At 35.8% G+C, this 288,358-nt stretch overlaps 10 protein-coding genes across 18 annotated transcripts; 5 read left to right on the top strand and 5 right to left on the bottom strand.

Annotated features, from left to right (window-relative positions):
- The first annotated feature begins 28,697 nt into the window (after positions 1-28,697).
- On the top strand, positions 28,698-55,403 carry LOC129275116 (vacuolar protein sorting-associated protein 41 homolog). Its single transcript, XM_064108172.1, has 25 exons — positions 28,698-28,766; positions 31,893-32,162; positions 33,214-33,297; positions 34,147-34,221; positions 34,641-34,706; positions 35,445-35,513; positions 36,078-36,197; positions 37,680-37,829; positions 38,215-38,281; positions 39,024-39,121; positions 40,433-40,565; positions 42,078-42,193; positions 42,714-42,832; positions 43,945-44,119; positions 44,863-45,038; positions 46,296-46,434; positions 47,232-47,282; positions 47,951-48,143; positions 49,288-49,428; positions 49,721-49,782; positions 50,442-50,516; positions 51,318-51,417; positions 52,544-52,588; positions 54,096-54,169; positions 54,840-55,403. Exons 1-25 carry the CDS (start codon positions 28,731-28,733, stop codon positions 54,906-54,908), a joined length of 2,703 nt encoding a protein of 900 aa, XP_063964242.1. The 5' UTR covers positions 28,698-28,730; the 3' UTR covers positions 54,909-55,403.
- Positions 55,404-63,330: 7,927 nt separating this feature from the next.
- LOC129275118 (kelch repeat and BTB domain-containing protein 8-like) lies at positions 63,331-71,834 on the top strand. Of its 2 annotated transcripts, XM_064108173.1 has the most exons (3): positions 63,331-63,491; positions 67,538-69,232; positions 69,943-71,834. In XM_064108173.1, exons 2-3 carry the CDS (start codon positions 67,541-67,543, stop codon positions 69,976-69,978), a joined length of 1,728 nt encoding a protein of 575 aa, XP_063964243.1. In that variant the 5' UTR covers positions 63,331-63,491; positions 67,538-67,540; the 3' UTR covers positions 69,979-71,834. The 2 variants fall into 2 exon arrangements, with proteins under 2 accessions (XP_063964243.1, XP_054767876.2); XM_054911901.2 differs by lacking the exon at positions 69,943-71,834 and having other exon boundaries at positions 63,402-63,491; positions 67,538-69,349.
- A 1,431-nt stretch (positions 71,835-73,265) lies between these two features.
- On the bottom strand, positions 73,266-90,531 carry LOC129274173 (vitamin K-dependent gamma-carboxylase-like). Of its 2 annotated transcripts, XR_010295492.1 has the most exons (17): positions 90,451-90,531; positions 87,667-87,994; positions 87,048-87,203; positions 85,497-85,662; positions 84,368-84,446; positions 83,909-84,015; positions 82,895-83,058; positions 82,096-82,277; positions 81,807-81,932; positions 81,061-81,192; positions 80,250-80,401; positions 79,428-79,597; positions 78,603-78,733; positions 77,461-77,650; positions 76,967-77,102; positions 75,734-76,043; positions 74,963-75,107 (listed from the first exon to the last, which is right to left on the bottom strand). XR_010295492.1 is itself a non-coding variant. In XM_064108675.1 (16 exons), exons 2-16 carry the CDS (start codon positions 87,920-87,922, stop codon positions 75,920-75,922), a joined length of 2,271 nt encoding a protein of 756 aa, XP_063964745.1. In that variant the 5' UTR covers positions 87,923-87,994; positions 90,451-90,531; the 3' UTR covers positions 73,266-75,919. The 2 variants fall into 2 exon arrangements, 1 of the variants encoding a protein (XP_063964745.1); XM_064108675.1 differs by having other exon boundaries at positions 73,266-76,043.
- An 8,973-nt stretch (positions 90,532-99,504) lies between these two features.
- LOC129275119 (SWI/SNF-related matrix-associated actin-dependent regulator of chromatin subfamily A-like protein 1) lies at positions 99,505-132,056 on the top strand. The gene is made up of 15 exons (XM_064108204.1): positions 99,505-99,676; positions 104,472-105,065; positions 105,974-106,102; positions 106,840-106,890; positions 107,394-107,577; positions 109,091-109,241; positions 113,624-113,785; positions 115,895-115,960; positions 116,179-116,319; positions 117,712-117,843; positions 121,273-121,421; positions 122,921-123,020; positions 125,126-125,409; positions 126,652-126,739; positions 127,292-132,056. Exons 2-15 carry the CDS (start codon positions 104,498-104,500, stop codon positions 127,523-127,525), a joined length of 2,439 nt encoding a protein of 812 aa, XP_063964274.1. The 5' UTR covers positions 99,505-99,676; positions 104,472-104,497; the 3' UTR covers positions 127,526-132,056.
- On the bottom strand, positions 132,057-143,953 carry LOC129275126 (cytoplasmic 60S subunit biogenesis factor ZNF622-like). Of its 4 annotated transcripts, none has more exons than XM_064108205.1 (6): positions 143,737-143,953; positions 139,754-140,473; positions 139,120-139,282; positions 138,113-138,258; positions 137,493-137,633; positions 132,057-133,258 (listed from the first exon to the last, which is right to left on the bottom strand). In XM_064108205.1, the coding sequence occupies exons 1-6, from the start codon at positions 143,738-143,740 to the stop codon at positions 133,131-133,133; spliced, it is 1,302 nt and encodes a 433-aa protein (XP_063964275.1). In that variant the 5' UTR covers positions 143,741-143,953; the 3' UTR covers positions 132,057-133,130. The 4 variants fall into 4 exon arrangements, with proteins under 4 accessions (XP_063964275.1, XP_063964276.1, XP_063964277.1 ...); XM_064108206.1 differs by lacking the exon at positions 143,737-143,953 and adding an exon at positions 143,151-143,671; XM_064108207.1 differs by lacking the exon at positions 143,737-143,953 and adding an exon at positions 143,248-143,485.
- Positions 143,954-144,074: 121 nt separating this feature from the next.
- On the top strand, positions 144,075-154,438 carry LOC129274625 (large ribosomal subunit protein eL43-like). Its single transcript, XM_054911404.2, has 4 exons — positions 144,075-144,165; positions 151,985-152,113; positions 153,074-153,156; positions 154,070-154,438. Exons 1-4 carry the CDS (start codon positions 144,106-144,108, stop codon positions 154,131-154,133), a joined length of 336 nt encoding a protein of 111 aa, XP_054767379.2. The 5' UTR covers positions 144,075-144,105; the 3' UTR covers positions 154,134-154,438.
- A 6,287-nt stretch (positions 154,439-160,725) lies between these two features.
- LOC129275121 (reticulophagy regulator 3-like) lies at positions 160,726-191,229 on the bottom strand. The gene is made up of 8 exons (XM_064108209.1): positions 191,141-191,229; positions 181,606-181,712; positions 179,958-179,985; positions 177,443-177,569; positions 176,210-176,294; positions 172,003-172,137; positions 164,399-164,623; positions 160,726-163,153 (listed from the first exon to the last, which is right to left on the bottom strand). Exons 1-8 carry the CDS (start codon positions 191,212-191,214, stop codon positions 162,489-162,491), a joined length of 1,446 nt encoding a protein of 481 aa, XP_063964279.1. The 5' UTR covers positions 191,215-191,229; the 3' UTR covers positions 160,726-162,488.
- Positions 191,230-201,859: 10,630 nt separating this feature from the next.
- Positions 201,860-220,902, bottom strand: LOC129275122 (inositol hexakisphosphate kinase 3-like). Its single transcript, XM_064108134.1, has 6 exons — positions 220,826-220,902; positions 211,262-212,019; positions 210,013-210,259; positions 209,093-209,280; positions 205,641-205,816; positions 201,860-204,837 (listed from the first exon to the last, which is right to left on the bottom strand). Exons 2-6 carry the CDS (start codon positions 211,434-211,436, stop codon positions 203,947-203,949), a joined length of 1,677 nt encoding a protein of 558 aa, XP_063964204.1. The 5' UTR covers positions 211,437-212,019; positions 220,826-220,902; the 3' UTR covers positions 201,860-203,946.
- An 8,797-nt stretch (positions 220,903-229,699) lies between these two features.
- On the top strand, positions 229,700-261,270 carry LOC129275123 (protein AF-10-like). 4 transcript variants are annotated; one of them, XM_054911906.2, is made up of 15 exons: positions 229,700-229,969; positions 238,208-238,287; positions 239,620-239,674; positions 242,275-242,384; positions 242,802-242,905; positions 243,647-243,740; positions 244,414-245,557; positions 246,065-246,170; positions 246,699-246,790; positions 247,680-247,978; positions 248,673-249,123; positions 249,994-250,156; positions 251,054-251,222; positions 252,105-252,308; positions 258,896-261,270. In XM_054911906.2, exons 1-15 carry the CDS (start codon positions 229,861-229,863, stop codon positions 258,956-258,958), a joined length of 3,243 nt encoding a protein of 1,080 aa, XP_054767881.2. In that variant the 5' UTR covers positions 229,700-229,860; the 3' UTR covers positions 258,959-261,270. The 4 variants fall into 4 exon arrangements, with proteins under 4 accessions (XP_054767881.2, XP_054767882.2, XP_054767883.2 ...); XM_054911907.2 differs by having other exon boundaries at positions 244,417-245,557; XM_054911908.2 differs by lacking the exon at positions 252,105-252,308.
- An 8,750-nt stretch (positions 261,271-270,020) lies between these two features.
- Positions 270,021-285,602, bottom strand: LOC129275125 (dnaJ homolog subfamily C member 1-like). The gene is made up of 10 exons (XM_064108258.1): positions 285,588-285,602; positions 283,181-283,282; positions 282,167-282,213; positions 281,201-281,372; positions 279,674-280,123; positions 278,856-278,978; positions 276,637-276,703; positions 275,725-275,994; positions 273,989-274,131; positions 270,021-271,370 (listed from the first exon to the last, which is right to left on the bottom strand). Exons 1-10 carry the CDS (start codon positions 285,600-285,602, stop codon positions 271,290-271,292), a joined length of 1,470 nt encoding a protein of 489 aa, XP_063964328.1. The 3' UTR covers positions 270,021-271,289.
- Between the last annotated feature and the right edge of the window lie 2,756 nt (positions 285,603-288,358).

A 288,358-nucleotide genomic window follows, 5' to 3' on the forward strand; every position in this document is an offset into this window, starting at 1 on the left:
CTTTATTAACCATATGGCCAATTTTCATGAACTAGGTCAATATACTTTCTAAGTTATGCTGTCATTTCAAAAACTTAAAAATTCGGTTAAGATATGGTGTTGACGCCACCGCCATCGGAAAAGCGGCGCCTATAGTCTCACTCTGCTATGCAGGTGAGACAAAAACCATGAAATGATTGATGGAAAAACATCTATAATGCAAGTTCCTGTCATCATGGATATGGAACCCTTCAGTATAATTTACCTCAGGGTAGAAATGACAACATTTAAAAGCTAGATTGGATATGGTATCAAGCATCAACACTATCATCTATTATTATATTATTAATATTATTACATTGTTGTATAAAGGGCAGTTAAACAATGTCACCGGGCTTAACCGGCGATATAGACGATTATTAGCCCTGCTCTCACCTCCGCGCATGAGCGAACTTTTCGCACGGTGTGCCCGCAATACCCCCAAATATACCGCCCGATGATGACCCAGAGTCGGTGTCAGGTCAGTTGAGAGTTCTGTGTCCTAATTAAAAGTCTAAGTCAAGTACGTGTGAGCAGCAAGTACCAAGCTGTTGGGCACATTTTACTACCAAGATCTTGGATACTTTGGAGAGGCACTAATCAGGTGAGTGTCTGTCCCCCTCTCCCTAATCATACTTTAATATCATCATTATTATCATTTTTATTATCATTATTATTGTTATTATTATTATCATCATCATCATCATCATTATCATCATCATCATCATCATCATCATTATCATCATTACTATTATCATTAATATTATGATTATTATTATTATTATTATTATTATTAATATTATCATTAATATCATTATTATTATTATCACTATTATTATTATTATCATTATTATTATTACTATTATATTTATTATCGTTATCATTGTTGCTATTATTATTATTATTATTATATGATAGGCACCTACACTATGAACCACCAGGTCTAGGATTCCAATCCAACAAGAAAGAATATTGCTATTGTGTGCTTCGTTTTTTTTTTCACTTTCGCGGACAGCGTCGCCAGCTTGGTCCCAGGTGAAATTCACCAAACTGAACAAAAAATCCCTAGATTCTAAAAAAAATTGTGAACTCTGACGTTAAAAGTGCAGTAGTGGCTTAATATCATTTGGAAAGACATTGGTAGATGGGGAGGTGATGGTCGTGGAGACATTCAAATATAATGCTAGAGTGTGCTGTTACCATGGTAACTGACCTGTCTGATATCCTTTAGTCCCTGGTCCTGAGGAAAGGGCTGTACTGCTTTGGGTCCGGAGAGCACTACTGTTGGCCGCTGCGCTCTGCATGGCCAGGAGAAGTTGATCAGTAGCACTCTGTGGCTTGGCTCCTACGCTTCCTGCAAGCTAGACAAAAGAAAAGAAAACATTATCATAATAAAAGATCTCTATGTACTTTTTTTGGTTTGTAGTATTTGCAGAATTCTTAAAAGTACATTTGTATCACTTTGGGGTGCTGTTTGACCCTGACCCTAACACTAACCCTGTTTAACAGCCAGAGTCAGGTTTAGATTTTGCTTGTTGTTTTCTCTCCCCTCAACTCCCACGTTCATTTCATTTATAATCCCCAAAACATGGGGTGGTTCCACGATCAATTCATGTGATTGACTGAATCTATGCTTAAAATAAATGAGGCATGTTGTACATTGGATTCAACTGCCAGAAACATGCAAAACACCCACCTGGAACCAACGCATTCCAGGCAGAATGCAATCACATTACAAAGCTGCTACCAGAACAGGAAACATTGAATGCCTGACCTAGCAATGCAAGCATACATGTGATTCATGCACCACCCATCACAATATGCAGATGCTCCTGACAGATGAAGAGATCTATCCCAGCCCATGCAGGCACCAAAGACTTGAAGATTGGACCAAGCACTCAAATCAAATCTACAGTGAACTGGTTGTGTTAGCCGCGTAATTCAGTCACTGTACTTGAATAAACAATTGATGTCTTCAAATGAATACCAATGAAAGTAATTGAAAACTTTCTATTGTTCTATTCTTGTAATGCTGATAGAAATATAAACATTGTTATGAATGTATTTTCTGCTACTTTTGAATAAAATAAATTTGTTTTTTTATATCATTAAAGAAAGTTTACAACACATTGACCATTCATACATATTTCAGCATTAAATTCATTCTTTTAGTCAAAAGTTCTAAATTCTTATCTGAACAAACATAGTTGTACACGACTATACTATAATCATCAGCAAAAAGTGTAAACATACAGAAAGATGATCATTACATACAGGAGAACAATAAAGTCCCCAAGATAGAACCTTGAGAGACACCATATGTGTATTTAATGAATGAGAATTTATGGATGTACATAGTATTTTCTGTCAGAAAGAAGCCCGGCAAGTTGCAAGCCTCCTACTCCATTAGAAAATGGAAATAGCCAACAATTCATTATGCCATGAGGATTGGTGTTGAAGGTTTTAAAAAGATCAATGAAAACAAATATTTACATCAACATATTGTATTATATCATATAAATAAAGAAGAACATGTCAAAAAATATTTTTTTGCCATTACAAAGTGCATGTTCATTAAAATTAATTTAGAAAAATAGAGCACAATTTTATATAAAAAAAACAGCCAAGAATTTTAGAAGAAAGAAAAATCAAATTAGGATGGAAATAATTGATGTTATCTGTGTCAACTTCCAAAATGAAGGATTACAGCAATTTTCATATCAGATGGAAAAAGCTTAAGTTTAGTGGCAAATAAATAATATGAGTTATAATGGATGAGAAAAAAAATCAACTTTTCAACGTAACAATGGGAGATATAATCCAATTAGTCTGATGAAACAAAAAATGCTGCTTTAAGTTTAAAGGTTTTCCAATATACAAATGAGATGAGATTGTGATTTGAATTATTGATTTTCCAAGGTCATTTAAAGGTTGACTGATATTGAGGCCCTCGCTGAGGCATTCTGTGTTACTTCAATCAATTTTCACCCCTCAAAATCATTAAATATATCTTGATTTCCTTGATTCTGACAGTGTTTTCCTGATGTGGATCTTCATAGTATTGATTTGGAAGATGAATTAAATCAATATATAAATGTTTCCTCTCCTTTATTTATGTTTGCAGCAAATAAATTCCAATGATGATTTTTTTCAGAAGATTATCAACTGCATTTTTACAACATGAATTAGCATATTTGCATAAATGACAATATTTGAGTGTGCTTGGATATAACATAATCAAACTATTATTTGAAACAGAAAGAAAATGTTTCAAAAGATAATTAAGTATGCATGTGTTAATCAAGAATGTTTATCATTATGTTTTATTCTAATTGACATTAAAATAATCCTAAACTAAATCCTGGTAACTTGGTCTGAGTCCTGCCCATGACCCTCTAAAGATTTCTTTCTACACTTAAAGAGAAATTCCAGTATTTGCAGTAAACACTGATTTCATGAGAAAGTCTGTAAAACAAGGCTTAATTGTCAGTATATCATCGAGGATCTAGATCTGGTACAGTTACATAAACTGAACTTTGTGAAATCTTGAAATCTACGCTGAAAAATGTTCACACTGAAGATCACCAACACAGATAGGCACACGTGGGACAGTGTATTATTATTGCTAAAATAAAGACCCGACGGAAGTGACCGAATCCGCGCTTATTTTGCTTATTTCTCAGCAATCACACAATTTCTTCCAGAATCCTTTGGCACATATTTTTTATTCATACAAACAGACACTTAGGTGGTCATTATATTAGATTCTGTAAAAAGTCATTTTTAGATCGTTACCAAAACTGGAATTTATCTTTAAATGTACTATAGAATTCATGTCAATGCAAGGATAGGGTGACTGGGGCCAAGACGCAACTGTCCCCACCCCCCCCCTCCTTCAATTTTGATGTAGCCAAAAGAGAGAGAGAAATATTAAAGGAAATCAGAGAGAATAAAAGGGAAGAAAGATAAGTATAGAAAACTTGGTAGTGCAACTCTAAAAAATAAAACCCCCATTATTCTATCTACAAAAAAGTAATGTCCCCTATAGGTTACCTTGCTTCACCCCAATCAAAATATCATGGCCATGCCAATCCCAACACAGTATGGGTATAATATACCCAGTACTTAGTCAAACAATAATGTGGAAGCCATGTAGAGGTGTCTGTTGATGAGTTAAACATGACATGTTATGATGCATATAAAGGGCAGTGAACTAGGGGAGTTCATTACATGCAACCTCTCATGCATGCATTCATGTATGTAAATTGAACTCTTAACAGGTGTACAGTAATCAACACTGTAGTACAGTCATCTGATACATGTGATAACAAATATAATGGAACACTTTAAAAAAAAAGATATAAAAGTGTATTGGGTGTAACAAATGAGTGATGTTTGTTGACTTAAAAACTCAATTCTTACTATTCTCCCACAATATCCTACATTTTCAAATTACTGAGATTTTTGCTTTCGGGAACTCTCTTTTGGTTAGGAAAAAGGTGAATTCAAACTAGATTATTCAAAAGTATTATCTCAAATTATAATGCAATATTCTAAGTAATTGTTACATTGACCATTAAAAATAGAAATGGAAAACAAACGTTCTCATGAGTTGCTGGTAGACTGTGGAATATGAAGATATATATAAGGCTTTAAATATTAAGGAATAATACACATTTTAACATCATATCAAAGACTGCAAAATAGCATATAACTGTTAAATAATGATTGAAAAAAATAACAACTTTATCAATTCAAAAAATTATGGTTTTATCATTTTTTTTAATTATGTGTTTTGCTGGTTTTACAATCACACCATAATCACAATATTTACATATCATTGGTAGCAATTAATGAAAAAAAATCAAGGTAATAAGAGCAGCGTAGTAATAACAGGCATAAAAAAGGAGGAAAATCATGATTAGTGACATGAAAGATTAGAATGAATGCTCTGCTCTTTCATCTACAGACATGCACATTAAATAATGCAATAGCTTCCTCAAACAATCGGAATTCATTTGTAGACGACAGGGCCCCACCGTACCATATTTAACATGTCTCCAGACAGAACTTTGATCGACTCGTGGTAGAATTGGAAAGGCCTTCCTGAAATAAGAGGGCGAGGGAGAGAGAGAGGTAAGCTCTAGAAATATCTGATCAGAAGAGAATGACCAGTGATAGACTTTTTTTTTTTTTTATCTTCTTTTCTGTTATGGATTCTAATTTTGTGGCTTTGTGTACATGCATTCAAATCAAACATGCTGTGTCATACTACTACTACTACTACTACAACTACTACTACTATATAAAACAGAAGGAATTATGACTTTGTTAAGAAAAAAGTCCACTTTAATTTTTCATCTGAAAATGTTTGAAATTTGACAAAGTTCAATCATTGTACTACTTCTCTACCTGTGCGTTTATTGACTCCATTCTGGGGTAGAATGGTTTTGAAACAAGTTTTAGGGTATCATTTTTGCAGTTGATATTAAAATGGAAATATGCTTTTTTATGGGGTTCACAAATCCTTTTTGAATCATACAAATTTGTGTAGTCTTAAACCTGTTTGAGCTGGAAAACATATTTGCCGGGCAGATTTATCCCAAATCTGTTTTGAAAACATGTTTCAAATCAGGGTAGGAAAGACCTTTCATTTTAGGAGCTATTCTTTTTCTTCACATTTGGGGCAAGTACTGAACTTTGATCACCCACAGATGTTTCTGGTTTTGGAAAAAAATGTGAAGGCTACAGTATTTCAGCCACAATAGCAAAAAAAAAGTCATGGGCCTTACATAACCCAGCATCCTTGGGTAAAATGGTGAAATACAACTGCGCAGTAACAGGACCGGTTTTCCAACAGTACGATGAGTGGATAAACGTAACTCATTTTAAAATATGTTTGGGAAGACGTTTTGAAAATTGTTTCTAACAGGGAAAAACCCAGCTTATAATGCATGGTTGAATGACTTCATTCAACATTTTGGAAAAGAAAGTGTGTCTTCAAGTATAATACTGTATTTTTACATGTGAAGGGCTGTGAATTTTTTCCTGAAAAGAGTTGAATTTATGATGCAAGTTGGATGAGCCAATCATGGAATCGACCCATTCCTATTTGAATAAATCATAAAATAATAATTTATAGTGCCGGAATGAATTTAAAAGAAATACCTAGAAGGGATGTTACTGAAGGATGGGCATGTAATTCCTTTCTGGCTGTTTCCTGCAAAGCAATATTTAATACATTGTACCAATATAAATACTGTATTTTATGCATGTGTATCATGTTAATGTATTTTTAATGCTTAGGTTAAATAAATTGAATTGAATTCCCTGTTTTAAGTTGATCAAACGTTGTGGGCCAGTGGATTAGTCTTCTGACTTTGAAACAGAGGGTCATGGGTTCGAGTCCCAGCTATGGCGTAATTTCCTTCAGCAAGAAATTTATCCACATTGTGCTGCACTCAACCCAGGTGACGTGAATGGGTACCCCGTAGGAAGAAATTCCTTGAATGCTTGAGCGCCTAGACAGGCCAGCTAAAGCAGGGGTAATAGTAATAGCAAGGCCCGCTGGGAAAACAGTTTTCAGAACTGAAGTGGCTTCCCTGGGTAAATATACCTATATTATTATCATTATTATTATTATTATTAAAAAGAAGGGAATGAAACACTAATAAGTTGTAACCTGAATGAATGTGGAGCATTGATCAAGAATGAATCCAAGGGAACATCGGGGGCCTGAAACGTAAAGCTAAGCAATCATCCTACAAATGTTTTTTATGATTGATTCCATTGACTACAATGTACAATTAATTGTGAAAGCCTACGATTGATCGCTAACCTTTGTGTCATAGGACTTTAGCCTTATACAATACATGTATTTTAAGGGCATGCAAGGCCACACTCTTACAGGGCACATTTCTCAGAGCAAATGTGGAAAAATAAAAAGGGCATTAAAAATATCTGTGGTCAATGAGGGGTTCTGAGGCCAATCAATAGAATATCCATGACCATGGCTGGCAGCACCATGACAATGGTAGTCTTGGATTAATCTAAATTCTGGAACATGATTACATCATCTGCATTCATCCAAACCATTGTATCGGTCTTTTTGGAGAAAAAAAAATGATTTTGAGATTTTCGCAGAAAATGTAAGTACATGTACATGAGTAAGTCCTTCTCTATGTACATACAGGCAAGGCAGCAATTAATTTTAGTTTCCGAGAAAAGTGGGGATCTTGAAGGCAATGCCAGAAAGCTTTTTGAAAAAAATGCACAAATCCCATTAGAAACATGTACTGTAGCAATGTAAATGGCAGCTACATGCACTTAATATGCAAATGCGCTGTCAGCCAAACAGTCACATCTGCATGCAATGACTTTGCACATGTATGAGTGATATTATGTTTTGGTTGATTGCATGCACTGAAATTGCGGTCAGGGTTGTTGTATTCCCTATGGTGTTTTTTGTACAGGGAAAATATAAAACCACTTGGTTTTGCATAGAAATAAAGATTAAAAAGTAAAATGGGGCCTAAGCTTTCGATCCTAGCAGAATCTTTGTCGGAGGCAAATAAAGATATCAGTGTCAATACTTGCCGTGGTCTTTCCTGCCATGTATTTTTCTAGCAATAAAAATCTTGTAAGGCTTCAGACAAAAAGTGCAAGTTACAGTAAACTTTGAAGTCGATTTTCTCTGAAATGGGTTATGCACTGTTGTAAGTTGATACAATGGTTTGGATGACCGTCAAAGACATATTCATTGTTTTTACCAAAGAAAGAGGGATACAAAAATATTTTATACCATTTATTCATGTCTAACATTCACATCAAATATGTGGTTGTTTTTTTAATCTTTAAAAAAAAATGTGTTCTCCTCCCTTTAATGCTCTGCTGAGTCAAACATGTAGGCCAAAATAAAAATATAGCACTACTTAACAAAACTATTAGTGTATTTTATTCTTTATACTCTATTCCAAGCATTACAGAACATTTGAGAATAACTTTCTAACTTTCATAGAAAAATATGTTAAATTCGTTTTAAATGTGAAACTTTTAAGAAAACAGTTTACATACTTGTATTACCCAAAATATACAGTATAGCACACGTGAAATGGTATTGCGAATAAACACAATCTTTATCTAATTAATACATGTGAAGATATGAATTCTACAAATTCAAAATGAAATAATTGGAATGAATATAAGCAAAATAAAATTTAATAAGTGTAAAGAGCTCATTAATATTAATATAGATTCTTTCAAAATTTAACAGCAAAAAATACAATATCCACATTGGTTCATCTCAATATTTTAATTTGTACAGATAAAAAAAAATGATTTTCAAAAGTAAATTTAATCTTTATCTTTAAAAACACAATTAAATTATAGAAACCTGGGCCAATAAATAAATCACAAATCTTATTCTCCTTTACTTCCAGTATCCTTTTCCTATTCTCAAAACCTTCCACAAAGCAGTTGTTCACATGAGAACAAGTATGTCATCTTCTACTCAAGAAATGTAATGAATTCTGAAAAGGAGTAATCTTTGTTTACCACGAGAAAAATAAAGTGTGGAGGGATATCCTCATTTTGTAACAGTCAGGTGACGTGTGTCAATCAGCTATTCTGTCATCACAGGAGAAGAGCAAGCATATATGATATGAAATGAAATGCACATTGCTAAGTAGCCAATTATAAGTAGGCAGATATGCCGACCTACTTACCACGTTTCATCTAGCGAGAAACCATCACTTCCTCTCGTTCTGGGCAACAAACAAATGCCGCAAACGGGATACGCAAACGGTCACCAAATGAGGAAAGCATAGCAGAATAGCATTCAGTATATATCCTCTCTTTAATTCGTCTCAGCGATACTTTGAGAAAAGATTGTCTTTGCTACGTTAACAACATGGTTCCTCTATCTATATTGATCCCTTCAACCAACGGATATTCAAAGTGACCTCCTTTTATCCAACCAGACATGAATACATTAAAAAAGGCAGATATTCTCTAAATCTTTCAAACAAGCAGACACTTTTAACATCGATGGACAAATCTTCTGACCTGAAGGGAAAAAAAAGCATACAAATGTATGCTGATGGCCAGTTTGCTTAGCAATTCAAATGGCGTTATAATTTGATGGAAATTTTCCAGCAAACTGAGCAAATTGAATTCAGACTTTGTCTTTGCCTATATCGAATGCCCCCCTCTCTCCCATCACAGGGCCTCTTTGCATCACGTTAGGCTGCATTTGCATGGGTTGCCCCGGATTTGATTTACAGCATTGCTTTGCTTCTCCCTCGGTGTATACTGGAGTTTGTGTGTGAGAGAGAGATAGAGAAAAAGGGTGGGTGAGCATATAGTGCAAGAGTGTGTGTTTGTGGGAGACTGTCCCGCCAAAGCATCAGAGCATGTAACCAGGAAGCAGGATGCCTGTGTGTGTGTGTGTGTGTGTGTGTATTGTAGAATGTATAAGTGTGTGATGGGGTGCACTTGACATTAAGGTCTCACCTGTACCGCTGTGATAAGCTGAGTCGACACTGCAGAGGGAGTGGTGCCAATTCTTGCAATACCCGGCTCGCTTTTGACCTTTATCTGTGCAAAGCTAGGATTGGTGGCCGTTACATCCATAATTAATGAGCAGTCATTGCTTCAGGAGCTGGTAGCCAACTAGGATAAGCAAGACGGACATGGGAAGGGGGTCAAAAAAGGGAAGAATATATCAACATCTATTGGAAATAAAAAATGCTGACAAAAGGTGATTCCTAGGTCTCCTAAATCTTTTCTACAAGACAATGTGATTAAGATAGACAAACAAAAGCCTGGTTGGATTATAGACACATAGGCATCGAGAGAAATCCAGATGTTCGAAAGAAACAGAGAGATAGATAAAATATGCATTTTATTTCCAATGTAATGGGATCATTTTTTTTTCACACAAGTTCTTGGGAGACATTTTCATGATCTAATCAAATATTTACAATCCTTTTCTCCTATTTGCATATTCTATATAAATCTTTCTCCTCTGCACATCATAATGATTAACAAAACCAATTAGGAATTACAAATTCTTTACATACGCCTTTTCAATCACTGTGTATTCTCTTGCAGTGTTTCACGTTATATGGAATTATAGATGTATTAAGGTGTGCATGTATGCATGCTTTATATATCAAAAGAAAAGTATGAAATTATCATGTCAAAAGAACTTTGTTAAATGATGTGAGATGTGAGAGGTTTACAGAGAAAGCAGGAAAAAAGTATTGTAGAGAATCAATTAATACACTACAAAATTGCAAAAAAAATCCTTTCTATTACTGGTGATAATGATAAGTGACCAAAGTGAGAGGGGGCTTTGGAAAAAGAGTAAAGAGGAGGGAGAGAGAGGACAGAGTAAAAGGAAAGGAGAGGGAGAGATAAGAAGATAGAAAAAAAGGTAATAAGAGAGATGGAGATAAACCAAGGAAAAAAGAAATGTAGAGATATAAAATCTATGATAATCAACATACATGTAAGTTATCAATGTACAAAATGACAGAATTTCCTTTCAGTTATAATGTGTCTAATTGGTGAAAGGTGAATCATGTGATGAATTTGCCAATAAAAAACAGATGCACATGTAGATAAAGAGGGAGGGGGACAGAGAGAGGGTGATGGTTGGGAAAGAGAGTGAGAGAGAGGTAATTGAAAAGAAGGATGGAAAGAGAGAGAGAGAGAGAGCAGGGAGAAGGGTAAGGTAGAGATATAAAATCTAGGATAATCAACTCAGATATCAATGCACTACGAAATGGCGAAACTTTCTCATGTGTGCAATAGGAAAAAAGTCAATGAGAGAAAGAGATTTATGGAAAAAGGGGGAAAGTGGAGGGAGGAGAGGGGAAGAGAGGGGAGAGAAGACAGAGGGGGAGAAAGAACTAGAGAGAAAGCAGAGAGGAGACTCAGGAGAGAAAGGTAGAGATATAACATATATGATAATCAACAGGAGAGATCAATGCACTAAAAAATGGCAAAACTTCCTTATGTGTGCAACTGGAAAGAAAGTGAATGAGACTGAGAGGGAGGGATATGAAAAAAGGGGGAAGAGGAGGGAGGAGAGGGGAGGAGAAAGAGAAGCGAAGATAGGGGGAGAGGAGAGAGAGATGGAAAAAGAACTAGAGAGAAAGCAGGGAGGAGAGAAAGGGGGCGATATAAAATTTATGATAATCAGCAGTAGATATGAAAGTATTACCACAGAAAGACATCCACATTGACCAAACAAAAAATTATATGTTTGCATTATCAATTTCTCTTATGATAATAATCACTGAACATGAATTGTATGATAAATTAACAACTAATATTACTACTATTAATGATAACATATTAACAACTATTTTTGTTGATTTCAGAGGAAGGGAACATACAAGTTACATAAGAATTCTGAAGACGTTATTGTGTCCAAGAAATTGTCTAAACATGCTACATATTCTTTTAATAGTCATAACATGTTATATGATTGTACCATATGATATGAATAACCCCCCAAATAATTTTTTTAAATAAATTTATGCCTTCATACCATGGTCATAACTTGTCATTACCAAAAAACAAGGCATTTAGCGAGTCATTAAAACCACTGTTTATTAAAGTACAAAATATTATTATCTACATTAAAATGAGAGATTTAGAAAAAAAGAAAATCTGCATGAGATTTCAAAGAAAACTGAATGTGAAGTGTACTATGTGTATGTAACGATTGTATCTCTCAAGCACGGCACGAATCTTGGCGAGTTTGCTCAGGGTTCGACATAGATCAATAGCACCCCATCGCAACAACGCTGGAAGATTGAGACCCTTCTACAATTACAACCCAGGCACTATCTACAGAATGCAAACTCTGCAATTAAAATCTCACATTACCGGACTGTGCTGCCGTATTGTTCCTCGCTGCTACATCACAAAGATTGAGAGAAGAGAGTGAAAAACACTTTCGTTGTACCAATATCTCTTACAAAAGGCCAAAGGACTTTTTCGTTCTCAGTCTTCAATTTGGGCACATTTTCACATATCTAGCTCATGTAAAAATACATCTACTAGCATCCCATAATATCTACTAGAGTTTGAAATTCTAAACACAGAAATGTACAATTTCTATGTAATTTACATAGAAAATAATGATGGAACTGAAATTTCAGAATTTACCCATCAATAAAAAAAGAAGATCTTTTTAGGGGGGGGGGGTCAATACTCCCACCTATTGCCTCCCTTGTAAATATGATTTCAGAGTCACACTTTTTAGGTATAACATTAACATCCTTCTTCGTCTGTACTGAATATAAATTCCAAAGGAATATGATATTTTTGTGTTAGACAAGAGTTTAAATAAAAACTGAGTTTGTGCTGATAAATGAAACCTGTCCTGTTAGAGATTTGTGCTTGAATTCGCTATCAAAGTTAAACCAAAACTTTAGACCAGAGCTTCATCAAACCCAGTGGCTGTTTCATAAAGCTGTTTGTAGGTTACGAGCGACTTTATGGAAGACTGGTGATCCTTTCTTGAGGTATATTATGTGCATCAAATTTTAATTGGTGTGGATTTTGTTCCTGAGAAAGGATCACCAGTCATTCGTAAAGTCCCTCGTAACTTACGAAGAGTTTTATGAAACACCCACCTGAGTTCAGAATACATGCCTATGAGACAACCAGAATTGATCTTTTATGACACATGTATACATGCCAAAGAACGAAACCCACCCAAGTCCTTTCATAGTACAAGTGCTCACTCAGAGAGATCTATTTATTCTGGTGCCTTTCCATTACTTAGGGTAAGAGGTTACATCTATCACTCGGTGGCCATGAAGAAAAGCCTGCAACTGTCCTGTGCAATGTACAAAGCAAACAATGCAAATGTATATTTCAAATGTACCTCAGAACGTAAGAGCTTCATGTAGTTTTCCTTGTAAAGTCATGGAATAAAAAGGGATATTTTATCAAAAATCTGATCACACTAATGAGTTGTAATTAATTTCTTTAATTTGTTTTTCTATGTTGTAGAAGTAACAGCCACATAAATGCTTTTTAGTTTTTCATTTAAAGGGCAAATTTGCAATTAACTGCTAGTTGTTATAATCCCGATTGATTAATATATAGGGTAGGAAATAAGAGGAGAGCTCTATCTTTTCTTTCCACATTGGGGCAATTGTGGAAGTTTGGGGGCTGTTTCTTTCATTTTAAGGGCTGATATTTAGGGGTAACAAGCAATTATGGAGTAAAAGCAAAATATCATTAATTATTCTGCTATGTTAGAATATTGATGTTCAATAATCTTGAATATTTTTGTGACAGAGCTTGGGGCTACTCTAGGAATAGTAGTCGCCCCAAAGCATGTATTTTGGGGGAGCTCTAGGGGCTATTTGGGCTGTCATGAGGGCAAAATTGCCTGTCACCCTTGTGTATTTCCTATGGTGGATGAATAATTTATTTTCTTGCATGTTGAACTTGGTTCAGTGTAAAAATGGCTAACAATTCAGCTATTGAACTTGGATCAGTGTAAAAATGGCTAAAAATGGCAACTGGGTTAAGAAAGTAAAGGAAAAATTACAGAAGTAAAAATTGATAACATAAAATTGGCAGAGGTAAAAATGGAAGAGGTAAAACCAACCCCCTTATTCTAATAATCCCAGGGTAAATCTTACGTGACTATTAATAGTCTGTGAGTACTTACATGTTATTACATTCTTGATTTTCTAATAACCGTGCCTTGTAGCAGTCACAGAATGTTTCACAATGTCTTTCCCAAAAAATAATGAATTGAACTGAATAAAATCTAATAGCGACCCTCTTCTTTGATTATGACTAGAAACCATTTTTTTGCAATTATAAAAAGAGAAGATGTAATCAAACGTTGTGAACAAATCTGTTCAATTTTGTCACCAAGAAAATGTGAAACAAAATCAGTAGGTGAATGGAGGATTAGATTTACTACCGGTATGCATAAATGCTCTTCTCAGAGTAGTCGGCTAAGCTCAGTCTTAACTCCACGTTATAACTTAGACGAAACCTTCATTCAAAATTCCCTCGACAAAGGGGAGCCAGATAAGGAGAGGTAATGAAATGAATCTAGAAATGGCAAGATTAATACTTAATCAAGTGTTAAGTACTCAATCAGGCATTAAAGAATATGGAGGGTTTATCAAGGGAATGCTTGATGAACAATAGCAGCGTGAACTATATATTTATGAGTGGAAGCATTAGCACATTAAAACTTGTTACATTAGAAGTACATTCTGCCCATGCTGCATCAATTCCCAGGGGTATAAGCTAAGATACAATGCATAAGATTGCATTCAAGATCCTTCTCCTGATAGATCAGCTGGAGGGGTATTTGGTGAGATTATGCGCAAGTCAAAAGCCATATCCTTTCTGGTGGAATTAACAGGATACCTGGAGGATTGTGAGAGACAGATAGACAGACAGAGAAAAAGAGGATAGAGAGAGAGAAAGGAGGGAGAGTGAGAGAGAAAGACAGAGAGACAGACAGTAGACAAAGAGAGAGGGAGAGTAAGAACTAAGGAGGGACAGACAGAGAAAGACAGAATATATTTTCTTCAGACATGACAAGCCCCACATTCAGACACACAATAAAAATTAGGTGTAAGAAAGTAAAGACAGTATAGCCATAGAGGAAGAATATATAACAAAATGCCAAATGAAATAGAGTAAAAACATCTTTTATAGCCATCTAAAAATTGATAACAAACAGCTTTTGCAACTTCACCTTTTTCTTTGAAGAGGTACTCAAGGTAAAACTAAACTTATTTCTACAAATTTCATATTACTAAAGCAAAGATTTGCTGAAGATGTCATCAAAAGTGACAAAATATAATAATTTATCTAACAATAAAATTTTGATTATTTTGCTAAAATAGTTGTATGCATGTTGTTAAAAATATGTAATGAGTGAGTTGATATCACATCCCACATAATATTACTTATTTCATTTTTGCTTTTAAGGTAAATAAAAGTTTCTCCATTGTTACAAATTAAGTTGTGGCAATCATCTCCCAACTCATCTAATCCATACAAGTCCTATGAAAATCATTACTATTTGAATGCTTACTAAAATACACTTTTTAGGAGGTATGCATTTTATTGTCACTGACTTTATATCTTTGTCATGAAGTTGAACAGATATTGAAGTCAATTTGTCTTTCCTTTTTTTCTGACACACCCAGTACAGCTAAATACAGGGCAAAGCTACATGTACAGGTGTGCGCACTCTCATCAAGCATGCTCATCAAGTGGCCATTGACTGTGTAATGAATTTGACCAGGATTTAGCACAGATATCTTTTGGTAATCCGCTGGTCCATGTCTGGTGCTTCCCAGATCCGTGCTAAATCACAGCGGACTGATTTTCAAAATTACATGACATAGCACGGACTAGCGATTTTACTGAAAGGGGCAAGAGAGAGAAAGAGGGAATAAGTGTAAGTGTAAGTGAGGGTGTGTGTGTGTGTGTGTGTGAAAGAGAGAGAGGGAGAGAGAGGGGGATAAGTGTGTGTGGGTGTGTGCGCGTGTGTGATAGAGAGACAAAGAGAGAGAGGGGATAAGTGTGTGTGGGTGAGGGCGCGTGTGTGTGATGGAGAGAGAGAGAGAGAGAGAGAGGAATAAGTGTGTGTGGGTGAGGGTGTGTGCGCGTGTGTGTGATAGAGAGACAGAGACAGAAAGAGGGGGGGGGGTTGCGGGTAAGTGAGAGGGAGGGTGTTAGTAGGAAGTATGCAAGCATTTTGTGTGCGTCCACTAGTTGAATGCAACCCACGCATGATATTTGCAGACCGAGGGTACCTCACCTTTTCATCCCGTTGCATACTAATGGCCTAGAGCCTCGAGGCAAGAAATGATTGCATCCATCAGGTTCAAGATGGCAAGGAACATTCCACTACTTGTTTCTTGCTTTGTCTTTAGGAAACCTTTGTAATCAGTGACACGACATTTGCTCCGGTAACACGGCACTTGCTCCAGTGACAATTGCTCGGGGTTTTATTTCGTCCAAGATGTATGATTAGAATTGCAATGGGGTTTTATGTTAGGTTTAGTGTTAGGTTCAGGGTAGGGTATATTGCTTAAACTAGGGTTGAAGTTAGTCATTCGAATAGTGCGGCTGGAACAATTGTTGCTTGAGTACCTTGTAATCACTCTATACTTGTATTTCCATTTATTTCTAATGGAATTTTGAAGCCTTTCTCTGGATTTGGTATTAATACCCCAGAGGTGAATGTCACTTTTTTAATTCATTACTAAATTCCATGAATGTGTGTGCCCTGAAGTTGTCAAGATGTGTAAGATATAAAATAGAAATGTGTTTTATCAGATGACTTTCCTGATTTTACTTCAAAAGTTTATTCATTCTGATAGGGTAATTGGTCTGCCCTGTACGAAGTGTTGCAATAGATTTAATTCAAACTCAAACTGGGATTGATCCAAAGTTGTGCAGTTAAATCAAGAAATTTGAATTTTTGATCATTCATACGTTTAGCGTGATATAAATCTATCGCAACTCTTCGTAACATGGGTCCAAGATTGCATTTGGCAAATTAATGAAAAGGGTTATATATGCAAATCTAGCTGTTATCAAATGTGTGATTTAATCAAATGAATTCCGCACTTCTATTACTTAATTAGTATTTTCTATATCGTCTCCGAAATAGTGCTGATATTCATGAGCCATTATAAACACGAATGACATTTATGTAGGTCCCCACTGAGTCTGGACAATTTTGCCAACTGCTCTCATGTAAACTAGACAAATGTATTGAAGTATTTAACAATGGATATTTTTCATATTCAATAATTCAATTGCAAAGCCTCTTACCGCAAACAAGTGAGGCATAAATGATTGATATGGATATGATGCAAAATATTGGGATAAAAAACATCAGATTTCTCATTGTATTGCTGTCAATACTTACTTCAATGTGTCATGCATTTGCTCTATACATGCAATATTTAATCACAATCATGTGCATTAAGCTAAAGAGAAACCATCGCTCAATTAAGCCGTGACAAAGCGACATGCAAACCAGCAATGTTGGTGCGAGATTTGTGAAATATTTTGCCTGTAAGTGTAATTGGTTACAGCCCGGACCAGTCGAGTAACAATGCAGACCGCCTTTCACAATAAAAGCTGTGCACACAAACAAAGAATGCAATTTCACAACCATGGTCACTCTACAAGGCTTCTTAAATCTCTTTCTCTCCCAAATCTCCATCTTTCTCTCTCTCTCTCCTCCCTCTCTCTTTGAATCTATAAAATTGTCATTTCATATCAATTTTTTTATATTTTTCTTTCTCCATTTTGCAATGAGTAAATAATTTGACAATTCTATTTTCTCTTTTACTTTCTCTAACTTGTCTCTAATGTAATTGAAATTACGTAAACTGCATTACTATTTACTTCATTCCTTTTCATCTGGCATTGATCTTTTTATTTTCCTTCCTCTCTCATTCTCTCTCCGTCCCCTTCTCTTTCTCTCACTCTCTATCCCTCTTTCATCCCCTCTCTCTCTATCTTTCCTATCAGCAGATGAATAAATTGAGGAAAATGAAAATACATGAAATGAGTTAATTTATCTCCACTTCTCTCTCCTTCCTTCCTCATCCTTCATGGTTTTTAATATAACCTCTATTCTTATTCCTCCATCATTTTCTATTGCCAATCAAAGCCAAGATGAATGATTGAACACGATTGAGAAAGAGGCTCGGGATGGGGGGATGCGGGTAAATTATTGATAGCTGCGTTGATGCGCACACACAGTTCTCTCTGACAGCACATCCTCGGTATGTACACACACACACGCACACACATCCCTCCTGCCCCGAAATTGACAGTTGCGGCCACTGCATTAGGGAAATTGGTTACCCGCGGCGATGCGTTCAAAATTGCTCTGATGAAATTTCATGAATAATGAATATTTGAATATATGTTTGTTGCTAGGTGTCCCTTCGACAATTGTTGATTTTGCAGAGTTCACTGTCTGATTGTGGGGCGATATGGGGAAAATATAATTCAATTTTGATAAACTGAAAAGAAGTAAAGCCACTGTTATAGCAAAACAAAGTTGTAAAATATTCAAAAACATTAAGTATGTTATTTACATGTACGAGACATTGAAAAAAAATCACTTGATTATTCACAAGAACAGATAATCTTCTAGATTTTAGTGACTGATACTTTGTTCTAAAAAAATATTACAAATAACTATAACTTATTCTATATTTTAAACTTCTTAAACATATCTAATGGTAGCAAATAATTCCATAGTTATATGTACTACCAAAATTTGCACTCAGTGAATATCCAAATAAAAAAGAGAAAATACCCCAGGGTTTGCAGAATACATGTACTTGCCTTGTAATTGGGAAGAGTCGTTATGTTTTGTGCCTTGATACAGTACACTCTAAATTTCAAGGATGTAAAAAATAAATCCAGATTGACTGCAAATTACGACCAACCAAAAATTTTATTCAATTTTTAATCCTAAGGATTAACTTCTCAATCTCATTCAATAGATTTAAATCTTTAATCTTTAAATCTGAATCCACAAGATTTAAATCTGAATCTAAATCTAATATTTGACTGGTCACAATACACAGCTGATCTGGATTCATTTTAAATCTTACTATGGGTGCTTGTGAATGATGGGTAAAAGCACCATTCTGAATTTCTGCCTCAATTCTCATTAGACACAGCTAGGAAGCTGAAAGATTTAGGACAAGTGGCCCCTACGTGACCTTATTGAGGTGGTTCAACGTTAATTAGAATATGAAGGGCTCCCTCTAAATGAGGGGCGGACGGTGTTTACATTGTTCTGCCTCATATACAATGCCTACACAGGGGGTTGAGGGACGTGAGTGGAGAGAACCGGAAGGCTCTGGAGTCCCTTAAGGTTTGTACATTTAGCTCATCACCCCCACCAACAGGCATCATCATCCAGCTTTGGATGGCAGAACATCCTCACTTTATGGATAAGTCATCCACAGGGGCAGGAGAATGGTTTTTTAAGGGGGGGGGAGTTGACCATATTGAAAATCACAATCAGATGGTCAATTTTATGTTTTTGTACACATTTATTGAAACAAGTGAAGGGCTGAAAGCATCCCACTCCCCTCTGCTTCTGAGGCCTCCGGAGTCCAAACCAAGATGTAGTGACCTATAAGTATGTGTGGCCAAGGAATCAATCTACCCAGCATGTGATTCATCACATTTTAAATAACTTGCATTGTATTTATTGACTAGTTTATTATCTACTCAAGATGTGTAGTTATTTAGCTTAATTGGTAATCTTAACTTGAATATCCTTCTTCATTATTAAAGGTTAAGAAATAAAGTAGTTGCAGCAAACAATAATTTCATAAGAAAGTGTTTTAAATCAAGGTTAGGTGTCACCAAATTATCACATCTAGATCTGGTACATTTATGCAAACTTATCTTTGTGAAATCAAGAAATCTTAGCTAAAAACTAATAATTCTGATGATCACTAACACAGAAAAACATATGCGTGGCAGTGTATTAATATTACTTGGAAAAATACCCAACAGTTTATGGAATTCCATGCTTATTTTGCTCATTTCTCAGCAATTAGGCATTTTCTTCCAGAGTCATTTGGCACATATTTTTATTAATACATACACTTGGGTGGTAATATCATTGGATTCTATTTGAAATCATTTGAAGGCCATTACCAAAACTGGTATTCATCTTTAAACATAAAACATACCATACCCAATGAACAAGAGACAGTAATGGGGGGGGGGTGGAATTTCAAAGTTGTGCAGTTAGCCTGCATGAATGGCAAAAGCCTTTTATGGCACAGAAGCATTTCAAGTACCTATTACCTCACCTGGGTTGAGAGCAGCACAATGTGGATCAATTTCTTGCCATTTGAATGAAATAAATCTGCATTTGGCTGTTTACACACTACACACACTTTTTACATGTATGTGGCTTACAGATCATTCTTAAAATGATTCATTACAATTTTGTTTTAAACAGCAACTGACTACTAATTTAGCATCTACTCAAGATGTGTAGTTATTAAGCTTTTGGTAATTTCCACTTGAACTTCCTTCTTCACTGTTACACATACCTCAACCAAAGAGCCCTAAAATATTGAATATGTACAACAGCTGTACGTGGAGAGACACCCCTGGTATAGTAGTTCAAAAGTGTAGTCTTGTGTACACTAATAATACCTTATGGTATTTTCTCCTGTTACTGCTTATGAAATTACTGATTTTTTAACCAAAAGCTTTTGGCTAATGATTTTTTTATTACAAGGTCACAAATGTTTGGATTAGTGTAGTTTAATTTAAGTCATGTTGTTTTACAGTTTGATCGAACATTAAGCATGTCAAAAGCTTTGGAAAAGGGTAAATATTTCTAATCCTGAAATTTTCAGCCCATATTCCATCATTTCTTGCCTGGAAAGTGGTTCAGTTTTGTTTTTAATGCAAAAAATAATGCACAGATATATATACATGTAAAAACCTCTGAATCATCTAAACTAATACATCTTTCAAGTCATAACATTTTGAGGACAAGCTAAAAAATATTATCACAATAAAATTGTTGAATATAAGATCACATTTTCCTAGTTAAATCTAAAATTTTAAGTGAAAAAAATTAGTCATAAACAAACATGTAACCTTGTGAGTGGTTCATTCTTCAAAAAAGAAACCCAGTTTATGTCATGGAGAATGAGATGGGTAAAAGTCCCTCCGTTCATTTCCACATTCTTTTTTTATAGATAAAATAATTGCAACTCACCCTACATGCTTTGTTCAATTTATCTTTAATATTTGTTATGAATTATCATTGAACTGTCTGTATTGTTACTTTGATTATATTTTTAAAAAAAAATTTGAACAGAAATTAATATAAATCTAAATCTAAATGATCTCTAATTTAGTACTATGCCAAACTTAAGCTTAAAACAAAGAACTGCCAAGAAATTGTAACAAATTACTATTAAAAAAATTATGGAAAATAAAAACATTCTTAAATTTCCTAATCGTATATCTGTTCATGAACAGAAATGGGATAAAAATTAAAAAGGCAATTTTCCTTTGAACAAAATAGAAATAATCATATAATAGGAACAGTTCCCAGGTATGTACATGCTATTGATAGCACGCAATTACAATTATACCTGAAAGAATGTATGAAAAGGTAGCCGAGACACAGTACAGTACATCTTGCATAATGTAAATGCCATGCGGAAATGTCAGTGGCAGAAGCTAAGGCTAAATAACATGGGATATCAGGTGACATTTGTGGCTTTGGGCCGGAGATAGATTGGATGGGCGCAAGACAAGATCCCGGGAGAACGGGTTGAGAGAGCAAACCAGAGAAAAATTTGCATTTGATCACGAAGCCTTGTATCTACACTATCCCACGAAGATATCGACCCCTGAAAGTAACTACATGAATTTGAATTTGACTCGCAGCCACACTCAACAATCACCAATACACAATTATTTAAAACCGTGAAACTGGATGACATAAAAGCTTTTCATTGCAATAAAGGTACTTGCAACTAGCAAGACAAATTATAGTAATTCTGTATCAATTTATGATCCTTGCACAAATTTTAGACAAGATTTCTCACCCCATTTTTCCCTCCCGTCTGTTGTAGTGCCTTTAAAAGCATAAGGGTATGCAAATAAGGTTTAAACATAAAATAAGATAAAAAAGGAAATATACCCTGAACTCAACTTGCATCTCTTCTTTTTCAAGTTTGGTTTGATTAAAAACAGAAAAATGTGAGAAAAACATTAAAGGTTAAATGAAAACCTTCAAAAATAACAAATTCATGTATGGTTTCCAAAATCACATGCAAGCAGTTCCTCTCTATTATATGTTCATATATGTCATTCTTTCAATAAATTGCAAATTTGCATTGGCTCACACTGATTGAATATTTTCTTTCATAGATCTATGACATAGAGTGTCTAAATCTGAAATACACCAGGCAAAAAAACATTGTGGATTTTCTGGGAAATTTGCAAGTTATGGTATGACATACATGTAGGGGGTGCTGCTCACATGTATGTGATGTCAAGAGTCGAGAAAAAATATCTGATAATTAACAAAATCAATAAATTCATTATAAATCGATATACATGTACAATGCACGTGTATGTTTTTGTATTTTCCCATCTGAGTACTAAGAGAATTTATCATTATCATTTATCATTATTATCATAATTAGAATGATTAGTATCATTGTCATCATTATAATTTCTACTGAACTATTATCAGTATTATCAAAATCATCATCATTATTATTAGTGATAACATTCATTATTTTTTTTATCTCATTATGAAAATTAATCAGATCAACAAAAGATGAAGGATAAAGCCGAAAAATGGCTTGAAGAATTTTGCCTTGTATTTTTGGAAAACTTTAAATGATTAATGCACTTTTGCGATGTTTTGCCATCTTGACTCTGCATAAACTCCAATTATTATGCAATTTGGGGGGTAATGCTGATGTATGTATGCACAAGTTAGAGCAAATAGTGTATGTAGATGAGGGTTCCCCATGTTATGATAAGTTAGTCTGAATGAGGTCTACTATTGGTGGCAGCAGTGGGATGAACAAAGATCTATCATTTTAGGAATCCCTAACATTAAAAGCCGAGGCAACAAAATAAATTTTATTTTCAGGGGGATACTTTTCACAACATACTGCTTAAATCTGCTACATTGGTCATTTGATAAGATTCAACATTGAAGTGAATGGGGATTTTAGAGGGCTCTTTTTAAATTCCTAAGGCTCTTTTTATATTTGGGGGGGGGGGGGCAGAATTGCCCCAGCCCCCATGCAATCTTACCCTGGTCAGGCCTCAGAAAGGCATGGCAATTTTTGAAAAATCGAATTTGAACTATACTTTCAGTAATCAAAATGGAAGCAGTAAGTACTCGACATGTGCACCAAATGCAATTGCCTTCATCCTCTTTGGTTAATCCAAGCCCTGTTACAATGTAAAACTAATCAGAAAAGTATCCTCTTCAAAATTGTACCTTATATCAAATGCACCCACCAACACTTCATATTACCAAGGGAGAAAAATGGCCTGAACAATCTACTAAACAGTGCCATATATTTTTTTATAACTACAATTCTCTTGCAATTTTGGGGGAGATGTAGTATTAAGGCAATACACAGTGGATGAGTGGTCCCCAGGTATGTTAGTCTGAACGAGGTTTAGTAACGGTGGCAGCAGTGGGATACACATGACCAAAGCAAGATCTATCATCTTAGAAATAATAAAATAATAATAATATGTCCATTTATATAGCGCAGTTACTATGTGCATATACTCAACTGCGCTTTGATACTTGGTATCATATTATTACCCCGGCTGTAGCTAAGCCGCCATATTAATAAGCGCTAAAGCGTTCAAGGAAAAATCCTACCGGGTACCCATTTACCTCACCTGGGTTGAGTGCAGCACAATGTGGATAAATTTCTTGCCGAAGGAAATTACGCCATGGCTTGGATTCGAACCCACGACCCTCTGTTTCAAAGTCCGAAGACTAATCAACTGAGAAATCCCTCGCAGTAAGGCTGAGGCAACAAAATAATTTTTATTTTCAGGGGAAACTATTCAGAACATAGTGCTTAAATCTGCTGCATTGGTCATTGGATAAGCTTTAACAATGCAGTGGATGGGGGATTTTAGAGGGCTCTTTTTTTATTTTAAAAGCTGTTTTTGGCATGGGGGGGGGAGCGAAATCGCCCCAGCCCCCATGTAATTTTTTGCCTAGTAAGGCCTCAGGCATGGCAATGTTTTGAAAAATCACCTTAGATCTATACTGTTACTGTCAGTAATCTAGGGGAATTAAGCAAAGGGCAGCGAGGCAGTTGAGATCAGCATGGCAATCACCTAACCTATCTTGGGTTAATCCAATGCTGCAAGCACTGTTTGTATGTTAACATGTAAAATTAAACAGAAAAGTATTTCAAATTTATACCTAAATCAAATGCAACCACCAACATGTCATATTACATATTACTTTTATTACAAGATTATATTGTTCACAAATGAAGTATAAAGCTGATAAAACAGGCTTAAAGAATCTACTGTCCTGTATAAATTTTTAAGGCACCTTTAATGCTAGATGCACTTCTGCCAATTTTTCAACTCAGCATTACTTACAATTCTCATGCAATATGGGGGTGATGCACATATAGTCAACTAGCAATATACCAGAGATGGGAGTTCCCCATGTATGTTAGTCTGAATGAGGTGGGTGGGATACTCATGACCAAAGATCATTTTAGAAATCCCTCACAGTAAGGCAGCCGGCAACAAAATATTTTTCATCTTAAGGGGGCTACTTCTCACAACATACTGCTTAAATCTGTAATTGGATTAAGCTTCAACATTGCAGTGAATAGGAATTTTCTGGGGGGGGGGTTCTTCAAATTCTTGGGCTCTTTTAGCATTTTGTGGGGAGGGGGAGCAAAATCACCCCACGCTTGTGTAATTGTTTCTGTGGTAGGGCCTCAGGAGGGCATGGCAATTTTTTATAAATTGCCTTAGGATCTAGATTGTTACTGCCTGTAAACTAGGGGAAGCTAACAGCAGCGAGGTAGTTGAGGTCACCTAACATATCTTGGGTTAATGCAAGCCCTGTTTTTAAGTTAGGTTGTAAAATTAAACAGAAAGGTATCTTAAATTTCTACCTTACATGTAAATAAAATGCAACCACACACATCACATTACAAAGGACTTATATTTACAAGATTAGATTGTTCACAAAATGAAGCATGAAGCTGAAAAAACAGCTAAATAGAATCTACTGTCCTGTATTTTAGGGCACCTTTAAAGCTTGCACTTCTGCCAATGTTTTAACTCGGCATTAACTATGATTCTCATGCAATGGGGGGAGGGGTGATGCATGTAGTTTACTAGCATACACAGGAGAAGGGAGTTTCCCAAGTACAAATGTTCGTCTGAATGAGGTCTGCTAATAATGGTGGCAGCGGTGGGATACTTATGACCAAAGATCATTTTACATGTAGAAATCCCTAACAGCATGCCGAGGCAACAAAATAATTTTTATTTTCAGGGGGCAACTTTTCACAAGATACTGCTTAAATCTGCTACATTGGTCATTTGATAAGATTCAACACTGAAGTGAATGGGGAGTTTAGAGGGCTCTTTTTTAACAACCAGATCGCTCTGTTTAGAATTTCAGGGCAAAACTTCCCCGTGCCCCTGTGTTAATTTTTTCCCTGTCAGGCCTCTGGAAGGCATGGCAATTTTTGAAAAATCAACTTTGAACTACATGTATACTGACAGTAATCTAAGGGAAACCGAGGGCAGCAAGGTACTTGAGACGAGCACCAGCAAAGGCAACTGCTTTCATCCTCTTGGGTTACTAGTAATGCAAGTCCATTTTTTAAGTTAGCATGTAAAACTCATAGGAAAAGTATCTTCATTAAAATAAATTGCCTGCAACTACCAACAAGTATCAAGGCCTTTACAAGATCAAGGCACAAGGAAACAAATGGGTAATGTTACACTCTAAAATCACAAAAGATGAAGAGTGAAAAAGGGCCAAAGAGTGTCAGTGATTGCCATTCTTATCAAAACTGCTGTCACTCCTCAACACTCTAAAAGGGGGATGTACCCCCTTTCCATTTCCATCCTTTCATTTTTTTAATAGTCTAAGTGCCTTGAGAATTTTAAGACTTATAAATGCCCAGTTGAAAATTTTTATGATTTTGTTATCTAAGTTACACGTCACGTACAATAAATCAATTAATTTCTGATTAAATTTTACAGTTTGCTTGTTGAAGACATTTATTCAAGCCATCTTGATCTGAGGGCTGTTTTACCCAATAATGCTGCAATGCCAATAATACTTATTTATTTTCATAAATATCATTTTCTATTTTGTAAGGAATAGCCATAAACAAGGGAGATGAAGTGTCATTCTCAGAAAAATACCAATATTCATTGTCCCAACCATCCTTTGCATATAGTAGCATCACACTATTGCAGTAATGGATGGCTGGCCATCCAACACATTGGTGGGCTGCATGATTGAAAGTGCATGTAGACAAAGCGGTTTTCATCCGTAACAGTAACACGAGTCACACGACTAAAATCTACATACGTAGTAAAATCATTTAATTTGTATTCAAAATTTGGATATACTATTCTATTCCAGTTTAGATTTTCATTTGAACAAATAATAATGTGGATGCCATTATATACTTCCTGTTTCTCCCTGGGGATTCCCCCTTCTTTAAATACATCCCTAGATCTTTTAGCAACCTTCATTTGCAAATTATAAACATATTAAGTGGACTTGAAAGTTTAATGTCTTTTCTTTCAACACCTAATGGGTATAGCCACTTACAGAAACCTTATTTCTTTTGATAGTCCGTACGTAGCTGACGTTAGTTCATTTTGTGTTTTCAACTATTTTGTTGCATCAAATTAATCAACATAATTGCATGTTGTATGGCTCATTATCATCATATTGGGGATTGCTAATAAATATAAATTTCATGAGTTCAAATAAAGTTAAAATAAAAATAAATGATTCATGTGGGTAGATTACAATATTTCAATCATTTAAAAATGTTACATATACAGGAGTAAATATAAATTTAAACCTTCATTTGAATGAATTATTTTTTCATACAATTATAGTCATCAATATTTCACCCACTATCATGATTATCATATATTCATTCATTATTACAGTACCATCATCTTCATCATCATCATCATCATTTCTATTATTATTATTATTATTATTTCTATTATTATTATTATTATTATCATTAGCATAGTAATATCATTATCATAATTATTATCATCATCATCATCATCACTACTACTACTACTACTACTACTACTACTACTACTACTACTACTACTACTACTACTACTACTACTACTACTACTACTACTACTTCTACTAGTACTAATACTATTCTCATCATCATCATTAACTTTCATATTATCATTCATTGCAATTTGGTCTTCCATTATTATTATCATTTCAATGATCACCATTTGGCATTTCCATCATAATTCACTATCATCAGCATTTATATCGCAATAAACATTTATTTGAAGCCTTTCAAATAACAGTAAACATTTATGAAAACAATCTTACATACAATGACTGACAAGTGGGAAAATCTGTCTAAACAACGAAGAATGATTACATTTTGCATCAAGTCAGTGGTAACAACAATACGGCTTTAATTCTCAATTCCACCTCCAGGACTGTTGACCATTGATAAAAAAAATTGACAATTCTAACCAAAAAAAAAAAAGAAAAAAAAAACCAAAATAATTGTAATTTCTCTTAGTTAACACAGTTTCACTGTACACTGTACTATTATTAATTAAGCAAATAATAGTTCGGCCTAACCTGATGAAAATATATACATGTATTTAGTCCCTATTCTAGTAATAAGCGGTGCAAATTAAGTCAAGGTTATGATATTGGATAGATGCTTTGAACTCCATTCCATAAAATACATCATTTACACTGCATGAAATCTTGGGCAGTCCAGATAAAAGTCTTTCAGGAGTGAACAAAGGATTCCTCATCACTCACACACCACACAACAGAGCATCCCGGCTAGCTCACTGCAGCTTAGCCCGGCCGGTGAGGCTGCAGACAAGTAAAGCCACCCATATATGTGTTGACGCAAGGCCAAGACACAAAGCACACACAGTAGCAGCACAAACGATTGTGTCTACTGCTCGACAGCAGCAGCTGGCAAATCAACTTTACTGTCACCTTCCTGGGGTCATAAATGACTGATTGTAATCTGATCTGATAATGGTATGATGATTTATATCAAAATACCATCAACATCTCTTACTAACATAAAGTAAAAATATTATTAGCTCCAGGAATATAAATTATGATAATACTACTACAGAGAGAGAACATATATTAATTACAAAATTACATATACAATCAAATAATTTTTCTGATATATGATTAATTGACTCACCACTTGCTGGCTCAACAGATAAACACCACAGATAAAAGTATAATCTTATTACATGATCATTTCAAATATATAAAGTCTCATATTGCGTGACCTCAGATCAGTATAATGCTGGACCCTGGCTGGTAAAAATTACTCGGGACCCCTCGATTAATATTATGCTGCTCTCACACGCACAGTCACACAATCCTGATTTTCATAAAATAAAATCACAATAAATACACGTGCATCAGAAGATAAATTATGCTAATAAATCAAACATTTCATATTTCTGATTTGGAATACAATAATTTCTTATGATAGTGCACGGAATAAAGATGGGGAAAATATAAAAGGTATTTATCTTACCAAATTTCAAGCCTTTTGAAGGTGATAAAATGGTTGTACGGTGTTGTATTACAGCAATCGTAAGCCCAAAGCTTCATTCTGTATGTAAATATATCGAGCCGGAACTCGCAGGATGAAAATAGTCATCCACGTATCAAAAAGTTCGTACAAAAAAATGTGAAAAACATCACAAGCTTACTTATAAAAACTAGAACTAAGTGGTCACCAATGAATTTGTAATATTCTTAATGCATCTTGAAGATTTGATTGATTTAAAAGCCTTCCCCAAAACTAGAAAATTCGCGGAAGAGTAATTAATAATTTATGAATATTCATTAGTTCGTGATGGATGGAGGAGGTGTGACGAAGATGGAGACACAGGTAATGTTATTGTCATGTTTATTATGGTTCCTGTTCGAAAATTTGCAATTAAATTGCAAGTAAATAAAACCTGAATGAAAAATTGCCCAGTTGTGTAGGATAAAATTGTGTAAAATGTGCTTCTTGAAGTGTTGGTGGTTTGTTGCTTCTTGTTATTGAATGTGTGGTCCCGTATGCTTATTTTTGTGTACCGGTACTCAAGTCGAGCAATGAAATGAATTGAAACTTAAAGTCTGAAATTTAGAACCGAGACTCGGATTGTTTCTTCTTCTTCTTCCAGTCTGGTTCAGTCGCCACTGTCGTATTATCGTACCTTCTGCTTGTTAAGTGCTGAGTGTACGGTTTATACGGGATGTCTCAAAGACTCAATCCTTAAAGGACAAGTCCACCCCAACACAAAGTTGATTTGAATAAAATGAGAAAAATCCAACAAGCATAGCCATAACACTGAAAATTTCTTCAAAATCGGATGTAAAATAAGAAAGTTACAATATTTTAAAGTTTCGCTTAATTTCACAAAACAGTTATATTCAGGGTGACCAGATTTCTCAAAATGAAATACGGGACAGTTGAAAAATAAAGATCAACAAAGAAGGCTACACACTACACAGTGTTAGACTTGTGAAAAAAATATAAAGAATTGTAAGGGAGGGTGAACGAAAGAATGAAGGAGAGAAAGAAAAGAGATGAATTGAGAAGAAAGAAAGAAAATATGAAGGGTAAAATTAAGGAGAAAAAAAAATTAGAATAAAAGAATAAAAGAGAGAAAAAAGGTTTCCGTCATTCTTTGAAATGGATATCGGAAAGAAAGAAAAAGAAAGGAAAAAAAGATGAATAAATGTGTGAAAGACAAAATGAAAGAGAGAAAGGAAAAAAGAAAGTAATAAAAAAGGAGGAGGAAAGAAAGAATGAATGAAGGAAAGAAAAATGTTTCCTTCATTCTTTGACAGAAATAAACAAAGAAAGAAGAAAACAGGGAGGAAAGAAGGAAGGAAGGGAAAGAAAGAATAAGGGAAAAGAATTAGAAGGAAAAAAAATAAAGAATGAAAGAAATGAGGAGAGAGGAAGGGAAGAATGAAGGGAGGAGCGGAATGAAAAAAAGAGAAAATAATGGAAGGAGAGAAAGAGCGAAAAGAAAAGGGAGACTGAGCACGGGAGAAGGAAGAAAGAGAGAAAAGTTTAAGGAAAGAAAGAATGAAGGAAATAAAAAGGAAATTTAATAAGTAAGAGAAAGAAGGAGAGAAAGAAAAATGAACAGAGAGAGAGATAGAAAGGTTCAGGAAAGAAAGATAGGAAATGAAGATAGATGGAACAAAAAAGGGCTAGCAGGAAGGATAGAAGGATGAAGAACATGAAGAAAGAACGATAGAAAAGAAAGAGGAAAAAAGTTCGAACGTCAAGCAAAAAAAATCCTATCTAACAAAAATCATAATGATATTTGGTGTTATTTTAAATATATTTTTAAAATCTTAAAAAAACTAAAATGTTTTAGAAATGAATAAAATTTCAAAGTGAAACATTGTCAAACTTAAAATCTGCTCCGATCCATGACTGGCTATGGTAGCCTGGCCACACACAGGCAGTTAGTAGGCCAGTTCGTTTGCAGTGTATTTAATTGGGTTAGCAAGAAAATCACCGCGGAACTTGCAAAAGTTTACAGTAAACGATTTTATTGTTGTCTCTGCTTCGTCATCTGTTGGTTGTTTGATGAAAATTCGTCACTTTTAAATGTATTAACTACCCTTTGTTAAATATTCTGTAATACGGGACAAATAGGCGTCCTGGGGAGGGTTTGTCGGGACTCCGGGACAAAGGAGCAAAATACGGGACGATCCCGGGAAATACGGGACGTCTGGTCACCCTGGTTATATTTACATCCTTGTCGGTATGCAAATGAGGAGACTGATGACGTCACTCACTATTCATTTTGTATTTTATTATGTGAAATAAGAAATATTCAAATTTTCTCCCTGTTTTGTGAAACAATGATTAATAAATTCCTCCCTGAACATTTGCAATTAGCATTGTTTAATACTATATATGGTTCAATCAAGTTGGTCCTTATTGTCAAATCTGTAAAAATGAAATATTGTATAATTCAAACAATAAAAAACAAAAGAAATAGTGAGTGAGGGACATCATCGACTGTCTCATTTGTATGTCACTGAGTAGTGCATATCACTGTTTTGTGAAAATAAGCGAAACTTTAGAATGTCTTAACTTTCTTATTTTACATCCGATTTTGATGAAATTTTCAGCATAATGCTTGTTTGATTTTTCTCTATTTATTCAAATCGACATTTTACTGGAGTGGACTTGACCTTTAACAGACAGAAATCCTCATAACAACAACAACTTAATCATAATAAGATCAGTAAGATAAGCTGCCACAATAACGTAATCATATCACTTCGGCAAAAAGTTTTAGTTTAAGTTCTCATATAACAATTAACAACCACTCAACTGAGTATTTTCACCACAGCTTGAAATGAATATTTTCCTAAAGAAAAAAAAAACCCTGATTTTATCCTTTCTATTTGCTTTTCATTTTCTTTCATTTATTTTTTCATATTTTAAAAAATTTTGTTTAATCTATTATTTCTTTTTCTTGTCTTTCCTTTGACATATTCTTTTTTTCTTTCTTTTGTATTCATTTCATTTGATATCATTTATTTTCTTTTAATTAATTTTTTTTATAATTTCTTTTCTATTTTCATTTAGGCTATTTCTTTTGTTTTCTCTTTCTTTTTTTTCTTTCTGTTTTATTTTCCTTTTCCTGAACTTCTGTTAGTTTTGTTAGGGAATTAGTCATGAATAAGTTTTCATCCATGTCTTGATGTCATTTAATTCCATCTGTCATGGCTGCCTCTACTTTGAAACATTTTCTTGGACATTATAATATAAAGACCATGCACCATTTTGTTACTGTGTGTCATTGATGGGTCACGTGAAATATTGTGTTTCAAAATAAATATGGACCTCGTTGGTCTGGTCTATTTATAAGCTCAAATCCACAATTAAAGTTCATGTTGTCATGTTGTTAACATCATTTCATCAATGTGCTGTAAAACTGGAAGTTTTTCACTGTACTTTATTGACCAATCTGTTTTTATCTTCCATTTCCAGGAGCACCTTGGCTCTATGTCCATGCCAGGAGAAGCAGGCACAAATAATAAGAAACCAGAGAAAAGGATAGGGGAAGAGGAAAATGATGATGCAGAAGAAGATGATGATGAAGAAGATGATGAAGAGGACGATGAGGACGACGACGACGATGATGATGATGATAATGATGAGGAAGTAGATGAGCCTAAGCTGAAGTATGAGAGAATAAGCAATACTTTGGAGGATATTCTCAACACAGATGCAGCCAGCTATCTCGCTGTTCACATCAAGGTCAATACATTATGTTGCATTTAGTCTTTAGAATACAAAATTGTTGAATGTATATCATACCTCTTTTGTAGTTACATTTTCTTGGACATTATATAAAGACCATGCACCATTTTATTACTTTGTGTCATTGATGGACATGAAACATTGTGTTTCAAAATAAATATGGACCTCAAGAAAAGTTAAGTGTATAAGATCTCTGCTTAGATTAGATAATCAATCTTCAACTGTGCCAAGATTGTAATATTCATTTTACATTCATTTTTTATAGCAACAAGATTGCCATTGGTACATTAGATGGAGTGGTTTTGAACACAAGATGATGATGAGAATGCTCACAAAGCTATCAAATTGGTTTCTGAAACAGGAAAACCATGCAAGAAAGATGTGAATGGGGTGTAATGATGATGATAACATTGATGAATATTGATAAGATTTATATGACATATGTAGTTTGTCCCTTTGTACTAAATATGAAAAAGAAAGAAAAGAAAAAGAGATATTTAAGTGAGTTCTCTTTATCAATTTAGAGCATATTTGAATTATTCTATTGTTTCAATGCCTTTAATTGAGTTTGGGAGGATAGATTCCATAAGGCCCAGGCCGCATACACGAATGAACATTCATGGGTTTTTTGTTTTTGTTGAGATGAGATGAATGATGAACAAATCCTTGTTATGTTTCTTGCTATTAGTACTCATAGGCCCGTATTCTGAACTTGAGTTTAAATCAAACTTTGTTTAAAGTTGTGGTTTAACTATGGAGAGCCAGTTGAAGCACAAATCCCTTACAGTACACATTCAATTTATTAACTCATTTGACACCCAAATTGTTCATAATTGCCTGGGAATGGTAACTGAAATATTTTTTCTTTGTGATGAAAGCAAAATGAAACAAAATAGTAAACATAAGAAATATACAAAATAAACAGAATTTTTTAATTTTTGTCTCCACATAATTATAGCACAGAGTTAGACAGTGGTCTAAGTCAAACCTGACTTCAGAATACGGGCCATAGAGTGTAACATATTTTGTTTATCTTTATATTCCACAGTTTCTTGCCATTGGTACCCATTGGGGAGTGTTACATGTTTTGGATCATCAAGGTAATAACATCAGTGGGAAAGAATTCACTAAGGTGAGACTAAAGATGGACTTTATACATTTTTATTTTATAGTCTTCAAAATTCCTCGGGCTTATTAACATAAAAAATTGTAATTGGTAGATTCCTTAGCCACATTTACCGACTAAAAAGGCCTTTCCAATAGATTTATGTTGGAAATTAGAACATAGTATATTCCATATGCTTGTTGAATGATGTATATTGGTGTTTGTTCATATCTTTATTTGTTTTGTTATCAATAAAAATTCAAAAGAGAAATAAATTTTGAATAAAAAGTGTAGAATAAAAGTACAAAATTATAGAACTTCATAAAATTCTTGATCTTTGATGATATAAGTATAGAACAAAAAAAGGTGTACAAATCATAATCAATGAAATCGAAAGCAAGATCACCATTCAATGCTCTATAGAGTCATGCAAATCGCCTAAGCCTGCTTCAGCAAAAGTGCATGTATTGGATAATGGCAACCTTGCTCATGGAAGGCAACACCAACGTACGGGGACAACAAAAATATTAAAGAAATACACACCAATCCTAATTCCATAGGTTATTTAATTGGGTCTGAATTTGAATGTCAACATTGTGAGAAAGCGAGAATTAAAAAGAAAGCAAGCATTTAATTCTCAGTTCAAATTTATTCTTATGGATTATGCTGGTGGCATTTCTTGCATCAGAGCACATACATGTAATGGGGGAAAATAATATTGGAATCAATTCCGTCAGACTCTGGCCTAAAAGCTGACATAGATGGATCCAAATGTTGCTTGAGATATATTTTCAAAATTGTGTAATGTAGTTAACTTTTGAAATTTATTCATGTATAATTTCATTAATTATGTTTTGGTTGAATCAATCCTTGTAGCACACAACAACGGTAAACCAGGTTAGTATGGACATGAACGGAGATTACTTGGCTAGCTGCTCCGATGATGGAAGGGTGAGTTATTGTTTTATTTCATTAAATCTGTGGAGCGGTAAAGAGCAGACTGAAGACATTTCTATTTTCTTCCTCATTCAGTTAATTCCTTATAATATGATTTACTTTCAAAATTATGTATTTTCTAAGCTCCTTATCTAAATATATGATTAGATTCTGATGTATTGATTTTATATATTGTTTATTCAATGATAAGATATAACATTGTCACCATACTCATTTACTTGATAGATTAATTTGAAATTGAATTATCGTAGTTTGTAGGTGAGATGATAATATACAATGTATATCTGTTGAATTTAGGTTTAAGTGATGCATTGTACTTTCATTTTGTTATAGTAAAGCACATAGAATATTAAAGTAATGCACTATATAAATGTAACTTTTGTTTACTGTTTTTTCCCTTTTTTCCTGTATAGGTTGCTATCATTGGATTGTATGAAGGAGAGCACAATCAAGTCCAGTCCTTTGACAGGCCAGTCAAGGTGACCTTCAAATCCTTTTTATATCAATTCTTATATCCAATGTAGGAAATCTTGAGGGCGATTTCCCCCTCATAGTGCCCATTTTGGGGCAACCATCTTCTCAATAGTCGTCGTCCCCCCCCCCCCCCCCCCCCCCGATCTGCCACAAACAATATTCAAGAATTTTAGGAAATGAATATTCTACATGTAGCAGAATAATGATATTTGCATTACTGCAGAATAAAGAAATTACCCCTAAAATTTAGCAATCACCCCAATGTGAAGAAAAAAGTAGCTCCTAACAATATGAATTATTTCCAACCATGCTTGTGTAGATATCATATTACCTTGACATCATTTAATAGAATAATAGTTACATTTATATAGAGCTTATTACACTTTGTTACTAAGAGCTTTACATTGTAATTATCATTACCCCGGTCATCGGATCATGGCATGCCTGCACACAGTGTGAGCACTTTTCCCACTCCCTGGGGAGCATTCCAACAAGAGTTCCAAGACTCAGTTGCTGGGCATAAAAGATAGGCTTTTGCTTCCTACAGGGTACCCATTTAACACCCAGGTGGATTATGGCAAAATTGTGGATTGACGCCTTGTCAAAGGACGCTAGGCCATCTAGGGAGATACGACCCTCTGATTGCAAGGCAAGAGCCCAAACTGCTACACCATGACCCTACCATATCTGATCCTCTGAACTTGGTAATAATGATACTTCATATGTTCTCTTTCATGCTGCAGGCCGTGGCTCTCGATCCCAAGTTTTCCCGTCCCGGAAGTGGAAAGCAGTTTATTACAGGAAGTGATCGGGTATGTACGCCAGGTTAAAAAAAAATTCTCAGGGGCTGGAGTGATTTTGCCCCCGAAATGCTCAAAGGAGCCTTGGAAAATAAATATGAGCACTGGAAAATTCCCATTCACTGCAATGTTAAAGCCTATCCAATGTTGCAGAGTCAGCCAGTAGGTTTGGATAAGTACATGTAGCCCCCCAAAGTAAAAAAAATTAATAAATAAAAATTTGTCCCTACTTACAGGATGTTGCATAATGTGTGTTTAAAATAATTCAAAAACAATGCATTAAAGATGATAATGTGACATATGGTGTGCATTAGGCTTATGATTGGGTTTTTTTGGACCAGAATCCTGTGAGGACTAGGATTTAGGTAAGGATAATTTGTGTATTTTCAGTAGTATTATTTGTCACAGAAATAAATCTCATGAAACTGTAATATGCACTGAGGCATCCCTTAGATATGTGACCATTTACCCCAAAGATTTCCAGCTGTTCGCAAAGTCGCTCGTAACTTGCAAACAGCTTTATGAAACACCCACCTGTTTGTTGTTTTATATTATTTTTTACATCTTTATCTTTAGCTTGTTCTCCATGAGAAAGGGTTCTTAGGTCGTAGTAAGTCCACCATTCTACATCATGGTGAAGGACCAATCAGGAGCATCAAGTGGAGAGGGTCATTAGTAGCATGGGCAAATGATCTGGTAAGTCATTAGTAATAATAATTATACTTGCTTATATAGCACCTAACACTTACTTTATCAGAAGTATCTAAGCGCTCTACAGTAATGCAGCATAATTAGCCTGGTTTAAGCAGAGAAGCTGTCACGTGCTCTGCATTTCAAGGAATAAATTCCTACCAGGTACCCTTCACCTCACCTGGGTTGAGTGCAGCACAATGTGGTAAATTTCTTGCTGAAGGGAAACACGCCAGGGCTTGGAATCGAACCCACGCCCCTCAGATTGAAAGACAAGAGTCATAACCACTAGACCATGTAAGGCAATGACCTTCATGTAGTAAGAATGCCTCTATAAAGTATGCAGCAGATTCAACAATTTGACTCTTAAAGATTTGAAAAACTCCACTTTTTTTGGTAGGGTGGACACCTCCCCTACCCTCACTCCGTTCAGACCAACCTGGTCGCATTGCTCCCTCACATCTATAATGTCACAATTTTTTTGGGCTCTCCACTTACATCCACGTGTATGACAATATTCCAATTAATCATCCAGCAATGTGATTACTTGTTATTGGGTTTGAATTTGATTTATTTCTGTTCCCTTTTTAAAATCCATTTCCCTCTATTAAAGCGTGACTGAATTCTGCACCTGTTCTGGTGATAAAAAATTTTAAAGGATAGGTAAATCCAGTTATATCCATGTTCTTTCTATGAATTAACAAGACACCTGCGTTGATTTATTTTTGTTGCCTAATCATAATTTTCCTTTCTTATAAACATTGCTTCAGATGATATACAGTAGTGCATGAGATATCATGTCTAGTCTGTTCAGCCCTCTCAAAGATCTAAAAGTGCAAAATATTCTCTGCGTGATACTTGATAGTATGCTGAAGTGTTTAAAAAGATATGGACAATTCCATAAAATATGTGCGTCCGACCCCCTATATGTGGGACCTTCGTTAAATTTTCCGTCTCTGATTTCTTGTTCTTTTGACAGTCTGCAATGCTCTCAAATGACCATGACTTGTTCAATATATGAAGTGAAGTAAAACTTGAGAAAAATGGGGGTCGGACATCCAAATAGGTTGATTATTTTATGGAATATTCATATGCATTTGTTATTTGTCAAGAAGTATCACAAGTTATTTGATTGCTGCTATACAATTTAATTTTAACAAAGTTTTGTTTAGGATACTTTTTAAAAGACTGTGCCGCGTCTTTCAGCAGGAATCTTGCTATGAAGATGCTATGCATCTTTTCATTGCAGCTTTCCCCATTGTTTTGTCTAGGGTGACTTTGATGATTTGTAATGAAAAGCTGTTTGCAGGATTCCTGCGGAAAGGTGCGACTCTGTCTTTTGAAAGGTACCCTAATGTGCTTCATATGATGAAAATAGTGGACTTTTAGGGTGTGCTACCAAAAAACCAGCAAGTCACCGGTTTATAGATTTGCATAGACTGTATGAATTACATAGAATTTGACTATATATCATTTTATTTATTGCAGGGGGTTAAGGTATATGACATGCAATCCAAGCGGCGGATCACCTTCATCAAGAGGGATCACCCAGAGGCTATGAGACCAGAGATATATCGATGTAATCTTTGTTGGAAGGATGATAATACTCTCCTCATTGGATGGGCTAATACAATTAAGGTTTGAATCTCTCTTTTCTTGGGCCATAACCTCCCCCCCCCCCTCTCTTTCTCTTGCCCTCTCTCCCTTTCTCCAGGCCTCTCTATCTGTGTCCAACTTTTTCTTTCTTTCTTTCACACAACCTTTCCTCTTCTCTTTTATCTCCTATTTTGCTACCCCCCCCCCCTTATATCTTCCTTGCTATCCTGAATGGAAGGATAGGCATTATAGTTGTTTATAAGAGAGTCGAATATGTGTTTTATATATACATATATATATATATATATATGTATGTTTAAAAGAGTTAAAATATAAATAGATAGAAAATGTTGTATGTTTTTTTTTATATATGTAGGTGAAATAGATTGAATGAATTTTGATCTGATTATTATTATTTTTTTTTTAGATTTGCTCTGTTAAGGAGAGGATAACACCAGAGAACAAAGATTTACCAAGCAAATATGTTGAGATAAGTAAGTTTAATTCCATCATCAAGCATCAAATGAAGTGTCTTGTATACAATGTGTACATTACCAAACAATCTTTTCATGTTTATTTTTATATCATCTTGTCCTGAGGAAATTATATGTATGACATCAGCGATTTTATGATAATATCAATAATGATTAAAATAGTGGAAGTAAGTTTGTATAGATGTAAAGATATGTTTAGTCAATTCCACCTCTACAAGTTTGATTGCATGATTAGTGGGAAGAGGGAAGCATAACATTGAAAATTTTGTCAAATTTGGATGTCAAATGAGAGTTTGATAAGATTTTACAGTTTTGATTAATTTTACAAATTTGCAAAACATGGATGTATGGTCGATGGTGTCACAGACTCACCATTATGATACCAAGTTCAATAGAATCATCCCACCGCTGCCACCAAAATGTTTCATAAAGCCCTATTCATGAAGTGACTCATGGTATTTGTTGATAACAAGGATAAATTCAATATCACTATTCACAGTATAGGTATTGATCATCCACCAATCATGGGATAAGTAGCAACTATATTGTTTCTCCAGTGGATAGCTCTTGGAAAATGTTATTCTCTTGATGCTAGATTCAAGGATCAGGGTCTGAACTCAATCCATTGACAATAATGAAATGATAATTAGCCATAATGATAATTAAATAATAATTATAATGATATTACTCTATGTGATGGTTATAGTGATAATGATAAAGATTTTTTAATTTTATTGTATAGCATCAATGTTTTCTACTGATTTTACTGTTTGTGGAGTGGCTCCGCTTAGTGATGATCTGGTGGTTCTTGCTTTTGTGACCAGTGGGCCAAAAAATGATGTAAGTATCCCATCTGCCATTCCTATGGCCCTTGTTTTGAAGTCTAGTTATTTTAAAATCTTAGGCCTTGGTGTAATCCTGCAAAATTATGGGAAACCAAGTGTCAAAATTTTCAGACTCTTTGTTATTAAATTTATTTTTAGCTTATTATTAGACTTTCAGGGTTTTGTTTATATTCATTGTTTATTTATTTTAAAAACAACAATACACATGATGGCCAATAACTGAAATGTATGGGTTTACAATAGGTTCATAAATAAAAATATAAAATACAGATTGACAATAATGTAGTAGTAAAATGGTATTTATTAAAACACACAACTTTAAGCTTGAAGGCTGAAGGCTGAATACAGGAAGTTTACATTGATAAAAATTCAAATTGGTTACATACATGTATTTACATTTGGAGAGTCGAACAATTATTATTTTAAAAAATACCATTCAATAATATATTAAGAGTTCAGTAAGACCTTAAGACAAGTAGAACTTAAAATTAAGCGTTAAGAGAGTAGTATCAAGAAAGAGAGCAGGGAAGAAGGAAAAAAGAGAAAGGAAGAAGGGAACGAGATAGAGAGAATAAGAGATGATGAACCATGAGATGGGGAGGTGGGAACGAGATGGTTTGAATGAGTTGACAGGATGAAGAAATGGGAAGAAATATGCAGAGTGTGAGTAGGTAAGATACAGGAATGCTTCACAAAGACAGGATACAGTAGACTTAGTAGATCAGGGAGAAGTAAGGGAAATAAACAAGAGAGAACAAGGAAAAGATTGAGGGAGGAAAAGCAAAAATAATGAAAACATAATTAATTGCATTCAATGTACATGTGATATGTTTGTTTTACAGTCAAATGCGCAACATTAATCATAAAAACAGTACATGTGATAGAGTCGGTAGGATTGTAAAAAAAAATATACGATTAATTCTCTTTACTGAAAAAGGGCGCTTTTGCAATTTCAGCTTTTGCAACTATTTAACTATTTAGAAAATTGAAATTAGGTGAAGATGTGAATAAAATAGGACAGTTATTTATCTTTTCATCAGTTGTGTTTTGATTTTGTTGTTGCATGTATGATAGATAATGTGGTGATTGATTGTGTTGCATAATATTTACTATTATGATAACCTCGCTATTCGACGGTGACTGCCACAAAATTCTTGATTTACATTGGCTATTGGCCTTTGTAACTATCAAATGGTACATGTAGCTACGATTGGATGGCAAAGTTACTATTATAGTAACTTTTATGCAACATGACCATGGTCCTGAAGTTAGAAAAGTAAAAAAGCATTGATTTTTTTCATGGCAGGGTGAAGATAGTGGTGCTCGACGACCTCAGTTGAAGATCATAACACCACTGCCTGATGACTATCAGTTGGTGACTAGCGATGCATTATCAATGAGAGGCTTCCAATCATACAGACCAAATGACTATCATCTTGGTAAGAAGTGAAAAATAATTATATCATATTGGAAGGCTCAGCATGGGATAGCAGAAATATTTCCAGGAATCGCAGATGAGTGGAAAATTAGCCCTAATGAGTGGAATATTTCTGGTATTCCATGAAATAAAGCCATCCAATATAATTTCATAATATCAGAAATTTGATTAATCAAGTCGTATCACTTATCACATTATGGCATCATCACGTCATTAGGATCAATTTTGTCGTTGACATGTGACTTCATTGAGTGTCATTGTGATGTATGCTGCGCATCAAATTTGCTTTCATTGTTGTACGCGTTGTATGTTTCATGCATTCGCGCGTGCACACCAGACTGTTGAATACAGTCTCATATTCAATGGCGAATTTTGTTCAGGAGCCTATGGGATATTCGTCGGGTTTCGGTACTTTGGGGGATACGCTCTGATACTGCACAGGCATTTGATGCAGACCAAAACACATGTTTTTAATGTATCGCTAGAACACTCTATATAGATGTAGATGATAATATGTTGTATTGGATGGCTCATAATGGTATAGCAGAAATATTCCACAAGTCAGGACCAATGTTGCAATGATGGATTGGTGCATTATTAGTAATTCTGGTACGTGTCTTTCATTATGAGCTATCCAATATAATTGTTATTTTTATTGATTATTTATTAGGTTGGGCAATACAGCACGATATTGCAAAGAGAGTTTTGTTTTTATGGGGAATACTTCAGATTTCAGAGCATAGTGCCAGAAGCCGCGATATCGAAGGATAATCATGAAGATCAGAATATGAATTTTTAACCCATTTGAGATGGAATGATTATGCTATAACACATGTTTTCTATAGTATCCAGCCTACATGTATGTGAGCTCAGTCTCTCTTGTGTTAATGCATGGTTATATTGCCTTATTTAGATAATTACTGATCTTATTTGTTGTTTATTTGTGTGTAGATTGTGCTTTTTGGGAAGGAGTAATTTTGCCTTCTGAAGAATATTCTGATATGAAAAGAGAAGTTTATGTAAAAATTGTACTAAATATGAGATCAGATTATTGTCTCTTGTATAAAAACACAATAAATTTATAGTAAGCAAGTTGATTGCATTATTTTTTGGTTTCAATTCAGCATTTATTTCCATTTCATTAAAGAACAAGTTGATAACAAAATCATGTACAGACGAAGAGACAATAGCAATTAAACATCATTAAAACATCAATAAATACAGACGAATGTGATAATGAAAGTATTGATGGCACATCATTGTAACAATATAAAAACAAGTTGGAAGGTAAATGATTTGGAAATGTGAATCAATGTACTAAAATGCCAGAAGAAGGCTTGTTAAAATGCACATACCCAAAGTAAAAAGATTATTAAAATAACTTAATTTTACAATTGATAAGAATATCAATTGTCTCATGAAATCATTGTTTGCTTCGATTACATTAGTTCAGAATTATTTGTTTTTATTATGTTTGAACAAAACTATCGATCTAATTTTTGAAATCTTTCAGAATATGAATCAGATGAAGGGGTGTTTTACATCGTCAGTCCGAAGGATGTAGTGGTTGCTAGGCAACGAGACATGGATGATCACATCAAGTGGCTCATAGACCAAGAGAAATACGAGGCATGATTATTATTATTTTTTTTATTATTGTTATTTCTGTCATTGTTAATATCTTTATTAATATTATCATCATTATTATAATTACTATTATCATTATTGTTATCTGCCTGAAAGCTATAATGTGGGGGAATTGACAATTGGATGTAAAGGAATTATTGTTTTAGTTGTTATGATAACTATAACAATGATAACAATGATTGTTATTAGTTAGAATTTGTTTGTTATTATTATTATTATTAGTAGTAGTGGTAGTAGTAGTATTAGTATTAATATTATATTGTGAAACTCCGCCTATTATGAAATTAATAATTTCAGTTTCATGGTTGGTAAACTTAAAAGAGTCCCAGTGCAATGTCAATAGCAATTACATGTAGGCTTCTTCTATTAAAGAGAATAGCATGAAATATAGACGTTCGTATTTTTGACATTTATTTCAATAGTCTATCATGACAGAGGTAAATAGTCTTTTAGAGGAGGAGCTTGTCATGAAGAAAATCTTGTATTTTTTCCCGCTATTCAGGAGGCTTTATCTGAAGCTCGTATCCATCACAAGGATCTGGTTAAGATTCGACCTCTAGACGTTGGCCACACCTATCTTAATCATCTTATCAGCACTGGAGAGTTTGATAAAGCTGCTAGGTTAGTTAAAATCAAACAATTTTCAGTAGAATTTTAACATTTGATCACTGTTTGCATATTCTGAAAAATTGATTGAATTTTCTACATGGAGATTTGGAGTTCCTGCAAAAATTGTCCTTTTTTTAAAGGATTTCACTGGCCTGATTTAGCCCATCAAAATTATAAAAAACATAACAAATCAACCATTGTATTGGTACATTCAACCATCTCAATGTTCCTTGCAGTAGCAAATTACTGTAAGTGATTGGGATGGTAGACAAATGTCATAGATTTATAAATAAATCCCATGAATAGACATTCCTTTTCCTGTGTAGTAACTTTTTATTGCCTCCAGGGTCCGATAACACAAAGGTTAGCGATTGATCGTACGCTGATTTTCACGATTGATTGTACATTGTAGTCAATGCAATCAATAGTAGAAAAATGTTCTACGATCATTGCTAAGCTTTGTGTTACGGCCTCTGATGTTATTTGTAAGATGCAATAAAACCTGAATTTTGTATACATACATTAATATTGCTAAATTTCTGTCAGAGAAGGAACTCCCCCCCCCCCCCGACCACCCCTCCCCCCCACCCTCTACTGACCCCCAGGAGTTTCTGTCTTTTTCCGAGCAATAACAATACTCTGCCCCACATGTGCTTATCTGTGTTGGTGATCTTCAGTGTGATTGCTTTTCAGCTTATGCAAATTTACCAGATCTACATTGTAGGTCTACAATGGATAGCCTTACAATTTTCTTCATGGGGGCAAGACGCATGCAAATTTTTGAAGAACCTCGAAAGCAAGGGTGCCTTTGCATTGTCTTAAGTGAAGTGATTTCGTGCACACCTTTCATGAATTTTGTGAAAATTTTCACTAAAAATGTAAGACTTCAAAATTTGTGTGTGTTAAATGCCCTCCCCCAATGCTGGTATGTTACAATTAACATGATTTTTAAAACTTTCTCATGAAATTTTGTTTGTTGCAAATTCATTTGTTTGGCATCATGATTCTTATTAAGTTTTAAATAATAATCAAATTAAATGTTCTAGTTCAAGGTATTTCAGAATACAGAATACTGCAGATACTTTACTTCCAATTGAACAGGATCTTTATTTGTTTCTTTACAGCCTCTGTCCTTTGATTCTTGGTAAGAGCAAGGATCTATGGGAGGAGGAAGTCTTTAAGTTTGCCAAGCTCCATAAACTCAAAGTCATTAGTCAGTACATTCCAAAGGGAGACATGAGACTCTCTAAAGCAATTTATGAGATGATACTAAATGAATACCTACAGACTGATCTTCAGGTAAGTCTACTCCAATCGCAATGGGTTGAATGCATAACAATCGATTTAAAAGTAAACTAACCGTCAGTCAATCCGGTGGATTCACAATACGGTGCGCCATCTATCGGTTGGCAGCGAACAGGCCAATTTCTAACTTTTGAAACCATATGATAAGCGGAGGAAGAATTCACCGAAAACGGTATAAATTTCCCAAAGAAATCTGCAGCAAATTTCTTTCCCCACCTCCTAGATCCTGGTAAACAGCATAATTTTATGCAAACTGGCCAGGCCATGTCAGTCAGCGCAGCATCGCATGCATTATGCACTAGCATGCTCAGCAGATGTAGACTATTTTCCCATGAGGCATCGCAAAATTTGGTCTGTTCGCTGCAACCGATAGGTGGTGCACTGTATTGTAAATCCACCAAATAACTATTGCTTGTCAGGATTTTTCAAAGATTAATGAATTCTTTAATGTAGTTATACCCACTCTTAGATAGAATCTATAAAGGGGATGTCTTTCTTAACACTGTTTCACATTATGATTTGTAGGAAACTAATTATTTTAGGTTTTTTCCTGAACATATGCATTTTTTTTTGGGGGGGGGTTCATTTTTAATATTTATGAAATAGGACAGTTTCAATTAGGTTGAATTCAGTAATGATTTATTGATTGATTGTTTTGACTTTTTCTTCCGTTAATGGTCAATTTCTATTACTTATGTTAATAAAAATCATACTCCTTTCAACCCTTAATATCTTAGGGTTTCAATAAATTGATCAAGGAATGGCCTCATGACTTGTATGACCTGATGACCGTGGTGTCGGCTGTTATGGAACGTCTGACCATTGACCCAAGGAATCCTGTCTTGATGCAGACTCTGGGGGAGCTCTACATTTATGATCAACGTTACGACAAAGCTCTTGCCATTTACCTCGAGTAAGTGTAGTATCTTTGGATTTTCATTAGGAGGCTCTTGTTGAGATATCATTTGCACAGCAAGGACGGACAATAGATGGTGCAGGAAATAGATGTGGCAAATAGATGTTGTTTGAAGAAGATTTTGTGGAAAATAAATGTGGCATAGATGTTATGGAGATTAGATGCTTTGGGAAATACATGTAGATGTGGGAAGTAAATGTTGTAAGGAAAAGTATGTTGTTGGGAAAAGATGTATGGGGAAAAGGATGTTGTGGGAAATATATGTTAAGGGACATAGATGTTGTAGAAAAACATGTTGTGGGAAATATATGTTGTGAGAAATAGTTGTTGTTGGAAATATATGTTGTTGGAAGAAGATGTTTTGAGAAACAGATGTGAGGAAAAGGATGTTGTGGGAAATAGATGTTGTGGAAAATGTTGTGGCAAATAAATTTTGTGACTAATAGATTTTGAGGTGAATGGATGTTGAGGCAAATAGGTAATGCGGCAAAAAGATGTGGCAAATAGATGTTGAGGGATATAAATCTTATCGAATATAGATAATCTTGGAAATAGATGTTGTGGCATGAAATTCCTGCCCAACGTGGGACGGTCGAAGGTCGTGGGTGATGTTTCATGATACTTAGTCTTGCACGCTATTAGAAGATTCTCAATCTTTATTTTGATTCCCATCTGCTAGAATCAAAATGCTATAAAAGTAGATTATTCTAATTTTTAACAAGGCTATGAAAACAAAACTTTTTTTTCAGTTTGATTAGCTAGGGTTATGTGAGATACACTCCCATAAAACATGAAGAATTTGAGGTATCTGATATTTATCATAAACAAGGGTCACCTGTTAAAGTGCATAAAGTAGTGCATAACTTACCAGCCACTTTATGAAATGGCGCCCTTGGAAGTGTTTCATATTAGATTATAAGTTACAAATGACTTACAAATGCACTACTGGTGATCCTTTCTTGTGGTAAATGAAGTATCCCAATGTAGCTGACTTAGCACATAAGAATGTCTTCCAGTCTTGCAGGAAGGCAGTGGTAACTTTGTGAATAGTTTCTGAAATGCAACTCAAGTTTATAAATGATGTAAGATATACATGTATGTGCTTAGATTTGAACTGAGGTGTCAAATGCTCCACCATATGCATGCTGTGCGATTAAAATTACAATTTCAGTGTAAAATTTGATGGAAGGTACTCTGAGTATTGTCACGAATCATTTCAACTTCTCTTTTTCTTCATTCTTTCTATGACCCTAGATTGGGGCATGCAGATGTGTTTAAGCTGATTCACAAGCGCAATCTCTTCGACTCAATCCAGGATAAGATTGTTCTTTTGATGAAATTTGACACTACTCAAGCCATTGAGATGCTCATCACAAACTCTGACAAAGTAGCTGTAAGTCATTGTTGAACATTCACAATGAGGAACTTTAGGTTTCTTTCCCCATCTAGGATAGAAAGATAGATGATAGATTAATGTTTTTTTTAATAGAAATCAAAGCATCATTGCAGCTACGGCCAAATTGTGTATTTACACGGCAATAATGAAACAAAACTTGTTCCAACCATAACATGGATAATTGATTAATAAATGTATAGATATAATTTGGTATTGAAATTGACTGTCATTGTGGGATATTGGAATTAAATAGTTTAAAAAAAGGAATCAAGTGTCAAGAAAATGAGTTATGGGTATGCTGTTGTAGCATATTCAGTTACGTCTTAATAAAACAAATATTCAAAAGTTTAACGAAAACTGTAGACGGATTGGTGAAAGATATTTTTAAATGACAAAAACATGAAAAGTTAAGCAAAAGTGTACAGTATTAACATGTGCAGGTCCATCCCACAGACCTGAAACTTGATGCATGCATGTGTATAATTATGAGGTGATGAAAATGTGGGCATCTTTATTTAAGAAACCCTTGCAGTTCTTCTTTATACTGAATGCTAGCAATTACAAATGGAAATATTTACCATTCCCAAAGCAGTATGTGATGTGGCTCCTGAATGAAATTCATGAATTATACTCCTCATGGGGGGGGGGGGGCATACATGTAATTGGTTAGGGTTAACTTGAGCTAATCATAATAGCTCCTATATCTCTTACTTTGAATTAGTGAAAAAGGGAATTTCTATCTTTTTGTTTTGTTTTTTCCTTCTTTCTACTCTTTTCTCCCTTTTTCCGCTTAGGTTAAGAAAGTGGTATCGCAATTACATGACCATCGCCAGCTATTGTACCAGGTAAATTAATTTTTGTTTGAAAGCTTAGTCCATTTTCAAAGAAATTTTGGTCATTGAATAATTAAGAAATTGTTACTGATAATGAACATGAGGGTTGTGATGAAGAAAAAATATAAAAGTGGAATGAGTGGTGCTTTGAAAGAGACATGGGTGGATGATAAAGGTGTGGATGAAGATGATGATGATTCATGTTGATGGTGGTAATAATGATGATAGTTATGATGGTAATGATGATGATGATAATGCAGCTGGAGCTGATGATGATAATGATGGGGATGAAGATGGTGGTGGTAGTGGTAGTGATGATGATGTTAGTAATAATAATGATGATAATTATGGTGGTGGTGATGAATATGGTGATGATTATGATAGTGATGGTGATAATAATGATAATGCTGCTGCTGTTGTCGCTGATGGTAATGATGGTGATGGTGATGATGGTGATGAAAATGATTATTAAAATGATGATGGTGATGATGATGAAAATGATGATTAAAATGATAATGATGGTGATGATGATGATGGTGATGATGACATATTATGACAATGGTAATGATGGCAGTGGGGATGATATAGCAAAAGAAAATAATCGATATTTAATTAGGCAGTGTTAATCATAAAGATATGTTACACTTATAATGCTGTTTAACATGCTTTCTTCCTGCCAGTATCTTGACGCATTATTCCAGAAAGATCCAAATCAAGGCAAAGATTTCCATGCCATGCAGGTTGAGCTTTACGCTGAGTTTGACAGACCACGCCTTCTTCCTTTCCTCAAGACCAGTAACTTCTATCCATTGCAACAGGCCTTAGAACAATGTGAACAGAGGAACTTCATCAAGGAGATGGTCTTTCTTCTTGGTGAGTTCAAACCTTGCTGATTGCATTTCAATCAACAGATCATCAAAATTCAGACCTTTTTGATTGCTTTCCAATAAAGAGTTTGTCCAATCATACTTTGTTGATTGCATTTCAGTCAGTACCTCATCAAGTCAAACCATGTTGATTACATTTGATCAACAGTTCTTCGATTCAAATTATGTTGATTGCATTTCATTCAACAGATCATCAAAATTGAAACCCTTTTTTATTGCATTTCTATCAGTACTTCATCAATTCAAACCTTGTTGATTGTATTTCAATCGGCACTTCATTAATTCAATTCTTGTTGATTTAGTTTCAGTCAGTACTTCATCAATTCAAACCATGTTGATTGCATTTCAATTATTACGGATCATAAAATTCAAACCTTTTTTATCACATTTCAATCAAAATTTTATCAATCCAAACATTATTGATTGTATTTCAATCAACAGTCTTCAATTCAAGCCTTGTTTTTTGCATTTCTGTCAGTACTTTATCAAGTCAAACCTTGTTTATTGCATTTCAATATTAAAGTACTTCATTAATTTAATACTTTATGATTGCATTTCAATCAAAATTTCATCAATTCAAACCTTGTTAATTGCATTTCAGAGAACAGTATTTGTATTTTGATAAACCACAACAATAAAGCCTGTAAATAGACCAAACTTTCAAATCTATCTGCTACGGTAAACTGTTGCGAAGAAATATTGTACCTCACTATAATTGTATGCTGTTAAGATTTTACTAGATGTTTGTCAAAGTAGTCACTTCAATATGATCTTGTTTATATTCCCGGAACTGGAGCCGGTGTACAAGTCTGCTCTGTATGTTCTGAGGACCTGTATTTTTTTTTGGGGGGGGGGGCAATTTTACGTTAAAACTTAAAAAAAAAATATTTCAGGTGTCACACTTTTTACGATTCATTTTCATGATTACAACAAAAATGTGTTTGATATTTTTTTAAACTACTATTTTTCATAGGCAGACCCAAGCGGCTGTCCCCGGTAACGCCTGTAAATGTACTTATACAACCTCCCACAATCCTTAGGGTCTTACCTGTATTTGTTAATTGTAAGGTCTTGTAGACCCAAGTTTTGTTTGTTGTAAAAGTCTTAATTTTTTGTTTCTTTGTTTTAAGGTCGGATGGGTAACACCAAGCAAGCCCTGAGATTAATCACGGAGGAATTGAAAGATGTTGAGCAAGCGATCATCTTTGCCAAGGAACATGATGATGTAGAGCTATGGGGTGATCTTATTGATTACTCTATGGACAAACCACGTAAGACCTTATTGATTACTCTACGAACGAACCACTTAAGACCTGACTAATTACTTTATGGACAAACCTTATAAGGCCTCATTTGTATTCTCTTTTCAATTTGTAATTGATTATAAGCTATATCAGTTTAATTTTTTTATTATTAGTAGTAGTTATTATTAAAGGCTTAAATGAGGCCTTTCATTTTCAATGGTGTGCCTCACATGTCATATTAATAGCCATACTATTAACCTTCCTGGTTTGTTTAATACTTTTTATAGTTTTTTTTTTTTTTGGTTTTTGTAATTTTTAGCTTTCATCACCGGACTACTGAACAATATTGGTACTCATGTTGATCCTATTATTCTAATTAAGGTAAGTTTCATGCATTCCATTGTTGTAATTTCTCTTCAGTCATTTATAGGTAGCTTTCATCGCTAATTCCAATGGGTGGTTTTCTGATAGTCTTATTTTTAACCTTGGTCAACTTAGACCACACGTTTAAGGTGTGTCAGTTTTCAATTCATTCACCACTTAAAATTATTCTTGTTCTGCTGCAAAAAGTTGTCAAAAAGTTAATTGAGACATAAAATGGGAAGATGGAGAAACAGACTAAAATATTTTGGAAATTTAATGAATTAATTAGTACATTATAAATGCCATGACTATGGAAGATTATGAAATATTATGAAGCCCAGCCTTCCATTGCAGTGTGGTTTAAAATTCTAGTTTAGACTAGGATCAAACATAGGTTTTAATTATCAGAAAACCACCCATTGTGTCTCCATTTCTTATTTTTAATACTAATTTTCATTTCTTTTTATGCTATTATCTTACTTTAATGGAAAAACAAACATGCTTGGAACATACTGTAAACAGTTTTTTTAAGTCCTATGTGAGTTTACAAATAGCTCTATAATATCACCCCCTGGATATTCACTTGTCATACATGTATAAAGAGCTTCTATTAAACCTCTTTTATCCATCTTCTGAGATTTCACCTCATAACATCCCTTTCTTCTTTTTTATTGCAGAGAATTAAAGAAGGAATGGAGATTCCAGGGCTTAGAGATTCACTTGTAAAGATTCTACACGACTACAACTTGCAGGTAAAATCAACTGACACTGAAAGCTGAGACAGTGTAGTTGCAGCAAACAATTGTTTTATGAGAGTCTTTACAATCAAGGTTAATTGTCACCATATCATCATATATCTACATGTAGATCTGGTACATGAAGGTAAACCGAACTGTGTGAAATCACAATAGCATAATAACTGAAAAACAGTCCCACTGAAAATCACCAACACAGATAAGCATATGTGGGACAGTATGTTATTATTGCTTGGAAAAAAACCTTTGAGGAGAATGCCATACTTATTTTATTGAATTTCACTGCAAGTACACATTTTCTTCGAGAATCTTTGGCATGTATTTGTTTACACATACAAACCCTAGGGTGGTAATTTTATTGGATTTTGAGAATTTTACTACAACTGGCATTTATTTCTATAGACGTTAGCTAATGATGTAATATTATTGTTGTTGATGTTATTGTTATCGTCATTATTGTTACCATTACTGTGTCAACCCAATAAAGAGGGTGAACAGGGGAAAAAGTGGTAGAAGGTAATGGAAAAAAGAAGGAAGAGTGGAAAGAAATACAGAAGGAGAAGGAGGAGGAAAAGGAAGAAAGTTGGAAGGGAAGAAGGAGGGGGAGCAGGAAACAGAGGAGAGGGAGGATGAAGGAGAAAGAGAGGGGGAGGAAAAGAAGAAGAGGAAGAGAAGAAAAGGGGGAAGGAGGAGGAAAGGAAGATGAATAACAGCAAGCAGCAGGCGAAAGAAGGAGAAGGAAAAAAATGAAGAAGAAAAGGAAGAACTTCGAATATTTTTTCATCTATTTATATTTAGATCATGTTGAGAGAAGGATGTAAGAAGATTCTGGTATCAGATTGTTTCTCACTGATGCAGCGGCTTAACAAAATTCAGAAGAGGGGAGTCAGAATAGGTGGTAAGTTTACCTCTTTGTTTTCACCACTGCAGTCATTCCGGTAGGTATGTTTTGTTCAGATTTTTTTCACAACCATTTCTTACCGCTGTGCACCGGGGGGGGGGGGGGGGCTCACTTCTATTGAAGAATGGACAGCATCCGCAAGAATCAACCTGAAAAAAAGCACCCTAAAAGAGGATTCAAAGGCAGGCCCTGAGGACACCCGAAATTCAGATTTTGTCCTGATTTCCTTGATTTGCACACCTATAAAACAGAGATTTCTTCAATCATTTGGATAAACCCTAAACCAGGACGTTCCCTTTTTCACACAAGCACTTTGCTCTGTGGTTTTGAGATTTCGTATCAGGTTTGAGATGCAGGGTTAGGGATTCCATTACATATTTGAACTTTTTATCAGGCTTTTTATCAAGATAACATAAATGATTTTCCCTTCATGGGTCTTGTAGCGATAGGTATGCAGCTGGTGCACATTACATACACCTTTTTGCGATTTAGGGGGCTTTTTTTCTATTTTTGTTTTTGACACTACAAATTGCTTTCAAATCTACCCCCCTCTATCTCAAGTGCACCCTTTTACCTCTTAATGGGGATGGATTGTTGAAATCATGCTGGCGTTCCGTCTGAAGTAGGTAGTCTGAAGTGTCTTAGCAATCTTCAACATGCAAGTCACATCACTGTCACTTGTGCCTGCTTTAGTGACAGTGTCCATCAAATAATGGTGACACAAAATTCATGAAAAACAACACTGATGAATGGGTACAAGAAAAGAAAGACACCACGATATGCCAATCTCACTTGCGTAATTTATTGATATGAGGATTGAAATTGATAACATAAGAATAAAATGCAGCATTTTAACAACACAAGAATTTAAAAGCAGTGATTTTATTAGTGTCATTTGTTTTGACGGATCCCCTGAATGGAGGAAAATGTTATCAAAATGTGATTATATCAAGCGTATTCCGAAACCAGTACCGGAACGCAGGCTTTGACTCAAGTTTGATTATATGAATAAGTAAATGAATAAGCAAAATTAATGAATAAGTAAATAATGTAATTAGGTTGTCTGATTGAAAAAGGACTAACTTGATATTATTAAACCCTCAATCTTTTTGTTTTGATGTAGATGCACAAACATGTGATTGCTGTCATCAACCACTACAAAACACAGGCAAGTCCTAATGTGTGTGTGTGTGTATATGCAATTCATTTTTTTGTTCAGATGTCTCAATCAGATATGATTATATATGTCTGGGACCAACCTTTCATGTCATCATACTTATCAACCATTCTGAATTTGGAGGAAAGAATATGGATTTTTTACCATTCTGAAATCTTGTTTGGATATGATTTGTGACGTTTGTATGATACAAGTATGTGAATCTGAATTGCACATTAGCTCAGTTAAGGCTACAGCCAATCCATTGGAGAGCAAACTGACCATAACTTTATGTTGTCTTTCATTGACCATGTGTTATGAATAACCAGCCTTAAAATATACCCTTTGAGATAATCATTAATGATGCATAGACTGAGCTAGCATATACATGTAAATTCATTTGTGTATTGAAACTAAAATGTGTTGAGAGGAAAGCACTTGATTTGCTACTTGGTATATCATAGTCATTGTAGTATGAATGCATTTATTAGTGAGTTTGTGCGTTATCATTCAAGTGGGCCTATACAGTGCGTCCCAGAAAAAACGAAACCGAGATTTAGCGATGATTTATCATAACTTAATCACAAATACAATAGACAAATGACCTACCAATGTAAAGCTTAGAATCTCCTCTTTCATCTGATATTATATTACTTAGATTATTCCCCATTCACGCATGAGTGAGCAAAAACTATTTGAAGTAAGGAAACCAAAAACTCATTTGGCGGGGGGTATCTGAATTTCAGAAAGAAAATCACATGCCTACAAAGTTCAATATCTGCTCTTTTATTTGATACCTTACTCACAAAAAATGGTCAAGAAGTAAAAAAGTTATGTTACCTCGAAACAAAGCTTGTATTTCCATAATTTCATAAAATAAACTTGTTTTCACCGGTTTCCCACAGAAGCTATCGCATGGTTAACAAAAGACTTAATGCATGGCTGATGGTCAACAAACGGAGTGTCGAGTGAGTTTGAACGCTAGCCTGTAAAACCTCTTCATTTTATGAAATTATTGAAATTCAAGCCTTATTTCAAATAACCAGAACTTTGTTATTTCTTGACCATTTTCTGTAATTGATGTATCAAATTAAAGAGCAGATATTGAACTTTTTAAAAATGTGGTTTTCTTTTTGAAACCCAGATACAGCCCGCCAAATGACTTTTTGGTATCCCCTCTTCAAATTGTTTTTGCTCACTCATGCGTGAATGGGAAATAATCTAAGTAATTTCAGATGAAAGAGGAGATTCTAAGCTTTACAATGGTAGGTCATTTGTCTATTGTATTTGTGATTAAGTTATGATAAATCATCGATAAATCTCGGTTTCGTTTTTTGTGGGACGCACTGTATAACAAGACTACACAGATGTGAATGTTGCATTATGGGTAGAATTCCTGGCCTGATTTGAGTATTTGAGGGCATGTGGTGGTGATACACTCTATACAAAGCTGCTGGTTCGAATTTGCTTGAAGTAGAGGCTCAGAAGGTGACAAGATTCTTTTTTCTTTTATTTTCAGAGCCTCCTCCAGTAGCAGTTGTGTTTTACTGTCATCACACATTCCATGAAGAATGCATTCTTTCTCAAAATATGGTAAGTTCATCCAATAGGACTTTTTTTTTTAGTTAAGAGCAACATTTTTCCATATAAGATTTTGCAGTTAGCTTTAATACACGGATGGTGTATTTACTTTTGTATTATACTGCTGATCAGAACATTTGCAACAAAAAAAAAATCAATATTCTGAAGCACTCATGCAGAAGGGGGCTTGGAGGAACAGACCCCCTCCCCTTCCCCCCCCCCCCCTTAAAAAAATAATAAAATAAAATCTTGACCATGGAAAAAAGGAGAAAAAGAAGGTAAAGGAAATTAAAAAAGTGAAATATGACACCATTTTCTGGATTTTATGTCAACATCTATCTCAAAATTAGGTTTCTAGATTTAAAGTCAAAAGTTTGGCTCCCTCGTAGCATTTTTGAAATTTTGCCCAATACTCTATGTCTGGCCCCCCTCAAATCGGGGACTCATCACACCACTGTTCTGTGGCCCGTAACCCAAAGCTTAGCAATGATCGTAGAACATTTTTCTATGATTGATTCCATTGGCTACAATGTACAATCAATCGTAGAAATCAAGCGTACGATTAATCGCTAACCTTTGTGTTACAAGACCCTGAAGTGCTCAGGAAACTTACTAGTATGCCATGAATGTAAGTGGATCCATGATTTTGATTTTGATTTTTGTTCTTCCTTTTTACATCCAGACGCATTGCCTGATTTGTCATTCTCAACGGCGTGGGCCAGGAAGCATAGCATCAGGGTTTATGAGATGATCAGCAGCATTGATATATGGAAACCAACGTATATAGACTGACATAGTAACTCAAGATATGAATGCTAGCTACCATCCCATGACAAAAGGATTCAACTTTGAATTATTATTTTTTTCAAAATTGATTTTTTTTCCCCCTTGATTTTGGGATATTGCCTGTATGCCGTACATTTCGCTATAAGGAGTTGGAGTCACAAGCCCGCAAATCCTGAAATATGGACATTTCAAAAGTCAGTAGCTCTGTGTATTTCCACATATTAAAGACATTGACACATTTTCCTCATTTACTAAGAAACTTCACAGAGATGCTTCTTTATGTCATGGGATGGCAGAATTAATAATTAAGTTCAAGCATGGAGAAGACTGCCTCTTCTGAATATATAGCACTACTATAATACCCACAAACACATCCTGTTCGGTATGTTATGCCTTGGATCATTGGTGCGTGTATTTGCTTTTTATTTACACGCAAGTGCCACTCCAGAGTGGGACTCTACAGCCAATATCGTCTCTCGAGACGCACGATGCCGACGACATGTGAATGCGGTGGAAACTTTAACAATATTTATTGGACCTGGGTCCCTTTGCATAAAAGTTACTTACTTTTCCATCCAACAGTAACTTCCCTGAAATTCTTGATTATGATTGGCTGTTGAGCTTTGTTGCCATGGTAGTTATCGATGGATGGCAAAGTTACCATGATACTAATTTTTATGTCACAGGCTCCTGCTGATGGGCATTTCTTGAGCCGTTGGTAAGTTACGAGCAACTTACAAATGACTGGGGATCCTTTCTTGTGTTATATTACACGTACCAGATTTTCATTGGTGTTGATTGAATTCCAAACAAAGGATCACCAGTAGTTCGTAAAGTCCTACAAACATTTTACAAATCACCCACCTGCTTAGTAGGAGAGCAGTGTTGCAAAGCCTAATCACAGTGGAACACAGCTCTGTAATTAGTGTTTCAACATGTTCAAGCAAATGGTCCCACTAAATGGCACAAATGAATGTGCACTTCAGGGGGGTGTTTCATGAAAGGACTTGTCGGACGTTTTATCCGACAAGTCCCATTTTATCCGACAGTTACCATAGGAACAGAGCCTCTCAGCCAATCAGAATCAAGGAAAGATGTCAGATCTGACAACTTGTCGGACGAAAATATTGATGAAACGCTCCCCTGGTGTCGATTTTCAAAAAGAAAGGTCTGAAGTCATGCTCACAATGTCTTGATATTATCACCATCCACAATTTGTAGGCAGGCAACGGCAAAAAGTCCTGTATCTGTGCCATATATTAAAAGCATTCTAGAATAACAAAGTGGAGCATCATAAATTTTCCAATTTTGCATTTCAGCAATTTTGATACCAGATTTGTATATTTTATTTCATAATATATATATATATATATAAATAAATGAATTTATATATGACCATGGGGTGCATTACATCATCCGACAAGTAAAAGGGCAATTTGACACAACAAATGGCTAAAAAACAATGTTATCATGAAGTGTAAAAAGCAAAAAATATCAATTTATTTGATATTGATAGGTCATATTGCCTTCCTTTTCACTTGTAGAATGACAATAATATCAAAACATCGTGACATTGAACCTTTGATGAATAGCTGATATTGAGCCCATGACATATCCCCCCTCATGATATTGTAAACAATTAGACCCGTATTCCTAAGTCTGGTTTAACTTAGACCATGGTCTAACTCTGTACTAAAATTATGGGAAACCAGAGAAGTCAAAATTCTGTTTAAATTGTAGGTTTCTTATAATTCTTTAATGATGAAAACAACTATCTTTCCCAACTGTTTATCTCAGACTGAAATAGTTTAACTTTCGGTAATGCGTTCATGATTCCGACATGTAAGTAAATAAAAAATGAAATTGCATTACTAGCATTTCATATTTTGCATCAACTGCTATTTTTCTTATATTTTTTATGTGAAGCTCTGTGTATGTACAGATATATGATTAAATACTGATAATGAAAAGTTATTATGTAGTTATTATTATGGTGTACAAAGAATGACTGTAATAAAGCAAGTTATTGTGCAAAGCAGATGCGGTTTGATTTGTGTGTTTATGTATGTGCACTTATCAATGGTCCGGTCTCACAAAACTCGCTCTCTCCCACTCAAAATTTTCTTGCTCTCTCTTTCCTTCTTCAATATTCCTTTCCCATTTCTGTCACTCGTACTCTCTTTAACCCTATTAGTGTATTTGATTCTTGTCAGCCAGGGCTAGAGGGGAGGGGCGTAATTTAATAATCAGTGCATAGCTCGATTTCACTTTATGAATAGATTATGCCAATTTAGTCACGAAATCATACTTTTTGCTCTTATTCACTAAAAAACAGCTCCTTCGTTATAGCATTCCTAACAATTGTACTTGGAAAAAAAAACCTGGTATCGAAATTGATTTCTTTTGTATTTTATGTTTTCTATTTATTTTTCCTTTTTCAAGTAGAATTGTTGATGAAATGTTGGTCATGTTTTATTTTTCTGAATCCAAATAAATGTGACCTTTCAACAACAAATCTTTGAATTCAACATATCAAACAAAGGACAATGCTGGACAAGTAATACTGTATATTTTGACAGTTTTTTTTATAATTTCTTCACAATTTGATAAATACTCGCTTACAAGCATTTTCTATATATTTAAGAAGTCTCATACACAGATATGCCATTACAGAATTAAGCTGCATTTGAGCAGTAAATTTTGCTCCAAATGAAATTACCCCAAAAATCGAGCTCAAGCGTACTCTCACACAAGTAACTGAAACATGTTTCCTATTGTGAGACCACTCTACCCGTCTCTATAAGAAGCATTCAATATATGTATAGGGGAGTGTTTCACAAAGAGTTGAGAGTGACTTTAAGTCAATCTAGAGCCCCTACATCACATGCATCTGCATCACGTGGTTGCATGCAATCCCTGAGCAACATCTGCGGCCCGTTTTTGAAGGACTTGCAACTGTTGTAACTTTGCCATAATGGTAACTACCATGGTAACAGGGCTCAGCAGCCAATCATAATCAAGATTACCATGGTATTTGCCATAATGGCAAAGTTTCAACAGTTGCAAGTCCTTTATGAAACAGGCCCCTGACCAATACCACATTCATGTATGTAAAAAAAATTTAGCATTATTTTTAGTCAGAATTTGCATCTTTGTGAAACACTACCCCTGATTCACTGATAGACCTTGATATCCACCCTGAATAGACGAGTCATCATAATGATAAAGAAATCAGGCAATACCAAAAATCAGGGATACAACTTCTTGAGATGACCCTTTCCCTATATGAAAAGGTGTTTTATATGGCCAAAAATATTTTGAAAAAGTTTGAATTTGGACTTGCATGTAAGTCTCGAAAGTTATATGACTTGAATAATTGTGAATTTCCACAGCTCAATTTTTTTTTAATCCTAAAACCTTAATTCAGTTAAAGTTTCTGGAATCTTCAAATATAGCAAGCCTGAAGTAGGCTACCAAATGCGTGCTAATGGTCAGAAATCAAAGAATTCAAGACCTCTTAAATTGCCTACCTGTATGTACCTCCTAAATATGCAAAATTAGTATGAAATTTTGGCTCCAGAATAGGGCAAATCAAAATTGTTACATTCAAATTTTGTATACATTTCGATTGATTTCAAAGAAATTCCTGGACTTAATCATCTCCCATAAACTACCTGGGAAAGTCAAGATTTCCTCAAATTTTGAAAAATTATTTTACAGTATATGATAAACACTGGTATTTGTAAATGCACATACACAAGAGACCATATGGCCTCCCTTTAATAGTACATGCAATGGGCATCAGAATCTAAGAGCTGTTTAGTAAAAATGTTCCTTCATGAGATAAAATATGTAGGCCGACTATGACTCTATCTAGAGTCATTCTGGAGGAACACTAATGATAAAAGTCAAACTGGGATATTAATCAGATTTTCAACAATAAAGAAGATTATATGCGCAGAGTGGCTGTGATACAAGTCCAGAAACGCTTCTCCAGGTGAACACGTCACTCTCTTGGATGATGTCTAATGGCAAGCTGGAATGAAGACTACTGCCGATAGTTGATGTCCACGCAAGCCTACAAATTCCTTCAGTTTACAGAGCAGGTGATTCAGAGCACTTGGAAGTTGTCCTGTCAGACTCCTCCATCATCAATCAGTCAAATGTCTTTTTCAAGGTTGATGAAAGGTAACATGATCAAGGTCAGGTGATGAAGATCATGTGATGTTGTTTCAACAGTTAATATTATGCCCATAGTAGACTAAGCAGACTAGGCTCCGGCATCCCGGGTTCAGCTCCCTTCTTGAATCCTGCATGCAGATTGAGTCAAATTTTGACAGTTAAAGACAATCTTTTTGTTAACTAGTCTTTCATTTCTTAAAGGACAAGTCCACCCCAACAAAAAGTTGATTTGAATAAAAAGATAAAAATCCAACAAGCAAAACACTGAAAATTTCATCAAAATCGGATGTAAAATAAGAAAGTTATGACATTTTAAAGTTTTGCTTAATTTCACAAAACAGTTATATGCACATCCTGGCTGGTATGCAAATGAGGAGACTGATGTTGTCATCCACTCACTATTTCTTTTGTATTTTATTATTTGAAATATGAAATATTCTCATTTTCTCCTAATTGTCGAGTGATACAACGATTGATTCCTCCCTGAACATGTGGAATTAGCATTGTTTAATACAATATGGTTCAGTCAAGTTGGTCTTTATTGTCAAATCTATAAAAAATGAAATATTGTATAATTCAAACAATAAAAAACAAAAGAAATAGTGAGTGAGTGACATCATCGACTCTCTCATTTGGATGTAACTGGCTCGTTCATATAACTATTTTGTTAAAAATAAGCGAAACTTTAAAATGTCATAACTTTCTTATTTTACATCCGATTTTGATGAAATTTTCAGCACTATGCTAGTTTAATTTTTCTCTATTTATTCAAGTCAGCATTTTCCTGGGGTGGACTTGACCTTTAACTGGTGAGTTTGATAAGTCTATTAAATAGACAACTTATTTGACTTGACAAGCTGATACAGTCAGTAGACTAGACTCTGCACAGATCTACACTTGGTGCTAAAAAAAGATAGGGAACCCCCCCACAAAATGCAATCCTTATTAAAGTTCATGCCGAGTGTTGAATGGAGACAACACTAAAATGTTCTGCGAGCCCAGAGAAACAATTTTATTGAATATAATATTTTATCACCCGACTTCATACAATTGAATAAACATGGCATAAAAAGTTTAAATATGTTCATTTTCTGGCGGGGTTCACTAAATTTTTGGCACCACTGTAACTATGTAGATCCAAGTCCAAATAATCACTTAATTCATTATTTCAGACTAACGTTATCGAGCCTAGTGGACCTACATGTATGTAAAGTTAAACTGATAAGAAAGGAATGCATGTGTTTCAGTATGACTGTGTTAGGCTAGTCAGAGCTAGCATTTTCAAATTCAAATTTCAACAAAGTCGAACACATTTGTAGTGGATTGTGGTCCTGGTCCCAAGAGGCAAGAGATTTGGCTTCAATACAAATTGAGCTGTGACCATGGTGACTGTGTCTCAGATGTGAACCTGCAATTGGCCTAGTATTGCCTATTATTGGATGCCATTTTTCTTCTAATTCTATGGCCAAGTCTAACAGCAGGGGCCGCGGAACGGTTTTCAAAGTGGGGGAGCTGAGCCAAAAGTTGGGGGGCTGACCATGCAAAAAATCACAATCATATGGTAATTTTTATGTTTTTGTACACGGTTTTGGAAAAAAGTGCCCAGCCCCCTCGCTTCTGCGGCCCCTGAACAGTACACTCATGACAGTGACTTATCTTAGATTTATGAATGAAAATTAAATTTAAAAAATATCTAACGTTAGATCCAAGTTACTCTTGCCTGGAGTCTTGCATCTTGCACATTGACTTTTGTGCATGGACATGTCATGCCCGGATGTCATGCATGTTGGAATTTTGATTCGATGTTGATGAATGCAAATGGTGGGTCATGTTTTCAAGTCTCAAGATGACCAGGGGCGGTATTCTGAGGTCTTTTCATCTTTAAAATATTTTATTTTATCTCTTAAAATGAAATTGGTTTTCTGAGATGACATTTTACAATGTATCTCTCAGATAAAATTAAAATTTTATCTTGCGTATCTATGATGATCAATACGCAACAGAGCAGTGGCTGCATAGACATACCCATCGCGTATCTGGCCATTGCAACGCGGGTGATGTGCTTGCGCCCAAGTTACTTTGAAGAAAAAATAAAATAAACTTAAAGAGGGTAGGGGCCATTTTATCTCTGCGACGTTGTGGCGTGCGCCTGTAATCCAGGCTATGTGGGGGAAGTTACAAATTTCAATTTTGAAATCTCTCGATAACTTTTCAAAATATCAGTAAAAAAAAATTCCAGAGGTTCGAGCCCTGGTCACGTCTTTCGGATGGTGACGTTAAAGGTCGGTCCCAGACGTAAATAATCATATCTGATTGATACACGTCTGACAAAACTCAAATACACACACACACGTTGATTTTGTCAATATTTCTAGGTGAATTAACTCCAAATGTTGGCATGAAAATCAAGAAAAATTATATATTCATTGAGAACAACACCTTAAATCTAAGGTGTTGTTCTCAATGAATATTATTCCTGTACAATCAGGAAGCATTTCATAAGACTTTTCTTGACTAATATTGTCTTTGAAACGATGCGATATAGACTTCGAAAAAAAGATGAGAATATTGCCATTTTTGTTTAAAAAAAATCTCTGTAAAGACAAGCAAGTGTATTGAAGTCAATAAATTGACGCAATCTCACTAATTCGCCACACCTCCTAGCGGAATGGATTTCCATTATTGATCGAGTGATGAGAGAGCTATAAAAGCACCCCGGGGGGGGGGGGGGGGGGGCACTCAGTATATAATGCATAGTGGGTATGTGCCGCGGAGGGGACTCCCATTTTTACACTCAAATTTCCGTTCCAAGGCATAGCATTTTTGTCTTATTGAGAAAAAGACCAAAGAAAGCCGCTCCAAGGCATAGCATTTCCTTCTTATCGAGAAAAAAGAAGAAAGAAATCAGCTCCAAAGCTTCGCATATTTTTCGTTATGCCGTTCCGGTCGCATTGATCTGCTACAATTTTGGTGAAAAGCGGCCGTAGAGCGCTTTTCGACCATCGTCTAAGCGCGAGCGCACCCGGCGGAGGCCGCGCTAGCTGCGTCATGCACGATTGCCCGTTCCATAGGGATGCATACGCACTCACAGAGATACGGAGATCCGTTCCGAGGACCCCCGTTTTCACAAACATTTGTAGTTCCGAAGCCCGTTCCGAGGACCCTCCTTTTTACAATAAGCCCGCTCCAAGGCCCCCGTTTTTTGCCTCGCCCGCGGCACACCCCTACCACGTTTTTGGTCAAGTGCCCCCCCCCCCCCGGGAAAAGCACGTTTCTAATTGGATATTGATTAAAAAATAGGTGTCTTACAGAGATAAAATGAAGATAAAATGGGCATTATCGTGGTTTATGTCACCAGTCCATTCACTGCCGTGACTGCCGTTTATTTCGTCAGCGGTGGCGACATCTTTCCACTCCCATTGACTTTGTACACAACGAGCGCACACACACCGACACACACGAGAAGAGAGGTGACAAATTTCACGACAAGGCCATAAAATGGTTCTCAGAATACCAATTCGGAGAGATTTTAAGGGTATTTTATCTCACTGATTTTAACGAAGATAAAATATTTTATTCGAGATAAAATGGATTTGACTTGACGTCTTGAGTCAGAATGAGAATCAGAAATACCACCCCAGGCCCAGAGCAGCCTAAGACAGAGAAGAATCAATGTCCGTGAAAATCATGTTTCATTTCGAAATATCGAAGGTTTGGCCTTTGCCCCCACCCCTTTTGCCTTTGGCAAGTTTGGGCCTTGGGCCCCGTGGTACCCGCGAGACTTCCCCGTTCAACGTGTCTACGAACTTGAGCTCCGCCGACGAAGACGGCCGGATAAGCTCTTCGGCTACGGTACCGCCGGTACCGGGCCATGTGGTCATTGGTGGTTACACACTTCTCCACTGCTCTGCAAAACACCTCTTAAGTCTTAACTCACCTAAATATAAAATAAAAGGAATAAATCCGAACTGGAATGTAAGCTTTCCCACATTCACGACATCCATGATCCTTTTCTTTGTTTCTGGTCTAAGTTTGGCCATGTTTTGCAGGATTAAACCTCGCTATCGATCGAATCTTGCTAATTTCAATGAAAAGGCAATGGCATAAATATGACAGGCTTGATTGAATTGAAGATAGCGACTGGATTGTGTGTGATATGCGTAAGCGCCATCGACCATAGCTTTTAATGGTTGGTAATTTCAGCCAGCGTCGGACTTTTAATACAGAGATAGAAACAAGTCCAAAACCAAGCAGGCAACTTGTTAATATTCTGTAAAAGTAACTGAAGATCTATACTAAATTTAGAATCTGTGTCTGTTGAGTGTGATCCTCTTGACTCGACTCGATTACTGGATTTGGAAGAAGCGTAAGTATCTTACCAATACGAACAAAATAGTGGGATTGGATAGATTGGGTTGAAAATGAAATGGAACTTGTTTGCAACACCATGCTGCACACAGACAATCACAATCGGCCCCTATTAATCTACTGTGCCGGTGCCGGTATGCAGTGCATACCGGCACCGGCACTGTACTCTGTAGATTGCACAAAAGCCAAAAGGGTCTTTGCAAGAACCGTCTTTCGTGTCGCCCATTTATTATGATGCGCCATGCAAAATGCATTTTACATAAATTACCTGCAAATATATAATTTTATTCATCCGTTATTTGAATTTTGAAAACAAAATCTTTGAGTTTGACATGTTTGTTTATATTAAATATAAAATGATGTGATATATCATTGATTGATTTGATTTATTCACCAACGATAACAACATATTTACAGATGTTTACATATTACATTATTATGTCATGCATATAAATATTACAGAAATGAAACATACATGTATATGTTAAGAGCTGATAAAAGGGACCAGAAAATAGCACAAGTGCTAGTCGAGCCTGGCCCCTACACATATTATTAGTAATAATATAGGCGAATATTGAACTTTAGTTTAAAGTATGTTTTTTTTTTAAACACAACAAAAACAACAACTACAAAAAAAACAAAATAAAATTATGAGTGTAAAATTGTATGTTATATACAGAGCAATATGATAAGTTATTGATTTAATAAATGATTTTGTAATGAATTCCTGAAATCGTTTCTGGATACTTTCAGTTTGATTGCTAATGGTACATTATTCCAGTAATCACTTCCTAAGAAAGATAGAGAGAATTGTCCTTGAGTAGTCCGTAATTTTGGTAAATGTACTTGTCAACCTTCTTTTTGTCTTGTTGGGTATCTACTGTATGCTCTATTACATCGCAATAATCTACTAAAGAGTGAGGTAAATTATTATTACCCAGGTCACACATGAAGGTACATATAGATAAATTGTGCATTTCAAATACATTTAGGATCTTTAAATTCTGAAATAATACACGTGTATGAGCTCGCCGCTCACTGAATGAAATTGTATACAAATTTATTTAAATGCTAGCTAACAAATTTTATTTGTGAGGCCCTAACTTATACATTTCACAAATATCCCGCATACAGCGCATCATAAAAGATGGGCAACACGAAAGAAGGGGCCGTTTGCACGAAAGGGTCTTTCGTGTTGCCCATCTTTTATGATGCGCTGTATGCGGGATATTTCTGAAATGTATGATAAACAGATAAAATTTGTTAGCTAGCATTCAAATCAATTGTATACAAATTACAATTTCATGATATATCACATTTTATAAACAAAGATTTTGTTTACTTTAACGGATGAATAAAATATGTGTGCAGGTAAATCATTTAAAATGCGTTTCACATGGCGCATCATAATAAATTGGCGTCACGAAAGACGGTTCTTGCAAAGACCCTTTCGTGCAATCGGCCCCATACCTTTGTATATCAGTGATGTTTTCTTTGACAGCAATCAATACACCGCTGTGTGTCTGTCCTTGGAAATGGTACAGGCCACTGAGCACACCGTCTGGTGTATTGTCGTATTGGGATACTCTAGTTATTGAATTACAAAAAATTCAGAAGTACCTTTTCTTCAATTTTGATTATTTCATGTAGAGTCTATGACGGACATTTTCCTATACTTTGGATGATTGTACATTTATAAAGTCAATTGTCTCTATAGCTCTATGTACCCCCTTTTGGTTTGTCTGGATACTTAAGTGCACTGTGAAAATGGAGCGTTGTGGCCCAGTGGATTTTATAGGCTTCTGACTTTGAAACAGAGTGTCGTGGGTTCGAATCCCAGCCATGGCCTAATTTCCTTCAGCAAGAAATTTGTCCACATTGTGCTGCACTCAACCCAGGTGAGGTGAATGGGTACCCGGCAGGATGAATTCCTTGAAAAGCAGCTCGAGTTAAAGCTGGGGTGATAATGATAATAAACTATGCGCCTCGGAGTAGATTATTTTTAGATAGATGGCGCTTTATAAATGCCTATTATTATTATTAAAATGACGAACCCACTGGGCAATTTGTTACCGATTACCAATTTTACCGGTTATTACCGGTAATATCACCCGGAAATTTGAGTAACACCAAATATTACCGTTATTACCATGCTATTACCGAAATTATAATTCCTGTTGATACCTGTTACTGTTATCACCCTGATGAAACCGACATTTACCGAGTTACAACACGGTGACGATGGGTAATAAGGGTAATGTTGAATGACTTTGATTGGTTATAACATTGCAAACTTTAGTAATAACAGTAATCTTACAGCAATCCCAGCGAAATTGTCAAAGTCCAAAAAATTACTGTTATCACCCTGATGAAACCAACATTTTACCCAGTTACAAACAGGTTGATAAGGGGTAATGGGTAATGTTGAAGCGCTTCCATTCCCAGACAGCAAAGTATCTGGATCACATACGGTTCTTATCTGGGATATCTGGGTCCCATATGGGCCCCATGGAACCCAGATGAAAACATATACTTGAACCCACATGGTGCCCAGATAGGACTCAGATGGAAACGAGACCTCCAACCCATGCGGAACCCATTAATATTGGGTAAATGGAGTAATATCAGATGGTAATATCAGGAAAATGCTGGGAATATTAGTTACTCATGAATATTCATTCCTACAATAAATGGCCAAAATTTTAGCTAATATAGCTGTAATAATTAATGTGTTTATGTTTATGCAATTATTCCACCCAGAAAATTTTCAGAAAAATGTGTAGTTTATATATCATATTAGTCATAATCATGACATTAATTTTAGAAAAATGTTTTAGGGTTGAATAATTGTTAACCATAATTTGTCAAGTGTTGTAAACTCGCTCAATATATATAGAAGTAAATGACAGGGTTTGGTGGATAGGTGTAGGATAGGATTAGGATTAGGATGTAGGATTTTAGGATAGGATAAGATGATATGGCTTAGAGTATGGAGTTGTAAAAATGTGCTTCAATGACCCTAATGACACTAATTGTTTTTTTAATGAGCCAACATTAATTGGGTAATATTGGGTAAACAGAGTAATATGAGGTGGTGATATCATTAAAATGCTGGAAATATCGGTTACATCATACTGGGTAAATGGAGTAATATCGGGTCCGGGTAATAACGGGGAAAGATTGGTCTACTATTTCCCCGTTACTACCCACTGGTGTTACCGTGGTAATAACTACGTTATTACCTGTTACAACCCGGGTAATATCGGGTAAAATGCCCAGTGGGAATATCTGATGATTATTTTTTTATTTGTAATTCATGCTCATTTCAATTTGTAGGCCTACTGACTGCAAGACTTGAATGTTTTTCATTAAATCCATAAAATCTACATCAACAACACTAAAATACGCGCTGCTTTTGAAACCAACTTTGTAACACCTGGGTATGCAGGTCTGAAATTACTCAACATTTTGTAATGAAAGTACGTGTCAGACCAAAAATTGTTCAAAAACAGTTTCATGTACAAATCCAATTTAAATCTGTGTCCAGCAAAAATTAATAAGGGGCAAGGGCCCATCTATACTTATTTTTACATTCATTGATTAAACTAAATTTCATGAAAATTGCTTATGATCGGAAAAGAGAACTTGCCATAGGAAATGAAATGAAAAATAAAATACAAAGGAGAAAATTTTTATTCCATTTTTTTTTAAAAGTACAATTGATCAGAATCAGAGTCTCTGAGCCTGCTTAGTCTTTGGGCTATTTCGGTGAATAGAGTAAACTTTTGTTTTAATGCATAAATTAGCTTTATCAATTAGTTAAAGGGTTTTAGAGAATTTATCTTGATTTAAACTGAAGTATCTTCATCTTCCTCATCTTGTCTAACTTGATTTTATTATGGTATGGGTGACACATGTGTGACTTTTGCTTCTACTGCTAATTCAAAGGACAAAATTATGTTCAAACCTCCTCCCCCCCAAGCCTTGTTACTCAAAACAGTCACTTTAAGGTTAACCAAATCAATTCGTTGTTATTTTCTGCAGGTGATGACTAGATACTCTGACTGTAATCATGGCTCTGTTGTACTGGACCAACTTCAGTCCCTTCGGTTGGAAGGTCTCCTGACGGATGTCTCCTTGAAGGTGAATGCCGACACGTTCCCTTGCCATCGGAGTGTGCTAGCAGCATGCAGTCCTTATTTCAAAGCCATGTTTACAGGAGGCATGTCAGAAAGCCGTCAGGAGACTGTGGCTCTTCAGGATGTTGAGCCATTATCTCTGAGGCTGCTCTTAGACTTCCTCTACACCGGAAACATCATCCTGGATGACCAGAATGTACAGGATGTCTTTGTCACTGCTAATCTGCTTCAGGTGGTACCACTCATCCACTTCTGTGCCGAGTATTTGGAGAAATCTCTCAGCATCGCGAATTGTATAGGAATGTACTGCCTTGCCACCGCGTACTCCTGCGTGAGTCTGTTGGAAACCTCATGGGAGTACATCAATTACAACTTTATCCTGGTGAGTAAGCAGGAAGAGTTTCTGAATGCACCCAGCAATGTTGTTCTTAGTATCGCAAGTAGTCGTATGCTGAATGTCAGATCTGAGGGGGATGTCTTTGAAGCTATGTTCCAATGGTATAAGAAAGACCCAACCAGCAAGGTCTGTACAGCTCAGCAAATCCTTAAACATGTCAATGTGAAGTTTCTTAGTAGGATGCAAGTTGCAAGAGCGAGAACAGAAGGTCTTTTGCCTTTGGAACCTACTACAAGTGAAACTAATCCCAGTGCAATTAGTGATTCACAGGTTTCGGCTTCCCAGTCGTCTTCATCAGAACCTGGTGCAAGGTTAGGTATGAGCGCACAAGAGCTTATCTTAATGGCCGGCAGACATGGGCGCCAAAATACAATATTCTGCGTACATTTACCCAGCCGGCAATGCTACTTTCTCGATTTGCCCCCAATCTGCAGAACATTTGGAGCCTTGGTGACAGTAGTTGACAATGAAGTCTATGCAATCACTAATGACTATCAGGACAAAAGCATGTTCCACTACAACCACATACGTAAAAAGTGGATGGCGGTTGCCCAGCGTTTGCAAGGGCGGACCGACTTCCAACTCCAAGTAGTGAATGGTAATATCTACATTCTAGGAGGCCTTAACGATTGGGAAATCCTGAACAGTGTGGAGCGATATGATCCTTCTGTTGATGAATGGCAGTTTATGACCCCTATGCCTCGTGATGTCATAGATTTTACCAGTGCGGTTTACCGTGATAGCATCTATATCTTCTCCGGGAGCAGGACTATGAGCTATAATACCGTCACCGATCTCTGGACTGCAACCCTTCCCGCGATGACAACCCCTCGGCTTCGATCTGCCTGCGTGACACATGGCAAGGAGATATGGGTTATAGGTGGTTCCTCTGCCCAATCTAGCACCGAAGTCCCCTGTATACAGGTCGAGAAGTACCTCCCTGATGAAGGCAGGTGGGAAAGTGGTGGCTATCTTCCAAGTCTTATGAAGTTCTGTCTGGCCACGGTGTATCAGAAGGAACTGTACCTGTGCGCCGTTTGGTGTGGCGTCCACGAGATGGGGGTCAATGTACCAGTCCAACTCCATCCTCAGTTTGATCTCTACCTCTATAACAAACATGCAACTACATTCAATGATGTTGGTATTGATATTCCTCTACAGGATGTTCTATCTTGTAGCACAGCAAGGTTATTCACTGAAAACATTACACCTGTTGTTCAAAGATGAATATGCACATATTTATTATGTAGATGATTACATCATTGTATTCAGGTAGATATTACTTCTTGGTTTTTGTATTTTGATATGTAATGTGAAATCATGATGATAAGGAAACAAACCTTAGCTTAGTAGTTCATGCAGTCAAGCATGTACTTTCTCCGTATCTTTATCTGGATTCTGTGAATCCCACCAGGATAATGATATCCTGAGCTCTTCTATGTAATATTTCTATTCATGAGAACCTGGTTGCCATTGTGGCAAAAGTGGGAAAAACGTGTGTAGATGTAAGTTAATGGAAGGCATCATTATTCATTACCAAGACATCATTATCAAAAGTGATCATGTCTGCTGTTGCACTATACAGGTTATTGCATTGTTTTGTCACAATATGGCACACCACCCCCTTGCACAACATGTCATAATATGCACAAAGCAGTACGATACATGACAATACAATATTGCCTTCTCATCTTCACAATAGACCAGGGGGGTGTTTCACAAAGATTTAAGTATGACTTTAGTCGCACTTAAATGCTGACGCGTACAAGACATGCAACGCGCAATCTTATTGATCAATACGCAGTAGTTCGCGTCCTCTTTGTATGATCTGACCAATGCGGTCATGCCTTTTATACCGCACGCAAATAGACATTTAAGTGTGACTCTAAGTCATACTTAAATCTTTGTGAAACACCCCCCTGGTGGGTGTTTCATATTATTGTTCGTAAGTTACACTTACAAGCGACTTTACGAGCAACGTGTGATCTTTTGAAATTTTTGAAATCTATTGAAAATTTACGAAAGGATCACCTGTCGTTTGTAAAGTCACTAACTTACGAACCGCTTTATGAAACATCAACCTCTTTGATTTGATTTTAATCAAGGTTTCTTTGTCCTTGGAACTTAGTAACCAGTTATTAATCCACCCCGACACTATTAAATGTATGTTATATAAGGCATACCTCTGGCAAGGTCCAGGTTGTCTGAAATATCTTGTACGCTATAATTGGTTAACATTGGTTTGACTTTTAAAAAATCTGAGCTAGAAGGTCACACTTGTCACCTGTGTGTGTGATATGTTACAAAAATGAAGCCCAGAAAAAATTGCGTTCGAAAATAATTATTTAGTGCTTCAAAAATTGAAATATAAAGTGACCGAAAACACCATCTTAATTTCATCCCATACACTTATGTGTACTATTTTGGCGTCTATAAGACGCCTATTTACAAAATCGGGGTTTTCCTTGTAGTTTTAGCTTTTCATTCTCAATAATGGTTGTTTTCAGGGTTTATTAGTTCCAATACATGCACTTGTACACATGTTTCATCTTGGTTTGAGAATTTTTTAAATCAGCTGCTCACAAAGTTAAACAATACCTTTAATTGCTAACCATTGTTTTACAGGGCCCACGATACTGTTGCAGAAAAGTTCCTCAATTACCATCCAATGCTAATTATGGTTTCCTTGATTCGGATAAGTTGTTCAGTGTCGTTTACCATGGTACCATTGGATGGTGTCGGTGAAGATACCATAACTTTTAAATATTCACTAGAGCTACATGTACAATAACATATATTTATAGATAAGTGTTTGGTACTGTAAAATCATAAGATATCCTTAAAAACGGACATTCTGAAGCTTTTCGACATGCACTCATTGGAGTAAAATCGCATGAATGACTAGAACGCTAGAGCGAAACAATATATGATAAAACCTAGAGACATTTACATGTATCATATACAGACCGCTATTTTTTTTTTTTGCTGATATTTTGAAAGTTATCGAGAGATTTCGAAATTGAAATGACAGCTTCAGAATCATTGTGTAATTAGCAGTCTTGCGATAGTCTAGAATTGAAAACTTATTTGACCTTTTTCCCAGATCTTAATACCTTGAAATGTAGCATATTATTATTTAGAAACTGAATCAGTCAGGTAGACTCGATTAAAGAAAGTAAGATTAATTAGAAAATTTGGTGGTTTTTAACCAAAATCAGAATAGAGACCTGTTGGCAACTGTTTATATCGCAATCTGTTGAATGTTACTTCCATCAGCTTTTCATTACTACTAGGGAAGTTTTATGTTAAAATGCAGTTCTTTTTGTACAGGAAGCGTAAATGTATCGGTAAACTAAACATAACCTGTGCATATTTTTATTAGGGTCTCTTTCATATGATCAACCAAAATCTGTTAAAGAATATTTCATTTATGATAATCAGTTACATTCATTTTTGTTTATTTATTTGGAGTTATCAGGGCGCTATGTGACTTCAAATTTTGAGCTCTATGTCCAATGTCACATATGGATATAATTGATAATGAATGTTAGATATTTTGAAGACTAGATGTATCCTCTAAATTGTGAAATATCACTACCATCATTCTCCTCGAAGTTATGGTTGATTAAAAATGCAGTCTATTTTGCCACTCATACTTGACATTGAGAATAAGTTTTTCGAGATATTTCCCCCAAAATGCCATTTCTTATAAATTTGATTGCTTATTGATATGATTTTATTTGTAAATTGTATGTGGAAGTAATTTTGATAGCTATATTAAAATCATGACACTTTTTGAAATTGATGATACATTTGTGATTGTAGATTTCTTAATTTATCGTTTTGAAGGCAGTGTGAGTTGAATGTGTTGGAGGGGAGAATGAGACAAACAAGAAAGAGAGCAAGAGAGATAGAGAAAAGGAAAGCAAGAGAATTAGTATGCCGCAGAGCCCCTTGTTGGTGCATACACATATCTGCGTCAACTATATTCTTTGTTTGCAATAGATGGACAAATATTCATAAATAGTTAAAATGATGAAATAATAATTTTGCTGCTTTCCATGTAAATGGCATTACAATTTTGCCCCCCCCCCCCTCAACAAAGTACCCAAATCGTGTGCAAAATGAAAAGGTGCATGGACTAATCTTGACAGGCCACTGTTTGGGGGTAAGAAATTCATAATCTTGATGAAAATTTTGATGAGAACTTGGGCACACCTTCTCTTTAAGAATATAAATATACAATTTCAGTTTTTACGTTTGCAGACATTGGGATTCCCTTCATATACTGTGCACAGTAAAAAAAAAGTGAAATATTTTCACAAGAGTTATAGGCACAACAGGAGTAATATGCAAATGAGAGTCGATGTCACACTATTTCTTTCCCATCTTTAATGGTATATTGCCAACTTGTCCACTCACCACATGGTCTACCTTCATTTAGTCTTTTGCCATTCTGTCCAACATTTTTTTCTAACAACCATTTGGTCCAATCATCACTTTGTCTAATCACCCGTTCGTCTAGGACCATTTCGTCTCATAACCAGTTGGTCTAATATCCATTTTATTTTCATTCATTTTGCCCAATTAACAATCCAATTAGACCAAATGGTATATGGACTAAATGGCTATTAGACCAACTGGTTATTGGATGAAATGGTGAGTGGATGAAATGGCAATTAGACCATGTGATTAGTGGACGAACTGATGGTAGACCAAATGATAGTAGACGAGTTGGTAATTGGACAAATTAGACCAATTGAAAATAAACATCTTTCATATTAAATGAAATGTATATTGATTATTATTTTTGTTTGTATTTTTTTATATTGAATCACAATATGTTGCAACAATGGCAATTCTAAAATGTTCATAGAGGAATCAAACCTTGTCTAAAATCATAACGAGAACAAAATTTTGATATTTCATGTGACAAAATAGAGTTGGAGACATCATTAGTTCCCTTATTTACATATCAACCATGTTTTGTAATATTAAGCAAATATTAAATGTCATTTCTTTCTTTACATCAGATTTTCATGAAATTTTCACATTTTATTTTGGGCCTTTGCTATTCTTCTCTCTCTAAGTTTACTTTTTGTTGGAGAGGGGGGGGCGCGCGACATGGCCTTTAAAGATTAATAGATAAAAAATTAACACTTTTCAATGGAAAAAAATGTTTAAAAAAAATTGACAGTCCACACATAGGGTAAGTAAGAGACCTTACAAGAGTAACTGGCTTTAAAGAACATGTTAACAAACTCTACGATTGAAGGTTTATTTTAATCACCATCCAAATAGGAAACAAAAAAATATTCACCTGACACAGTATCTTAACGAAATATTACACCTGATTTGTTCCACAGGGTTTCAACATATTTTTACAATCCACACGAAGATGCTGTCGCACACAATGAACATGAAGATAACATACATGGCAAGGCAAAGCACTTTGGTACATTTCACTGACTGACCAACAAAAATCTTTCAAGGTAGTACAAAGAATTATACATCAATGAGAAAAATATAAGTACTTTGACCTGAATACATCAAGGTGTTTTTTAATCTGTGATCTGAAACATGGTTTCCGCAGGTTTCATGCATTACATGGACACTTAAGTACAGATATAGGAAAAGGGCCTAAATGATTAATAAACGCTTTTATCACAATGTGCTTAATCACAACTGTTACTATCGCTACAGCAATGAAGAGCCAACTGTTAACGTAATTAGTCAACATAAACAGTAGATTGTTTAAACAGTGGGCTTGTTAAGTGTTTACGTGTGCTGTGTTAAAAGCCCACATTATACCTGGGCTGTAGCTCAACTTCCGCTACATTATATGAAATTAATGCGTTGAATCTGCATAAACCATGGTTTAGAACACAATTCACAACCCCCTTTGCTAATTTGAGCTTAAAGCTTCAGGTCCAATAGCAACTGACAAGAAAATCTACTCCAAAACTAACAATACAAATAATTAATCGGACAATGTATGATGTCATACAACGATAACCACAACAACTTGGTCAGCTCTTGGCAGTATAGTGTCATTGCAAGATAAAGATCACTTTAAATAACACAAATTTTCACATCCATGGAGAAAATATATGAAATTTAAGGCTGCCTCGATAAAAAACCCTAAAGCCCCTTTTACAATTGGTGGTGCGACTGCTTACAACTGTTGCGATTGCGTGCAACATATACTGTGACCAAATGATCGCAAACGATCGTAAGAGCGATTGTGAAAGCCCCTTTACTTGACCAAATTTTCATAACACAATAAAATGCATCTACATGTAATAAATAACATGATACAAGAATAATGGCAGATTAGATCTTAAGTCTCATTAATTTTGACAAATGTTCTCATAACATACATCAATGATCATTCAAACAAATAATTATTTGGCCATTAATCTACAAACAATTTGGGGCCAATCTACCTATAGGCCTACTCTGGAAGTCAAATTACTGGCAGACATTCACCCAATATTCTATATCTTTCTTAGAGTTTTAATTAGAGTATGTTTATACTAAAAATATAATAAAAATGTAAATTATTTTCTTTACATTAGAATAATTATATTAGTCTGGTTATTTAAAATGCCCTTAAGACATAAATTGTACATCTCTAAGTGCTTACAGATTGATCATTACCCCGGTTCTCGGACTCCTACATATGCACATCCGTCACTCCCGAAGGAGTATTCCAGCCAGTGGCTAATGAGGATAGATAATCAAATGGCCAAAAAATCAAATTCTTTTAATTATTCAGCCTTTAAAATTTCATTGAGTATATCAGGATTAATTTCTTCATATTTGCAATATAAAGCACACATAGCTATTGCTCAGTACCCGATGTACACTTATCGGTGCTTAGCACACAATCAACAAGAATACTGCTATTACTTGAAGCACATTAATTGCAACTACTTCTCCTATATGCAAGAATCTGTTGATTCTGTTGCAGGTGGTGTTACTGACACCAGCAGCAGCACCAAACCAAATATAACACTACACTACCATTGTGGTTGGGAGCATCGTGGTGTAGCGGTTATGACGGTCATCTTTCAACCTGAGGGATGTTGGTTCGATTCCAAGCCATGGCGTGTTTTCCTTCAGCAAGAAATTTACCCACATTGTGCTGCACCCAACCCAGGTGAGGTGAATGGTCGGAATTTATTCCTTGAAATGAAGTGTGCGCAACAGATGCTCTGCTAAAGCCAGGGTAATTATGCTGCATTACTTAGAGCACTTCTGATAAAGTAAGTGCTAAGTGCTATATAAGCAAGTATAATTACTATTATTATTATTATTATTATTATTGAGATACTAGGCAGAGGCATAAAAATAATAGTCAAATGTAAAGTGTACAAAAATGAACAATAAATTCTTAAACAGATACGAATGGATCACTCTATTCACTATTCATGGCCATTGATATAATGGTTCCATTTCTAATAACAATAATATTATGGTCCATATACATAGCGCAGTTACTATAATTGCATATACTCTACTGCGCTTGATACTTGGTAGCATATTATTACCCCGGCTGTAGCTGAGCCACCATAGAGGCGTTAAAGCATTCAAGGAATAAATCCTAGCGGGTCCTAGAAGGAGAGGGGGGTGGTGTGGGAGCCAGTGGCATGTGTGTCATTACTATTAAAATCCAATGGAACTCAGACATCAAAGTCAGACATCAATTAAAAAAAATATATATAAATAAAAAAGAAGGGGAAAATGTAGGCTCAAACACTGAAATGGAATTAGTATGTCCATGGAAAAGGTTTTTTGTTAAAAGGGAATTTTGGGGTTCCGTTATTTTTCTGTAAGCAAGCACATCTTTAACTCGGGTACTATCTGCTCATTAATTTGAGTTTATTGTCAAAGTTCAACATGGGTTTTATGATTTTCCTGTCCTGTTCTGTCTGAGGTGTGATGATCATTCAGAACAACAGACTCCCCTCCAAGAATAATGTGATTCAGAGCTTGCATGGTCTTCACAATCCTGTCATAGCAAGAGAAAATAGTCATAATTTGTTAAGTCATTTATTATTTGACTCTTTGTTTCTTTGTTTAATTTATTCATCACTCGGCTCACCCATCTTTTCAATCTTCTATTCAAACATTCAGCTACATGTATCCTTAAGTTATTCATTCCATCCCTCCATCTATCCATTCATCCATCCATTCTTTCATCTATACATTCTTCCATTCATCAATTCCTTCATTCATTCATCCAATCATTTACACATCTATCCCACCATCAGTTCATCCATCCATCCATCTATTTATTCATTCATCCATCCATCAATCCATTAATTCATCCATTTATTTACTTATTCATCTATCCATTCTTTCATTCATTCACCCATCCATCCTACCATCAGTTCATCCATCCATCTATTCATCTATCTATTCATTCATTCATCTATCCATCAATCCTTGCATCCATTCATAATTCATTCATGTATCCAACCATCCATTCATCCATCTATCAATCTATCCATTCATTCAGTCAGTCAGTCAGTCATCCATTCATCTATTCATTCACTCTTCTATCCAACCATCCATCCATCCATTTTGGATGGTGGTGCATAGCAGGCCTTAAGAAATAGGAAGGAAGCATTGTTTCAAGTTCAGGGTTCACTCAAGCATGAGATATGCACACTCTACAATCTTAGTGAAACTTCCAAGCAGTCTGCAAAAAAAATTGCATCAAAAGAACTCTTGTATCTTGTTTTCTATCTAATTTTACAACATGACCTTTTGACAGTATGAAGAGAAAGAATTACTCTTGGATGGGCCATTTTGAATTTTTTGCTATTAGAAAACTAAATTACTGTTTTGGCTATTTACAGAGAAACTTCCCTGGCAACTCGTTGGTTTTAGGGTGGCTGGTCACACTAAATATTTAAAACTCTGACTCACGTCCTGTGAAATATCAGTTTCTTTTTATCCAGGAACATCTGGGCCTTCTCTGGGATGGTTCTACTTGCTTGCTCATTCTTTTCAATCTTGGCACTGACTTTCTCCAAGATACGCACTTTGACGGCATCTGACAATCCTAGAAAAGAAACAGAGAGAGATGTTGTCTTAAGGATAATCAATAATGGCCATAAGAATGATAATGATAGGTGGGATCTGTAGGGCGCCAAATCCACTCTGCAGAAAGCCCAAGGCGCAATGAAAGAATGAAAAGAGAGAGATAATGAAATATACATGTGCACTGATAAATTATGAACTTGAGAAATGACTGACATTTAAGAGTAGCAAGCATCGAATAGACGTGTGTTAAGGTAACATTTAAATGTGTCAAATTTGAAACATACACATTGCATTGTTTATCTTTAAAAATTTCCTTTAATTTGACCTCATATCTGGGTAGATTACTCTTTTGAACAGAAGAGATAAGTTCATCCTACCTTCAAATATTTTAGGATCGATGTTTGTGTTTTCCAATGTCTCGGTGTCCTCTATTTCAATCTCATGCTTATTAAAGAAGTCTGCTGCTTGGCGTACGATTGCTTGCTCAGTGGTATTGACAAAGACATACATGTAGCAGGATGGGGTGTCCGACACTGTGTGCACGTTATGAAAGTCTCCTGCTGGCAACTTAAGTAAGAGATCAATATAATAAGATGAATTTAAGGAAACATACGCATCATTAATAATAGTAATATTCCACATTTCTCTAGGGTTCCATGACATTTGCTCCGGCGACAATTGCTCTGATGGAAAATTGGCTGTTAAGGCAAACATAAATCTTAAAACCTCCAAAACAAAATAAACCCTTATCTTCATCTTTACATTATTCTGAACCAAATACTCTATTACCATCCTAACTCTAACCCTATGCCATCTGAGATATTGAGCGAGGAGCAAATGTTGTGTCACCTTATCTAAAGCTTAATACATTAAAACTATGTCTCTATAATAAAGCCGTTTTATTGATATTATATTACCCCAGTCATCAGATCTTGGCTTACCCACACATTAATGTATGCACTTTCTCTACTCCTTGGAGAGCATTCCAACAAGAATTCTTACACTCAATTGCTAGGTACATGTATACTAAACAGGCTTTAGCATCCTACCGGGTACCTATTCAACACCTTGAAGGAGAGTGGCAAAGTGTGAATTAACGCCTTGCCAAAAGACGCTAGACCAGGTGGGGTTAGACCTCACAACCTTCTGATTAAAAAGCAAGAGTCAAAACCACTACACCCAGATGCTTCATTATTTGAAATTAAAAATTGTTGAGAACATTACATTTACACAAGTGATATCACTTTATCTGGAAAGATTTTCAAGGCAAGGCAAAATTTTTAGTTAACATTTGAGTCTCCTTCCATTTGAAGTCTAACTGAGAAGTAACAACAGGCTTGATTTCCTATACGCTAAAAACCAATGTACATACATGTAGATTATTTTATCATAAGTACATTGCCATGTCAATTTTCTGTTATATTTTTTCATATAAAAGCCAGTGGAGGAAAAGTTTTTTTTCAAGTATCATAGACTAATAAATGAAATTAAATTGAATGTACATGATTGGAAACCTCACCTGTATCCGATCTCCAATGTGAAGAGTGATATTTCGTTTTCTTTCTACCAACTCCACCATGACTGAACCACTAAGAACCTGGATGGTTGTATTCCCAAGATCTTCACTTATGAAATTCTCAAGGTATAAACCTGATTTATGAAAACAAACAAAATATCTTGAATAGCAATAATATGTTGACCTCTAGTAATAGGATATTCACTAGCACTACACTACACTAACACCAAAGCAATACAGTGTACAACACACAAAAGCACTACTGTTGCAATCATTGTCAAATATCTTCTTACCAGGAAAATCTGCTACAAAAGTAATATCTAGATATACTTGACCACATAGAAACACTATATGTACAGTATGTGCACATGAGCACACACCAATACACTACACTACACACACACACTCAAGAACTACACTCAACACCAAAGCACTACACTATACTACATACCCAAGCCCTACACTCCTCTACAATCCAAAGCGCAACAATACAATACACTACACACACAAGCACCACATTCCTCTCCAACCACAAACTAGTACACTACACAACCAACACTAAACTATACTACACACCCAAGCACTACACTCCTCTACAAACCTACATGTAAGTACTACAATAAACTACACACACAAACACTACAATAAACTACAAACCCAAACACTATCATAAGCTACAGACATAAGCACTACACAACCAACACTACAAATGCAAACACTACAATACACTACACACCCAAGTAATACACTATAACTTCAAACCCAGCCACAACATAACACCACAAACACAAGCACTAGTATTGCCATCACTTTCGAAGGTCTTCTTACCAGGAAAATCCGCTACAAAAGTGATATCGAGCTCATCATCCAGCTGATCTTCAATCTCTGTGAGTTTAATCCTCCAATCAGAGAGCTCCGTTAAGAGGGGCATTATCCAGGGCGTGGCACTGAAGGGGGACCAATCCGCCCTCACCAGATCCATGTTAGGGTTGAACACCCTATTCAAGGAACAAGAAAAAATTGGATGCTAGAGCATTTGCATGCCTCACCACTGTTGGAAAACACTCCATCCATTGGAACGGATGCAAATATTGGTTCCGTGTATAGGAGGATCACAACATCTACACATTAACAGCAATACACTATTTGTCAAAAAGGAGGGTGTTCACCTGGTGTATTCATTGCACCTGCCAGTCCTCGGCAAAAATCTTCAGAAGGTCAAGTCAATCTTCAAGTTCAATTGCCATGATAACAAATATTTGTTATGACTGTGGGCATTAACGGAATGACAAGACAGGATAAAATCACTCCACATTTTACTTTGTGGCACTGCAATAATAAATCATATATTAAAGGCAGTTATATCATATACAGTAACTGTTTAAAAAAATATTGCCAAATTTTGAAAATCAATAACTTCATTACTTTTTATCAGATTTTGATGAAATTTCCAGCGTTTTGCTTGGTGAATTTACTTTATTTTCATACAATAATGTCAGCTTGGAGTATCCCTTCATTATAAGGAAGTGATGTGATTAGTGTTTAATAAATAATCTATCTTAGCCTGAAATCATAGTCATCTGTCTCCTAAATCTATTTATATTTTCCAACTGTTGCTTAAATACATTATCTTATTTCTCAATTGCTTACCGTTGCTGGAACCGCCCATTCATTGATTTCCATACATCCATGTAGAGCTGAGGTTCAGAGAGACCCATATCTTTGAGATGATGAGCGATGCATGTGGCATACTGCTTAGTCATATCACTGTGACCTGCCCAACGATTGCTCTCTGTCCAATACTATAACAAGTAAGATTAAAGGATACTGCTTGTTCAAATGACTCTGATCCGCCCAATGTTTACGCCCAACATAACTCTCTGACCAGTACTGTAACAAGACAGATTTAAAAGACACAGCTTGTTCAAATGGTTTTGATCCGCCCAATGTTTACGGCCTACATTACTATATGACCAGTACTACTACTATGACGACAATAAAGGATACTACGTAGTCATATCACTACGATCCGCCCCACATTTACTCTCAGTCCAGAACTATAGCAAGGTTACAGGATACTAAGTAGTATGGAACTACTCTCTTATATTGCATAGTCATATCACTGTGATCTGTCTGATTGTATCCAGTACTATACCAAACAAGATTAAAGGAAACTGCTTAGTCATATCACTGTGACCTGCCCAACGATTACTTTCTGTCCAGTACGATAGCAAGATTAAAAGGATAGTGCTTAGTGACATTACTGTGACCCACCCAACGATTACTCTCTGACCAGGACTTTAACAATTAAGATTAAAGGATACTGTGACCAGCCCAACGATTACTTTCTATCCAGTACTATAACAAGATTTTAAAAATTCTGCTTAGTCATATCACTGTGACGGGCCAAACATTACTCTTTGTCGAGTACTATAATAACAAGAAACACCGTTAAACTTACATCTGGTGATAAATAGCCTTCGTTACCAGTCTTTCCATCGATATATTTGAGTTTAACATGTTGAGTATGCCAGGAATGAACCATCATATCCCAAGAATAGCCATAGAGACCATTGGTCCAGTTGTTATATCCCTATATAACCAGTGATAAAATGGAAAAGAAAAGTCCAGTTCTTATAACCCTGTACATGCATGCATGAAATGATAAGATGTCCACTTTATAATACCGCTGTGCGTTTGTCAGATGTCTGAAACCGGTAATCATTTAATTTCATATCCTCCAAATCATAATTGTTTTAGGACAAAAAACATTCATAATCTAGAAATGAATTGCAATAGAGACGTTCACTTTTGAAGGGATTTATAAAAACTATAAATACATGAAGCCTTTTATATACATATTACATTTGATGCTTTGTTCGCTCATTAAATTTTGGAGAATACTCAGGTATCCGTAAAAGCATAAATATTCATACATTTATGATATAAGGCTAAAACATCATTTGTATTGAAATTGTATACAAAATCATGTTTTTGAACAAAACATGTACAAAATTATGCGTATCTTCGGAACTGCATTACAAATTTGGTCTTAAAAGATGTGGGAGACTTGGAGAAAAAGCTCACAAAACATCGCCAGAGCTTTTCACACTGTGAAAATATTGCATGAAACATCAAGTTAGGGTTAAGACAGGTTACTTGGTAAATAACTTTGATTTGTGAGGATAATGTTTCTGTTCTTATTACCTTTGTAATGAAATGTGAGTAAGGCATGAACAGTTGGACGCATACATAGATGATTATTCCTATCACTGTTGATTGATGTTTCCAGCTCATTTTACTGTTCCTCTTGACATTGCAAGGATCGTTTTTCTGTGTAACAAAGCAAAAACAGGTTGATTAGTGGCACATGCATTAACATACCGGTAATCTAGTCATGAAATGGAATCGTGACATGCACTTTGGATTTACTAGAACTAAAGATAGGCTTGAATAATCACAAGTCTAACCAAACTTCAACTATATAAATAAATACCTTTTTATTTTCTTTCTTTGGAGGAGGATAGATGCAATTTTCACTCGGCTGGATGGTAGCAGAGAAGCTGACCGATGGGATATTGTTTTTCACGTAGATAGGGAGTATACTACAGAATGATCTCGGCCAAGATGGAGAGAAGAATACAGTCGTTGATGCTAGCATGGCATAGGGGAACATACCTGCAAAAATAACAACATCAAAACAAGTATGTGATAATCATAAATCAAAATTGCCAAAAGCAGATGAAAAGGAAACATTTTTCAAACTCCAATAAGTAGGAAATGTATGTATTTTTTTGTTTTTTTGAAATTTCAATAATTTATTGAAACATATTTATTCAGGAAAACACTGTCTACATCAAGGTCCTGTACTTCTCTATCATTTAACATAGAGTTCTGAGGCAGTGTTTGGAGTCAAGAGAAATACATGACAAATACTTGTTCAGGGTACTCTGAGACCCTCTGCGCAGGAATCTATGATAGAAAGATGATTGTTCTTTTAGGATCTATTTTGAAAATCTGTGTCCACCTTTGAATGAAAGTGGCCCCCATGTGATGAATACCAACCTATGATTCTGTATAATGTATTTCAAAGCTCTCTGACTTTCTAGAAATTCCCTTGTGGTTATGAACACTGGCTATCAATTTGACTTTGGCCAAAGATAATTTTTTTTTTTTTTAAATACTATAAGAGGTCCCTATAGAGCAGTTTACTGAAAAGGCTAACTTTTTAACATAAAATGACCCCCCCCCACCAAAAAAAAGGGGATCAAAGGTCACATGTGATAAATACTGACCTATGCTGAAGATCTGTGAGTTCATAATGTGAAAGGAGGAGCAGAAGAAAGTAGCGAAGAGACGAGTAGCATCAAAGAAAAGAAGGAAGCCTGCTGATAGATCCAAGATGAAGCCACCAAGATGAACGATGAGGTAATCAATCTCTTCATCTGTTAGCATCAACCTGAGAAAAATATTCAAGATTAGCAAAGATGGAAATAATCACCATGAGCTATTAAAATCTTTGTTACACCAGGGGATCAACCTCGACAGGTCTTTGGCCTTTGCCATTTTTCCACATCCACAGCATTTTTTTTTTCTTTTGAATATTGTGGATCTTCTTCTTCTTCTTCTTTGGGTATACTGCCCAACGCCCCACAATGGGAGCCAACCGGGCAGGAAGTGCGCAGATGTTAATGGCACAGAGAGAGAAGATGCTTGTTTAGTCTTTGCTTAGCTTTGTGTAGATTTGAAGTATGTTTCGCTTGAAGGTTTCTGTGTTCTTGATTTCAATGGTTGGGGTGTGAGAAAGTTCCAGTCTGGGATGGTTCTTGGAATGAACGAATACTTGTAACAGTTTTTGTTGGTGGAGATGGGAATGAAGCTTATGGATGAAGATTTCCGAAGGGGCCTTTTGACCGGGCTCGAGACTTTTCGCACTGGATCGTTGAAGCCCAGTGGATTAGTCTCCACACTTGGAAACAGAGGGTTATGGGTCCAAATCCCAGTAACGGAGTGATGTTCTTCAGCTAGATATTGATCCACATTGTGCTGCACTTAACACAGGTGATGTAAATGGGTACCTGGTAGGAATTTATTGAAAAGCTAGTGCGCTGTGAAAGGCTTGCCAGGCTAAAACCAGCGTAATAATAGCCCTTGGAAGCGTCTATAGAGATATTAAATGGTTCCTGATATGCACCATACAAGAAGTGAATATTATTATTTTATATTCTTGAACATACTGCACATATTGTTGTGAATAAAGTGAAATTTGAACATGAAAAATCATGAAAATCAAAGCAATAAATTCTTACCTGAACGGTTCAAATATCCAATGCTTTGACAAATACTCCATTGAATAGCCTCCTATCCAGTCCGCATCCAATTTCTTTAGACCAGCGTAGAAATATACCACAAAGATCTATGGTCAAATACATCATAAACAAATTTGAAAAATAAAAAATAAGATTAAACAGTGTAAAGGAAAGTAATGAGAAATGAATAATATAAGCACGCTGTTCCATTAAATGTTAGGTCTTTCACAAGCAATATTAAAACACTTTCCCACATATGCATTTCTGTGTTAGTGATCTGCAGAGTTATCGGTTTTCAGCTAAAATGTGATGATTTCACAAAGTTAAAGTTTACGTCACCGGTAATGTACCAGATCTACATCTATAGTAATATGGTGACAATTAAAGCTTTATTTTAAAGTGTTTTTCTTGTGAAATAACTTTTTCTGCTACACTCTATGGTTTTTAAAGTGAGTTTACCTGAAAGCGAATGATAGCAACATTCCAGAGAGGTACATTGGCATTTCTTATTTTTGGATTCAGCAAGGCATCAACAGACCTGTGAGGGAAAACAGAGGTAGAAAAATATATCCCTGGTGGGTGTTTTATAAAGCTGTTCATAAGTTAAAGAAACTTTACAAGCGACTAGTGATCCTTTCTTGTGATAAATGATATACACCAAATCTTCATTCAGTTGACGTTGATTTAGCACCTCAGAAAGGATCACCAATCGTTCGTAAAGTTGTAACGTACGGACAGCTTTATGAAACATTCATCAGGTGCATCATTTTATCAAACCATTTGGATATGAGAGAATTAATTGCAACCAGTAATTAGAATTGAATTCATTTAACAAATATAAACAATCGATATACAACCCTTACAAATGTAGAAACAACGTCAGAATGATTATGAATAAAAGGGTAATCATCTTAAGTCAGAAAAGGAAATAATCATCAGTGCTCTCATTAATATAAAACGAAAGATAACAGTATCTATATTCTTTTTTTTATGCCAATTTTTGTGACTGTTGTATCTGTCCTCATTCCTTCCACCTCCCTCCCCAAGCCAAAAGACAAGCTATGTCAATGTACATAGTGTCCTTCATGACCTTTGCACTTGACACCTCAAGCAATCAGATTACCCTCACTCTTATACTTGGAGCATATTTTAGTTATCACAAGAACATATGGGAACGTCTGGAAGAACAGAAAAATATGGTGGATGAAGGCATATAAACTGGTATGTGAACATTGCTTGACATTTATTAAATGGGGGCGATATAACCCACTATGTGTTGGCTCAGTTGGTAGAGTTTCCATCTCACAACCAGGAGGTCAGGAGTTCAAGTCCTGGCCGTGTCGGACCAAGAGATGTTAAAAGGCGGGAGTTGTTGCTACCCTGTTTGGCGTTACACAACAATCTAAGGGATAGAGCAACATCGACCTGGCGTTGCACAGTGGCTGCCGGCCCAAGATCAATTGGACAAAATCAATTTTCAGAGTATTTCTATTTTGGATATCTATTTCGAACAATAAAATATGGATTTCCACATTATATTTTTTAAAGCTGGCTATTACTGAATATCTAAATATGCAATATATCTCACCAGAACCGATTTGCATCCATGAAGATGAGCTGAAAACTGATCAGGCCATACAAATATGAATGATTATTCCATGTTGTCTTGTCTAAGAAGAAGATATACCAGTATGGGATACAGAAGAGGAGACAGCTCAGCCGATAAAAGGCTCCAAGAAATATACCAAATGCACCTGTAATAATTAGAAATAACGCAATATACCAATTGATCTTATTTATCCAGAAAATAAAAAAGTATACCATAATACACCAAATGATTAATTTAGAAAATAAAAAGTAAATCATAACATACTGAATGATCCTATTTATTTAGAAAATGACATAGGCCCGTATTCTGAAGTCGGGTTTAACATAAACTCGGGTTTAAACTTGTGGTTTAAGTATGGTTAGCCAATTGTTACATAAATCACTAACAGTAGAGATATCATATTTCAGCTCATTTGACTCTCAAATTATTCATAATTGTCTAGGAAGTATAAATAGATGATTGTCTTCACCATTGAAGAATTAGAAAAAGCACAGTAAATATAAGAAACATACAACTTAATAAAAATTTTGACACTTTTGGCTTCCCATAATTTCAGCACAGAGTTAGACCATGGTCTAAGTTAAACCTGACTTACTTCAGAATACGGGCCATGTTACTCTATATCATATGGAAATTGATCAATATAACACATTTGGACAGTCCAAATGTCAAGAACCTTAATAGCAATGCAATTTTTAAACTAATGTGAGTAGAGTCAAATAGACTTGGTAAACAATGAACAATTACAACAAATCGATGAACCCATTAGAAACTGAGCCTGCCAACATGCAGACCGGAGTCTATGGAAACAAGGGTTATATAACAAAATCATTCAGTATCCTACTGGTTAATCTACAAAGCTAACCAGGCTGTGGACTTGAGGATGATTTAATCAAAGAATGAGGATCCCATTTTTCACATCTCAGTTATAAAAACAATATTATACATATTTTGGGCATTGTGAAAGGGCTCACATTCTGTACACTTCAAACAGTTCAACGCCCGTCTAACATGTCCATGAGCAAAGCAAAGGGAGTGTAAGACTGTTCCAGAGATATCTTGTATGGGACGTTCTCACTACTTTCCTAGCTTCAATATCTCCCCTAACCACCAGCCCCCCCCCCCCCTAAAAAAGGTATAACACTTAAAAATTCAAGGATCATCAACAAACAGGTTTGTGATAAAAAATAAATGATTACTTACTTTTAAAAAAAAACACAGTTCAAAGTGCCCCAATCAAAATGGAGGGGTTTTTAGGGAAAAAAATACATGGGGGCTTGGGGCAATTTAGCCCCTAAAATGCTCAAAAGGGCCTTGGAAACTGAAAAAAAGGAGCCCTAGAAATCCCCATTCATCGCAATGTTATTTCTTATCCAATGTTGCACATTTAGGCAGTAACTTGTGAAAACTAGCCCCTGAAAATAAAAAATAAAAAAAATTTGCCTGGTTTTTTTTTTAAATAATTAAAACAGAACTTTTATTACTGTAAAGATGAAAGAATCAGGAAGAGACTACCCCCTGTATACCTACCTATATACATTGTCAAATATACCACGTACATCCAATCAACAGGTAGCGGTTTAAGTGCATTGAAAAGCGGAAAGCGGCATTCGTTGGGATCTCCCCATCGATAGTCTGCGTACGCCATACCTCGTTCTTGTGGTATGTCTAACATCATAACCAGGCCTGGTGGAAGAAAAGAAGAGTGTTAACAATTCAATTCAATTCATTTATTTTTTTCTTTCAATCTTTTCACAATGATAGTTCAATTTACAACATAATGACATTTATAATTGATTTGCACGATACAATAACAACACAAAATTAAAAGAGGAGACCTACTAAAAAGCAGAGATTGTCGGGTGGAGGCTCCCTATTGGTACATTTTATAGATTATGAAAAACATATATTAGATAAATGAATAAAAATGAATAGACAATATAAAGAAATAAAATTTAATAAAGAAATGAATAAAAAATTAAAAAAAATGAATGACCCAGTGTACACTGTATGTAAACAAATCAATAAAATGATGAAATACATCATGAAAGAGAAATTAATACATATGATACATACATTACACTCTGTATTACATTGCATAGGGAAATGCAACGAGATTTTTATAAGATGGTAAAAAAAAAAATCTTACCAAATAATATTCTCCATATTGCAATAGATGCTGGATCCTGAGGAGAATTCATGAGCTTTACGATGGAACTCCATGAACTAATATCTGAGATATCAAATCCAAAAAGGCTCCTCATTGTAGTGTTACACCCCTTCTGGGATAATGTAGAAACAGGTTGTCTGGGTGCTGGGGCATCCCCAGAAGCTGAGGGGGTCCTGCCAGTGTCTGGCATATCTGCTGTTCCTTTCGCTGACTTAGGTCTCCTTTTAGTTGGCATGCTGAGATGAGTGATGGTGAGATGATGAGATGAGTAATGCTGAGATCTTTTTGGAGTCCAATCAGGGTAGATCTATTAAAGAAAAAAGTTTCACATTATTAAATAAGAGCTAAAATAATCTCATGGTGATATAATAAGAGGAGTTCCAATCTTTCTGTGCGAATTGTTCTTAGCACAGAGGTATAGAAAAAGTGAACTTACGAAATTGAGTAGAACTAACTTTCTTTTAGACACTCTCCATTTTTTTCAAATATTGGCAAAACATCTGCAAATTTTATTTCGACAAGCATCAAGAAATTGCTATTTTGGAAGCAGAGGGCTTCAAACAAGATACCAACCAATTTTTTGGCATATTCGCTGATCTGATACAATTATCTTACTTTTGTCTGCCTGAACTCTTTTCTATTTTCTAATGAAAATATGATATATTTGCTGATTATGATGTAAAATCTACTCAATAATTAGAATGTCATCTCATAAGGTAATTTTTTTTTAGCTCGCTTCGCTCGCTGGCAACTTTTTACAAATTTTTAAAAGCTATACACCTGTGATTTGATTAAAATAGCAGCCATCTGTAAGGTTTAAAATGGCTTAATTAATATCCAGAGATCCCGAGCCCCACCCATATAGCACTAACAGATGGAAGGGTTTGGCCCATGGCCCCAATATGTTCTACAACCAAGAACAAAAAAAAGAAAGGAGGAAATTAAGAAAGAAAAGGAGAGAAAAATTGTAAGGTGTAAGATGTTATTTTCTGAATATCACTGTCAAAATCTACTGAAAGTTAGATTCTCATGAAAAGGTTTTTTTTCTGGCTCGCTTCACTCACTCGGGATTATTGTGGGGTTGAAAATAATAGTTTATAATGTTCAACTGAAGATTAGACTAACACAAGCTCAATCACAAATATTCACAACTGAATGATACGCGCCGTATAAGCTAAAACAACAACAACACATCAAACAGAAGCAAATGGAGAGGAGAAGATGGAACTTATACTATAAAGACACAGGAACAAAACTGAACTGAATTCGATGAAGTCTGGAAGTGCACCCATTTTTTAGAGGGCTGCTTTGCCTCAGTAAAACTCAAAATCATATTACAGAATTAACATATATTCAAATTACATAAAATCAATTAATCAAAATAAAGAGAATGGAGGAGCCAACTAAAAGTGGAAAATTCTATTCATAAAATAACCAATAAGAGATAGAGGATGGAGATGAATAAGATGTTGGGATGATTACATAATAAGAATGTTGAACAAAGGAAGCAGATGTAGGAATGTAATGAACACATCTGAATAGGGAAGGAATGACAAGAGAAGCAGGTTGAAAGTCAAATGGAAATGGATGACAACAGAAGCATCTAGAAATAAATGTAAACCAAGCAGAACTAAATATCAAAATAGCTTGAACTGTAAATAATAAGGCCTAAAGGAAACCAAATGTCAAAATAACAGTCCTACATTATATAAAGCAACCTTTTGCCCCCTCTTACCCGTTGCCCCCTGCATAGTCATAGACTGACTCTACATCGATTTCAATTTAATACCTGACATAACTAAGTTTTGATTAAAAAAATTTAACAGATATGAGTCGACAGAACACCTCGAACTGTTGAACACAGGCCAAAAAAGCCTACCGATTTCACCATGTCGTTAACAACTATCTCTTGAGAAATAAGGATGGACGTGTAGTACTAACTGCTAACAGTTAACTGTTCAGCATGACAATGGTTGTCACGAAAGTTGGCCCCAATTCATCACTAAATTTGAAAAAAAAACGAATTAACTTCAAAGTTCAAGTAACATATTCGTAGACTACTACTAGTACGACCACTAGACTCTACCCATAATCCATATATCATTTTAATTTTTATATGTCGTCTTTCCGTCGATGCCCACAATCAAAGACAAAGTCAAAGACTAATAAAAGTGTTGATTATTATGGCAAAGTAATGATTAGTAGAAGAGAAATTTATGTTTAAGTATAAGCTCAGGCCTAGGCTAGGCCGTCCAAATGCACGTTAGTGCACACTCAATTATTCAACAATGTATCTCAATCGAGTGATGGGGCCCGCCACCCAAGGGTTCATTACATGCCGCCGCGCACAGAAAATTCAAGCCATAGTCATAGAACTAGAAGTAGAATTAGAAAAGAAGTCGTGTGTTGTGGACCCAAGAAGTGAGATCCCAGCACGCGCGACCCACTAGTTAGAAATCCACTGCCAAACGCGGTTCGTGGTGCGAGGTTAGTATACTAATACTAACCTCGCAATACGTGTGAGTGGGGGCCCGCCTCCTTCAAATTTAAATTCATACCGTATGGAATTACGATTCCCCGGATCCGCCAACACAAATGTCTATGTATGGGGCACATTAGAATCCGCCCGCGGGGATAACGTTAATAAAAAGAATAGAAATCCAATCAAACATTAAAAAAAAGTCACCAAATGTTGTCTTTTTAACTACACGCGATATCTTATGGACACTGATAAAAATAAGAATAGGCAAACACTTTAATTACCTCCTTTATTTTGCGAAGTTAGATAGATCAACTGCCTCTAACTAGACTATGTCTATGGACGGTGTAGGCCCCTAGACGAATATTAATTGATAGAAATAAAAGAAAGAAAGGTCAATTCACGATCACCGTATCCATGTATCACAGTAAATCGCACCTATAATTATGAAGCATTTTAATATGCACTTTTCAGACTGCATCAGTGGCGTAGCTACGGGGGGCACGTGCCCCCCCCCCCCCCTGAGATTTGGTGTGCCCCCCCAGGTGCCCCCCCCCTGAAAAAAATGGCAGAGCAAAAAAAAAAGGGAGAAAGAAGAAAAGAAAAAAGGAAAAGAAGAAGAAAGACAGAAGAAAAAAAAGAAGAGGAAAATAAGAGGAAAATAAGAGGAGGAAGACGAGTGAATGAAATAATGTGAGGGGAATTGACTTGGAAAAAAAAAATCCTTCATGTTACGTAAATTTTGCTTGCGCTTCGCGCCAGAATTGCCTGTTCGATGAGATTCATATCTTGCTCAATAGGCTGATATGGAGCAAGTTTTGAAGTCAATATACAAAACATATTTTAGCTCGGACAACGAGCTTTCATTATTTTTTTTCATTTACAAATTTCAGTGCTCTGTAAAATGTCCGTTTTATGGTCTACATATCAGCATTTTAAGTTCACGCTGCGTGGTCACATTGTTTGATTTGCCAATTATTGTCTACGTGTCCCGGCTACGTGTATTCCATAATGTTCCATTAAACAAATGTATTCAGAATACCCAGATTCTAGGTCTAAATCTAAAACATGCGCGATAGCCTGCATGTTCTTTATTTAAAATGTACTTAAATTATCCAGTTTCACATCAAAATATCAATAATTGTCTGCTCACGCTTCACGATCGCATTATTAATGATACCCAATTAACTATATCCTATTTATGATTTACAAAATATGAATAGATCGAGTGTCCCGCTTTTAGGTCTAAAATCTCAATTTTCTTCCTCTCGCGCTTCGCGCTCGCATCAATTGTTTAGTTACATACCTATCCCATTTATTAATACAAAAAGTGCTTAGAATGACCATTTTTTTTTAGGTCGGAATGTCAAAAAAATTTGCTCGCACTTCGCGCTCGCATTATTGAAATATTAACAGGTCCCTTTTCGATAATGCTGGAACGGTTAATAAATATTTCTGCTAACGCTTGGCGTTCGCAGTAACCACTCCTATATAGTTACATACGAATCTTTTTCAGGATCACACATAACATTGCCCAGAATATCAAATTTTCAGGACAAAATACATGAAAGTTTTAAAAAAATCGCTCGCGCTTCGCGTTTGCACTTTTTATAGGGCTTATGAGATTTGTTCATGTTTATGTTGTTTTATAAGAATAAAACTGCAGTAACTGATCGGGGAAAATATAGGTGAAGATAATTTCGGGCCCCGTCCTCTAGCTATTGGCGAAAGTCGGATCCGCCCTTGTGACACACACACCGGAAACAATGGTGGCCCCCCCCCCCTGAAAAAGCAAGGACCCCCCAGTGCCCCCCCCCCCCAGGAAAAAAATCCTAGCTACGCCACTGCATGCAGACGTACACGGCTGATCCATAATTTTTCTAAAGGGGTTGGTTTTTTTTTTAATAGACTAGCGAAAAAGCCGGACATGCACTCTTAAACGCAAAGCAAAAGGTAATCAATCCCAAATGAAGGTTGTTTTTTTTCCTTTCTCTCTTTCTTTTTGGCAAATTTTTCGTGGATATATATAGGCCCCCGGGCCACACGTACGATCTGCACCTGATGAATTGATTCCCTATATGTCAAACATTTCTGTTAAAGGGGTACCCCATCATGCAGGCTGAAAATAGTATGATTTTGAACAGATAAAGAAAAATCAGACAAATGTACCATTGAAAATTTCATCAAAATCGGGAAAGGAATAACAATAAGAATTGCATTATTTCGGTGAAACAGTTATATGCATGTCTTTGTGAATATCCCATATCCAATTAATAACCTAACCGATGATGTCATATCCCAACGTCTTCTTTTGTATTTTAAGCTATATGAAATTATGAACATTCAAAGTTTGTCCACTAAGAAATAAATAAATATAATAATGATGATGATGATGATGATGATGATAATAATAATAACCAGCATTTAGTACGCTCTCCATATAAAACTATTTCACAGCCCGTTGAATATCATTATATACACAATTACAATACAAACGCATATACAAAATTAAAAGGAAAAGAAAAGAAAAGAAAAGGGGGGGGGGGAATTTTAATTGAGGATTGATTTAATGCATTTTAATAATTGCTTTAACTCAAGGGAGACATATATAGTATGAAATAATGAAAAAAAATAGGATTTCATGTAATAACATAAGAAAAAGTAAATCATCAGCCCTCCTAATGACTATGATCGTAACGATGCGCATAACTGCTTTCCCATAATATCGCTCAGCTTTAAAAATCAATAACTTTTATTATCGGATTCGGATGAAATTTTTCAGCATTTTGCTTCAGCCTGGAGATACCCCTTTAAGTACGAAAAATGTGGATAGCACCTTCTTATTGTATGGGATGAAATTTAACTTATAATTTGATTTGTTTAATTAAAAAAAAGTATATTTTGAGAAAATAATTTATATCTTGAAATGATATTATCCCGTATATAATATCGAGACAAAATATAGGTCACCAAAGAGGTCCAAGTATAGAAACTGTGCATCATGTAAGGTTGCTGAGTTTAGTTTTTCTTTTCTTTTCTTTAAAAAAAAAATTGTGTGAATTTTCCATATGGTAATGAGAGTCTTGGGGCGAGAAAGTATAAAGATTGCCTCCGTGTTTGTCATTTTAAATGTGATCCAAATACGCTGAGCGGCGACCCTTTGGCAGGGGGCACAGTGCCACTCCAACTTTTCAGCGTTAAAAATAAGGTGCCCCTTTTTACCCAAGAAAATGCATGCCCGGCCTATACAAAATGTGTTCAGTGCATGCCCCTTCACCTTAATTAGAAGGACTCGTTTTATATGTTGATGAGTGTCTCTTATTGCCTAATTCTAGCGCCCATTCTCGTATTAATTTCCCTTCTTATTTACGCTCTTTTGATGCTCAGTCACTTGCCCGATTTCCTTATTAATTTTTAGCATGCTCTATAGCTTCCCTTTTATAAGTGCATCTTTTAATCGTATAATCCCTTTAAAAATGTGATTATTGCCCCCTTTAGCTCTTTTCCATCCTCTTATGCAGTAAGCCCGTTTTTTCACCTCTGATCATCTGATATAATATGCCATATTTACTTTTGATAAATGCCCCTTTTATTCATGTTCAAAATTTTCCGTCTGTAATTGATGTATGGTAATTAGCGTCCTTTCCTTTCTACAGCTATATGAACTTTATGTAGGGGTGCAGTGCACCGGCCCCCAAAAAATCCCACAGGATTTTTTTTTTTCAAAATGAAATGCTCCTAAGTTGTAAAGTATATCACCTCAGTTTTTTTTTTTTTTTGCATTTTGTTCACTGAAGTTCTTCTTAAGCTAGGTGTTATGTCTTTCATATTGCGAAACGCTTTCTTATTTCTTTTTCATGCATTCTTTTTTTTTGGGGGGGGGGTGAAGCCTGAAGGGCAGTAAACAGAAGACATTATTGGGTGAATTCTATTCAACGAACTTTTTGTGACTTTAAAGTGCTTTTGTACATGAAAGCCTTACAGCGCCCCCGTATTTTGTATGTAATGTCCTTAATGTGAACATGTTTGTATATTTTTTTAATGATTGAAAATCGCGTCTACTTTCATGGGCGGATCCAGGTGCCCCCCCCCCCTATCGGCGGAGCAAAAAAATGAAAAAGGGGGAAAGAAAGAAAAAAAGAAGGGGAAAGAAGGGCTCATATGGTGAGCGTGCTTTTACTCATGTCTCTGCTGTCCTCTGGAATGCTTTACCTAATTCAATGAGATATCATGTGATTTATGCAGGTTCAGGAGATCCCTTAAAACATATCTATTCAATGCATAAAATACCAACTTTGAACTAATGGTCCAATATATTACTTTATTCTTACCTTACACTATTTCTTCTTTAAGCGCATAGGGACATGCTATGCTATGTGTGATGCGCTATACAAGAATTGAGCATTATTATTATTATTAAAGAAAGGAGGAAAAATAAGAGGAGGGAGACGAATGAATAAAATAATCAGGGGAAGACTTGGAAAATGAAAAAATAAAAAAATATTTCATGTCACTATATTAAACTTGCGCTTCGCGCTCGCATAGCCTGTTCGATGAGATACATATCTTGCCACTAGCGTACCTACGGGGGGGCAGGGGGGGCACTCTGCCCCCCCTGACGAGATTTTGAAGACCTTTTTTTTTTTTTTTTTTTTTTTTTTTTTTTTTGCTTGTCAAATTTTTTCTGGTACGAAAATCTTTATTTTGTATTGATGACCCCTTTTTTTTTTTTTTTTTTTTTCTTTTTCTTGTCAAATTTTTGGGCGGCCAATTTTGCCCCCCCCCTGTGAAAAATCCTAGGTACGCCACTGTATCTTGCTCAATAGGCTGATATATAGCTTAAAATATCAAGTTTTGAATTCAATGTACAAAACATATTTCAGCTCTGACATCATCGAGCTTTCATTTTTTTTTTTTTTTTTTTTTGTTACAAAAGGATTTTTTAAGTGCTCTGTAAAATGTCCGTTTTATGTTGTTAATATCATTTGCAGCTTTCTGCGATGTGCGCTCGCATTATTTTGATTTGCCAAGTAGGCCTACATATTGTCTTTGTTTATTCCATAAGATTCTTTACATATTAATTATATAACAAACTTTTTAAAATCCCCCTTTTCTGACAGTTTATCAAAAATTTCGTTTCGCGATTTGCGCTTGCATTAGTATTTACAAAATATCAACTCATGAATCCTATTCATATTTACAAAAGTGCTTATATCCGGTTTTCAGGCCTCACTGTCAACAAATTTCACTCACTCACTAAATTAATCCCATGATGGTGATATAACAAGAGGAGTTCCAATTTTTCTGTGTGAATTTTTCTTAGCACAGAGGTATAGAAGCCATTAGGCTTATTACATTAATAAATATGATAATAAAATTTTCATGAATTCCTAAATAACTAAATTGTTCCTTTTTCAGAAAAATATCGACAAGTTTCATATCGCGCTCGCACTAATTAAATAGGGCTTATGAGATTATTACACTTTTATGTTGTTTTATAAGAATAAAGCTAAGAAATGACTGTTATGACATGGGCGTTTTGCCCCCCCCCTCCAATTTTTCACGACCAAGAAAAAAAAGAGAAAAGGAAAGGGATAATGGTGAAATATAGGCCTATTATTTTCCAAGTGTTATGTAAAAATCTATCACAAACTGATTTTTCTAATTAGAATGTCGAATTTTTTGCTCGCTTGCTTCACTCTCTCGCAAGTTCTTAATTTTAAGCGATACACCGTATCGAGCCCCCTCAATTTTTTTTGGCTCATTACGCCACTGGGACAACCGGCCCCTTCAAAGAAACAAACAAAAATCAACTTTGAGCGGCCGATAGGGGAAAATATGGCCGGTGAAACAAACTTTTCGCCCCCCCCCCCTATTGGCGGAAGCTGGATCCGCCCCTGTACTTTTGTTACTTTTTCTTTTCCTCAAAACTCATGTTAATGAAAATGGTACACATGTTTTTGTATTTTGTCCGTTTTTCAATGAACAGAATATTGGTTGATGCCATGAGGTTCAATAATTTCTATTCGATTCAACTGATTCGTCATTTACCTGTGGATTGCCATTTTTTAAAGGACAAGTTCACCCCAACAAAAAGCTGATTTGAATAGAAAGAGAAAATTCAAACAAGCACAACACTGAAAATTTCATCAAAATCGGATGTAAAATAAGAAAGTTATGATATTTTAAAGTTTCACTTAATTTCACAAAACAGTTATATGCACATCCTGTTCGGTATGCAAATGAGGGGACTGATGACATATCACCCACTCATTATTTCTTTTGTATTTTATTATATGAAATATGAAATAGTTTGATTTTCTCATCATTGTCATGTGAAACGAAGTTTCATTCCTCCCTGGACACGTGGATCTCCATTATTTTAACATTTTGTGGTTCAGGCAAGGAGGTCCTAATTGTCAAATTCGTAAAAATTGAAATATTGTATAATTCAAACAATAAATAACAAAAGAAATAGTGAGTGGGTGACATCATCGACTCTCTCAGTATATCACTGAGTTGAGCACAGAACTGTTTTGTGAAAAATAAGCGAAACTTTAAAATTTCATAATTTTCTTATTTTACATCCGATTTTGATGAAGTTTTCAGTGTTATTCATGTTTGATGTTTCTCTATTTATTTAAATCTACTGTTTTCTGGGGTGGACTTGACCTTTAAAGCCGCCACAGACATCTGCCCGAATTATCTGCAACGTACCCACAGATGAAAGATGTATGTATACAGAGCTGATTATACGTTCATTGTAATTTTAAGCTGAGTATATAGTATTATAATAGGCTTATAGGCTATCACGTGGAGCGTTGTGGCCCAGTGGATTAGTCTTCGGACTTTGAAACAGAGGGTCGTGGGTTCGAATCCCAGCCATGGCGTAATTTCCTTCAGCAAGAAACTGATCCACAGTGTGCTGCACTCAACCCAGGTGAGGTAAATGGGTACCGGTAGGAAGTTATTCCTTAAAAAGCTGTGTGCGCTATGAACGCCTAGCTTAGCCGATTAATATAGGAGCGCCTTGAGCACCTAACAAGGTGGATATGTGCGCAATATAAATACCCTATATTATTATTATTATATACTGTTAAAGATAATTTAAACAACGTTTACTATGTGAATCGCACAATAGTTGTTTAAACTGCATTTTTATAAGTTAAAAAAAACATGCTTAAATTATTGATTATTAAATATTTGAATTTAAACTTTGTTGTTTAAGATTTTAAACACTTGGTATAAATGTATAGTTTAGCATAACTAATTTATTGGTTGGATTGCTTAACTAAGCTAGTCGTACAGACTGTTTCACCCTAATTAGGCTCATCAGCGACTCTGAAGTTTAGCATAACTTAATTTCCAGGGGTACTATACGACATACGCAGCATCCCTTGGAAATCAAGTTGTTATGCTGCATGTAGACGTCGTTTGACCAAAAATCACTTTCATTTTGGAACAATAAATAACCTGGGTTTTTCCGGGGGGATGACCCAAAACACCTTCATTTTGCTTTTTTTCCCCAAAGCAGCACCCTCTTCAAAAATGGTTCAGACCCCGCCGCATCACAGTCATACATGGGCGAATCCAGGGACCCCAAGAACCCCCCCCCCCCCATTGGCGGCGCAAAAAAGAGAAAAAAACAAAGGGGGAAGAAAGCTAGGTGGGAAAAATAAAAAGAAGGAAAACTTGAGGAAAAAAGATGGAGGGGAAAATAAAAGGAAGAAGGCGAGTGAATTAAGTAATGTGAGTGCAGATTTTAGAATTGAAAAAAAAAATCGCTCTCGCTTCGCGCTTGCATTGCCTGTTTGATGATATAGCCTACATATATCTTGCTCAATCGACTGAAATAGTGCTTAAAATATCCAGTTTTTAAAGGACAAGTCGATCCAACCCAACAAAAAGTTGATTTGAATAAAAAGAGAAAAATCCAACAAGCAAAACACTGAAAACTTCATCAAAATCGGAGTGAAAAAAAAAGAAAAAGTTATGACATTTCAAAGTTTTGCTTAATTTCGATCACAAAACAGTTATAAGCACATCCTGGTCGGTATGCAAATGAGGAGACTGATGACGTCATCCACTCACCTATTTCTTATTTTACTACATGAAATATGAAATATTCTAATTTTCTCCTCATTGTCAAGTGAAACATAACGATTGATTCATCCATGAACATGAAATAGCATTGCTTAAACTATATGATTCAGTCAAGTTGGTCCCTATTGTCAAATCTGTAAAAAATGAAATATTGTATTCAAACAATGAAAAACAAAAGAAATAGTGAGTGACGGACATTATTATAGACCGTCTCATTTGCATGTCACTGAGTTGTGCATATCACTGTTTTGTGAAAAATAAGTGAAACTTTAAAATGTCATAGCCTTCTTATTTTACATCCGATTTTGATGAAATTTTCTGCGTTATGCTAGTTTGATTTTTCTCTATTTTTTCAAATCAACATTTTTCTGGGGTGGACTTGACCTTTAAGTCAATATACAAAACGAATTTCAGCTAGGACATCGATCGAGCTTTCATTATGATTTTGTTTGCTTTACAAATTGATTTTTTTTAAAGTGCTCTCATGTAAAATGTATCGTTTTATAATTGGTCTGAATATCACAATTTTTCAGCTCGCGCTGCGTGCTCGCATTATTTGATTTTTGAAGTAGACCTATACCAACAGGTATATATTCTCTTCGTGTATAAAGATCCCTTTCTATATATATATATTTATATATTTATATATACATTTATATAGTTTTCAGGCCTTATACACTGTATCAACAAATTTCGCGCTCTCATTAGGCCTGTTATGAGATATGATCCTTTTTTATGAATTCTTAATCCTGTTCCCTTGGCCAGATGTCCCGTTCCTTTGTCAAAGCTACGCAGCCTGTTCTTTATATAATTCGTGCTTAAATAACCCAGTTTCAAAGCAAAATATTAAAAGATTTCTCCCCCCCCCATCATTCTCGTTCCCATTATTATTGTAGAAAGATTCACATCCTTTTCAAATACTAGTAATAGACAGTCATGTTTTTAGGTCTAAATCCAAATTAGGGGGTTATTTTGCACACAGAGAAAAAACTCGTTTAGGGGGTGTTGGAAATAATTTCACGCATGTGTACGTGTACAGCAATACATTTGACTGCCCCCGGACATTTGTGCTAATTAATTGCTAGTCGATGTGTGAAGATTCACTTTTTAAAAATCAGTTTCAATTGGGGTCTGTGCCTGCAGACTATAGAATCACCAGCGCAATGCTTGTTTGAAGTATATGTAACCAAAAATTTGATTGGCTTACGGAAGAGTACACACAGAAGAAGTTAACAGTACACGGGATGTGATTGGATTACCACGCACGGTCATTTACGTCGACTGCTAGCTAAGGTTTGGCAGAATTCCAGTTTGCAGTTCAAACGGCTCTGGTCGGTCCCTGATGACAGTTTAAATGAAGCAATCAACAGATTGATATCATCTTGAAGACAAGAGACGAATTTACGGGTAAGTAGTATAGCTAAGTAAATGAGATCGTTCAATTCAGAGATAATAAATACGAACCTGCAGGCAGCTGATGCGCCGCCTGGCCCCGGATGAGTTTGTGGGCTGACAGCGAGAATGACACCCTGGAGTATACGGGTGAGCTTGGGGCGCTTCCAACGTCCACCGCGCTCCCATTGCCATTGGACACGGGTATCGGCGTTATCTGAGTCTGAGCTGAGGCGAGCTGTCCTATTTGAGGTCAGAGGAGCTAACTAAAGTTTAGGAGGTGGTGCATTGAAATTCGGTCTGTCTCAGAAACATAGATTTATTAGTTCTTAATTTTACTGTTTTTTTTTTCTAGCTTGAGAAAACTGTTGTGAATTGATTTGAATTGTGCATTAATTGGGGTTATTTGTGGTGCATTGGCTTGCCAAAATTTTGTGATTGTTTGTGGGCATGTGATGTGGCATCAGACAGTAGACTAACAAGTTTTAGAGCCTTGGCTTGAGGCGCAGCGTGGCCTTGAGGCTTGAGGACTCCGTGATGATATTTAAAAATATTTTTACATATGATATACTTTTACATGATCACGAAGCCTTGAAACCCTCGGATACCCTCCCCATCATGCCCATACTTGCCTAAGGCTAAGCGGGACATATCGACATGTAAACACGGATGGATTTCCCTAGGAAGTCCATAATTAAAGCTAGAAATCACGTAAATTTGTTGGATTTTATTTATCTTTGTATACACCTTCATACGCCTAATGCGTATGAAGGTACGAAAAAACTGTTAGTACACTCGACAAAAAAAGTTCTTGGACACTTATAAAAGTTAAAATATTCCATATAGATATGATTAAAGGCAAATTATTGTCAGTTAACATGACCAGACAATATTCCTCTTCCAGTATGACATGACATTTTCATGTGAACAGTCATGCATGGGTGGTTAAATGCTTTAAACAATACAATAGCAATGTCAGTAAAAGAAAATTGCAAGAAATGGCTAATGATCATGGCCATCCTGTAGGCATACATTCAACAATTTCAACAGGTGGTTATCATTTGAATTGAATGCTTAGGGATGCATCATAAGATGCAAAATGAGATGGATCATTTGGACACTCACTTTCAAGATGAAGCTTTCCAACCAAGAGTGTGCAAGAGCAATAGAAATGTTGCAGTCTGGGCAGTCATTTAGACAAGTGGCTCGATATTTCCAAGTTTCACCAACAACAATTTCAAATTTGAACCAGCGGTATTTGGCTACTGAAGTTAGAGACCGCCCTAGGAGTGGTCGACCTAGGGCCACCAACCCTGCAGAAGATAGGATAAGGATAATTTTCTTTTGCTTATGCCAAGATACTGAAATTTGACCCTTTTTTTTATCGACTAACTTTGACTTAAAATTCCAGTGGAATAGTGATGCATCCAAGGTGGATAACTTTCTCTTCACTTTTAGAGTGGTATTTGACTTTAAGTTTTCTTTTATCGTTTAATGGATATTCATGCCACACAAACTTTCACAACTGAAAGAATGACTGATCGTTTTCTTGCAATTTTCTTTTACTGACATTGCTATTGTTTAATGCCTGTAACCAGGCATTAAAGCTTGAGAAAACTTGAGAAAACTGTTGTGAATTGATTTGAATTGTGCATTAATTGGGGTTATTTGTGGTGCATTGGCTTGCCAAAATTTTGTGATTGTTTGTGGGCATGTGATGTGGCATCAGACAGTAGACTAACAAGTTTTAGAGCCTTGGCTTGAGGCGCAGCGTGGCCTTGAGGCTTGAGGACTCCGTGATGATATTTAAAAATATTTTTACATATGATATACTTTTACATGATCACGAAGCCTTGAAACCCTCGGATACCCTCCCCATCATGCCCATACTTGCCTAAGGCTAAGCGGGACATATCGACATGTAAACACGGATGGATTTCCCTAGGAAGTCCATAATTAAAGCTAGAAATCACGTAAATTTGTTGGATTTTATTTATCTTTGTATACACCTTCATACGCCTAATGCGTATGAAGGTACGAAAAAACTGTTAGTACACTCGACAAAAAAAGTTCTTGAACACTTATAAAAGTTAAAATATTCCATATAGATATGATTAAAGGCAAATTATTGTCAGTTAACATGACCAGACAATATTCCTCTTCCAGTATGACATGACATTTTCATGTGAACAGTCATGCATGGGTGGTTAAATGCTTTAAACAATACAATAGCAATGTCAGTAAAAGAAAATTGCAAGAAATGGCTAATGATCATGGCCATCCTGTAGGCATACATTCAACAATTTCAACAGGTGGTTATCATTTGAATTGAATGCTTAGGGATGCATCATAAGATGCAAAATGAGATGGATCATTTGGACACTCACTTTCAAGATGAAGCTTTCCAACCAAGAGTGTGCAAGAGCAATAGAAATGTTGCAGTCTGGGCAGTCATTTAGACAAGTGGCTCGATATTTCCAAGTTTCACCAACAACAATTTCAAATTTGAACCAGCGGTATTTGGCTACTGAAGTTAGAGACCGCCCTAGGAGTGGTCGACCTAGGGCCACCAACCCTGCAGAAGATAGGATAAGGATAATTTTCTTTTGCTTATGCCAAGATACTGAAATTTGACCCTTTTTTTTATCGACTAACTTTGACTTAAAATTCCAGTGGAATAGTGATGCATCCAAGGTGGATAACTTTCTCTTCACTTTTAGAGTGGTATTTGACTTTAAGTTTTCTTTTATCGTTTAATGGATATTCATGCCACACAAACTTTCACAACTGAAAGAATGACTGATCGTTTTCTTGCAATTTTCTTTTACTGACATTGCTATTGTTTAATGCCTGTAACCAGCCATGTACTGACTGATCCATTTCTTGCAATTTTCTTTTACTGACATTGCTATTGTTTAAAGCATTTAATCACCCATGCATGACTGTTCACATGAAAATGTCATGTCATACTGGAAGAGGAATATTGTCTGGTCATGTTGACATACAATAATTTGCCTTTAATCAAATATCTATATAATATTTTAACTTTTATAAGTGTCCAAGAACTTTTTTTGCCGAGTGTATAAATATAAAAAATGAGAGGTATCTTACCAGACCAATCACATGTAAATCCCTTGATCTAAACACAACAAATATAATAGGCTTGACCCTTGAACCGCTTCGTTATGACGTAGCTTTGATAAGCGATGTTACAAAATGCCGTTTTGAAGAACAATTTATAGATAAAAAGTATTGTTTAACAATTAATAAAATTGATAACAATTATTTCTAATCGTTTCAAATTTTATTAATTGTTAAATAATAATTTCATCTATAAATTGTTCTTCAAAATGGCATTTTGGTTTAGAGGAAATATGAAGTTGTGCGTGCAGCTGCAGAAAGTTAACATAAAGCATGCAAGTGCAAATGTAGTAGGTTAAGACTAGAGATCAATGGAGTGAGAGTGACATCAATTTTCCCTCTTTGCATGTCAGCGTTTTTGATACCATATTTTGGTAGAGCATGACGAAATACTCCCACAACCCAAATTAAAGTGGGAATTGGTCCATAGGGGTCTTAGATTTGACCTCATGAATACATGATTGGCCCCATTGAAATCAATGTATTATTGGCCTTGTTCTAAATTTTAGGAACCAGGGGCCGTATTCTGAACATTGTCTTTTCTCAGAGATATAACATAATCGGTATTCTGGTGGATGTCATAACTTATGTCATAAAAATTGTCATAAATTTTGTCTCTTCTCTTTAGTGTGCATCAAAAATATGCGGCTCTTAAATGCGCATAATCCAAATATATATATAGAAGAAATGACCAAACTTATGACAAGGTCTAGCAGTCATAAATTTTGTCATATCTTTTAGTACCAAATATCATGATACCCTGCCGACTAAATGTCAAGCATACAATGGGATTATTTAGATTAGATTGTGGTATTAGTTTCATTCATCATCCATGACTATTTTCAAAAGTTTTTATTCATGCTACAATTAGCAAGACCCTACATGTTAATTCCTCCTTTTTTTTCTCTTCCCTTTTTTCTATCTCTTTTAAAAATCCTTCGCAGCTCCCTGTCTTTCTTTGTAATTAAGCTCATTGATATATGTGCAGTTAAGCGATGCCAGCTCCTGTATTGAGGATACGTCTCATGTGCCACCGGGCCTTCCTATTGGTTAGAAGGGCTCCCACTGGGAACTAATGGTGATTTTGATTTGTTTGCCTCCGAACAGATGGGTGGGAACTTAGAGAGATATGACAAGGAAAATACAATGTTCAGAATACCGATATGTGACAGTCATAGCGGTGTCACATCTCGGAGAGAAATGATGAAATTTATGACAGAAGTTATAACGGTGTTCCAGAATACCACCCCAGGCCAATATTTGATTTCAATGGGGCTAGTTATGCATGCATGAAATCATGTAAGCCAAGCCCCCATGCCAAATTTTAGTAGTGGGTGCTTTTCATCTAGACAGGAATAATCGTCATTTCTGGGGATTTATTCAACAATTTCTGACATTTTACTATCATGTGAGTGGAGCCAACGTAGTTCAGCGGTTTTGGTCTACTTTTCATCATGCCTGGCAAGGTTTTAAATTTTTCAAAAATTATTTTCTATAAATTATTCTTGAATTTCCATCCATGGTATGGCTGTGAAAAATATTTAAAAAAAAGGAAAAAATATTGTTTCCTTTCTGGAATTGTTATTTTTTAATCAAAATTTAAATTGCAATAAGATTGTGTCAATGTGTCGTGATATGTATTCAAGCCTGTATGTATTGTTTCCTTTAGTTCCATTGCGATTCTGGAGAAACAAAATGGCAGCAACTGGAGGACTGACAGAAGAACAGAAACGAAGGATAGAAGAAAACAAAAGGAAAGCATTGGAAAAAAGGGCCCAAAGAGCAAATCAGCAAGCATCATCTATCCCAGCAACTCTAACAACCTCTAGCAACAAGTTGTGGAGGCCGTCATGTCTAACCTCAAAGCCAATTAATGGAGATACATCTGATATGACTTCAAAACAAAGAAGCTATGAACAGTCTGCAACAAGTGTAACAACAAACAATAGTTGCATCCAATCCAATGCTATGAGTATCCCACAGAGCCCACAACCTAATCAGCATGAACAACCTCTAAAACCATACCAGGTGCAACAACCAGTGGCTGCCACAGGCACCACCCAAAAGACTATCACTCAGTTTTATGGCAACACTAACAGCAGTGGAGTAAAAAGCACCAGTAGTAGCAAAACAGTTAATGTCTCTAAACCAGCACATCAAGGTCAAAGTAAGGTCAATTTGTGGAGCAACGGTGATAGAGGTGGTGGTCGTGGTAGCGGTGGTATGCCAAGCTGGTCATCAAACAATGTGTTGAAGCCATCAGGTGAGTAATTCGATCAATCAGTATCATACATTAGGTGAGCTTGCTTCTCAAAAGATTCTATGATTAGATATCAATATCCACAATTCATTGAGAATATACTATTAAAGCAAAGAACTCAAAATTTTATACTTGTGACCAGCCAACCCAAAACCTACAATAAGTTGCCCAAAATGAATTTTGAGATTTTTGTCTCGCCTGTATATAAACAGAGCGAGACTATAGGCGCCGCTTTTCCGATGGCTGCAGGCCTGCAGCGGTGAATTATTATTCAATAGTTGTTTTCGAAGTCCGCACAGCTCCTATATCAATTCGCGTAATGCAGGCGAGACAGCCAGAGGCGTTACACTTGTTATTGAGTTTGAACAAGCACATCCTAAGCTTTAAAATGATATATGATTTGTCAAACTTGATCGACAATAACTCACTCAAATACTTATTGAATGCTGAGAAAACAAAGTGAGAGCTTCAGAAAATAAGGAGAAAACAACATTTTTTTAGAAGTTTGTATTCACTCAAGCAAGAGATGTGCACACTGTGCAATTTCAATGAAACTTCCTAGCAGTCTGCAAAAACTTGGGTCAAAGAAACCGTTGTTTCTTGTTTTCTATTCAACTTTACAACTCAAATTTTTTACAGTATAATGATGAAGACATACTTCTTCAGACAAGCTAAGTTTTGGATTTTGGCTTTTTGAAGAATGATGTACTATTTTTGCTATTAACAGAACCTTCCATGGCAACTTATTGGTGGTTGGTCACATTTGTTCACACTTTCAAGCTTATTTTCCATACATGTATTCACCCAAATGAATTTTTTAAAAACTATTTTCTTGAATCTTTGAATACATTCCTCACAACACGTCCAGCACATTATATTGATATTAAACAAACCATCTTTTTTGTACACAGGTTCTTTCACAGGTGGTTCAAGTCTTACAGGACATTGTGTCTTGTTGTCAAGATCTCGCTTTGTAGCAGACATAGGATACCATTCTAAGTTGATTGAAATCTTCAAAGCTATACCAAGTAAAAGTTATGGTGAGTTTGGTGATTGTGTGGCAAGATGGAGCAGAATAAATTTCAGTGTTTTCTTCATAATCACCACCATCATTGTCATCATGATCGTGATCATCATCATCATTATCATCATCAATCTTCATCATCATCATCATCACCATCATTATCATCATTATCATCATCATCATTAACACTGTTATCACCCTCATCATCATCACCATCACCATAATCATCATCATCATCATTAACACCATCATCATCCTCACCATCATTATCACCATCATCGTCATCATCACCTTCATTACCCTCATCACCATGATCATCATCACCATGATCATCAGCAGTATCACCATCATCACCATCGCCATCATCATCATGATCATGATCATCATCATCTTCACCATCATCATCATCATCATCATCATATCATCATTATCATCATCACCATCATCACCATCATCATCATCATCACCATCATCATTAATCATCATTGTCTTGATATCTACACAAAATATTGCTTAAATCGATCTAAATAAATTACTGTGCAAGGTCTCACCTTTTTAATGTTAATCACCTTAAATGTTTGAAAAAATAATGGGGGGGGGGAGGGGGTTTTTAGGTCCCCTCAGTCTTTCTTGGTTTAATACATTTTCTACATTGACTTGTCCCAATGTATATGTTGAATGTAAACTCCATTATTTAGATTATCACACTGACTTTTCAAAATCTTGCAACATTTTATTTTTCTTCATTCACAGACGTTACTACAAAAAAGTGGTCATTTTCACTTACCCACTACGATGAATTCAGTAAGTAAATGATTTTAAATGATATGGCACATGGGAAATTACTTTTGAAAACCGGAACAGGTTTTAGGCATCACAGAGCACATCTTAATGAGGTCACAAAGCGATTTAGAACTCTGAAAAAGTTGTGGTAGAATAATTTGTCCAACTGTTTCCCCCCGAATAATTCATGACATCATAGTGAAGACATAATGATGTCACAAGTTTGCTTCTTCAACTGTGGACAATATTTTGAAATCTGAAGTGTGAATGCTTGTTTATTAGCATAAGTGGGGCAATTTGTTTCATATCGGAACATGCCTCAGGCTAGTAATATCTAAGGCGAATGAAGCTCTACAATAAATATTCGAAACATTGTATAATTTCTGATGCTTTTTTTACCGTAAAAATGTGACTGTACATCATAGTTTGATGCTCTACATGTACATCTATATCTTCCAATAATATTTTTTCAACTACTTTTTTTAAATTATTATTATTTGTCTCTTCTTATTCTGCACCTATAGTGAAGGCAGTGCAGGTATTAAAGAATGAGGTAGAGATGAAACCACTCCCAAATTCAGTGTGTTTAGCATTCCGTAGCCAGCGCAGTGGAAAACATACAACGCTTGAGGTTCCTGAGGCCGACCTGAGTGGGGTAGATACAAAGCTTGCACAAGGTCTCATGCCATTCCAGAGGAAAGGTGTTGAGTAAGTGAATGGGACATTCTGGTGGGTTGTTTGGAAGGGGGGGGGGGGTCAAAGAGGGAGGGGAGGGATAAAAGTGGTGCTAAAACCTGGTGATTGGGTGGGGTTGGAGAATTGGGCGAGAAGGAGGGAGGGATGGATGTTGAGTAAGTGAACTGGAAACTCCTGGTGCGTGAGATAGGAGGATTCAGAAAGAAAGGGGAGAAAAGGGGATTTGTTTGTGGATCAGAAGCTCCTTGAGAGTGGGTGGGGGGGGGGGGTCAGAAAGAAAAGGGAGGGGAGAAAGTGTGTGAATCAGAAACTTCGGGTGGGTGGGAGGGGTAGTTGGGGTTAGAAAGAGAGGTAAAGGTGGATGTGTATGTGGATCGGATACTCCTGGTGAGTGGGTGTGTTTGGATTAAATATATTAATTTTTTGTATGTCTTAGATAAATGACAAGAAGATCCTGATTTTGTAATAAATGCTGAGAAAAAGAGCCACAGATGCATTTTTATGTTAAAAAGTGCAATTCTTGACATAAAATAGGCCTACAAATAAAGTTTGGTAAATGGACTCTGATCTGTTCAGGTTCCTGTGTATGAATTCAAAAGTTTACAAATGTTACCTTCCAACCAAAACCACCAATAAGTTCTTAGAAAGTGTTTTCTGGAAATAACCAAATAACCAAAATAGTAATTTTGTCTTCAAAGAGTAAAAATAAAAAAGGAGCCTATCTGAAAGAGTAATTCTTGTTCTTACTGTCAAAATTTTAAGTTGCAAAGTTAAGTAAACAAGGAGATACAAGAGTGTCTTGACTTTGACACCATTTTTTTTTTGGACGATGTTGCAGGGACTCAGTTTTATAATTATGAGGGGAGCAATAAAAAGCTCTCCTAAAATGTTTAAGGGGAGCATTAGGGGAGCACTACAAAAAGCTCTTCTTTGACATACAAGGGAAGCTCTCTTGTCCAATTTCAAAATGGATGGAGGAACGCACATATAAGTTACAACCTACAACCAAAGGAGACAAACAATCAGATACAGATCTATGCAACATTTATCCCATTGAACTCTTTATTCTTGCAAGTGTGTTATTGCTTACAATGTAATTGTGTGTTATTTACAAAACCTTGACAAAGAATGAGGTTTCCAAGTACGTTGACTCTAATTAATGGCTTGATCATTGACCGACACTCTTGTTAAGCAATTGCTGAGGCGAGTGATAAATGGCTCTACCAAAAATGGATTAAGGAGAGCGGTAGTGAGTGATCACTCTCACTCCCCTTAAAACTGAGTCCCTGATGTTGGTTTTTGGGGTATTCTATGAATCTCACTGAATTCGTTCATTCAATCAATACACATACTTTTTTGTTGGTTATTGTTGCTCAATTTTGACAGATAACATATCATTTAAAAACTTCAGATATGTTTTTTCAAGATCAATCAAAATGTCAAACTTCATTTTTGGCGACATATTGTTAGTTTTAGGGTGGCAGTTCCCAAGTGATTTATTCTTGGTTATCTTTGCTTGTTATAGTTTTACGATTCACCGAGGAGGGAGAGCCCTGATAGCCGATGACATGGGATTAGGGAAAACCATTCAAGCCATCTGTGTAGCATGTTACTATAGATCAGAATGGCCAATTTTAGTCGTTAGCCCTTCGTCAATGCGCTTCTCATGGGCAGAGGTAAGCCATTATATAACCTTGCTTTGTAAGCAAATTTGTTTCTGGATGATATTGCTTTGTCAAGCTGAAGTTGAAATCATAATTCATATTGTGTAAATATCCACCTTGCTACATGTAGGTGCACACTCTTTTATGAGGTATTCCTTCCTGCTGGTACCCGTTTACCTCTGATGTATGGTGCTAATACCAAGTATTCAAATAAGAAACATTCTTGATACTTTATGTAAGTAATCCCTTTGGAAGCTCATCCAGGAAGTTATACTGGGATGCTAAGCATCATACAATGTGTACAGTGTGGGTGCATCGTGGTCAAGTGGTTACGACTCGTCTTTCAAGCAGAGGGACGTGGGTTCAAATCCCAGTCATGGCATGTTTTCCTTCAGCAAAAAATTTGCCCATATTGTGCTGCACCCAATCCAGGTGAGGTGAATAGGTACCCGGCAGGATCAATTCCATGAATGCACTGAGCGCTGAAAGGCAGCTTGAGCTAAAGCTGGGGTAATAATGATAACAATGCGCCTCGGAATAGTCTTTACGTTATTTCTAGATAGATAGCGCAATATAAGTGCTGATTATTATTATACATTGTCACCCGTATCAGACATCTGAGCTGGTCATTTACAAAACCGTATTTCCCTGTATTTTATTATTATCAGGAAGGGATAGGTATATTGTTTGTATTTTCCTCGGTCTCAATGCGCGTATTGACTTTGCATGCAGAGACGACGCATAATATACCTTTGTATTTTCCCTGGTCTCACATCCGGGCCTTTGAGGATGCGAATGAAGTGATACGCTCGATACGCTTCATAATGTTCCGAGCACCAACGATCTACGTCATAATAAAGACAACGCTGGATCTGGGCGCTTGCAAGTACGTCATAATGGTAAAGTGCAGAGCCTAGACACTTATATTATCATGACACAACAGAACTCTATTCTTAAAAGATATCACTGTTATCATGATTTTTGCTCTAGATATCTGATTTGGATGATAATAAAAATATTGACTGCCCTTCTTTCGGGGAACATCAAATATATTGCCCTTAAGGACGTTCCACAGTTATGTTTGTGCGCATCATGATCTGCGCATATTTTACACTCTGCGCGCTGACGTCACAATGGATGAACTGGTGATTTAATCAGCTGTAGGTAATGTGAGCTGATTTTCTCCTTATCTGCACTAACTGCAGATCTGATGTGTTATTTTATGAAGCTGATAAACTGGAATTCCATGGACCATTTATTTTATTCCTCTACAATTTCAAAATAGTTTCTCCGTAGTGCTGCAAAGTATGATGAATATGACCCCGAGTTTGAATAAATGGAAAAGTGGTTCGGAATTTTTCCTCACTTAGATACTGCTTTTGGCGCGTTTTTGGGTGTTTTAAGAATCAAATTTGCTCTAATAAGAGTGCTGATAGTTTGAAAACAAGCACATGAACCCATATTTTTTAATATTTGCACCTCTTAGGTATACCTTCCTCTACAACTTTGCAAAGTTGGGTGAAAATGACATGGGTTTTGAATAAAGTGCAGCATTTCTTTTACTTCTCAAGTTTGTTATTGAAATTTGAAATTTTTGAGGTTGAGTATCTTTCCCGCAATTTCTAAGAACTTGAGTGTTGTTAGACTTAAATGAGCAAACAATTGACAGCAATTTAGATAGATTATCCATCTTACGGATACAATTATTAATCATATTGCAAAAGTTGATGGAATTTTCATGGATTTTGACTGAGTAATAGGGCTTTAAACTCATTGTTGTAATCTCGTGAGGTCTAAAAATGTAAAATTCTTTTGTATGCGCAATAAAGAACATCATCAATTTTGGGTTAACTTTGAAGCTCTATAGCAAAAAATCAAGCACATGGACCCATGTTAATCTTTGCATATTTGGAATATTCAGGTGCTAAAGTATCTATGTGCAAAGTATGATGAAAATGACATGGATTTTAAATGTTTTGGAGCAAGACTACGGAACCATTCGCATTTTAGACGGTATTAACAGACTTTCGCTTGTTTTCGGCGCATTTTGGGCAGTTTCAAGTCAACTCGCAATAATTTGGACACTGATAATTTGAAAACGAGTACATGGACACCACAGTTTAAATATCTTAAATTCTTCAGAATATATTCCTCTACAAATCTAGAGAGTATGATGAAAATGACATGGATTTTGAATGTTTGGGAGCAGGACTAAGGAACCATTCGTATTTTAGTAATTTTGGACGGTATTAGACTTATTGCCCGTTTTAGGAATATTATAGATTGTTTCAAGCCAACTCGCAACACTTTGGACACTGATAGTTTAAAAACGAGCACATGGACCCCACATTTTTAATATGTTAACGTCTTTGGAATATAATCCTCTAAAAATGTAGAGAGTATGATGAAAATGACATGGATTTTAAATGTTTGGGAGCAGAACTACGGAACCATTCATGTTTTAGACGGTACTAACAGACTTTTGCTTGTCTTCGGCGCATTTTGGGCTGTTTCAAGCAAACTCGCAATAATTTGGACACTGATAATTTGAAAACGAGCACATGGACACCACAGTTTAAATATCTTAAATTCTTCAGAATATATTCCTCTAAAAATCTAGAGAGTATGATGAAAATGACATGGATTTTGAGTGTTTGGGAGCAGGACTAAGGAACCATTCGTATTTTAGACATTTTGGACGGTATTATACTTTTGCCCGTTTTAGGCGTATTATAGATTGTTTCAAGCCAAATTGCAACACTTTGGACACTGATAGTTTAAAAACGAGCACATGGACCCCACATTTTTAATATGTTAACGTCTTCGGAATTTTATCCTCTAAAAATGTAGAGAGTATGATGAAAATGACATGGATTTTAAATGTTTGGGAGCAGAACTACGAAACCATTCGTATTTTAAACGGTATTAACAGACTTTTGCTTGTTTTCGGCGCATTTTGGGCTGTTCTAAGCCAACTCGCAACATTTTGGACACTGATTGTACAAAAACGAGTACATGGACCCCATATATTTAATATTTAAACGTCATCAGAATATATTTCTCTGCAAATCTAGAGAGTATGATGAAAATGACATGGATTTTGAATATTTGGGAGCGAAATATGAAACCATTTGCATTTTAGACGGTATTATACTTTTTGCTTGTTTTCGGCGTACTTTAGGTGGATTTAAATATTTTCAGGCTAACTCGCAACACTTTGGACACTGATAGTTTAAAAATGAGCACATAGACCCCATATTTTTAACATTTTAATGCCTTCAGAATATATTCCTCTACAAATCTAGAGAGTATGATGAAAATGACATGGATTTTGAATGTTTGGGAGTGAAATATGGAATCATTTGCATTTTAGAGGGTATAAGAGAATTTTGCATGTTTTCGGTGCTTTATAGGCGATTTTCAAGCCAACTTGCTACATTTGGGACACCAATAGTTTAAAAGCGAGCACATGGACCCCATATTTTTAATAATTTAATGTCTTTATAATATATTCTTCTACAAATCTGGAGAGTATGATGAAAAGGACATGGATTTTGAATGTTTGGGGGCAAAACTACGGAACCATGTGCATTTTAGAAGACATTATTAGAATTTTGCACGTTTTGGGCGCATTTTGGGCGATTTTCATGCCAACTCGCATCACTTTGGACACTCATAGTTAAAAAACGAGCACATGGACCCCATATTTTTAACTTCCCTACACCTTCGATGTGCTTTCCTCTACAATTTAGCCGAATTTGACGAAAATGACATGGATTTTGAAAAAAGTGCAGCTTACAAAATACTTTTTTAATTTTTGAGTAGATTCACGCCTTTGAAGATTTGTTTTTTCAGAGTTTTTGCACCATTCTTGCCAAATGAGGGCGCTGCTGACTCCAAATAGATATATTTTTATCAATTAAAAGACTTTCTCTTACTTTGATATACACCTTGTTATATATCTTGAAAATTTGATAATGTTTGATGCGGTATCCACTGAGTAAAGATGATTTAAACTCATTTGGTGAATTCGTGAGGTCTAAGAGAGGCATAATTCTCTTGATTGCGCAAGATTGCATATCATTCAAATACGGAGACTTTGAAGACCCGTAGAAAAAAAATAAGCACATGAACCAATATTATTTTTTGCATTTTCATAATGCATGGATACCAAAGTAACTCTCTGCAAAATTTGGTGAAAATGACATGGACTTCATTTTAACTGTGGAACGTCCTTAAAAGACCCATATTGCCCTCGTCTAAAGACTCGGGCCAATATGATTCTTTTGCTGGCAATATATTTGATGTTCCCCTCAAGACCAGTCAATATTATATAATAATATGTAAATTTCATGACATCTGTGATTTATTCCTTATGTATTTTATACTAACAGGCATTCTTAAAATGGATACCATCGATTGAGGAGTATGAGGTCAACGTTGTGACCTCTGGAAGAGAAAGTGTTTCCTGTGGTCAAATTAATATCATCAGCTATGACCTGATGGCCAGGAAAACCAAAGCATTGCAGGCTGTAGGTTTCAAGGTCATCATAATGGTATGTACTGTCAATAGCCCAATCTCGCATTTTCAATAATTTAGATGAAGGTACCTTGGCCATGGTCTAAGGCACCCGGGGGGTGTTTCACAAAGATTTAAGTATGACTTAAATCGCACTTAAATACTGACGCGTATCTTAAATGCAATGCGCAATCTAATTGATCAATCCGCAGTAGTGCGCGTCCTCTTTGCATGATCTGACCAATGCGGTCATGGCTTTTATACCGCGCGCAACTAGGCATTAAGTGCAAGTCTAAGTCATACTTAAATCTTTTTGAAACACCCTCCTGATTAGACACACCAAAGTCTGGGGTTCGATCCCCGGCCACAGCACATTTGCTCTTGAGCTAATCATTTAATCAACGGTGCTCTTATCCTATATTCAAATAAATGGAAATGCTATATCAAAGCATTCTTGGTATCTGTGTGTGTACTCTTTAAAAAAAAATGAACAAAATAATTGATGCTTCTACAGGAAGTATAACAGAAAACTATATGTTAACTGACTCACTTTCTTCTGAAAGTGTTACTCATTATTTTTCTAGCTAAACCTCTGATGCACAGTCACTTAAAGGGGAATCCAGCCTTGGCCATAAAATGTTGTGTTGGGAAGGAGAAAAATAAATTAAACAGAATGGTGAAAGTTTGAAAGAAATCGGACAAGCAATAAGATAGTTACAGCTGCTTTAAAATTGAGATCACTATTAGTATGTAGATTTCAAATTGGCAACTGGGTAAGTAAATTATGACAAGCGGCAAGGACAACTTTCCCATAGGCCATGTACTTTATTATCAGGGATTTGTGGTTTTCTCTTAAGTACCCATTCCCCTGGGGCAGTAATCTAAATATAACCCAGGTAGTATATTGTTTTATGTCCTCATGAAAGAAAAATATAATTTGAAATAAAACTTTTTGAAAAAATGACATTTTAGCCATAATATGTATTGGAGTACATGGAAGAGTAGTCCTTGCCTTACATCACTATGACATCCCATATGCGGCCAATTTGAAGTCTCCATGGGTATAGTGATTACCAATATTTACAACTTTTAAAAACTCATAACTTTCTTGTTGTTTGCCCAATATTGTTCAAACTTTCACCTATCAACTTGTCTGATTTTTCTTTTCCTTATAAAAACAAGTTTTTATTTGGGTTGGATTCCCCTTTAATGTTTTTTTTTTATTTACAACATCTCTCCACACTAAAAGTCCACTCCTCAAAATTCAGAGGAATAGTTGTGATGCACGGATTGTTTTGGTCAAGGACTCAAGGTTGACCAACAGCTGTAGGGTCTTGACCGGCTATCATAAAAGAGTTCCACTTCTGAATTCTAGTCAGATTTGGCTTTTAGTGTTGATAGAATAAAGCTTACATTTATCTTTGAGCAGAGTTTATTTTCTCCAGCATGAGACTCTTTCAGTATGGTCACCAACAACTGTAGGGTCTTGACCGGCTATCATAAAAGGGTTCCACTTCTGAATTCTAGTCATATTTGGCTTTTAGTGTTGATAGAATAAAGTTTACATATATCTTTGAGCAGAGTTTATTTTTTCCAGCATGAGGCTCTTTCAGTATGGTCACCACTAGACTCACTCCCACAAGTTTGTGATTTGTATCATTTAGTTATTTCTCTTCAAATGAACTGTATAATTCATCTTGTCTTGTGCCTTCATCAAATGCTGGTTGAAAGTAAAAGAGCTAAATAAACTTAAAATCATTGGGGACTACTTTTTACAATTGATTGCCTCAATCTTCAACTTTGAATAAGTTACAGTATTTTATTTTTATTTTCAAGGGCCATTTTAAGCATTTTGAGGATGAAATCACCCCAAGACCCTCGTGTATTTTTTCCCTGAAATTACCCGATCACTACATAATAGTACTGTGACCATTTCTTTCCATTGCTAGGGATGCTGATGCTCATATACAGTGTATTACAGAGACATGCTGCCATAGCAAATCTGCTTCATGAAAAAAAAAACTCTTCAGAGTTAAGATGTTCAAGGTTTTGATGCTCGCTTTACCTATTGTTAAATTGTAGGTATCGCCGGAGGGACATAATCCATTAACACTTTTTGTCTGTTCTTTGTTGTTGTTTTTTCCAGGATGAGTCTCATTTTCTCAAGAGTTACAAGACGGCCAGAACCAAGGCAGCTCTGCCACTATTAAAGGTATCTATTGAATAATTACTTAACCAATCGTAGAGTGATTTTAAAATTTGAATAGTAATAATTATAATATTCTGCTTTAAAAGAAGTCATTCAAAATGTTAAAGTGAGGAATGTACTATATTCGTGATCTGGCAACGGCAGAGGTTTCGACACAAACATCCATCTTTTTTCAAAAAGATGCGACACTGGCTGTGATATTTGTTCTCTCGTTGGTTTAGGCAGCGTCAAGAGTGATCCTTCTCTCCGGTACACCAGCCCTCTCCAGACCGTCTGAACTCTTCCAGCAGGTCAGTGTGGTCAATCCACGGCTCTTCCCATCATTCCATGACTTTGCTCTAAGATACTGCGATGCCAAACAGGTACGATGGGCTCAAAAACAACAAATCATTTCACTTTATTTCATTTTTTTCAAATTCTCATTAAAAATATATAGCATACAATTCAAATTAGAATAAGAACACAATGTATACAAATTAAGATGCAAAACTGGGGTTCCATGACATTTGCTCTGGCGACTACTGAGGAGACTACTAGGGCATGAAACAGGCCCAAAATGAACAACAACAACAACTCTGGCGACAATTGCTCTGAAGCAAATTCCACACATTAATGTAATGGCAAACTTCAAACCTGGATTCAACACTATACCCTATCCTGAACCTAACCCTAAACCTGACATAAAACCATATTGCAGCCCTAACCCTAAATCTAAGACGAAGTAAAGCCTGGAGCAATTGTCGTGTCACCAAAAAGGGAAGTACATAACAAGAGAAAATGAGAATATGGGAAGCCAGTATAGGCCAATCATGGCTGGGCTCCCTAACCCATAAAATAATCGTAACAATTATAGAAGAGAGTAAGTCACTATAGACCTCTACAAATGAGGATGGGTAATACATGTAAGTCAATTTTCCTTATATTTTTTTAGGGTTTATAACAGCAACAGCTAAATACAGGGCTGTGAGTGATCACAAATGAAAAGAACTGGAAAAAGCTGAAGAGTGCTGAAAAAGCTGAAATTGAAAGAGCTCCTATACTTTTGTCCGGAGCGATGCTGAAGTACGCTGAAAATCTTAAATCAACTCTCTTACATGTTTGTCCCAGGGGACCCACTGTCGTTTTAAGGTGTACATTAAGCTATTCCATGAAGATTTCATAAAGAATCTGCTTTTGAAGCTATTACAACTCACTTTTTTTTTTCACACATATTTTTTTTAGTATAAAATGACTGCATCTGTATTTGTTTGCGTGCTCAAATACATATTTGTTGTTTGTAAATATCTAATGGAAAACAAATTTCTGCATTACGTTTAAAGGCCATTCAAACGACCATTCATAAACATTTTACTATTTTGACAACCGTTTGAGAACAAAATTGTACTTATTGTAGTTCCACATATATACTTTCGTGTAAGTAGACCAAGTGTGACTTCCGCATTTCAAAGTGAAGAAGTAGGGGAATATTCCTCATTTTCTTGATAGTTTCCAACTAAATCAAAATTATTTCAAGTAAATATGTAAAATAGATGGGCATTTCATGGATGTAAAGATGTAAAGATGTAAAATCTACAATGTCAAAAATTTTTGGGGAAGGGTGTTTTTTTTTTAACCCGCCCAGTTAACCCTATCCTCCCATTTATTTATAGAACTATAAAACCTTTTTAAAAATAAACATAATGACTCTGGCCTTATACAGGTGCCGATAAATTTAATTCAATATCTCTAGTTACTGTTTTTATTTGAATTTGTAGACTCACTTTGGCTGGGATTATTCTGGCTCCTCAAACCTGACTGAATTACATCTTCTCCTAGAAGAGAAAGTGATGATAAGAAGACTTAAGAAGGATGTCCTTAGCCAGTTACCATCCAAGATTAGACAAGTGGTGAGTGCTACATATGTGCTCCAATTCAGTAGCCCGAATTAGTGCTGGTCGATGTGTGATTTCAATTTTAGTCGATTATCGCCAGCAAAATATTGCCAATAAAACCTTACATGTATATCGTCAAGTCTGAAAATTCATTAGATACGTTCATTATGAGCTTCAAATTCTGTAAGAGCAGGGAGAGGGGAAATGAAAGTAGAGCTTTCATTGGTGCTTGTCCATGGAAAGTGGGCATGTGGGTACTGAGTTACTATGTCTGAGTTGGTTTACATATCAGCATTTGTGGTCAATAAATGGTGATTAACTTTTCACAATAAATATTTTTTTTTTCATATTGCATTGGCGCGATATGTCAACATAATCATATAACCATTATCATATATTCAGTGTTTTTTAGATATCGCATAATTTTGATAATATCGAAAAACCGCCCAGCACTTGCCTGAATTCACAAACATGGTTTAGAGTTTGTGGTTTGAAATCATCATGCTGTGTGCATATTTCATCCTTAATTTATGCTGAATTCAGCATGTAAATTCAGAAAGTATGCAAGAATGAATTTATGCTTTCGGTGCAGGATGCTAAATTGACATTTACTACTGATGAGGGAACTAATGCTGTAATCTTTAAAAAAAATCTGTCAATTTAACCTGTGTGGAAAGGAAAATAATATAGAATGGGTTAAGGATAGTACAGGGTTAAGAAAACGTAGTGTAAAAAGCCTCCAGCTTTGTGAAGATTGATAGCCAATTTCCTTTGAAGTTTAATAGGTTAAGTGCAGCACAGTGTGCTTGCTAAAAGAAAACATACCATGGCTAGGATTCCAACCAAGGACCCTCTTGTTGAAAGACGAGAGTCGGAACCATGATACACCCATCATTGGAAAATTGAAAATATTGATAATAATTATAATAATAGTACCATGAAAATAAAATTCCCCAAAATAATAAGAAAACATAATAAAGTAATAAAAGTAATAACCACTACATCAGGCAATCTGATATGGTAACAATACCCCCCCCCCCAAATAAATAATCCACTTATTGCAAAAATAATGCAAATAATATCTGAGTAATAATGCCACATATAAAATGTAGAAATAACAATGCCACTCTATTAAGAAAATAATAATGCCACTATTGCAAAAATAATGCAAATAATATCTGAGTAATAATGCCACATATAAAATGTGGAAATAACAATGCCACTATAAAAAAATAATAACACCACTATTGCAAAAATAACGCAAATAATATCTGAGTAATAATGCCACATAAAATGTGGAAATAACAATGCCACTACAACAAAATAATAATACCAACTATAAACAATATCTGGAATAACAAAATCATCTGCTATTCTCAATACTTGTAATAATAAAGTAATAAGAGCAATGTTCAGAAAAAAAGCCACAATTTTTTTTTTTAATAAATTTTGATGGACAATGGAAACACAATAAATAAATAATAGACAATATTTATAATAAATGCAATAATAATAACACACTGGAAATAACAATTCAAAGAAATAAAATAATATGGGACTGTAATAAGTCACATAATAATGCCCAAAAATAACAGCAACAATAGAAATAATTATAGTAACAATAATAGCAATAACAACAATAAAAGGAAAACCCAAATGATAAAAGTTTCATCCAACTAGGTTAAAGGTAATGCACAGTGTCAATCGTAGAGACCTGATACAGTGATATGTGATCACCAGTAACTGAAATAAGCATTAAAAAAATGCATGCACTTTATAGAAAATGTGCTAATTACCATAGTATTTGTTCTCAATATTTGCTATTTGCTGTATTATGATAACATAATAAGCCTGCAAATATTAACATATATCCATTGTGTGAAAGATGGACTAAACATGCAATATATTGATATCTGTCTTGGGGGAAAAAAGACTGACTACCACAAATGGAGTTTTGGTATAGTTCTCATAGCATTTGTGCAAATTGACAAGATTGCAGGCTAAAATAAATTTTAGCCGGAAAAAACATGTATCGGGTCTCCGCTGTGTGAGATGGAATATACATTATATCCATCATTTAAAAAAAAAACACTATATGAATTTGGGGTACTGCCCTCAAGTAAATGCTTATCTTATCTTAAATATACATAATTGCATATTGTTGACAAGCTTATTGTAGGCTATTAAACATTATAAGCCTAGAAATATTAAGGTCTACATTGTGTGAGGGATGGACTCAATATACATTATATCCATCATGTAATCACTCCATATGGATAACCATGGAGACGTCACTCTTCATAACATATATATTATGTTATCTTATATATGCATAATAACAATTGCATAGTGTTGACAAGATTGTAGGCTACCAAAACAAGCCTGAATATATTAACATAACCATTACACGAGAGATGGACTAAACATTCATTATATCCATCATATAAAAGGGCTTTTAACATCAAGGATGGATTCACAGATAACCATCAAGCCCAGATTTAAAATCCTTTATTATCATAGAGGATTACTATATACTCTGATCACTGTGTGATCCAAATGACACTGTGCATTACCTTATCTCGATTAGGAATGGTCAGTCAGAATTATATATGAGGGTTGCTTTTAAGATTTAGGTATATATACAAACTCTGCCATTATGTCTCATGAAATGCCTGCTCTGCACCCGGGATGGTAATGGTGTTGGAGTCAATATTCACAAACTCACACCTTTGCATTTTGGGCTTAGCTGCGCATTGCCTGAACCCCAGAGGGCCACTTCCATTGACGAGTGGATACCATGCGTGACCCCCAAAACATGTAAAAAGATCTCATTTTCAAGATAGAACATGTTACCTACGTAACGTAATAAGGGTTTGAGGTCCAATTTGTGAGGGTACATAAAAACACTAAAACATCTTTTTGCCCCAACACTACACGTTTAGGGTCCGACTTGAGCGAGGTGTGTGGGGTGGTACTAAACCCAGTAAAAGTAATGAGATAAAGCTGACGTCCGTGATCAAGTACGTGACATTACAATTAAGATATCGTACTTGTTTCAGGGGTCAATTCAGGGAATACTTGTCAAGGGTACCATCTTGTTTCCAATACTTGTTAAGGGTAGGGTTTCAGACACCAAAACTTGATAAGGGGTGAATTTTCAGAACATAATTGGATCCTAGCTTGGCAAGACCGATGGCAAATCAGTGTACTACTCTCCTTTGAATGTGTTTCAGGTGATAATGGATCCTAGCTTTGTGAAGACTGGTAGCCACTATACTACTATACTTTGGATGTGTTTTATGTTACCATAGATCCTCGGTTTGTTAAGACTGGTAGCCAAACACTATACTTCTATCATTTGAATATATTTAAGGTTATAATGGATCCTTGCTTTGTTAAGACTGGTAGCCAATTACTATGCTACTATCCTTTGATTTTATTTAGGTGATAATGGATCCTAGCTTTGTGAAGACTGGTAGCACATCACTAAAGTGTGCAGCTAAGGATATGGAAAAGAAGAGTAAATCAGATCAACATGGGACTTTACTCAAGTTTTTCAGTGAGACCGGTCTTGCTAAGATCCCTGCATTGAAGTAAGATATGCACACATTTATGCCCCTTTTACCACTACTACTACTTATATTCCTCCTCCTTCTCCTACTCCTACTACTACTCCTACTACTACTCCTCCTACTCCTACTACTACTCCTCCTACTCCTGCTCCTGCTGCTACTACTACTCCTACTACTACTACTCCTCCTACTCCTACTACTCCTACTACTACTACTACTACTCCTACTACTACTACTGCTACATGTACTCCTACTCCTCCTTCTCCTACTACTACTCCTCCTACTCCTACTACTACTCCTCCTACTTCTCCTACTACTACTGCTACTCCTCCTACTCTTCCTTCTCCTACTACTACTACTACTCCTCCTCCTACTACTACTACTACTACTCCTACTCCTACTACTACTTCTACTACTACTCCTGCTCCTACTCCTGCTACTACTCCTACTACTACTCCTACTACTACTCCTCCTCCTACTACTCCTCCTCCTACTACTACTCCTACTCCTACTACTACTTCTCTTCCTACTCCTCCTACTCCTACTACTACTCTTACTACTACTCCTCCTACTCATCCTCCTACTACTACTCCTCCTACTCCTCCTCCTACTACTACTCCTCTTCCTCCTCCTACTCCTACTCCTACTCCTACTACTACTCCTCTTCCTCCTCCTACTCCTACTCCTACTCCTACTCCTACTACTACTCCTCCTACTCCTCCTCCTACTACTACTCCTCTTCCTCCTCCTACTCCTAACCTTCTCATACTCCTATCCCAACTCATATTCCTCCTCCTACTCCAACCTGCTACCTGGATAATTTATAAAGCGCTTTTTGCCTGAGGATACAAAGTGTTGCTATTATAACAAAAAACAATGATATAACAAGAAAATCAAATAGTTAAATATGTTCCATATTTTCAAAATTAAATAAAATGCACTTTATTTTGTCATAATACAGCTCATCCAAAAAAAAAGCGAAATCAAGAATAATTCATGCATTATCATAACGTAATAAAAAACGAAATACAAAAATTATCTATCATTGCAAAGTTTAGAGTCTTTTTCATCAGGTAATATTTGATACATGCTTCATACATGACAGAGTGAAAATATTTTGAAGAAAGGATGGTTTGGTGGATTGTATCTGAATTTCAAAGAGAAAACAGGTCCCCAAATTTCCATATCTGCTCTTTGCTATAATACCTTGATCAAAGAAGATTAAAGGAATAATAAAGTTGTGCCTTGTTGAAATGATGTCCAATATATAGTTTCAATTTAAGTTTAATCAGTAGATGAATGTATGATTTGATAAGATAATTAAAGTTTTTTGAAAAACTTAGAATTAAGTGTTCCATTCTTCCAATAACGGAGACATAAATTTTGAATGTAGGCAGTGGGGAATCTATCTAGTTTACCAATATCATGATGATGTATATTTCATGGACACATTATTCATCACAGTTCCAATGTCATATTAACATATCTGTAATGGTAAAATGCTATTGTTTTTTTTGCAGGGAGTATGTGATTGACCTAGCAGAAAGCGGTCATAAATTTCTTGTCTTTGCTCACCATCAGAAAGTCATGGAGGCACTGGCCGAAGCACTCATAAAAAAGGTACTCTTCACTCATCTCATTTTGTGTCTATACAGGAATGTTGGCATGATCTTATGTTAAAGGGATGGTCCGGGCTGAAAGTATGTATAGCTTAATAAATAGAGTAGAATTCACTGAGCAAAATACCGAAAATTTCATCAAAATCGGATAACAAATAACAAAGTTATTGAATTTTAAAGTTTAGCAATATTTTGTGAAAACAGTCGTCATGAATATTCATTAGGTGGGCTGATGATGTCACATCTCCACTTGTTCTTTTGTATTTTATTATATGAAATTAGGTTTATTTAAATTTTTTCCTCCAAGAACTAGAACAATTGGATTGACAACTGATTTAGTGCATTAGATATTTATTGCTGCAACTTATTTCATTATAAGGAAGACATATTATTCACACAAGTATGAAATAATGAAAAAATTATGATTTTATGTAATAACATAAGAAAACGGAAAGTGGAGATGTGACATCATCAGCCCACCTAATGAATATTCATGACGACTGTTTTCACAAAATATTGCTAAACTTTAAACTTCAATAACTTTATTATTTGTTATCCGATTTTGATGAAATTTTCGGCATTTTGCTCAGTGAATTCTACTCTATGTATTAAGATATAAATATTTTCAGCCCGGATCATCCCTTTAATGCTTTGAAGTGTTAAATTCAAGCCTTATTTTCTTCTTGCAATTGATTATAAACAAATCAGAGAGTGAATTATGCTAAACAGCCTCACATCTCTGATTCCATATAATGTCAAATAATAACAAGGACATTCACCTCCAGCTTTAGAACCATTGATGTTTATTGTAAGAGACAGTCTACATCAGGGGGGTGTTTCACAAAAATTTAAGTATGACTTAAGTCTCACTTAAATGCCGACAGGTACATGATATGCAACGCATGCTCTTATTGATAGATACGCAGTGGTGCGCGTCCTCATGACACGATCTGACCAATGCGGTCAAGCCTTTTATACCGTACGCAACTAGGTATTTAATTGCGACTCTAAGTCATACTTAAATCTTTGTGAAACACCCCCCAGATTACATTGTGCTGAACAAGGATGGCTCACACAATGGGAGGACAAATTTTGTTGTATGAAAAGTCATTGAATGTGTATTCTCCAAATTTAGAGTGCTAATATTAATGAATTATTGAATATTATGATTTACATTTACCAGAATATAAAAGAGCAACTCCTTTTCTTTTATTGATATTTTACATACTGAAAAAACATAAAACATATAAGAAAACATTTACATGAAAGATTACATTTACATCAGTGAAACTAATGCATTGCTAAAGAAATTAATTTGAAGGATGAGAGGTACATATTTTTTCCCCAAAAGTTTTGGTAAAATGACCGAAGTGAATTAAAACTGACCAGTCAGTGAGGAATAGCGGCCTTTTCAGCCTTCAATCATTAGTATGGCCAATAAAATGTTTATTCAAACTGATCATGTCCATTGACACAAAAACCTCACTCAGCTGAGACATCAGTGAAAATTTCATCTTAGCCCTACTTCGGTGACATTTGTCTTGGGGACAATTGCTCCGATGAAAAATCTGCACGTTAAGCCAAACCTAAACCCTAACTTCCAAAACTAAGTAAACCCTAATCCTTATCTTTATTCTGAACCAAACACCCTATTACAATTCTAACTCTAACCTTATGCCCTCTGAGATATTAAGACTGGTCAGGAGCAAATGTCGCAGGAGCATATGTCGTGTCACCAAACTTGGGGGGGGGGATGGATTTGTACCTGATATCTTTAAATTGGTTTTGTCATGAATGATGTAAGAGGTGCAAGTAAGGTATCAATAAAAACCTGAAATGTTACTCTTTCATATTCTGGTAAATTTAAAATATAATATTCATAATCTCTGAATACTAGCTCTCCAAAATTGGATTATCTTTTTTTGTACGCATTAGTGTTATTAAATCAAGATAACTATAGATAATCTATTGTAGAAAGTTGAAAATACTCTTTTTTCCATACAAAATCCCTTTTTTGTCACTCAAAAAAATAAAAATTTTGAAAGCACTGGTATTGCGCTAAATGTAATATATCTTTAATGTTTTATTTTATTCAATATGACACAGAAAATCAAGATCATCCGTATAGATGGAAGCACATCGTCGTACATGCGCAACGAGCTGGTTGAGAAATTCCAGACCAATGACTCCTATCAAGTCGCAGTGTTGTCCATCACAGCATGTAATGCAGGGATCACCCTGACCTCGGCATCTACGGTACTCTTTGCAGAATTGTTCTGGAATCCCGGAATCCTGGTCCAGGCCGAGGATCGCGTCCACCGAATCGGTCAGCAAGATTCGGTGACCGTTCGTTATCTCATTGCAAAGAACACTGCAGATGACTATATCTGGTAAGTATCTTGCAAATTCTCCTTCATGCAAAAAAGATTCTAGTATTCTTGAAGTCCAGTATAATGTAGACCATTGTTTAACTCTGTGCTAAGATTATGGGAAGCTGAAAAATTTTGATTTTTGTATTACATGAGTGTTTAACATGTTTATTAGTTAGTTTCATCATTCTTTAATAATAGAGGAAACTAATTTAATTGTTATTCCCAGACATTTAAAAATGATTTTGGTGTAAAATGAGCCTGCCATGTGAAATACTTGTGTAACATCTGGCTTTCCATAGTCAAACCACAACTTAAAGGGGAATCCAACCCAAATAAAAACTTGTTTTTATAAGAAAGAGAAAAATCAGACAAGTTTGAACAATATTGGACAAACAACAAGACATTTATGAATTTTTAAAAGTTGTAAATATTGGTAATCTCTATACCTATGGAGACTTCAATTTGGCCGCATATGGGATGTAAGGCAAGGACTACCCTTCCATGTACTCCAATACATATTATGAGGACATAAAACAATATACTACCTGGGTTATATTTAGATTACTGCCCCAGGGGAATGGCTTCTTAGGAGAAAACCACAAATCCCTGATAATAAAGTACATGGCCTATGGGAAAGTTGTCCTTGCTCCTTGTCATACTTTACTTACCCAGTTGCCAATTTGAAATCAACGTACTATTAGTGATCTCAATTTTAAAGCAGCTACAACTTTCTTATTGCTTGTCCGATTTCTTTCAAACTTTCACCATTCTGTTTAGTTTATTTTCTCCTTCCCAACACAACATTTTATGGCCAAGGCTGGACTCCCCTTTAAGACCAGAGAGTTTAAGTGAAACCTGAGTTCCAGGCTTTTATGTTTGATCCCCAAATATTCTACAGATCTCATTCTTTATGTTCTAGCTATTATTAGTACCTCTCTGTTCATCATCTGCTGTGCAGTTAACTAGTTGACTTCAAACTGGCACAGGATATATTCTTGCTGGCATATATAGTGGATCATGCAAATTTCTTATTAGTTTACAATTTCATGTAATAGACTAGGGGCCCGTAACACAAAGCTTAGCAATGATTGTAGAATATTTTTTACGATGATTCCATTTACTCCAATGGACAATCAATCGTGAAAATCAAGCGTACAATTAATTGCTAACCTTTGTGTTACCGGACCCTGGTAATTCTAATACTCAATGTTATTAGTTGACATACACAGAAAACTTTTGTCTTATATTTGTTTCCTACAGGCCTCTCATTCAGAAGAAACTCTCTATCCTTGGCAAAGCTGGTCTCTCAAAAGATGATTTTGGTGATGCGGACATGACTGAATTGAAGGTAGGTATATGAGGACTCTTACTGAAGTTATATTATGCAGGGCCCAGTGCATGGGAGAACAGTTTACAAGAACTGCTTCCCTGGGTAAATAAGACATGATGACGATAATGATGATGGTTGTCATCGTTGTCCTAGAATTTTTAAAATTTTGATTTTGTGATGTCACATACAAGCAGCTCCTCCTTATTTCGTGCGATGTAATTTTCTCAAAAAGTTGGAAGTGATTTCATTTGCGCATGGATGTATCATCAGACTCATTTTTTCACTCCATTCAATTAAGAAAAATATTGGTATTCATCATAGTTTGGGAATTTATGTTACATGGTACTAGTATATGAGGAAGCTGCTCGCATATGACGTTGCAAGTCTGAAACATTCAAAAACTTATAATTCTCTGTTTCGTTGATGGGTTTTCATGAAACCTTTACCAATATATTTCTCAGATTTTTCTGCTTTTATTAAAACCATCTTATTGTCAGTATGAGCTTTCCCTGAACTGAAATTCTCACAATTTCTAATCAAGTTATGTTGATCATGTCGTTCTGCTCTCAGGATCCGAAGCAGCGGAGTATCCTGTCATTCTTTGAGCAATCTTTCTTCGAGGATGACCCTCTCTCCCAGGAAGATCTTGATCTTCTGGAAGCAGCTGAGGCTACCAACAAACCAGACACATCTAGTCAAGATGTCAGTGGTCTACAAAAGACAGATACAGGGTTGTTCAGCTCATTTTACTTTGAGAAATCATCTGTGGACGGTCCTAAGATCAAGAAACCAAGAATGAACTAATCAATAGGGTAGAAAGTAAAGGTGAGATAGAATGTACTGAACACTGATGGATTAGAAAGGAAAGGCATGATAGTGTGTACTGAACACTGATGGGTTAGAAAGTAAAGGTGAGATAGTATGTACTGAACACTGATGGGTTAGAAAGTAAAGTTGAGATAGTGTGTACTGAACACTGATGGGTTAGAAAGTAAAGGTGAGATAGTATGTACTGAATACTGATTTGTTAGAAAGTAAAGGCAAGATAGTATGTATTGAACACTGATGGGTTAGAAAGTAAAGGCGAGATAGTATGTACTGAACACTGATGGATTAGAAAGTAAAGGCGAGATAGTATGTACTGAACAATGATGGGTTTGGAAGTAAAGGTGAAATAGAATGTACTGAACACTGATGGGTTAGAAAGTGAAGGCAAGATAGTATGTACTGAACAATGGATTAAAAAGTAAAGGTGAGATAGTATGTACTGAACACTGATGGGTTGGAAAGTAAAGGTGAGATAGAATGTACTGAACAATGATGGATTAGAAAGTAAAGGGAGATAGAATGTACTGAACACTGATGGATTAGAAAGTAAAGGGAAAAAGAATGTACTGAACACTGATGGATTAGAAAGTAAAGGGAAATAGAATGTACTGAACACTGATGGATTAGAAAGAAAAGGTGAGATAGAGTGTACTTAACACTGATGGGTTAGAAAGTAAAGGTGAGATAGTATGTACTGATCACTGATGGGTTAGAAAGTAAAGGTAAAATAGTATGTACTGAACACTGATAGATTTGGAAGTAAAGGTGAGATATAATGTACTGAACACTGTTTGAAGCAGATAGGTTAGGAAGTAAAGGTGAAATAGAATGTACTGAACACTGTTTGAGGCAGTTAGGTTAGGAAATGAAGGTGAGATAGAATGTATTAAACATTTTTTGAAGTAGTTAGGTTTAAATGTGAGATTAAATAAACTGAAGACTGTTTGAAGCAGTTAGGTTAGGAAGTGAAGGAGAGAAGAGGAGAAAAAAAGAACTGTATTTAGCAACTGTAATGATTCTAGTAGCTGTAAAGGTTAAAAACTCATGAAATTCTCTTTTTTTTTCAAGTAAGAAGGTACTTGGCTCAAGGAAATAATGGGAAGAGTTATAAAGACAGAAAGCGCACTCACTGAGTTTTCAAGACAAATAACAGTCAACTAGAATCGACACAATTTGAATGACACGTAACTAATTCAAACAGATTGTTTTGATTCCAAGAGATTTGACTTTAACTGGCATTTTCACCTTTGTAATGAAATATTTGTTATAAATGTAGATATGTAAAAAAAATTATTTTTGTTACAAATAAGTTGCTCAGAATTTGTTATCGCGTCCGGTTGGCAATCGCGTCACCCGACCATTCAAGAAAAGGGCCCCTTAAAGGTTGAGTTTAATTTACCCGATGTTTTGTTAAAATCAAAGCCAAATACACGAAAGGTGGGTAAACTGGATTCGGTGTTTCGTGAATTAAGGTGGCCCTTTTTTCAAATGGTTGGGTTACTTGATTGCCCGACCAGGGGCCCGTTGCAGAAAGAGTTGCAATTGATCGCAACTCTAAAAATCATGCGCAACTTGATTTTCAACCAACCAACAGCGCGCATTTGGCACTTGCGGTTGATTTTTTGACTTGCGTTTAAACGCAACTCTTCCTGCAACGGACCCCAGACGTGATGACACAAGCCATATTATTTTGCATTAACTTTGCAATGAAAGATATTTTTGCAGAGACTCAATTGGCAGGTGCTGTTTGATGAGGCTGTTTGTACATGTAAGTTATGCACAACTTAACGCACAATTGCTGACTCTCTTTCATAACACTTTGTGTTTGATGTGGCTTGGTAAAGAAATGATGTTGCCAAGTATTTATTTTCAAGTTTCTCTGATCAACGAATTTGTGATTGAAGTTGATATGTTCTACAAAATTGCTTGAAACGATGGTAACTCCCGTAGAAACTCGGAAGGATAGAATGATAGAAATCATACATTTGCGATGGAAGTTAAAGCTATACATGAGAAACTTGGATCTTGACAAAATTTTGTTTTGTCCATAACAAATTTAATTCAAAATGAAAAAATAAATCATGACGCATAAATAAGCTATGAATGAAAACTTGGCATTTTGTTTAATAGAAACATATTACGCATAATTAGGCAGATTACAAAGAAAAAAATTAGTCTTTATCAAGGTAGGTAGATTTCAGATGAAGTCTCTTTATTGCCAAGATGTTTTTCATAATAATTGCCAAGTTGTAGTAATAGAGGCTTAGAGGAAAGCATGATTATGTACAGTTGGTATTGACTATTCAGAACGTTATTTGGAATGAATTAAGCTACTGCATGCTAAAAGCAGAATAGCTGTTTTATGTTATTCTAAGTATTGTACTCTAAGCATTGTATTGTATTGCTATCAACAGAGGCTGTTACAACTGGTAATGTTGCAGCGATGCCTAATGTCACGACAACACGGTATTTACATCTGGGGTCAACATTTGACATCACAATCCAAAAGATGTGACTGGTCCTGTTCGTGCTCTGATAGCAGGGGTGGGAGGAGGGGGGCAAGAGGTGCTTGCCCTTCAGAAATTCCCAGCAGGAACAATGCCCTTTTTCAAAATGGAAAGTGCCCTATTTTTAAAAATGATATGTTTTTTGCCCTTTCTCAATATAAAATACCTTTTTTAAGTAAAACATAATCCATTTTAGTTTAGAAAATCATTCTTGTGCTTCGCGCTTGCATCAATTATTGTTAAGGTACTCATTCTGTTCTTTGTTACAAAAATGCTTAGAATTTCCAGTTTTCAGGTTGATTTATCACAAATTTGAAGCTCACGCTTCGCGCTTGCATCAATTATTGTTTAGTAAGGTACTCATGTTCTTGGTTACAAAAAGTGCTTAGAATGTCAAATTTTCAGGTTGGAATATCAAAATTTTCAGCTCACACTCGCAATATTCGATTGGTAAGATATGTATCCTATTAATCAGTCACTATATATAATGCAGTCCTTACCAGCATCCTTTTCTGGTCAGTATATTATAAATTTCAGCTCACGCTTCGTGCTTGCATCAATTCATTTAGTTAGATACACATCTTTTTCATGATAAAAACTTCTCAGAATGTTTAATTTTCAGGTCTTATTAGTACATGAAATGTCCAAAATTTTGAGCTTGCGATTTGCGCATGCAACATCTTGCAAGATGCCCTTTTTAACAGTAATTTGTGTGATAATTGATCAAAAAGCGAGTTTCACAACTTCAGATTTGAAATTTTTTCCAAACCGCTCGCTCGCGGAAAATAAAGCTCAAATATATATTTTATCAATCAGAAATCATTTCAAAAAGGCCTTGCTCAACTTAATTACTACAAAACACAACACAGATGATAATCTCATGGTGAAAATATCCGTTTTGCATCAAAATGCCCATTTTGACATAAAAGTGCCCTGTTTTGGCTTCCCCCAAACGAAAATACGTTCCGCCGCCCCTGTCAGTTAGTGTTACCATTTCTGTGTGGCCGGTACGGACAGATCCAGAGGTCGAGCAAAATGACATGCAATATCTTAATGAGGTTGCTCTTTCTACCACCTCTCTCTTTATCTACCTCTCTGCTTCTTTCTCTCTCTGTCTTTTCCTCTCTTATTCTACTTCATTTCCTTGTCTTGTCTCATGTTACCTTCTGAAAAAAATTATCTCTTTTATTAGCCAGTTTCTTTTGTTTCTCCATGATCTGTCAGCTGTTCAGTATTTGGTTGTAATGATCTCAGGACAAGCCAATATCTTGCTGTAGCAGCTGATTCAAGTGTGCTGTAAATTTATATTTTGAGGTCAGATGATGACAACTTTAACCCTAATATGCAGGGGGGTGGGAGAAGTACACCTATCTTAGATATTTCATGCAGTATCTCTGCAATGTGCCAAGAAATTGTTGCGATGCTGCAAAACTTTTTTGGGGGTCACACCTTGTCTATCTTTTAAGAGATAATTTTTGTGACGTAAGAGTTGTGGTTTTGCAGTTAATACATGAATGTATGTACAGAAATTTGTGTATGATGTCATAGGTGAATTGCATGGCAATTTTCACTTGGTCGATATTGTGAAGATTTCAAAGGGAGATGAACTCTTCTCAGGCCTGGACGCGGACCCAGCCAAATTAGACATAATACCATTTCGGGGGCCATATATTGGTTTTGAACGATACCCAGCCTGGCTGGATCCGTGCCTGCTTCCCCCACCCCCTTCTGATATAGCCTAACGTGAAAGGGTTCAAGCCGTGCTTGATTAGGGTTAAAGTGCCTTTTTGCAATGTTAGTGTCATTCTTTCCAGTATTATGTTTTGTGTTTGTCAGGTAGTTCAAATTGTGATTTGTTACTTTGGTCGAGTGTCTAGTTTCGTTTAAGAATTTATTTAATTGGTGTATGTGTGATCTGATATGTAAATTTTGTACAAATTATTTTCTACACAGATTATGCACGCATCGAGCTACTGAAATAAAATATTTATGAATACAAATTTGGTTCGATTAGTTGCATTTATTATTATATATTTTATACACACCATAGATATCCAGAAATACTTTTGAGTAAAATATTACCTGTGGGCTGTACTCTGAAAATCAAATTAAACTTGAATCCATTGGAAATTGGCATTCACTTTGTGCATACATTAAGACGGTCAAACTTATTATTTTTTTTCACTTAAACTGCTCATTTCATTATGGGTAATGCTCTGTATGATTTTTCAATTTCTTACTAATGGAATGACATCTGAGAAATATTTTTTAATACAACTGAAGCCCTCTTCTCTATCAATTATACCCATGATATACCACATACTACGATTCTATTCCATGTATCATTGTCTCAAGGTTCTGACTTGCTATCAATTTATCATATCATCCCTGTGATAGCATGCATAACCCCTTGAGGGTGGGGCCACAATGAGTAGGTGTTGCTACGCGTACATTAGGTGTAGCCTACTGGCTGGTAGTCGTAGATACATGTATGGTTGACCAGCAGCAATGCATTGAAATTAAAAAGTGATCGCTCAACCTAGAAAATAGTTAAACACTAGTTGGGTCCTACAATAGATATCGGTAACCCTTGGGTCTAGAGTTAATGTAAGACAGATCTTTGCGACAATTAACAATGAGGTATAAAACAACTATAGTCTGCTCTGTATTCCGATGCTCCCTCTGTGCTTTTCATTCCAGCCGTTCTACCATTCCTTCGGTGATAAAAGGGTCGGTAAGAAAAGTAACTTGGGAATGATAATTTCCTGTCATCCTCATGAGCAGTCAATATTTGTATCGGGCAATTTTTTTTTTTTTTTCAGGGGCTACTTTTACCAACTTACTGTTTAGATCACCACCATTGGATAAGCTTTAACATTGCAATGAATGGAGATTTCCAGGGCTCTTGAGTATTGAGGGAAGCTAAATCTCCCCCCCCCCCCGCCCCTTTTTTTTCCCACCTCATTTGTATACTTTATTGCTCTCTCATTCTGTCATATCACTCAATGCATGCACACACATCTCATCAAAGCTAGATGAGCAAGTCATATTGTAATTGATGAAGTACCGTAGGCTTATATTGGGTTCTGACATCGGAAATGTGTCTGGAATTTGTTGGCCTTGACTTGGAGCGAGAGATTCTGCCTGCTGCGGAACTTCTGTACATAACGAAGATCACGAATCATCTTCTCTGATGCTTCTCCTACAGGAAAAAAACAAACAGAGCAAATGATTTATATTTCAATTATCCTTTTTTGCTTTCTATATTTGAGGAATCAGGAAAATTGGTAGAAATTTACAACAAGTGGAATGCCTCTGGCCGTCTCACCTGCATCACGCGATTCAATATAGCAGCAGTGCTGATTTTGAAAACTACTATAACTCGCACAAGATGTTCAGTGATACTTGGTTACTCTTATTTCCACGTTTTATGAACTAGACCAATACACTTATAGAGATATGATGGCAATTCAACAAATACCCCCAACGTGGCCAAAGTTCTATGACCTTACATGACCTTTGACCTTGATCATGTGACCTGAAACTCGCACAGGATGTTCAGTGATACTTGATTACTATTATGTCCAAGTTTTATGAACTAGACCAACACACTTTCAAATTTATGGCTGTAATTCAACAAATCCCCCAATTTGGCCAAAGTTCATTGACCCTAAATGACCTTTGACCTTGATCATGTGACCTGAAACTTGCACAGGATGTTCAGTAATACTTGATTACTATTATGTCCAAGTTTCATGAATCAGATCCATAAACTTTCAAAGTTATGATGGTAATTCAACAGATACCCCCAATTCGGCCAAAGTTCATTGACCCTAAATGACCTTTGACCTTGGTCATGTGATGTGAAACTCATGCAGGATGTTCAGTGATACTTGATTAACCTTATGTATAAGTTTCATGAACTAGGTCCATATATTTTCTAAGTTATGATGACATTTCAAAAACTTAACCTTAGGTTAAGATTTTGATGTTGATTCCCCCAACATGGTCTAAGTTCATTGACCCTAAATGACCTTTGACCTTGGTCATGTGACATGAAACTCAGGCAGGATGTTCAGTAATACTTGATTAACCTTATGGCCAATTTTCATGAACTAGGTCCATATACTTTCTAAGTTATGCTGTCATTTCAAAAACTTAACCTCAGGTTAAGATTTGGTGTTGACGCCGCCGCCGCCGTCGCCGCCGCCGTCGCCGTCGGAAAAGCGGCGCCTATAGTCTCACTCTGCTATGCAGGTGAGACAAAAACCATACAAATCAAAATCTGTTACAAAAAGTAGATTTAGTGCTGTAGCCGAACCGCCGAACCGAACGGTAGTTCGCCGAACATGGCACTTCCGAACCGAACAGAACCGAACACTAAGACTTGGTTCGGAAGTTCGGCAAAAAAAAAAAAAAAAACGGCTTTCAGCTAATAAATTTATAAGTTTACACCCTTTCTAATCATTATATTTGCGCATTCTCTATTTAATCTTCTTTGCAATTGTATGTTGGAAGTATGCGCTTATTTTGCGGTTACTAGATTTTGTTTTCATTTTCATGTTGACATTGTGGTTTTTACGGCCCTGATTAAGAAAGGAGATCCGATGAATGATGTTGCGCTATAATAATTTTACTGGCTTTTATCATCTCTCGCTCTGTGGCCGAATCGCCGAAGCATGGTAAAGAAAACCAAAACTGTAGGAGTGTTCATTGGTTAAATCTAATTATCTAAAATATTGTTGTTTTTAGGTGGCGAACAAGATTCTTGTTTGAAAATCTTCAAATTATTTTGAATGAACGAGCTCAATAAACTGAAAGTGAAAGATGAAGTACCATTAATATTACGAATTACGATACGATGTGATTAAGATCGTAACTCGTGTATTGTTGCGGCGGAGAATAAAGATCTGATTGAGGTGATTGACATTATTATTGAGGTGTCGGCTCGCTACTGTCTAGTTTTCATGATTTTAGAGAGAAGTAAAGAGTTTTGAAAACGAGAGATCCAGTGAAAGTGGGAAATAAAGTGAGTGACTGTTAGAGATGAAAAGGAGAGACGCAAAACAAATAATATAGAAATTAGATGAGGTGAAGTTATCTTTTTTATTATTAACAATCAGATGAAAATAAAACTCAAACACTCATGAATGATTACGGTATAGCATATAGCAAGATCCCCTTCCCCTCGTTGACAAGTTGAATGAAGATAAAGCCATGCGGAAACATTCATCTCTTGGGGGAAAATGACCCCAATCTTTACTTTTTTTCCCCTTTCTTATCAACTTCTCAAATTAACCATAAACAATTCGATGATCACTCTACTCCCCCTGTCCCATTACAGTCGTAAAACTTTGCATCCCACTTGGTCTGTATGTTCATGGTCGAATGAAATCTGACCAATGAAATCATAGAAATCTCGGGAATTGCTCTTCAATCAGTGAGCTGAGTTTCGCGAGCAGACAAAGCACGTGGCTGTATGTACCGATGCGACAATCAGCGACATGCGATTGGTGGTTTAGTTCACCCATCGAGCCAATTAGCGAAAGGCGCATTTACATAAGCACGCTTTCTTCGACACGCCCCTGGCCCTACTATGCCTACAGTTCAGTGCACTGGCGCTGGCCGCCTCGTATGTGATGCAATTGCCAATCACGTTTGGCCGGACTGTATATATAAATATTTATGAGCTCAAGAGTCCCGCGCGCTACAAGTGGACTGCATGCGCTGGCCTAGCTGGTACGAGTGCGAGCGTAGTTAATTTGGCAAGTATCCAAAGTGTGGTCCAGGTATGGACGACTAGGAAGAGTCGCCATTTTAGAACTGTGAGTTACCCAATAAATCTGTCATCAGATAATCAAATTCGAGATAACAGTTGATTCTTTGAGCGCTATAACTTTCATAGTTTCATGTCAACAAGATAGAGATAAAATGGTTTGATGTGACAGAGGTACATGCGAGCACATGCAGTCAATCAAGTACAAATTGTCTACCGGTACGCTACGTATACCTGAATGAACTATAGCTTTATCAGTGCAGTCTATCATTACCGAACCCCGAACCGAACCAATGTTCGGCAAATTTCTGCCGAACCTTGCCGAACCGAACCGAACCGAACATGGCGCCTGACTTGCAGCACTAAGTAGATTATCATAAAACATATAAGAACATCAATGATCTAAATTCCAAAGGTATGATGTTGAAGCCAAACTGGTTTACCATTTAATTTCCTTATTTTCATTTCTCAATATTGGATTGCAAGATGATTTTTAGCACAATAACCATCAGTGACCCTTTACCAAAGGTTTAGATTGACTTTAATACTATTGATGTTTACAAGTCAAAGCATGACTGGCCATCAAGCACAGAATGTAATAGGTGACATATTTACTCATGCGACAATTACTCCAGGCATTATTTTGTCTGAGATGCAGGATTTTGGTTCTGGATGCAATAGGGTTATATGGTACGATTAGGGTTAGGTTTAGGGTAGGGTATCGTATTAAACCCAGGGTTGAAGTTAGTAATTTAGTGTGTAGAATGTATAGCCAAGCAATTGCTGCCGGAGCAAATGTCATTTAATCGATCCAATGAACAGCACATTCAATACAGTTGTTGACAATATGTTCGATTTAGATTGATGGACTTAAGAAATAGTCTGGACTAAGAAAAAAATTAGAAGTACAGTCCGACCTCTCTTATCCGGCCTCCCCTTATCCGGATCTCTCTATTATCCGGACGCACATTTGCCGAGATTTAGTACGTGAGTAATTTGAGATGGCAATCTTAACTCAATCCTATAGGCAAACTCCCTTTGATTACATATATTTTTCAATATAGTCTACCTAAAACAACATTATTTTTCATGAAAATATCTCACCGAAAGAACTTAGGCAGGATAATTTTCCAGGAAAATGGGGCGCAATGTAAACATTTCATCACGTTCTCTTTTTGTTTCCCGGGAAAAACAACACATGTCTCACTAGCTAACGCTAGGCCTCAATACGGACAGCGCCATCTATCATGTTTAAGCCTACAGTGAGTGTAACAATGGCTGACATTGCGAAGATGCAATAGCCGCCGCGATGATCTTATTGTAAAACTTAGTTTCATCGAGTCATTCATTCTCTTTCTTTCGAAGTATGCTCGATTTATACCTCAATCATTTGAGCAGGTAAATTATCCAACAGTTTTGGCCACCAATCGATTTTATTTCCGTAAAAATACCGCCTATAATTTGCACTGACACTGCAGTGAATACTGTCTGTGTATGCCCACTAAATAGACTACGTGCAGCTTCTATTGCGGAGGCAGCTGCGTGTATTTAATATTGGGTCTCCCAGATCCGGATAAATCCCTTATCCGGATTGGTGCTGGTCCCAACGTGTCCGGATAAGAGAGGTCGGACTGTAGTAAGTAGTTGAGAGTATATTGACCTTTGTTGCCATGCCAACCAAGTGCCTTGTACTGTGACATCAATCGACCAATGAGGGCAGGATTCTTCTTCATTACTCTTCTTTCAAGGGGAAGGTTCTGCTTGTAGTACTTGCTTAGCTCACGGTGACCAATCTTCATTCCTGAAAAAAAAAAAACAGCGTACTTAACATTGATTCTATTAATAATTACACTTTCATATTTCACTATGCATAGGCTTACATTGATTCCACTGTAAAAACTCGAAGTTGCAAGGTCACACTTTTCAGCTGTGTCTGTGATATGTACTGTAATAAAAATGAAGCCCAGAAACGAATCACGCCCAAAAATCAATATTTAGTGCTTCAGAAAAGTGAAGTATAAAGTGACCGAAAACACTATCTTAATTTCATCCTATACCTAAAAATGCACTATATTAATCTCCCCACGAGATTTAGTAAATAACGTTACAGTCACAGATATCTCTCTTGGAGTACATGTATCTGCATTAATTTGATTTCTTTTTTTTCCTGGATGTTTTTCTCATGAACAAAATAATACAACATGAACCAAAGTTCAGTATTTTTTTTCTTCGAATTTACTGTTTGTGTTGGTAGTCTGTGCCTTTAATATCTGTACTTACCCGAGGGGAGAATAAGCTCAAATCCTTCTTCTTTCATCTCATAGCTGCCTAAATCCATTTCTTCTTCTTCATCTTCATCATCTTCACTCCTCATCTCTCCTCCTACTGCTCCTCCATTCCTCTCATCATAGTCAGGGTAGCTTTTCCTGATAGTAAAAATGGATCATAAATATTATTAACAATCATTTCAGCAGATCCGATCTAAAAAAAAATAAAAACAACCGCCTTAAAAGAAATTAATAGTGATTATGATAACAACGATGAAAATGATGATGATGACAATGATGACGATGAAGAGGATGATGATCATGATGATGGTGCTAATAATGATGGTGATGATGATGATGACTTTGATGAAGACAATGATGATGATGTTGGTGAAGATGATGATTGTGGTGATGGTGATGATGATAAATTAATTTCTTTTTGCAGTTTTTCCACAAAAATCAACTCAAATTATGCGATGGATCATTCAAGTTTGTATAAAAAATTCCCTCCTTTTTCCAAAATATAGAATACAATTGCCCAGAGTAACCTTCATAAAGTGACTCATTAATTAATTGATATACCATTTCTCATGCACTATGTGGTGCCACTCCTTAATAGATGCTGCTTATGTGAGAACTAATCTCTGATTAGAACTAAACTCTAAATTGGCAATGCAATGATTGTAATGCAAATTACTGTTTAAAATGAAAATCGGCAACTCTTTGGTTAAGTTTGTTATTCTCATTCATTCGAGTCATGTGATGTTCATTTTTGTATGAGCATTAATAGAAACTTATTTATTGTTGCCAATTTAAGGAGCAAGAGCAGATTAATTTTGACCTTGTTTAAAATGCAAATTGTCAACTTTTTGCTAATTTTTTTTCTACTGTCATTCATTTTGTTTCTTGAGTCATGTTTTATTCATTCTTTTTTAAGTATTTGTGACTAAAGAATCAATAGTTGTAAATTTGAGGAGCAAGAACAGATGAATTTTTACCAAATGTTTGAGTTAATCTTACCTGAAGTCATAGAAGTCTGAATATTCATAAATAGCATCTCCTTCATACAAGATCTTACTGTGGCCTTTGTCTCTCATATGTCTCTGTACTGAATCCAGTGAGTAGAATGACTTTCCTTTTTCATTGCACCAAAGACACATGAAATCGCAGCCAACCTTCACACCTTAAACAATTTGAAGAAGAAATAGGGAAGAAAGATAAATTTATTTTAGATATCAAGTTGTACATATACATATAGTATGTGGCACTTAAAATAAGTGTATTAACACTCTATAAAATGTGGCATATTACTATTCTTATTACTGCTATGAATTGATCATCCAATTGGCTTTTCAACTTATTTGAACAAATTTATTAGGTTGATAATGTTATCAAATCGACATAATCAATTAAATTGTGACATTGACTCATTTAAAAAAAGGCAACTCCATGATTTCATTCAAGAGAACATATTTCCTAATTTGTTTAAGTCTCAAGACAGACACTAATTCTAATTTTTCATGAATTTTTTCATGCAAATTGAATTTAATTTTCTTAAGTAAATTTATACGTTTCTTTCATTGAAATATTTCATTCCATCAAGAAAAAAAAATAAATACAAAAAATGTGCAATATCTATATGCTGCTTCCTTACCCAGATACGATAAAAGACCCTCCATGTCTGCTATAAACTCCACGTTGGGCAGGTAGAAGCTATGAGATACAGTCATATGATGCAGGTTGTCTTCAATTGATGAAGTTGATTGACTGCAGAAGAGACAATCTGTAGGCGGTATCTCTTCACCTTCTACGTCCTCCCATTCCTCCTCATCATCATCGTCCATCACTTCATCAGCAACTTCATCTTTGTTCTCCGTCCTCAACCTAGATGATGATGGTGGTGCAGCATTGTTGTCCATCTTCTTTTTCTTCTCAGCCCCTTCCCTCTTCATCTTCTCTCCTTCATAGGCGTCAACCTTGGCCTGGTCGCGTTTGTTCTTGGCATTCTTGATGGAGACCTGGCTCTGATCGGATGCTGCTTTCATCTTTGCCTCTGCATCTTTATGTTTCTTGGATTGTAGGTGGTTTGTATAGGCGTTCTCCGTGCCAAAGTGCTTCCCGCATACCCCGCATCTAGTAGAGGTGTCACGTTGTGCTTCAGCGGTCTTGGATTGTTGTGCAAGAAGGCGCTGCTTGAAATCAGCAGCAGTGACGGGAGGAAGCTCGGCTACTTTGCGTTTGAGGTTGTAGCGATGCCAGTCCGACTTGTAGTGAGCCCTCTGTAGATCCGTACTGGCGAATGCCACTCGGCACGAGATACAGGTGAATGCCCCTGATGACATTGTTCTTTCCAGCTCAGCTATACTTGAGATATCTGTAGTAAAATATTTAAAAGAAATATTAAAGACATATAGCCAGCTTGCAGGTTCTCCCTGACACAGCCCATTTTAAGGACTTTCAAAATTGGGAGCGAATTGTGCAATGTCAACAGGCTGATCTGTGACAGTGATCACTAGCTCAGCCGCACAATCAAAACATTGCATAGTTTTGATCAGGGGTGGATCCAGAATTTTCCAAGTGGGTGGGAGGGCACATTTTTCTGAGGAAAAAATTTGACTAGCAAAAAAAAGTTTTCAACCAAAAATTAAGTATACATTTCGTCCCAGAAAAAAATTAACAAGCAAAAAAAAAAAAAGGACTTCACTTGCAAAAGGGGGGCACACTTCTGTTTCAACAGCATTTTTACATTTTAATTTGTTTCCCAAGGGGGGGGGGGGGGCACGGGCCAGTTCTGCCCCCCCCCCCCCCCGGATCCGCCAGTGGTTTTGATTGTCTGGCTGGCGATCCTCTCAACGATTGTGGGGGTTTTGTTTTCATAAATATAAGCCAATATGGTGGCGTAATATTTGATTTTTTTCTGATTCTGATTTTTTTTTTGCGATTCCTCTAAAAAAATTGGGTTTGAATTTTGAAACATCACTCACCAGATTTCAATAATTAACTTATCAAAAGTGACATGCAGCATAAATCAATGATAATCTATAATTTAAACACAATAATATTTTTCGGCTCTCCTTTCCACTAACTCTAATACCAGACTGTCCAGACAGACATCTGCCGATACTATTAACCAAGTAAGTCTAATCACTAATGTGATGCCCAGAAAATGGTTATCACTTATCATAATAATTCCAAACATTGTCATGATTGTCCTCGTTTAAAAAATTTTTGGACCACATTATGAGGGACATTCGGCATTATCCTGGTTTAAGTCACCACTCCATTCAAAGATCAAGGAGAGAGCTTATAAAGCCTTTGTGAGACCCGTGCTCGAGTACGCCTCCTCAGTTTGGGATCCTTCTACAAAGAAACACATTGATAAGCTGGAGTCTATACAGAGACGTGCTGCACGCTTTGTCTTGAACAAGTACCATAAAACCTCAAGTGTTAGTGAGATGATCAAGACCCTCGGCTGGCAGACTCTTCAGCAGAGAAGAAAGATCACACGCCTCTCCATGCTCTACAAAATAACCAACAACCTTGCACATTGCCCAATAATTAACTCAAAACTTGTCCCACTACCAACTCGCCTGCGTCGTTCTCACAACAGACAGTTCCAGCTGATCACCTGTAGAACTCAGTACAGAGGATCTTCATTCTTGCCTCGCACTGTGAAGGACTGGAACGGGCTACCAGCTGAGGTAGTGGATGCTGCAACCCTTGACACATTTGTGACAAGGGTCAGCATGTAAACGGCATCACCAGCAATGTCATTTTTTATCTTAAAGAAAAAAAAAAAAGAAAAAAAAAAAAAAATCTATGTTTCAACAGTATGGCAGTGAGTCCAAACTTCGCGCGTGTCCATACTTCGCGGACGGTCATTATCTAAAAAACTAGCCAATATCCTTAAAATCTGACATCATCAACGTGAAAAGCGACCTAAAATTATCCTTTGGTGTAAGTTTCTTTAGGATGAGTTCAGTATTCATGAAAATATTGGCAAAAGATCGGCAAATTTGTCACCGTTAGCGCCCGTTTTGAAGAAATCTTATATTCTCAACAAGCATCACGATATCACCATTTTGCAAGCAGAAATCATCAAAAATGTGAGTTAAATGTGGTACTAACCGATTCTATAGCATTTTGCCATCAAACTGATATAAATATTTCACTTTTTGAGCTTGAGTTTTTGTTTAAATGTCCACAAAAACTTTGGTCCGCGAAGTTAGGTCACACTTTTTCTGAACCTTTTCCACCACAGCGCGCATTCGCCGATCGGAATAGAATTTTGAGATCGCGATACCGGCGAATTCCCTTGACCTACTTCACATTTTCGTCCATGATTTTATAGTTTACGATCTTGCCGTCAATGTGGTAACTATTTCTTGAATTGGTTATGTATAAATTATGAATATTTTGTGAAAAAATTTAAGCCTGATGAATATTTTTGAAAAGTGCGCGAAGTTTGGACACCCCATCATACAGTAGGATATCGCAGACAAGGTCAAGTCAACTTTTTTCAACTTTGCCATAATAATCAACACTTTGATTGTGGGCAACAACGGAAAGACAAGACAAGACATTCACTGCCGTTCATTTCGTCAACGGCGGTGACTTCTTTCATCTCCCATTGCCATTGGCATTGTCATTGACTTTGTCTTTGTAGTTGTACACAACGAGCGCACACACTGACACACAAGACTCAAGAGAGGTGACTTATTTCAGGATAAGGCCGGACATTCACACTTGCCAGACACCTCTGCTCTGCCTGGTCGAATGTTCGCGCCATTTGTGATGGTGATCAAGTTCTGATTCTGGTGGGGAAATTTGCTCGAAGTCGGCCGGTGCAAAACTGCATTAGCGCCCCAGAGCCAGCTGCTGAGCACCGCCCTCGCTAAAGTAAAGGCTTTAAAGCAAAGCCAAAGGCAAGGCGGAGAGCGGGGCGGAACTCTCGACTCGCGCTCGCTGGACCGGCAATGGCAACGCCAAATTTAATTTAAAGATCTTAGAGTTAGAGTCTGGACGTATTTTCTTAACTTTCTAAAACTCACCTCGCTCAAAACTTTCATGAACTAACCACAATAAAGCTGGTAAAATTGGTAAACCTATAACTTGTTAAGTAACGCACACCCGGTCGGTCGGTCTCACCTTGTTTGATTGAGGTTGATTGGTCGTAGTGCAGTACTTAGCTTACAAGACAAGACAATTACCTCAACGAATGTCCGGTAATTTAGCTCATGTGCAATTCGAATAGGCGTATCATAAAAACGTGAGAGTCCTACTATATAATGAATGTGAAAGAATCGCACGCCGTAGTAATACAAATTTGTGTTCTAGAGTAATTGCGCAACACGTCGCAAGAGGTTTATGACAACTCCACAAAGTAAATATCGTCATAAATGATGTCGGTCAGATATTTGGGGGGGTCGACCTGGCACTATACCGGGTGATTCATTTTGATGTTTGGCTGAGGGGCATGCAGCCCAAGTGAAGTTTATCTGTCTTTCACTTTAAAAAAGTCAAGTCTACCCCAGAAAAATGTTGATTTTGAAGTAATAGAAAAAAATCCAATAAGCATAGCGCTGAAAATTTCATCCAAATCGGATATATAATATAATAATTATGAGTTTCACTTACACATGTATTAGTTTTCACAAAATAGTTGCACCAGTTAGTGACATGCAAATGAGACAGTCAATGGTGTCCTTCACTCACTATTTCTTTCGTATTTTATTGTTTGAATCATACAATATTTCAATTTTTACAAATTTGAAAATAATGACCAACTTTAGTGAGCCACAAAATCAAAGGCCGAGTTGTTTGTAAGAGTTTTACCGTTGCCAATTTTTGAAAGATCCGATGATATGAAATTCAAGGTTAATTCATGTTGATATTGAACAAAATCACAAAAATAATATATATATCGAATTACAAAAAATTATTTATCTATTATGTGGATTAATATTAATATAAAAATAACAATGCAATTATAAAAATATCCATACGATGGACCGAGGTGACCTTAATACGGTCTCTTCTGCTGGACTCCGTAATTTGTCTAAAATGGTCAGTGTGTAACTCTACGAAAATCCCTGAAAATCTTCCGATTTTTGCCCTAAATATACGAATCAACAATAATCGGATGTTCTAAATTAGGCTATCACATTTTTCATTCCATTTTCATATCTTTTTTCAACTATTAAATCTGTTATTTTGGTGTAAATTATCCCTGCTCTATTTAAGTTCGCTAGCGCTACCAGTTTGCTGTGTTCATTGACTTTACCGATCTGCCGATGATTGATTGTAGTCAATCATAATTCATATCCCACGTTTTGGCCAAATTAAGCTGGTAGTGGTAGATCTGAAATAACCCAGGCATACCATATTTGATGAAGATCCCCTCGACTTTTGCTTTCCATAGAGTCGAACTTTAAAAGATTATGAATTTACAACTTACAAGTCATGACAAAAATTCGGCCCGGGCCGGACTCGGCGAGCGAAAGTGGTGTCTAACGTTAGTCTTTGCTTTGGGGAACCTTTGCTTTGCCTTTGGTGACTGGTGCGGTGCATGCATGGCAGTGAGTCCAAACTTCGCGCGTGTCCATACTTCGCGGACGGTCATTATCTCAAAAACTAGCCAATATCCTTGAAATCTGACATCATCAACGTGAAAAGCGACCTAAAATTACCCATTACCTAGTAGGCCTAGGCCTAGGCCCTAAAAATTTCTTTAGGATGAGTTCAGTATTCATGAAAATATTGGCAAAAGATCGGCAAATTTGCCACCGCTAGCGCCCGTTTTGAAGAAATCAACAGACAACAAGCATCACGATATATCAGTAGGGAGACCGGACCTAATTTTTATCTTTGGATAGGGTTGGACTTACGTGCTATGACTGTAATCATTTTATAGGGAAAATTTCACTCATACCAACTGCCGAATTTCTTGAAGTTATTCCATTTTACTGCAAAGTTACAAGCGAAGAGAAATTGACATTTTTCCGCCAATAAGAGCTCTAAAACCTCCCAAAATATGGTCATCCACGATACGCGTTCACGTCCAATTCAGGAAATGAAGGCCTCCCTCGTAAGGAGGAGTCTCCGCGAATGTTGCTAATGATGTCAGCGTGCCATGATTTTTACGCTGCACGGTCATGAATATGTATTACTTTGACCCCGACTGTCTTCAAAAGTTTGAGTTACGCACCCGTACGGGTGCGTTTAGGTCAGGTTTAGGTCAAGCCATGTCACGAGCGAATGCAATGCATAGAAAAAGAGAGGGGGAAAGAGACGCGATCGTAACGTCCAGAACCGATGCTTGAGAGGTTATGAGAGAGACAAAAGCTTATGATGAAATGTGTCTGGGATTATTTGTGTGCATCAAAAGTGTGTCCATTCAATGTACCTTCCCACGTGGCTCACGACACGGCGTGGAAATTTCCTTTGTTTATATTTATGTCTGAGAGAGTCTGGCATTTGTCTGTGATTTGCATGTGATGTGGCAGTGCATTATCGAGTGTGTATCTGCTAAGACAGAGAAAGTTTAATCATCACCTCATGAAAAAGGTATTCCCCAAAATTCGAGACGAGATGGGGCGGGGGGGGGGGGGGGGGGCGAGGCAAAGAATGAGAAGAATCAGCATGTAGTTTTCAGCATGGGATTGATTTTTTAATTGTGTGATTCTCTTTTTTATCAATTTTATTGATTCTTCTTGAAAATTGTTTTAAATGCTTTTAATCAGGCGCTGGTGGGAGGGGGGGGGGCAAGTTCCCACCCACTCCATTTTGATTTCTTTTTGCTTGATTGTCAGAAATTTATCCAGTTGTCAACTTGACAGTGGCGGCCAACTTCTTTTTGTCCAAAAAGCGTAACCCCACCCCCCCCCCGTTCTGATAATTGGATTCACCCCTTCAAATAATTAACCCCCTTCTTGATTTTGCACTTTGGTTGTTACCGATTCCAACACAGTCATTATTATATTTGTCGTAGATAGCGAGTTGTAATTGATAAATTTCCTATGATTTGTGAAGGCTTTGATAACTGGGATCCAAAGAACTAATATGATTATAGTTACTCTGTCATGGCAACTACCGTGGGAACGGGGCTCGACCACAATCGTTTCCATGTTCAGAACATGGACCCCTGGGAATGACCCGGCATTTGACCTCCATTCTCAGTCTCCAGATATTTGTAAACAATGATCTTATCTTGGCCGCTGGTTACCATGGTAACGGACATTCCAACGTATGTTCAGTTCATGGACCGAGAGGTCCATGCACAGTTGAATCACGATCAGAGTTGAAACATGGAGAGGGACCTCCATAGTTGAAAAAAAAGACACTCTCGATCTGGAATAAGTGGAATCAGTTCTGGATTATATATAAGAGCATTTCTACTGTAAGCATTAAGATGAAGAAAAATAATGACTGAAATGAGTCCGGGAAATGGGCAAAATATTTGGACTGGGAGACGGCTTTTTTTTTTAATCATCCTTCGAAGTTCGAGGGATATATACGAAGACGGCCAGCAAAATTATTGTTCTATGAATTTAATTCTGCATGTAATTGATTTTTTTTAATGTGTGATTCTCTTTCTTATTCGTGATCCCGTTGATTCTTCTTGAAAATTGTTTTTAAATGCTTTTAATCAGTGCTGGTGGGGGGGGGGGGGGCGACAAGTTTCCATCCACTCCATTTTGATTTCTTTTTGCTTGATTGTCAGAAAATTATCGAGTTGTCAACTTCACAGTGGCAGCCAACTTCTTTTCGTCCAAACAGCGTACCCCCCCCCCCCCCCCGGCCCCCCCCGTTCTGGTAATTCCTGGATTCACCCCTTCAAATATAATTAACCCCTCTTTTTTATTTAGCATTTTGGTTGTAACTGATTCCAACACAGTCATTATTATATTTGTCGTAGATAGCGAGTTGTAATTGATAAATTTCCTATGATTTGTGAAGGCTTTGAAAACTGGGATCCAAAGAACTTACTACATGTATATGATTATAGTTACTCTGTCATGGCAACTACCGTGGGAACGGGGCTCAACCACAATCGTTTCCATGTTCAGAACATGGACCCCTGGGAATGACGCGGCATTTAACCTCCATTCTCAGTCTCCAGATATTTGTAAACAATGACCACCTGCATGTTATCTTGGCCGCCGGTCACCATGGTAACGGATATTCCAACGAAAGGTCCATGCACAGCTGAATCACGATCAGAGTTGAATCATGGAGAGGTATACAAGTACCTCCAACACCATGGTTGAAAAAAGGACACTCTCCATATGGAATAAGTGGAATCATTTTATATAGGATTATAAGAGCCTTTCTACTGTAAGTATGAAGAAATGAGTCCGGGAAATGGGCAAAATATTTGGACTTAGAGACGGCTTTTTTTATCATCCTTCGAAGTTCGAGGGATATATACGAAGACGGACAGCAAAATTATTATTCTATCAATTAAATTCTTGTGCCGATGAAGGTACAGGTTGGTGGAGGGGGGGGGGGGTAGATTGCACCTGCCTTCTGACTTTTTACATCATCCAGGACTATATTATTTAGCATGGTCAACGTTCAATTTTTTTTTTGCTTGATCTCTTTTGTTCAATTACACAACGTGAACTTGTCTCTACCCCGAGGTCTCTACCCAATTTACATAAATTCTCATCACACTGCTACTCCGACCTCTCCCCTTACATCTAACTTATCTCTTTTTCTGCTCCCTCTCTTCTCTTCTCAACCCCCCCTCTCTCTCTCTCTCTCTGGGTGCATCATCTTTGGTCAATATATCAAAATTCATTAAAAAAAAATATTTAAAAATGTCGAGGTCTCGGTAGCACACCGGCCTTGATGCATCTTGATGAAATATTATTTGGACTGTCTTCTTCCACTTACATTGTTGTTTTGGTTGAATATGATTGCTGCCGCGAGACTTTGATATATTGACCAAAGATAATTCAAAGATTGATGTAAAACATGGGATGATAAATGGACAGATCAAAATACATGCACGGTTGAATGATTACACCAGTGATGAGTCACTAAGTTTACATGTGCAAATGCAAATCATCCACGTGCATGTGTGTAAGCGATACACTCACGATCATTCACAAAGTACATGTAGACAAAATTGCATTGAAACTCCATAGCATTGCGCACAGCGACACCCGCGATGAACTTTGAATTCTCGCGCCGGTTGGGCACGTGACCATAGGCGCGGGACCGCTTGACGTCATTAAGAAAGCGCGTATTTAATCTGGCGTCATCGGGTTTACCACGCCCTTTTTTCGCTGTTCAAAAACTCGCATGGTAAGGGTATTTTGAATTGCAATCCGACACATGATCCTCAGGGATATGCGAAAAAATGATGTCATAATCGGATTCAGCATCGTCGAAAATGCAAACTGGACTCGGTTTACGTACAGAGACTTTAATCGTACTCTCGCTATCGCAGAAGGAATGTTACTTCTCATTATATCTTTTTTTGGCGAAAGCGAGTGAATTGTAAACCGATATGAGTATACAGAGCAAATTATTTCCTTTCTTTTGGTATATAGATCATGATCATACGATGTGAGGATCAAGTGTCGAAAATGCTTCAAAGTGGAATTTTGCTCCAAAATCTCTGACCATTTCGAGGGGAAATGCGACCTATGCGAATTTGCGTGTGTTAGCGCTCGCGCTGACGAACCGTTGTTCAAACCGGTGAGTGAGGGGTCATTTCCGTTGCTTCAAAAGCATGATAAAACACCACGATCTCTTTTATTTCGACATTGATTAGCTTGAGAATATACTTGATGATGATGTTGTTGGCTTATTTTGATATATATTGACTATTTTGTTTTGTGATGGCAAAATAATGAGAGACATGTCGTATTTTTGTGAGCTGCTCGTTGAAGGTCCGTGCGGCGTGTAACAAAAGGCGGAATGCAATTGACGTCCGCGCGGTCTCCCTAATATCAGGCATGATATCACCATTTTGCAAGCAGAAATCATCAAAAATGTGAGTTAAATGTGGTACTAACCGATTCCATAGCATTTTGCCATCAATCTGATATAAATATTTCACTTTTTGAGCTTGAGTTTTTGTTTAAATCTCCACAAAAACTTTGGTGCACGAAGTTAGGTCACATTTTTTCTGAACGGTTTTCCAGCACAGCCCGCATTCGCCGATCGGAATTTAGAATTTTGAGATCGCGATACCGGCGAAACCCCTTGACCTACTTTACATTTTCGTCCATGATTTTATAGTTTACGATCTTGCCGTCAGTGTGGTAACTATTTCTTGAATTGGTTTTGTATAAATTACGAATATTTTGTGAACAAAATTAAGCCTGATGAATATTTTTGAAAAGTGCGCGAAGTTTGGACACCCCATCACACAGCCACAGTGGTAGGCAGCTGTCTCAGTGTCTGTTTCGAGTTTCCTACTACTATTAATAATTACTAAGACTAAGTCTAAGTTAACATTTATACAATACTTTTAGCACTAGCTGACACTGTCTAGCAGTAGAGGCGCATGGACAGCAATATTGGAGACTGTCTCCAATGTGGGAGATTATCTCCAATATCAGAGACTTTTGTAAAGAATTTGGGTATCCAATTTCAGAGACAGTCTCCAGTTTTGGAGTCCAATTTCCTTTGTTTACATTTGCTGCAAAAGGATTACCTTGGCGGCAAATAGAAATGTGATAAGCAGATTTCTCATGAAAAATTACCCCTTTTCACCGTCTACTTTAAATATTCACCGTCTACTTATGTTTTGATAAGGATTTTTGTTGTCAATCACACACAAAACAAATGGGCTTCTGACCTCAGTGAGACAAAATTTTGGGTGGAAAAAATCATGCTTTTGTTGGTGTTGTTTCTTTTGTCCTTATGCAAAGCAAGTCTCCAATGTGGGAGATTGTCTCCCCTAATGGAGAGAGTCTCCCATATTGGCCGTGCGCCTCTACAGTCTACTGTCTAGAGGTGCTGCACTGCCTGGTCAGAAAATGGGGATCGTTGCACTCGCAGTTTTACAGGGACTGTCTCAGACTCAGTTTTCAAAGATTTCTCCACACAAGAAATCTAGGAAAGTTCATTCACCTGAGTGTCATTCAAGTGCCGACACCAGTCATGTGCGCTAGTACTACCGGTAGTCAATGTAAACATATCAGGTTTCGAGGTTTCATAGCAAGATTATTGCCTTGGAAGACGGCAAGTCATGAAAAATAGACGGTGAACTGGGGGGAACCTGGTCACTGAATCTATTTTTAGCACTCTCAATTTCCGTAATTGCTGTCTTTGTCCCGCAGGGGGAAGTGAAAGAAAAACGTCCCGTTAATTTAAAAAAGGTTAATTTCAATTTATGTTTATGGATTATGTCTATGAGTATGAGGATATCCTTGTTTCTGGGACAATCCCAATTTTTTTGACCAGCGTCTCTACTGACTAATACTTTGCAAAATCCCCCCGGCGAGGCTCATCAAATTTTGTCTTTATTTCATGAAGATATATAAAAAGAATTGGACCAAAATGAAGATTATTATTCTGTTTTGGCCTAAAAATGCACCAAATAGGGAAAAAATTAACTTAAAAGGGGGAAAAACAGTGACTTCGGCTGTCACCCAACTCCCACTTCCCTGGTTGATCCAAATTTAATACAGTCATGAACATATGGGCATTGAGTCCCTGTACAGATCGAGTTCAAACTTCGGTCTCTCACTCTTTAATTGGTGAATGGAGCTGACGGAGTTCAGCGGAACAACCAACACCAGAGAATTAAGCTTTCGGTCTAGCGCAGCCGCCGCAGCGGCAGCGCAGGAGCAAACGTTAGCTACATGTAGCTTACCTCAACATGCTCAAGTGATGTTCGTGTACGCTCCACACAACTTCACTAGTGACACTTCCGCTACACCTACCCGAACATCAAGGTGGTGATCTCGCTCTGATACTCTGAGTGACAGGTGGGATTTTATGGGGGGGAAATATAAAACTCATGCACCAACATGATTTAAAAAAGAATAAGATATCTTATCTCCTACTTTTCATTCTAATTAATTCCACTCCATATCCGTTCTCCGGTTAGTCTAAAAATTGGTGATTTAGAGCCAGTATTGAGTTCCTCACACATTAATTCACTGCGATTCCAAAACATCGCAAATTGCGCATGCGCAGAAATCGCAGCCCAAATTATGAATTTTCATGATAGGACTATAGATCGTTATATCAACATTGAATACCAATTTAAATGACCATCCAGAGAAAATTGCATCAGTAGAAGCGCACGGCCAGCGTGGGAGACACTCCAATATGGGAGACAATCTCCCATATTTGGAGACTTGCTTTGCAAAAGAACAAAAGAAACACACAATGGCCATTGAAAGATGAAGGTCACGCCCATTTTTGTCAAAACAAGGAGAAAAGGGCGGGCTGTAGCGCGAGAACCGACGGACTGATTGGACTAATTTTTGTTGTTTTCTGCTTAGCCCTTGGGGAATTTCATGTGTACCAAATTGCAAAAAATTCTGAGAAGGTCGGTGCGAAATTGCATATTCATTGGGTGAAATGGCATGGAATGACCCTGTGGTTGATCAGATCTTACTCTTTGTAAGACGGGGCCCTAGACTTCACAGGAAAGTTCAGATTTCAACTTCAAAATTTGGGCCTACCATTTATTAAGGAACATTGTCTTTAATACACAACACAGTGCTGAAAGGGGAGAGGATTAACATTTTGGCTACGAACTGGCTACCGTTAGAAAGGTGGTGCTTTAACACATACAATGGCGTAAGCTGTATTTCAAGATTTAAAAAAATAGTGAGATGAAAGTTGAAATTCAAAATTGGAATTAAATATATTTGTTATTTAAAAGTATTCCGATTTTGCCCATTTCTTTCAGGCCAAGCGTACAAGGAAAGTTGGTATCACTGGAAAGTATGGGACCCGTTATGGTGCTTCCCTACGTAAGATGGTGAAGAAGATTGAGATCTCTCAGCACAGCAAATGCACCTGTGTGTTCTGTGGAAAGGTAAAATTTCTTCTTGTGATTTTCATGTCCTAGGAGGGAGTTCCCATACTTTGAGTTTGAATCAGAAGCATACACAGGATTTTTGAAAGCGGGGGTTTTCAAGCTGAATGAAATGTTGACAAAAAAAAAAGGTCTTCACCACAAACTTTATGTCGTAATGTACCCCCCAAACAATTGACAAGCAAAAAAAAGGTTGTCCAAAAAAAATTTTGTTTGGGGGGGGGTTGAACCCCTGTAACCCCTCCCCTGTGTACGCTACTGGTTTGAATATCTAGTCTACATACATCAAAGGATGTATTAAACTTTCTTGAACAAACAGGCCTTGAGCCATATGTTTTTGTAGTTTGGTTTTAATTAGTTTTTCTGTAGGGTCATGCATGAACAACCAGGATTTAAAGGCAAAATTATTAAGTTGACAGCATACCATATTAAAGCCGGGTTCATGTAGTTGGCAATGATTACATGAGAAATTTCTATTTCCTATTATAGCACCCCTATTAATTTAATTTCAGTGGTTTCATCAGTGAATAAATTATATGCTTTATAGCTTAAATCTATATTTTTTGTTGCGATAACATTTTATTAATTTTCATGTTTCATTAATGTACTTATATTTGTTTATCTTTATGTTACTAAGCATTGCCAAGATAATGACTCAGGATTTGATTTTATTACATGTATGATATTGTTGTTATTTGTTTGCTGATCTTTTGTACCTGTATAAATATGTTATAATGAATGATAAAATAATTTAGGTCAATTGTCACCTTGTCAACATAGAACTAGATCTGGCTTATTCATAAACCTGACTTGGTGAAATCTTGAATTCTAAGCTTAGTGATAAATTTGTGGCAGCATAAGGGTTATTTTCATTTTTTTTGTTTTTTTTAATAAATAGCCTGCGGAATAGGGTATTACCTTAAATTAAATCAAGTTATTGTTGTGTTTTGTTTTCTACAGGATACTATGAAGAGGAAGGTTGTTGGTATCTGGCATTGCAAGATCTGTAGAAAAACTGTAGCTGGAGGTGCTTGGGTATACAGGTGAGTTGATTTCTATCACACCTACCGGGTCAGAGTGGATGAGAGTCATTCAACCAACCCCTTTTAGATCGTGGTCATGAAAGCAATACTACATTCTGCATGGACTTACACTTGGGACCAATTGATCACATCTACTGTTATGGCCCAATAACTTGAAAAGGGGAAGTTCACCCTGACAAAAAGTTTATCGTAAAAACAGCAGAAAAAATGATAAAAAGTATTCCCGAAGGTTTGTAAAAAATCCATTAAAGAATTAAAAAGTTATTAGAATTTTAATTATTTGATTTGTGATGTCATATGCCAGAAGCATTCCTACATAGTGAATGGTAAAAAATCAATGAAATGTTTTTTTCTCTGAAATTGAAAATGGTTTTTACTGTACCTTCTGTATGTCAATATACAAATCATTTCACACCCGATCATGACAAGAAAAAAACAAACAAGTCATCAGGAACTAATAGAATAATGAAATTCATGCTTTGTATGTTACATAACATATGGGGCAGCTGCTCGATTATAATGTTACAAATCCAAAACTTAAAATTCCTATAACTTTCTTTGATGAATTTTCCCCAAACCTTCACCAATATTTATCAATTTCTTTTTTCTGCTATTTTTACAACAAACTTTTCTTCAGGGTGAACTTCCCCTTGAAGTGTCATAAAAATCATACAAAATGTATCAGTCAGTTGTTAAATGATTCCATTTTGATGAAATTTCATAACAAAAAGATATGTGGTTCAATAATCTAAGAGTAACAGACAGTGTTTTGAAACAATTCAAATATGTGCAAAGAGCATGGAAATATGTTTATTAAAGTTAAAACTCTCATTAAGGTGCTCAGCCTATTTCAAGGAAATAAAAAGAAGATTCTAATCTAAGATTACTTTATTGTTCGTTCTCCACCTTGCAGTACCACAGCCGCTGCCACTGTCAGGAGCGTCGTCCGCCGTCTCCGTGAAATGCAGGACATTTAGATTGGATCATCTTTCAACCACAAACTCTTACACTTGTACAGCCACTCTGGAAACGCTACATCTGATTCCCAATACATTGCAGGAAAGACAGATTCCTCAAGCATTTCATGATCTGAGAGCTCTCCTTCATTGCCTCTACATCTGGATCCCATCTCAACATACTGTTATGTGGACATGGAGCAAAGGGGACTAGTGTTATCCATCACTTGATAAATCTGTCTGTGCAAAATGTCAAAGACTTTTCAGTACGCCATTTTAGCATGTGAGCCTACCAACACAATAAACCCAGCAAATCACTCATAAAATCCAATGCGTATGATGTAGTTTGTATGTGTTAAAGGCCCCCTTTACAAAGATTATTCTACAAAAAAATGCAGTTCATAGAAATCATGATACACTATCTTTAGACTCCAGCCTCAACAATGAACACCTGGGGCCCGTTGCATAAAAATTATAATTCATAAACTCCTAAAAAAAGATTGGATATCTGAGTTTGGCCATTATTTTCTCCCAATTTACGCAATGCATATTTGATATTCAAAAGATCATTTAATTGTCTTTAAAATGATACCCTACATGATATGATTATGGTTCACATGGAGGTGCAGGGCCTTGAAATGTGGGGCAAAGTTAAAATTCAAAAGTTGCAAAATGACACAATATTGAAAGTCATTGTTCTTTTTTTTTCTGTGGTGATGAGTGAGTTTCTGAGTGGTCTCTTGTTTTCATGCACATTAACATGGAATCCAACACACCTCTGCACAAGCAAACATAATGGAACAAACAAACATGCATGGGTATTTCAAACCACGACTCAAATCATGTTATCTCACAGATCTCCATGTTAACATTGATGTTAAAGTGCATGAAAACAAAAGAAACCGCTGAGAATCTCACTTATCAACACAAAAATAGAACAGTGACTTTCAATATTGTGTCCTTTTGAATTTTGACCTTGCCCCATATTTCAAAGCACTGCACCTCCATGTGAACCATAATCATATCATGCAGGGTATCATTTTAAAGATAATTAAATGATCTATTCATTGATATCAATCCGAGGAGGGATTATCGATCAAGTCAGATATTCCAAACTTTTTTTGAAGGGTTTAGTAACTTTGTCATCCAACGGTAACTACCATGGTTACAATGGTCAACAGCCAATCAGAATCAAGGATTCCATAGAAGTTACCACCGGATGGCAACGTTACCATAACAGTAACTTTTATGCAACGGGGCCCCTGAGGAGCATTTCATCAACATTTTTCAACCAAAAAGTTATCGGATCCGACAACTTTCCTGAACTTGATTGGCTGAGAGGTAATATTACTGCGGTAAATCTCAGGAAAAAAATACTTGTCGGATAAAACGATAAGTTTTTCTATGGAACACTGCCCTGGGGAATGTTTCATCAACATTTTTCATCTGGCAAATTCCCTTCGTATTGAGAAGCAACTGTTAAATAAACAGACTTTTTGGTTAAAACATCCAAGTCACAAATTAATGAAATGTTCCCCAGATAGACAATGTACACACTGAATATGCAATCGGGGTTCACTGGTCGGCTGCTCCAAAAATAAAAGATAGCAAACGACTGTTATGGGTGTTAATTATAAAGGGAAAACTTTTAATGACTGCATGTTCTTGCCTAAGCACCACTTGCCATCAGGCACTTGGGCAGTGCGAAAGCCACCCATCCACGTTATTTCTTAACAAAATGTCACAGAAATCATGCAAAATTGCAAGGTTGCTACAGGCCAAAAGATGGTTGGACAGTGAAAGATAATTATGTTCTGATTGTGACCTTTATACTTGATTGAGAACAGTCTCAGTAGCCAGGGAAGGGGAGGGGGGGACAGATTACACATTTTACGGAATTTCATCTCTCGGTGTAGCTTTGTTAAAAAATTTTTTAGTTATAAGAGTTCAATAACCCAATACCTAAAAAAAATGCCAATTTAATTAGAAAACTTGTCATAAAAACAACACTATATCCTGAAAGGATTAGATCTGGTCTCAATTGATATTTTAAGGGTATGTTTATGCTTGAATAAACAAGGTACAGAGCTGCCAAGTAGTACTGCTGCAATGAACGAATGCTGGAGTCCATGATTAATCTTACAATTGAAGTAAAATTCATTCCAAAATATATTCAAAAATTGATAATTAACAAGAGAATGTTTCTATTAAACATGTTTACTAGGTTAATCGAAAAGCTATTTTGCAAGGTATTTTACTCCCTTCAACTCATTTCAGAATGGATTCATTCATTGCAGACATACCTTACTTTTGATAAGTATCATATATTACACCAAAGCAATGAATTACTGATTATTGAAACAAACATTTACCATAAACAACAAATTCTTTGAGGGAAGTAACAGTTTCACCATAAGGAACAATATCAAATTCTTTGAGGGAAGTAATAGATGAGTTCATGACAAGTTTTCTCATTTTGGTATTTTTAGGTGATTAAATATTTACACTAGACCCATGTACTTTTTTTTTTTTTTTTTAAAGATTCGGAATCAGGAATTTGGAATTGCTCCCAAAGAAAACAAAGAATGCACAGCACAACTCAGGATTTTGTATTTATAACTGTATAGTGCTTCATGCACCTTTATTAATTACTCTCTGTCCATGCATACACATTGATAATAGTACAATACACATCTCACACAAACTCAACCTATTTCCCATAACAGAACTAAAGTCTTTCCGAGATTGCGTAACATGAATAATTCATCTCTATTCTCATTAGAATTATCTATATAAAGTCACAGCAGCCAATGAAGTATTGATTTCATACATGATATGAAAAAAGACGGGTGAATTTACACATTTAGGTTTCAATCAATTACTTTCCCTGAGCTTTAGTGAATGACTTCCTCAATGATCATTGACACACATTTATTGATCGAAGTTGGCCGATGTGCCATGGCAACACATTCGAATCACAACTCACAAATACAGCCAATATGATGATATTCAAACTGGTTTTTAAATTGTTAATTATATTTTTAACAAATTCTTTATGTCAATGTGAAGATACAGTAAAAGCATGGTGAGAGGATTTAATGCAAAAATATCTAATAAGTCTATACATTGTTGTTTAAATGATAAAATACTTGTTCACATGGAAGATTTAACAGATTGATATCAGAAGTTTCCAATAAATAGAAATGGAAATTAGCAAAACCTTTACCAGAAGTAACATATTTCCAATAAAACAATCGGTCAAATCTTACAATACAACTGAAAAGGTTTAAAAATCTTAAAAGCACAGTAATCTAAAAAAATATACTACATATATTTCCAAAGAGAATATTGTACAAACCACAAAAAAGGTGTTTGAAATGATCAAATAATGATCCATTGTGTGTTGTTTATCTGTTCTCATGATCTCAGTTCTTCTGTACTAAAACTACGTCCTGTAAAGGCATGTATTTTCATATTACAATATCAATTTAATCTAAGATGAAATGGACTATATATAATATTAACATAGGATGCAAACCTCTCACAATAACATTTAAAGAATAAATAAAATACTAAATAAATATTCAAGAAACTACTACCATTGACATACAATACATGCGAGTATGGGTTCAAGATTTGATATGGAGATGGAAAATTGTAGGGGATTTTAATTTAAAAACTCAAAAGGAGCTTCAAAATTTTGGTTTATTTCAAGACGCGCAATATGTTTGATATTAAAGAGAATTGATGCCACACACTCGCTAATTCTATTGTACTTTGAGTTTCTTACTGTGCATCTGATGATAGTGAAACGCTACAATGAGTTCTCATAAAGACAGTTTCACGTTTCAGGGGCCTTTAATAAGTTAAAGCTTGTTTCTCTTTACAAGAAGTAAAAAAAATACAAATATTTCCTTTCACATTATAAAATTCAAAAGTCGGTGACATCATTAATCAGCTCCCTCATTTGCATACGATCCGTGCTGTGCATACAATTATTAAGTAAAAATATGTGAAATTTTAAAATGCTGCAACTTTGCTATTTTACATAAGAATTTGATTAAATTTTCAGCCTTGTGTGGGGCTTGTTCGATTTCTTGATTTATTCACATCTATAGTAGATTTTTGGTGGTGGACCTGATATTTACTGCAGCTGATAAAACATTGCACTTTCAAAATGAAATGAGCTTTGAATCAATAGCTCAAAATTTTTCATATAATTTATGTGATAAAATAAGTGACAACTTTCTTATAAAATGAATACCATTCTAATATCTCTTTCCTAATCCTCATCTATATATATATATATATATATCTCTACAACTCATTCTTTCTGACTTTCTAATCTCTCTCTTTTTTCACCTTCCATATTGTTTTTTCTTTCTTATCCATCCATGATTAATTTAATTCTCTTTAGGATTTTATAATTTAATAAATTTGTTGAAAATAAAAACCTTAAGATCAAGTAATTTGAGAAAACAACCATTGGAAAGATAATGACTCATTTTTGATAAAGTTCACAAATCCTTCCCAACCACATCAACAAATTCCTCTGTCATTTGATATAATTCAAACAAAAGTCAAATTTAACGTATATTTACTTTAAAAATGAATTCTAATACCTCAATATTTTCAATTAAAATCAGCACTCAATGTTTTGAAAAATAAAATGCAGCATTTTCTACATGGTATATAACTAAAATCATACTTCATAACATACATGAACCAGTAAAATATAAATATGAGTTTCACATTTATCTACATGTATTATATCACAATAATATTGTATCTCACTCCTACATGACATGTAATCCCCTCTAATTAATATTCAACTATTAAAATGTTATTTATAAAAATAAGATATTTAAAATCATGTGACATTTATAACTTGAAAACACAATAAAAAAGTAGGCTTGTTAAAAAGACATAACGCAGCAAAGCTTTGAAATATTTATAGGCCCGTACCCTAGGTCTGTTGTTACTTTAACTACCGTCAAATTCTGTGCTAAAATAATGGGAATTCAACAATGTAAAAACTTAGCTTAGAGTGGATTCATCTTATGTTTCCTGAACTCTTTCCCAAGATAAAAGGTGATGAACAGTATGCTATATGTCAGTTGAAGTTCTCGAAAATTATTGATATCTTGAATGCCAAGATTGCTCACATGCAGCTAGGAGCTCTACTATTGGAGATAAGTGTCACATTTGGCTACACACAAATTAAACAATTTAGGCTAAACTGGGCTTAAGAATATGGGCCATAGTGCTCAGAAATAAACACAACAAACCGCTCCTCTTATACAAATAAACACGACCTTTCACCTCTTGAAAAAAAAACCACTACAGTCCAAAGATGAAAAGACAAAGTTCTGACATCATATCAATGATCATGTCCTAACTTCTCGAGAATTAGCCTGATATTTTTTCACTGCCTTTTGAGGATAGAATAATTTGAAACATTTCCTTCCAAAACAACCATGTTTTGTCCCGAAAAATCAAACTGATTTTGCATTAAAATCATGTTAGGGGTTGTTAAACCATGACTGGATAATAAAGCCTTTGAAGTTTTAAAACTTGTGCTTGTTTTGGGGTCAATGTAATTCATGTTTGATTCCAAATCAGGCTTTAGTGCTAAAATTCAAGCATAAATCCATTGAATAAATACAAATGTAGTTGATTTGTGTTCAATTGCAACTCGACTATCTTGCAACTCCAATTATGCATACTTTTGGGACTTCATATGCAATTGAAGTTTCTTGCACCCCCCATATGTCTTAAGGCCACCACACACCTTACGACCCGACTGGTCTGCGACTGGCTTGCCACTGAGTGAGGGGAGATGAAACGCAAGGTAGTCATAAGCCTCGACACCGCACACCTTGTGATCCTACATCCATGCTGTCTGCAACTCACGCATGCGCTTTTTGCTTTTTGCCATAGCAACTGAGAAAATGCGCTTACTACTGTGTATGCGCATTGTTCATCATATACACGCTGTGCAACTCTGCTGTCTGATTGGCTGGAAGTTGGATTAAGCTTGCAATCCAGTCATAAGGATTCGACATGGCAAATCCTTCCGACTTGTCTCTGACCGGTCTGCGACTCTCAAGCTGACAAGAGCTGTGACGTCATATCTCCCCTCACTCAGTCGCAAGCCAGTCGTAGACCAGTCGGGTCGTAAGGTGTGCGGTGGCCTTTATACATATATTCCAATGACTGTCTCTTGTATAGGGATACATCATACCAGCAATACAGATGTGCATTATGGTTTTAAAAAGTATTAAGGTCAACAGCAAAGGCATGTCCTTTAAGCAGACATAACGCGTTAGCATTTATGGACCCTTTCGACGTGAAATAACTCAAACCTGCCTGAAACAGATGTACATGTATACATATATACATTTGCATTTCAATAGTATAGACGACCTTTGCCCTTCTACACAAAAATTGATAAAAAAGAGAAAAAGCACATAACACCCCACCTATCAAATCACCAATACAGCAGCACTCAACAAAGTGAATTTGATTTCAATCTTAAAATTCTTTGAGCAGCTTCAAACATTATCCTCGCTTGTGATGGAGAGCGATAAATAGCGCTAACAATCAGTATCATGTCATTCAGACGTTTCCAATATTTCTTATCCATAGCACATGTACAGTCGCTAGTAGTGATCTAGCTCACCACTGGTCACGTTGGGAAATAATTTTCATTTTTTCAGGGTTTTTTTTTTCCACACTGGGGGAACTGCTGTATTTTGTTTTTTTTTGTAATTTTCACCGGGTGTTTTCGCAATCACTACTCAGATGCCGGTCCAACAACTTTTGACAAAAACCTCTCAGCTGTCTATTGTGATTTGACTTGTATTTTATATGGATTTACCAATTGCAGAATCAGTCTCTTTTTGCAATTATGAAAAATCCCCAATGGCTACTTTTGAGGGGCAACGAGCAATTATACAGTAAATGCAAATATAATTCTGCCATATTTCAAAACATTCTTTTTCTAAATATTATTAAAGTACAGCTTGTGGCAGATCTTAGGATGACTTTAGAAAAGATGGTCACCCCAAAGCATGCCATTCTGAGAATTTTAGGGGCAACTTGGGCTGTCATATGGCAAATTCGCCCGCCACCCTTGTATTTCTCACTCTGCCACTGGTAATGAAGGAGTGTATACTGTAGATCTACCACCAATAGAGATTGATGGCATTATCGATCACGATTATATATAATGCTTAAATAATTAATTGAGGGTCGGGAGGGGTTAGATTCACTAATATCTTCTAATTAATGAGACATGATTTCCCTCGATATAAAAATATCAATCAATATAGTTTTCTTCACATTCATGATCACTTTAAATTGGATTTTAAATATCTGTTAAAAGCTCACCTAAAGAGACAAAATTTATTTAAATATCTGATTTGTTGTAAATTTGCATCAATTATTTGGAATAATATCAAGTCACCTTAATTGCACCAAACAATGTAATGATATAATCTGTGGTCTGCCGCAGAAAGAGTTGCAAGAAACGCAACTTGATTTCAACCAATCAAAAGCGTGTATTCAAAACTTGATATTTTGACATGCGTTTTAATGCAACTCTTTCTGCAACAGGCCGCTGGTTAGTTTTTTTTAAATTTCATTTCAATATGTACTTTATATTGTGATTTGTTCAGTTCAGGAGAATCTGATAACTTTCTAGAGATTATATTGCTAGTAAATAAACATATGTTGTTACGTAAACATTTGAAATAGCTGAATAAATAGCCAGGGATATAGAGGCATACAACCACCTTTGATAATCATGCTACCTAGGTCCTTTCTTAAAAAGATTTGAAAAAGGCTTAAATAAAACTTAAATTGTGATTGATCTACAACACATCTATGAATTACACAATTGAGATCAATGGCAATTCAAGATTGATTGCAACACTTCGTAAGATTACGAAGCATTCATCGTGATATTGTTTTGAAAACTCATTCCGTTATACCCCTCAGGTAATGTAGCACTGCACAGCTATAAGTCACTGGGGAGAATCCCCTGATGAATGAATAAAAGTGCAGGTGAACTTGCTTTATTGGAACAGACAAAGCACTTGGCATTAGTGAATCTCATTCCGCCTAATGGGTAACAGTGAATGCAGCATGCGTGGCTGAATAAACCCTGGCACGGTTTCAAATTTGACCCGTCCAATTTTACATTATCAAAAGTTATCGGTCAACTTTTGCATACAGGGTAGGTTTAATTCAAAATAATTGATATACCTTGAGTTTAATAAGATAGATCGAAAATGTGTGCCAAACTAGAAGCATTGCATGGTATCCTACATGATCTATCAATCTTCTAGACTGCTTCCAAGGTCTAACTGATTTCTATTTTCTCCTGGAGAATAAGGAAGACAGATAAGTAATACCAGCATTGATGGCTCCGGGACTGTTCTCGGTAGAAGGCGATCTCTCTTCATCTAACTCTGAACTATCAAGCATTTCAAACTCGGCAAGCTCTTCATCTGACTGTGGAGACGGGGTAAGACCACTTGGTATTGCATCAGAGTCTGTAGGACCTGACAACTGAACAGATTTCACAGGCAACGTTGGATGCTTCACGGATTGTTTCTCGACAGTGGCAGCGGTGGGATTGCCAAGCCCGGCAAATGAGGTAATGGCTTCTGACATAACAGCTGCTACAGTTTGTGAGAGGAGTTGAGCAGCGGCAGGAGGCAAGGACTGGGTGCTACTTTCAGCTGCTAGATTAGAGCTGCGGGGTTTCCTTTCGTGTAGACGAGGCTGCAGAAGGTCATCCAGAGGTGACTCTGGAGTGTCTAATTCATGGTCACCAAAGTCATCATCGGTGGACATACCAAAGAGATCTGATGGAGGTCGCAATCTTGTAGGATCATCGGTCTTACCATCTAGAAGATTACCAGTTGACCGTGAGTCTAGTTCATCTCCGCTGGGATCCAAAGCACGGTCCTGATATGAAGGCATCTCTGTCAAACCATGTAATATGTTACGTGATTCGTTGTCCGTGTTCAGCTCTGAAAGATTCAGATAAGCAACCAATTTATTATGAATTAACATCGTATCCACTGTAGTAATAATAGTATTCAATCCAAACTCATTTTCAAGAATTCATGAATGGCACATATGTAGGACACCATTCCTTTATCAAAAATGAGTTCATCACATGACCTGTCATTTATTTTGGCTAACATTCAAGTTTGCTTATTACTAATGATTGGCTCTACTGACCGGTCATGTTTTAAAATGATGATATTTAATCAGATAACAAGGATATCCATCACTATCTTATAAAACAAACAATACACATCATTTTGGTTCGGCATTAGAATAATTAACCAACACATGCTACATTTCATAACTGTTCCAAAGGTACAGTAATTCATATGGGTACCTGGCAGGATTAATTCATTGAAAGCACAGTGCTGGAAATGGCATTTCGAACTTCAGCCAAGTAATATTAAATGTCAAGTCCACCCCAGAAAAAAAGTTGATTTATATAAATAGAGAAAAATCAAACATGAATAACGCTGAAAACTTCATCAAAATTGGATGTAAAATAAGAAAGTTATGACGATTTAAAGTTCCGCTTATTTTTCACAAAATAACTATATGCTCAACTCAGTGACATGCAAATGAGAGAGTCGATGATGTCACTCACTCACTATTTCTTTTGTTTTTTATTATTTGAATTATACAATATTTCAATTTTTACGAATTTGACAATTAGGACCCCCTTGCTTGAACCACAAAATGTTAAAATAATGGAATTCCATGTGTTCAGGGAGGAATTAAACTTTATTTCACATGACAGTGACAAGAAAATCAAAATATTTCATATTTCATATAATAAAATACAAAAGAAATAGTGAGTGGGTGATTTCATCAGTTCCCTCATTTGCAAACAGAACAGGATGTGCATATAACTGTTTTGTGAATTAAGCGAAACTTTAAAATGTCATAACTTTCTTATTTTACATCCGATTTTGATGAAATTTTCAGTGCTTTGCTTGTTTGATTTTTCTCTTTCTATTCAAATCAGCTTTTTGTTGGGGTGGACTTGTCCTTTAAAAGTGCTCCTTAGAATAGATATTTCTAGATAGATGGCACTCTATAAATCTTATTATCACTAATATCATCATCATTAATTATCATTATCATTATTACTATAATTGTCATTATTATTACGATTATTTTTATTATCATTATTAATACTACTATTATCATTATCATAATCATCATCATCACTATAAAGAGCATACCATCATCAGTGAATTCTATTGATGCCCCTCTTGGTATAAGATCTCCAATCAACCCGTAAGTAGGGGTTCCCAAACGGCTTGACGAAGGGGTGCTTCCAAACACACGAGCTGCATGGGATAACGCTGCATCCACAGCAGGACCAGGTGTAGGACAGAATTCATTCAGTTCACTATCCGAGCTTGTTTCTTCACCGCCTTCTGCATTGCGAGTGGTTCTCTTCAGACCTAGCAGCAGAGGAAGAGAAAGAGAAAAAGGATGCCCAAGAATAATGATGTGTATCATATGTTTTTATTAGATAGTGATTTGGATTCTTATATTAGATAAACCATCCTGATTTCAGAGCAATGACCAGCCTAACCGGTCATGAGTAGTGTAGTAGGTTTCACGGTACCATGTATCTTTCCTGGGCTAGTGTTGGTCCTGAAAAGGACCACACAAACTCGACGTTTTGACAAGTGTGTTCTTGTCGTCTTCTGGAGAATGGAGACGACAAGAACACACTTGTCGAAAACGTCGAGTTTGGGTGGTCCTTTCAGGACCAACACTTGCCCAAGAAAGATACCTGGTGAACCGTGAAACATACTACACTATTCCTCTTTGCCATGGAAACCGTCAAAAGTTACATGGTCATGAGTACCAGTGATTACAGTTTCTTGTTACCTGACATAAAATGAATGGTCACGTAATAGATTTCAGCCAATAATTTGATTAACATCCATATCACCATGTTATAATACAACATTTGAAAGATTTGCATCATTTGGCATCCAGAAACAAACTGCTATTCTGAATTGCACTTTGGGACTTATACATGTACAATGGAATTACTTTCAGTTCTGTAAAATCAAAACTATTTATCAATACTCAGATCTAATCTGATATCAAAACACATATAACCCCAAATAAATACCCAAACAGGATGCACACATAAAGGAGATAATTCTCAGATAATCACCAAACAACTGTTGCACACATTAGTGCTCATTATGCATATCCATTTCCTACAGCACCATGATCTAGATAAGGCAAATCAAAACCTCTATTCCTTCCCTTGCACTCTCATATGCAGGTAACAGGCAGTAGCGGTAGGGGAAGCACACCCGATCCCTCTCGCTCTCATTCCCTCATTGACAGATGATAGGCAGTAAGGGTATATGTAGACCAAAAGCTTCGGTCTCTGTTCTGTTGGTTGCTCAGCTGAACTCCGTTGGCCTCACTCACCAAATACAGAGACCGAAGTTCTAGCGCGATCTGTACAGGGGACTCAATGGCCATATGTTTATGTATTAAGTACGGATAAAACAGGGCAGTGAAGTTGCGCAACAGCCGAGGTAAGTCACTGTTTTTGTTCCTTTTAACTTGATTTTCCCCGATTTTTGGCAATTAATGCCAAGAGGGAATATTAATTTGCATTTCGGTCGCGTTAATTTTCAAATGTTTGATTCATTAAAGACAAAAATTGAAGAGCCCCGACGGGGGGATTTTGCATTGTAAGTCCCCTAATGGTGGCTGCACGATAGCGAGCCGTCTGTGTATGAGGAGAAATTTAAAAAAATTAAAAAATGTTACAAAACTCCTCGAAACAGACGGCTGCCAGCTGTCTAGGGTATATGAAGCCCCACACCCTTATTCCTTCCCTTGCACTCTCATATACAGATAATAGGCAGTATGGGTATACATGTAAGATTGAGCCCCCCCCCCCTGTCCCCCTATCCCTTAATTCCACTCTAATACAAAGATAGTATGCAGAATGGGTATAGGAAGGCCCCCACCCTGATCTCTTACACTCTTTAATAAAGATAGAAAATATGCAGTTGGGATATAGGATCCCCCCACCCTCATCTCAACTCTAATAGACAGACTATGCAGTTGGGATATAGGAACCCCCCTCATCTCTTACACTCTAATCGACAGACAATAGGCAGTTGGTATTTAGGAACTCCCCCCCCCCCCTAGCCCAGGGCGAAATTCCATTATGGTCCAATAGCCTAATGGACCATTAGAGCTGTTGGAGTCTAATAGTTTATGAAATATGGGACCCACAGAACCATTACAAAATATCTATTGGACCAACATCCACCTACAGAAAAATGCTGATAGACCAACAGAAAATTTCTGCTGGTTAAATATAATCTATGTTGGACCAACAGAAAACATCTAATGGACCCATAGAAGAAATCTAATGGACCAACAGGTAATTTATATGGACCGACAGAAAACTTCTATTTGAACAACAGAAAACTTCTATTGGACCTACAAAAAAAATTATATTCGAATAACAGGAAACTTCTATGGGAACATCAAAAGTATTCTATTAGACCCGCATGAAACTTCTATTGGACTAACAGAAAACCTCTATTGGACCATCAAAAATATTCTATAAGACCCACAGGAAACTTCTATTGGACCAACAAAATAACTATATTGGACCAACAAACACCCTCTATTGGACCATCAAAAATATTATATTTGACCCACAGGAAACTTCTATTGGACCAACAGAATAATTCTATTGGACTGATAGAAAACTTCTATTGGACCGATAGAAAACTTCTATTGGACCATCAAAAATATTCTATTAGACCCACAGGAAACTTCTATTGGACCAACAGAATAATTCTATTGGACTGACAGAAAACTTCTATTGGAACATCAAAAATATTCTATCAGACCCACAGGAAACTTCTATTGGACCAACAGAATAATTATATTGGACCGAAAGAAAACTTCTATTGGACCATCAAAAATATTCTATTTGACCCACAGGAAACTTCTATTGGACCAACAGAATAATTCTATTGGACCAACAGAAAACCTCTATTGGACCATCAAAAATATTATATTTGACCCATAGGAAACTTCTATTGGACCAACAGAAAACCTCTATTGGACCATCAAAATATTCTATAAGACCCACAGGAAACTTCTATTAGACTGTCAGAATAATTCTATTGGACCAACAGAAAACCTCTATTTGACCATCAAAAATTTTATATTTGGCCCACAGAAAACTTCTATTGGACCAACAGAATAATTATATTGGACCAACAGAAAACCTCTATTGGACCATCAAAAATATTCTGTAAGACCCACAGGAAACTTCTATTGGACTGTCAGAATAATTCTATTGGACCAACAGAAAACCTCTATTGGGCCATCAAAAATATTCTATTTGACCCACAGGAAACTTCTATTGGACCAACAGAAAACCTCTATTCGACCATCAAAAATATTATATTTGACCCATAGGAAACTTCTACTGGACCAACAGAATAATTTTATTGGACCAACAGAAAACCTTACACTCTTTAATAAAGATAGAAAATATGCAGTTGGGATATAGGATCCCCCCACCCTCATCTCAACTCTAATAGACAGACTATGCAGTTGGGATATAGGAACCCCCCTCATCTCTTACACTCTAATCGACAGACAATAGGCAGTTGGTATTTAGGAACTCCCCCCCCCCCCTAGCCCAGGGCGAAATTCCATTATGGTCCAATAGCCTAATGGACCATTAGAGCTGTTGGAGTCTAATAGTTTATGAAATATGGGACCCACAGAACCATTACAAAATATCTATTGGACCAACATCCACCTACAGAAAAATGCTGATAGACCAACAGAAAATTTCTGCTGGTTAAATATAATCTATGTTGGACCAACAGAAAACATCTAATGGACCCATAGAAGAAATCTAATGGACCAACAGGTAATTTATATGGACCGACAGAAAACTTCTATTTGAACAACAGAAATATTCTATAAGACCCACAGGAAACTTCTATTGGACCAACAAAATAACTATATTGGACCAACAAACACCCTCTATTGGACCATCAAAAATATTATATTTGACCCACAGGAAACTTCTATTGGACCAACAGAATAATTCTATTGGACTGATAGAAAACTTCTATTGGACCGATAGAAAACTTCTATTGGACCATCAAAAATATTCTATTAGACCCACAGGAAACTTCTATTGGACCAACAGAATAATTCTATTGGACTGACAGAAAACTTCTATTGGAACATCAAAAATATTCTATCAGACCCACAGGAAACTTCTATTGGAACAACAGAATAATTCTATTGGACCAACAGAAAACCTCTATTGGAACATCAAAAATATTCTATTTGACCCACAGGAAACTTCTATTGGACCAACAGAATAATTATATTGGACCGAAAGAAAACTTCTATTGGACCATCAAAAATATTCTATTTGACCCACAGGAAACTTCTATTGGACCAACAGAATAATTCTATTGGACCAACAGAAAACCTCTATTGGACCATCAAAAATATTATATTTGACCCATAGGAAACTTCTATTGGACCAACAGAATAATTCTATTGGACCAACAGAAAACCTCTATTTGACCATCAAAAATTTTATATTTGGCCCACAGAAAACTTCTATTGGACCAACAGAATAATTATATTGGACCAACAGAAAACCTCTATTGGACCATCAAAAATATTCTGTAAGACCCACAGGAAACTTCTATTGGACTGTCAGAATAATTCTATTGGACCAACAGAAAACCTCTATTGGGCCATCAAAAATATTCTATTTGACCCACAGGAAACTTCTATTGGACCAACAGAAAACCTCTATTCGACCATCAAAAATATTATATTTGACCCATAGGAAACTTCTACTGGACCAACAGAATAATTTTATTGGACCAACAGAAAACCTCTATTGGACCATCAAAAATATTCTGTAAGACCCACAGGAAACTTCTATTGGACCAACAGAATAATTCTATTGGACCAACAGAAAACCTCTATTGGACCATTAAAAATATTCTATTAGTCCCACAGGAAACTTCTATTGGACTGTCAGAATAATTCTATTGGACCAACAGAAAACCTCTATTGGAACATAAAAACATATTCTATTTGACCCACAGGAAACTTCTATTGGACCAACAGAAAACCTCTATTGGACCATCAAAAATATTATATTTGACCCATAGGAAACTTCTATTGGACCAACAGAATAATTCTATTGGACCAACAGAAAACCTCTATTGGACCATCAAATATTCTATAAGACCCACAGGAAACTTCTATTGGACTGTCAGAATAATTCTATTGGACCAACAGAAAACCTCTATTGGACCATCAAAAATATTATATTTGGCCCACAGGAAACTTCTATTGGACCAACAGAAAACCTCTATTGGACCATCAAAAATATTCTGTAAGACCCACAGGAAACTTCTATTGGACTGTCAGAATAATTCTATTGGACCAACAGAAAACCTCTATTGGGCCATCAAAAATATTCTATTTGACCCACAGGAAACTTCTATTGGACCAACAGAATAATTCTATTTGACCAACAGAAAACTTCTATTGGACCATCAAAATATTCTGCAAGACCCACAGGAAACTTCTATTGGACCAACAGAATAATTCTATTGGACCAACAGAAAACCTCTATTGGACCATCAAAAATATTCTCTAAAACCCACAGGAAACTTCTATTGGACCAACAGAAAACCTGTATTGGACCATAAAAAATATTATATTAGACCCACAGGAAACTTCTATTGGACCAACAGAAAACCTCTATTGGAACATCAAAAATATATTCTATTTGACCCACAGGAAACTTCTATTGGACCAACAGAAAACCTCTATTGGACCATCAAAAATATTCTATTTGGCCCACAGGAAACTTCTATTGGACCAACAGAATAATTCTATTGGACAAACAGAAAACCTCTATTGGACCATCAAAAATATTTTGTAAGACCCACAGGAAACTTCTATTGGACCAACAGAATAATTCTATTGGACCAACAGAAAACCTCTATTGGACCATAAAAAATATTCTATTAGACCCACAGGAAATTTCTGTGGGAATGACAAAATATACAGATTCTACAATCAACTCAAATTATAACAAGGTGCTTGAGACCAAGCCGATTATCTTCTTATTCTCATCATAAATTTTAGACACATGTTAAAAATTGGTACCAGAAGAATTGGCTCGTTATAATGAAATCTCCTTTAATATATCCCTGCTCATTATATCGGGAGTAGATTGGATTCAGCCAGAATCAACCAACAACTTGGCAAAGTGTTACTACAAAATAAAGGTATGAAATATCAAATAGAATCAATGTGTTGTTTTATTTCATTTTGAACAATAATATTGTGGAATTACATCAGGGTGAGCTCTGTTAAAACATATAAGAGTACTTTATGTTTTTAATTTGGTTCGAATTATTCAGACAAATAAAATGAAATATTTACAACTTGGATTGCCAAATAAGCTCCCACTCTTACACTCTAATAGACAGACAATACATGTAGGCAGTTGGGATATAATGTACATGTAGGAACCCCCCCCCCCCACCCTTATCTCTTACACTCTAATAGACAGACAATAGGCAGTTGGGATATACATGTAGGACCCCCCCCCCCCCCACCCTTACCTCTTACACTCTAATAGACAGACAATAGGCAGTTGGGATATAGGACCCCCCCCCCCACCCTTATCTCTTACACTCTAATAGACAGACAGTTGGGATATAGGACCCCCCCCCCCTTATCTCTTACACTCTAATAAGCAGACAATATGTTTGTTACGTAATGGAAATTGTATTGTGTACGAATGTTATCAATGCAGAAGAAAACAATAAATCACATCAAATCAAATATGAAGTTGGGATGAAGTAACCACCCCCTTATCTCTTACACTCTAATAGACAGATAAAAGGCAGTAAGGGTACAGGACCCCCCCATCCCTTGCAACTCTCATAGACAAGATTCTAATATGTAATCGGCAGTAGGGGTATAGGAAGCCCCCCCCCCCCCCCCCCGGAATCTTATATATAAATAGATTGCCATAACTTTATTTTAGCACTGTCTACCTTTTCAGAGAGAAATATTCATGTGATCGGACTCACTACCAGCAATGTGGTTTATTTGTGAATGCTTCTAGGACACATCTAGGGATGTAACATTAAAAAAATATGCCTAAGTAATATTTACAATCAATAATAAAAATTTACATATGGGCAATTCCATAGGTTGGTGGACATGAGCTCAATGTGTCTTTGTACATATAGCCCATCTGAACCGTAACGTGAGTAACCACTTTATCTGCACCCCTTGTAAAAACCATGTGTTCTTTATTTTTTTAATTATATACAAATTTGTCTCCCTAATATACTTCTTTGAAATGGATATAATCAACTTTCATAAAAGCCTTGCATGAGGACACTTTTCACTTATGTCCACTTTTCATTTTATGCATGTCCAAATCATGTAACATGAGTAACCGACACATTTCAAAGATTTGCCAGGAGCATAATGAAATTTCCCAAGTTTTGTTTTTATACAAAGGATAGTCAGACTGCGTACTATGTTGTGATAAAGAGATGTTTAGTTCCTATCAATAATAATGGAGTTACAGCTCCAAGTATGAGTCAAGGTGTCTCCAAATGTAACGTGAGTAACCATGGAATAGCCCATATGGTTGCTAGCTCAATTTAACAAGGCCTGGTTCCTACTACAAAAAATAGCAACATTTCCTTCTCCAACATTACTTATCATGTTGAATGTGAACAATACTTACGTCTTTGACGTTTCTCTTTACGTTCTAAACTCTCCATGCTCTGTTCAAACTGGTTCAAGAAAGGCTGTAGTTTGGTGTAGAGTTTACCCGACACATCATGGTATAGATAGGCAGGCCATAATAGCAGACATATCACTAACATAGGAAAGAATAGAAACAAAATGAGATGGATTCTTGACTGCACACAGTCAAAATTTATGCCTCTGACATAGCTAGATCTGAACTATATTGCATATACATGTACTTTATTCTGATATTGTGAATATGCACAATTCAGACATGTTAGAAACTTAAAAACTAGACTAGCAATATATGAGCAAACTCTGTGAAGGCTTAATTTCATGGATAGCAAGATTTATTTATAGATTGATTCATCTCCCAGCTGTCTTTCTAAGCAATGATCTAGGTAGGTGATATAACATGAACAGTATTCTCAATACATGGGAGGATCTACTATGATCAAATACTAGATTAAAAAAGCACATATACTTTCATACTATAATGCATATTATTACAGAGACAAATTAATTACCGCTAGTGGAAAATATTTTTGTCTAAAAAAATGTTCAAACCTCTGAAAGCAGATTAACAGCAATGATTTTATACAGAGAAAGGCCTAAAACCGAAAACTCTGAAAGAATAGGAAGGAAATCCTTCTCGATGACTGAAACTTGCCATATCATCATATACATGTATGTACAAAAGTATCATTAGGTGCACTATACAGCAGTTGGATGAATATGTATTGATCAGAATACAGTTACATGTACATTGGACAGAACTTTTTAGGTGGTCTGTCATTAAGATGACAGATCACCTATTATATTCGTCAGAATTTTCTTTATTTTTATTGCCAAATCTTTGTCCACCTCTATCTCAAAATCGGGCATGTCAATTTCCTTGATTTTCATGTCATGTATGGGCATCATTATGGACATGGGAATCGAAACTTTTCAAGGTTATCAAATCATGATGACGTCATCTAGGCGCCATTTTGTAAAATTAAATGATTGATCATATCATCGCAACTAATCATCAAAAATCATCCATATTTGCATCATATCAAGTTCAGGTGACAGGTCATCAGGACATATCATCAGAGGTCATGCAAAGGTCACGACGCGCACGTACGCGCGCGTCAAAATTTTAAATTTCCCCAAATCGACCGTGATGCAAGTTTGGGTACGTTTCTGGTCATTTTGAGCATGTCAAGAATTTGCGCGCGCACAGGTATGCGTGCGGTTTCTTGCACCTACCATCGTTATGCATCTTCGAGTCATCATTTCTTTCATGTCTTTCCATTGTCCATTATCTTCTGATTAATTTGATACCTCATTCAGCCTCTCACGACCAATAATACGGGAATGCGCGTCCATTCAAATTTGCATTACGCGCGCGTAAATGGGCAAAAATATGCCTATATAAAATTCACTGTAGCTCTTCAGGGAGTCCGTTGACCCCAATTTTTCTTTTCATATTCGAATTGAGTATGAATAGGAGATATGATTTCATGCCACATTTGACTCTTAATTACATCGTGACGTCATCAAAATGGCGTCGGAACTAAAAACAAGCGTTTTCTGTTTCATGATGTCACCACAGTCATTTAAATTGATTTTAATTCCGTAAATCTTGGTCTGTTCTCGCCAAATTTTCAATATGTTTTAGCTTAGAATGTATCCTTTAGACAATATCTCCACTGTTTCATTTTAAAGCTTGTACTATTCTCAAAACTAGAATTTGTAGAGTTTTGTCATCATGCCAATTTGGAATTGCAAAAATGTACATTCAATGTCAAGTTGACAATATGTTTCCTATTTTGCTCTCTGTGCTTGTCGAACACACTGTGGCCGACTGGATAACACACCTGACTGGTATACCAGGGTTCGGTGGTTCAAACCTCGCTGGACCCCTTTTTTTTTTTTTTTTTTTTTTTGGTCCTTTTTAGGTGGTCTGTCATTAAGATGACAGATCACCTATTATATTCGTCAGAATTTTCTTTATTTTTATTGCCAAATCTTTGTCCACCTCAATCTCAAAATCGGGCATGTCAATTTCCTTGATTTTCATGTCATGTATGGGCATCATTATGGACATGGGAATCGAAACTTTTCAAGGTTATCAAATCATGATGACGTCATCTAGGCGCCATTTTGTAAAATTAAATGATTGATCATATCATCGCAACTAATCATCAAAAATCATCCATATTTGCATCATATCAAGTTCAGGTGACAGGTCATCAGGACATATCATCAGAGGTCATGCAAAGGTCACGACGCGCACGTACGCGCGCGTCAAAATTTTAAATTTCCCCAAATCGACCGTGATGCAAGTTTGGGTACGTTTCTGGTCATTTTGAGCATGTCAAGAATTTGCGCGCGCACAGGTATGCGTGCGGTTTCTTGCACCTACCATCGTTATGCATCTTCGAGTCATCATTTCTTTCATGTCTTTCCATTGTCCATTATCTTCTGATTAATTTGATACCTCATTCAGCCTCTCACGACCAATAATACGGGAATGCGCGTCCATTCAAATTTGCATTACGCGCGCGTAAATGGGCAAAAATATGCCTATATAAAATTCACCGTATCTTCGTTATTACTTGTCAGTTTTCTTCCAAATTTTGATATGATATAGTGAAGACAATTGTCTACAAATAACGTGTGAATAATTTTGACTTTTGACCACAGCATCAATGTGTTATGATGTGTTTAAATTTTTGCAAATTTTTTCTGGACGTAATTTTTGCGAAATTCTTTAGAGAAATGTTTTATTAACCAATTGTACAGTCTTCCTGAAAATTTCAAGCCCACTTGCCTTGCATTTTTTTATGTAGGACAATTTTTGTAATTTTGCCGGAACTTTTTAAGGGGCAATTTTAACATTGTAAAACATCATTTATGTATTTTTTAGTAAACGCTGCAATATTTAAACACTATTGGGTTGAAAATTTTCATTCCGGACATTTTGCGGAAATTCCTGGATTTTTTTCTGTTTGTTCATTTTTACTTAATATAACGTATAACAAATTTTCAGGTACCTTCTGTGAAATGAAAAATTGTGCAATTTAGTTAATTACACATGTTCCCGAAATTTTGCGGGAAAATTGCCAGTATTTGAATCTTTTACCTGACTTTTTTCAGTAAAAATCATCAAGAAAGAATTTTCAAGTAAATGTCAAAGTCATACACAATTAATAAATGGATATTGAAAATTTTTGACGGAAAATATTATTTGAAATGTTAAAAAATTTTCAGAAATTTGGCAAACATTTACAAAAAAAAATCTGGTTCTTTTATCAAATACATCACTGATGAGTTTTGATGTGAATGCTGTGAAATTATAGCATTATGAAACTTCTCATTAAAATCTATTGAAATGTAGCAGAAAATTTGAACAAAAATATTTAAGATATTTTAGCTTTTAAAAAGTATCACCTATGAATTTTCAAGTATTCTATGAAATTAATACCCACTGACATTGTGAAATGTCAGTGGGTGAAATTTAAAAAAAAAAATGCTCAAAGTACAAAGAATTTTTAACAAGATTTTGCATAAAAAACATCAAACTGTCGATTAAAAATTAGCTGCTGTGAAAATTAAGGCGCCTTTCATTGCGCAATTTTGGAAAGCCAATTTCGGTAAAATCGTCTGAGATTTTTGGAGAGTTTTTAAGGCATTTTACGTGCTCCTAACTTTATTTCGTATTTAACATATTGCATTATCACCACCATCATTATAATCATCACGATTGTCATCACTACATTTATAATCACATTTAGCAATGGTCAAAATTTATTCCTTTGATGTCTATGATCAAGATTATCAATCATATCTGAATGATTCATTCCCGGGATTCATTTTATACAACATTAGCCGACAATGAATGAAAAATCATGACAGACCACCTAATTCGTCCGCATGACGAATTAAAATCTAGTTAGAATTAGATTCACAACTTTTCTTCTCTAATATCCTTCGAAGTGAATAGTAAAAAAAAAGAGTTGTAAACCATCATATTTCTCTATAAATAGAGTGAACAAGACTTTCTAAGACAACTTCTTTTCAAGTAACAAACTTTAAATTAGTAATAGTATTCTGAAGAAGATCCTTAGAAATTCAACTTGATATTATGATGAAAGCTCTGTGATGGCATCTAGGTCACCTGATACAGTCACCTGACACAATCACCTGATACTTACATATTATGTACGAGATGAGGACTCCAGGTATGTAGTAGCCAATGGTAGCCATGGTCAAACACACCAGACAGGTGAATGTACAGAACTGTAGGGAATGGAGAGAAAGCCGGAGAGATGAGAGAGATGGAGAAAGACAGAGAGAAAGAAAGAGAGAAGAAAAGAAAAAAAAGGGCAGAAAAGAGAAGGGTGATGAGATAGAGGGGAGGGGATAAACACATAGGCCCGTATTCTGAAGTCAGGTTTAATTTAAACTCGGGTTTAAAGTTGTTGTTTAAGTATGGGAAGCCAAAAGTATCAATTTTTTTTATTAAGTTGAACGTTTCTTTTGTTTACTTTGCTCTTTCCTGATTCATCGATGGTGAAGACAATAATCTATTTATGCTTCCTAGAAAATTATGAAAGATTTGAGAGCCAAATGAGCTGAAATATGATATCTCTACTGTTAGTGATTTATGTAACAATTGGCTCTCCATACTTAAACCTCAACTTTAAACCTGAGTTTAAGTTAAACCTGCTATCAGAATACGGGCCATACAGTATAGCAGAAATTAAGAATCCCAAGTACATGTTTATTGGATAATGTACTTCCTCTATGAAACAAACATAATGATTAAACAAAATATTTCATGATCATAGTGAATAAATCATGATGGAAATTTACCAAGCATTCTTTGGAGGGGGTGGGGGGTATCTATAATTACACTAAATATTCAAGTGTGTGTCAGAGGCTGCAGAAGGTTTTGAAAGTGGGGGGGGGGGGGGGGCTGACCATGCAAAAAAAATCAAAATCAGGTGGTAATTTAATAGGTTTTTGTTATTATTACATTTTACATGTACTGAAATGAAATGAAGAGTGGGGGGATCTGAAGCCCCCCCCGCCCGTTCTGCACTCCATGGCCTGTATTATGATGTCAGGTTTAAATAGACCATGGTCTAACTCCGTGCTAAAGTGATGGGAAGCCAAAGGTGTCAACATTTTTATTACATTGTACGTTTCTTATGTTTACTGTGCTCTTTCCTGATTCTTCACGGTGAAGATAATTATCTTATACTTACTTCTTAGACAATTGGGAATGATTTAAGAGTCATATGAGATGAAATATTGTAACTCTACTGTTAGTGAATTATGTCAATATTGGCAATCCATACTTGTTGTACAACTTTAAACCTCTTAAACTTCAAAATACGGGCCCATGTGTACAATGAATGGAATACTGATTTAAAAGGACTCACTTTGGCAGGTTCATGTCGTCTGAGTTCCCAGTATGCATTGTACCACTCATCTGCGACTTGCCATGCGTGGGCAACATGATCACACAGCTCTGGTACGCTCAGCAGGCGTACATGCAGAGGTGTCCAACTGAACAAAAAATAACAACAAGAAAAATACAACAATTATACAAATAAAATACAATGTCATGATGATGAATGTACAAGAAGAAGCGAATAACTGACCTACACTGCATGTGGCCTCTCATTGAACATATTTAATAAATAGCTGTCTAAAGGGACTATCACGATTGCTCGTGCGATCATTTGGTCACAATATATGTTGCACAGAATCGCAACAGTTGTAAGCAGTCGCACCACCAATTGTGAAAGGGGCTTTAAGGATATGTACATTTTGAAATTTAACTATCTACTATATGGATAATAAATTAACATGTAATCTTATTTGTATCTATAGAAAAATTGAAATGCTTCAAGAGGAATAGTGACTTGGTAATCTATAGAGAAATTGAAGTGCTTCAAGAGGAATAGTGACTTGGTAATCTATAGAGAAATTGAAATGCTTCAAGTTCAAGAGGAATAGTGACTTGGTATAATATAATATAATTATCAAATATTCTGGTATGAAAGCACTGTACTGAGTGGTGAATTAGTGTTTTATCGTTCAAGGGGTACTCTAAACAAGACTACACTGCTCAGAATGGTGCATTATGGGTTGTAAACCTGACCTGATTTGAGTAGTTGCGGACCTGAGGTAGTGTTACGCAAGGGTGCTGATTCATATTAACTTTGATTCTCTATTATCTCAATGTGTAAAATTGATATAAAAAATATCCTTTAAAAAACTAATTCTGTGCAGTAGATATAGATCAGAAGACAATTAGTAGAAAAGGAGGAGTCATACAAACACACTACTGATGACAGCTGTAGCTAAATATGTGTGCATTAGGCCCGTTTCGGGTACACGTGTACACGTGTACACGCACGGTCAAGTCAGTGCACGTGTACTAAATTCCATCACCGTGTACACGGTAGCATCTGCATAAAGCTTGCATGGGACTACAAAATCAGTGAACAAGCTCACAGCCTCACATTAAATCATAGTTCTCAGACACTGCACATATTCTAATTACTAATATGTCAATATATTTCAATTAATCTAGAGTGAGTTCACTTCCAAAATCGCCGATTTAATCCACATACATTCTGGAGACTCAAGTTTTTGTACCACGAAATGGGTCTGCTCCGCCTCCGGTCTCGAAAGTGTTGCTCAATCACACTCATAGCCAATTTGAGAATCACCAATTGCAACAGCGATCATTGCTACAACTTACGTGTTATACGCTCGTACACATGTGCTACAAGCCTACAAACAAACGCTCCTCAAATTGGCAACAAAATAATGAAAATCAATCGATAACTTCAGTTACACTTAATTCTGCAGCGATCTGTGCATGCACGTACGGTACAGTATACAAAATGCGCATCCAACGAGCGTCGGCGCTAGCAGGGCCCTGCACTGATTTTCTTTTGCATTCTTTATTAATTTAATGCGCTGCTAAGCTGAGTAAACTTTTAATTTGCACCAATTTTTGTGGATTGATACTTCAAACTTCTCTGGTAAGCTTTAAAACCGTGACTTAGGCTATATAGACCCCCTTTTTAATGACATGTTGATGCAGGTCCGTGTCGACATGAAAACAACTCGCTCTCAGAGTGTTTACAACGTGTACACGTGTACACGACCGAAAAACACGCCGTGTACACGTGCATCAAAAATGGACTTTCAAAACGGGCCTAGTGTGCATCATTATGAACTTTTATCTGATTTACTGAAGATAGATATAATTATGTTTTATTTCAACAATCAATGTTTTTTTCTCCTTTTTTAATTATAATACCAACAATACATAGCGCATATCTCTGCCAAATACATTCCTATGCGCTCAACTGGATATTATTACCCTGGCTTTAGCCCCGCAGCCTTTGGCATTTCAAGGAATGAATTCCTGCTAGGTACCTATTTACTTCACCTGGGTTGAGTGCAGCACAATGTGGACAAATTTCTTGACGAAGGAAATTTCGCAATGCATGGCTAGGATTCGAACCCGCGGCCCTCTGTTTCAAAGTCAGAAGACTAATCCAATGGGCCACAACACTCCTTGTACACTGTTTGCTTGCAATGCCTACCACCCATGAAATTTCCATGGATTGCACTAGTTTAAATACAATTTGTATCATTATCATCAGATGAAGTAGATCTGGTGGTAATAGCTAGGCAGTACTAGACTACTAGTAGTATAAGCAGGAGTAGTAGTAGCAGTAGCAGCAGCAACAAAAAGTAGTACAGTACAAAACTCTTTAAAGGGGTACTCCGGGCTAAAATTACTTATATCTCAATAAATAGAGTAAAATTCGCAGAGCAAAATGCTTGGAGCATGGAGTACCCCTTAAAGGAAATATCTCTTCAAAACTAAAGATAATAAAGACTGATATTGATGGGTTCAAGAATACTCACTCTTCTTCATTTGGATCCTTGGGATTGACTGAATTCAAAATGAAAGGAAATATAACAAATCAATAAAAAATAAAAATAATCAAATGCTCACCAGCTCAGACATTTAGAAACAGTCGAAAGAGAGCTATTGTGAGCTTTTGAATACTTTTCACATACACTACATAATATGAAGAGTATTATTTTGAAAAGTTCCACTGCAAACCCTCTTCAAATACCTTTCCATGCAAATGCATACAACTAAAAGATCCTGTTTGTGTATTGCCTGTCTGAGCAAAGCATCTGACTTTCACAGCAAGTGATTCCAAAATCTTTTACAGCAAAAATAAATTTTTCGTGTAATAGCTGTTACATGTATATTATAAAAAAAGTTCTCTTTTTTCCTCTAGGCTACTGTACAAAAAAGTGTTGTTCAATATGATACGATATTGTAAGGTAAAATTTACACACGCAAATGTGCGAAATACATGTTTATAACAACCATAATAAGCAATGGGATGAAAGGCACTATTAAAGCAATGATGCTATTTGATATTATAAAGAGCTACAGTTAAAGACCCTGACCGGTGTAAAAACAGTCATATATCAAAATAAAGGTAATGATTCATACAATACAAATATACCAAAAATATTACATATATCTCCTTCCATTTCTGACAAATATTTAAAAAAAATCAAAGAAACTGCTCCTCCAAAGTACGCTTCGATTGAGCACCCCCACGTCGCCTGGAAATGATGACGTCACGTTGTGTCAGGAGGGTTGTGATTCCATAGGTTTGTGTACAAAAGCATTGGGTATTTTCTTCCATTTCCATGTTATGAATCCATATTTTTTTTTCGTTTTCAGATGAAAATGGCACTCAAAATTATTCAATGTTCAAATTGTTGTAAACCTACAACTATTCACTACCTTTTTTGTGATTTCTTTGTTTGGCTCTTATTGGGCCTAAATTGCTATGTCAGGAAAAGTTGTTATACATAATCTAAATGCAGATAGAATTGAAATCTGCGCCAAATAAGCAGGAAATAAAATATGGCAAAAACTAGTTCAAAACTGTAGATTTCATAAATTCAAGCTTGTGGGTAAAAATATATGTGATATCCCTCTGTGATAGAAGTGAAGAGAATGAAATGCGTTATCTGGAAAGCAAAAAATCACCCAGTTTTTCTGTGTACAAACCTATGGAATCACGACGCTTCTTACACAACGTGACGTCACGGTCTCGAGGCAGGTGAAAAGCACAATAAAGCCTATTTTCTAAGCGGGGTTCGAAGCCCGATAATTGGAATATTCACAAGCAAAATACTCAGCTGGGAAGCGGTGAAAATGCATAAAGCATACCTTGCTGTATTTAGTAGCTTATAAGCTTTCGATTGGTATATAATTTATCAATTTCATTTTCGGGTCCGGTCTGGATCTTTAAGTTGCATTTCTATGATCAATGAAGTAAGGCCATGTTAAATGATTGTGATAAAGTGACATGACTGCTCAATCAATTATTTCATTTTTGCAAATAGATATTAGATTGCTTCATATCATGGAATACCAGATATATTCTAGATTATTAGGCCAATATTGCACTCATCTTTGATTCATACAATATTGGTGCTAACTCTTTGACTAGGTATCCTACCATAAGTTTTATGTTACCTTGCATGTCAGGCCACACCCTAAAGCGGAAGGACTCAATGCACATCACAATGAAGCACATCATTGCGGATATGAAGACAACCCGCTGATTGGTAGTTACAGCAAGCCTGCAATAAAATAAAAAAAATAGTTAAAGCTAGACCAACATCTACAATGTACATGTATCTTCTTCATATTTTAGACATTGTTCCTTTATTTCCTTTATTTTCCATCTGATCACCATAATAATCTAATGAAGTGCAAAGTGTGATGTTTCTTTCTGTTGACAGTGTCATATTCATGAAGTTCTTAGGGTACACGTTTACTGGAAATGCACATCTGTTTTTAACTCCAATACATCAATTAAAAATAAAAATTGAAATATAACTACACTGTTCCATGTTGGTGAATTCTGGACAGTATTATAGAATCTACTCATACATGTACCATGTAAAACATCTAAAAGGATTGGCCCCCAATTTCAACGGTTTTTTTATTTATTTGTTTTATCTATTTTTATTTTTCATCTGATCATTACCTGTAAATGTTATTACTTCTTTATCATTTTTGTATTCGTATCAATTTATTTATTTATGTTTTGAGGGGGGCATATGCATGTATGCAATAAAATTTCTATAGTCTATGAAATAACATTTGATAAAATTACCGTCATAAAAAAAAATGAAATGTATTTCTGCTCGAACTCAACAATAAATCCAAAGAGATATACATTCAGAGAGCTTGCCTACATGTAATTTAACGTCCGAAAAATGCTCTCCAAACTTTCAAAAATAACTTTTTTCTTTGAATATTAAAGAGAAAGAAAGTAAGTCTGAGTTATATTAGAGTACAGTGTAGTAGTAAGTACACCCATGATTTAATCAGGGAGTTGGAGAAGAGACTCCTGATTTAATCCTACATGTACATGTACACAGTCACAGTGTCTTGAATAAAACGAGAAGTAGGAATTTCAACAGGCGTATTAAGACACATACACAGAGCTCTGTGTTAATGATCAAGCCTTGATCATTAACACAGCTGTGCCTTGCTAATGATATACTGCTATATTATTCATCACTACAGTATGTCATGACAACATCACACATTAAAAGTGCCTTTTCAGAAAGTTTTTGCAAAAAAAAATTACATCTAAACATAGAGAACCAAGGAAAATATAAAGAAATACATGTACATGTAGAACATTAGAATACTACCTGTTTATACTACACACTGTACATGCATTATTATACACACTATTAATTTTGAATAAGTTTAATAACTCCATTTGATTTTATGAGTTTAATTGAATCAAATGATCATACATGTAATTATACATCGTTTGTAAAATTTAATGTATCTAATTTTGTGATAGTCACACTACATGTATGTACATTGTCATGACATGCAGAAACAAATAAATAAATAATAATAATAATAATGATACAATACTAAAAAAAAAATCCTTTATAACTGGGGTCTGTAAATAAAGACTAGACAAACCACCAGACACACCTAAAACCCACCCACACAAAATCTGTAATAGTAATCACAGCTTGCTCACTCATTTGGAAAACATAAACACTATACTACAAATAGAGATTGCAATTTAATCTGTGTATCTCCATTCATGTACATGTACATATTATGTAGATCTGTACAGTATGCGAGCATTCCAATTTACTGAACAAACATTGATGAATTGAAGTTCTGGGGTCTGTTCTATATTAGAGCTCCAAACTTTGCCATTATTGTAGCTATCATGGAAACCTTTTGGCTGCTTAGTCCCGTTACCAATATGGTACAATAGTTGCAACTTTTTATGAAATGGGCCCCAGGGCCGGGGCGGTATTCTTAAATTGGCCTCAACTTTTCTAAATGATCTTTTGACTTAAAGTTATAGGACCTAATATCAGCAAGATACAATGTCATGTACTACTATGTAGCTCAAAAATATTTCAAATCAGTATTCAGAAAATCATCTCTTTTTGCATCATATACAATAATTTTTCTTCCTTAAAGGGATGGTATGGGCTGAAAGTATTTATAGCTTAATAAATAGAGTAGAATTCACTGAGCTATATACCAAAAATTTCATCAAATCGGATAACAAATAACAAAGTTATTGAATTTTAAAGTTTAGCAATATTTTGTGAAAACAGTCGTCATGAATATTCATTAGGTGGGCTGATGATGTCAAATCTCCACTTGTTCTTTTGTATTTTATTATATGAAATTAGGTTTATTCAATTTTTTTCCTCCAAGAACTAGAAAAATTGGATTGACAACTGATTTAGTGCATCAGATATTTATTGCTGCAACTTATTTCATTATAAGGGAGACATATTATTCACACAAGTATGAAATAATGAAAAAATTATGATTTTATGTAATAACATAAGAAAACGGAATGTGGGTATGAGACATAGACATCTAATGAATATTCATGACGACTGTTTTCACAAAATATTGCTAAACTTTAAACTTCAATAACTTTATTATTTGTTATCCGATTTCGATGAAATTTTCGGCATTTTGCTCAGTGAATTCTACTCTATGTATTAAGATATATTTTCAGCTTGGACCATCCCTTTAATAGCGACAATACCTTCACTGTTAAATCGAACCATTGCATCAGTCTGTCAACTGTAAACCAATGACTCTACTGTACATATTGGCTATATAACCTTGTTCCTGGATGAGTGCTGTACATGTACTCTCTGTACTTGCAGATTTAAATGAACATATTTCACAGCTTCCCTCAATATTTATACACTTAACAGATTGTAAAGATTTGCCCCAAATAATACAGCCCCTTATGTCCATGTATGAGGGATATCATGAGGGAGATCAATATCAGACCAAGGCTCTCTAATCACCTCACCTACATGTACATATACAGGAAGCTCATGTACATGAGTCATCAAAACATGTGATCTCCTTTTATAAACCAAGCTCAAAAGGTAAACAATATCAAAATAGGCAGGATTTGATCTGCTTCTTAAAGGTCAAGTCCATCAAAATCGAAGTCAGGGGGAATCAAACTTTGTCTCAGATTACAATGAATATACCGAAAATACTTCATATTCTACAGTAAAATATTTACACTGTAAGAAAGTTATGACATTTATGTGTATTTAAATATTTCAGCTGCTTATTTTTCATATAAACAGAACATGTACAAGTCAGTACAGGTACAACAGTGAAAACACATACATGTATGGAAACGATAGTCCATGAAACCACTTTTACTTGCTATTTCTTTTGAATATCTCAGTGTTTGCTGATTGGACAATTTATAAGGAAACTCTTAAATTTGAATCACAATTTAGTTGTGACACTGGTAAGATGATATCATGACTCCACATACTGTATATGTAATTTAGAGGTAGTCTATTTCTCAGACCTACATAATTTAGTACACCTCATGTATTTACCAGGACTGGGCAACCGCGTAGCCAGGATATCATTTTGGAGGGGGCGGTAAATGCACGCGAAGCGTGCCAACACTTACAGAGCACACGAAGCGCGCTCCCTAGGGGGTGGGTGCAGGGAGGGGGAGTTTCCCCCCCCCCCTTGCGAAGCGCAAAGCTTTTGGTGTTTCATAAATTAAAATGAAAAGGAGCCGTCTCTCTTGTCTCTAGTACCTATATCAGCCCCAATTCAGTCGACTATTGTGATTTTGAACCTTGTTTTCAAAAGTGATTGTGAACGCACAAAAAAGGGATAAAATGGAGGAAATTAACACCGCGCAAAGCGCAGAAGCGAAAGTGTTTTATCAATTTTTTTGCAAAGAAAAGTGTCCCGAGAAAAGGGTATTCTCTAAGTTATATTGAATACTTCCTTTGGAAAGATCAGATTTGGTTACCAACAATTTAGCGACAGTGCATATCTTTAACTCGCAAAACAGAGGAGAAGGATATATGCCGGGAGGAAGATATTCCTCCCCGCGCAGAGCAATGAAACTCTGAAATTTCAAAGGGCGGACGTTTCGTCAAATGCAGATATCTCTAATACCCCCATCTAATTCAGTTGTTTTTCCTCTTAGATTATTGAACTTCATTACAAGGAAAAATTGTGCGCAAAGAGTTGAAACTTTTGTGATTTATTAAAATTATATAAAACAGGATGATGTATAATTATCCTGATGCGCTTCATTTTTAATGATAAAGAAATTTAAGTGTCATTCAAAATTTCAAGCTTAGGGTGCAAAATAGGACAGGAGATTAATGTGTAGGGAAATGACATGAAGTTGAGTAGAATTTGATAAAAAATATTGTACTCTTCTTATTTAATACAACACAAATATTTTATACCTTCCTCTTTTTAAATTAGGAACCTGTTTGCCCCAAATTATGATTATTTAGTAATGAGCTGAAAAGCGGGATAAGTTGCCTATATGGAGGTGACGGCATAAAATGATATAAAGATTTTACCCGCCCGGAGCCGACCCGACCAGAAGTTGCGCGACCAATAAAAAAAAAATAACTTCATATACTTCGGACTATCCTTACTCTAATTCCATGCCCTAATATATATATTTGAACTTTAACTGGCAAGAAACACGTATAACTAAAATAGAAAAACAGGGTTAGAGAAGTGGTGAGGGAAACAAAGGGGAACTGCAATATCATTTAACCGCGCGCAGCGCGGAAGCAAAATCCTTGTATATAAATTTAGAGCAAGAGTGAAGGAGTTTCTTTTTAAGAAAAAAAATAAAATAAAAAAGAAAAACCCACAAAGCTACCTTTCTTCCCTTTCCTTCTTTCGCTTTTCCTTTTCTCTTCTCTTTTTTCCCTTTTTTTTTCTTTTTGGGGACGTTTTGGGGGGGGGCCCTTGCAGTTTGCTGCAACCACCCTGTCTGTGTTGACTGACTTGAATCAATGCAACACATACTCCAAATAAAATACTATTCTTCATTTATAATTTTAGTCATCAGACATCATAATCTTGGGAATTATTATTTTGCATTCCCTGAGCGCACAAAATCTACAATTTTCAGCATTTACTTTGTGATGCCCTCTACTGATGGAAAGTAAAAAAAAGAAAAAAATGTCAAACTCCCTTTTTATCTATGAAAAAATAATAATTGACTAGTTTTGTGCCAAGATGAATAATTGCTGTAGAAACTAATGTAACTGTGCCTAAATTTGAGCATTTATCCACTAGATCAAGAGCAAGTAACCTAAAACATTGCCAATTTTATTTCAGCACACAGAGGTTACCTTGAGATTGGGGTCGGGGGAGGGAATATTGTACATTAGGTGTCCAATGCATGCATGCATGCTCTCCCAACAACAGCAATCTCACAAAGATAAAACTATTCGATACAAAAAAATACATGCATATTGCATACTGTTTTTAAAAAATAAAATATTGTCTGGCTACTTGTACTGTACATACCATACTATTACATGTACATGTATAATGACACATCACAAATATGCAATGCAAAGATGCCAAATGTTGCGAAGAAATCGATGAACACGTCCCACTGCACTGGGAACAGAAGACCGGCACGGGATGAGAGACTCTTTGCCTTGGTTTGGGCCTTTCCAAAAAGGGAATCTTGAAGATATATATCTTCTTCCCTTTTTAAACACCTACAGTATGAACTTAATAATGCTACCATTATGATAACATGCATGTCCCTGAATCAGGGTGCGACATACATGTAAGCGCTTGCCCGATTGCCCGGGGCAAGTAAAAGTTAGAGTCGGGCAAGTGTTTTGAAGTAAAGACAAAAAATACTTGCCCGAAATTCTCACTGTGAAATGAAATTTTACAAAGTTTCCCCATACTTCACATGCAAAAATAAAGAAGAGAGAGAGAAAAAAACAAAGTTAACAACATCCCTCCATTCAAATTGCAAGCCAAAGTGAACAAGCTCACATGAAAAATAGATTTTCCAACAAAATAATCACAAAATCGGCAGGAATTTTTTTATACTTATATGGATTCTCAGATTACTGATTTGGTGATGTGATCGGAGGAGCAAGTTATTGAGTTTTCATTACTAGTTTCAGCCGTTGTTTTGAGTGTTGTTGTGATCGGTGTAGTGGGAAGAAAGATGCGTGCAAGTCCACGATGCCGCAATGATTCATTTGATTTTTAAATTTGTCAATGTTTCTCTGTGAAATTTTATTCATTTCTAAAACGTTTATTTTTCCAACAATTTTCAAAATATATTTTAAACAAATATCAGCAAGATTTTTGTTAGATGATTGCATTTTTTGTTTTGTTTCAAATTTGAGCTTTCTTCCTCTTTCTTTTTCTTCCTTCCTTCCGTAAGTAATCCTTACTTGCTACCTTCCTTCCTTTTTTCTTTCTTTCTTTCTTCCTTCCTTTCTTTCTTTCTCTCTTTCTATCCTTTCTTCTATCTCTCCCGCTTGCCTTTTTTGTTCCATCTATCTTTCTTTTCCATCTTTCCTAGCTTTCTTTCCTGATCTTTTTTCTCTCTCTGTTCATTTTTTTTCTTTCCTTCATTTTCTTACATATGTACTTTCCTTCTTTTTTAAAATTTCTTCATTTTTTTCTTTTCTCTATTTTTTCTTTGCTTCCTTCCCCCTTCCTGACCTTTTCCTTTTTTTCTTTCTTTCCTTCCTTCTTCCATTATTTTTCTTTTTTTTTATTCTCTCTTCACTTCATTCTTTTCATCCTTTCTTTCAATCTTTATTTTCTTCTTTCCTTCTCTTTTTCCTTATTCATTCTCTCCTTTTTTGCTATTTCCTTCCCGTTTTCCCCTTTCTTTCTTTCTTTCCGTCCGTCCTTCCTTCCTTCTTTCTTTCTTTAAAAAAATGAAGGAAATCTTTTTTCCTTCATTCTCTCTTTCATTCCTTTTTCTTACTTTCTTTCCCCCTTTTTTATTTCTTTCCATTCTTTCTTTCACCCAATAATTCATTTTCCCTTCCTTTCCTGTTCTTTTCTTTATTAATTCAAAGAATGAAGGAAAACCTTTTTTTCTTTCCTTTATTCTTTCTTTTTTCTCCATTCACCTCTTGTTTTTCATTTTTTCTCTCCTTCAATTTTTCCTTCACCCATTCTTTCACCTTCCCTTTATCTTTCTTTCTTTCTTTCTTCCTTCCTTGAAAAAAAAATTACAGAGTACAATAGTTCACGTCTAAAGAGAGGAAAGGGGCAATGGTATATAAAACCATATTACTCTCTTTTGCAGCGGTAAAACATTATTTTGAAGGATTTTTTTTCGGACAAGTGAAATGTATTTTCGGGCAAGTATTTTCCAACTATTTAGAAATTCACTTGCCCGACTAAAGTGCTTCTAAAAAGTTATGTAGCACCCTGGATCTTTCTTTACAACTATGGACCTATGAAAAGATCCTAAACAATGTCCTCTATATTGTTGCGTTAAAAAATAAAAGGTAAGCATGCCTCTGGATGGATTATATCCTTTATCATCACCTATTTTTTAAATGCAATTGTACCTGCGAAAATAATCATAAGTGTGACCTAATGTTCGTCTCCGAAAATCCAGATTAGCATCAAATTTTTAGATTTGACTCCGATTCTACTAATGGCTGTATATTCATCAACCAATGAATGAACAATTTCCATCATGCTCATTTACAGGCATGTTTTTGCACATACATGTATATTGTCTATGTTTAGCGCGCACATGTTTTTTAAGGACCGATCCCCCCCCCTCCACAAATTTACGGCCCATTCTTGTTGCGCTTGCAATATATTCTCAGTCTTTCAAATCAGGAGACCTATAATGTCATCGTGTACACGTGTTGGTTGCCTCGCTACTTCCACCACAAACTCTGGTGACTTATTATGACAGATGTATTGGTTCAAGTCCTTTAAACAGCCGTTTGAAGTGGGGATCGGGTGGGTTCAACAAATTTTTTATATTCTGTGGATTTCCTAATCCTACAAGATATCCCACTGATCAGGCTATCTTAAATATATCATACAAACTTAAAGTTTAAGTTCACAATCCACCTCCATAACCCCTCGCCAAAAACGATCGCTTTTTAAGGTCATTTATGCCCACTTTTTTTCTGAATATCACGATCATGAACAGCTGTATTTTGGCTTTGATCTCGATGTCATCGTTCAAATTCTCAGTCAGACATCGCTTCACTTGGCTTCGCCGTAATTTTGATATGGACCAAGTGAAGTTAGTGACCAAAATCATTCTACCATGTGGTGAACAAACGGGTGAGCTGCTGCTGGCAGATTTTTGGGTTGCCAATTTTAGTCCATACAAAATCTAAAGTGAAGCAAAGCATGCAAAAAGCCAAAGCAAAACGATGTCTTAATGAAAATTCACAAATGCAACGACATCGAGCCGATCGCAATGTTCAGAAAATCAGTGGGTATACTATTGACCTTCAAATGTGATTTAGAGACTTGCTATGACAGTTGCGAACAATTACTTGGGGAAATTTGCTCAGAGTAGGACAAACAAAAACTGCATTTAGCACCCACAAACAACATAACAAAAAGGTGATATTGCCATTGCGGCGCTAATGCAGTTTCGCACCGGCCGACTTCAAGCAAATTTCACACCATTGGCTGCTTGCAAATGTCATAGCAAGTCTCTCAATTACAGTTCAAGGTCAATATACCCACAGCTTTTCCAAATATCACGATTCAGAACGACTGTATTTTGGCTTTGATCTCATCACCGTTCGAATACTCATGCAGTCAGATTTCGCTTCACTTGGATTCGCAGTAAGTTTTATATTATGGAATGAAGATTGGCAGCCAAAATCATGGGAACATATGGCGAACAAAAAAGGGTGAGCTGCCGCAGGCAGAACATTTGATCATATACTTCAGTCCATAAATTAACGACGGCGAAGCCAAGCAAGCCAACATGGCCAACTCTGAGATGAGTCTGATGAATCAACATGATCAACGTCACGACTGAGCATTTGCATTGTCAATGACACCTCGAGATCGATTGAGCCGGCAGACTAGAGTAGAGATCTAATCGTGATATTCGGAAAAAGAGTGGGCATTATTTTGACTTGTCCTTGAAATTTGATTGAGAGTCTTGCTATGCCATTTATGGACATTTACTGGTAGTGGCACTGGTGAGGGAATTCTCTCGAAGTCAGCGGGTGCAAAACTGCATTAGCGCCCACGATTCCTTGATATGTGTAGCCAGGCGGCTTCTAGAGAGTAAAAATCATTTACTAACGTAAGGTCACTCTCATGAAGCCAGGGCTTCCATCATATACTTTTGTGTGTAGCACCAAAAAACCTGAAACTTTCGCCCCCGAGATTTCTACTTTCTTTCTAAAAGATAAGCTTGTAACCGATTTTGCAATCGGCAACCGATTCCATTCGATTTCACAACAATCGGCGATCACTTGCCGATCTTCGATCATGCCCCTTGAAGGAAAAAATCGGATAAAAAAATCGGCATACCTGTAGATCTAATTACAGTGCGGTCAGAACATATTTTAAGATTGTCCTTGCGGAGGTGCTAGCTATTTAGAGCTTTTTAACAATCGAATAGTTCGAACAATCAGATTCCTGGAATGTCAGAAATGACTCATAAAAGGTTGACCTACTTATGATGACCTACCGGTAGCTGCGCTGAATGGTATGGTGGGAGTGGAACTTGGAATGAATGTATTGTACAATACAAACAAGGAACATGTACTTGTACTGTGTTTGTCATTTATCCCGCCCATGAGTGCACACAATGGCCAATAGCAATGGAGTTTGAGAGCTGTATGTGACTGCATGGGTGCATGAATGTGTTGTATGCATTATGTATGCTCGTGCTTACGCTGATAAATCCCGCCCATGAGTGAATGCAATGGCCAATAGCAATGGAGTTTGAGAGCTGTATGTGACTGCATGGGTGCATGAATGTGTTGTATGCATTATGTATGCTAGTGCTTACGCTGATAAATCCCGCCCATAAGTGAATACAATGGCCAATAGCAATGGAGTTTGAGAGCTGTATGTGACTGCATGGGTGCATGAATGTGTTGTATGCATTATGTATGCTAGTGCTTACGCTGATAAATCCCGCCCATAAGTGAATACAATGGCCAATAGCAATGGAGTTTGAGAGCTGTATGTGACTGCATGGGTGCATGAATGTGTTGTATGCATTATGTATGCTAGTGCTTATGCTGATAAATCCCGCCCATAAGTGAATACAATGGCCAATAGCAATGGAGTTTGAGAGCTGTATGTGACTGCATGGGTGCAGGAATGTATTGTATGTATTGTGTATGCTAGTGCTTGCACTAATTTTTGTCATAATCCCGCCCATGAGTTCACACAATGGATGAATAGCAAGGGAGTTTGAGAAATGTATATAAATGCTGGGGTGCATGGATGTGTTGTATATGCTAGTCAATGCCCTGCTTAAATCCCGCCCATAAGTGCACACACGGCCTAGGTACGAATAATAGCAAGGGAGTTTGAGAGCAGTGTGTATGGATGTGTTGCCTGTTGTATGTATCATGTAAGCCATACTTGCGATGATATATTGTCATTAATCCAGCCAGTGAGCCAACTCAAAGAATAGCACTGTTAACGTACAGTGTCAATCAAATCCACCACGTGCACATGCCAAAAGGTAGTGTAAAGAACTTTGCGCTAGCCCGTTGAGTCTGGGCGGTTCCAATTCTCGGCTATGCCTCAAAACTATACTTGTATTGTGTGAATGCTTGCACGCATTGCGTAATTCACTGATATTGTTGAGTGGGTGGGTATACAAAAAGATCGATAGTGAGGCGTGACTTAACTTTTCCCAGAACTGATGTACCAAGTAAGCTATTATAACAAAATAGGTGTACTTTGGAATGGTTATTGGGCGTGGCTGTAATCACATATTATAATGAGCGAACTTAGCTGAGCTCAGCTTCACATAAAAATACTTATAAAAGATGTCCCGCCGATCGTTCATTGACCTGTGATCTACGAGAATTATTTTCCTTTGCGACTTTGCTCGGAAGATGCGTCATTCGTTATCTTTCTAATAAAAATAACTCATTTTATTGTAAAGCAGTTACGGTAAGCCTCAAAACCCTTTAAAAGCATGTTCCAAACGATCGCGCATGTCAACGACTTCCATTCCTAAACATTCGTCTTTGTGACTTTGTCAGGAAGATGCGCGCGACCGCGAACAAAATGATGATGTATTCCTTTGTTTCTAAACATCGCCGATTCGATTTTCGATTCGATTTCGATTTTAGAAGCTTAACTGCCGATCCGATTTTCGATCTGATTTTTGATCCGATTTACAACATTACTAAAAGATCTAGCCCTAAATCATGTACATGGGATAAAACTTCATTTCCGACATTTCTACGCTCTCGTTGTTATTTTTGAACAAGAATTCATCAAAAAAATGAGAGAAATATTGTGTAAAGACGGAAGAGACTTGCCCGATGTTTACGCCGCCATCTTGTTTTCTATTGTTCTTCCCCAACGTTACCCGTCTCTTCCGTCTTTACACAATATTTCTCTCATTTTTTTGATGAATTCTTGTTCAAAAATAACAACGAGAGCGTAGAAATGTCGGAAATGAAGTTTTATCCCATGTACATGATTTATTTTAGGGCTAGCTCTTTTAGAAAGAAAGTAGAAATCTCGGGGGCGAAAGTTTCAGGTTTTTTGGTGGTACACACAAAAGTATATGACGGAAGCCCTGGCTTCATGAGAGTGACCTTACGTTAGTAAATGATTTTTACTCTCTAGAAGCCGCCTGGCTAGATATGTTTACCGTAGTTGCACATGAGCGAATTCACCAACTGCACTGCACTAACGTTACTCACCAAAACACGATGTTCACACACACGAACAGAACAGCGCTTGGTTGCGTGTTTTCCCACACCAAAAGACTTTGAATATTCATCACCAGACCTTCTACTGGGCTCAAAATGCTCTTAAGACGTTCCTCTCTAGCCCTTGTTATAGATTCTCTCTCCAATTCCTTCATTTTATCTTCAGGAAGGGCACAAGGGACCCCAGAAGTCCCGGCTCTTGCGAAATTGTCATCCCCGTCCATTTTGCCATTTAACGTTTGTTATGATATGACGTCAGACGTCAGGGAAAAAAGTTCGGCCACAAAAAACTAGTCTGCAGGCACAGACCCTGATTTAATCTACTAACTGACCACTGCATGGACTTACCTCATGGGCAAGTTTGTTATAATGGCATTTCCTTTCTTTTACTACGAAAGGCAGATTTCAAAGTAAGAAATTCATGTGGGGAAGAGTTCCTTTTGTGACAGCCACCCCAAATTGAAATGAAAATATGGAGATCTAGAAGGTTCAAAATAATAAATCCAGGGAAAAATATGGGGGTTTGAGGCAAATTCACCCTCAAATTGTTTTAAACCCCCACCCCCCGGAAAATCCGAATTCACTGGCTAGTACTTATCCAATGTTGCAGATTAAGGCAGTAGGTTGTGAAAAGTGAAAAGGTTGTGAAAAAGAGGGGGAAAAAGGAAAAAGGGGGAGGAAGGGGGAAGGTAAAAGGAAGAACAGAATTAAGAACAAATTGTAACTAATTTGCAATGCCGCATTTGATTCTGAATACTATCTTTTGCTCTCTTTCCTTCTTCTTCTTTCTAGTCTTCCCCTTCTGTTCTCTATAAATCTCTTGCCTGTCTTCTCTCTACGTCTGAACCCCTCTTCTTGCTCATCTCCCTCTCTCCCCCTCTCTCTCACACTCTCTCTCTCTTTCTCTGGCAAATATCAAGCAATGGAGAATACATACTAAGTGGACAATGATGAAAATACTTCCTAAAATCACTACCACCAGGCACACACATTATTTTTTTTATCTGAAAAAGATTTATTAATGTCATTCCAAGAGAGAGAGAAAAAAAGTCATTTAAGAAAGTACTGATAAACGAATCACCTCTAAACACCTGAAGTTAAGAAAAAATATATGAACATAATCATTCGGTATAATTACCAAAGGCGCATTCTCACTGAATACTAATATAATTTCTACTCATGATTAAGCAAAATAGTACAGTGAACTCTGTCCAAGTCAACCTTCCATAAGTCAAATAATCGTCTTGCGTCAGGGCATTTTTCAGACCTGGGCCCCCTAAACACAAAGGTTAATGATTATATAATCGGTAGCACTGTGTTATGCTGCCCAGGGCCCCGTCTTACAAAGAGTTACGATTGATCCAATCAATCGTAACTCTATGGAAATCCATCAGTTTCATAATTTTTTTTTACAGGAAATTTGCACGATGTCCTTTGTAAACAAAGAGAAGCACAGTGAATTTTCAAGAAAACAATGAATGCATCATAGTTAGAAAATATTTTGAACAAACATGCATAATAGATGTTGACATTGCTGGCCGTCCATAGTTGTGACTGATCGGTTCAATCACAACTCTTTGTAAGACGGGGTACTGATGACTGTTTTATATAGCTGTTTGTTACCAACAACTCCAAAATAAAGGAATACATCAATTTTTCATGTTGCATAATAGCAGAAATCGCATTGATTCTAGGAGTGACTTTTGGTGGTGCCTCATTGTTATTTATGGCAAGTGAGCAAGCCAGTCTTAATCAAATAATAATAACTTATATCATAGAAAAGTCACACCCAAATCATTGATCATCTTGATTCTTTTAATGGAAGTCAGACCACAAGAAACATTTTTTTCGTAAGTTCTTTATCAAATTTTCTTTTTTTCCCCATTACTACTGACCCTTATCTTAAAATGCAAGGCATCATAAGCATAATTTACAAACAATTTCTAAATATCTACATAGCCAATATTACCTTTGCGAATATAGATACCTGAGAGTTTTCATTCAAAATATTTCCACTTCTTGCGGATACAACCAGTTGCAAATAACATACAGACATAAACCTATACTCTAGAGCAGAATTACAAAGACTTTTTGTCTAAAATATGAAAACAAGATAGTGTACTAAGTTAGGAGCCTTTTATGAAGAAATCTGTCAAGGGGTGTTTCACAAAGAAATATGTATGACTTCTGGGGTGTTGCAAGAAACTTGCGATCAATTGCAAGTCTATTTTTGGTCTCTCAATCAATGATATGTCTTGCAGTTAATAGCAAAATAGTGATTGATTGCTAATCTGCTCCTTGAAACAAGAAGTTTAATATGATTTGCTACAGCTAACATTGATCTATCAGTTGTATAATTGCAACAGAATATTTGCAATTGATCGCAAATATTTTCTTACAACACCCCCTTAGAGTTGCACTATCACCACATTGGTCATATCATGCTTAAGAGGACGCGAACTACCGCGTAAAAATCGATAAGATTGCATGTTCAATAATCATGTGCGCGTCAGCACTGTAAGCATGACTTTAAGTCATACTTAACTCTTTGTGAAAACCAACTAGGATATTCAGTGACAATTGACATTCTTACATCTCATTGGTTGCAAGTGAAAATCACAGACAAGATGCTGTGAGAAACGACAAATGATTTATAATAACAAAAACCCACAATATACATGTAAAAACTTATTGCAAAAAATCTAGTATGTCATCTTATCTACTTAAATGTGCAAGTACAGTATCCAATGCTGATTTTTGTTCATCTACTTGATGATATTCACGGGACATAGGAATCCCACTTGAGTAAACTTTTTTGGATTTAAAAGGTAAACTTGTGACAAGTGTTTTGTTGAAAGTAACTTATTAGAGACTACATGATTATGCTTGTTGATGTAGAAATTTTCAATTTGAAACAGAAAAGTTATAAAAATCAGCTTTGTTAATACAATATGTAAGTTTCCTGATATTAACCTAAGTTCATGAATGGCTCTTGTATTGAAGTTCATAACACAATGATCATAACAAACACATAATCATAGAAACAAAGAAATAACGACCAAACTTTTTGTGTTGTTTTGATCAGTTTAACACCACTATTTTCAGGTTGTTTGTATACTCATTTCTTGGCAAATAATTATTTAATTTATCCAAGGATTTCGATAAAAAAAGTAATGTACAAGGAAAGAGACTGCTTGATGTGAGACTATACATGTTTTGCTCAAGTCGTAATGTACTAGAATTCAATTCCATTATACCTTGCGATTGGAGAACCGTAAAAGGCATGTATTCTATTGCAGGATGAAGATGCATAATTTTTCTTCTTAATAACTTACCGAAATATCAATTGAGATTACTTCAGAGAATTTAAACCCATTTTAAGGTGAGTAAGTACCAAGCACAGTTGTTCTAATGTGAAATATCAGCGTTGCCATAATGTACTGCACACATAACTTCACATATACATATATATCAAAATAACATATGATCTTAAATACAAAATTAGCAGAATAATTCATTCTCTGTGAATATGAATAAGGAATCAAAGAGTTGTTAAATTCAGGCCACCTGAAATTATTGAAAGACTCGATATATATTATGCTTGCCAAAATGGCAGGTACGTGTAAGAATCAAGATCCAAGATAGTGGAAATCAAACTATTACAATATACAATCATTTAAAGACTTGTAATATTCTGATGTCACTAATGGCTATTTTCAGTTACACACAAGTACAAATCCAAATAATTATTTCATTAATATAAATTCAAATTCAATTGCATTTAGAGGCAAATCAAGTATCATAATGTAGGTAATATCACAATTGTAAGATATAGTGATATTAGTCAAACTTGATACATCATGAAGATGAAACATAATTAATTCAAATATATTTCTATTAAATATCTCATGTATAAAACTAAGGTTTAAGTTCACAATCCACCTCCATAACCCCTCATCCAAAACAATTCTGGGGTTTTCTACAAAATATGAAGAAATAAAAATTATAAGTCATTATTATAAAATGATAAAAATTTGACAATGGTTGTTATAGATAAAAGACATTTCATAAGGAGTAGCTTGGCTTTATCTCCAGACTTTAATAAACCAGAGGTACTTCTAAACATCCTTAAAAAGCCTGGCTCAAACCCCAGGGGCCCGTTGCAGAATTAGTTACAATCAATCCCAACTCTAAAAATCATGCGTAACTTGATTTTCAACCAATCAATAGCGCGCAATTGGGACTTGCGATTGATTAAGTTTTATTTACTTGTGTTAAACGCAACTCTTTCTGCAACGGACCCCGGGCTTGCAATCAGTTGCGTATTGGATAAGTAGTAACAAGCAATCGCAAGGACGAGCAAAAATGAGTAGATTACACAAGCAGATGCAGCTTTACTAATTTGTTTAACCAAGATTTACCTTGCTTTTGCGTGCATCACCTAACCTTGCCTTACTACGTGTTACTCTATGGCCATGTATCATGAGGTCGCCCACCAAAAAAGCGTGGTGCTGTTACATATTTTGTTAATTTGTCAAGTTACTCCTAAATATTTTTAAAAACAAAGTAGCTATGCCAACAAGTTTGGTATCATTTTAAAGCTGAATTCATTGGCTAATAACCTAGAAAGTTTCATTGCTCTACGTACACACGCATCATGTATCACTTTGCAATTTGTTAACCATTATGACCTCGTCTATGACCGGGAGATAAACAGGATTATATCACTCCCGTATACCAGATGATGATGATGGTGATAAATAAACTTGAGTTACACGTCTTTAAAGACAGAGCACCAAGGGTAGTGCCGGAAGCAGTGCCGCTGGAAGCAATGCGACCTGTACAAAGTCAATAGGGATTCTCAATATTTTGTGCCATTTTGGGTAAAACATCAATATTTCTTTTTTTATAAAACTTGACTTCCTACTAAAAATTTGGTATCATATTAAAGCAAGAACATTCGTCTTTACTGTTAATTAATTGAAAAAAAAGATTAGCAATGTCATTGTCATGTACATACAAAAATTTCCTTTCAGAAAATATATACTTTTATTATCATAGGGTGTATAGTGAGATACAGACTTTTGAAGTTAAAAAGGTGATGCAGAAGCAAAAATCACCATGTAATGCACAGTAGGTGACCTAATGACACAATCACATGACCCTATACGAGCTTGTATACAAATTTGTGATTGGGTGATTTCAAGTTCAGTGTTGACCATTTGGTGTTGGTGTTAGGTCATTTTTGTTACACGAGTATTACACCAAACAATAGAATGAAGATGGTTCTGAAAAGTCAGCCACTAGTTGTTGAGGTGTCAATAACGTGATCTGGATCAGTTTTACAAACTCATGAAAGGTTTTGGAGCTAGGGGAAGCAATCCAAATTGTGCTTCCAACACCAACGCCAACACCAGACTTGAAATCACCCATTGCAACCTAATATTCGGCCGAGTATGATGCTACGCATTGCTGCTTTCAGCCAAGTATCGCCGAAATAAACAGCTTAAAATGCAAAGGTGTAAGCCATGCTTTATAAAGCAATGTATTATCATCCTATACCCAATAGGAAAATGATTGAAAAATTACTTAAAAAGAGGCAAATTCTGCATGTTCTTTAATACCCAATATGAAATAAATATATATATGAAGAAGCATTTACATGTACATGAAATTAACGAATACAGATTTAAACAACATAACAAATAATGTATACTATATAACCCAACAAAACCAATTACGGGAATCGTGGCAGTAATTACTGAAAGTGATAAACATTACTATCATTAACTGAACAGAATACCTCATCTATATTGTTAAATGCATCTTTCTTTGAAAAGACAGATAATTCAATTGCTTTGAAAATTTCAAATTCTAAGTTACATGTATCTTTTAGCAAGTAAATAATATACGTTATTCAGCAACAGATAAATTCACAATAAAAAGCCTCAAGAATTTCAGCATTACAGTCAATATATACTAATAATATACAAAAAGTGGTGTACACATAAGACAAACACATAAATATAAATAATGAATTCCATACACGCACAGTAACCAGCTGAGGTTACTGACCATCATTTTTTCAAACTTATTGGTTCATTTATTTCAAATTGATCTTTGTTTAGTAGTTGCTGCCTGTACTGTTTTGATAATATCATTACCAGTTTTTTTTTTAAAACTTATATCTCAAAATAGGAAGGTAACTCAGAAAAGTTTGTATTTCAGTATCATGGCAACTGAGTCAACCTCATATTTCCTTTAAAAAGTAACTAAATTCGTGTACAGACCTCCTCCTTTGCAAAAGAAGGTTTCTACTATAATTTATGAACTCTATAATAGAGCTTTTCCAGGTCTGTCTTCCTCAAAATGTTTAAATTTTGAGATACAATGTTTTAGCACTCTAGACACTATAAAATATGGTAGCAAAAGGATAATATGAATCAATCACTCAAAAGGTTTGAGTCATTTTCAGTAAATGAACAAATAACAAAGATAATAATAAACCAATCTGATGTATGAGCAATTCCATAAAAACAGATAATTTGCAAAATATCACAAGAGAAACATTATCTCGTCTACATTTAAGCTGCTTTAAAGAGAGATTATCAAATGAAAGAGATCCACAATGTATCAATATGAATGCCAATCTAGTAATGGCATTTTGAGTTGAATTCATTAAAAAGCTGTATTTTTTTTCTTTTTTTGTTATTTTTTTATTAACTAACTTTTTATTTATTTATCATTTTTTGGGCAGGGGGGGGGTAAGTCTTTTATTTCATACTCACATGTATTTTGGATATTAATTTTTGTGGTTTTATTGAACATTGTACATACTTTGCATGTGTAGTGAATAAGGCTTGGATTGTCTTAATCAATATCTCAAGGCATAAATAAATCAGCTTTACAAGAAAAAGCAAACAACGACACACAGTAATATCTGATTATCAGCTATAATATTTTGTGTGAAATGAATGAAAAATACAATAGCTACTATTCCATTATATATCAAAAAAATAAACAAAAGAGTAAATGAATACAAGATTATTAAAAAAAGAAAATAACGTAAAAATGGTGTAGGCATTCATGAAGCTGAGATGTAAAAATACATGTAGTATTCCGAACAGGCAACAAAAAACATAATTTCATCAACTGTAGATCACAATAATAAACACCAAGAACATTTCATGCAAACAATACGAACTTGACTGACCTTCATTTTCTTGTAAATTGGCAATGTTGTATTCTTTAAGCTTTCTCTGGCTTTTGGGGGACCTCCTTTGCTTTTGAATTCAAGCATGAATTTAAATTTGCTATTTATTTTCAAATTACATTGTTACAATGCATGTGTACAAATATTATGTACTTGGCATGTCACGCACTGCTCATATTGAATATATACATCATGTCATGTGAAAATATGAAATATAGAATTTGGAAACAACACAAAATTGTTCCTACATCATATAAATAAGCCTACATGTACATGTGCTTAATATGTGGATCCGAGTTGCATCTGCAGTATGCCTATATATCCCTCTTCTAGATTATGGCACGTGGGCATTCATTTGATAAGGCAATGGCATCATTTAACTCGCTGCAAAAAACATGATGAGAAAACTATTGCTCAATACAAGTCAATATTGATTCATCTTTAACATGCTATATCACACACTCACCGTTGAATAGTATAAGCTAGATCACTATTTATAATCATGATTCACAAGATAAACACAATTTACTAAAATATATAATCACACATTATGATGTACAACATCTGTTCTATAAATTGCATTGTAAATTAATCTATATAAATAAGGCTAGTACAGGTGTTATTTGCATCCTTACCCCATTGGATTAACCCTTGGGGCATACGCTTCCACACAGAAACAAGAGCAGTGTATGAAGTCACCATACTCTTTACGCTAAACACATATTGAAATGAATTTGTTCTTGGTCAGATGTGAAATAAAAAAGTTTAGAAAGTTTCAAGAATCGCTTAATTTCACAAAATAGTTAAATGCACATTACATGTATATCAGTATGCAAGTGGGAGAATTGATGATGTTACCCACAACTATTTCTTTTGATTTTTATTACTACATTAAATTATAAACTATTTTATTATTTCCCTGTTTGTGATATGAAAACAAGGATTGATTCCTCTTTGAATATGTGAGATAACCATTGTTGCAACCTATTGTGGTTCAATAAAAATATATCCTTTGTCATTGTCAAACATAAAAAAATTAAAATATCTTGTTTCATAGAATAAAATAAAAAAGAAATAGGGAGAGTATGACATCATAGGGAGAACAAAAAGGGGTATTAGAAAATTGGGTTAAGCGGTGTCAGAAAAATTTGGGTCGTGTTTAAAGGTAACACACAATTTCAGCAGTTTTTCAGTATCCATTCATTTTTCAGCCAGTTTTCATTATTTCACATTTGGTTCAAACTAAAAGTAAAGTCAGTTCATATAGTATGATATGGTGATATAATAATTCACCACAGCAGTTTTTGTTAGAGATTTAATAATGTGAAATTTTCACACTTACTTCTTGCAAACATGTGTATTGTCTGCATTATTTTTCTATAAAAAACATTCTTTGAGATGAATGGTTTAATAAATTTATTGTGAACCATTTTTTTTTCTCTTATAACATTTGAATTTCAAACTTTACACATACATATATATCAGATTTTACATTGCACAATAAAAAAAAAATCATGTTTCACGATAATATTTCGTTTTATCTGAATTGATAAATTGATCTTAATGAATTTACTGAAAATTTACCAAAACGTACAGTGTATATGCTCTAAGCATTCTTCTATGTATACTGTTCAGTCCTAACACATAATGAACATCAGACTGTTCTAACACGGGATAAAGAAACAGGTATATATAAAATTAATAAGGATCGGCAGTAGTAAAATATCAATGTGATTTTACTTTCACTCAAGTGAAAGGCACAGTGCCATTCATGCAAAGACCAATAGTGAAAAAAAATATATATATCATTATATCAAAAGAATGTGAAATAAAAAAAGGCAGCATCTCCCTGAATTAATATTCAAATCATAATCCATTAACCTCCAAATCTTTTCGCTCAAGATGTAAAGTTACACATTCAACTACGTAAGCATTACAAATATAACTATAATCTGAATGTGTACTGTGCAGTATGTCCATGGCAAATTTTTTTTTTTTTTTTTTAAATAGTAAATAATCATGAATGGCTTAAAAATGTTATGAGCCTCCTCTGTTCTGTTTTTATCCCTCTGGTTATTAGAACTGCCTGAGTTAGGTCTGCATGGCTCCAAGTTGAACAGGGTGAAAGTTGTGCTTTCATTCTTTGCACACCCTGTCCAATATAGTGCCCAGTAGCAGGGATTAAAATGAAAACGAACCAACATTATCAAAAACATTCATTTTGATGATAATACATGTATGTGTTTTGAATTGTAATTATGATTATCCATTGCATGTACCCAAAATATACAAGTACTTGTTAACACGGCGCAAGGTAGTATCAGCCCCATCTTTGCATATATCCATGATATTCCAAGCCTCTTGTTTCATGTTAACAGCAGCCTGTACTAATCTGACAGCATTTGATACAAAATCCATTAATCATACTTGAATATCTCTTACTAATCATCCTGCTACGAGCCTGCATTCATTTACATATTATAGTATGGACCTATATGTATAAATGCTTGTAGCAATTGATGAGGGGGAAGAGGGGGGGGGGGGGGGAGGTAATACACAATACAAAGCCAGTTGTAAAAAAAAAAGGAAGAAAAGATAGTACTGATGTGAGTAAGATGCATGGCCATAAACTTTATATCAATAACAGTCCAGTGACTGAACTACTAAACCACAACGCCTCTGCACACTCAGCTCGGTTATGAGTTATATGAGCAAACGAGTGCGGCTAAATCCTAAGCTAAAGTTAGTCGAGTTGTTGAATCATAATAATTTGTTTTCAACCTATACCTGCACCGAATCATCATTGAATTTAATAATAATCTAGGAAGGAGAAATTGATGGAGCTCAATAAAAGACAATTCATCATCTTTGAAAGCCAATCACTTTGATTTAAAAAAAATATATATATTTTGATTTTTTTAAATTGACCTTGAATTCAAGTGAGAATGTTAATAGCATTTTCAATTATTAATTACAGATCATGATCAAGTTAGGTAATTCATTGAACTGTTTATAAATTTGTCAAATAAACTATTTAATATTTTGTTGAGTAGGAAAAAAAATTCTCCCATATTTTAAATATTAAATAAGACTGGCACCTATCATTTGATCAGTCATCAACTTTGAATGGAATGCATTTGAATACAACATCATAGTATAAAATACACCTGTAATCTATAATCAAAAGCTAAATTGAATAACATGCATTTAAATAGTCATCTACTTCTTAAGCATCTACTAAACAAGTCATTATATGATTTTCTATCAATATATTAGTTTTCATTTTTTTTCATCTGTTCCTTAGTATATCAAACATATCAAAAAGTGTGTACCTTCAAATAGTACAGGAAAGAGAGAGGTTGTGTAGTTGGCCTATGTTTTAAGGGGAACTTTGCGTATCAGTTCAACAAGGGTTTCAAGACCGTAGAGAAAACCTCTATCGACACCTTCATAGTGTATCCCGTCCATTCCTGCCACTTCAACCGATGACGAGTGGGCAAAGTCAATGATCTTAACCAACACATTCCCCTCATCGTAGTCATCATCATCGTCGCTATCATTCTCCACCAACCTGAGCTTACCATCTCCATTCCTTGATCCGTCCACCTCCTCCGTGCCTTCTATATCCCCTGAGCCTTGTACGTCTCTTGAGCTGTAGCTGTTGACATTCCCTGAGCCTTTGACCTCCCTTGCGTCTTTTACATTGATGCCATCACTGCCATGGTCATTCTCCAGTCTGATGCCCCGATCCTTTCCATCTCCTTCCCTCGAGAACACTACATCTCCTGAGCCCTGTATGTCTCTTGAGCTGTCGACATTCCCTGAGCCTTCCGCTTCCTTTGTGGCTTTTCCAGTGTTGTCATCACCGCTATGGTCATTCACCACTCTGATGCCCCGATCCTTTCCATCTCCTTCCCTCGGTGTCCATTCCACATCCCCCGAGCCTTCCATCTCCTTCAAGACTTCCACCTTTCCTGGATCTTGTCGATCATTTTCCACTGTCCTGGAACCACCCTTCCTCACCTTCTGCATACCCTCATATATGATAAGCACCGAGCAGCCAAAGAACCGGTACTGATTCAAGCTTGAGATGAGATCCTTGAGTTGTGTAATGCGCTGGATGATCCAAGCTCGTATCTTCTTACTGTGTCGGTGCTTGTCATAAACGAACCTACCTACCTCGTATCGAAGGTCTTCTTCCGTCAGCTTGTTCCCGTATTTCTTGTTGCAGCAGACGTACGTGCCTTTGTCGGCTTGGTAAATCTACATAAAATGAAATCAATTTAAAATAATAACAATAATATACCTGTTTACCTCACCTGGGTTCATGTGCATCGGTGCAAAAGATAATCTTTTGCGTGAGGGGGGATGCAACAATAGATGCCCCCCCCATGAACAAAGGATAATCCTCTGCGCTGACGCCCATGCCTGGATTTTCAGTGCAGCACATTGTGGATCAATTTCCTGCTGAAGGAAGTTATGCCATGGTTGGGATTCAAACTCATGACCCCCAGTATCAAAGACAGAAGTCATAACTACACAACCACAATGCTTTCAATTCAAAATGAATATTTTAGTGGGAAGTACATATTTTCAATCTGAAACCACCATACCTATGGTCCTCATGGGTGTGTTTATCAGAGCTATCAAGCTTCTGCAACCAAAATAACGAATCAAAATAGACAAAAATAGACAGGAATTTCCAAGGGAAAAAAAAAAAGAATTAATCAACAAGACCCTTAAACCAGACTTGCCAACCTATGGGAATGAGAAACTTTATTTAGTCATTCTAAAAAACTCTATTTTGAAATATTGACCCACAAATGACCTTTGATCTAGTTCCCTGTAATCACATTAATCCAATTACATGTATCTCAAATTGTGTAAGTAACAGTAAGAGTATTTATTGGCACTTTGACACTCGTCGTAACTCTCTCGTTCTTTCTTTTTCTTGTGCGCCTAGGAATAGAATATTTCTAGATAGATGGCGCCATATAAATGCCTCTTATTATTATTATTAAGTAAAACCCTTCAATATGAATAAATCATCTGAAAGATGAGAATACCTGCATGCCTCCAAATCGTACTCCTAGTTTGTTGGTGGTGCTGTCGAGGGCTCTTGCAATGTTCAATTGTTTCTTCTCCTCTGAAAGGTCATCACCATAGCAACGGGTACCTATCTTCAGGTCAATGATGGATGGGCATTGGTAGTCTACTGTCACATTCTCCAGGAGCATGTAGTCTGGCAATCAAGAAAAAAATAGAACAGGAATAGAGTATTACATTTCAACCATTATATTAGCAAACAACATTAATTTTGTTAGATTTTTCATGATTTTTCTTCTGAGGAAAAAATTAATAAAAAATTCTAGGGCAACTTTTTGAGCAAACCATCCAAAAATGTCTACACTAGTGTGTGGAATTCAGAGCGGAGCAATTGTCGCTAGAACTTATGTCATGGAATCGGGCTTACGGAAGGAACCGGGGCAAGTCTGAGGGGGCGTAAAGAGAAGTACTTGATGTACCAGCATTCTCTGATTCGACATCAATCACAAACACTCATTGATCACTCGTTATTGACACAAAAAGATGGACACAAATCATATTCCTATACTTTAACCAACATACCCACAATTCATATTTGCACAAAAGAAGATCCCCTTCACGATATGCCCTTGACCTGAAAACATCTGACTTTTTTCAGTCAATATTAAAGATTTCCAATAAACAATATACTAATATGACAAGATGTCAATGATCAAGGCTACTGTACATGTATACTATACATTATACTGGTATCCTTCTATCATTCTCACCTTTATATTCAGGCTTTTCTGGGGGAGAATTTGTATTGTATAACAGGCTAGTGCACATAGTCACACTTCTATTGTACAGACAGTGATTTTCCATTAAAAAAAAAAATCTTTTCCGCTTCTGAAACCTGTAAAACTTGATCTAAAATCAAAATTCTGTTTTGTCATGAAAATGTACACAACAATGAATTCCGTTTGGAAAAGGTATTATATTCCATGAATTTTCACATGAAAAGTAAAACAGGAAATCGCTATCCCAACTATTGTGAAATAGATTTGTATTCAGGGATATTGTTTTGGTTTATTTTCAATTGGTCTAATCCCAGTTCGTCCAATTACCAACTCGTCTACTATCATTTGGTCTACAATCAGTTCGTCCACTATCCACATGGTCTAATTGCCATTTCGTCCACTCATCATTTCGTCTAATAACCAATTGGTCCAACAGCCATTTAGTCCCTATACCATTTGGTCTAATTGGATTTCGTGTTAATTAAGCCAAATGAATGAAAATAAAATGAATATTAGACCAACTGGTTATGAGACCAAATAGTCATATACAAACTGGTGATTAGACGAAGTAATGATTTGACCAAATGGATATTGGACCAAAATACGAAATGTTGATGGACGGAATGGCATAAGACTAAATGACCGTAGGCCATGTGGTGAGTGGACGAGTTGGCAGTAGACGAATTGGCAATTTAACAGTACCATTCTTTTGAACCTTGCTATGGTCCTACATGTTATGTAGCTTATTAATAAATGGTCTTTGACATGTCCATCTTGTCTGTAGGCACACCCATCAAAAAGCAACTCTGAACATTTGACAGAACACAGTGCAACGGACCCCAGTATCCCGTTACCACTCTGCACACTAGTCAATGAACAGGGTCATACTTTGTTATTCTTGAGGGTAGCCAGCTGCCACCCTTAAATTCAGCCTTCACTGTAACTAACTCTTCACATTTCTCTCTTTGTATTGGGTACAGATATTACATTGATTTGAGTTTTAAAATGCCTTCAGAGCAGCAATGTCCCCATTTGTCATAGATCTGCACCTGTGATACAGTGTACATTATAAACAAGTGGAATGCCTCTGGTAGTCCCGCCTGCATTACACGATTCAATATAGCAGCAGTGCTGACTTTGAAAACAGCTATTAAATAATTATTCACAAAAGAAAACACTCATGATAATAAAATACTATGTCCATTGACCCAACATGACCTTTGAACATGATCATGTGACCGAAGACATGTGCAAAACAATCATTCATACTTGATTACCCTTATGTCTTTGTTTCATGATCTACATGTGTACACGTAGATCCATAAATTTTCTAAGTTATGATGCCAATTCAACAAATACCCCCAACACGGCCAAAGTTCATTGACACTAAATGATAAAATAAGATGCAATGTAAGCTGGTCAATGTTATTAAGAAAAAACAAGTGGAACTCCTCTGGCAGTCTCGCCTGCATTACGCAATTCGATATAGCAGCAGTGCTTCCTTTGAAAAACAGCGAATTAATAATCATTCACAGAAGAAAACACTAATATGATATATTATGTCCATTGAAACAAAATGACCTTTGAACATGATCATGTGACCTAAGACATGTGCAAAACAATCATTCATACTTGATTACCCTTGTGTCGATGTTTCATGAGCAAGTACCATAAACTTCCTTTATGATGCCAATTCAATTCAACACATACTCCCAGCACGGCCAGAGTTCATTGACCTTTAAATGACCTTTGATCTTGGCCATGTTCCTGAAACACACACAGGGTATTCAGGGATACATTGCTACTCTTATGTCCAAGTTTCATGAACTAAATCCATATGCTTTTAAAGTTATGATGACAATTCCACAAATACCCCCAACATTACCAAAGTTTGCTGACCCTAAATGACCTTTGACCTGAAACTTGCGCATGATATTCAGGAATACATGGTTGCTCTTATAAAAAAATGTCCAAGTTTCATGAACTAGATCCATTTACTTTTAAAGTTATGACAATTCCTCAATAACCCCAACATGGCTAAAGTTTGTTGACCCTAAATGACCTTTGACCTTAATCATGTGATGTGAAACTCAGGCAGGATATTCAGTGATACACTATCACCCTTATGAACTAGGTCCATATACTTTTGAAGTTATGACAACATTTCAAAAACTTAACCTTGGTTAAGATTTCAATTGTGATTCCCCCAATATGGTCTAAGTTCATTGACCCTTAATGACCTTTGACCTTGGTCATGTGAAATGAAACTCAGGCAGGATGTTCAGTAATACTTCATTACCCTTATGTCAAGTTTCATGAACTAGGTCCATACACTTTCTAAGTTATGATGACATTTCAAAAACTTAACCTTGGTTGAGATTTCAATGTTGACGACACCGCCGTCGGAAAAGCGGCGCCTATAGTCTCGCTCTGCTATGCAGGCGAGACAAAAATGAAAAAGATATACAAAAAAGAAAATCTTATAAAGGACATAAAAGAGTGAACAGGGACACCAATACAAATTGAGAGGAGAGAATCAATAAGTGTAAGGCTTCAAAGTACAGTACACTATGTATCTTAAGTACGTGATCTCCTAGAATATCCTGAGGACTTTAGAACGTCAATCTGCATGTATTTTCCACGAGGGAATCCTTCAAACTTTGAGAAAGAGAAACAACAAAATGCTCAAATACCTTGACGTGTATTGAAGGGTCTGTTTTCTCCCATATTTAGTTTCTGCAGGTCTAACTGATGGACCCATAGACTCCATGGGTTGAGACCGTTACCCCTTGTTTGGTAGGAGTACTCCGTAACATCTTCAAACACCTTCCCTTTGGTTGCTTCATTACTGTCATCAAGGCACTGATGGTTCGAAGATATTCTGACAAATGGGTAGAGGTTGGGAGTGGAGGAAAAAAATTGTTACAATTAATCATACAATTGTGCTGAATGTGCTCATAAGTTAGTGAACCCCACCATAAAATGCACTCCTTCATACAGAGTGTTGATTGTACATGTAGACAACAATATAGGCCCAGCGAAACAAACTTAATTGAAAGTAATATTTCATCACCTGACTTCACAATTAATATTTTAAAAAAATAGTAGAACTTGAATGCTTTAAATGTTAATTTTTCTGGTGGGGTTCACTAAATTTTGTGCACCACTGTCACTATCACGGCTATCAACATCGTCATCATCATCATCACAATCACCATCATTACCATCATCATCATCATCATTATCACCATCACCACCACTGTCATCAGCAGCATCATAATCATCATCATCATAATCATCATCATCATTATCACCATCATCATCACCATCATCATCATCATCACCATCACCACCATCATCACCATCATCATCACCATCACCATCATCATCATCATCATCATTATCACCATCACCACCATCATCATCATCACCACCACCACATCACCATAATCATCATCATCATCACCATCATCATCACCATCATCATCACCATCATCATCACCATCACCATCATCATCATCATCATCACTATCATCATCACCATCATCATCATCATCATCATATTTATCACCTTTCTGAAAAAAGGGAAAATGGTGTGTGCATTTACATGTACCTTTCACAAGATGAGTTCTTGTTGTTATTTTGAAGACAATGGCCATTGTACCTCTGAGCTACATTTCTTTTAAGATTATTAACATCATTCCCTCTGTTCCTGGCATCAGTCACATTGCATGTTGAATTCACAGAGGACAACTGAATGTTCGTTGATCTCTTGCATTTCAGGTCAAAGGAGGGTGCTGTCACTGCACGGTACTCAACTTTGCCATCCTTGTCCTTCTCGATCACAACTTCAACAATGCCTACAAGAAAAATAATCATTGAATACATCAGCGTACTCTGTCACTGTACAACTTTCAATGAATGCATGTATTTCTCTCCTGATGATGGCTGATTTATCATGTTCCAGAATTAGTGGAAATTAAGTTAATCATTTAAGGTATGATTTATTAGACAACTGAATAAGCTGAATCTGGAGAACCAGACTCCAGTGAAATTTTGGCAAGGAAAGCCTTGGACTGGACTGCTCCATTTGGTCATCTTGTGTTTTTCTCTGTATACACTTCTCTTCCAGAGCTTATTTTCTGCTTTTCTCAAAACTCCTTGCATCTTCCTTCCAAGCTGATCTCCAGCTCACATAGCTGCCTGCAAATTATGAGCGGCTTTACCACAACTGGTGATCCTTTCTTGTGCTTAGTGATACACACCAGATTGCCATTAGTGTTGATTTAGTTCCTAAGATAGGGTCACCAGTCATTTGTAAAGTTGCTCATAACTCAATGCTTTAAGGAACATTTACCTGCTCTGGTTGATATTGTTAGTTCATATAAACCTAACTAGATGTGAATTCATGAACTCTTTTAAAGCTGAAAAATGAACATCACCTACACACATTACAGATGGGGGACAGTGCATTATATCATTGCTTGGAAAAATATCCAACACCTATAAAGTGGAATGCCATGCTGTTTTGTCAATTTCTCAGCAATTACACACTGTCTACCAGAATCATTAGGAAAATATTTTAATTACATGTATACATATACATGGGTGATCATTTAATTGGATTATGCTCAAATTTATTTGGAGATCATTACCACAACATAAACTAGCATTTATATTTACATGTAGCAACTCATTTGGGGCAGAGTCATTTGATTTTGAAGTTTGATCGTGCCAGGAATTTTTCTCAATGCAATACCGGTAAATAAATGTTGTTAGAATACTTGTCACTCTTATGCCTAGGTCACATATAAACTGGTTATAATGAAATATAAATCATGTTCATGAATATCATAACTGACCTTTGAACTTTGGTATGAAGTGTCCCATGATCGGAGCCAAGTAGCGATAGTTCTGAATCTCTCTCTCAAACATTGGCTTACAGATCGAGCGTGAATCATACAGCAGGATTCCCCTGTGACCTCCGACCTGATGAATGAAGGGTGTCAGAAGAACACCCCCTTCTGGCAAGGCCATTGTTCTCCACCCTAATAACAGTTGCAGCAATGACCTTCAATAAACATTCATTAAGCCATCTCTTTTGGTTCCTTTCTGATTTTTCCTCTTTTTCCAATTTAAAACAAGATCTCTTTTCATCCAATAATTTAGTTTTAATCTGAAAGGCACTAATTCATGTCTTATAGACAAATTCTCAAAAATTGAAGGTTGAGGGGTGCTAGACATAGAAATACGGGTTCCTTTATATGATATTGTAACAATCACACACAAAAAACAGTATGTACATGTAACAAGACTTTTATTAAATCTTGTTCATTTCACACAACATTCATATTTTCTCTTTTGAAATATAGTCTGTAGCTGTTTTTAATGAGTTGGAAAAATAGATTTGAGTTAATCATATTCAGAAAAATAGATCATGCATAAAGTGTTACATGTACTTTCACGCTCTATTAAATCTCGGAATGTCAAAGGTCATTGCACTGCTTGCTTTCAGGGGCCATTGCTGTTGTGCATCAGAAATCAAGGCAATCATTTATACATTTCTGTCCCTCTTTATTTCAAGTTCTGGCTGGGTCAAATTCTTCTTTCTCAGTAGCCTCTGTGATAATAAAAATATGATATAATAAGGATTAAAGAACATTCATTTTTTCTTTCAGTATGGACCTACATGTAGGCCGACATACATGTAGGCTAAGTTAGCAATCATGACTCTTTCATGTATCTTGTGACACAAGGGTGTTTCCACCAAGAGTCATGCTTACCGTAAACGCCATCACACACACGATATCTTTTTTTATTTTTTTTATTATGTTTTTATTGTTTTCATAAATAATCAATTACAGGAAATCACAATATTTACATAATTAAACATGATCGTAAACAAACAAACAAAAATAAAACAACAAAATTGATGAAGAAAAAAAAAAAGTGACAAGTAACATCATCCAGAACAAACTAAAACAATTAGAGTCTGAAGACATACGTACAATCATTATATCAGGTAATGAGCCGTGGCAAAATATTAACCTGTACTTACGGGGTATAAACAAATGCAACATGTTTTACAAGTGAACTTCTTCAAAGCTCAAATCTCCATTTTTTTTAATGTAAAGTGAGCTTGTTTCTTTTTTTTGGCCATATAGTATTCAGTTTCCCTTTGAGATTTGATGAAATTCTTAAAGAATTCAACATTTGGAGTATCACCTGTAAATTTACAAATATATATGTAATATTTCACAATCAATAAAATGTAAGTTCCAAACTTATCAGTTATATCTAACATGTACATGTACATAACCTTATTGATGACCACAATAAAAGCACATCCTCTGAGCATATCTTCTGACTAATGTTGTGATTCAATTTATATGACGTGCAAGTCTGAGTTTAACTGCAATTTTAGTAACAATTACATCTTAATGAAACACCCCCCCCCCCTCCTTGGCTTGTGAAGGCCTCTTTGCAATCATGATGACTTTCTTTATGATCTCGATTTAACCAGAAAATAATGTTGTTTTTGTTTCATACACTGTAATGTTACCTTGAAGCAGGGTGCTACATACATGTAAGCACATGCCCGATTGCCCGGGGCAAGTAAAAGTTAGAGTCGGGCAAGTGTTTTAAGTAAAGTCCAAAACTACTTGCCCGAATTGGGCAAGAAAGATTCTCACAGTAGAATGACCAAAATTAGGGTGGATATATATTGACCCTAATTTTGGTAATGGCAGGCAAGATAAAATAACTTCAGAAAAAGAAATGCAATAACAAAGCAGATCAGTTCATGTCAAAAGAGAGAAAAAGGTCAATGGTTTATAAAACCGCAAAACTTTCTTTTGGAGAGGTAAAACTTTTTTTTCAATGATTTTTTGGGGGCAAGTGAAATAGATTTTTGGGCAAGTATATTCCAACTATTTAAAAATTTACTTGCCTGAGTGGGCAAGTGCTTGTAAGAAGTTATGTAGCACCCTGCCTTGAAGGCCACACCTTTCAATCAGAGCGAGGTATATAATATACAGAACTTGAATGTATGGTGTGGCAGGTTTAACCCTATCTAGGCCGGGGTATTTTGGGAGTTTATAGTAATTAATTTCATGCAAATTACTCTTTAGTGATTATGCTAATTTATGCGTAATTAGTATGCATAACCATACTTTTTCATCTAAATCCCTAATTAAAGCTCCAAATGTTCTAATTTGGGTACAGACACTTTTTGTGGGGGGTTCTTAGCAAGTGTGCGTGAAAAAAATTTCGATATCAGATCAATTTCTTATGTATTATATTGTTTTTTGCAATTTCTTATGTATTTGTTTATTTTTGGACCTTTTGTTTTTCATTGTTTTTTTCTATGAAATTTGTTGGGGACTCTTTTGAGAACACAAACAAGCATAAAACAAATCCTTTTAGACCAGCAAAACTAGAAATAATCATACATTTATGATTCTTGGTTGAAAATACAATTCCATTGACTTTGTAACGAAATCACGTTTTTGAGCAATTTTTGGTCTGACATGCACTTACAAAATATTGCGTAATTTTGGAACCGCGTAACCGGGTGTTGAAAAAGTGGTCTCAAAAGTTGCGCAAAAGAAGAACTTAAAAAGTCAGCGAGCGGCACGGTCAAGAAATTGTGCGGCGAATATATTGCACGAGCCCCCCCCCCCCCCCCCCTCGGCCTAGATAGGGTCAAGGAGGTCCCATGCGAAAATGCTGTCCTGCCAAGTTCCTGCTGGAGTTACCATACAGAAACAGAGGCTTGCATTGCATGTCTAGGTGTGGTCTCACAAGAGATTTGTATCTATAGTCGTAAGACAACTTCCTTGCTCCTGAATGTGAAGTTACGTTTGATCATACCTAATGTCCTATTTCCTTTCTTGGCTGCAGAAGCACACTGGAAGGCTATAATTTCAAGGATTTGTGAACCAGCATGCCTAGATCCTTTTCTTCTGTGCTTTCTTTGTAAAATGTTCTCTAAAACTAGAGTCTAATTACTAAGTTAAAAGCTAAATTTTTTGTTCTTTGTTTTTCACTAATGACATACATTGGGTGATTTGAAGTACGCTTTTGAAATTTGGTGTTGGTGATGTGACAACACCAACACCAGCCATAAAACCGTACTTGAAATGACGCTGGTGTTGGGATTGACCTTGAAAAATATGATGTATTTCCTGCAGTTTATGTTGACCACTGGTTTTGAATGTCATCTGCTGAACAGAGCATTATAGCTGGTGTTGACGATCTATGTGTAGGGTGTCTGAAGCCACACTGAAAAGTGTCAGCATAAAAACAGGCTGATTTTGAGGGGAAAATGGCACAATTTGGGGGGCAAATTTAACCTGCAAAAAAATGTGATCTAAATTGAACTCATATCTGGGATGTATGGAAAAAGAAAATTCAGGGGTTTCTTTTTATACTAAGGACAAGTTTATAGGATTATTAGAGACAAGGATTAAGAGATTCTGCAAACCCTTATTTTTGTGTGTTCCCCATGCATTTACTTAAAAATGGAAGAATTGAACTTCTGTTTCACAGTTTTTTTTCACTTTGTGGCAATTTTACAATGTAATCTGATTTTCAAATAAAAAAAAATCATACCATCAGAAAGAGTGTCAAAATTACTACCTTTACTCTATGGACAGGTTTTTGGCATCAAGAATACATTTTAACAGCTCTCAGAAGCTAAAACTTTGGATTTGTGTGTGTCCCATTTCTTAGAGGGGAATCCAACCCAAATAAAAACTTGTTTCTAGAGGAAAAAGAAAAATCAGACAAGTTGATAGGTGCAAGTTTTAACAATATCGGACAAACAATAAGAAACTTATGAATTTTTAAAAGTTGTAAATATCGGTAATCACTATACACATGAAGACTTAAAATTGGCTGCATATGTGATGTCATAGTAAAGGCAAGGGCTACTATTCCATGTACTCCAATACATAAAATGGCTAAAATGTTATTTTGTTCAAAAGTTTTACTTCAATTCATATTTTTCTTTCATGAGGACATAAAACAATATACTACCTGGGTTATATTTAGATTACTGTCCCAGGGGAATAGGAACTTAGGAGAAAACCACAAATCCCTGATAATCAAGTACATGGCCTAGGGGTATAAAGTTGACCTTGCCCCTTGTCATAATTTACTTACTAGGTTGCCAATTTGAAATCTACAGTCTTAGAGCTAGATCTCAATTCTAAAATAACAATAACTTTCTTATTGCTTGTCCAATCTTTTTCAAACTTCCACCATTATTATTTTCTTCCTTTCCAACACACCATTTTATTACCAAGGCTGGATTCCCCTTTAACTACAAAGCATATGGCAGGAAAATGCTGAAAATCTGTCTGATTTCATTCTGCTTTTTTGCAGCCATTAATTGGAATTTTCATAAGATTTTGCATTTCTGTTATTCTGAAGGTTATTTCTCTTTAAATCCACATAGTACATTCAATATTTTTTTGAAATAAACAAAATAATGTTTTTTTCTCCAGGCACCCTATAGTACGGCGTGTACTTTCATGATTTCAAGTTCGGTGATGGTGTTGATGATCTGAAGCTCACGAACAGGCAGCGAACAGGATGAAACATACCCATGAAATTAGCTTTTACAATTAAGATGAGTGCAAATCATTTTAATGAAAAGTGCTATTTTTTCTTTCTGATTATTGCAGTGATTTTAGCATTTACATTCTATATACCACAAGTCAGTAAAAGATAGTTTGTTCAAATAAAATTGACATAATTTTTATCGTTTGTAAACAAAGTGTGCAGAGCTTGAATTAGGTCCGCCCCCCTCATACAATAATAAGATTTTACTTCAACTTCTTCCAGATTTCACTTTCGTTTAGAGATTTTCTCGCATACAGTGGAGCTCAGTTCAGAAGCATTCATTTCATGCTCTGTTAACACCAACATCGTACTGCCCGTACAGCCAGTTTCTTTTCAAGGTTCGTAGAATTTTCGATTTTTTGTTTGTTTGTTTAATTTGTCATCACTTTAAAATGTTTTCCAAAAAGTATTATCGTGAGCAAAAATAATATAAAAAGCATGTTTTTTAGGTTATTGCATTTATTGGTGTCTATATTTTATCAAACAATCATGGACATGGGAATTGCGCATACACATGATACAATGAATCTAGAATCTAGTTTAAAAAATACTGACAAGCTGAATTAAGGTTGTGAATTGTATTCGCGCCACCAACGATTTTCTTTTTATTTCTGTGGAAGAGACATGCGAAGCCACTTTCCAGGCCGAGGTAAGCGAATTTGCTCTTTTTTATGTGCTTTTTATATACAAATATAATTCAAAAATTGAAAATGGAACGCGTCATGGACCATGTTCACCAGAAAAAGCCCAGGGGCCGATTGCACGAAATGGTCTTTCCAAGGACCGTCTTTCGCGGCGCCCATTTTCTATGATGCGCCTATGAGGCGCCGATTGTACCAATATTATATAGAACAATTATTTGTTATATAATCATTATTTATTAAATAATAACTATTATTTATATATAATTTACATTTTATTTGTAAATAATTACTATTATATAAAATAACATTTCTAATTATTAATTCCAAATAATACTTCATTATTTGTAAATAATATAGTTCGACATTCTATTATTTATAAATAATGATTATTTGTTTTTCATTATTTATAAATAATGATTATTTGATTTTCATTATTTATAAATAATGATTATTTGTTTTCATTATTTATAAATAATGATTATTTGTTTTTCATTATTTATAAATAATTTTTATTTGTTTTTCATTATTTATAAATAATGATTATTTGTTTTTCATTATTTATAAATAATGATTATTTGTTTTTCATTATTTATAAATAATGATTCTTTGTTTTTCATTATTTATAAATAATGATTATTTGTCTTTTATTATTTATAAATAATGATTTTCGTTTTTCATTATTTATAAATAATGACACTACATACTTCATTATTTATAAATAATTGCAATTCGTTTTTCCATTATTTATAAATAAGTTTTCTATTATTTATAAATAATAATTATTTATTAACAATGCCAGTGCACATTTCTTTATTTATAAATAATTTGTTGAGTTTCACATTATTTATAAATAATGATTATTTGTTAAATAATGAAAACGTCTACTTCATTATTTATAAATAATTTTTTTCGAGTGCGCCATTATTTTCATTATTTATAAATAATCATTATTTAATGTTCGAGTTTTCCATTATTTATAAAAAAAGATTATTTGTTAAATAATGAAATATCTACTTCATTATTTATAAATAATAATTTTGTTTCAATATCCCATTATTTATAAATAATATTAAATAATCATTATTTATAAACAATTTTTACAGTTTGCCATTATATACAAATAATCATTATTTATATACAAATAACCATTATTTATTAAATAATGGAAAACTCGCTACCGTATGGGTATTCAACCCGGCATAATTCAAAGATTTTGACATATTCCCCAAAATATTTAGAAATAGGGAATTTATCTTAATTTAATACCTTTGTTATTTCCAGGGTAATCTGTTGTCGATATTTTCATTGTCAATCTGTCGACTGTAAGCGCGGAGGATCGAATTATGCGGCGATGGCCTTTTGCACTGAATGGTACTAGTATTCAACCTAGTGAGGATTGATAGCAAATCTCAAAAGGGTTTAGATTGCTAAATTAGATCTAGATCTATGTAAGTCTCTGGCTTTGATTAATTCCCTGTTTGGTCTCGTCTCAAATGGTCTAGTCCATAGTCGGATGGGACAAGGGCAGATTGAGAGACAGGGCCATCTTTCATCGCTAGGTTGAATACTAGTGCCGACGGGTTGAATACTAGTACCAAAATCCGTCGCCGTATAATTCGATCCTCCGCGCACAAAGTCAACTGGTTGAAGAAAAAAATAACGGAAAAAGAATAACCAGCATTTGCTCTTGGAAATAAGACGGGTATGAAATTCAGGTAAATTCTATATTTCTATATATTTGAGGAAACTCTCCAAACGGGTTGAATACTATTACTAGTGCCCTTACGGTATAACAGTCAGTCCGCAAGCCCTGAAAAAGTAGCTTCTTTTATCCAAGTGATATTCATGACAAGAGGGTTTTTGCATAGTTAATGAGCTTGGTGCGAACCAAAACACCTCTTTTTATACGGCCATTGCTGCTCTAAATATTGACCAAATTTCATGTTTTTGGTATCTTTGTAAAGAAGAAGAATCATTCTTTCAGGTCATGTGTTTGGATTTTTAAAAGAATATTGTAATATAGGAAAAACATTTGATCTAAAACATGAAACAAAATATTTTTTTTCATGCAACAAAAGTTGTTGGTTTCACACTTAATTTCTGTTTGGGCACAAATGATTTTTAAATCATGATAAAGCTGAAGATCTAAGCTTTAATATGATATAATTGTTATAAGAAGATGTATTTTAGATGGGTCAGCAGCCAGCTTTTCATAGACCAAGTACATTTTGCAGCTCAAAAACAAGAATACTGTGCTCTGATTGGTCATAGACCACACACCCACGCAAATTCCAATGTTCCCCACACTGGGCCTCTGCAAGGTCACACTCACCATGTGGTAATCTCTTCAAATTACCCGCGCCTGTTTGTTTTGAAAACAGTATTCAGCCAATCAGAACTCTGGATTTTATGTTACTCAGAAATTTCAGAAATCTCGTCTTGCATCTTGATGGAAATAACTGGCTGCTGACCCATCTAAAAGATGCCACATATCAAGAGTGACATTGTAAGAAAGTATAGAGTTTGAGCTTTCTGATGATATAAATAATGTTGGTGCCTAAAACACAAAATGTTGCACAATTTGCAAGTGAAAACAGAGGAAGAAAATTCTGTTTGATGCATTTTTTCAGGTAAAAAATTCACTTATTTATCAAAATATTTCATTCAAAAGAAATGACCAATATAAAAGGGTAACATTTACTCTTGCACATGGTACAAAAATAATCAATATTACTCAAGGAGAAAGTGGTTAAATTCTTTGAGAAAAAAGTCTCACAATTCACGAGATTTTGCAGGGACATGAATTCAGCCACGAGAGGACTTGGATAAATCTTGCTCATTTGCTCATTAACACAGGGGCTTGCGGACTGACTGATAACATGCAAATGTGGGACCGCCCAAGATATGAATATTCATGATGCGATTTACTTTTTCGTGAATTTTCTTCACAAATTTTTGTCCGTTTCCTCTTCATAATGGCATTTCTTGAAGCAATTTTCTAGGGATATGGTCTGATTGTAATATTCTTCATTTTCTATATAATGAAAAAATATACTGAAATATAATGAAAAACAAATAATCAATATTTATAAATAATGGAATGTCGAACTATTATTATTTACAAATAAAATGTATTACTTGGAATTATATATAAATAATTTGAAATGTTATTTTATATAATAGTAATCATTTACAAATAAAATGTAAATTATATATAGGGGCCTAAATAATAGTTATTATTTAATAAATAATGATTATATAACAAATAATTGTTCTATATAATATTGGTACAATCGGCGCCTCATATGCGCCATGTGAAACACATTTCAAATAAATCATCTGCAAACATATTTTATTCATCCGTTAAAATAAAAAATTAAAAAATATTTGTTTATAATAAAAAATATAAAATGTGATATCTCAGGAAATTGTATAAAATTTGATTTAAAACTAAAAGCAAGCTTACGAAATTTGTTTGTTTATCATTAATTTCAGAAACACCCCGCTTATAGCGCATAAAAGATGGGAGACACGAAAGACGGTCCTTGGACTCTTGGTTGGAAAGACCCTTTCGTGCAATCGGCCCTTGCCCTGGGCATGGGCCTGGTGAATAGCGGCCAATGACATGTCATGACTCATCATGCTCATGACATGAGTTTCGGCTAACAATTATTCCCATTATTATGAAGCGATGTTAACCGACAAGGCGCAACACAAAAATTCATTGCGTAAACACGTTCGTAGTGCGAGGTTAGTAATAAAGAGCATACTAATCTCGCAATACGTGGAGTGGCTTCCTGATCCTGGCGTGGCACTGCCACTGCCACTGGCAGGCTGCCTAGGCCGCGGCGGATTCAGCTACCGTTTACCGGTCGAATCTAGCCCGACCAGTCTCCGTACGAAGTGTTCGAGTGTACCAGTACCGGTACAACCGTAGCTAGCCAATGACATGTACGGTACGGTACCGGTACCTGTACTGTTGTAGTAGGGTGCGTTTGTGTAGCACATTAATTCCACGCAAACGCTGTCGCGTCGTTAGACAATATCGAATTATCTCTCGCTTCCTGATTCAAATAATGTATCACAATGTACCAATCTATTTTATGTCGGTATATATTTAAAAATTCAAGTTATTATTAAACAGATAAAACTTACATCCAACTCAGGCTTTATATCCCCGAACTAACTATGTAGTAATGTACACTCAGTGAATGCAATATGCTTTGCTGCCCTCTCTAGCTCTGCTGCCGCCAGCTACGGTACACCGGGGGGGGGGGGGGGGATCTTGCAATAACAAACTTATATTATCCAGGAATGATATGCACATTACAATCATAAATATGGTATTGTTATTGAAATGCATTTACACAACCTGAAAATCTAAATAGCACTGATTCAACCGAATTCAACGATCACTGGGGAAACAACGTATCTCACCCCCCCCCCCCGGGAGTCCCCCGTATCTCGAGTGGAAGGGCGTGGCAGCTAGTGGGCGGGGTCGATGGGTCACTGGGCATTGTCGTCCTTTAATTGTACCGTGAAACAAACAATAATAATAATAATAATAATAATAATAATAATATTGCTACTACTACTACTACTACTACTAATAATAATAATAATAAATGATGATGATGATAGTAAGTATTACAGGTATCTAAAAATGTGATTTAAGAAGAAAAAAAACCTGTCGAAGGCCATGCAGGCCCACCTTATCTAGTCATTACTGAAAACAAGTAATTTAGCGAGTTTTTGCAATCATGGCAGGGACGGATTCTACAACATAGCAAATCTATTGAAAATGTTCGTCAAATTACAATGAACAGCTGAGAGACCTTTGTATAAAAATTGGTGAACCGGTCAGAGGGCCCCGTCTTACAAAGGGTTGCGATTGATCCGATCAATCTCAACTATGGACGGCCAGCAACGTCAACATCTATATGCATGTTTGTTCTGTTCAAAATATTTTCTATAACATGATATCCATTCATTCATTGTTTTCTTAAAAATTCACTCTGCTTCTCTTTGTTTACAAAGGACTGTGCAAATTTTCCTGTAGAAAAATATATGACACTGATGGAGTTCCAATGCGTTACGAATGGATCAATCGTAACTCTTTGGAAGACAGGGTCCAGCTGATCGTCGGAAGATGATTCTGAGCTGACGAAAAATTGCAAATAATTATGTCGTATACGGTCCAGACTCCAGGACGAAACTGATGATTCATCGATTTTCGACAAAGACTAACTGCTTTGTTATGAAGGGCAATAGATTTTCCATGTAGAATCCGTCCCTGTCGAGATTACGAAAACTCCCTTGTGTTAATTATAACGTTAACATCATAGGGATGGGCAACCGTCGTATGATTTAAAACATAGACCTATATGCAACCGTCCTGTGAACTTTTTCCATATAGTGGCTAGTAAATGGAGGAAAAAGAGGAAGATATCTGTTTCCATATTTTTATTGTATAATGTTGTTTTTTTTTTCATTGTAGGCCTACGTTTTCTTATGCTTTCTGTTATTACCCTTTTCGAGTATACCATGCACAGTTTCTTTTCCTTAGCTATCTCCTTTGTTATTAGGCATCCGGTTATAGGCATATCATGGACCTATGGGCATATACATGTAATTTAATCTCTGTATTATATTCTTCCTTTTTTGGGTACTATACAGTACCTCTATGTCCTATACGCTTTCTGTTTTACAAGTGTACGTGTTAACTGGTTAAAGGTGTTCCCTGGTCTGAGAATAATTTAACCTAAGTAAATGGAATAATAAAAAGTCACTGAGACAAACGCCGAAAATGTTATCAAAATCTGGCAAAAATGACAACGAAGTTATTGAATTTTAAAGTTTAGCAATGTTTTATTAGAACAGTTATTTGCACGCCGTCAAGAATATTCAATAGGTGGGCTGATGAGTCATGTACACACTTTCCCTTTTTTGTTATTCCATGAAATCACAAATTATTCAATATTGAATGTGTTTATGGCACGTCTCCCTTGTGACAAAATGCAGAAATAAACATCTTATGCATTATGCATTATTCTGTTGTCACATGTCAGTCCATTTTTTCATTCTCGTTGGAAAAAAATTTGAATATAATTTCATGTAAACTATAAAAAGTATTGTTGGGATATGATGTCACCCGCTTGCTTATTTCATGAAACATGCATAGAACTGTTTCACCGAAATAATGCAAATTAAACTTCATTGTCATAACTTTGTTGTCCAATTTTGATGGATTTCGAGCACAATTAGAATGTTTTGTTTGATTTTTCTCTATCTGTTCAAATCATATTATGTTCAGCTTATTATACCAATGGGTCCTTCTTATAAACAAAAGATATGTATAGGCATCATTCCATACATAATTATAGATGAAAGACCCATGGTCACCCAGCCCATGTAAATAGGACATGGAGACCCAAAAATATATATAAGCCGAATTGAATGAAAAAGATAGGCCTTAATTGCCTCCTTTTGTATAAGGTCAATTGATGAGTAATCATTCACAAAGAACAAGATGTATCTCCATAAACAATAATTTCGAGCAAGAAATGCGAGTTAATTTATTTGTTTAAGATTTAGACCTAAAATATTACATTTTATTCACTTTTTTTTGGCTAATTACCTTTTATTTTCTTTTTGTTTTCCTCTTTCTCTTTGTCCCTTCACCCATTTTCTCGTTCCCTTTAATTTCTTCCATTATTTTTTCTCCCTTTCTTTCTTCCGGCCTCTTCTATTCCTTTAATTTCTCCTTTTTCCCGACAGCATATGCACGGAGCGCGGTTTTACCGACGATTTCCTGCAGTACGGAGGAGGGCCGCATCCAGCGCGAGACGGCCCTGCCTGTTCAAGCGCTGCAGAGTAAAATGTTTCCTTTTTTGTCAGCGCTTTGCAGGCTATTATGACATTTTTATTATTAGTATTATTTCTGAAGTACAGTCCCGAAGTGTCTCTTTATCATGTCAGTATATTTACAATTTTCGTATAACTAGCTCCTCCCCCCCCCCCCTTTGCAATTATTTGGCATGGTCGGTGGCCACTATGGCCCTGGGAAGCACCCCCCACAAAAAAAGGGTGTATTATTCTCTATATAGGCAGCACCCCATGTATTCTGGAAGATGTTTGAAGATTGAAAAATGTAACCAAAATGACCTCCAGTTTTGAAGTGAATTTACAAAATTACTTAGAAAGCCAAAATTTGAGGTCAGAATATCAAAGATTTTCATCTCGCTCTTCGTGGTCTCCGGCGGGAGGGGGGGGGGGCAGTCAAATGTATTGCAGTACACATGCGTGACCAAATTATTTCCATTTAAACACCCCCTAAACGATTTTTTTTTTCTCTGTGTGCGGGCTTTATTCACTCAATTTGGCCCCTAAACAAGTTTTCGCCAGAATATGACCTCGGGGGAAAAAGCTTGGAGGAAAAACATACCCCAAACACGTTTGGCTAGTCTTTGAAAAAAAATACCCTAAATACGTTTGACCCCGCGATTGACCATTAACCAGTCTTTCAAAACCACCCTTTTTCTTGAAAATCAGTGTTCATGATTACCAAAAATGCTTACTCGATTGTCCAAATTTTATCCTGCTTATGGTCACAAAGTGTGCTTCTAGAATGTCCGGTTTGGGGTCGGAATATCAAAATATTTCAGTTCATGCTTCGCACTCGCTTCGATTAATTAGATGCCCATCCTATGCTCATGATTACCAAAAATGCTTATAATATCCAAATTTTAGGTCAAAATGTATTTTTTTTTCTTCAGCTCGTGCTTCGTGCTCGCCCATTTTTTTTTCATAGATACCCATCCTTTTCATGGTTACAGAATGTGCTTATAGAATGTCTAGTTTTGGTCGGAATATCAAAATATTTTAGCTAGCGCTTTGTGCGCGCATCAATATTATTGTTTAGATAGATACCCATCCTATTCACGGTTACAAAATGTGCTTAGAATGTCCAGTTTTGGGTCGGAATTTTTATCAATACTTTTCAGCTATATAGCGCTTTGTGCTCGCATTAAATTATTTGCTAGATATATACCCATCCTGTTCTTGATTACCAAATAGTGCTTAGAATGTCAAAATCTGAGGTCAGAATATCAAATGTTTTCAGCTCGCGTTTCGTGCTCGCATCAATTATTTAGATATACGAAGAGTTTGGTAGCAAAAGGGTTAGATTCACTTTATGGACCCGACCATTCCGAGAAAAATCGTGTTTTTTCTCCCATATTGTAATATTCTTATGAGAAACTAAATTGTCATTATTTACTACCCTATAATGTGAATTATAATATAATTGGGTATAAAAGAAATCGAACTGTCTTCAATCTTTTAAATCTATTAAAACAAACAATGTCATTATCATTGTGGATCTAATCCCTTTTGCAAGCAAACTGAAATGAATCCAATCCCTCTTGAATAAAAAAGTTATTTTTCTTTGCCACTTTTATTTACGTTTTAATGTGAATTTCAAACTTTCTTTGGTATATCAGAGCGATTAAAAATCTAAAGGTTTTAAGACAAAAAGAAAAATCTATGAAAAATTGATCTAGCCCCTTTTGACGAATGAGCTCTTCAGAAGAGTTTGGTTGCAAAAGGGGCTAGATCCACGAACTCCAATAATTTTTTTTTAATTCTCCCATATATATAGCAATATTCTTATGCGAAACTAAATTTTCATGATACTCTACCATGTGAACATTAAATTGGATATAAAAATACATGTCTTCATATTCTTTAGATATATTCTTTTCCAAAATATTTCTTTGTGGAACTAACCCCTTTTGCAACCAAACTGAATTTTGAAAAAAAAAACAAATTAACTTTTTTTTCTCTGCCATTTTTGTTCACTTTTTAATGGGAAATTCATTTTTTTTTGTATCATCTTATAGAGCAACTAAACGTCTTTACATTGAGACCGCCCCAAAAAAATGATGAATAATGGATCTAACCCCTTTCGCAACTGAGCTCTTCATACGTGTCCACGGTTGCAAAAAGTGCTTATAGAATGTCCGATTCATATCCACCCATTTGCGAAAGCTAGCTGGATCCGCCCCTCGTAAAGATTTTTTTACAGCTCCCGCACACATAATTCTATAGTAGGGCCTATTATATATATACCACTCTGATGAGAAGTTAACTGAATTGAAATCCCAAAGTGTACATATTAATTTGTAAACTTATATCTGATACAATGAATGCAGAAATAAAAGCAATCAATCAATATAAGGCACCTATGATTGCTAGCTGGTGGGGGGGGGGGGCGGCATTTTCCGAAAAGTTCAAATTGCAGGGGCACCAAAATTAGGTCGCCCCCGGGGGTGCAAAATCCTGGATACGCGCCTGAATGTGCGCTATATACTTTGAATCCACTGAAATAGACAAATTCGGGAATTTTTCGAACCACTTGCACGAGTTTCATTCATGACATTTTCCCGCCTTGACAAGTTACGCACCAGTGTGAAAATCTTATTTTTAAAAAGGTAGGCCCATGCCATTTTTAGAAAGGTATGCATCCCATCACGGATAACATTAAAAAAAACATTCTGTAATAACAGTAAAAAGGTAGAGCGATTTGACATTCATGAAAAGGTCGTTAGTGCATTAGTTCAGCATTACGATTTGAATTCTCTTCTCATGCAGGACTCACGATTTTTTTTTTTTAATTTAATCTATATACATGCGGTGGATTTACTTTTACATTTAATTTTGTATATACCTCTGCCATTTCCCCTGCCAATATACCTGCCAATGTGCCATTTTTACATCTGTCATTTTTATCTTTGCACCTTTTTACCTATTTAAGCCCGCGCCATTCATAAAGTTTAACTCTAAGCAGGGGTGGAAATCTTTTCCACAAGGGGCTGGAAAATTTGAGAAGCAAAAAAAAAAGAAAAAAAAGGGTTTTCTCCCCAAATTTTAGGTCATTTCGACGAAAATAAATTTGAAAAGCAAAAAAAAAAAAAGGTTATCATCCCAAAAGTAAGGTCATCTCGTCCTAAAATACATGTTTTATTTCGATTCATAAAAGCTCACACACTAAAAACCCTATATTTTGAGTAGGGGGGACACATCCCCCCTGGGATTACCGCCCATGACTCTATAAGTATAATACCGATCTCAGTAACTCGCTGGTCCAGACCACTAGTCTGTAGGCACAGATCCTGATTGAAACTTGGCAAGTGTGACTAGCTAGCACAGATATACACAAGTCATGAGTAGGCTGCACATTCAGATAAGACCCTTAAAGGGATGGTCCGGGCTGAAAATATTTATATCTTAATGCATAGAGTAGAATTCACAGAGCAAAATGCCGAAAATTTCATAAATTAAAATCGGATAACAAATAATAAAGTTATTGAAGTTTAAAGTTTGCAATATTTTGTGAAAACAGTCATCATGAATATTCATAGGTGGGATGATGATGTCACATCCCCACTTTCCGTTTTGTTATTACATAAAATCATAATTTTTTTCATTATTTCATACATGTGTAAATGATGTGTCTCCATTATGATGAAATAAGTTGCAGCAATAAATATCTAATGCACTAAATCAGTTGTCAATCCAATTTTTCTAGTTCTTGGAGGAAAATTTTTGAATAAACCTAATTTCATATGATAAAATACAAAAGAACAAGTGGAGATGTGACATCATCAGCCCACCTAATGAATATTCATGACGACCGTTTTCACAAAATATTGCTTAACTTTAAAATTCAATAACTTTGTTATGTCATCCGATTTTGATGAAATTTTCGGCATTTTGCTCTGTGAATTCTACTCTACTGAGTTATCAAGCTATCACTGGCGTAAATCCGTGTTGAGGGGTGGGGGGGATGACTGAAATATTTTGGCTTTTTTTTTTGTTATCATGTTTTTAGATATGCAAGGAATTGTAATTGATATGTCCACAGTGGCATACCGTGGGTCACGGCATTGTGGGGGCACCAGCAAAATTTTCGAATCACTGAGTGAGCATGCGAAGCGCGCTCGGTTGCTAGTTATTCTGACCTAATAGAGACATTTTAAGGACAATGTCATTGAACGGATATGTATCTCACTGATCAAATAATGCGAGCGCGAAGCGCGAGCTGAATTTTTTATATTCACACCTAAGAAGGGACATTATAATCAAATTTGTGTAATCATGATAGGTACCTGTCTCGCTAAACAATGCGAGCGCGAAGCGCGAGCTGAAATTTTCGTATATTTTGACCCCAAACAGCGAGATTTTAAGGAATATATTTTAGGAATCCATTAAGAGTATGCATATCTCACCATAGTCATCTAATGCAAGTGCCAAGCGCTTGCTGATTTTATTAGAATTACATCTGAACACATGAAACACTTTTTGTACTCATTGCAATCATGATTATCATACGCATCTCACTAATCAAATATTGCGAGCGTGAAGCGCGAGCTGAAAATTAAGATAATTTAGATAATTAATACCTGAAGTGGGGCATTCTAAGGTTTCTTTGTAGGAATTAACTAGGACCATACGTATTTCATTAAATGCGAGCGCGAAGCGCGAGCTGAAAATTTTTGATATTCAGATCAGAAGAAGGGACATTTCAAGGACTGATTTTAGGAATTCATGAAGAGCAGACATATCTCACCAATCCACTAATGCGAACGTAATCACGGAAGGAAATGTTTTTATATATACGAAGACCTTAGCATTGGGCAATCACCTTTTTAATCATGTAAAAGAAGCTCATGTCACTACATAAAACAATGATAACTCAAGTGCTAGGAAATATATTTAATTTATATTGACTTGAAAACGGGATGTTTTAGTACAACAGGATTATATATCTCGTTGAACAGACAATGCGAGCACCAGGAACTATGAAGACGTAGGCCCTGGGCAAATTATGTTTCATGAAGTTATGATAAAAATATTTCTTATGTAATGTAATGTAACATAACAAAATTATAATACAACATTATAATGAATAATATTTTCTTCTTTCCCACTACATTTCTCTTCCTTTCTCCCTCTTTTCTATTTTTCCCCATTTCCCCGTTTTTTTTGGTCAGCCGATGGGGGGGGGGGGGGGGGGGGGGGGCATGTGCCCCCTATGCCCCCCCCGTAGTTACGCCACTGTATGTCCATATGGCAAATACCCCTCCAATAGTATTATCTTTTTACCCCATGATGGTTTAATTGTTTTATTAGAGATTACATTGAAAAAAAATGACATTCCATCTTAATCCCTAATTCCCAAAGACCCCAACATTGATGAATTGGAAGAAACAGGGATTTCTCTTCAATGTTATAATAAGGACATAAGTATTTCGTTTGGAAATGGTGAACTGGCTCTTTATTTGCATTTTATGATTCAATAATATTGTTTGATTTGTTAAGCGGTATTTTAGGAAGAATTTTCACCAATAAAACAATGATCTCTTGTGATTTTTTTAAATTTCTTTCGTAAAAAGTGGGGGGGGGGGATGTTTGTTCAGGCCATCCCCCCCTCCTCGAAAAGTGTGGGGGGGGGATATATCCCCCCCATCCCCCCCCCCGGGATTTACGCCAGTGCAAGCTATAAATACTTTCAGCCCGGACCATCCCTTTAACTCGAGTGAAGGGGTTGCACGTACAGCAGATACTACATGCCAGCTTTTGCTAAACCCGGGGCTATATATAAACCCTATTAAAATATTGTTTAAGTAAATACTTTCATATGAAATAAATGAATAGGGCAACTGTTTCTCGAGAGTATTATGAATCTAATTAAATTTCTAGCTCCGACGAAATGCATGTTAGAGAATGAACACGTGCTTGGGTTTCCGGGTTTCGCTTTATAGTTCAGTGCCAGTCAGTAGTTCCATGATATTAGCATAGAGATGTATACTACTTATTAGTATAGACTTTGGATATTACGGTACGTGATATTACGACGCTTTCGTGAAAAGCGGACCCTGGTTTCGCCGTTGTAAAAACCACACACTCTCGCCATTGCATTCGCTTTTATCGCGGCGTTGACTTTTTACTATCCCATCATGCATTATTAGGACACTGCGCATGCGCATTGAGTGGCGCAAGCACAAAAATAAGAAAAAATAGTATTTGAAGCCGTAAGAAAGTGTCGAATTATGGACTTATTGGGGCTGATAGGATAGCCCGACCACTGTGGTCTGTCCGTTGATTCTTACATCTTTTAGAAGAAGAGAATGAAGGAGATGGTTGGTGGCTGCTGCGTCTGCGGCGACGAACGAGGATGGACGGAAAACCCGCTAGTTTACTGCGATGGTCACGGTTGTAATGTAGCCGTTCACCAGGGTATGTTTTGGAATCTGCATGCATGCAACTTAACGTTAGGCCGGTACAGTCAAGGCTCTATTCACAGTCAAATGACATGTAACTTGACTTCGGTCTAACGTTTAGTTGAGAACGTAGTAAGACAGCATAACTAAGTTAAGTTAAAAACTGTTGGCATGAGTCATGTTAGACAGGAATAACCGTCGTTTCTGGGGATTTATTCAACAATTTCTGACATTTTACTGTAATCCCCATTTACCGACGGTAGGGTGTACGTGTGGGCTCGCATGTGTTCTCATTCCCTCCCTTTTGTCAATTCACAGTCCAAAGTTTGATGTAATTTTACACATCGAATTTACAATCTAAGGATGTATAAACAACAAACTTTTAAAACTTGACGTTTTAACATTTAAATACTTTAAACGATATAGATGAAAAAGGCATGAAAAATATACTTTACCGATGTTTAATTGGGTTGAACACGATAAAAATGGTCAAAATGGCAGCCAAACTATAAAATATTTACAAACGAACGTCAACAATCACGAATGTGATATCGATATTGCTTTCGATATTATACGATCTGCTCCATATGCGAACGAAACCGAAGATAAACGATACTAGTTATACTAGTACTAGTACTAGTTATAATCGCGATATATCGATTCGAGACATTAAGTTAATACGATAATGACGTCATTCAAGATGGCAACTTGCAAGAAAAACCGTCAGGTCAGGTGAAAATGTCTTAGATGACAGATTTCTCAATCATCCAGAGGATTTTTTTCAATAACTCCGGCCCAAGGTATGCAATTACTTAAGTTATTTATATTTCCCTGATAATGGAAACCATGAAACTTTCAATTTTGCTTAAAAAACAGTTTTAAATCGCGATCTATAAAACGCTAGTTCACTATACGTTGGCTGTAGCTACGGGGCCCCATCCCCTTCAGTCTATGTATGGTGAGTGGAGCCAACGTAGTTCAGCGGAACAACCAAAATACAGAGACTGAAGCTTTTGGTCTAGAGTCATGTGAGTTTGCTTTCATAATTCACATGATGATCACATCGTCATCGCCCAACTGCCCAATCCAATGCCAACGCCACGGCCCGAACATGACGAACCAGTCAAATAACCGAATAACTATTCTCAAATAAAATCGGAACAGTTGACTTGTTCAGTCAGACAGACTAAAGACAAGTCTTAACTTAAGTTAGGTTGAGTTGGCCGTTGGGCATGTTGACAAGTTGATGTTCGTGTTGTTCAACTCGACCCATTCATCATGTTCATTATTGTCAAATCATTAAAGGAGAATGAAACTCTTGGAGCAAGTTAGCTTTTGTGAAAGCAGAAAAATCAAAGAATAAGATCAACAAAAGTTTGAGTAAAATAGGACTAGCAATAAAAGAGTTATGAGCATTTGAATGTCGAGATCACTAATGCTATGGAGATCCTCCCATTGGCAATGCGACCAAGATCTGTGATGTCACACACGTACAACTCTCCCATTTGGACACTGAAAATATACCCCAAAACATCTCTTTTTGCTCATTCTAATCATATGACAAATAATTCATCAATGATATAATGTTGTGAAACCTCTGTACTTAATTGTCATCTCATAATTAAGAACACCTCACCTTGTGATAGACTCTATAAAAGTGAGAATATAAGTGAAATAAGTACTAAAGTAATGAGGGAGTTGTACGTGTGTGACATCACAGATCTTGGTCGCATTGCCGATGGGAGGATCTACATGGCACTAGTGATCTCAATATTCAAATGCTCATAACTTTCTTATCATTCATTCAATCTTCCTCAAACTTTCAACAATATGTTTCTTTGATTTTTCTCTTTGATATTGATTCAGCTGGTTTCAAGGGTTTCATTCTCCTTTAACATGATTCATGGACATTGAGTTGTATGTAAATTTTAACGTTTGTTGGCTAGTGAGTGTTCAGTATATAGAGAGGTGCTAGTCAGAAAATTGGGATCGTCCCTGTTTCTATAGGGACTGTCTCTGTTTTCAAATCAAGTGCGCTAGACCGGTGTCAATGTAAACATACAGGTGTATCAGGTTTAATAACGATTATTAGAAGACGGCAAGTTGTGAAAAATAGGCGATGAACTAGGTGGAATTGAGGTCGCTGAATCTATTTTTAGCACTCTCAATTCCCGAAATTGCTGTCTTATGTCCCGCAGGGGTAAGTGAAAAAATAAACTGTCCCCATAAACAAGGTACAAGGGCAGTCTTAATTGATCAAGACATGATTTGTCTTGGTTTATGAGGATATCCTTTTTTTCTGGGACAATCCCAATTTTTGGACCAGCACCTCTAACAAAAAAAGTTACTGGTCATCATGCATGTATCAGGGTATTGTATTTGTCGCTCAGTTACATGTACATGTAGACTGAAAAATCTGCTTTTTTGGTGGAGTTTTATACATAAATTTAAGATTTTTCAGCCCTCCGACACAGGCGGAAAACTCCCATAGGATTCGTAATTAAGCCCGAGTCATATCGATTATTTTGAAAACCGGTGTTCGACAGCTTTAATTCGATCGAACATCGATGCATCGAAGGCGGGGAAAATTTAGTCTTTTGTTTTTTGCTCCGGCGTCGATGCGCTATGCATGCACTACGCACTGACGGTATGCACTGGCGTTGGCCGGGTGAGCGTTGCACATGCAGATGACAGAGCAAAGTTCGTTTGTATTTTCCATGATCACAAAACACAAAAAAAGGCCGGGGACCAATGCAGAATTCTTCCCAAAATATCTTAAACAACGATATTTGCAGATGACAACATATAAGTTTAAAATGAAACAATAATAAAGACATGAATCACGCAGAGTCGATCCGAATGATTTTCGGTCAACTAGCATTCGCAGTCCATTCACCAGCCCCGTCCGCAGCCCAGTACACTCACTCTCCCGAAACGACAGGCGTGCTTGTCAGCGCCAGCAAACTAGTGCAACCAACGGAGAGCGCTGTAACTTGCCTGAGATTGTGTAGTTGGATCCAAAATGAGCTCCAAATAAATTTATGGGAATAAATACGTAATTTTCTCTGGATGATTATTTGAATTGCTATTCAATGCTGATATAACGATTGTGAGGAAAGATTGTGGAATATGAATTATGACGATGTTCGAGAATTAATCCTGATAATGACAATCCATTTTTTAAGACACAATTGAGCATGCGATCGAAATAAATACGAATGTTTCGAATCGAGCCCTAAATTCATATAAATTATTACGATTTAACAAGATTTTATGGTCATACTATATTGACGATGTCAGCAAAGTATGTTATGTTCATATGGAAGAATTAATACTGACATTATTTCTATTGTTATTCCATCTCTGGACGTCTCCTCCGAGCTCCGCGATAAGCACAATGCGCATGCGTGTTCGATGGCGTATGACATATTTTCCATTCATGAAATCAGAGCCCAAAGTTGGGCACAAACTAGCTTCAAATTGATGGGAAAAAATATAACGCAATTTTCTCTGTTTTGTCATGTAAAATGTTATTATATGGTGATATTACGAATTTGAAAAGAGTTTTTGCATGTAGACAATGTTCGAAATTCAATCCTGACGTGATAATTATTTTTTTTAGACAAGTGCACTCACTCGACTCAAGAAGTCAAGTCGATCGTCATGAGATGTCCGCCATTGAAAATTGAAACGAAATACAAACGTTTCACATCAAGATCTAAATTCATATTAATGATTATCCAGGGCTCCACACTAACCCTTTTTTTCTACTGGTCCAACCTATTCATGTCGGACCAGTAGATACCCAGTTTTTCAATTTTTTACTGGTCCGAACCTAAAATCTACTGGTCCCAAAAAATAAAGAAAACATTTAAAAAAGGCGTGAGTTTATTTTGCTGTCCTTTCTTGTTACCCCCCCCCCAAAAAAAAAAAATGAAGGAATGAATGAATGAAAGACAAAAAGAAAGAAAGGAAGAAAGAATAAAAGAAAGGAAGGAAGGAAGAAAAAAGCAAAGGTAAAGAAAGGATAGATGTGAAGGAAGGAAAAAAAGAAAAAACTAAAGAAAGAAAGAAGGAAAGGAAGGAAAGAAAGAACAAAAATAAGAAAGAAAGAACGAAAGAAAAAAAGGAAGGAAAGAAAGAAAGAAAGAAAGAAAGAAAGAAAGAAAGAAAGAAAGAAAGAAAGAAAGAAAGAAAGAAAGAAAAAAAAAAAGAAGGAAAGAAATGATGCAAGCAATAAGAAAGAAAAAACAAAAGACAGAAAGTAATCAAAAAATAAAAAGGAAAGAAGGAAAGAAGCAATAAAACAAGAAAGAAAGGGTAAAAGGAGAGATGGAAAGAAGGAAAAAAGAAAGAATAAAAGAAACGAAGGAAGAAAAAATGTGAAGGAAGGAAAAAAAAACCAAAGAAGGAAAGGAAGGAAAGAAAGAACAAAAGAAAAAAAGAATGAAGGAAAGAAGGAAAGAAATGAAGCAAGCAATATAGAAAGAAAGAACAAAAGACAAAGTAATGAAAGAAAGAAGGAAAGAAGGAATAAAAAAAGAAAGAAAGGGTAAAAGGAGAGATGGAAAGAAGGAAAACAGAAAGAAAGGATTGAAAGAAGGAAGAAATCAAGAAAAGGGAAAATGATAGAAGGAAAAAGGAATGTTGGGAAGGAATAAAGAAGGAAGGAAGCAAGCAAGCAATATAAAAAAAAGAAAGAAAATGTAAAAGAATAAATGAAAGGAATAAACAAAAAAGAAAGACCAAACTTCAAAGAAATAAAGGAAAGGAAGCAAGCAGTAAATAAAAGGAAGAAAGAAAAGGTAAAAGGATAGATGGAACAAAGGGGAAAAAGAAAGAACAAAAGACAAAGAAGAAAGGAAGGAATGAAAGAGAGAAAGGGCTGAAAGAAGGAATAAAAACAAGAAATGGTAAAGAAAGGATGGATGGAATGAGGAAAGAAAGAAAGTAACAAAGAATGAAGGACTCAGAAAGGGGGAAAGAAGGAAGGAAATGAAGAAAGAAAGAAGAGATAAGTATAGGATGGATGGACTCAAGAATTAAAGAAAGAAGGAAATCAAAAAAGAAAGAGCATTAGAAAAAGAGAAAAATATTAACAGGACAGAAAGAATGAAAGAACAAAAGACAAAGAAAAAGGGAAAATTAAAAAAGAAAGACAGTAAAAGAAGAGAGGGAAGAAACAAAGAAAGATTGAATAGAAAGAAGGAAAGAAAGATTGAAAGAAAACAAAGGAAGAAAGCTAAAACTATCATCATAAATAAATTATCAGTTTCTTTTTGGCTCAATTAAAATATACTAGTACGAGCTACGAAAGAAACCAAGTGTATCAACACACACACAAATGCATATGTGGGGCTATCATGTATTCAGACGATATCACTCGAAACCCGATCTCTTTGAACTAAAACAGAAGTGAAAATTTCTCCTTTTACTGCCTACAAATGACAGAGTTACCCCAATTTTGGCAAATTTTTAGGAAATATGGACATTATAAGAGCTTTTCATTAGTGTGAAATGTGAATTTTGACAGTTCTGTGAGAGATTTCTGCCAGAGGTTAGCCAAGCTTCGTTCGTGCAGCCAGTAGGAAATTTACCATGTGGGCTGTGTGGCTGGCTAGCCACGTGTACACTGTATATGTTACCCTATCAAAAATTGCATGCGATTCATTCTGTGTGTGTTCTGTGTGTGAATGCCAGAATTTAACGGGAGGAAAATGGTTCGCAATTTGAGTCATGGAATATTTTTCATGTTTATGTTGGACTAGCGAATTTGACCATTTCTGAAAAAGTTACTGGCCCAACAATAGTTTTTATTACTGTTTATGTCGGACCCATAAATCTTGCTATTTTTGGAAAAATTACTGGCCCGACAATGATATTTTTTACTGGTCATGTCGGACCAGTAAATCTTGCTATTTCTGAAAATCTACTGGTCCGACAGTGATTTTTACCGGTCTGGGACCGTCGGACCGGCGCTAGTGTCGAGCCCTGGATTATCATATGCAAATTATTGTTAAATATTACGATTAAATAATGTTCTGTGGTCATGATATTAATATTGTTCATGAAAGCAAGATTTATTTTACGTTGATCGCGTCAATTTCCGGCCATTTTCTGGTTTGATTAAAGAACAGTACTGCGCATGCACGATCGATGGCCATGACTTCCATTCATGAATTCATCGTGCATGAATTATCTCGGCACGAGCAGACGAGTAAGACTCGAACTATGATCGAAATAAACTACAAATTAATGGTGAATAGGCATCATAATTACACAATCGGTTTCATTTTGGGGGCAATAGAAATCAAGTAAGTAGTAGTCAAGTTGGACATTACTGATATTTTGATGATTGATTGTGTGAACCAAACGAATCGGCCGGCCGACGTATTTTTTATTTTTTTTCGATGCACCGATTTTGCAAAATCTGCACCGGTGTTCGATGACATCGATCGAACACCGATTTTAAAATCGATTCGACTCAGGCTTATTCGTAATGCACTGCACATAGTGGTAGTTCGGATCGGTCATGTGAGACTTAACTAATCTACAGTGTCATTGGAGGAAAGGGTGCAGTACTTCACCCTCTTCGAGCTTCGATTTCTCCTTAATTCCAACATTTTAATGGGAGAAATAAAGCGCCAGAATAACTCTTTACATGTATGAACACAAATTAGAATCAGCAAACCGTACCAGTTTCTTGAAATATGTGGTGTAAAATCCCAAATTTTGATTCTAAAGAGCCGGTGTCAGATTTTGCGATCAGACTCGATCGTTCGTCTTGTTTCTAGTGCAGCCTAGCCAGGAGGCTCCTGGAGAGTACTAAAGTAGGCTTACTCTCCACGGAGCCAGGGATTGCGTCTCATTCATGTGCGTGTACCCCGAAAAAATCTGAAACTTTTGCCCCGAGATTTCTACTTTTGAAAGATCTAGCCCTAAATCATGTAAATGGGATACAACTTCATTTCCGACATTTCTACTATATTGATTTCATTTTTAAACAAGAATTCATTAAAAAATCGAGAAAAATATTATGAAAAGACAGGGGAAACTTGCTCGATGTTTATGCCGCCATCTGGTTTCTTATTCTTCGCCAACGTAGCGTCTGTAATGTTGGCGAAGAACAATAATTGTGTCGCTTAGTCTTGACACAGATAATTGCAGACTGTATTAAAGTGGTGTTGCTGTTTCTGTTCATGTAATGACCAGTACTGGGCCCTGTTGCATAGAAGTAATACCATTATGGTAATTTTGCCATCCAATGGTAACTACCATGGTAACAAATCAGCTGCCAATCAAAATCAAGGATGCCATGCAAGTTACCATTAGTGGGCAAAATTACCATAGTAGTAACTTTTCTGCCACGGGCCCTGGAGGTGTATACTATTACCAAACACTTTATAAATTCTATCATGTATCAAAGTCAAACACATATCTTAAGATTCATAAAACCTGAATAAGATCTATTGTGCTGAGAGCAATATTGTCTTCTGTATGATATTAATTACCAGTAGCTTTTTTCTAACTTCTTGTGATTTTTACTTACAGTTTACCAGAAGTTTACAGTAAAGCAGCCACATGTGTAAAGCCTCTCTTAGGTTCATGTAAATCCTCTATCTTTCGCTGTTCATCACTACATCACATGAACGTGCAATTGCTAAAATTGTTATTGTGGATGATATTGGATGAAAAGTTGATAGCGTGGATGTATATTGCAGTAATCTTTTTATGGAAAACTATTTTGATTGGGATCCTGAACAACAGAGCCTACATGATAATTTTCTCTTTTAAAAGTATTCAATCAATTATTTCTCTGCATGGAGAATGGACTGAAAATGATTTAAATCTAATATAATCTTTGTAGGTTGATAAAATAAACAATCATTTAATTCTGAAGGTAAGTGTTATTAAGGGCCTTTTCTATAAAGAAAATTGAAAACATTTGAATGCAGAATGAACAGATCATGAAAAAAAAATCATCAAGAGTCACTTTATTTGTAAGATCAGAACGATAGACAATTCTCCAGACTGTGGTATAATGCACATTATTGAACATTTACGAAAGGTGCAGACAGATTGGGACTGGGGCAATTTCGCCCTAGAAATACTCAAAGAGCCCTGGAAAATCCCTTTTCACTGCAATGTTAGAGCTTATCCAATGTTGCAGCAGTATCATGAAAAGTAGCTCCCAAAAGTAATATATGTTTGGACTGATTATTACCTATCATTATTTTATTTTGTTTTTTGTTAGCTTGTTACGGAATCGTAGCCGTACCAACTGGGCCCTGGTTTTGTCGAAAATGTGAATCCCAGGAGCGGGCAGCCCGTGTGGTAAGTCCTTTTCTTTAATACAAGGTCAATGTTACATTATTTGTTTATCATCTAGATTAAGACTCAATTGTCTATATTCTTAAGTTCAGTTTAATGGCCATGGTTTAACTCTGTGCTAAAATTATGGGAAGGCAAATATGTCAAAATTTGTTTACATTGCATGCTATATTTTTATTGTTGTTCTTTCTGCATGATTCGAAGGTGAAAAAAAAAGTATTTTAGTCATTATTCCTAGACGATTACACGATTTGAGTGTCAAACGAGCTTATAAATTGAACCTGCTACCCATGTTAAACCACAACTTGGGGCCAGAGTTCAATTTTAACCTGGGTTCAGAATAAAGGCAAAAATGTTCATCAGGGTTCGGGCTGTATAAAAAAAACTGCTATAAGAATAAACCCATTTTGTTTGTAAACTGTTTGACCAAGACAAAAAATGTTAAGACCCTGAAAATTCACATTCACATCTTTACATCCACGAGATTTCCATCTATTGTAATTTCTTTTATATTACATGTATTTTGATTTGGATGGAAGCTGTCTGGGAAATGAGTGGTATTCTTTTCTTTCTTGACTCTGAAAGATTGATTTCTTTGAATATTAGTCGGTGTTAGAATACTAACATTGATATGAACATGTGGGACAGGATTAACCAAACCAAACAAAGTTGGGCATTTTAGAGGCATAAAAATACATTTTTGTCAATGGATTATCCAAGAAAAAATTAAATAAGTACTATATTCATCTTTAAAATGACAGGTATAATTCTCAACATGTACTTCGTAGGGCAGGTCAATGAGCTTTTGCTCAGTTACCAAAGCCCAACGTGTATGACTAAGACATAGATTTTTTTTTTTTTTAGAGAAGAGGAGCTCAAGGGCATCAGTACAATATCAGTGATTCTACAAATTATTTTGGATTATTCATCAGATTAAAAGATTTTTATACTTCTTACTACATGTATCTTGTTGAGTTGGTTTTGGCAGATTGTGATCCTGTCCCATATGTACATATTGATGTTAGTAGTATAAACATCAACCGATATTTCCAGAAATAGATCTTTCAGATGCAGACTACATTGTACGATATGAATGTTACATAATTATAATAATAATAATAATACAGGTATATTTACCCAGGGAAGCCGCTTCAGTTCCGAAAACTGTTCTCCCAGCGGGCCCTGCTATTATTATTACCTATAATTATGACAAGTTTCACTCTTTGATCCAATGTTCCTTTTGTTATAGAACTACACAAAACATTGTTTGTTCAATTTCAGGATCTGTAACTAAAGAGATTTTAACAATATTATTTTTCTTCATTTTCCTGACAGAGATGTGAGTTATGTCCTCAAAGAGAAGGAGCTTTAAAAAGAACTGACAATGGAAGTAAGTACCTTTTTTAATGCAAATCAATGACCACAAGTGCTCTGTCATGTTTTGTAGAATAAAAATATGATTTTGAGAAAGTGATCTGTAATTTTCTAGTGGCAAATCTATTGAGATGAGACGTGTTATTTTGCATATTATGCATTGGGTAGTGGAATAGTGTTACATGTAAGAGTTTAGGTATCTACAGACCGCACAGAAATGTTGTTAGCGTTAACAATGCCCTCACAGAGGCCCTGTTACAACCGGTATTGGCAGCGAGGCCTAATGTTACAACAATGCATCACTTTCCCATTGAAATAAATGTTTTGACTTATGCAAAAGATGTGACTTGGCTTACTGTTAGTGCTCTGTTAGGCTAACCACGTTTCTGTGCGGCCAGCACAGGTTTTTAGAATTTGTACAGTTGCTACATATCATTGTGGTACCCTAATCCCTGAAATACTAAATGGTGATTCATGATCTTCTGTCAGCCAACATTTGTCATTTTAAAGAATTAGACTTTGTATTATCTGGCTCCTTCGATATATGTACACTATATTACAGAAATATATTCTGACTATTCGTTAGTACTATTTATATAAAAACAAAAGGCCTAATTACAAACAAAGATAATGAGAACCTGTATGCTGAAATATTACTCTCTGTATTTGTTTGTTTGGCAACACAACTAGTTTGTAACTTAGCAGATTATTTTCTGCTAAGAAAAAGTGTTTCATAAATGAGTCATTTTCAACCTCTTTTAATAGATGAATGTAACAAAAAATGTAAGTTCAATCTAATACAAAAATGGCAGTCTTATAAGTTTTTGTGGTTATTTCTATAGTTCCTACATTAATTGACAAACATTTGTTTCCTGGGTACATGTAGTTTGTAACTGAAGCAGATTATTTTCTGCTAGAAAAAAAGTATTTCATAAATGAGTCATTTTAACCTCTTTTAATAGATGAATGTAACGAAAAATGTAAGTTCCATCTAATACAAAAATGGCACAGTCTTATAAGTTTTTGTGGTTATTTCTATACATGTAGTTCCTACATTAATTGACAAACATTTGTTTCCTGGGTACATGTAGTTTGTAACTGAAGCAGATTATTTTCTGCTAATAAAAAAAGTGTTTCATAAATGAGTCATTTTCAACCTCTTTTAATAGATGAATGTAACAAAAAATGTAAGTTCCATCTAATACAAAAATGGCACAGTCTTATGAGTTTTTGTGGTTATATCTATAGATTTAAGTGTTCCTACATTAATTGACAACATTTGTTTCCTGGGTACCCAGTGACCAAGCATCCCATCAACCTGCTTTATGCATTAACTAAAGTACTTACTAGGAATCCAGTTTTCATATGTTTCTGCTATGTCTGGCAAGCCTCTGACAAGCTTTCAAGTTGTCAAGAGCCACTTTTGCCTAAAAGTATTTAAAAAATTCAAGTTTAACATGTCTATTGTATTTCAGTACCTTTATATCAGCAGACTGTTGTTATTAATATTTAAGTTTTCTGCATACTTGTTAAATGTTATTCTTGACAATCTGAAAGCTGACAAGAGATTTGCCAGACAATGGTAGACAGAGCAACAAAAATTCTATGCCAGCTGGATTCCAAGTGTTGTATTTAATTCATTAGTATCTAGGGCTGTTATTGATAATGTCTTTGTCGCCAGTCTTGTCGATAATCGCTTGTTTTTTGCCACTTAGCGATATCGATAACCTTTCTCTCATTGTCGATAATACCTGCTATTATGTAGGGACTCGATGATTTTCCGTGATATCACAGAATTCACGGAAACGGCCTTTTGAAAGAGGCCTTTCAAACGGAAAACATATTTTTCCTCAAACTGCACAGAACAGCAACAGAAATTACTCCAAAATCTCAACAAAATATGTTCATACTTACTAGTCACAAAACACGATCTCACCCCCACTTCGCTATAATCATGACAATCCCAACATCGTAACTGGACACGACTCATTCGATCAAATCGAAAACATCACAAGTGCAAGTTCAATTTTAGCGAACTACCAACTAACGTAGAAGGCAGCATATGGCCGTGTGTTGCTGCCCTCTACGTTTGATGCTTATCAAAATGGCAGATAGGCGAAAGACGTTGACTGCTCAGAACGATGTCCTAAAAGCCCCCAAAAAGCCCCATCGTTAAAACTTCATCCAACCCTAAAATAATGCTAATAACATGAAAGGTGAGGATGTATTTATGCTAAATATGTTGGTTAAAAGATTTTATGTAATCATTTACATCCGATGAACGCGGATTTTAAAGCGTTCTTGGTACAGGGGCAGATACAAATTTTGACCAACGCAAGTATGTGACATCGCTATATAAATGCAGAATGTATTGATTATGTTCTTTTGTCGATAGTTATCGATATCGGTAAGATATTTTTAGCGATATATCGACAGAATTTTCTTAATGATAACAGACCTATTAGTGACATATTCAAGGAATGTCACATAGTTTTCAGGTTCAGCAAATGTTTCCACTGTAGCTGTTACAAACAATCCTATTGGCGATATTCATACTGCACATGTATTTCACATTCCCCAATGATATATTCTATGGTTGTTTTATTTTCCCATTAGGTTGGGCACATGTTGTATGTGCTCTTTATATTCCTGAGGTGTGCTTTGGTAATGTGTCTACAATGGAACCAATTCTTCTTGCTATGATTCCACATGAGAGATATAACAAGGTATGTCTAGAAACACACATTCTTAGCCCTTTATTGATTAATCTTTTTGTGAGACTTACGGTGCATTTCATGCTTCTCATTTTCAGATGCAAATTGTGATTTTGCTTAGTTCAATCATGATTGCATCCGGAACCAAAGTTAAAAAGAAATTTGAATAAAGATTTTGTGACCGAGAAATGTTCAGGAGTTCATTTGTGTGCTTTTCAAGATAACGAGAACTGTTTTTTTCTTCTCTCTTTTTTTTCCCGCTTTTCAGAGAACTGTCAGGAAAATATGTACCTGAAAATGGTTCTAGCATAAATTTCACAAACCATTTTCATTTTGAATAGTTCTTGGTATAATTCCAGAGTTTTCTCTGTAACGAAGGGTAATACAAATCATCCACATTCCCTGTTGTTTGTTTTTGTTTTATTTCAGTCTTGTTTCTTATGTGAGACAAAGGGCAGGGAATCTAAAGCAACTACAGGATGTTGTATGACGTGCAATCGGAATGGCTGTAGGCAATCCTTTCATGTTACATGGTAAGTGTAAATGCAATGGCTCATATTCTGAACTCGTGTTTAATTTAAACCCTGGGCTCCATAACACAAAGCATGACGATTGATCGTACGCTTTATTTTTATGATCGATTGTACATTGTAGTCTTTGCAATCAATTGTAAAAATCTGTTCTACGATCATTCCTAAGTTTTGTGTTACGGGCTCCTGGTCTAAATTTTTGTTTAACTATGGATAGCCAACTTTGACATTAATCCTACACCATAGAAGTTTGTTTTTAAGGAAATATGGCGCTCGATTTGCATAACTGTCTCTGAATAATAAAATAGTTATCTTCACCATAAAGCATGGGGTAGATCACAGTAAATACAAGAAACCGTACAGTGTAAACGATTTTTACAAAGTTTTTAGCATCCTATAATATTAGTCCCCTAGTAGGCCATGTTAATCTGAACTTCAGAATACAGACCACTTGGACTATTTCATTCCCAAATCGACAAAAAGCCTGGGCCTTTTGGAGTATTCCTTTATCTGTCGTTATCTTGCAGTTAAAAAAAAATTGTTATTCTCACAAAAATATCTACATAAATGCAGGTGATTGCCATATATATATACAACACCAATTTGGAGTGAAAAATTCTGTACTGGAAGGCTTTTGAAATTAGTAAAAGAAAACAAAGGGGTTATAAATGGGCAGTACCGGTAATTCATATTTTATGAGCCATTTTCATGACTTATTTTCTTTCAAATTATTATTTTTTTCAGTGCACAGCAAGAAGGCTTGTTATGTGAAGAAGCTGGTCAGCACAATGATAATGTCAAGTACACTGGCTACTGCACCTATCATTACCAAAAATTAGTAAGTAATTTTCCAAACCATCCACTTTTTTTAACGTGATAATAACATACGACAGAATTACAAGCAGTATTGTTGTTTACTGGTCTGTGATCGGGATGAAATTCCACCAATTTTTAAGCCCCAAAATGGCTCCAGGATCAATTATACACTGAGTGTATCCGACAAGTAAAAAATTCTAGGCCATGCATAATCATTATATTCATGTTGAGTTTATCTTTTTTGCTCTTACAAAATACATGATAAGGGATGGATGTATATAAATAGTGCTTTTCATTAACCTTATAACTAGAGTACATAGCCTGATTTAGATTAAAAAATTGTGTATTTTGGGGCTTGACTCTACCTCTTCCCCAATGCCTAATGTAAGTGACATCATATATATTAACTTTTCTGTTTACATGCCATATATTTCACATATGCTATGTGAGCAATTTCAGTAGTACATGATAAGGGAGATGTTTGTCATAATTTCATTACATTTTTTTTACCATTTGGTGAAATGATGATTATTTTGGTTAAAAAAATGTCCTGTATTTGAAACCATTTTAGGGACTATTTCCTTCTAATCAATGCCATAATTAAAAGAAGTCTCTATGAAGAGACCTAGTTGATAATTGAAATGCCAACCATGATTTGTAGCATATGTTTCTGATGCAATCTACCTTTGTTACAGAAGAAAGACAAAGATATCAAGACGATACCACCCTTCAGACCTTTCGGAGCAAACTACACACCAGAGAAAGACAAATCTCTCAATGACAGACCTTCAGATAAGACAAAGGCGGATCTCAAGGAGAGGCATCGCACCAAATCAGAAAGGAAAGCCAGAACATTCGAAGTATGCGCTGTCTATAACGCCAAAGACAATAACGAGAGCAGCGCAAACCAGGCTGGTGGTAATTCGACGGGTCACAGCGCCAAGTTTACGAATGCAAATTTCACAGAGACAACAATAGTCCCTTCAACGTCAATATCGGAAGAGACGACAACTAATGCAAGTGGGGGTGATAGTTCACTCATCCTTAAGTTCAGACGGAATACAGTAAGTTCTGGAAATGGACAGAAGAGTAAGAAGGATGGTAAGGGTAAAGGGAGCGGCACTGACTCTGGGCAAGGGGTCACTGCTATGGAGGAACAATGCGGTGAAGCGGTTGAAGCGAACTCAGTAACCGAGGAGAGGACTCAATCCCCTACTCCATCGGTCGACAATGCACCTGCAAATAACAAAAGCTCCAAAAGTCGAAAAGCAGCTTCACGGGAACCATCGCGCACCCCGACTCCTTCGTCCGTTTCGACCACGCCGTTGGTGATAACGGAAACGGTGATGGTCAAAGACTTGCCTCCAGCCGTTGAACCAGAGACACCGGTGGCTGATACTGACAGTGCTACGCCAATCAGCAGCAGCTCAACTTCCGCTGCACCTGGTAGCACTAGCACCATGGTAGATGTAGAAAAGGTCAGCTCTCCCTCGACCTCCCCAGCTCCTGACGTGAAAAGCATCGATGTCAAGAAGCCGATCATCGAGGAGGATCGCAAAGACAAGACGACGATCCTCGGAAGCGGTAGCGAAAAGCATGAGAAGAAGAAGCACAGGAGACAAAGTAAGGAATCTAAAAGCTCCAGGAGTCATAGAGAACACTCTGGGGATGATGATTATGGCAGTAAAAAGCGTAGGAGAACAAGTGGTTCATCGTTGGGGAATACGCTATCAAGAGATATGGGTCTGTACTCGTTTGGACAGAGAGGTATTATGTCACAGGGCTTGTCGTCCGTGGGTGATGCATCACCAAGCACAAAGAGTGCCACACCCAACCCTGGTTAGTTAAACCCTCTTATTCTATAATATATCCAATCCACTAATATATATTTTACATCTATATGGAGATTCAGTAGGTTTATTGCTCTAGTTATCCTACTATCATCTGCATTCTGTCGATATTGAAAATATGGCTATGCTTCATAAAATATACAATATACGATATCTATGCAAATTCATTTAATTTATTGAATGGGATATTTCTCAGAGCAGATTTTTTTGAAAGAATTATTAGGAATTGGCATGCGGTTGGGTGGGAGGGTAGTCCCGTGCAAATTTTTCATAAATCAAACTACATGTACTTCTAAAAATATCTAGGCTAAAGTATTGCCATGGTAATGGCATTTGCTAATAAATCAGGGAAAAATCTTCCATAGTAAACTATTTTCTCACTTATAATGACATTTTAAGGTATCTTTATTGCTGGTTCTTGTTAATGGAGATTCACTTGTGGGTTGAAACAAGATGTTGGAATGATAGACCTGTGTGTTTTATTGTGTTTATTTAGATGAATTAGCGATCCATGATGTGTTTAGTACTGCTAACCAGAGTGGGCTTCTTATTGGACCACCTAGACCAGGAGCTAGTAGACAAAGCCAACACAATTCAACTGGGTAAGATCAATGCAGGAAAATAATCTTTGTATTCTCTTCTTTATTTTGCTAATATCATTTATTCTGAATTACTGTGTGGGGGTTAATTTCAATTTGTTTGGTTACTTGTACGCAGATTTCATAATGAAAGTGTGCTTAGAAAGTTGCAAAAATAAATGCTAAATCAATGAGTAATGAGTGTAAATTAAAGTGTATTTATTTTACTCAAAGTTTGCTTAAAGTTCTTGTTGATCATCGGTCCTTTAGCCCTAAAAAGCAAGGCAATTTGGACCAATTTTACAGTGGGGGGGGGGGGGGGGGGGGGGGTAATGTTACATATACATTAAGATCTGAGCTGTCAACTATAATAGCAGGGCCTGCTGGGAGAACAGTTTTTGGAACTGAAGTGGCTACCCTGGGTAAATATGCCATTATTATTATTATAACTGCCTTTGTAATGAAAATCTCCATGCACGTTTTCAGTAGTATAATGTTTGCCAGCGTTGTATAGAATGCCAATATTATTCTTGTTTGAATATGTTCTTTCAGATCTACCATGCCTGCTACCATGGAGCAGTTACTTGAAAGACAGTGGGATCAAAGCTCTGAATTCTTAATGCAGCAGTCATCACATCTCGATAGTGAGTAGCCTTTAATCTACTTGGATATCTGTATAATACCTGTATGTGAGTTTCATAGTACATTCCCTACCAGTATTCATCATCACGCTAGGCCAACTTATTCTTAAGGGCTGACAACTTTTTCCTGTATAAAGGAATGATGAATCTCAAGCACAGAAGAATAAGGATTTTTCATTAGAACTACTGGTAACAGCGGGGAAAACCGTAATTAATTATAAATATTGTTGATCTTAATGTTGTCGAACAATCTTCCATGATTGATACGAACAAGTAACATCACAATAAGGTTGCATCTGGCATGCTTGTATTTAATATGAAGAACACACAAATTTTCAACATCTTTGATTGTAAGCTAGTAATACAGATATAGGTATTTTCAAACTCATTTCTGTATATCTGAATTTGATTGAATGTATATTCATTGTTTGAATTGCTTAGCAATGAAATAAACTACACAACCGGCCAACATCACAATTTTTACTTCTGTACCAATTACATACCTTCAGCAAAAATATTTTTAAAACCATTATCATTGAAATTACTTAAGTTGATATATATGTCTAATTCAAATGTCAGATGCTGGTTTTAAGTGCAATGTTTGGTACGTTATAAATTCATAAGTATATTATAGTCAGTGGTGGATCCAGTGCGGGGGGGGGGGGGGGGCACAGGGGCACAGACCCAAAGGACCTTTCTTTTTTTTGACTTGTCAAAAAAAAATTTACAGGAAAATGCACCCCCTATTTGAGCAATGAATTTTTTTTGTTTGGGGGGGGGGGGGTACTTTTCTATCTGAAATTTACCCCCTTTTCCTTGCAAACCCTAGATCCACCCCTGAAGTATTTTGTTATGAGTCGCTTCAGTGATGTTGTACTTCTCTTCCCTGCAGTTGCATCCCTACTATCTTGCCTACATCAGCTACGTCAAGAGAACCTCCGTCTAGAGCAGCACATCAGTAGCTTGGTACAGCGTCGCGATCACCTCCTTGCTGTCAATGCCCGTCTCTCACTGCCCCTAACCCAGGGAGGTTCCATCGCCAATGCCATGGGGCTAGGAGGACTGGGAGCCGGAGGAGTGGGAGCAGGTGGAGTGGGAGCTGGAGGGGACAATAGCCCAGGATCAGCGGGCAGTGGTTCCAACACGAGGAGTCCGAGATTTAACAATGTCCTGCATAACGCCCAGGGGCAGGTCGGTGGATTTAGTAGTATTTGCCGATGTTGCGGATGTTACCTACATGTATACCCAATCACTGAATACTGATATCGTTTGTCATCTGCCTAATGGCTCCTTTATTTTAACGATCACATTATCAGTTGAGTTGGCTAAAAGTGATTGGTGTTTCAAAACAAAGTATTACATCTCCCATTTGAGGTGGCTTTGGGTTATGATTAATTTGATCCCAATTTTAATTACCTTTTATTTGAAGGGTTATCAAGATGATTTTAGTGTTTTTTTGTATATGAAATACAGCATGACCATTTTAATAAAAAGTAAAAAAAAACTATTGAAGAAATTACAGAAAGTTGTGGTTCCTGTTTTTTAAAAATTTATTTAATTTTGTGGCGACTTATCAGTTGAACTCACAAAATATTGTGATAAAGTTCAACTACAGTTTTAAATGAAATCCATCACTATGCCTTAAAATCAGGTAGAGTTGGCTCAACATTGGTATGCATGTATTATTTTCAAAATTTACTGTCCAGAAAAATGAGCCCCTCATCCCCTAAAAAAGGAAGAAAAAGGAAAATTATTAAAACCAAACCAATTTGTTTTCTTATTGTGGAGATGTCAGTTTCAATGATTTGATCCATGTTTCAGGATTTTGATTTGATACTGTATTAATCTGTAATGTACCCTTTGTTAAATTATTTCTTTTATACAGGATTTGATGAGTAGTTACGGCAGCAGCCACAGTTTGAACCAATCCCTTAACCAATCATCTATCAGCCTTGGCGGCAGTCCTGCACATGCTCAGTCACTCAGCCAATCACCGAGCTCCTCATTCAACCAATCGCATCCGCAATCTTCATTGACCAATCACATCGCTCAGCTGACGTCGACACCAGTCAGCCTCAACCACTCCTCCGGAGGGGTGTCCATGTCTTTGACGACGACCACCACGGCGACCACAACCACTACCAGTAGCAGTAGTTCCCTCGGGGTATGTCTGTCTGGGGCTAGGTTACCGTCGGGTCTCCCGGTGGGGCATCCGATGAGTAGTGAAGCTAATGTGATGTCGACAGCTCAGCATCTTCATCCCGGTCATGGAGTCAGATCCTCTCCCAGCAGCCATCTCATCAATGTCAACCATAGCAGATCAAGTCCTGTTCCAGGTATGATACTTGTTTCACTCAGTTACAATGATATTTTGCACATCAATAAGCTGATCTCTTCAAACTTCACCTCCTGAATGATGACGATGACCTGATGATGATGACGATTGTGATTGTGATGGTGGTGGTGGTGGTGGTGGTAATGATGATGATGATGATAATGATGATGAAGATGAGTATGATTAACATGAAGGTAGTGACGGCGGCGGCGTCGGTGATGGCTAGGTTGATGATGATGATGGAAGTGGTGGTGGTGGTGGTGGTGATGATGGTGGTGGTGGTGGTGGTGATGATGGTGGTGGTGGTGATGATAATGATGATGATGGTAGAGATGGTGATGATGACGAGGGTGGTGATGGTGATGATGATGATGGTAGTGATGGTTATGATGATGATGATGATGAGGGTGGTAATGGAGTATAATCCAAATGTAAGTAGTCCCCTGTATATTAGAGTTTATTTTGAGGAAATTAAGAAATACTAAAGGATTTTTGGTTTGTCAAATGAGTACATTACATTTTTCCATTAATTTCAGCCACTTATGGGTGGAAAATTTCAAAATATAGATTATGCACAGTATGTGCTCATGTATAAGCAACAATGTCCTGTGTTTGATTTAACTTGGCCAAGCTTTAGACTTGGGCTCTGATTTGATATTCATTCAGTTTAGGAAATAATAATTAGACCACTGTACTACTAAGCTTCCATCCGGTTCAGTCCAATAATTATTTCCCAAGCTGCATACTAAAATATGCTTTGTTATGGTAATTCTCCCAAGTGTGGGGCGAGTAGTCCAGCACCTTCATAATAAAACTGACAGACATATGCAATCTTGATGGTATTGTGATTATTAATGGTATCTTGAAATAGGGAGGACAACACCCAGTAGAGGGCAGCAGAGCCATGGGGGAGGAGGAGTGGGCAGGTCTAAGGGTTCCGGAGGGAGGATGGCAAGTGGGGCAGGAGTCCGATCATCACCAGGAACATCAGGAAGCATATCAGCAGGAACTCCTGTATCAAGACCAACAGATGGGTAAGACCCTCTTCATCTGAGTTGTTTTCTGTTTTCTAAAGTGCTTATTCCATGCTCTTAACTCAAAGAGTTAACTCTTTGCCTGCTTTGTTCGACTTAGAGTAACATACATGTACAACGTACTGCCAACTTTGACTCAAGTCACATTTCATTCACACTACACATAAAGTGCATTAACTCTATTATGCATACGCAATAGTGAGGCATGCATCACGTACGATGCACACACAAAGCATTTCTTTATAAAACAACAATGAAAAATTATTGTGAGTTGAATTAGAATATTACGTGCAAAACCCCTCCTAAGGTTGCATTCTAAATTGATGTGGTGCAGGAGTGATTATATCCATGGTGGGCAAAGAGTTAAAATTACATTCGGTGACCTGTTAATTACATATGGAAGGGCAATTGAAAATGGTGAAAATCTTAGAAAAGCGTAAGTTTCCATGCAAACTATGCTTGGGAAACATAATTTCAAACCCAGTGAGCATGTTTGATTGTTGGATTTTTCAATCATGCAAAGTTTCGTTTCATAGGATTTTGCTTCATTTTTATGATTTTCACTTTATTTTGGTTAATTTATTTATTTTTTGCCTAGAGAATTCTGTTTTCTGTAAAATCCTGTGAAGTCTGTGTTCTGAGAAAAAACTCATTTCACAAAATTTGCTTTTTTTTTTTCATGGGATGTCAGTGTAGTTAAAAAAAAGTTTGTATTTTTGAGGGCTACTTTTTACAACCTACTGCGTAAAGCTGCATTGGGTGAGCTTTAACATTGCAGTGAATGGCGATTTCCTGGGCTCTCTTTAATTTTCAAGGGATCTTGTGAGCATTTAGGGGTTGAAGTTGCCCCCAAGCCCTTGCATGATTGTTTTTTCCCTTGCTCTGTTGTTTGCTTAGGTCTGGTGATGGCATCAGGGAGAAGCAAGGGTCAGGAGTGAAGGATAGTGGGTCATCCTTATCGTCATCATCGGGAGGGCATGGGATGGGCATGTACCACACCACCCCTCATCAACAGCAGCAGCAGCAGCAGCATATGGGTGTCAACCATGGAAGGCATCTAACACCAGTAAGTAGTGTTTGACCCAAGGGGTGCGAACGGACAAGCACTGTGCGTTGTCTCTCTTTGACTATGTTATACATGTAAAATGGCTTGTCTTCAAATATACATTTTGTGATAACTATTACTAATACAGAGGATAAATTAGCTTATGATTATATTTTTTTGAGAAACAATTTTTTTTGGAGAGGAAAGGTACATGTTTTGCTACTTGGTGACGTAATTATTGGGATACGAATACTGAGTAGTGAATTAGCTTGTTATAATTCAAATGGGCCCATATTACAAGACTATACATCTGAGAATGCTGCATTATAGGTAATTAACAGGGCCAGATTTGAGTATTAGAGGACTTCAGGTGGGGCTATTAATTCTGCTTGTATGTCCTTTAAAGTAGAACTCTGAGCTATAATAATATCTGATATTATAAATTGAGTAAAATTTATTGAGCAAAACAATTAAATTTGATTAATATCTGATAACAGATAACAGCGTTTTTGAATTTTAAAATGAAGTTATCCGTATTGAATAATTTTTTTTCATTCTTGGAGGACAAAATTTGAATAGATATAATTTGTATAACAAAATACAAAAGAATAAGTGGGAATATAGCAGCAGCTTACTCATTGCATATTCATGATGACATGCAAAAAATTGTTTCACTAAAATAATGCAAAACTTTAAATATCAAAACTTTAATATTCCTTGTCTGATTTTGATGATTTCCTACATATTGGTCGGGCACCTGTCGACCAATCGGTTCCACTGGGACCTTACTTAAAATATGATAAATCACTTCACAAAGTTTGAAGAAAAATAAGAGAGAGTCCTGGTTTCCCTCGTTTCTGGGATGGACTGTGTAAAAGATGATGCATTATGTGTTTAAAACAGGAGCAGCAGCATCTCGTCTATCAGATGATGCATTCCACATCTTCCAAGTCTCAGCATCATCTTCACCATCAGGCAGGAGGAGGAGGAGGCGGGGCTTCTCAACGCCATCAAGGCTCTGCCCCTCCTCCCCCATCAACCTCAACACCTTCAACCTGCCCTCCCAATGGGGATGTTACCAGGGCTCATGTCCCGCCCCCATCAAAGGTTAGCCAATGGGAATGATTTTGCTTCACTATCCGTTAAACACCCTGTGTTGTATCAAATGCCATAGCATGTCATTATCATCCATCTGATTTTTAGTCTTAACGTTGTGAGTGGTTTGTGTGCCCCTATTTGTTGCTGCATTTTGTTGGATATGCAGAAAATCTGAAGACAGGCGCTTGAGATACAGAATTATATTTCTTTCTGCTTTCTCAGCTGAGGTGTGATGTCCTTACTGATTTATTTTCTGAGCACTGTTGCAGTGTAGCTAAAACAGGGAGAAAACAAGTAGCTTGAAAAAAAAAATCTTAACCAGAGCTGCCAAGTAGTACAGATTTTCTGTATTAAGTACTGAAAAATGATAAGAATACTGATGGTTTGATGCAAAATACTGATTTCTAAAGTTCCAGTGTTATGTGTCGTCTTATGGTATTTCTTTGAAAATACTGATTTCCTTACCAAAATACTGATTTTCAGCTTTAAAAATACTGAAATCTTATTCAGGTTGGCAGCTCTGCTTAACATGTTTTAAAGCAAGAGCTGGTATTTAGACAAAATGATACTTTGTAAGAGTAAAAAGCTTTAGTTGTAATTAAATTTAATGCAGGCTAATCTTGATTGCTGTTATTCAAATGAAATTCTTGTGATTTCCAGCAGCGAAGTTCGTTATAAACCATGAAATAGCAAGCATATCGTCTGCGGTCATCCGAACCGTCGTATCACACATACGAAGGTGCAAACCCATTTCAGAGAAAATCTACTTCAAAGTGTACTATAATTTTCACACTTAGTTTCCCAGCCTTACAACATATTCATTGCTAGAAAATTACATGGTTGGAAAGACCAAGACAATTGCTTGACATTGGTATCCTTATTTTTAAATAAAACCAAGAATCAGAGAAAATATCGCAAAAGAGCTCCATGCTTGTAATTTTGGTTTGAGCAGTTTAGATTTCCAGTGTACAAAAACACCATAGGGGATACAACAACCCTGACCGTGATTTCAATGCGGTCAGTCAAAACATTGTATTGCTTATCACGTGCAAAGTCAATGCAGTGCCGATACGACGGTTTTGCTGACTGCGCGCATTGAAATTGTGGTCAGTAAAAACGTTTTATCGCTCTGCTACAGTACACGTTTCCAATGGGATTCGTGCATTTTATTTAAAATTTGTATGGCATTGCGGTGAAAATCCCCTCATTCAGTAATGAATAGAATAGAATAGGATTTTCTGCAAAAATCTCAAAAAAGATTTTTTGACCAAAATTGACTGATACGACGGTTCGGATGAACGCGGACGATATTAAAACTAAGATCAGCTATTAGGAATGTGTGATGAAAAAACCTCAATAATATTAAAGTTGTATTTCATTGTCACTTCCTTCTTCCAGGATTTGAAACCTTTCTTTAGATGATTTTTCATTGTCATCTTGTGCATTTATCATTTTTTCTTATATATAAATAGATCATACTGCTGCTTTGTACCCATGCAATCATAATTAAAATCAATCCAAGTATTTTACTGAGTGATTTTTAATCATTTATTTGGCAGGAAACATTCAAAAGTCGTAATATGACAATTGTACTGTTGTTATATCATGAATGAAAATTATGTGGCAAATGACTCTGGTAAAAATTAGCAATTTCTAAGAAGGAGCAAAATTTGTATGAAAGTCCTGTATAAAGGTGATGGGTCTTTTTCCGAGCACTAACAGTATTGTAGGTCCCACATGTGCTTACATGTGTTGGCAATCTTCAATGGGCTGGCTTTAGATTTCTCTATTACATGTATATGAAATCTATTTTCCATGAAATTTACTCACTCTGAAGTCAGGTTTAACTACCACGGTCTAAACTCTGCAAAAATTATGGGGAACCAAAATTTAAAAATTCTGTTTATATTATGTTTTTCTTATGTTTACTGTGTTTCCTTTTGCTTTCATAATGAAAAATACTTCAGATACCATTCCCAGACAATTATGAACAATCTTGGTGTCATATGAGTTAATAAATGGAATGTGTACTGTTAGGGATTTGTGCTCCGATTGGCTCTCCATAGTTAAACCACAACTTTAAACCAGGGTTTAATTTAAACCCAAGTTCAGAATATGGGTCACTGCATGTAGGTTTACATAGATCTGCAATGATATAAATAACATTTTGAATTATTAAAGTGGCATTTTTCTATGTGTGATAATAATTAAAATTGAATTTAAAGACCTAAAAAATATTGTGTATTTATTACAGGCATGATATTCTTCAGACTAAAATGGGAATTCCGATTTTTTAATAATTTTTAATAATTTTTAAATTTTTTTTCAGTTTTTTTATTTTTTATTTTTACGTGAAATCCTTTGCCCAAGAACATTCTCATGCTGTGTTTAACTGCTTTTTAAACTCAAATGATAAAACTACATGCAGACTCACCTTGAAAAATCACTTTCAATTTCTTTTACTATGCAAGAGCTTGTAACCCTGACCGGGGCGCCTCGGACTTCGGCGGTGACTAGCGTCTAGCGACCCTTGGCTATTTTTCAGATTTTTTTTTTTCAGAGGGGAATGTCATGCCTGTTTTTACTTGCTATTAGTATTACACTGTGGTACTTGAGATTAGCTTTAATGTAAAGGACAAGGTCAGGGTTATGTCAAATGTTGAAGCGATGCAGTTCAAAGGCTTTAATCCGTTAGTAGCTCCATGAATTGATCAAGATGCACTGCACAGTTTGCGAAGGCATGTTTATGTCCTTTCAGACTTTATGATTTCATTGGTGTCTCTCTTATTTTTGTACCCCACATGTATCAAGATGCATGGTCTGTATGGTTTCTAGAAGCATGTCTTATTAAGTGGATAATGTTTTGATTTGTATTGTTGCATATACTGTACAGTATTCATGTTTATGAAGATTACTTGCATGTGATGTTATGGAGGTTATATTATCACTTATCCATATGATAATGTTTCTAGTTTGATGCAGTCAACTTATGTTGCCATGTACATGTAACATGTCCAATGTATACTCTATCTTTTTAACAAACACATTTCTATAAATCAAATCACATGTATGTACTACTTGTGCTTGCTGTTCATCAAAGCCGGGTGCACACTACACGATCTGTTGGCAATTCTAATTTCAGAAAACTAGCAATTCTAATTTTAGAAAACTAAGCATTCCAACCTGTAAAATCTTAATGCCCAAAGTTCCAAATCATGGTATGTATCCTCCAATTGAATTCCACGCTGAACATTGTGAACCTCCCTGTAGGAATAATAACAGATTGAATTCCAAACCATAGTGATGTCATTGCAATTTAGATATAAGGGCCCCGTCTTCAGAAGAGTTACGGTTGATCTGATCTACCTCAGATGTATGGAAATCCATCAGTGTCACATTTTTTCTACAGGAAATTTGCGCAATGTCCTTTGTAAACAAAGAGAAGCACCCTCACTTTGCAAGAAAGCAATGAATGTACGAATAAACAGCATATCTAGAAAATATTTTGAACAAACATGCATGTCAGATGTTGACATTGCTGGCTTTCCATAGTTGTGGTTGATTGGATAAATCACAACTCTTTGTAAGACGGGCTCAGGTGCGATTGAAGCTAATTTGGACTTTTCTCCTACTACAAGGCTTTTTGTAAATCATGATTTTGATTTTAGTATGCATTAATGTGAAATTCAATTAAGATTTATAAGTATGAATTTGGAATGATTTTTTATATGCAAAATGATATTTCTCAATAACTAGGATTTAGTTGAATCGCATAGTGTGCGGCATGCTTTTTAGGTTTTAGGTTTTCGTTTCCTTGGTATCTTTGCAAAACTTACAAAATTAGTTCTGTCTTTCAATCTCCTGATAGGTTTTACAAGTGAAGTACATTTTTTTAAATGGTGGTAAAATATTGATTAAAGGTAGTTAACCTGTTGACTACTGAATTCTGTAATTCCATATACTTTCTACAGGGGCCACATGGCAATGGGTTAAAACCAGGGGTGGATCCAGGATTTTCCAAAAGGGGGACACATTTTTGTGAGGAAAAATTTGACAAGCAAAAAAAAAAAAAAGAAGGTTTTTAACCCAAAATAAGCACATTTCGTCCACGAAAACATTTGACAAGCAAAAAAAGGGCACACTTCTTTTTTAACAGCATTGTTACATTACAAATTTGAATTGTGCCTTTAAAAGGGGGGGGGGCATGGGCCATCTTTGCCCCCCCCCTGGATCCGCCAGTGGTTTAAACCATTTGCATCTTAAAAAAAAAAACCTCAAAGCAAATCCACCATTGTTCAGTATATGATCATATATCAGAATCAAAGCCTTTTGCTTTTCAACTCTCTTGTATTGAAGAAAAAAAGGGAATACCTGGATTTCTTGCACTATGTATTATTCTTCTGAGTCAAAATTGTCCTTTTGTGACTGAAATTTGACAAGCTAGCTTTTTAGTTACTCATTGATGTCCTGTACAATGAGGACCACATTTTCCATTTGTTAAACTACCATGGTAACAGTTCTCAGCAGCCAATCAAATTAAAGGATTTCATGGAAGTTAACCATAATGGGCCTGTGGTGTAGTAACTAGTTTTCTTGATGAGTTGCTCTAACTTTTCTACTTTTGTGCTGTCTAATATCAATATTTCTAAAAATTCATTTAATCATTGATTTATTATCTTTTTCTGTATGATAATTGGCACTATCATTCACAATTTCCGGTCTGATTTTATGACTTTATAAAAAGGCTTTTACATTTTAATTACCATATACTACATGTAGTATCATTTTAAGGCATTTTATTTCTTATGTTTTGGAACAGTAAATGATTGCAGCTTTTTATTACCACATTGCACAGGAAGCAAGTTTGTGTTTCATATAACTGTTCCTAAGTTATACAAAACTTAATGCACAACTGTTGGCCTACTAATTGAGTTACACCAATTTGTTTATTTCGTGTGTATTTCTTATAACCTAAGAATTGAATGTTGCCAAACTCATAACATTTGCAATCCAATGTTTCAACACCCATAATTCTAATCTGCTCTGCTTTTAATCGCAATTATTGGAATTTTATCTTGGAATGAGATTTCAATCTGCATTGATTGAATTTTTTAATTTGCATAGATTGGACTTTAATCTGCATAGATTGGATTTTCATTTGCATAGATTGGATTTTTGATCTACGTAGATTTGATTTTAATCTGTGTAGATTTAATCATAATGATTGAGAATCTGATTTGGCACCAAGACCAGGGCTGGTATTTAATTAGAAATATTGCTTTTATAAGTATTTACTTAGCATTTTACTTGGCTAAGCAAAATGCTTAACCCTAATTCTCCCGGGGGGGGGGGGGGCCATTATGGCCCCCCCCTCGACAATTTTCGCGATATATTTGCTGCGCAAAATTTTTTGACCTCGCCCCTCACTGACTTTTTACTTTCGAGTCTCGCGCAAATTTTGAGACCAAATTTGTGACGCCCAGGTACGCGGTTACGACATTACGCAACATTATGTAAGTGCATGTCAGACCCAAAATTGCTCATAAACGTGATTTCATGTACAAATCCAATGCAAATTGTGTATTTGGCCAAAATTCATAAATGTATCATTATTTCTACTTTTACTGATTAAACTTAATCAATTTTGCCTTTTTTATGATCAGAATTAAGTCTGGAACGATTTCCATCGAAAAAACAATAAAAAACAAAAAGTAAAAAAACAACGAAATACATAAGAAATTTAAAAAACAATAAAATACATAAGAAATCGTTCTTGGTACCAGAATTTTTTTCATTCACAATTGTTAGGAACGCTGTAAAGAATATTTTTACAAAAAAATAGCATCCTAGGAGCTTTATTTAGTGAATCAGAGCAAAAAGTATGATTTCATGAATAAATTAGCATAATTAATTCATATAAACTAAAAATATATGAATTTAGTGAAATTTACCTATGCAACTGCATAGATTACGTCATTCTCTACCATCATGCAAATTTTCGTTGTGATCGCGCAATCCACGGCTGAGATCTTAAGGGGGGGCCATAATGGCCCCCCCCCCCCCCCCGGGAATGACAAGAATCAAAATACCCCGGGAGATTGAGGGTTAAACTTGTTTTCAGATCACATCTAAGTATTTTACTTTATCAAGCAAAATGTAAGCAAAATACATACTAAAAACCTTTATGACGTCATAAAGTTTGAGCCAAATAATGCGCAACGTTCGTATCCATCTGTGCACAAAATGTATGATTGCGCGTATCACGTTTGTAAATTGCACGCAAGCCAGACTTAAGCCAGGTAGGCGGCTGACGTAGATTTAAGAAAAAATTCTTAGCCAAAAAATGTAATTGAATAAAAAAGATGGTTAAGTATTTTACTGAAGCAGAATACTGAGTAAAATACTTAATATTCTGGCTTACACATGTAAGTATCAAATGGAATACCGGCCCAGGTCACTAGTTACATGTACGTGTAAATTCTTGCGTAAATTACAGCTTTCACCAGCCAGGTGTATGATGCACAAAGTTAATTTAAAGTAGAGAATGTATAAATTAATTCAGTACCATTCACTCCTTGTTTCCTTTTCATCTCCAGGCATCTACAACAGTGAGATCAGACAGGAGGACGGGGAATAACAGTGCGAAGGATAAGACCTAGCTGTCAGGAAACTCGAATGATCTTTTCACCTTGGTCCTCTATTTGCTCCTGCTGCCATCGCTTGCCCCCTCCACGTCATAGCATTGTGAGCTGGTTGATAGGTTCAGTATAAACAGCACCCTTGTTCATGGATTTTCCTGTAGTTTCCTGCAGTGTGTTCTGGGTCCTGTGTCACAAAGACTTGTTGTAACAACAAATGCGCAATTCATCTAACAAGTTAACTATCTTCTAATCAAATTGAAAGATTTCAGTAGCTTTATTGCCAATGCTTTATCATAATAAGTTTTATGAAACCGGCCCTGGTGGTAAAGACTAAGAAGGAAACATTGGTTCTTCATGAAATGACATACCAATCGGCAGGAGTTTCCCCCGACTCAACTATATATCCCTTTTAGCTGTGGCCCCTGCAAGCCAACCCCCTATCTTGTCTGTCCTTCGAGCCATAGCTGCAGCAGCATACCGTGCTACCTGACTAGGGCTGTTCTCATGCTATCTTTGGGTTTGTTTGTCTAGGTTTATGATCAAACAACCATTTTTAATCCCCAAAGATGGTTTTCAACTCACAGTTGCATTCAAGCAATTTTATATTTGAGAACATTGTAAATGGTGCATATAAGAGGTGCTTCTGCTCATTGCAACAGAGCTCACAATCTTGATGCTATGACAGGCAGTCACATCATCAAGCTGGAGTAGACATGATAGCTGTGAGAGGATTGTTATTGTGCAAAAACAACATGGCCCCTGAAATGGTATTGTGTTCAGCCTGGCTAGATCCACCACTGATGACAGGAGCATTTCGTCAACATTTTTCGTCCAACAAGTTGTCAGATTTGACAATTTTGCTTAAAGGGGAATCCAGCTTTGGCCATAGAATGTTGTGTTGGGAAGGAGAAAAATAAATTAAACAGAATGGTGAAAGTCTGAAAGAAATCGGACAAGCAATAAGAAAGTTATAGCTGCTTTAAAATTGAGATCACTAATACTATGTAGATTTCAAATTGGCAACTGGGTAAGTAAATCATGACAAGGGGCAAGGACAACTTTCCCATAGGCCATGTACTTTATTATCAGGGATTTGTGGTTTTCTCCTAAGTACCCATTCCCCTGGGGCAATAATCTACCCAGGTAGTATATTGTTTTATGTCCTCATGAAAAAAAATTATAATTTTAAATAAAACTTTTGGGAAAAATGACATTTTAGCCATAATATGTATTGGAGTACATGGAAGAGTAGTCCTTGCCTTACATCACTATGACATCCCATATGCGGCCAATTTGAAGTGTCCATGGGTATAGTGATTACCAATATTTACAACTTTTGAAAATTCATAACTTTCTTGTTGTTTGTCCAATATTGTTCAAACTTTCACCTATCAACTTGTCTGATTTCTCTTTTTTTCCTTATAAAAACACGTTTTCATTTGGGTTGGATTCCCTTTTCATTATTATTGGCTGTGAAGCAATGTTACTACGGCATTTGTCGGACAAACAAGACTTGTCGGATAAAACGTCTGATAAGTCCTTTCATGAATTGCTTCCCAGTCTTCTACTGGGCTGATTGACTGTGCAGTATGGTTGGGAAGATGGAGAAAACGAGTTCATGAAAGACTGATCAAACACTATCCCGCAGTGACTGCATCCCTGTGGCATTATAGTTTGTGATTTATCACCTTAACTTTCTAGAGATTGATCAAATACACCAGCATAGGAAATACATAGGGGTGACGGGCGATTATTTTTCCCTTGTTAGAGTCAAAATCGCCCCTGAAATTTGCAAATCGGATGCTTTGGGGGTGACCCTCTGTTTCAAAATTGCCCCAAGATGTGCCACTGAAAATCAATATTCTACATACTACAGAATGATTACACCATGATTGTTTAGCAAAAGAAGTAGCCTTGTAATGAAGGAAATAGCTCTTGAAATTCAGCAGTCGCCCCAACGTGGCACCCAAAATAGCCCCTTAAATAACTATTTCCTACTCTGGAGCAGGGCATAAAGATTATCAAACAAGATCACAGTAAATCACATTAGTAAGGTTTTAATAAATAATGATTGATAATTGTAAAAACTGAGACATTCGATTATCAATGATCAATCACCACTTGTGATTCATTGGTGGTCATTCAAACGTTTAATCTATCAGGTATACAACCCCTTTGAATGTCGATCCTTCAAGGTCAATCTTTCAAGGTCAATCTTTCAAGGTCAATCATTTAAGGAAAATCCTTCAAGGTCACCTTGAAGGGCATTAATTCGAAGGTGAAAAGTCTTGAAGGTGAAATCCTTAGTTGTACCTTGAGAAAACTAAATTTAGATAATGTTATTGCATGAATGTCTTGTACAGCTTCTTTTAAATCCATGTATGATATTTTTTTAATATCTTGTAATGCCAAAGAGAAAAAAAATTAATCTTGATACCAGAAGTTACTTATTGCTGTTTTTTTTTCTTCCGTGATACATAAGAAAAATCAGATTATAGCATGTTAGTCATTCTTTCAATATGGCTTTGACCCTTTTGAGTTCTTTAATTCATCAAAGCAGTGCATCTTTTTTTTTCAACTAAAAGACCAAAAATCTAATATATATATATATATATATATATATATTTTTTTTTTTTTTCACTATCGCAGTGTAGAGTCATGACTTTGAAGAAAGGCTTAAATATATAAACTCCCATGAATTCTAGTTTAATGATAGTAACTTTTTATCGAAAAATTCAAGCAGAATAATTTGGCTGTTTTTTTTCCAGAACAGTTATTGGGTGTATTCTGTGTGACATTGGTATTGATCCATTAGGTTATGCATACATGTAAGTAAACCAACATTTTTGAACAAAATCATCCCTAATGAATGAATTCCTTTTCATTAAATCATATTGACAAAACTGCATTTTAATATATTTTTTTCATTCGTACCTTTATCATTATTATTTGTTTGGTGTCACCTGTGCCTGGGAGGCGAAAAGCTAACTGAATCACAATGACCCGCAGGTCTCTCCTCCCGATATAACTGATTGGGGGGAGTGCAGGTGGACCACTACACCGGGGTTTCCCCCTACTCTTATACGAATAGTGCAGTGGGTCCTTGTGTGCATCAACTGCATTGGAATCTGTATTTAGATACTAAGTCAGCTACACATGGATACACCGCTTAGGGAAAGAGAGGGTTACCATTTGTGTGTAAAGTCGTGTGCAACACCACCGATGTTGTTTCTTCAAAGCAACACCTCCCTTGTAACATATCATGAATACATGATGAGGGAGTGAAAATGGCATTACAAGAGTTTTCAGAGCGTGATTGACATTGCTCTTTATCACTCCTGGGCCCCGTACCAATTTCAATTCAATTTCAATTTATTTTCCATCTTTAAAAATAAGTATTCGTAAAAATCTGACATGAAATACAAATACATTTTGTTAAAAATGGTGGGATACCCTTAATAAGCACAGTGCTTGTAAGCAGGGTCCCACAAAGATTAATTGCTATTGAAAGAACAATTCTGATTGGTTCCTAGTCAGTCTACTGAGCTAAATGAGCATGCAACGATGATCATGATAGGCCATTTCATTTCGTGATTAATCACTCATCTTTGCGTTACTGGGCCCTGGTAGGTGTTTCATAAAGCTGGTCAGAAGTTACAAGCGACTGATAATCCTTTGTTAAAGGACAAGTCCATCCCAACAAAAAATTGATTTGAATAAAAAGAGAAAAATGCAACAAGCATAACACTGAAAATTTCATCAAGATCGGATGTAAAATAAGAAAGTTATGACATTTTAAAGTTTTGCTTAATTTCACAAAACAGTTATAAGCACATCTTGGTCGGTATGCAAATGAGGAGACTGATGACATCATCCACTCACTATTTCTTTTGTATTTTATTATATGAAATATGACATATTCTCCTCATTGTCAAGTGAAACAGTGATTTATTCCTCCCTGAACATATGGAATTAGCATTGTTTAATACTATATGGTTCAGTCAAGTCGGTCCCTATGGTCAAATCTGTAAAAAAATGAAATATTGTATAATTCAAACAATAAAAAACAAAAGAAATAGTGAGTGATGGACAACATCGACTGACTCATTTGCATGTCACTGAGTTGTGCATATAACTGTTTTGAGGAAAAATAAGCGAAACTTTAAAATGTCATAACTTATTTATTCAAATCAACATTTTTCTGGGGTGGACTAGACCTTTAATAACTAAATCAACATTAATTCAAATTTGGTGTACATCATTTACCACTAGAACAGGTCACCAGTCGTTTGTAAAGTCGCTTCTAACTTTCAAACAGCTACACAGCAATGCTGATTTCTGTGTAGATTCTGAGAACCAAAAGTAGGCTGGTCTTTCATCGAGCATTTCGAACAGTTACAAACAATTTTACAAACAAATGGAACGTGTTCTTTAGCGCTAAGTCAGTGAAATAGGGACTATCACTTAGTACAAGAAAGGTTCACCAGTCGACCATAAAGTCATTCGTAACTTTAGGAACTGCTTTATGAAGTGGTCCCCAGCTTTATTTATGAGGTATATGAAATACAAAGGTCATGTTGCAGTGTTGAAATGATGATTTGAAAATTTTTCATTGTTCTTGTATCAAAACCAGACGAACCAATTCAACCAAATATCAAAAAAAGTTGCATTCAGTGTCTGCTTTACTCATAAATGGAGGGATTGATGAAATTTCATTGTCACACAGAAGTATTGGTTCAATACATCAATTCTGTCACTTTATACATGTATACTCATGATAATTTAAGCTCATTTAATTCGACAGGAGAGTCGCTTGATTATTTTTGTTAGAATAGGTCCTGAGAATGTATTTTGCCAACATGTTTTCTATGTTTACCATCTATACTGTACATGTTTTAGCTGTCTTTACCTTTGCTTGCAGCAATTATAAAAATCCATGTACATTTAGAAATTTGTACATTTGAGGAAAGTCTTTGTTTGCTACTAAATGGTTGTTTAGTGAGATATATATATAAATATAGGCTTTTCATTGTTCTTTATTATCCTTCATTTGCCATGTACATACCATTTTTATATTGAATGTTGAAATAGTATTGAGACTTTTTATACTATTACCTCATAAAAATGTGCATATTGTACAGTATTGAATATTATGGTGTTATATTACTAATTGGAATGTAGTCTTATCAAACCTACGGCAATGTATACAATTATTGTTCAAGAATTCAAATCGGGTGATTGCATTTTACGTGGTGCGCTAAAAATACATATGTAAGATATTAATTAGTTGACCAATGTTTTTATACTTTTCTACTGAGCATTGTTGAAATTTGCTTTTATGCAAGGTACAATTCTAATTTTATTTAATATGTAGAGTGTACAGCAATAGCTAGGTGTAAGAAATTGTGAACAAATTTTGCTATAATACTGAAATCAGGTAGGCTATTTAATATTTAGTGAAAAAATATATTAGAAAATCAATGATAAAGTTCTTAAAATCATTGAATGTTCTGAATTCATTTTTATCTCTGATATTAAAAAATACTGAAAATTATTTAGATTTGAAAATCCTTTAAAATTTTTATTTAAAGAGATAGTGAGTCCTACTAAGTACATATTTTTTGATCTCCAGACTCAAACAATGTTTGAAAACAAGTAAATAATAATACGTAAGGAAACATAAAACAGATGACCTATTAAAAACTTTCACATTTGAGAATCTAATGCAATACATGAACAATGCAACTTTGTTTGTTCTGTGCTTAATATGAGTACCTGTACATAAGAAAGGACATGGATTCGGCATGATGTATCTCGTAAATTCCCTTATTAATAAAATTTATGTGTACCTTTTGTCAATTAGGGAAAAATTACATTAATATCGTAACATACAATGCTTTACTGGAGGAATTTTATCGTAGTTTTATACTGACAAGTATGGTAATAACTTTGCCACTACAATGCTGCCAGGCATTGTTACCATGATGGTAGTTAAGATTATTATAAGTTCTTTATGAAACCTGCCCCTCGTCATATCATCTGATAATTCTGATTGACTTTACAATATTTGAAGAAATGAAATGATACAAGTATCTAAATATCATTATGTAACATCAAGAAAGATTGACGAATTTGTACGCTCATGCCTGTGTTATTGCTCTATACTAGAATGGATTTATTTCAGATCATGTATAATTTGTTTTTATTATTCAGAGTATGTTTATTTTTGTACCAAGGTTGTGCCAAGTGAAATTGGAACTCTTTCTATTTCAACATTTTTTTCTTTTGTCATATCTATCTTTAGCATTCCATGATTGGTTTTGAAATGAGAAGCAAACTTTAAAAAGTTACATGTATGTACTTGTAAAGCTTAAATAATTGCTGTTTTTTTAAAGGGCTTATTTTACTGTTACATCTTATATATCCATGCTCAGGTTTGGCGCAACAAATATATTTTGTTTCAAAATGAGTTTTAAAAACAAATTAAAATCAATTATAACATGTAAAGACTGATTTAAAATGTAAAAAAAAAAAAGGAAATCTGTAGTTAGAAAAAGCTACAAATATCTTTTTAAATCACAAGCCTGTCCGTGCTGTACATCATTTTGAAGTAAGTCATTATTCACCAGTGATGCCCTTTTCTCTTCCGGGATACACTGTAGTTCGAGGTGCTTGATCTGTGCAAAATTTTGTGTCAATCAAACCTTTCGCTGTTAAGATGGGACAAGGTGGTTGAAATCTCACCCCCGTGCATACTTGGTCTGAAAAGCCCAGTTATATTTACAAGAAAACTGAATGCATTGAGTATACATGCTTGGTTATCTTCCAAAGGAATATAAATGTGTATATTATCATTAAATCCTTTTTTTTTGGTCAGCTATCTCATTTGAGGTACATGGCACTTTTAATTGTTGTCCATACATGTTTGAATTTAAATTATGTTGCTTAATGAATGAATTACATAGATGCTGCATTTTATGAACCGTAGTTCTCATGAGTAGCCGATTGAATGATCAAACTTTTTAAAAAGGAGAGACATTTGCTTCTCTCATCTAAAGGGAGAGTTACTTTTGGATTGTTAAAGCTGCTTCCCTTAACCTCCCTGAACTATTTGTGGTTTCTTGGTAAAGCCCTCTCATATATATACTTGATATATCTTTTTTTTTTGTAGACTTCTTTTAATATTCAAAGGGATTCCATGACATTTGTTCCTGTAATACTTGTTTCTACCAAAGTCCACACAGCGTAACATATCTCTGAACTTCTAACCTGAATCCTCACCTAATTCTGAACTAAAACCATACAACAACCGTAACCCTCACATAATACCTTCTGAGATATTAGTGGGGGAGCCATTGCTGTAGGTTCAAATAATGTTTTGTTGCCATCCGAAGGATGTACATTTTGGTTGAATTTGCCAGAAAATGTATTGCAACAAACAATGCATACTTTTCATCATACATGCTATTGCACAACATGCAGATGTTTCAGACCCTTTTGCTTTAATATTGTTTAGAGATAATATTTTGGTTTTTATTTCTCGATTTTCTTTTTTGACCTGTGTATGACTGCAATTCTTCGGATGCATTTTGCCTTCTTTGTGAAGGCAGAGTGATTGTTATGAAATGCTCGTCATAAATGCTCATTCATGGAATCTTCTTTTTTGTGGCAGGTGCTATATGTTGACCTTGTAGAAGGCATCAAGTTGGGATGTGGGCTTTTTGACAAAGAATATTGTTGTTATCTTGGTTGTTATTGTTGTGATCTTGATCAGACCTGAAACCCATTCATGATTATGCGACCTGTACACATTTAAAACTAATGTTACACTTATTTATCCCCAGAAACCATCTTTTTACGGAAACGCTGATTCATAAATGCAATAAAAAAAAATACAATAAATGTTAAACGGTATTGTGTTTTAATAAAATGAGGAAAGTCTCAGCCATGTTTAAACTAAAACCGTAACAAAACCATAGTTTGGCGTCTAGATATAGAGCACAAACACTCCCAAAGTAATCTACATACTTGGCATGCATGGTGTGATACGTGGATTAATTAGAGCTTTGATTTTTTTTTACTAGATGTGCAACTTAAGGTGTTAATTCATTTTCAAAACACTATTGGGTGTATTCAAGTTCGATGCTGGTATTATATGCACAATTCAGCTTGCCATCCTGAGTTCCAGCATCTCACGTGAGTTCATAATAATGAACAAAATCACATTAATTCCCCCGTCACACCAACAAAACTAATTCAAAATGCAACTGACGATACATGTATGTCATGTGAAATAATATTATAGCTTTGATCTGTCAGGGCCCTGTCTTACAAAGAGTTGCAAGTGATCTGATCAATCACAACTATGGACGGCCAGCAACGTCAACATCTATTATGAACGTTTGTTCAAAATATTTTCTAACTATGATGTATATTCATGCATTGTTTTCTTGAAAATTCACTGCGCTTCTCTTTGTTTAAAAAGGACATTGTGCAAATTTCTGTAGAAAAAATTATTACGCTGATGGATTTCCATAGTTACGATTGATTGGATCAATCGTAACTCTTTGTAAGACGGGGCCCTGGAGTCAATTTCGTTGGTGTGAATGGAGCATAATGTGATTAGACAAGACTCCACACAAACTTTTATTTCTTGGTGGCCTGATCGGTCCACCAAAGGCACCAATTTCATATTCTTGGTGTCCCACAAAGCAAATTTGGTGGCCCTAAAGCAATAGAAAACATTACAATGTATCAAAACGTTGGTAGCCCCACCGGGCCACCAAGTGTGGGCTTTTACAGAATTTTGGTGGCTCGACTCTCATTTTTCGTTGCCGCGGGTCACTGCTGATGTCGGGCCCTGGTTAAGATGAGAAAATGAAATATTTTTTTCAGTATGGTGCTGTGCTGAGGTAAATTCAACCACACATCAACACCAAATGTTAACACCAAACTCAAAATGTAGGATGAGAAGTGTTTTGAAGGCGAATCTCTATAATTATCACAACATTCAACTCCAGGAAACCCACTTTGAACTTCTGGTACATGTCAAGGCCACCACAAACCTTATGACTGGTCTGTGACCTGATTTTGGAATAAAATGAAGCAAAATTTGATGAGAGTATTGAGACATGGAATAACTTACTACATGTATGTAAAGTTCTAAATCGTAAGAATACCTCTGTTCAAATCTGTGACTATGCTCCCATCATTATTAGAATAAAATCAATTGAGAATCAAGTCGTAATGAAATAATAGTAATCGTATGATTGGCTACGATTTGAATCTAATTTGGCGTATACTCCAAAATAAAGGCTTGCAATCATCCAAAATTGTATTAAAATTTTTTTTCATTTAATTTGAACCTGAAAGTAAAAGATATTTTCCATTCACATTTTCAGAAAATAAGCAAAATGCGATTTGTTCCAAAATTGGATCGTGGACCAGTCATGGTTTGTGAAGGCCGCACGTGGAGAATAAAGACTTCATAATAATTCAATGCTCATGAATAAGATCAAGATATTGTAATTTTGATATAATTAGAAAAAATCTATATTCCTGCCCACTTGGTCTACATAATATATTAAAAGGGAACAGATTTCCCTCGATGTTTTTTTTTTCGTTAATCAGTTTAATAGGCTGATTGTTAATCCTATGCATAATATATTTGTATCTCGAAATTGTATTGTGTAGTCAAATTCATTGTGGTTTTATAGAGTGTTTTTCCTTCATGTATGTAGTTCTTACTCTTGAATGTCATGCTGTAAATATTCCATGTTTGTTAATGTACAATGACCTGTTTGTATGTTACGTTGTTAAAAATACTTGTACATTGAAATGGGTATTCAAATATGATTGGATACGCCTGTAAAGGTTCCGAGATGTATTTGGAATGTGTGAATTTTTTTTGTTAGCGCCCTGTCACGAGAAAATGTTAGGGTTTTATACATTTAAATGGGAATAAATTATGGATCAAAATTGTATACTTGAATCCTATTGGCTACATCATGTACTTTGTTTATTGTCCAGATGCTGCATTCAACAAAGGATGGGAAGGGGTTGCCTCAATGCCTCTTCCCTAGTCTGCTGGGCAAACCCTTCACTCGAGTAAAGGGTCTGAATGGCAGCCTACTCATGCCTTGTGTACTGAAGGCCCTCTCGCTCAGGAAGTTTTGTATGTGCTAGTCTTTGCGTGGAGGCACACTTGTTGATCTAAGTTCCAATCAGGGTCTGTGCCTGCAGACTACCTCTTCCCCCACCCTCTCTCCCTATCTCAAATATCTATTTGTGTTTTCCCCCTTATTATCCCTTCTTGTTCTGTCCTTTCATTCTCTCCCCCCCTCCTATTCCCTCTCTTGTTAACAGCTCTCTTCTCTCATATTTTCCTGGTACCCCTCCGTTATCCCATCTTTTGCTTGTATGTTCCCTCCCTTCTCTCCTTTAATCACCTCTTTTTCTCTTATTATCCCAGTACAGTAGTACTTATTTTCTGTATTTAGTATTGAAAAATGAGAATACTGATGGTTTCATACAAAATACTGATTACTTAAGTTCAGTTTTATGTTTTATGGCATTTCTTTGAAAATACTGATTTCTCACCAAAATACTGATTTTCAGCTTTTAAAATACTGAAATGTTCTTGTTCAGGTTGGGAACTCTGCTGGTACACCTTGTTATCAATTTCCTCTTCGATGATATCTTCTCTCCTTCCTCCTATCTCATTTTCTCTTTCCTTCCTGGGAGCATTTCATATCATTTCAGATATGACTGTTATAAGCTACTGAAATCCTTGCATCTGATTGGCTCAGAGCAAATTCGTTGAAAATCAATGTTTTGTTTCATGAAACACTTCCCTTATAAAACAATGTCTTTCCCTTTTCTCCTTTTTATTTTCCTATGATGACGAAAATGAGGATTATAATGTTAATAACTAGAGATTTGATTTGTCTATGGGGCGAATCACATGTAGATGATCTGTCGGTGAATCACTTAGCACTGCATACTATGACTATAAAAAACTGAATAAAAGAATGAATTATAACTTAAACACAGAAGAATCACTCCAATTGCAAAACACTCGTATATGAAATAGTCATATTTAATTGCGTTGTCTACAATTGACCCTCACAGACACATCAGCTGGGACATAAATGAGATAAATGGTTATGGCAAGACAGGCAATGTTATGTATGACTATGAAAAACAAGGGAGAAATGAAAGAAATTCAAACGAATTGGGCCTGAAAAAAAAAAAAAAAAAACAATTCACAACTATGGTAGCTGTACATATCCGCTGGGAACTATCAAACTACCCAATTATACTCTCATATGACAGCAGAATCTGTATGCAGAGGGGCCTAAATGGTAAAGGAAAAGAACGTTGTAAAAAGACATGAATCACTAAAAAGGGATTTCATATTTATTAATCACTAAATATTTCCATAGAGGTTCCTTGTCATGATTTACCACATTAGTTAGGGTGCTGTATTTATGTTGTGGTCCTACTCACTCTGGGCTTCCAAGAACATGTATGGAGAACAAAAATACTGTGACACAAAAACACATCTCCTTGGTCATAGTGATTCAGTTTGCTTTTTGCCTCCCAGGCACAGGTGACACCAAAACAAATAAGGATAGTAACAACAAAGGTGTGTCCGGTAAGTAGCTACGAGTTTAGATAACTATAGGCATGTAAATGTTATTTCATTTAAAGTATTGACACATCAAATACTGGATAAAGTTCTTGAAGGTTGAGTTAATATTTTCAGCAATCAACATTTTTTTCCTCCATTGGTTGATATAAACTTAACATGCTTTCACTAATAACAAGGAAAAAAAACTCAGGAAATCTAAACCATTTTCTAAAAATTGCAAAAGAATGCAATTCAAGAAACTTAGGATGAGGATTAAATTTTCATGAAGAGGGAAGAAGTAATGGACAAAAATTAATTACAAGATGACAATGTTGTGAAAGGCTTTGATTGACTTTCACTGGTAATCCTAAAATTTGCAATATCTATCAGGGACCCATTTCATAAAACTTTTGATAATGACAAATTTGCAACAACAGTTAAAAGCTACTGAAATCCTTCAATCTGATTGGTTGACAGTAAATTTGTAATAGAAATTGAGGATTTGATATTATAACAAGTCTTTATTATGATAATATAGGTCCCTGAAATGTTTGGTACACTAAAAACATTTGTAGCATTGTAGCGTTAAATCATATGATCACCTTGTTTCGTCATAAAATGCCCCCCCCCCCAAAAAAAAAAAAAGGCGAGTTGTAAAATTCTATTTACCACAAAAACAAATAAAAAAAGAAATGAGTAAATGTGATTTCTAAGGCATCATCTTTGGGCTGGAGTTGTTTGCTGCTTTCTCCTTTTGACAACCTCAACGAGTTCCTTGAAGCGAATTATACACTCCTCCTGAAAAAAGCAATATCATGGGATGTAATTTAGATTAAAGATTAAAGTATCAATAAAATACAGGTAAATAGCGATGAACTTTTCTTGGGGCTGTAAATGAATAGCCATGAATATATAAATCAATGGTTTTTCACAATACAAAAGAAATTCACTCAGAAAAAATGACAGACTCAATTTGAACATTGGGTGCGATGTTACCCCCAAAAGACTGGACTATTTGAACCCCATTGCAAGGTGGACACAATGCTCATTTGCAAAAACACATAAAAAGTGCTGTCTTTTAAGATAGGGCGATGTAAGCATTTACAGTGAGAAGGGTCTCAAAATCAGGACAAAGGGTATAAGTTTTAACAGCCATTTGCGTAGGGTGTGTTGAAAGGCTTGTGTATTTCACCCTACCATGAAAATAGAATATCTTGGACATTTGTAGGGGTGGGGAAATACTTTTTAAGTGTCCTTTTTGAAAATCCACATGAGCATGGTGTCAAACATTTAATAACAGTGGTCCCCAGTTCTGGAAAGAATCACTCAAATAATGGCTATCCTAATATATCTGTAAAGCACTATGAGATGTTGTTCCGATGTTCAATTCAAAATTTATTTCAATCAACCAATCATAAAAATACAGGTATATACAAATTTGATAAAGACATGGGATTGGGAGCCCCAGAAAGTAAAAAAAACAAAAACTTATAGATGGGGCACCACCATGATACAAATACAAATCAATATACGACATACATAAAGAGTAAGCAACAGATAACATTGAGATACAATGCAAAAAAGGGGCTAATATAGGGGAAATAAACAAGAAATAGTTATAAATCACAGTGACCTACAGTGTACTATTGGCAGGATTTTCATACTGAGAGAAAAATTCAACTTTCAGAGTTTTAGAGTTTTACTTTGTTTAATATTAATATTCAAATTATTCCGTAGCTTGATTCCTCTACAACATAGAGAATTTTGGGTTATTTTAGTTTTTGGAAGATATTGGTAAAGATCTGCTGAATGACGCGTAAAGTATGAATGGTAAGAGGCATTTGTGTTGAAAAGATTATTAAAAATATTTGGCAAGAGATTTGAATGGTAATTGTACATAAATATTTAAGTATACATAAGAACCAAGTCACAGATTTTCAATATTTTACAATCAAGAAATAACTTATTTGTGTGACTATTAAAATGTGCATTACAAACTGTTCCTATTAACCGTTTTTGAATAAGAAATAATCTATGTAAATGTGTTTTAAATCCATTCCCCATGTATTAAGCGCTATATAAAAGCAGAATATTATTATCATCTCCCAATAACCAATCATATTTCAGCATTTCAGTCTCTACAATGCCAAATTATTTAGAGAATACCTTTCTGGAGGATGCCAAGCCTCATACACACAACATCAAAAGTAAGTTTGCTCCTAAAGAACCCCATCAAATCTTCCAGCGTAACAAATTATTCAAGTTGAAACCAAGCTTTGGATATAGCTATGGTTGTTAGAAATTTTTTTTTTGTTTAAATAAGCAATATCCATGAATTAACGGCTGAGTGAACACAACATAAACAAAAATGATGCTTCTTCAAAAACAGAAAATATGGGTATGTGTATTAATGACTTGTTTGGGGAATATTACAGAGATTCTTCCCCTAATGGCTTACAATCAAAGCACAAATTAAAGACAATATTGGTTGTATAGACCTACATTTCATTGTTTGTTACCATATTTTTTGAATGAATGTGTGTTGAGTTATTCTCAACTTGAGTAACTTTCACAAAACAAGTCAAGAAGGCACAGATGAAAAAAAAACACAATTTTTTGTTCATGTTGTGCTCATTCAGCCATTAAGTCATGGATTTCACTCATTTTTGAGAATCTGCTTCCTAACAATCATAGCTATATCACATGTTTAAAACTTTAAAGGAGAATGAAACTCTTGGAGCAAGTTAGCTTTTGTGAAAGCAGAAAAATCAAAGAATAAGATCAACAAAAGTTTGAGTAAAATAGGACTAGCAATAGAAGAGTTATGAGCATTTGAATGTCGAGATCACTAATGCTATGGAGATCCTCCCATTGGCAATGCGACCAAGATCTATGATGTCACAGATGAACAACTCTCCCCTTTTGGACACTGAAAATATACCCCAAAACATCTCTTTTTGCTCATTCTAATCATATGACAAACGATTCATCAATGATATGATGTTGTGAAACCTCTGTACTTGTCCTCTCATAAAGAGAACACCTCACCTTGTGATAGACTCTATAAAAGTGAGAATATAAGTGAAATAAGTACTAAAGTAATGAGGGAGTTGTACGTGTGTGACATCACAGATCTTGGTCGCATTGCCAATGGGAGGATCTACATGGCATTAGTGATCTCAATATTCAAATGCTCATAACTTTCTTATTATTCATTTATCTTCCTCAAACTTTCAACAATATGTTTCTTTGATTTTTCTCTTTGATATGGATTCAGCTGGTTTCAAGGGTTTCATTCTCCTTTAAGAATTTGTCACATTGGAAGTTTTGGTTGCGGGGGGGGGGGGGGGGGGGGAGGGGGTTGGGAATTACTTTTGATGTTTTGTTTTATTGGGCTGGAATGGTATTATACTCACCTTTGATTTGCCTGGTACACTATCTGCAATCTTGTCCCACCTATCATCTAAGCCTCTTGGGTAAACCTGCATTGCTTTCTCTAAAATCTTTTGCTGACGCTGTGTCCATGCACAACTCTCCACACCAGAATGGACAAGCTCATCTGAACATGGAAAATATAGTTGGAAAAAGGGAATGTAGAAAGGAAGGTGTATAATTATAATGATGATGAAAATGATAATGATGATGTTGATGATGATGACGATAAAATTGATGATTATGATGATAAAAATGATGATGGTGATGAAGATGACAATGATACATGTTAAGTCCTAGACATACAGTAATTCTATATTATTTTATTGTAAAAATTGATGTTTATTGTAAAAAGGACACTATTTTTTGTGTTCCACCACTGAATAGTCCCCCCCCCCCCCCAATCTAGGTAATTTCACACCTGTATAGTCCCTGTTGAAGAAGTTATCACTCAATTGTACTTAATTCTGCCCAAGAATCACAAATTGCTTGCAATGAAAGCCTATGGCAATTATGCACTTCAGGGTCCCATGAGGGGTCACCCCACCTTGCCTGTCTGTGATCACAATGTCTAACTTGTGGGTAATCTTTATAAGATGAAAATTCAGACCCCAAACAAGCTTCCTGCACATAACTGTAATTTTTATCAACTCCTTATAATCATTCTTGCTATTCCCATCCCTTGTACAATACATGGTGGTTTGCTCCTTTTCCCCTTTTAAGATGGCAGATGCCAAATCAGTTCTTTTCAGTATTTTGATGAAGTACACCCTCTAGGGTATAGCACTGCAATCGACTCAATGCATTTCCCATTCAAAGTGCTTTTGCTCTTCTTTGGAAGCCCCCCTCCAAGTAATGGCTGTCATAAGTAACACTGCTTTGAAGTCAGAATCCTCTATGTAATTCCTTTTTTTTCTTTGAAAAAAGCAAGTGCACACAGTTACACCAAGAATGCATATAGCATTTCCATGCATTTGAATGTAGGAAAAAAGAGCACTGCTGATTAACTGCCTCGCTCATGGGTATGTGTGCGCTCGCCGGGCATCGAACCCTGGACTTTAAAGGAGAATGAAACTCTTGGAGCAAGTTAGCTTTTGTGAAAGCAGAAAAATCAAAGAATAAGATCAACAAAAGTTTGAGTAAAATAGGACTAGCAATAGAAGAGTTATGAGCATTTAAATGTCGAGATCACTAATGCTATGGAGATCCTCCTATTGGCAATGCGACCAAGATCTATGATGTCACAGATGAACAACTCTCCCCTTTTGGACACTGAAAATATACCCCAAAACATCTCTTTTTGCTCATTCTAATCATATGACAAACGATTCATCAATGATATAATGTTGTGAAACCTCTGTACTTGTCCTCTCATAAAGAGAACACCTCACCTTGTGATAGACTCTATCAAAGTGAGAATATAAGTGAAATAAGTACTAAAGTAATGAGGGAGTTGTACGTGAGTGACATCACAGATCTTGGTCGCATTGCCAATGGGAGGATCTACATGGCATTAGTGATCTCAATATTCAAATGCTCATAACTTTCTTATTATTCATTCAATCTTCCTCAAACTTTCAACAATATGTTTCTTTGATTTTTCTCTTTGATATGGATTCAGCTGGTTTCAAGGGTTTAATTCTCCTTTAATGTGCATAGTCAGGTGCCTTAGACCACATGGTCAAAGCATCTCCAAGTCTATGTAATTCCTTGTACTCACCCACTTCTCTATTTTGTAAAACTTTATTACTGACGGCGGTATCATTTCCTCTTTGGTCGCTGCTATGTGCTTCACTGGCGATCATAAGAGTTCTATCTATCGTTTTAACAGCTTTAACGGCTTTGTTCTTTTTAAATCCAGCCTCTGATGAATATTCATGAGACTCATCATCCAAATCTATCTGATTGGTCGAATGGGTCATGATGTCATCAGTCATCCCTAAACCGGTTCGTTTGCTTGGTACCGTGTGTTGAATACCCCCAGTGATGCCTGTACAAAGAAAATAAAATTGACAAACATTTGTAACCCTAATAATGTGAGGAACAAGAAAAGCCCACATTGCATTGTTTCACAACTTTTTTAAAGTCTCGAACAACTTTTGAGATGGAATGTTTAAAGCCGGGTACGCATTTCTGTAATCTTGCACCATTTAAAGTGCACAGTAGACCCCAAATTGCTGAAAAACATATATACATGTACATATCCAATACAAATTGTGTTACTCGCCAAAATTCTAAGTATTTATGAAGTTTATGATTGGGATAAAAATCAAACAAAAAAATATTAAAAACAAAGAAATGCATATGAAAAAATAAATCAAACATAAAAACTAGATTCTCCACTGCCTATATTTGAAATTGTGCCCCTGCTAGAGCCTGAACTTTGACCTCGTGATCACTGAATAAAATCAAATAATCCTCCCTCACATAAGAACCAAAATTGAAGGTGATCCTCAGACAATGCTTAACTAATCGCGAGAACAAGAAATATCAATGTATATTACTGAACTTTTTGACCTTTGACCCATTAACCTTGGAGTAGTAGAGATTATATTGAGAATAAGAAGGATCACATTGAGAATAAAAAGGATCATATTGAGAATGAAAAGGATCATATTGAGAAAGTTATTACCTTGTGCAGCAGCATCAATGTTTGTTGCATATTTTTGACTTTTCAGTTGTTTAGCTTTCTTGGTAACCTGCATGAAAAAAAAGGTGATCCATTATCACAATCAGGTCCCTGTAAACATAAAGCTTAGCAACTGATCATAGGGCCAATTTCTACGATTGATTGCATTGAGTACCGTGTAAGACCAATCACAATAATCAGCCCCACGATCAATCGCTAAAGGCCTTGTCTTTCACTTTTTTTTAATTATTAATTTTTTTTTTCTTCACTCGATTTAAATAATTTCGCCACCCCAGCAGTAGCAACAGCAAGATCTGTCAAAAAAACTGTAACGCTTGTAACATCTCTCTGTCAAAGGCACTGTCAAATTGTTCCGAGCAAGCTTTGCGTGCGACTATTTTTGCTAGCCGCAGGTCACCCACAGGTCGCCTGCATTGACAGTATCTCGCACGTATCTAACACGCAGTTGCCCGCAGAAGCGCACGCAAGTCTAATTTGCACGTAGAAAAGTTTTGAACATGCTCAAAACTTTGTTGCAGGCAATCACCAGCAACTCATCCGCAAGGCTTGAGCGGAATGATGTAACAGGGCCTTCAGCTTTATGTTATGGATCCCTGGACTTTACAAAAACATATTCAGTCAGATGTCATTGACTATTTTAAATACTAATAATAACACAATATTATATATTAGAAAAGGCATATGAACCAGCAGCTTTAACAGACCTGCCAACCTCTGGGAATGAAAAACTGTATTCTGTGATAAAATAAACTGTATTTTTCCCCAAAAAAGTGTATTTCATAATAAAATGCTTGGCGTACTCGCTCATCGCGGCGCTCAAGCTGCATGCAAGCTAAAATGCGCACTGCTCTTGCAGATGAAACAAAACCCATTAAAACATGTGTATATCTTCACCCTGGTTTGAACAAAATGATTGAAAAAAAAAACAAGTTACCTGAAATTACATTGATCTAATAACCATATTTGTGCACGTTTTATGAAATAGAGACATATAGAGATTATTTTTCTCAATAAATTACGATTTAGTTTTACAAAAAAATAATAATAATACTAATTTAAAAAAAAAAAAAAATTTATACAAAAAACGTATTTTTCAAAGAAAAAACGTACTGCCGTATTTTGGTTGCAAAAACGTACTAAATACGGCTAAAACGTACTGGTTGGCAGGTCTGCTTTAACTGCCCCACCTGAAGACCTCAACTACTCATCTGGCCAGGTTCGATTCCCATAATGCAACATTCTGTGCAGTGTAGTCTTGTAATATAGGCCCACTTGAATTATAACACACTAGTTCACTACTCAACACATTCATATCGCAATGAATATGTTGCCAAGTAAGAAAACAAGTACTTTTCTTCTCAAAACATTTTAGCTTCTCTATACGAATAAAATCATCTAGGTTGACTGACTTATTCTCCGTATTATATATGATTATCCAAACGGTATAGCGAACTATAACACACAGTCTTGATATACAAAACACATTGATGTTCGGTTTGCGCCCCATTTAAAGTAGTTAGTAACTTTGTCATGGATTCATATCAAAATAACTGATTCAGCCCCTTATTCAATTAAATTTACTTTAGTGCCAGAGATTTAGAGGCCAAGTGGTCAGTTTTTATCAAGATATCTATTCTAAGATGCCATGAAAACGGTACCACAATACCTTTAAAAATCATTTTGGGTGAAGATTTTTTTTTCTTTCTACAAAGTGGGTTTATCCCTTTAAACTTTTACCCAAATCACAATCATGTGGGAAATATTTCGGTTAATAATAAACACAGCATTCATTATGCGCCATCTGTCTAGTAAACTATTCCGAGGCGCAGAGAAATGGAAGGATTACGGGAAAAAAAAATGTTTGCTTGTGTGGGTGTATGGTCAGAACAAATTACATTAAACATACTTAACAAAAGTAAGAAGAAAACAGAAAGGATTTTAAATACTTTTTAAATGCTTTAAGCGATTCAAGTGTTCGGATCCTCAGTGGAAGAGCATTCCAGAGAGATGGAGCTGACGAGGCAAAGGCCTTTTCTCCTAGCGTTAAATTTGTTCTCTGTACATTTAGCAGTTCTATGGGATTTAAGAGTATTATTGCTAATGAGCTTCAACCCCAATGAATGTTAAGAAGACAGAGTTATTAAAACAGATGGTAACAAACAAGGTTCTTGAAAATACGTTAGATTCTTTTAAGTTCCTACCACATCAACTGGTTTCTTGATTTCCTCCGCTATCCTTGTCCACCTGTCTGTTGTTCCACCAGGAAACTTAGTCATCGCTTTTACTAGACTCGACACCTCTGAGGCTGACCATTCAAAACTTGTCTACAAAAAAAACAGAGTAACACAAAAGTTCGTAAAAAAAAATTTCCCTGATATTTTCAACAACATAGGGAGTTAATAAAGCATAAAGGTTATTTAATAATATAATAAAACAGTTCATGTAAAAGCTCATATCACATTAGATATTGGGATCACAGCCCAGGGGGGCAACTTCCATTGATGAGTGGAAACAATGCGCGACCGTGGGGTCTCGAAAAGCACCGTAAACAAGTATTTTCCATATTCTGAAAATGCACCCGTTAACAAGTATTGGCATGTGATGGTACCCTTGGCAAGTATTCCCTGAATTGACCCCCTAACGTCTCATCCATCAAGGACTTGGATTTTATTACCTCAACTTTAGCCTGGCAGCCTTTTACAGTGCACAAGCATGTCAAGGAATTTCTGCCAAGGACCTGTTGATTTTTCAATTGCTTTGATTCTGTTGAAAATACATACAAATGATCAATTTCAGTGACATTCCAGAAAGCATTTAACAATGATGATTGAAAACAACCAGAAAAGCAAATAAACTGGTGCCACTGACTTTTAAAAGAGCTATTCAAAGCAGCAAAAATAATGAGCAAAGAAATAACTGCAGGAAGGGGGTAGAGCCTCACAAATATCTATGGTGATTCGTCCAATTAAATATCTCCCTTTCTAGACATGAATATCATATCTGTAATAGTACAACTTACTTTGGTTTTATAGGAGTCACCATCCCCATGCGGTCCAAGACCGTTGGCCCTGGTTGCATCCTCACCAGTCTTCATCGTCACAGAGGCACTGGCTGACCGATCATAATCATACATTGCTGGATCCATTCTTTGCTTCTCCCTTGGGCCTTGCTCCTTCCTTCTGCTACTCTCATCTCCACCACCATCCTCCTCCTCCTCCTCCTTCTCTTCTCCTTTCCTCCTTGCTCTCCAATGTTCCAGGATGCTCCTGTAGGCTCCAGGAAGTCCTTGGACGATGCCCAAGGTCAGACAGACGAGCTTCCATGGGAGGATATCAGCAAGGCTAGGCTTCTTAATCATATTGGGATCCTGTAAGAGAGCTTGGGTGATCTCTTCAGTCGTGGGTTGGTTGGTGGCTTGTTTGCTTGCCTTCTTGCCTTTCTTTTCTCTCTTTGGCTTGATCAGGGCTTCCTATATCAGAAAATAGAGCTCCTCAAAGTTACTTCACAGCCCCATTCACTTCATATTTAGAAAATGGATTTGGAATATTTTTGTTATTTTTTTCTTCATATAACAGCCTCACAGTTGAATTTGCTTCTTGCTAAGTTGGTGTGTGTGTACATGGCTGAATACAAATGCAGAATTTTTCTGGGGGTGGGACATATGTAAAAAAAAAATTGAAGGAGACGGAACAAAGTGACCAAGCTTGTCAAGGGGGCATTTTAGCATTTTCTAGAGTGAAATTGAAGGATTTGGTACACACATCTGGTGAATTTTGTGAAAATGTTCACTAAAACAATTTCAAAATTTCTGAGGGGGGCAAGCAACTGCGCCTTTGCTTGTATGGCCATGTGTGTGTGTGGGGGGGGGGGAGTGGGGGTGGTAATACAATTTTATTCACAGAACCTTGGACACCTCCAATCATCCCAAGTTTTCACCTTACAGAATGGCTAACTTCTGGTCATCTGCCATGCAAGCTTGTGCAAATTACTTACTAGCAAATTTGTATACCTGATATCCCATTTCAAAGAGTCAGAAAGTCAAGTACATTTATACTAAATGCAACAAATTATAGTTTTAATTACAAACTTAATATCAAAATGTAATAAAACAAATACTTTGCTATGAACCAAGCATTCAAAACATTAGACTAGAGGAAAATGATTGCTAGTACTACTACCAATGAAAGGAGGGTCAGGAAGTAAAAAAAAAAAAAGCAATATTCTGCAAAAACAAACATATGGTAGTTGACGACTACATAATTCATAGGTGATAATTAATCCCTTGCCATATGACGGAGCTTTTATTATAATTATTATCAATATCATTATCATAAACATCAATCAATACCATCATTATTACCAGGGGCTATGGAATGGTTTGGAAGTGGGAGAAAAGGGGGGGGGGGGGTGGGGGCTGACCATGGAATAAAACCCAATCAGAGTTAATTTTTATGTTTTATGCACATTGATTGAACCCCCCCAATGCTGCCCTGGTTATTATTATCATCGCAATTATAATATCGTTTACGTAAAGAAAGAAACTCACTATTTCCAGCTTCCTCTCAAAGTACATTGACCAGATTACAAGGTAATGGCCTACACTGAGTATAGCAGAGAGTAAGAGGCCGAGTTCAAGGAGTCCCATCTTGCGTACTCTTCTGTAGTAGAACACCGGTTGTCTCCAATCTGGTAGGCCATGCTCAAGGATCTCATCATACCTATAATACATGATCACCATTAACAAAAATGTTTGCTTAGTACTAATTAGTCTTGTAGAGTTAAGTCCTTTAGACTATGACCACATGATGTTTAAAGCCACATCCACCCAAAATGGAAGATTATTTGGTTTTATTAAATATCTTTAAATTAGTGCTGAACATTAAAAAACATGCTAAAATGTTTTCATCTTGCACTTTAAATCAAGAGAAAATGAAAGAATGAACAGCAATCAGAAGCAAAGAAAGTGAAACTGAAGTGAAACTAACAGTGGAACAATTTTTCTGCTCATTGGTTATCAGATAAAAACCTAGACTTTACCAGTTTCTTAAAAATGTGAAATCATAAACAAGGATTATAATAATTATCTTTGTATATATCACTGAATCTACATTATAAATAGAGACTAAACATACAATTTTGAGTTTTTATGCCTGTTATTGATTATTATTGTTTTAAAGTATGGTTTAACTGTCAGGCTTTGGCTAAGTTTTTGATGTTAATACCACAAAATGGCCCAAGTTCACTGACCTGGAATGACCTTTGACCTTGACCATGAGACCTGAAATTCACCGCACATTATGTTGATGAGACTTGAAATAGCTATGATGTATAATGTTCATGAAATAAGATCTTAAACAAATTAAGAAATTATTGTGAATTCTTCCAAAACTGAAACAAAATATTATGTAGATGCTCCCGTTGTCAGAAAAGTGACTCCTGCACAAAGTGTCTCACTTCTGCTATAAAATACTGGCAAACAAAAGAAAAATAAATACACTAACAAGAAACTCACTTTTTCCTCTTCTCCTCATCTTTGAGAACCTCTGCGACTGCTACTAACTAAAATAAATCAGATGAAGATGAAGAAGACAAAGACAAAAGCAAGGAAAAAAAATAGGCGGAGAAAGAAGGGAAGAGAATTAAAAGAAGAAAAGAATAAGAAAAAAAAGAGAAAAGAACGAACATCAAAGTGACTCAATGATCTTGTTGGGTAAGGAAGACTTGAAAATACATTCTTTTCCTTTCATTATTTGACAGCATAAAACAAACAAATCATCATTGCTTCAAAACACTGAACACCACGACAAGTTCATTATGAACATGTGTATTAGTATTATTCTAATTGAGATTGTCATTTTGAAACAAAATGGAAAGTTAAGAAAATAAGAGTGAAATCTACAAACATGATAATTGTTCTAAGGAATTTAACGAAATGGACAAATCTCTACGATTGGAACATATTAATAAAAAAAATCAACCTTTTTAGAATATATGTTTATTCGTATCAGAACTATCACAAGACAGAGCAGGAGAAAAAATAACACGGGGCTCAGGCGATTTGACCCAACAAATGCTCAAAAGAGCTCCGGAAGTCCCCATTCATTGCAATGTTAAAGCTTATCAAATGTAGCAGACTTAGGTAAAATGTTGTGAAAAGTAGCACCCAAATATACAAAATATTACCTCTGACAGATACAAAACTAGTATGATAGATTTACACAATGATCTGCAAAGGAAGACAAAACCCCCAAACTTTAAAAAAGACTTGTGTTAGAATACCTTAAACATGCATAAAGCCTAAGGGGATATTGGAAGAAAATTTTTGCAATCAAATTGAGTTGTAAATTTACAAGTGATATCGATTCTGCATAAAACAATTCTTGTTAATGCAAGAAGCACACCAGCAATCACTTGCGAATTTACAACAGCAAGACTTATGATTGATTTTGATCCTAAAATTGACTAGCAATCGAGTGCAAGTTTCTTGCAACACCTCCTAAGAATTAAATACTGGTGAACTACTTACCTGCCTGAATTTTTCTTCTGCATCTTCTTCTTTATTTTTATCCGGATGAAGTTGAAGGCTGAGTTTTCTGTAAGCTCTACGGATGTCTGCCTGACCAGCACTCTGAAAAGGAACAAAAACAAATCCAGGTACAGTAACTCTAGATCTGTAAAACTAAAAGTCTTATCTCTTGGGACCACAAAATGACTTTTGAGAAATATAGCTATGAGATGAATTGACTTGTTAAAAGCTAAACAGTGGCAAAACGAGCAATATACCTCCCCTTAGTGTATTCAACAAAACCCGACTGCTCACTGTTTTAGTTAAACTTTAAGTTTAAGAATTGATAATTTATCAAGATTCACCAATAACAATGTAGGTGCATGCATCATGGCTAACCATCAGAGACTGATCAAAAGGGTAGACTGGGAACAAATTATTCAACCAGAGTTCAGAAGAAAAAAAAAAAAGAGAGCTTAGTCTACATTGATATTTGGTCATCCGTGAATGGGGTATATGGATGTCCTTTCTAGTAACATTTCTCAAAGAAAAAGTCAGATTATTTTGACAAAATCATGTTCTGAAAATGAAAATCATTTTGATAATCAGAAAAGTTCAGAACATGATCTGGATTTCACTTGCGGCAGAACCAGGGTGGGGGGGGGGGGCAAGTTCTTTGTAGGACATGCTTAGAATGTCAAATTTTCAGGTTGGAATATCACACATTTTTGGCCTTGTGATTTTGCACCTGCACAAATTATTATTTAAGGTACTCATTCTGTTGCTGCCATCTATGTTATCGTAGCCTAGATATCAAGAATTGTAAAATACTTGCATCGGCCTATAAATATTACCAATCGTACAATATTTATTGGCCGATGCAAGCATTTTACGATTCATAATATTTATCGGCCGATGCAAGTATCTAAGTTGGCACTGATCATGATATTGTCGCCCTCTATACGCGTCTTGTATCTAGGCTATGATAACAAAGACTGCAAGATGACGACAATAACAGACTGTAAGTAAAAGCTCCTGGTCTTCATTATTTTTTTTATTTTTCTAAATTTACATGTATATGAACAATTACATGCACCATTGTACGTGTGGGGGTAAATATAGCCTACTTTTAGCCCATTTTCATAAGTTTGGGCTCAAAACCTTAAAGGGCAAGTCCACTCCAACAAAAATGTTATTTGATTAAAAAGAGAAAAATCAAACAAACAATAACACTAAAAATTTCATCAAAATCGGATGTAAAATATAAAGAAAGTTATGACATTTTAAATTTTCGCTTGATTTCACAAAACAGTTATATGCTTATGCACATCCTGGTGGGTATGCAAATGAGGGGATCAATGACATCATCCACTCACTATTTCTTTTGTATTTTATTACATGAAATATTTAAATTTTCTCCCCATTGTCAAGTGAAACAAAGTTTTATTCCTCCCTGAAAATGTGGAATTATCATTATTTTAACATATCGTTGTTCAATCAAGAGACAAGAGTGTCCTTATTGTCAAATCTGTAAAAATTGAAACATTGTATCAATCAGATAAAAAACAAGAAATAGTGAGTGACATCATCAACTCTCTCATTTGCATATCACTGAGTAGTGCATACCGTACAACTGTTTTGTGAAAAATAAGCGAAACTTTAAAAAGTCATAACTTTCTTATTTTACATCCAACTTTGATGAAATTTTCAGCGTTGTGCTTCTTTGATTTTTCTCTATTTATTCAAATCAACCTTCTTCTAGGGTGGACTTGTCCTTTAAAGAAAACGAGTAGGTCTGTATTTTGGAGCAACATTGTTGTCTCCAAAATACTTGGTGCACAAAGAGCAATGGCATCCCGTCCCAGGCTCCGTGGAGAATATGCCTACGTCTAATCGTCTATACTGATTTTTACTCTCCAGGCCCACGTACGTGCATAGCGCCAACTTAATGTGTTCCGCCATCTTGCTTGTTGGTTGCCGATGAAATGCACATTTTCAGATTTTTTTACGCTCAGTCATTATCCATGACTGAAACATTTGACCAATCAAAAACTAAGATTCTACAAGAAATATGAATATTCATATACGAAAGTATAAACATACATAATTCAGTTTTATGTGAAATTTAAACCCAATAATTCAAAATAGGGATAGTTTTATGTCTCTAAAATGACCCTTAAAACCAGAATTTTATTTTAAAAAAAAAGGGTTTTCCCAAGTTGCCATGGTAACGCGGTCTGAATTAAAAATGCTTAGCAAACACTTCATTTCAGTGATCGAGGATGCATTTGTTCACGGTGTATGTCTACATAAGTTATAACATTTTTTTCCAGACCATGGATGAACTTTCGAAAAGACAAATTTTAGGCAAGTTTTTACGATTTCCGGCAATTTTCTGACACAAGCACTTTGAAGACCTAATTTTTACCGAATTAGAAGACATCGTAGATTTTCCTAATTATCACAACGGATATACAAAGACGTGTAAAAAAAATCAAACAAAGTTTATGATACATTTTTGATAATGCAAAAAGAGACATTCAAGTCTCTGATTGAGAGCCGCAGATTGAACATTCGCACGGCGCAATGGTAACGTTTTTGCCGAATTCGTCGGGGCGAAAACTCCAAGCGAGCCGTACCGCTCACCAGTCCCGAAAGCTGCGCTGTATGTTTGATGAGATATCTGGTGGATTTCGTGCTTATAAATTTGTTTTTTCCTACAATGCCACTATTTCATTAAAATTATTTGTCATAAAAACATTGGAAATATTATCGTTTAACGGCCCAAAGGATCAACTGTAATAAAAGATACTTTGAAATATTGTCAGAGAGTGATTAATTAGGTTATGTTTATGGTCAGAATTTAGTCATGGCTTCGGGCGAACTTACGCGAATGCGGTCACTTGCGCACGGGGCGAGTCGGCTGGCCCTTTGGTGGGTGGCCGTTGGGCAACGTGCAGTGCAGCTAGAGCAGAGTTGGGGAGTTAGGTAAAAATACTTTGAAATAAATAATCTGCAAATATTTTTGTCTTGTCCCTTTGGATTACTTAGATAAGAAATTCAAATTCTCAAAGTTTAAATCCAATTTTAGACAGTGGCATAACAAAGAGAGGTGCTTCATGGGGGGGGGGGGGCCTTGCCCACAAATTTCTTCATGAAAAAGAAAAAAAAAAAAGGAAAGAGAATCGTGCGAAATCGTTTAATTGAATTTTTGTAACAAAAACATCAAAATTATGCTCATGTTGCTTGCTCCCAACTATATACTTTTATAAATTTTGCCTGATATGCCATATCATATAACCCTCAATCTTTTGCGCTCGTTACGTCACTGATATAACAGCTAGTTTATGCCAACATTATTTGGTTGGGTATCAAAGCATCAGCTATAGCTAAACATTTATACTTTATGCCTGTTCAACTTCAAATACAGGTTTAGGCCTGTATTTATGAGATGTTTTGTAAGATCTATGGGTGCTTTTATTATTTTCATTTTCAATTAAAACAATTATTATTAATTATGTATTAATTTAGTATAAACCTCCATGATACATTGTGTTAAAAAAAAAGGAAAGAGAATCGTGCGAAATCGTTTAATTGAATTTTTGTAACAAAAACATCAAAATTATGCTCATGTTGCTTGCTCCCAACTATATACTTTTATAAATTTTGCCTGATATGCCATATCATATAACCCTCAATCTTTTGCGCTCGTTACGTCACTGATATAACAGCTAGTTTATGCCAACATTATTTGGTTGGGTATCAAAGCATCAGCTATAGCTAAACATTTATACTTTATGCCTGTTCAACTTCAAATACAGGTTTAGGCCTGTATTTATGAGATGTTTTGTAAGATCTATGGGTGCTTTTATTATTTTCATTTTCAATTAAAACAATTATTATTAATTATGTATTAATTTAGTATAAACCTCCATGATACATTGTGTTAAATCATACAATTTCTGTTATATTAAGCCCTTTAAAAAAATGCTCAGTAGCAGACCCCCCCCCCCATAAACACAATTAAAATGTATATAAAATTAATTGACCCCCCCTCCCCTATCGAGGACAAAATGAAAAAAAATGTTCAAAATAATTGACCGCCCCCTTTGACGAGGCAGCTGTCGGTGGCATGATGTCTTTGACTTTTAATTGCTTCTAAAAATAATTTTGAAGAAATAGGGGCACTCCATAAGTGTCCCCTATGAAAATCGATCTGGATCTGCAAGTGCATGGGGCTGCGCCCTCTCCAATGTCATAGCTACCCCATATCTTTAGGTTCTACATGTAGCTCTCATATTTTCAGCTCCCTGATTTTTAGGAAGAAAAAAAAAACGAGGCAAAAAAGAGTGAAATAAATCAAATTATTATAATTTAAAAAGATTACTTATCAGAGAAACTAAATTAAATTCTACAACCATGATGAAGAATAACAGCAATCTTGATAAATTCTGTTGTTTTTTGCAAAATCAGAACCAATTAACCCTTTTCTGATTTTTCTGTCACTTTCTATATTTTGGAGAAAAAAGGTGTTCATCGACGCCCTGTACTGTATGATGAAACTGTATCGCCACTAGACCAAAAGCTTCAGTCTCTGTATTTTGGTTGTTCCGCTGAACTGCGTTGGCTCCACTCACCATACATAGACTGAAGAGGAGGGGGGCCCCTACCTACAGCCAACGTATAGTGAACTAGCGTTTTATGGATCGCGATTTAAAACGGTTTTTTAGGCAAAATTGACATTTTCATGGTTTCCATAATCAGGGTAATATAAATAACTTAAGTAATTGCATACCTTGGGCCGGAGTTATTGAAAAAAATCCTCTGGATGATTGAGAAATCTGTCATCTAAGACATTTTCATCTGACCTGACGGTTTTTCTTGCAAGTTGAATGACGTCATTATCGTTATTAACTTTTTCATGTCTCGATTTATCGCGATTATAACTAGTATCGTTTATCTTCGTGTAGTGTATCGTATCGTATTAGATCAATTAGATTTAGGAGGTGCCGTGGCCGAGTGGTCTAAGGCGCCTGGCTATACATGAAAAAGTCCGGGGTACGATCCCCGGCCGCGGCACCTATGCCCGTCAGCAAAGCATTTAATCTTCAATGCTCTTTTATCCTGCTTTCAAATAAATGTAAATGCTATATGCATTATTGGTAACTAGGTGTGCACTTGTTTAAAAAAAAAAAAAAA

Source organism: Lytechinus pictus, chromosome 13 (assembly GCF_037042905.1).
Source record: "Lytechinus pictus isolate F3 Inbred chromosome 13, Lp3.0, whole genome shotgun sequence".
Lineage (NCBI taxonomy): Eukaryota > Metazoa > Echinodermata > Echinoidea > Temnopleuroida > Toxopneustidae > Lytechinus > Lytechinus pictus.

What these genes read in the sequence shown, in the direction of transcription:
- LOC129275125 (XM_064108258.1), bottom strand. An exon ending in GTGACTCCTATAAAACCAAA is followed by an intron (nt 278,979 to 279,673) that starts GTAAGTTGTACT and finishes TTTTTTTTGTAG; the next exon opens with ACAAGTTTTGAATGGTCAGC. An exon ending in TCAAGAAACCAGTTGATGTG is followed by an intron (nt 276,704 to 278,855) that starts GTAGGAACTTAA and finishes TTTTTCATGCAG; the next exon opens with GTTACCAAGAAAGCTAAACA.
- LOC129275119 (XM_064108204.1), top strand. Translation starts at nt 104,498, where the DNA reads ATGGCAGCAACTGGAGGACTGACAGAAGAACAGAAACGAAGGATAGAA. An exon ending in TGCGCTTCTCATGGGCAGAG is followed by an intron (nt 109,242 to 113,623) that starts GTAAGCCATTAT and finishes TTATACTAACAG; the next exon opens with GCATTCTTAAAATGGATACC. An exon ending in GATACTGCGATGCCAAACAG is followed by an intron (nt 116,320 to 117,711) that starts GTACGATGGGCT and finishes TTGAATTTGTAG; the next exon opens with ACTCACTTTGGCTGGGATTA.
- LOC129274625 (XM_054911404.2), top strand. Translation starts at nt 144,106, where the DNA reads ATGGACCGAGGTGACCTTAATACGGTCTCTTCTGCTGGACTCCGTAAT. An exon ending in TCCGTAATTTGTCTAAAATG is followed by an intron (nt 144,166 to 151,984) that starts GTCAGTGTGTAA and finishes CATTTCTTTCAG; the next exon opens with GCCAAGCGTACAAGGAAAGT. An exon ending in CCTGTGTGTTCTGTGGAAAG is followed by an intron (nt 152,114 to 153,073) that starts GTAAAATTTCTT and finishes TGTTTTCTACAG; the next exon opens with GATACTATGAAGAGGAAGGT.
- LOC129275116 (XM_064108172.1), top strand. Translation starts at nt 28,731, where the DNA reads ATGGATGGAGGAGGTGTGACGAAGATGGAGACACAG. An exon ending in CAAACTCTGACAAAGTAGCT is followed by an intron (nt 46,435 to 47,231) that starts GTAAGTCATTGT and finishes TTTTCCGCTTAG; the next exon opens with GTTAAGAAAGTGGTATCGCA. An exon ending in GAGGGGAGTCAGAATAGGTG is followed by an intron (nt 51,418 to 52,543) that starts GTAAGTTTACCT and finishes GTTTTGATGTAG; the next exon opens with ATGCACAAACATGTGATTGC.
- LOC129275121 (XM_064108209.1), bottom strand. Translation starts at nt 191,214, where the DNA reads ATGTTCCTTGTTTGTATTGTACAATACATTCATTCCAAGTTCCACTCC. An exon ending in CCTCATCTCGTACATAATAT is followed by an intron (nt 172,138 to 176,209) that starts GTAAGTATCAGG and finishes TTCCTATGTTAG; the next exon opens with TGATATGTCTGCTATTATGG. An exon ending in AATAGAATTCACTGATGATG is followed by an intron (nt 163,154 to 164,398) that starts GTATGCTCTTTA and finishes TGAATCTTTCAG; the next exon opens with AGCTGAACACGGACAACGAA.
- LOC129275123 (XM_054911906.2), top strand. Translation starts at nt 229,861, where the DNA reads ATGAAGGAGATGGTTGGTGGCTGCTGCGTCTGCGGCGACGAACGAGGA. An exon ending in AGGAGCGGGCAGCCCGTGTG is followed by an intron (nt 238,288 to 239,619) that starts GTAAGTCCTTTT and finishes TTTTCCTGACAG; the next exon opens with AGATGTGAGTTATGTCCTCA. An exon ending in ATGTCCCGCCCCCATCAAAG is followed by an intron (nt 252,309 to 258,895) that starts GTTAGCCAATGG and finishes TTTCATCTCCAG; the next exon opens with GCATCTACAACAGTGAGATC.
- LOC129275122 (XM_064108134.1), bottom strand. Translation starts at nt 211,436, where the DNA reads ATGGCCTTGCCAGAAGGGGGTGTTCTTCTGACACCCTTCATTCATCAG. An exon ending in CTTCATACCAAAGTTCAAAG is followed by an intron (nt 210,260 to 211,261) that starts GTCAGTTATGAT and finishes TTTTTCTTGTAG; the next exon opens with GCATTGTTGAAGTTGTGATC. An exon ending in ACCCTTCAATACACGTCAAG is followed by an intron (nt 205,817 to 209,092) that starts GTATTTGAGCAT and finishes CTTGATTGCCAG; the next exon opens with ACTACATGCTCCTGGAGAAT.
- LOC129274173 (XM_064108675.1), bottom strand. Translation starts at nt 87,922, where the DNA reads ATGCCAACTAAAAGGAGACCTAAGTCAGCGAAAGGAACAGCAGATATG. An exon ending in AAGGCTATTTATCACCAGAT is followed by an intron (nt 80,402 to 81,060) that starts GTAAGTTTAACG and finishes TACTTGTTATAG; the next exon opens with TATTGGACAGAGAGCAATCG. An exon ending in ACATTGGAGATCGGATACAG is followed by an intron (nt 77,651 to 78,602) that starts GTGAGGTTTCCA and finishes CTCTTACTTAAG; the next exon opens with TTGCCAGCAGGAGACTTTCA.
- LOC129275118 (XM_064108173.1), top strand. Translation starts at nt 67,541, where the DNA reads ATGACTAGATACTCTGACTGTAATCATGGCTCTGTTGTACTGGACCAA. An exon ending in CAAGGTTATTCACTGAAAAC is followed by an intron (nt 69,233 to 69,942) that starts ATTACACCTGTT and finishes TCTTTGTGAAAC; the next exon opens with ACCCCCCTGGTGGGTGTTTC.
- LOC129275126 (XM_064108205.1), bottom strand. An exon ending in GGGTCTTTTATCGTATCTGG is followed by an intron (nt 139,283 to 139,753) that starts GTAAGGAAGCAG and finishes AAATTGTTTAAG; the next exon opens with GTGTGAAGGTTGGCTGCGAT. An exon ending in TGGTTGGCATGGCAACAAAG is followed by an intron (nt 133,259 to 137,492) that starts GTCAATATACTC and finishes TTTTTCCTGTAG; the next exon opens with GAGAAGCATCAGAGAAGATG.